The 288,358-nt window shown below is 40.6% G+C and overlaps 4 protein-coding genes and 1 pseudogene across 9 annotated transcripts; 2 read left to right on the top strand and 3 right to left on the bottom strand.

Annotated features, from left to right (window-relative positions):
- The first annotated feature begins 2,074 nt into the window (after positions 1-2,074).
- GABRR3 (gamma-aminobutyric acid type A receptor subunit rho3) lies at positions 2,075-41,339 on the top strand. The gene is given in 7 exon segments (XM_036242522.1): positions 2,075-2,128; positions 8,725-8,948; positions 13,752-13,834; positions 15,492-15,632; positions 21,312-21,464; positions 41,124-41,217; positions 41,219-41,339. Coding segments are annotated over 7 exon segments (870 nt in total).
- On the bottom strand, positions 3,679-4,288 carry LOC118617310 (annotated as a pseudogene).
- A 13,727-nt stretch (positions 41,340-55,066) lies between the features above and the next one.
- On the top strand, positions 55,067-83,343 carry RIOX2 (ribosomal oxygenase 2). Of its 3 annotated transcripts, none has more exons than XM_036242826.1 (10): positions 55,067-55,112; positions 60,345-60,815; positions 67,976-68,095; positions 69,392-69,520; positions 74,620-74,723; positions 78,195-78,297; positions 79,034-79,205; positions 80,900-80,988; positions 82,233-82,319; positions 82,564-83,343. In XM_036242826.1, the coding sequence occupies exons 2-10, from the start codon at positions 60,381-60,383 to the stop codon at positions 82,720-82,722; spliced, it is 1,398 nt and encodes a 465-aa protein (XP_036098719.1). In that variant the 5' UTR covers positions 55,067-55,112; positions 60,345-60,380; the 3' UTR covers positions 82,723-83,343. The 3 variants fall into 3 exon arrangements, with proteins under 3 accessions (XP_036098719.1, XP_036098720.1, XP_036098721.1); XM_036242827.1 differs by having other exon boundaries at positions 79,037-79,205; XM_036242828.1 differs by lacking the exons at positions 67,976-68,095; positions 69,392-69,520.
- On the bottom strand, positions 83,330-210,329 carry CRYBG3 (crystallin beta-gamma domain containing 3). Its single transcript, XM_036242825.1, has 22 exons — positions 210,181-210,329; positions 192,998-193,064; positions 162,313-162,746; positions 151,084-157,153; positions 149,478-149,522; positions 149,115-149,230; positions 147,999-148,146; positions 142,443-142,579; positions 140,836-140,950; positions 139,466-139,501; positions 134,102-134,235; positions 130,780-130,906; positions 124,791-124,933; positions 124,564-124,690; positions 123,691-123,723; positions 110,250-110,359; positions 106,967-107,093; positions 94,241-94,380; positions 90,859-90,982; positions 86,497-86,655; positions 85,244-85,403; positions 83,330-84,500 (listed from the first exon to the last, which is right to left on the bottom strand). The coding sequence occupies exons 1-22, from the start codon at positions 210,327-210,329 to the stop codon at positions 84,412-84,414; spliced, it is 8,790 nt and encodes a 2,929-aa protein (XP_036098718.1). The 3' UTR covers positions 83,330-84,411.
- Positions 210,330-238,074: 27,745 nt separating this feature from the next.
- Positions 238,075-287,893, bottom strand: ARL6 (ADP ribosylation factor like GTPase 6). 4 transcript variants are annotated; one of them, XM_036243098.1, is made up of 9 exons: positions 287,799-287,893; positions 285,868-286,017; positions 278,894-278,955; positions 277,881-277,949; positions 274,192-274,286; positions 252,511-252,640; positions 247,987-248,042; positions 247,840-247,852; positions 238,075-238,737 (listed from the first exon to the last, which is right to left on the bottom strand). In XM_036243098.1, the coding sequence occupies exons 2-9, from the start codon at positions 285,988-285,990 to the stop codon at positions 238,704-238,706; spliced, it is 582 nt and encodes a 193-aa protein (XP_036098991.1). In that variant the 5' UTR covers positions 285,991-286,017; positions 287,799-287,893; the 3' UTR covers positions 238,075-238,703. The 4 variants fall into 4 exon arrangements, 3 of the variants coding, with proteins under 3 accessions (XP_036098991.1, XP_036098993.1, XP_036098992.1); XM_036243100.1 differs by lacking the exon at positions 277,881-277,949; XM_036243099.1 differs by lacking the exon at positions 247,840-247,852 and having other exon boundaries at positions 238,588-238,737.
- Between the last annotated feature and the right edge of the window lie 465 nt (positions 287,894-288,358).

The raw sequence follows: 288,358 nt of genomic DNA on the forward strand, positions 1-288,358 counted from the left end.
TACCGAGGTAGCCGGCTGCTGCGTCCACAGCACAGGAACCTTCTGCTCTGTCTCTGCACTACTCGGGTTTGGTCATCCACCTTCACATCCACTCTCACTTTCTCACACACGCGCTCACACTCTCACACACTCACCCTCCCTCTGGTCCTGCCTGCGGCCATTTTCCTTTGCCCATAGCTTTAATTTTTAAAAATTAATTCTCACTCGAGGATATTTTTCTATTGATTTTTATTTTATTTTATTTTTTCTTTATTGATTTTAAGAGGGAGAGGGAGAGAGAGATAAAAACATTGATGAGAGAGAACATTGATTGGCCACCTCCTGCATGCCCCCCACTGGGGATTGGGCCCACAACCTGGGCATGTGCCCTGTCTGGGAATCGAACCAGTGACGTGCATGGGTCGACGCTCAACCAGTGAGCCACACCGGCCAGGCTCCATTGATTATTAGAGAGTAGAAAGGAGGGAAGAGAGGGGGGAGAGAGAAAGAGGGTAACATCAATGTGAGAGAGACACATTGATTGATTGCCTCCCACATGTGCCCCAACTAGTGCTGTGGATCGAACCTGCAATGCAGGCATGTGACCAGGAATCAAACCTGAGACCCTTTGGTCCTTGGGCCGATGCTCTAAATACTTAGCAACATTGGCCAGGCTGGCAAGGCATATTTTGTTTTATAATGTTTTGTGTATTTAGGACACAATATCAGGTGCTTATTGAATTATATGCAGATATATGTAGCACATCCAGACATTAAGTGACCTTCAATAAGAAACCTTTTCTGGCCTGATTCTTTGAAATCCCAGAATCTTGATTAAAATAGCCACCACTAAAAATACCAAGATTTCTAAAAAGTGTTGTTGTTTTTTTTTGCCTGGCTGGTGTGGCTCAGTGGTTGAGTATTGACACATGCACCAAGAGGTCGCAGTTTGGTTCCTCATGCCCAGGTTGTGAGCCAAATCCCCAGTGGGGGGCATGCAGGAGGCAGCCAATACATGTTCCCTCTCATTGATGTTTCTAGCTCTCTCTCCCTCTTCCTCTCTCTAAAAAAAAAACCCAAAAAACAAAAAACAAAAACAATAAAGATAAAATATTTTTAAAAAATGAAAGTGTTTTTTATCTCAAGACTATACAGAGACAATGAAGTTTAATTGAGAATTGGTTACTATGGAAAGAAAACATGATGACTATATGTATAAATTATTTAAGCATATATATGCATTAAATTTCATACCCAATACTGATTAATGAAGTTATTAACATCAGCATCCCTCACACAGGAACTGTTGAGACTCTCTGTGAGGTATAACAAGGAAATGTCTTGGTCTCAGTCTGGACTGGATTCTCTTGCATCATCATTCAGGTTCTTTGGGCCCATGGACCTGATTCTGAGACCCAGCTGAAAACGAAGCCCAGCAGTTCCTGTTTGAAGTTGCTCTGATTCTGACTTTTAGCATATTCTCATCAAAGGCATTTCTAAGAATGTTTGCTTCATCCCGAATGCAGGCTGTGGTCACTGACGACCCGGGAAGGGCCATTTCTCAATATGTGGTGTCCCAGTGTGATAATGTACTGTCATCATTGCTCCTCTGGCCTGCCAAGCACTGCTCAAGAGAAAGAGGCTGATTTTTTAGCATTTCCCAGAGTCATGAACTTCATTACATCTCCACTCCCTGAGTATAAAATATGATCATTTATCATAAAGAATACAGAATACTACATACTTTAAGACAGTGTTGTCAAACTATTGTTCATTTTAAAATCACTATTAGTTAAAAAACAACAACAACCCAAAACCAAAACACTGGAAACACCACTTTGTACTATTAGTATACTATAAAAGGGAAAATATTGTTCTTAAGCAAATATGTATTAACATTTATTTATACACGTGCCTTTATTGTTATAATTGAATGTATAATAATGTCTCACTAGACAATGGAAAAATGTGTTGTTAAAAAAACTTGAAAATATATTTGCAACATTGCTCTCTCTCTGCTTTGAATGTTTGCAAAATAATTTTAATAACTTCTCAGTATATTACCCATTCTTCTTTCTGAAGGGTCTCCAGGGCCATGGGAACAGATGTCCAGACTGAAACCATTGACAGCATTTCAGAGGTTAACATGGTGAGTTTCTCCATGAGATATTGGTCCTTTTTGTGAAAGGATGGAGATTCAGTAGTGTCAAAATCACTAGTATTTTTACAAATCATTTTAATTACATATATTGTTTATTTTTCCTATTTTGCTTAATAGAGTTTTAGTTGCTTTACTCTCTTCTATCCACTTATTTCTGCCATTGTTTTCAATTCTTAATCCTTTCCTACTCTTCTCTTTTCCTTCTAACAGTTTTATGGTGGTGGAGCCTATAAGACAACATGATCTATTTAGTTATGTAACATGAACCAACAACAGTTATACAAGAAGAAAGGATGATCTAATACATATGAAATATGAACTCACAATCATTAATCTTTACCTATAAAATGACAGACAGTTGAACCACACTTGATGGACTGCTTCCCAATGTTTCCATTAATATTAATTTGGCTTATCTGTAGATAAACAACAGCAGAGAGCAAGGATTTTTTAAACAATTCATGGGAACCAAAAATTTAAATGAAGAAAATATGGACCATTCCCTTATATTTTCTAGAAATCTAGAAAAGACTGCCATTAGTTTACAGTGGAGAATGGATTTTCACAGAGTCTTATTTGCAAACCATTATCCCTAAAACATTAAATTGATCAATTATTATTCCTCTCAGCCTTTGTATCTTTGCCATTTTGTATGTCTGCTTCCCCTTCCCTTAATCTGTTTCTAAAAATCATTTTAGCTATTTTTATGTTTTAATGTTCCCTACCATGATTTTTTCCCTTTTTATTTTTTTTCATATTTTATCATTTTATTAGGAATAATTCCAAATGGGTTATGAAGAAGACTTATTCATTTGAGTTTGATGAGTTTTCCAAAAACTCTTAAGATATGTTCACCAATAAACAATAAAACATCAGCAGAACTATCATATACTGGGCAAAGAGTCAGGCTGATACCAAAAGCAACATACAACATAAAAAAGATACAATATAATGACAGACAATCTGCTGGGTAAAAAATCATCTCAATGTGAACTCTTTGCTACCAGCACAGAAGTAATTAGCTATTGAATCCAAACCACACCAAGGTAAGCTTGGCTGATGGAAGCCAGGAGTCAATAATGAGGGGGAAAATAATAAGTTTCTCAGCACAAGAGATCTCAATAGTGTTTTGGAGTATTTCCCTGGCTGGTACAAGTAGTATTAGAAAATCTTTTTGGCAAGGGAGAAAAATAAATACAAATGGAATGCTACATTTTGTTTTTAAATCAGCAGACTGTCCCAGGATAAAGGTATCAGTAAAGTAGCAAGTGGATAACTTTAAAACATTATTTGTTGTGGGCTCCAAAAACATTCAAAACAGATTTATTTTAAGTTGTCACAATAGCTAAGTCCAGGCATTTAGGCTTAAGGGAAGTAAAATTAAAAGAGGATATTTCTTTCCCCAAGTTAAGAATTTTTTTTAAAACCAAGCATATTGCTAAAGTGCAACATTATACTTGGTAAACAATAATTGGCAACAAAATTAGTTTAAACGCTGTAATATTCTGCCCAAACCGTCCCAGATACTGTTTAATAACCAAGATGCAAACTAATTTTGTTGTAGCAAGCCTAGACCAATTCTATCAAACATGTCCTTGGTTAGATATCCAGTTTCATTTAACGTTTTGAAAGCTCATTCGACAGCCAGTCAAGTCCCTCATACAGACCAGTTCCTTGTGTAGCACAAGTAGCTTGAACATACCATATTCTGCTACGAAGAGACTGAAGACCTAATTTATCTGTCATTTCACTGATGGCCATAGCATTTGGCAAATCCTGTTTGTTTGCAAAAAGCAGCAACACTGCATCTTACAACTCATCTTCCTGAAGCATTTTTTGCAGCTCTTCAGCTCCTTTCTGAATTCTTTCATGATCATTGCTATCTACCACAAAAATAAGACCCTAGGTATTCTGGAAGTAATGCCTCCAGAGAGGCCTTATTTTATCTTGACCACCAACATCCCATACTGTGAAACAAATGTTCTTATATTCTACTGTTTCCACATTAAAAGCAATAGTAGGAATGGTGGTGACTATCTCCCTTAACTTCAGTTTATACAGAATGGTCATCTTGCCAGCAGCATCCAATCCAACCATCAAAATGCTCATCTGCTTCTTGCCGAAGGGGGAGGAGATGGGGAGGCCCATGGCGGTAGTTGCACTTGCGATGGGCAGATGGGCAGGAGCAGAAGGGGTTTGGAGCCCCCCCCACCCCCCCCCCCCCCCCCCCCCCCGCCGCCGCCTTCTCTTTTCAGGTTCCCGGCAAACTGAGCGAGAAGGAAGAGGAGCTCAGGAAGAAAGAGGGCGGCAGGGAAGGCCCGCTAGCCGGCGTGTCAGACGAAGCTCTGGGACAGGAATTAGCGGGGCGCGGACCTGCTCGACTACTGCCGGGCAGCTCCGGCTCTAGTCGATTTTTTCCCTTTTTAAAAAAATTGTAATTAATTTATTTTTGTTATAGATGTTTCTCCTTTTTCCCCCATTGACACCCTCCTCCTGTTCCCACCCCCCTCACAGCATTGTGTCTATGCCTACCATAATTTTTTCATTTTGTTTTTTCTATTCCTTAGAATCACCTTCTTTGTCTACATAATCACCAGAGCCATGTTTCACATAAGTAATTTTTTTTTATTTTATTTTTTTATCCTCACCCGAGGACATTTTTCCATTTTTTGTACAGATAGAGTGGGAGGGAGAGAGAGGAAGGGAGAGAGAGAGAGAAACATCGACGTGAAGGGACACATCGAGTGGCTGCCACCCGCACGACCAACCAGGGCCGGGGACAAACTGCAACCGAAGTACGTGCCCTTAGCGGGAACCGAACCCGGGTCTCTCCGGACCGCAGGCCGACGCTCTAACCGCTGAGCCAAACTGGCCAGGGCTCACATAAGTAATTTTAAGGTTTTTCAGGATTTTACTTTAAGAAATATGTTTATTACCATGGCTAACTTATATGCACAAGCATATACATTATTTGTTTTCAGATGTTTTTCCTTTTTGCCTACTACTATTCTGTTAATTTATTAATGTCTCAGAACCTTTTTGCCTACTACTATTCTGTTAATTTATTAATGTCTCAGAACTTTGTATAGCCTGTTTTAGTATATTTTTCTATGCCAAATAAAGAATGCCTTATAGTGCCAAGTTTTCAACATCCATTTCCTTGTTCTTACCTAATCAATGTATATTCTTTTTTTGTTTTTTTTTTATCCTCACCCGAGGACATTTTTGCATTTATCCTCAGAGTGGGAGGGAGAGAGGGGGAAGAGAGAGAGAAAAACATCGATGTGACAGAGACACATTGACTGGTTGCCACCCACATGATCCCAACTGGGGCAGGAGACAAACTGCAACCGAGGTACGTGCCCTTAGCGGGAACTGAACCCAGGCCTCTCTGGTCCGCCGGCCGACGCTCCAACCGCTGAGCCAAACCAGCCAGTGCCTCGATGTATATTCTTATATATGGATCACTCTTTTTTTATTTTTTTAAATCCTTGCCTGAGGATATTTTTCCGTTGATTTTTTTAGCTAGAGTGTGAGGGAGGGAGGGAGAGAGAGAAAAAGAGAGAGGAACATCGAAGTTGCCTCCCGCATGACCCGTACCAGACTGATCCCACACCCGAGGTAGTGCCCTTGACCAGGGACTGAACCGGAGACTCTTTGGCCCTGGGGCTGAGGCTCTAACCGCTGAGCAAAACTATCTAGGGCTGGATCACTCTTCCATCCAATTTTGTTCTCTTCAATTGTGCTGTCTTTTCCATTATCTCCCATAGTTGCATTTCTTCTGTGTCCTATCAACACTATACTATGTGTAACTGTTCATGACAAGGGCCTGAACAAGTACTTACTGGTAAGATGCAGCTTTGAATGCATTTTATTTGGATTTAGTTTTCAGTTTTGGATTGGTTTTGAAGTTTTGTTCCTACCTCCCCCCAAAAGTATCAAATAATTTAATTGTGAATGCCTTCAGATGGAGCTGTTTGCCCTGGCACCCAGGCCTGCTTTTCTCTTAGATTCATTCTGCTTTGTTCATTGATGTTGCTCATCTGGTCCTGGCAGTCATTTGAGGCTGTAACCCTTAGCAAAATGCTTGTTGTCCTTCATTTTCTAGTTGGTGTGTGTGTGTGTGTGTGTGGGGGGGGGTTAGAAATAAAACCAGGAAATACCTCTTCCACAAATAGGGAAAATTTAAATTACTTTCATTTCAAATTCCATTTTCCATCTGGAAAGATTTAGTTTGCTGTTTATCCAAGCTAGTCATTCATGTACATTGTTATGTGCACTGATCCTTGTGTTTCATTCTCTTTTCTGGAATCTTTTTATATGTGTATTCTTGCAAAATTTTCAAAAGATGCTTTGGGATATTTTTTGGAATAAAAGTATTTTTGATGTATACACTGTAGCTTATATAGTGTTTTTCATAGAATTAAGTTTAGAAATTTAGATTCTATATATTGTTTTTGTAATATGTGAATACCACAATTAAAGATAAAAATATAGAAAGAGCCCCGGCCTGTCTGGCTCAGCAGTTGGAGCGTCGGCCTGTGGACCAGAGAGTCCCGGGTTTGGTTCCCGCTAGCGGCACATACCAAAAAAAAAAAAAAAAAAAGAGAGAGAGAGAGAAAGAGAACAAAGTAGGGATGTCTTAAGGAAGCAGGGCCCAGAAATGATAAATTACTTTTCATATGTATCTTAATGAGTAATTTTATTTATAGTGTTTCTACCAACTAGTTATTATTATCCAAATGCTAACAGGAAAAATCACAGGACACACCTAATATCCTTCTAGTCCTTATCATTACCTAATTTAATACTTATTTCAGTTCAATATCAAGCCTTAAATGAACTGCTTTCATTTTAACCACCCGACTCCTCACGGGAACAACACCAATAGCACTCACTGCTCAAAAATGCCTTGTTTAGAAAGTTTCAGCTCTTCCCTGCTCAAAGGCAACTTTTACTGGCATTTCCTTGACTCTTGTGCTCCAGGAATACACTCTCATTTCCCCTTTCTGGGAATAGTCTAAGTCACTCCTGAACGACCCAGTGTGCAAAAAAATTCTCATTGTCTCCATCCTGCTGACCCCAAAACTGAACCTCATTCTTCTCCCCTGAATAAGGTCAGCTTTGGTACTTCGTATCAGCTAAACTGGACTGGGTTTTCCATACCCAATTTCAAAAGGTTTTCTAATTATCAGTGACCCTTGGGGCTGGCTTCTTTTGCTTCTCATTTATCATCTTCCCACTCTCTCTTGTCCTACGCTGGATTCACTTTCAATCCGTTTAAATTTTGCCCCTGCTCTCCTTCCAACATTCTGTTCAGCCTGCATCTCATACTTAATTGGTGACTTATTTGTAGCTTACTGGGACTTGTCCTTTGCTTGCATAATAAATGTCAAAGTTCTATTATATGTTAATTCAACAAATTTTGAGTATTGTTGAGAAATAAATGATAGTAAGGAGTAAACAGTTGTGAAAAGTGAAACATATTGTCATTGTCCACACCCAGTGACTTGGATGAAGCCTAGAGAATTTCTGTTCAAACAAACAAATTATTAAATGTAGCATCTGAAAGCCAAACAAATGATTGACCAAACCAATTTGCTTTTTCTGCTAACATGATGTTAAATATAGCCCCCCCCCCCTTACCTGGGGTGCACATTAACAATTCAAATCCCTAAACCATAGTAGCTTCTGGGGAATGTGCCATTTTAACAAATTCACAGGTGATTCTTTTGCACACCTGAATGAGATCCACTATTTCGTGGTACTTTCTGTCTCTCAAGCTGAGGAAAACTGTTGCCTCTGATCCAGGACCTCTGACAACTTCCTTTCCACTAACAGCTCTAATAGATCTAGTACCCAGGTTTTTGTGGGACTATGGTTTATTCAATTTGGTGGGTAGTGGTGGTAGTTCTTGAACAAAAATAATAAAATTTATGGATACAAAATCAGTTATAAAAGTATTTATTCACAATGAGAAATCAAATGAAATACTAGCCCTGGCCTGTTTGGCTCAGCAGTTAGAGCATGGGCCCTTGGACCAATAAGTTGTTTGATTCCGGTCAAGGGCACGTACCTTGGTTGTGGTTCGTCCCTAGCCTTGGTTGAGGTTGTGCAGAAGGCAACCAATCGATGTGTCTCTCTCACATCGATGTTTCTTTCTCCCCCCACCCCATCTCACTCTATATGAAGATAAATGGAAAAATATCCTCAGGTGAGAATTTAAAAAAAGAGAGAGACAAAATGAAATACTAGAGCATGGAGTTTCAGGTTCTTTTCTTCTGAGATCTCTTGAGGTGATGTACCAGAGAGGTTATGTAGAAATGCTTCCCAGTTATAACTGGCTTCCCTCCCTCAGCTTGAATGTGCGGTACTTTTCAGAAACTCTCAACATTCACTGGGGTCCAGGTGAGGGCAAGGCTCTGCAACCGAAGCTCATCCGGAATCTACCTGGAAATACAAGAGAAGCCATTTACTCACAGGCCATTAACACCCATGGCAATCAGCCGGGATTAATGGTGTTGAGTGGTCATCCTGAACCAGATTCCTACTGCCTTTGACTTGTCTCTTTTTTCTCTGCCCACGACTTTACAATGACTTTTTATCTCAGGCACTACTGGAAAGATGAAAGGCTCTCCTTTCCTAGTATAACCAACAAAAGCATGACTTTTGATCATAGATTGATCAAAAAGATTTGGGTGCCTGTTATCTTTTTTGTTCATTCTAAAAGATCCTTCATCCATGATACAACTGTGAAGAATGTCATGCTGCACACACACCCTGATAGAAACGTCCTCTTCAGTCTCAGGTGAGGAAGGCTGTCTGCTGCCTTTGACCTCCTGTCCATGGCCATCTGCGCCACAGCCTGTGTCACTTCACAGGAAGCTCACAACATTGCTGTCTGCTTAGTGATGCTGGATATTGGGACACAAGCAAAAGATGTGATATTTTTCTTGGTTTAACTTCCAGATTTTGAAGAATGGTTTCCTAGTGTAACTATACCCATTCTGGGTATATGGTGGGGACTGATAGGAAGTAAGGTTGAACAAATAGAGTGGAGATGAATTATGAAAACCCTTAAAAGTCTGGCGCACAACTTCATAGGTATGTAATACGGCTTTTCCTCCTTGCCAGCTCACCCACCCCTGCACCCTGCCAAGCAGTCTTGGAATCTTGGATTAGCTAAATAGTTTTCTTAACTATATCCTGCATTTTTCAAGGGAGGGTATAGCCATCATACAAGTTCCTATTAATTTCCTCACTTCCCTTTTCATGTTTTTTTATTCAAAACTTCACTTCTGACACTATGGTTTAACAGTCCTCCATGTTTAATGTACCACATGCCACTTAATGAATCCCAAGTGGCTTATCATAGGTAATTTTTAAAACGTTTGACAAATCTAAGCAATTAAATTTTTTTGCATGTCTTAGAAATCCCAGAAAGATACAGAAGTAAGCTGAAAAAAAATTCTCCCCCAATGTCTTAATCCCTGGAGTCTATCAAGGTGACTGTATATGGCAGAAAAGGGATCTCTGCAGAGGAGATTAAGTTAGGAATCTTGGGATAGGGAGATTGTCTTGGATTAGCTGGTTGGGACATTAATGCAAAACCGTAAGCATCCTTATAAAGAAAAGGTAAAGGAAGAGTATAGGCCACGTGACCCCTAAGACGAAGATTGTGGGGTGCAGCCACCAGCCCAGGAATGCTGGCAGCTCTTCCAGAGCTGTAAAATGCAAGGAATTTCTCCCTAGGGACTCTGGAGGAGCAGGGCTTTCATGACTTCTTGATTTTAGACTTCAGGCCTCTAGAATTGTGAGATAATGGTCTGTTCTTTTAAGCCACCAAGTTTGTGGTGATTTATTACAGTGGCCATAGAAAAATAATATCGATTCTTTTTGCTCATTAAAAACACCCTGTTCACTTAAGTACAAAGGTGCTATTGCCAGGTATTTCATGAAGGCTGTCAGTATTTTTCAGAAATGCAATGAAAGGGCCCTGGCCATTGCGGCTCAGTTGGTTGAGCACCGTCCCATGCACCTAAAGGTCGCCAGTTCCATTCCTAGTCAGGGCACATGCCCAGGTTGTGGGTTTGATCTCTAGTAGGGAGTGTGCAGGAGGCAGCCAACTGGTGTTTCTCTCTCTCTCTCTCTCTCCCTCCTTCCCTCCCTCCCTCTCCCTTTCTCTCTCACTAATATCAATGAAAACATATTTTAAAAAATCCAATTAAAGGAAAGTACTACTTTCAATAGGACTTTAAATCAGGAGTAAAGTAGGACTAATTAAGTACTGGAATCAAGCTTCACTGGGAATCAACTGTTTTAAATTAATTATTTTGATGAAGGGACATCCGTTAAAGAATTAACTCAGTTGATTGTCCATAGCCTGCACATTCCAAAAAAAATTTGGCCCTGGCCCAGCTCCTGGGAGGTAACCTCCAAGCCCTTGGAATATCCTGTCTGATAAGAGTGTCTGTTTACCCGAGGCCTTGGGCCATGCCAGCTTGTCTATATGATTTATGATAGGGGCTGTGAGCCACATGTGATAATACCTCCGGAGCAGCCATACCTTTGTGCCAACCCTCAGTTAATTCTGTGAACCCCAAGGCTCGGTACCTTCCCCGGTTGGCAATACTCCATGCGTGTGGTCACACATCATTGCTAGGAGAGCGAAGCAATGTCCATATGACTCTGCTAGGATAGGGCAAGTGGGAACTTGTTTCTGGTCTCTCCTGGACCCTGCCCTATGCACTTTTCCTATTGTTGATTTTAATTTGTACTTTTTCATTGAAATAGATAGACTGTAACTGTTTGTTTGTTTATTTTATTATTATTTTTTATCCTCACCTGAGGACATTTTTGCATTTATCTTCAGATAGAGCGGGAGAGAGAGAGGAGGGAAAAGAGAGAGAGAAACATCAATGTGAGAGAGACACATCAACTGGTTGCCACCCACACAACCCCAACCAGGGCCAGGGACAAACTGCAACTGAGGTACGTGCCCTTAGTGGGAACCAAACCTGGGAGTCTCTGGTCCACAGGCTGATGCTCTAACCGCTGACCCAGACTGGCCAGGGCTATAATTGTATTTTTAAGAAATATGTTTTTATTGATTTTTTTAGAGACAGAGAAAGGGAAAGAGAGAGAGAGAAACATTGATGAGAGAGAAACATCAAACGGGAATCAGCCTCTTGCATACCCCATACTGGGAATCAGCTCGAAGCCTGGGCATGTGCCCTGACCAGGAATTGAACCAGGACCTCTCAGTCCATGGGCCAACACTCAATCCACTGAGCCACACTAGCTGGGCTAAACTGGAACTGTTAATATAGTAGCTTTGATGAGTTCTGTGAGTCCTTCTAGCTAATCGTTGAACTTGAGAGTGGTTTTTGGGAATTCCTGAACACAGGAGGACTCGGTTATTGTCTACACAGCTACTCCAGCTGACAGCAAAGTCAGTTCAGGCCCAGAGCCAGGTCACCTGGTTCCAGGCTTGGTCCTGGTACCATTTAGTCACAAAATCTTTTTCTTGACCAAACTCTACTCAGGCTCCTCTGAGCTCTCTCCTCACCTAGACCCTGACTTCTGAGCTTTATATATTTGTGTCTGCTAAGTCAATTTAGCCAGAATCTGCCATCCTCAATATCTGATCACCCTTCATATCTGATCAGGCTCCTCATCTTCCACCACCCCCAGATGATGTCTGATCACCCAGGTCTCCCTTCAGGAACAATTCTGTTAGATCTATTTAGCCATAACCTCCCCTTACCACTGACGTTTCCTCTGAGTAATTTTCTATCCACTGACCCCCATCCTCCTCCTTGGATATAAATGCCCACTGTCCCTTGTTCTCTTTGGAGTCATGCCCAAGCTCTCTCCTGTATCAAAAAACCACACTACTGTAGTTAATAAAGTCTTCCTTACTGCTCTTTAACAAATACGAATAATTTTTTTTAAACACCACCCACTGAACCTTCTTGGTTGTTAATTTATTCATGTGTACTATGAAGAAGATGGACTCAAAGACTTCAGAGGTCACTTCCCTCTTTAAAGTACTAGGAATGTGCCAAAATGAGTATGTTTTGTGACACAAAGTCATCCAGAAGCCTCCCTGGCATGGCATTTTGCTAGGTGACTATTGACAGTAGAATTCAATCCACGGAAGATAAAAGAGTTCCACTTCTCTGATTAACTTGAGAGCACCAGGGGTAGGAGCAGCTGTTGCCTTCGTGTTTTGCAGAGTCGCTCAGGGGCCCTTTATGAACCTCTGATCTGCTATTGTGGTAGCAGAGTTTCTACTATGAGGTAGGATCATAGTATCTCAGCATCTGCCTGAAGCCAGGAAAATCCAGGAGAATGTGAAGTTTGAAAAGACAGTCCTTATCAGTATGTAAGCCTTTTGACTTAACAGCACCTGAGTTATGCACTATGCACATGAATGTACCCCTGAAAATGCTCCGGGCTTTTCCCTCTCTCCTGCAAAGAGAATTTCTTCAGTAAACTTGCTTTGTGAGAGAAACCTTGATGCATAGGTTTCGATTACCAGCAGTCCAACCCTTAATTACTAGACACTATTTCAGTTTAGGTTTTCCAAAAGGCAGAAAATATTTAAATCTACTTAAAAGTATTCTCATTTTGCCTGGCTCAGAGGTTGAGCGTCCACCCGTGCTGGTCAGGGCACATGCCCAGGTTGTGGGCCTGATTCCCAGTGGGGAGCATGCATGTTCTCTCTCACTGATGTTTCTCTCTCTCTTCCTCTCCCTTCCTCTCTCTCTAAAAATCAATAAAAAAGAAAAAAATATATATATATATTTTATTTATTTATTTTATTTATTTTTTGTTCAGGTAGAGTGGGAGGGAGAGAGAGGAACAGAGAGAGAGAGAGAAACATCGATGTGAAAGGAACACATCGAGTGGCTGCCACCCGCACAACCGACCAGGGCCGGGGACAAACTGCAACCAAGGTACGTGCCCTTAGCGGGAACCGAACCCGGGTCTCTCAGGACCGCAGGCCGACGCTCTAACCGCTGAGCCAAACCGGCCAGGGCAAGAAAAATATTTTTTTAAAGTATTTTCATTTTGAAGTGTGTTTGTCTGAAGACTTCAGAGCCAGAAGATGTAGAGGGAGCTGACAGGAAATGATGAGGTCAGAAGCAATTATTAGAGTAGGAATTCACCCATGAGCTCTGTCTAAACTTGCAGCGGTTCTCAACCTGTGGGTTGCAACCCCTGTGGGGGTTGCACGTCCCTTTCACAGGGGTCGCCTAAGACCACCAGAAAACACATATTTCCAATGGCAATTCATAACAGTAGCAAAATTACAGTTATGAAGTAGCAACAAAAATAATTTTATGGTTGGGGTCATCACAACATGAAGGACTGTATTAAAGGGTCTCAGCTTTAGGAAGGTTGAGAACCACTGGTCTAAAACAAATCCTCCACCTTCCTGGGTTTGTTTCCTTCTACGTTATCTGGATAGAAGATGGTAATGCCTGTTTTGCATTATTCTTGAAATCCACACAAAACAAGCGAACAGTAAGAGAACTTCAGTATTACGTGCTTATTTGGCCGTATGGCTCCATGATCTGCAGTTTTCCTTTTCTTCTTTTTCTAGGATAACTGTTTCAGCCATGTGCTTTATGGGTTTCAGCAGGTTTCCTCTTGACACTCCGAACTGTTCCCTTGAACTGGAAAGCTGTGAGTCTTACTTCCTGATGCAGTACACACATATGACGTGAACATACCATCACAAACCTGCATCAAATAAGCATGCACTTAGGATTTACGAATCTTGACAGAAGTTAAATATATTTACACCTGGCCCGAGTGGCTCAGTGGCTGAGTGTTGACCCATGCACCAAGAGGTCAGTGGTTCGATTCCCAGTCAGAGCACATGCCCAGGTTGTGGGCTTGATCCCCAGCAGGGGGCATGCAGGAGTCGGCCATTAGATGTTTCTCTCTCATCTATGTTTCTATCTCTCCCTCCCTCCCTTCCTTTCTAAAAAATCAATAAAAACGTACAACATGTTAAATATATTTATGTAAAATATGTAGTTGCTTTTTTTTTTCCTTTACAAGGATGATGAAAAATAGTTTCTCAAATGAGAAGAATCAGGGAAAAAATTATGGTTTGCTATATTTTTAGGTTTCCACAATGGTTACAAAGAAACAGCTCCCTATAAAGGGCTATTCTTGCTAATGTTATTAACATAGACTGACACAGATTTTCCAAATTTGAAAAGCTCTGGAATTCATATTCCCGTATTAGTCACAATCTTTCAATAAAAACCCAGCTCTAGATGTAGATCCCCTAATCAGAGCCCTGTCAAGGGCCTTTGAGCTAGCTCCCTGTCAATCACTTTGACCTACCACCTATTTTTGATATGACATCTTAAAAGCAGTTTTTCATAATGAGGCTAAAATGCTGGGAATCTTAATAGATGGCTCCTACACAGATGCTCCTCTCCCAGATCCATTACAAACCTTCTATAACATATTTGATTATAGAAGAAAATTCTTTATGACCTCAGCTCATTTTGGAATTTTATCCCTGAGATCTATAAAACTAAAGGGGCCTAGAGAGCTGGCGTCAGGTCAATGACTGCAAAGCACTGCTGTGACCTTGCTCAGTGCACACAGACATGGGAGCAGCTATTTGGAGAGTTAAAAAAACTTTTTTTTTTCTTTACTGATATTAGACAGAGAGAAGAAGGAAGAGGGAGGGAGGGAGAGGTAGAAACATCAACGAGAGAGCATATCGATGGCCACCTCCTGCATGCCCCTCACTGGGGATCAGGCCCACAGCCTGGGCATGTGCCCTGAGTAGGAATCGAACCAGCAACCTCTTGGTGCATGGGTCAACGCTCAACCACTGAGCCCCACTGGCTGGGCATATTTGGAGGGTTTTAAATTTTTTTCTTTCTTTCTTATTTATTTTTAGAGAGAGAGGAAGGAATAGGGAGAGAGAGAGACAGAAACATCGATGAAAGAGAACATCAACTGGCTGCCTTCTACATGCCCCTCACTGGGGATCAGGCCCACAGCCTGGGCATGTGCCCTGACTGGGAATCGAACCAGTGACCTCTTGGTGCCTGGGTCGATGCTTAACCACTGAGCCACACCGGCCAGGCCATATTTGGAGAGTTTTAAGTCATCGTGTGGGCACAGGAAAAGACTCCACACTACGCCATTTAACAGGGTCTACTTTTTGGAGATTATTTTCTTTTGGTAGGTGAGGTATTAGCACAATTTTTTGGCACCTAATATATACATGTCATTGGACCAGGCATGAGGATATAGAGACCTCATGGAGCTTATAAGAGCTTGTTCTAAGAATATTATGTTCTTATTTTAGATGCCTGCAATGAAGAGGATCTCATGCTGTACTGGAAACGTGGAAACAGGTCCTTAAACACTGATGAGCATATCTCCCTTTCTCAGTTCTTCATCGAGGAGTTCAGTGCATCCAGTGGATTTGTCTTCTACAGCAGCGCAGGTAAAGTATTTCATGTGGACAATTAGTAAATATTTGTGCACCTACTGTTCGCAAAGCTATATGTGAAGAGACCTGAATCCAAACAAGGGTCCCATTTGGCCAATAATATCATCCTTCTTTTACAGGTGGCCATTTCCACCTGTCTGGTACCTTATTTCTTTTCTCATGTAGCCACTTCTATCTAGGGCCTTGCTTCCATTCTTGGCCCCTGCAGTCTACTCTCAATGCAGCAGATAGAGTGATCTTTTCAAAACATAAAGATCACAATTTTTTGTTGCTCAAAACCCACCCTGTGTTTTTCCATTCACATACATAAAAATTCAGTCTTCTCAGCAGGACCAACAAAGTCCTACGTGATCTATCTCTGACCTTTCCCCCTTCCCCTGACTCTCTACCACATCTTCCTCTCCCATCCTGGCCTCCTTGCTTGTTCTCAAACACACTTATCTCATTCCACCTGCAGGGCTTCTGCTCTGGCCTTTTCCTCCCTCTGCGCAGGGTGCTTTCCCCCCAATCTTCTCATGACCAGCTCCCTCATTTCATTCAGGGCTCTGTTCAAATACCATCTCTTCAGAGTATTTTTCTAACCATCCTATCTAAAATAGGCCTCTTTCCTCACTATTCCTTATCTGTATTTGTCTTCACAGGTATTACTACTGCTGAAACACCTGTTTATTTAACTGCTTTATAGTCAGAGTGCACAACTAGGAAAAGGCAGGGAATATGTCTGCCATGTTCACCATTTCTTCCCTGGCACCTGGCATGTGTCTGGTACATGCTTGGTGCTCAGTGAAAATATCAGCTGAATCAATGAATCAATCAAGTACATCATTGCCCCAAATAGAAAATAGAAAACTTTTTCAAAATTGGGCCGATATTGTGTGCTCTTGACTATGACAGATGTATTCTTGGCAGCATTTATCCAAGGTGCTTTTTTTAAGAAAAAAGTTTTTAATCTTCACCCAAGGATATATATTTTATTGATGCTGAGAGAGAGAGAGAGAGAGAGAGAGAGAGAGAGAGAGAGAGAGAGAAACAATGATGTGAAAAACATCAATCAATTGCCTCCTGTACCCCTCCTGACCAGGGATCAAACCCACAACCTGGGTATGTGCTCTGACCAGGAATCAAACCCATGACATTTTGGTGTACAGAATAATGCTCCAACCAACTGGGCTACGTTGGCCAGGGCCAAGGTGCTTTTTATTACTATTTTATTATTATTTTTGTTGTTAATCCTTACCCAAGGATATTTTTTCATTGATATTTTTGGATAGAATGGAAGGGAAGGAGAGAGAGAGAGAGAGAAACATTGATGTGAGAGAGACACATCAATTTAGTTGCCTCCCACATGGGGATCGAACCTGTAACCCAGGTATGTGCCCTTGACCAGGAATTGAACCTGCAATCCTTCAATCTGTGGGTTGAAGCTCTAAACACTGAGCCAAACTGGCCAGGGCCCAAAGTGCTTTTTAAAATGATATATGATTCATTCTAACTAAAGTTAGAAGTAGCCTTCTCTTCTCTGGTTGTTAGCATTCTGGGTGATTTCAGACAGAACCCGTATAAGATACCATTTTAGATTCTTGAAGTCATGCTCAGGCCAGAGAGTGTGTCATTAGCTGCCTCTGGGTTCAGCGCTGCCCTGGTGGAATCCTTGCCCCCATTCTGCTTTGATGGTAGCGGCTTTCTCTTCAAAGGTGCTCTACTTTACCCTTAGCCCTTGGAAAGATGGTATTCAGTTGTTATCTAGAAGCCTCCGTCATTAAGAGAGAAACCAACATTTTTTTTTTTTTATCCTCACCCGAGGATATTTTTCCATTTTTTGTACAGATAGAGTGGGAGAGAGAGAGAGGAAGGAGAGAGAGAGAGAAACATCGACATGAAGGGACACATCGAGTGGCTGCCACCCGCACGACCAACCAGAGCCAGGGACAAACTGCAACCTAAGTACGTGCCCTTAGCGGGAACCGAACCCGGGTCTCTCCGGACCACAGGCCGACACTCTAACCGCTGAGCCAAACTGGCCAGGTCGAGAGAAACCAACATTTATATCACAGAGAAGCTAGAGGACTTTCTAGGACCAATGGCTATTTAGTTATTTAGATCCTGAAGAAATGCTCTACTTCACTCCATTATTTGTCTACATTGCTTGGGAATCTAAGCTATGTAGACAATTCTGTGCTATGCAGATAATGATATAAATTATAATAATACTGATTGCTTTGCTAATTTTATAAGTAACATCGTTTTTTTGTTTTGATCATTTGTGTATCTCTGGCACATACTAGATGCTCAGTAGCTATGGTTGAATGAAGGAATGAATGGTAGATAATTTGAAAAGAAATTAGAATTCTTTGTAATCCCACCTCATAGAGATAACTACGTTATTATTTTGATATATTTTCTGCTCCTCCTCCTCCTTTTCCTTCTTTTCTTTGTCTTTCTTAATATAAATAAATATACATGTTTTTAATCAGTATTTTTAAAGTTTTTAGTCTTAAATTAAATCAATATTTAAACAAAAGAATGCATGCAATGAACAATAATACATATTAAAGTATAATTTATAGCTTTTTCCACTTTAATTTTGTTATAATGAAATAACTTTGGCACATAATAAATTGTAAATAGGACTTTATAATGTTTGATGCTATTAAAATGTGATGAAGCATAGAAATCCAAGAGTATTGTTTCCTGCACACTATATATATAACATATATAATAATAATAGCAATGACATTTCTTCTGATTTTGAAGCACAAGTATCCATTAGTATATATCCAAGTATCCTCTTAAAAATTCTAGAGTCACTAATAAGCCATTCCATTGGCTCCATACTGTCTTTTTATTTGTGCTTGTCAGACTTCTGAAGCCCTACCAAGCAGGGCCAACACTAATTGATTTTCTATCTCCTTCTGGTCATGTTTTAGAATCAGTCAAAAGCCAGACAAAATACTTGCACGAAAAAACATACTGCACAGAAATAAACTTGTAAGTGTTGTTAAATGCACTAAGAATTCTTATTATTCCAGTGTAGTTACATTTTAAAGAAATAGAATTTTGATGTTTTTTAAGAAAAAAAAATTAGATTCAAATATACATGGTTTATGTAGCATTAATAGTTATCCATAATAAATTTAAAAATTAAAAAAAACAAGTTATAGTAGAAGATTCATTATTTTAAAAGGATTTATACAAATATATTTTAATGTATATACAAATTAACAATAGGTACTGCTGAAAAGAAGGTATACCCTGGAAAATTTTTATTTTAAAAAATATATTTTCATTTGATTAAAAAACTTTTTTTGGGGGGGGGAGAGAGAGAGAGAGGAAGGGAGAGAGAGAGAGAGAATCATCAATGTGAGAGAGAAACATCATCGGCTGCCTCCTGCACGCCCCCTACTGGGGATTGAGCCCACAACCTGGGCATACACCCTGACAGAATATTGAACTGGGACTTCTCAGTCCATGGAACACGACACTCAATCCACTGAGCCACACCGGTGGGGCAAAAAAGCATTATTAAAAAATCATAAGGAAGAGAAAATGCATTTACAGCAGTGGACTATATTTATTGATACCATAAGTTTACACCATCTGTTTACAGGATGAAAGAAGCTCATGTGTGAGTGGACTTATGCAATTCCAACCCGTTTGGTTACGGTACTTCAGCTTCTGTCTGAGAGCGCAACCGCCAGGTCCTCGCTTTCCCCGTGGCCCTGCCTTCACCACTACTTGGCAATATCAACAATCTGGAAAGCGTTTCTGCCCCCCCTTTCCTTTCAGTGTCCCTCGAAATCATGCACTATAGATTTGCAAAGGAAAAAGAAATGAATCCTGCCCCAAGGGATGCGTTGAACGCTGTTCTTTTTTTGTTTTTTTGTTAATCCTCACCTGAGGATATTTTTCTATTGATTTTTAGAGAGAGTAGAAGAGAGCGACAGGGAAATAGAGAGAGAAACATTGAAGTGAGAGAGACACAACAATTGGTTGCCTCCTGCATGACCCTGACTAGGGCAGGGGATAGAACCTGCAACCCAGGTGTGTGCCCTTAACAGGGAATCAAACCCACAGCCATTTGGTCCATGGACCAATGCTCTAACCACTTAGCAACAGGCCAGGGAAAACAAGTGTTATTATAGCACAATGTAGTGGCTAGGTGTTCAAGTTCTGAAGAACTGCATGAGTTCAAATTGAGACTCTACCACTTATTAGAAATGTGACCTTGGACTAGTTGTTTGACCTCTCTATGCCTCAATTTTCTCATCTTTAAATTGGTTTCATAATATTCTCTACCTTGTGGGGTTGTGAGGATATATGATTTAATACTTTTAAATAACTTAGAATACTGACTGCATAAATAACTTAGAGTACTGTGTGCCATTATGATGAGTGCTCAATAAATATTAGCTAGTTGCTATCAGCATCATTACCATTTCATCAACATCATCATCGTGATTCTTTTGACACAGGATGAGGCCTTACCATGAACAGGCCACTGATGTGACAGTTTCCAGGAATAAAAACCATCTTGAACCTTGTTGTAGGGTTGACTCCCATTTAATTTTTCTCTCTTCGACATTCCTGGCGTCCAACTCCCCAGCTCTTTTCTCTGTTTCATGAAAGGCCCTTCTTTCTACGCTGTGGCAACCTGATTGAGGCAGACGGACCCATCCACCTAAGTTTTTGTTCACATATCAAAACTTATGATGCCACACACATACCAAAAGTAAATAAAGAGATTTACTGCTCACATAATGAGGTTTTCTAGAAACTGCAGAGTAGGCTCTCAAGCAGGTCTGAAAATGGCTTTCGGGACTGGAAGGGTGGGGCTGGGTGAGGGTTCTCTTGCACCGGCAGGGCTTGCACAGTTTGATGTTAGCACTCGGGGAAGTTCTGTAGATGGTCCAAAATTTGGCTTTAAGCTTCCTTGCAGTCAGTGTGAAAAGGGAAACCCAAACAAAGTACGTATGTGGATGTGCCCACAATTTGTGCTTTTGATGAGCATGCATTAATCCACATCACCAACACGAGTTTATATAATTCTAACAAGAAGCAAAGAAACATCATTGTTTGGTTACTTTTTTCCAGATTTATCATAGATAAATTAATGGTGTCCATGAGGCTTTGAAATAAAAACAGTTTATGGATACTCCTTCTCTCCCCCTCTCCCCTTAAATTCCTAACTGTCTGGATTCCAACTTTGAATCCAATGACCTAGTAGCTACTGTGAATCTTTGCCTTCAGATAAAATGTTTTATTTAATTTGTCATAGCTAATAAAAGGTTTACTGATTATTGCATGCACTCAGTGTCCATGTATTGAAGACTTGCCTACTTGCAGAAACACTGCAAACACAATATATTTTGGAGAAAGGTCTTTAAAGTCCATCCCACAAAATACAATTACCATTCATCCATGAACATCAGGTTTGAAATTGAAGGGGGATCTTTGAGACACATGATGAAACAGACTGCAGTGCAGTTCAGTTCATCCCACAAACATCGAAGGAGTGCCAACCCCAGGCCCTGTGCTGGTGCTGGGTTAACAAGGCTGAGTGTTGAGTTCCGTGTTCCCTAAGAGCTTGGAGTACACAGAGGCAGGTCGTCTCTCTAAGTGTGGGGTTTCCATGAGGAAGCCTGTTCTCATGAAAGCTTTGCCTTTTTCTCATAGGTTGGTACAACAGGCTTTTCATCAACTTTGTGCTAAGGAGGCATATTTTCTTCTTTGTGCTGCAAACGTATTTCGTGGCTACGATGATGGTAATAGTTTCCTGGGTTTCATTTTGGATTGACCAGAGAGCTGTTCCTGCAAGAGTTTTGCTGGGTAAGTCTTTCCACACCTTTGTGAAATGTTAATATGGGAGGAAGGTAAATGAGAATAGGTGCAGTGAGGGTTTAGTAGGGGTAGCCTGAGACATGCACTCAGGTCACAGTGTTTATTTTAATAGCCTCAAGAGCTAATTGTAACTGGACTCTTTCCTTGGGAACCCAGACAGCGTGTATGGAGGCTACACCTGACCAACAGCTGGATGACAGTAAGGGGAGAGGAAAAAATTATGAAGCATCAACTGCTTCATTTTACAAATTTATCTCTTCTTCCTTTCGGGGAAACCTCCCTATGCCTTTCCCAAGTCTATTTTGCTTTGCTTGACAAACCTTTACATCATAGGAGAAGGAAACTTCAAACTAATTCACGCTATACTTTTGGTATTTTAATTTTTTTTTTAATCTTCACTCGAGGACATTTTTTTTGCACTTAATCTTCAGATAGGGCAGGAGGAAGAGAGAGAGAGAGAATCATCAATGTGAGAGAGACACACGGAATGGCTGCCACCCACACAACCCCAACCGGGCCGGGGCAAACTGCAACTGAGGTACGTGCCCTTAGCGAGAACCGAACCTGGGTCTCTCTGGACAGTGGGCCGACGCTTTGACTGCTGAGCCAAACCGGCCAGGGCTACTTTTGGTATTTTAATAAGTTACTTCTTGGGGAGAGGGGAGCTTGAATTTGGAAACACTGTTGCTAGTTAAATTAGGGCTAAACTTAAATGCCAAAATCAGAATGAGCCACAGAAATTTTAGGTACGGTGGCACTTTAGCTGGCGAGAGATTTCGAGTGGAAAGGTGTCAGCCTCACTGAGTTTCCACCTCGGTGTTGATCATCTACTCCATCTGGCGTGTGATATACCACTGTCACACATTCTGCTTTGTAGGGACCAACACAGACCCACTAGCTGTAACTGAGGTGTACAGAGTGGAATGTGCCAAGCTAAGCACTTAGATAACATGTTACTTAATGAGAACCCAAGAGTCTTCTTGGCTGGTTCAGAGCAGAACTCCTTCGTTTTGACTGATTTGTTCTTTCACCTATAATGCTCTGTCTGGAGAGAAGATTGTTATAAGTGGTTCACAGTCATTGTAATTAGCATACAATTCATTCCAAAAATGGTGATTTCTGAGTTAATGTTCACAAATTATATGCATACTTCAAAAGATAAGTGGAAAGACATAAATGGGCATTAATATTAATATTTAGTTCACCTCTTTCCCCCATTAAAAGCTTCAATCTATGAGCATTTAACACTTGAATCTCTTCAAGGGAAAAAGTGCCATCTGAATGAGTAATGAAATTGCTGTGGCTGTTACTTCATGTCAGAGCAGCCGTGCCCTGACCTCGGTGGGGCAGTGGGCAGTGCAGACCCCGGGGAGGACTAAGGCACGTCTCCAGCTCCTGATGAGAAAGTCATTTCATTCTAGCCGTTTATGAACATGATTTGCAATCAGAGTCCTGAAGCTACTGCTCAGCCTTTTACACTGTGGCAAAGACAGAATTAAAGCTGCTTCCAGGGCAGGTTGGGGTGAATGGAGAACACTGAAGTGCATTTCAGTTGCCCCTGAAATTCTGTGCTTCTTGCATCTACATGGATCCCTCAGGATAAGGAAACTGCTATGCAGATTTATGTAAAATAATATACAAATCAAAGTGTCCCTCTCCCACCCCCGCTTTAAAAAATAATTTATTGTGTGGTTTGTTTTTTTCGGTTAATCCTCACCTGAGAATAGTTTTTCATTGCATTTTAGACAGAGTGGAAGGGAGGGAGAGAGGGAGGGAGGGAGAGAGAGAGAGACATCGATTGTTTGTCCCCTGCACAGCTGGGCCAGGGATTGAACCTGCAACCCAGACCCGTGCCCATAGAACCTGAGACTCTTCCATCCTGGGGCTGACACTCTAACTGCTTAGCCAAACCGGCCAGGGCTCCCCTACCACTTTTAAATAAAGAAACTGTAGTATGTCAACACTGCTGTCCTCTCAGGCTTTTGCTCCCTACAACCCTCAAGTCTTTTCCAAGCTACTTGGCCCTCTGCTTTGCTCCCTCTTCCCAGTTCTGTGGCAGGTCCCTCTGACTGTGTCTGTCCCACTTGCCTTTTCTCAGTTCCCCTTCTTCACTTTCTCTGAAGCATTTGATACTATTAATCATCCTCTCCAAATTCAGAACAAAGTGCTGTGGTCAGGAGCCCAGCCTCGTCTTCCTCACCAGGACAGTGAGATTATTAACACTGCCTTCTACAGGTCACCGGGAGAGTACAGAGCAGCATCCACGTGGACTCGGCGATGCCGGCCCGCAGCGCTGGGTCAAATCAACTGAACAGGAAATTTGTTTTCATTACTCTGCACTACTCTAGTTTCTTCTCCTTTAGACTTCTCTTTCATTTATCTTCCCACTCTTTACTTATTTCTTCCACTCCCTCGAAATTTTTTTCATTTTTGATTCTCTCATCAAATGGAACAAGCCTCTTCTAACTAACTGTCCTTATGGAAGTAAATCCCAAATCTGTGTCCTTATCGCAAATCTTTCTATCAAAATCCAGACAGGTGTTTCTAGCTGCCTTCTGAACTTCATCTTCAGTTGGGGGCACTTCGCATATTTAAAACTGAACAACTGCTGTTTCCCCTGTGTCTGGATCCCACTTTTTTTTTTCCAGGTTCTATTTAAAAATTTATTTGTTTATTTTTAAACTTATCTTTATTGTTGAATATATTACAGATGTTCCTCCTTTTTCCCCTATTGACCCCTTCCTCCCCACTCCCGCCCCACTCCTGCCTTTCCCCACACTGTTGTCTGTGTCCATTGGTTATACATATATGCAGAGAAGTTCTTTGGTTAATTTATTCCCACCCCCCAAACCCCTTCCCTTTGAGGTTTGTCAGTCTAACAACCAATTTGTACTTCTTAATCCATTCACCTTTTCCACCCATTCCCCTAAACCCTCTCCCATCTGGCAACCAACAAAATGTTCTCTATATCTATGAGAACGTTTCTGTTCTGCTTGTTCATTTTGTTTGTAGGTTCAATTGTCGATATATATGTATTTATTGACATTTTGTTGGTTCATATTTTTGATCTTCTTTTTCTTCAAGAAGACCCGTCAACATTTCATATAATTATGGTTTGGTGGTAATGTACTCCTTTAGCTTTTTCTTGTCTGGAAAACTCTTCATATGGCCATTGATTCTAAATGACAGCTTTGCAGGATAGAGTAATCTTGGTTGTAGGTTCTTGCTTTTCATCACTCTGAATATTTCTTGCCACTCCCTTCTGGCCTGAAAAGCTTCTTTTGAGAAATCAGCTGACAGCCTTATGGGAACTCCCTGGTAGGTAACTAGCTGCCTTTCTCTTGCTGCTTTTAAGATTCTCTCTTTGTCTTGAACTTTTGCATTTTGATGATGATGTGTCTTGGTGTGGGCCTCTTGGGGTTCATCTTGTTTGGGACTCTCTGTACTTCCTGGACTTGCATGTCTGTTTCCTTCACCAAGTTAGGGAAGTTTTCTGCCATTCTTTTTTCAAATAGGTTTTCAATTTCTTGTTCTCTCTCTTCTTCTGACACCCTGAAGATGCAAATGTTGGTGTACTTGAAGTTGTCCCAGAGGCTCTTTATACTATCATCATTTATTTGGATTCTTTTTTCTTTTTGCTGTTCTGATTGTGTGCTTTTTGCTTCCTTATATTCCAAATCGATGGTTTGCTTCTGGGCTTTACCTACTCTACTACTGAATCTGTGTAAATTATTCTTTATTTCAGTTAATGCCTCCTTCATTTCTGATTGGCTTTTTTATGCTCTTGAGGCCCTCACTAAGTTCACTGAGGTTCTCACTAAGTTCATTGAGTATCCTTAAAAGCAGTGTTTGAACTCAGCATCTGTTAGGTTGCTTATCTTCATTTCGCTTAGTTCTTTTCCTAGAGTTTTGTTCTGTTCTTTCATTTGGGACCTGTTTCTTTGTCTCCTTATTTTGGCTGCCTCCCTGTGTTTGTTTCTATGTATTAGGTAGGGTTGCTATGTCTCCTAGGCTTCCTAGGGTGGCCTATTGTAGTAGGTGTCCTGTAGGTCCACTGGCACAGCCTCCCTGATCTCCCAATTGGGCCCTCGAGGTGCACCCCTCATATGGACTTTACAACCTTCTGTTGTAATTGAGTCCTGATTGCTGTTGGCATGTCAATGAGAGGGTTTTACTCAGGCTGATCAGCTGCAAGGACTGGCTGTGCCCACTCTCCACTGACCTCTGACTACCTTGGATGATCAGCTGTGCAGGGGCCCACCACACAGAACAAGACTTACTTCAGCAGGGCTCTGGTACCCACTGAGTCCATTCCTTGAGTGTGTCATTTGTGGAGGTGGTTGGGTGATGGTGATTCGCAGTGTTCTGAAGCTGTCCACTGGGTGTGCTGGCTCTGGGGCAAGGTCAGCCACTGCCTGTGTTCTATCCAGGACCACCCGGCATAAGCTACAAAGCGGTCTGCAGGTGGCTCCTTGTGCTGGGCTTGGAGGTGCCCAGATAAAGCCAAGTCATGAACCAAGGCTGGCTGCTTCTAGTGCCAGGCCTGGGGCCACTTAACGAGAGGTATGGGGTTCGTTGAGACCAGATGCTACTTGTTTGAAAGAATTTGGGAAAATCTGAAGTAGGATCCGAGACAGGCCATTCCTTTGGTAAAGCAACTGGCAATAGCTTGGGTGGGCCTAAAAATTGGGTGGGGCAGGGCCTCAGGGAATCACCAGAGCAGGGCAAATGGTGTAAGCCAGGTTGCTGGAGTCCCAGATATGGTGGCTGTCTGCCACCCCAGGGAAGGGCTCACCAAAGGAACAAAGCCTCTGATAGCATGTCTTTCCAAGAGATAGCTGCTTCTCCAACCCTCGCCCCAAAGACAAACAACTCAGTTCTTCCCTGTATGTCTCTGGTACCTTTTAAGCTGCCTACCTATGCTGGAGCCTGGAGGGTGCAAGTCTGAGTATGTCCGTGCGCGGGCCCTTTAAGAGGAGCTGCCTGGGGCTCCAGCAACCTCAGTCTCCCTCAGCCTCAGTTACCGCTGGTTTTTCCAGCCAGAAGTTATAGGGACTTCTCTTCCTGGCACTGGAACCCTGAGTTGGCAGCCTGGTGTGGGAGGGGGACCCCTCACTCATCAGGGAGGACCTTTCCAGCCGAGGTATCCCCCTGAATTTTATCTGCCACAAATGGGTGTGGGACCAGCCTGTCTGCCCCTCTGCTCCTCTGCCCCTTCACCCCTTCTACCAGTCTTGATGTGACCACTTCTTTAATTCCATAGTTGTAGGACTTCCACTCAGCTTGATTTCAGGCGGTTTTGAATGATGGTTGTTCTGTAGTTTAGTTATAACTTTGATGTGGTTGTGGGAGGATGTGATAATGCATTTACCTACGCCGCCATCTTGATCGAAGTCCTGGATCCCACTTTTCTCTTGACTTTCCTTTTTCTAATAAGGGCCCTTAGTTGGTTGAGTCTTTCATTTTTGCACCCTCAGTATCCTTCTTAGTTTTTGGCACTTTGGTCTTAAATCCACTTACACTAAAAAAACTTACTTTAAGGACCCTAGAAAGCTTTTGTTTCTGTGGGTTATATCTATCATTATTAAACATGGCTATTAAAACAGAATTTTTTGAATATATGTATTAGTCCAGTCAAAAATAGTAATACTAAACTCATTACAAGTAACATAATAGCACATATGAAAAATAACTGTTTTTTCTAAAACAAAATAATGTAGTGAGAAGAGTGGCATTTTTTCACATTTTTGCAAACCTTTAATGTCTGACTTAATGGAGGGCAGCTGGATTCTTAGCTCTGCTTCTTCGTTCAATAGGTTTTGGTTGAAAATAGAAAAAAAATATGGGCTCACTCAGAAGTGCAGTTGGAGAGCCAGCTGGTATAGCTCAGTGGTTGAGCAGTGACCCGTGCATCAAAAGGTCAGTGGTTCAATTCCCAGTCAGGGCACATGCCCAGGTTGTGGGCCTGATCCCCAGTGGGGGGCATGCAGGAGGCGGCCAATCAATATTTTCTGTCATTGATGTTTCCATCTCTCTCTCTAAAAATCAATAAAGAAAAAAGTATTAAAAAAAAAAGAAGTGTAGTTTTCAGGTAACTGTGCCCATTTTTTTTTGGCACTGTACCAGAAGTCAGCAAGTGGCAGTTTCTTAGAGGTTAGTTGCAATGTGGACTATGAAACCATATCTATGATTTTTAAAAAATCTGTTAGATTAAAATCCATTCATCTATTTAGCACTTTGACCAGATCTTTTTACCTATGTATTGGTCATTTGACAAATATTGAGTTATACATGTCTTCCCAATGTTCATGTAATTTATTATGTTACTGGTCCAAAAGTACACGTGCCCAGTGCTTCAAAAGGCCAAAACTAAAAGGCACCAAATCAAGAAGATGGTGGCCTTAGTGGCTTCTCAAATCCATCGTCAGAGAGCAGAGTTCAGGCTTCTTTTATGTCAAGGGAAAGGAAATGGGAGGGGCTGTTTTTGTAAAATCTCAAGCCACAGACAGAATTCCTCTAATGATTAGCACGTGTAAAGGCGGAGCTATTAGCCTGAAGGCCATGGGAATAACAAAGGCCCAAGTAACATGGAGTCAGAGAGACCCAGCGCTTCACTCTGATACAGTGATACAGTATAAAAAATCACATTCGTTAATATCACCACTAACCCCATCAAAAAGTCTTTGAGTACTGGGATGCTTTCAAGCTTATAGTGATGGATACAGGTTTAACATCATTCTAGTTTGGGCTTGAAAACTCAAATTTTATCATTTGGCAACAAATACATTAGTTGTTTTACTACAAGTGACAGGCTTACTTGACTCAGTTTTGAGGAAATGTCTGCCAGCTACTCAAATCTGAACAACTGTAGTTTGTCTGTCAGTTGTTCTGAGTAAAAGTGCAGTTCCGTTTAAAAGTGTGTAGTGTTCAGCTCACAACTCAATGACCTGGCTGCTTTTCCTCAAACAGCCACTGCACGTTGTATGCAGGAGAGCTTTATATATAAATATCATTTCATCAACCAGACTGTTAAGAAGGCATGTATTCAATTAATAAAATGAATTACTGATTTTGTGTATGTATGTGAGTCTGGGAATTGAAGAATACATGACTGCTAGGTCATTCAGGTACTGCTGCCCTAATTCATGCTAAGGCAACAGTAGTTTTTTCCACCATTGCCTTGTACCGGGGTGGGGGATGTCCTGCCCGTGGGCCATATAAGACCTAAGAGTCATTTGGTCTGGCCCTGCCAAGGCAACCGCAGGTGGGACTCGAAATTCAATAAATGTCTAGGAGCTTTTTTCATAGCAACATAAATGTATATTAAGTGAATCATAAGAACAATGTAAGTTTGGAGGGACAGGCAAGGAATGTCCATTATGGGACAGGACACACACAAATACCTGATGGGACAGACACATCTGCTTCTCCTCGGCTGCCTATGGCCCGTCTGCCTATATTGCAGTGACTCAGACAACAGTCAGTGCCAGGCAGCCTGGGGGTGTGCGCATTGTGAAAGTGTTAACACAATGGGGCAGAACTATGGCGATCCAGTGATGATGAGATACAATGAGATGATTCGTCAGGACGTTGATGACTTTGCCTCCGATGATTGACGACGATGTTGTCAACTTCTTTGTCGACACAGACAGTAACTCCAATCCAGCCTTTATCCACACATCCACAATCAACAATCCTCACAAAAACTGAATCTCAGATGAAGATTAAGGAAATTACAGTACACAGAAAAAACCTCAAGAGTCGATGATATGAATGTCCGATATGTTCCAAATCCAAGAAGCAGGATTAGAACAGCGATCAAAGCAAAATTATAGTGTCACTGGTGACACACACACTGGATAGTTAATAAAACTTAAGTGGTGTGACATCCTACAAATAGCGACCCAAAGAAAAGAAAAGTTGATCTAAAGTGTCAATCTTTCCAAGAGAAATGGACAAATGATTATTTTTTTTGCTGAAGTCAAAGGTAAACCTTGTGCCTAGTTTGTGGTGATGTATTAACATCTAAACATGCTAAACTCAGTGAATTGGGAGGCCAAATGCATCTGGATAAAATCAATGCTCTTCAGCGGAAAATCAACTCCTCTTCAGCGGAGTTTGGAATCACAGCAAGCCACTTTCACTAGGCCTCGTTGTGACAGAGACAACATTATTCAGACGAATTACGTAGTGAGCAAGCTCACAGCAGAGAAGCTGAGGCCTCATGTAGAGGGAGAGTTGGTGAAAGAGTGCCTAGTGGCTGCTGAGGAGTTGTTAGCACCAGACAAAGTAAAATTGTTTCAGAGGGTTAGTTTGTCTTGGAGAACCGTCTCCAATCAGATTATTGACTTAGCACAAGACATTGAGAAAACCCTGAAGGATTCTGCAGGATATTTCCAGTTTATCCCTGTGGTTTGTGACAAGACAACAGACAACAAATACTGCCCAACTGGCCATTTTTGTTGGTGGGATAACTGCAGAGTTTGACATGCGAGAGGAACTGTTGTCACTAGAAGCCACACATGGCACTACAGGAGGTGAGGAGTTGTTTGATAGACTTGTTTTATCAGTGAAAAACTTGAGCAAACATTTGAAAAGTTAAGTGGTCTTACTACAGATGGAACTCCAGCCATGGTTGGCTCACAAAAAGGGTTAATTGCATTTGTCAAGAAAGAACTGAATCATCTCAGTCTTGATTCAAGTCATTTAATTATATGCCACTGCTTCATATACCAAGAAAGTCTCTGGGCACAGTCATTGAGGCTCAATAATATGATGTCAACAGTAGTGTCATGCATAAATTTTGTCAAAGCAGAGGTTTTAACAGACGCCAGTTAAGGAGTTACTGAATGACCTTGACTCTGAGTGCGGTGATCTTGTTTATCAACTGTGAGTATGGTGGCTGAGTCGCGGGGACATGCTCATGAGGTTTTTAAGAACTTTGGGATGAAGTCAAGCAGTTCATGGAGATGAAGGGAAAACCTGTCAGCGAACTCAGTGATAGCAAGTGGCTGTGCAATTTAGCATTCATGGTGGACATCACCAAGTACCTCTCAGAGTGGAAAGTCAAGCTTCAGGGCCCCACCAGCTTCTCAGCTCTCTGCTTTCAAACATGAAATCATCTGAAGCTAAATTAAGGCTGTGGAAAGTGTGAAAGGAATAAAATGGTTCCTTTCCCCACTCTGAAAGGTCAAAAGCTTTCTACGACCCTTGAATGTGCAAAACTAATTGAGGCATTTAATGAAGGGTTCAAAGATGTGGAAAGTAAACAAATGGAATTGAACATCTTTGCTACACCATTCAACGTGGAACCAGCTGATGTGCCTGATAATCTACAACATGAAATCATTCAGCTGCAAAGCGACAGTGAGCTGAGAGCTAGGTACAAACACCCACTGCTTGAGTTCTATAAGTGTTACATAAGCAATGATGAATTTCCCACTTTGAAGAGACATGCATTGATATATGCATCTGTGTTAGGAACAACTTACTGCTGCCAGCAGTTCTTTTCAAAACTTACCATTGCAAAGAGTCAACTGCATTCCAGACTGAGCGATGCAAACCTGGAAAAGCAGTTGCGAGTAGCAACATCATCAATACCAGCTAACATCACACGCCTCCCCAAAGAGAAGCAGTTACAGCCATCACATTAGGGTTGTGCTCATTAAATGTTTGACCAAATATAGCAGGCTAACTGTAAAGTTGATAATTTTGTATGGCTTGCCAATGATGTTATAAATATCCAAATGGCCCTTGGCAGAAGAAAGGTTCCCCACCCCTGCCTCACACCATTAGTAGAAATGTCAGCACAGTGAAAAAGGCAAATAGTGCCCTAGTGTTATGAAGTTTATTTTCACTGTACAGACCCTCTGAAGATGTCTGGGCGATCCCAAACAGTCTGTGACCACACTTTGAGAACTGTGGCTTTGAGGGGTCTAACTCTTTAAAGTCAGCCTCCTCTATAAAAAGTCTTTCTTTTTAAATAAGCAGATTCTTTCTTTTCCTTTCCTCCTGCCTTGACCAGTGCTGGGACCCTTGTAAACTTTGCCCTGGATGGACCTAACAGACCCTGCCTGCCCAGGGCCATCTTACAAGGCTTTTATGACATCCAACCCAAGGGGCAAGAGGGGTTGTAACTCCAGCCCAAGCTCCCTGGGACATGGTTTGGGTTGACATGCTACAGAAGATGGGGCACATTTTACTAATATGCACAAAGCTAGAGCAGGGGCTTGTAGGCCCTGTAATTGCTTGTTTGACCCCCCATTCTTCCAGCCCCAGTTTAATCCTACCACCAGAGTAATATCTTTAAAACATGAACGGGGTCACAATACTCTCACTCAAATGTCGTAGGAGTAGAGAGTCTCGGCTTGGAATCCAAAGTGCTCCTCCAGGGCTGCCAGAGGAAACACAGAACATTTGGGAAAATCTGAATTTTAGACAAGCACCAAGGTATTGCATCCAGGTATTGCATCGTACATACTTATACTAACATGTGATTTGCAGTTTATCTGAAATTCAAATATAAATGAGTGTCCTGAATTTTTATTTCTTAGACCTTTAACCATACCCCTGCCCCTATATACTTGCCATAAGCCTTAACCAATTTGAACATTCGGTGTTCTCAAACAGGCCCTCATGCCTAACTGCTTATCTCAATTCTGTGCATTTGTTCTGGTTCTCCCTCTGCCTGGTATGCCCTTCCTACTTGTCTTTGTCAAAATCTTGCCATCACCCTGGCCGGTTTGGCTCCGTGGTTAGAGTGTTGGCCTGTGGTCCAGAGAGACCTGGGTTCGGTTCCCTCTAAGGGCATGTACCTCGGCTGCAGTTTGTCCCCGGCCCTGGTTGGGTTGTGTGGGTGGCAGCCACTCGATGTGTTCCTTTCACGTCGATGTTTCTCTCTCTCTCCCTCCTCCCTCCCACTCTATCTGAACAAAAAATAGAAAAACATCTTTTGGTGAGGATAAAAAAAAAAAAATCCTGCCATCCATCAATGGCCAGAAGCCTTTACTGATGGCTCCAAACAGATGTCTCTCTCATTCTTGAACCACATGGCACTTTGTATCTCTCCTAAGGTACCTTAATTCCTCTAATTTGTGTTTAGCTATGGGACAGGTTGGTACCTTATGTTGTCTCCACTATTAGAATGTGCCCTGGCTGGTTTGGCTCAGCGGTTAGAGGGTTGGCCTGCGGTACAGAGAGACCGGGTTTGGTTCCCGCTAAGGGCACGTACCTCGGTTGCAGTTTGTCCCCGGCCCTGGTTGGTCGTGCGGGTGGCAGCCACTTGATGTGTCCCTTCACATCGAAGTTTCTCTCTCTCTCTCTTCCTCTCTCTCCCTCCTGCTTTATCTGAACAAAACATGGAAAAATGTCCTCAGGTGAGGATAAAAAAAAAAGAATGTGAGTTCTGTGACATGAAAATATGTTCAACGTCACTAATCATCAGAGAGATGCAAATTATAACAACTATGAGGTATCACCTCACACCTGTCAGAATGGCTTCCATCAACAAATCATCAAACAACAGTGTTGGCGAGGGTGTGGAGAAAAGGGGACTCTAGTACACTGCTGGTAGGAATGCAGACTGGTGCAGCCACTATGGAAAACAATATGGTGTTACCTCAAAAAATTAAAAATGGAACTGCTATTTGACCCAGTGGTCCCATTTCTAGGAATATATCCTAAGAAGCGTGAAATACCAATCAGAAAGAATATATGTACCCCTATGTTCATAGAAGCACTATTTACAATTGCTAAGATCTGGAAACAATAGATGAGTGGATAAAAAAGCAGTGGTACATATACACAATGGAATACTATGCAGCTGTAAGAAAGATCTCTTATCCTTTGAGATGACATGGAGGGACCTGGAAAGTATTACGGTAAGCGAAATAAGCCAATCAGAGAAAGACAAATATCACATGATCGTACTCATTTGTGTACTATAATGAACAATACAAGCTGATGAACAAAATAGACCCAGAGAAATAGAAGTAGGGTACAGACTGACAAACCTCAGAAAAGGGGGCCAGGGGGGAAGAAAGAGATAAACCACAGAACTTATATGCATGTGTGCATAACCATGGACAGAGACAACAATGCTGGGGATAAGGGGGGGGGGATCAGGAGGAGGGTGTCAATGGGGGAAAAAGGAGAAACATTTGTAACAAGAATAAATTAATAAAAATTGCAAAAAAAAAATAGCCCTGGCCGGTCTGGCTCAGCGGTTTTAGAGCGTTGGCTTACAGTCTGGAGAGACCCGGGTTCGGTTCCCGCTAAGGGCATGTACCTCGGTTGCAGTTTGTCCCCAGCCCTCATTGGGTTGTGTGGGTGGTAACCACTCGATGTGTCCCTTTCACATCGATGTTTCTTTCTCTCTCTCTCCCTCCCACTCTATCTGAACAAAATATCAAAAAATGTCCTCGGGTAAGGATAAAAAATAATAATAATAATGTGAGTTCCTTAAGGGCAAGAATCATCTTTTGTGTTCCTGCAGTGCCCTACACACACACACACACACGTGTGTGTGTGTGTGTGTATATTTTATCCTCACCTGAGGACATTTTTTTGCACTTATCTTCAGATAGAGCAGGAGGGAGAGAGGGAGGAAGAGAGAGAGAGAAACATCAATGAGAAAGAGACACATTGACTGGTTGCCACCTGCACGACTCCAACCGGAGCTGGGACAAACTGCAACCGAGGTACGTGCCCTTAAAAGGAACCGAACCCAGGTCTCTCCGGTCCACGGGCCGATGCTCTAATCACTGAGGCAAACCAGCCAGGGCACCCTACATGTATTTTGTGCCTAATACATCATTGTTAAATTGCTAGTGTTTAGTCTATCATGTTCCCAATGACTGTATTTTAGGTACTAACTGAAAACAATGATGACTCACTGCCGGTTAAGATCCTTCCACATTTGTCATGTTTCAGATAGAAAACAATAGAAGCTGTGCATATATGCACAACCAATAGACAGAGACAAGAGTGTGGGAAAGGCAGGAGGGGGGCCAGGAGCGGGAGGAGGAAGCCAGTGGGGGGACATCTGTAATACTTTCAGCAATAAAGGTTTTTTAAAAAAGGAAAAAAATTAAGTAATTGTTGATAGATTAAAAAAAATAGAAGCTGAACAGCACAGTAGTATCAATTGGGATTAGGTAATTCTTGTAAGGGATAGCAACAGCCATAACTTGGAATGTGTGACAGGTTAAAAACCTACCCTATCTTTACATTTGACTGTGTGGAGAGAGAGTAAGACTAGTACAAAGCCGTTCAAGGATGTGTTAACTCTCATGGCAGGAGGAGCAGTATTGTAAATTCTTCTCTCCTTTCTGGCTCCCACCTTCTTTCCTCGTCCCCATCTTTTCCCCTTGGCCCCTCTGCAAGGGGCCTGCCACTCCTGGACAGTGTATAAAGTGATGGGGTCGTTTACTACGAAATAGATGGGGCAGAAAAAAGACAGCTGAAGCTTTCATATATGTAGTCACTCATAAAAAATATCTCCTGCCAGAGGAAATGCCATATACCTGGAAAAGTAATTAGTTACAAGTGATCCATTTAGCCATCATAGAGGTTACCAGGACTTCTAGGCACTGGATTTGTGGGATACAGTTGTTTGTTTCTGGCCATAACTATATCCTGCCTATCTTCCTTTCCCTCACATCACTTAATGTTTTCTTTCTGCCTGGGCTTACAGAGAAAATGTTTGATACTCATTTAAAAGTGATTGTAGATACCTGTCCCTTCAAAAGAGCTATCCGCAACATAGTTCCTGAAGGGGTAAACTTGTTATCAGTGAAAGTGGGGGGTCCCCTTCCCCACTGGGTGCTGGGGGTCTGGTCCTTATGATATCTCAAGAAAAAGAATTTTCTGAGACTTGCCTCAGAGAATGAGTGATTTTTATTTGTGGAATTTTATCCTTGGGTTTCCAAAGTCCCAGTTCCCTTAATCCAGACCTGGAAGAAGTGCAGCTGGGGATTCAGTAGAGCTAAAAGCAAAGCCAGTGTCCAAGTTTCTGTTCCATGGTGGAGCTGGGTCTGGTGTAGCATCAGGCTAGCTGTAGTCCATTAGTCCATTGTGTGCGGGGTACACATGGCTGTGGGCCATGTGGGCAAATGCAGGAGCACGAGAGCCCTGCAAGCCAGGAGTCAAACATGAGCAAGTAAGAGAGCAAGAAAGAGCCAAGAGAGCAAACTCCTTTGTTTAGGAGACTAAATATCTCAGATCTTCCTGTGCTTGCTGTGGCCACGCCTACCCTGGCCAGTGACCTGTCCCCAGATGTGACTGACAGGCAAGTACCTTCCCTGTGTCACCCAGACTTTACTGGGCATGCATCTGGCGTGCCTATACTATTTGGCCTTCCCTCTGCCCCTTTCCAGTTATCCATAACTAGGTTAACTTACAACCGCATCAAACTGACTCACTGGGATGCCTGCACGCCCCGCTGCTGCTGCACTGGTCAGCGAGCCTCTCCATCACGAATGGCAACGGACATGCCAATGAAACACAAGATAAATAACTCTCCCCAGACAAAAGGGTTCTTAAGACCCCATACGTGTCCTTAAGAGTTAATATGGTGAAACCACAGGGCTCAGGGAAGTCAAGGCCCATGGGCCAGACTAAGTACTGTCTCATAATGCTTTTCTAACTGTGCCAGGCAGTATCGGTGGGTGAGAAGGTACTTTTCTAATCCCAACACAGGCCTTTTCTTTGACTAAATGGTCACTTCATAAAATTCAAAACTCCTTTATTGAGATGTTATCTTTAATGGGTTTGGAAGGAATACTGTTTGTCAAGATTGATGTATTTCTAAGGGGTGGCTCAAGACATAGTGTGTTTAATGTGCTGCAGTGCTCCTTGGCTCCCAGTTCTGTTGCTTGAGGAATATACATTGCAGTGTCCTCATCCTTCACTCCCCGGACTCAACAATCCCTCCGCCCACTCTCTATTTCTTTCTTTTTATTTTTTTTCAGGTCTATCATAACACAATTAATTTTTGTTTTGTTTTATTTTATTTTATTTTATTTTTATCCTCACTCGAGGACATTTTTCCATTTTTTGTTCAGATAGAGTGGGAGGGAGAGAGAGGATGAGAGAGAGAGAGAAACATCGACGTGAAAGTGACTCATCGAGTGGTCGCCACCCACATGACCTAACCAGGGCTGGGGACAAATTGCAACCGAGGTACGTGCCCTTAGCGGGAACTGAACCCTGGTCTCTCTGGACCACAGGTTGACGCTCTAACTGCTGAACCAAACTGGCCAGGGCTTATTTTATTTTTTAATATTTAAAAATTTATTTATTTATTTCCCCCCCTCAATTATTATAACCCAATGTAAAACACACTTTTTATGTCAATCCAGTTTTAAAACATTTAAGTGTAAAGAGTTTGTCTAGACTTCTGCTTGAACTATCTTCTTTAGAACTTAAGTAGCTAACAGTATAGATCCTGGAGTCATACTGCTTCCAAATTCAAGCCTTACTATGTCCTGTGTGACCCTCAGCAAGTTACTTAGCTTTTTTAGACCTCAGTTTCCTTATCTGTAAAGTGGATATTTTATTTTTAATCATTGCATTATTGTAAGGATTGAGTGAGTTTATACAAGTAAAGACCTGAGAACAGCTCCTGGCGCACAGAAAGTAGAATGGATTAAACAGAATCATTTGTTTGTAGGTCTCTGTATTAAATAATTGCCAAAATGATCTCTGTTGTCAGAAGTGTCTCATTTCTTTTGGGCTGTGTTTTTACCTTTCAGATGAAGTTTGTCTTTTAAGTAATCTGGCTTTGGTCCCCATCTTGGTCATCTATATTTATAAAACCCAAACCAAAACAAACAAAACATTTGTTAAAAAATCCAAACCAAGCCCTGGCTGGTTTAGCAGTTAGAGCGTTGGACCTTGGACCAGAGAGTTGTGGGTTCGTTTCCAGTCAAGGGCATGCACCTTGGTTGCAGTTCAGTCCCCAGCCCTGGTTGGAGTCATGCGGGAGGCAACCATTTGATGTGTTTCTCTCTCTTTCTTTCCTTCCCTCCCACTCTATCTGAAGATGAATGGAAAAATATCCTCAGGTGAGGATTTTAAAAATCCAAACCAAAACTTTTCAACTTTGTTAAATCTATCTTTTAGAAAAAACATTTTTATTGATTTGGAGAGAGAGAGGAAGGGAGGGGAAGAGAGAGAGAGAGAGAGAGAGAGAGAGAGAGAGAGAGAGACATTGATGTGAAAGAGAAACATCCATTGGCTGTCTCCTGCACAGCCCCTACTGGGGATGGAGCACGCAACGTGGGCATGTGCCCTGACCAGGAATCAAACTGGCAACCTTTCAGCATGGGATGATGTTCAACCAACTGAGCCATACCAGCCAGGGCAAATCTATTTCTTTTTTATTGCTCATTTTAAACAAGGAAAATCTGGTATTCTGGTTTCAAAGTAAATAAAGCTATAGTAAATTAGTTGGACTAAGGGCACTTTTAAAGAAATAACTGATAATTTATTGCTCTGTGGCAAATATAGATACTGCAATTCCTTTTTATTGGCCCAAACAGTCATCAGTTTTAAACACATAACAAGACCTATCTGGCACGTAAACTTGTGTGTTTGTTCTAAACCCTATTTTGTCCATTAAGAAAAAAATAAGTTCTATTTTCCATGTCATAGGAAACCAGTAAGAAAAGACGTTTTATTATTATTTTTTCCTTTATCGAATTTTTTTTTTTAGAGAGAGAGGAAGGGAGGGGGAGAGAGAGATGGAAATATCAATGAGAGAGAACATCGATTGGCCGCCTCCTGCATGCCCCCCACTGGGGATGGGCCCACAACCGAGGCGTGTGCCCTGACTGACCTCTTGGTGCATGGGTCAACGCTCAACCACTGAGCCATACTACGTGGACAAGAAAAGACTTTTAAAAATTTTAAACTGATGAGGTAAGCTAATAAATAGGAGCGTAAGTTAGGATTCATTCAGTTTCACCAGTGGCATCCTGAAGGGAGCATGACTTTTGGTCTTTTGAAAAGCACAAAATGCCTTCATGCTTCCTGACATAATTCTACACTCATTTTATAGTGTCTTGACTCAGAGATGCCCCATCTATAGAGACTGGTTTGTAACCTTAAAAACGGAGGAAATTTCCTTTACAGGTTCAGACTGAGAGGCAGCGGGTTTCGTGTAAAAAGATGGGTTCTACACTCAGAGAGAAAGGTTCAATCCTGCTCCTGACAAAACTCAGGCTAATTAAGGAGCCACTCTCAGCCTGTGTTTCTTTCCTGTGGCACGTGGCTCCTACTCGCCTAGGTCTGTGGGAGTAACTGTGCCACAGAGGCAAGCATGTTTTACTGACTGGTCTTGGCGTCAGCTGCACATACATGTGTAGTGTTAATAAAATTTCACATCTCCATATTTGTGTAGCAAGGGATGCAAACGGCATCCACCGACATGCAAATAGTCGATATTACCATTGTTAGGGAAACCTGAAACCCAGCAAGACGGGGCCTGCATTTAATGGTAGGAACTAGAAGGGCATTTAGGTTCAAAGCAGTGTGAAGGTGAGATTCGTGGCCTTCCCATGGTGACTGTGTTGGTCTTGATCAGAGGAACAGAAAAACTTCATTTGAAGTGAATAGCTCTGTGGAGTTGTCTCAGTCTGTGAGGGGGCCTCTCTCAGATGAGAACCTTGCAGTTTTTGCAGGAAGGGTAGAATGTGCTGGGGAAAGCTGTCCACATGCTGTGTGTGCGCATTAGGAGTAAATCACGGTGCTCTTCCTGCTGTTCGGGACTCTATTGACATTAAAATGTGCTCACAACTTATAAAAATCATTAAGGATTCCATTTGCACCTCCCTGGTGGGAAGTTAAGAAAGAAAACCATGCCAGCCAATGTACATTTCAAATATTTACAATTCTACACGTTCTCTCCAGGCATTACTCTGGCAGTATCCCTCTGAGAAATTAGTGTCGACACAGAATAGCCTTCCCCAAGGCCAGCATTTTATTAAAGAAACCTCAGCCACTTCTTTCTCCATTGTCCCCCAGAACCCTGATCTCTTACCTCTGACACGCATGCTGGAGAATAAGAAGGGGAAGAAAGGGCAGGACAAAGAAAGGGAGGGAAGGCAGTGGGAAGGGAGAGGAAGGGAAGAGAGGAAGCACGAAGGGAAGGGAAAACAGTAACTGGCATTTAGCAGCCTGCTCAGTAAATGTTTACACCAAGCCTCCACCGGCACCTTCCATTCTGAACCTCAGCTGAACTGTAGTTTCAGTAACGAGGGACAAAGTATAGCAATAATGATGGCTTGTACATGTTCTACATGGAAGAAAATATGGAGAATAGCAAACTTTAATGCTCTAAAGATCACTCCTGGACAAATGAAAGATTAAAGGGAGACACAAAGACAATTTCTTAGGCCCTGGCCGTTTTGGCTCACGGGTTAGAGCGTCGGCCCAGGGACCAGAGAGGCCCGGGTTTGGTTTCCGCTAAGGGCACCTACCTCGGTTGCAGTTTGTCCCTGGCCCCAGTTGGGGTTATTTGAGTGGCAACCAGTCAGTGTGTCTCTCTCACATCGATGTTTCTCTCTTTCTTCCCCCCTCTCTCCCTCCTGCTCTAATGCAAAAATGTCCTCAGGTGAGGATTAAAAAAAAAAGACAATTTCTTAGCAGTAAAATTTGTCAACTGATGGAGAAGGGCAGTGCAAATGATTTTGGAATTTCTTTTCTAGAAGAATATTTTAAAATTGGATAGGTTTTTACTTTTCTGGCATGGTTAGAAGAAGCCCACCTGAGGGCGAGAAGCACTGCATCCTGAAAGACTGTGAAGTCTTGTCCGGCCGGTGTGGCTCAGTGGTTGAGCGTCAACCCATGCACCAGGAGGTCGCCGGTTTGATTCCCAGTCAGGGCACATGCCCAGGTTGTGGGCCAAATCCCCAGTGGGGGGCATGCAGGAGGCAGTCAGTCGATGTTCTCTCTCATGGATGTTTCTATCTCTATCTCACTCTCCCTTCCTCTCTCTCTAAAATCAATAAAGAAAAAAAATTTAAAATGACTGTGAAGCCTTTAGATGGAAAGAAGGAAACTTTATGGACAGTGGGGGTGTGGGTAGCAAAAAGGGGTAGAAAAGGGAATCCAAGGAGAACTGCTTGTTTCGCTTCAAGATGTGCACTAGCCCTGGCTGGTGTGGCTCCGTTGGTTGAGCAATGTCTTGTGCACCAAAGGGTCTTGGGTTTGATTCCAGGTGGAGGCATGTGCCTGGGTTACAGCTCAATCCCCGGTGGGTGGGGGGCAGGTCAGAGGAAGATGATCGATGTTTCGATTTCTTTCTCTCTCTCTCTCCCTTCGTCTCTCTATAAAAACTCAATACAATCATTAAAAAATGAAAAGATGTGAACTAGGTTAACATGCAGGGATTCCTCTTCACCCCCACCAGATTGATATTGTTCTGAAAATATATCTGATGGTGTATTCCAGCACCAGAACTGGGGACTGAATGGTTATGTCACTATTCTCTCTCTCTCTCTCTCTCTCTCTCTCTCTCTCTCTCTCTCTCTCTCTTGTGGTACGTGCCCCTAGCGGGAACCGAACCCAGGACTCTCTGGTTTGCAGGCCGACGCTCAACCACTGAGCCAAACTGGCCAGGGCTATGTCACTATTCTCAAATGACAGGAATCACCACAGTGCTGACCATGTCCACGATTATCTCGGGCATGAGTGCCTCCATGCCACAGGTGTCCTACATCAAGGCCGTGGACGTGTACCTGGGCGTCAGTCATTGAGTACGCAGCTGTGAACTACCTCACCACAGTGGGAAAATGGAAACAGTTCAGGAAGTCCCGAAAGGTACTGCCTTGCCTTGGTGATCACACCCCTTTAAGAATGTGAAAATCATTATCCTCGTCAAAAATACTCTCCTGCCTCACTGCTATGGCTCAGCCGGCTGAGCTTCTCCTGTGCACCAAGAGGTCTCAGGTTTGATGCACATGCCCAGATTGCAGGCTGGACCCCCAGTAGGGGACATGCAAAAGGCATCCTATTGATGTTTCTCTCATTAGCGTTTCTATTTCTCTTTCCCTCTCTCTCTAAAAAATCAGTAAAAAAATATTTTTAAAAAATGCTTTCCTGATAGTGTTGTCAGGCCTTGTATTAAGGACACATCTCTTGTTAAGATGCAAGTTTACATGAACTGGACAGTTTAACATTGAACTTGCCTCTCTGTGCTCTGTGTTGACTGGTTTCCTCAGCATCCTCATTCACCTTTGCCAGGTGTTTTTTTTTAATGTGAGGATTTTTGCTCACTGTGCTAACTCAGTCACTGGGAAAAAGGGGGTAGATGTACAAACCACATCCTTTCAAGTAGATGACAATGATAATAATAACAGCTAACATTTAATGAGTATTTATTGGGTATTGGTATTGTGCTAACCATTTCACATATATTATGCCATTTAATTCTCAATATAAACCCAAGTAAACTTTATCACCTCATTTTATGGCAGGTGGGTAGTAAGTTGGCTGAGATCACAGAGCTCCAGAGGAGTCAGGATTTGCTTCTGGGTCTCCCTGACTCCAGATGTGCTCTCAACCAACAAATGACATGTTTCTCTCTGCCAAGAGCTAGGATTCCCTTTCTCTTCTTGTTTCTTGGGAGAGTGGGAGCACGAAGGGAGGATCTCCCCACGGTACACTGGAAAAAGGTGCCTTCTGGGCTTTAAATGTTATGACATGGTTTTGTGATGTCGCTTAACCAATTGGATAGATCGATCTCTATCTGCTTCATTTCACAAAGGATTGGGGCACCAGTCCCCTGTCGTCACGAGAACTGACATACGATACTGTACTTTAGACACCTAACTGATCAAATTAATTCATTTGCTAACATATACCTAAGGGAATAGATATGTAAATATACATATATGTACATACTTATACACAGGATTTTAATGTAACATATTCACATTGGTTTAAGAAATTCTTATATGAGCCCTGGCCGATTTGGCTCAGCGGTTAGAGCGTCAGCCTGCGGTCCACAGAGACCCGGGTTCGGTTCCCGCTAAGGGCATGTACCTTGGCTGCAGTTTGTCCCTGGCCCTGGTTGGGTCATGTGGGTGGCGGCCACTCGATGTGTCCCTTTCACATCGATGTTTCTCTCTCTTCCTCTCTCTCCTTCCCGCTCTATCTGAGTGAAAAATGGAAAAATGTCCTCGGGTGAGGATTAAAAAAAAAAAAAGAAAAAAAAGAAATTCTTATATGAGCATTTATAAACACCCAAAACATTATTATTATTATATTTTTATCCTCACCTGAGGACATTTTTCGATATTTTGTTCAGATAGAGTGGAAGAGAGAGAGAGAGAAACATCGACGTGAAAGGGACACATCGAGTGGTCGCCACCCACACGACCCAACCAGGGCCAGGGACAAACTGCAACCAAGGTAGCGCCCTTAGCGGGAACCGAACCCGGGTCTCTCTGGACCGCAGGCCGACGCTCCAACTGCTGAGCCAAACCGGCCAAGGCCCAAAACATTATTTTATATATTTTGTATTTCTAGTGAGAGCAGTCATACTTTTGAGAATGTTTTTATGTCCTCTTCTCCAACTGAACCCTCATATCAGCTTCCTGATGTAGGCCTTGCAGAGATTATTATTTCTGTTTTAAAAATGAAGAAGTAGAGTTTTAGTGAAGTAAAGCGATTTACAGCCAACAGAGCTTCGAAGGCAATTCAATCCTTTTGCAATACTTACTTAAATCTTTCATTTTATGTCCTTGGAGTTGAAGCTGTAACAGCATCTTGTTTTGCATTATTGCAGATGCTCAATTTCTTTTGTTGAAAGCATGTGACTCTGTGTCCCTGTCACAAACATACCCCACAGGGACTGGTATGCAGGGTGAGAAACCCAGAGCTTACAGACAAATGTGCAGTGATGGGTGCACAGGCATTGCGAGGAGCCTGTCACAGCTTCATTCAGTAGGTCTGGGGTGGGACCTGTGAGTTTGCACTGTTAACAAGCCCCGGAGGCTGCTGATCCATTGCCCACACTGTGAATAGTAATGATTTAGATCATCTGTGAAGTGAAAGGTGACAGAGGAAGATGCGTGACAAGGGAAAGAATTTGCTGTTACTGTTGTGTGCTCTTGTTTTCCTTTTATGTGGGAAGTGGTGAACCTGAGACAGAGACAGTGAAGGGTTGTGTCCCTCTCATCTGGCTACTATCAGTTTGTTCTCTGTGTGTCCTGTGACTTTAATATATCTATGTCTCCTCACCCCCACCTGCCACACAACACGTGATCACCCTGGATTTCCTTTCCCACCTGACGGGATTGTACACAATCTCCTTGTGTGCCACTAAAAAGAGATTCTTTTAGGTTAATAAACATCATTGCTTTTTGCCTTCTGTGCCCCAACTGGGGATTGAACCCGCAACGTAGGTATGTGCCCTGACCAGAAATGGAACCCACAGCCTTTTGGTGTACGGGATGATGCTCCAATTGACCGAAGCACCCAGCCAGGGCAATTACTTTTTGTTTCTAATTGTAGTAAAATACAAATAAGATAGAACTTACCATCTTAACCATTTTTAAGTGCATAGTTAAGTAGTTAAGTATATTCACATTGTTGTGCAACCCATCTCCAAAACTGTTTCATCTTGCAAAATAGATTCTGTACCCATTAACCTTCCCCCCACTCCACCTCCCCTCAGCTTCTGGAAACCACCACTGTAAGCATCTTCCTTTAAAGGTGTAATTATCTCAAAGAAATAGTCTACCTGACATTCATAAAGTGGTTAGACGAAATGAAAGAGCACACGATTTGGAGTCAGAAGAAGTGATGCCAAACCTAACTCTACCACTCCTAGCTTTGTTTTCAGGTTATTTCTCCTAAACTTCATTATACATTTGCAAAATTGTGGGATTTCTTCCCTCTTTATTTCACAGGGCTGTTGTGAAGATCAAATGATATAATAAAAAGGTCAGAAACTTTTGCAAACTATAAAGTGCTACACAAGTGTTATGTTCGTGTTGTGATTAGTGCCCAGAGCACATGATGGGAAGGACTAGGTGTGCTAATAGGGATAGGGGAAACAGCTGTCTGAGACGAGCAGCCTTTCGAGGGGTAGGATGCCCTAGTGAGGAGCAGGGCAGGAATGTATCTGTGGGTTTAGGGCTAATCAATGATACCCCTCTCCTCATAACTGGGACACCAATTTTATTTTTTTTTTAAATATGATTTTATTGATTTTTTTAGAAAAGGAGTGGGGTGGGGTGGGAAACATCGATGTGAGAAACATCCATTCGCTGCCTCCTGCACGCCCCCTATGGGGATCGAGCCCACAACCCTGGCGTGTGCCCTGACTGGGAATCGAACCAGGACCTCTCAGTCCGTGGACGACACTCAATCCACCGAGCCGCACGGCCAGGGCTCCCTTTCCGTTTTCACTCAGTCCTCCGACTTCCCTCTCATCTGGCTACCCCCAGTTTGTTTTCTATATCTATGAATCTCTTTCTGTTTTGTTTGTTTATTTTGTTTTTCAGATTCCACATACTAAGTGAAATCATATGGCATTTGTTTTTCTCTGACTGACTTATTTCTAGTCTCCATGTCTTTTGAATTAAGTAAAATATTAGGTTTTTCAATACTATGAACCAAATACACATTTTGGCAGAATTTACTCTACTTCCTCCAACTTGAATTCTGAATAATTTCATCTAGTAGTGGCCTGTTCATATTTGTTCATTTTTTAACTCCCCTATAGATCAAGAAGTGATTGTTGTCTCAGAAAGCAATTAGTAACAGCTGCTTCCTAGACACTGCTCTGTACCAAAGAGAATCACTGTCTCCCTCAGAGTTAAACCTTAAAGAGAAATGGTAGTTCACGTTTAACCAGGCGCTGGGGCCAGAAAGCAACGAAAGTGCGCTCCTTCCAAAAAATAAGCTAATTTCAAGTTATTTATTTGGGTTATGTTAGTGTCATTTCTAGGTACTTTTCAGCAAAAATGGGAAGGCTTGGCCAATTTGCATTTTAAAAGAGCAACTAAAATATTCCTAACCCCCACCCCAAATTTAAGCATAAATGGATCACCAGCTGATACTGTTGTTTTTGGACAAAACATACCGACTGGGCATACTATTATGTTTTCTCTGAAGAGGAAAAATACATCGAAAAGCAAACCAAATTGGCTTATGTTGCTCTTCTGATAAAACATGTTCAATTTCAAGTCAGAAACTTATGCCAAGCATTTCACACTACTCAGAAAGGAAGGGGGAAAGCCAAAACTGTTTCCTTCTAGTTAGAAAACACTGACATTATAGTTTTGTAACATTTATTTATATAATGCTCAAATATCTCTATGGAAAAAATTATAAACCTTGTTAAACCCCTATTAAAAATGGATCTCCAAAATAATGCTTTCCATTTATTATTAAAATGACTTTTAGTCAGACACCAGAAGCAAAACCAGAATTCTTTAAAAATAAGCAAAACATTCTTAGCATTTATTGAAACTATTTTAAAATCCTTAATATTTAGATTTTCACTGTAATTTCTATTCATAAAACCATATTTAAGACTTACTAACAGCCCTGGCCAGTTTGGCTCAGCAGTTAGAGCGTAGGCCTGCAGTCCTGAGAGACCCGGGTTCGGTTCCCGCTAAGGGCACGTACTTCGGTTGCAGTTTGTCTCCGGCCCTGGTTGGTCGTGCGGGTGGCAGCCACTCGATGTGTCCCTTCGCGTCGATGTTTCTCTCTCTCTCTCCCTTCCTCTCTCTCCCTCCCACTCTACCTGTACAAAAAATGGAAAAATATCCTCGGGTGAGGAAAAAAAAAAAAAAAAGACTTACTAACAGAAGTCTTTTTTATCAGATTTCTGGAATGTACAATATTGATGCAGTTCAAGCTATGGCTATCGATGGTTGTTACTAAGACAGCGAGACTGACATGGACCAGACTTCCTTTTCTCTCCACTCAGAAGAAGACTCCATTCGAGGAAGAAGAGTCACAGACAGCCCCAGTGCAGATTCATCTCAGATAAAGAAAAGAAAATCTCTCGGAGGGCAAGTTGGTAGAATTGTTCTGGAGAACAACCATGTCATTGACACCTGTTCAAGGGTTTTATTTCCCGTTGTGTATATTATATTTAATTTGTTTTATTGGGGTATATATGTATGAAGAGGAATTCCCAGTATATAGAAACTCGTTTTGGAGTCAGATTATATTGAGCAACAACAAGTGACTATAAACTGGACAGTGCTAGATGGAACTGAGAGTCAGCCAGCCACAACTCCGGGCCTAAAGAATATTGGAGTCCAGCCAGTGTGGCTCAGTGGTTGAGTATCAACCCATGCACCAAGAGGTCGCCGGTTCAGTTTCTGGTCAGGGCACTTGCCCAAGTTGTGGGCCTGATCCCCAGTGAGGGGCATGCAGGAGGCGGCCAAATGATGTTCTCTCTCATGGATGTCTCTATCTCTCTCCCTCTTCCTTCCTCTCCCTCTAAAATCAATAAAGAAAAAAAAGAAAGAAAGAATATCCCATTAAGGTGGTACCATGGACACTCATACAGCTGTGATTCCATGCAGACTTTCCCTCTACCATCTCCAGCCACATCGTTTATCTATGTCACTGACATGTCTGTTATGTTATCTAGTCCAAGGGGGACAGAGAGCTGTAAACCTCACTCAGTCCTCCATACTTCCCAAGTTAAAATAATACATCACACTTCAATAATGGCCTCTTATATTTTGTAGTTGAGGTATCATTTTCATAGCTTTTTGGATGTATTTAATAAGTTACTTTATTCACCAAATGTTTATTGACCTCCTGCATGTGCCAGGCACTTTATTAGGTGCTATATACTAACAAAAAGAATACAAATCGGCATTCCTACCATCAGTGAGTGCAAGAACAGTGAACTGGTAGCCATGAGAAGTGACAACTGTAATAATGGATATTACATCTGAGGTATGCTTGCTGCCCTGAGTTCTGGAAAGGGGGTTCCAAAAGAAGGAAAATAACATCCATGAAGGAAAGTGGACTTTCAATTTATAAGCAACTGAAGATGCTTCCAGATGTGGTATTGAGCGACAGATTTAATAAGATATACAGAACCTGTCGTAATCTTTGGTAACTTTGGTTGAATGAAGTAAATCAGGTCAAGTGGATATTAAATAGATGTTCATTAAGTAGAAAAACATCCAATGACCAGCATTCATTTTGCACACTGGCAGTGCATACTTTTATGTTGAGTATTTTGTAAAAAAGATTCTATTTAGAGGTAAGCCCTTCATAGGAAGTATAAAATATCTCCCTTCCTTTTTTGATTTCTGGGATTGAATTAAGGGAAATAAATTAAGCAGTATTATTTTCAGTGCATTGTCATTTATTTCACCACAAAGTGAACCAAAATGATTTGAATTATTTCATGCCAGGTGAAGAGGCAAATAACTTTCTTCTTGTTTCCCAATAAATTAGTCTTGATTCTCTGCTGTGAATGACATAGTGTTCTAGAAACTTACCTTCCTCTTGGGTGCAAAAGATTTAGAAGCAAATTATTATTTTTTATTATGGCTTCCTTCATGGGCAGATTAATTCTGGGATACTTCATTTTATTTTCTTGATACAACTTTTCCAATTCTTTCAAAACTTTCCAAGGATTATATTTTTCTAGGAGACTGTCCAAACTTGAACTAATATAATTTATTTAAAATGTTTCTCCATTTTATTTATTTAAGTCTCCATTAAATAAAATTTATAACTATTTATTTAATAGCTTTTAAGCTTGAATTAAAAAGGGATAGTATTTTTGCAGGATATTTTCAAAATACAGAACAGATTAATATCTTTGGTGATTCTTTAGGAATTTATTGCTATTATTTAAGCAGAGTACTACAGTTGGATCAACATTTCTGATTTTGATGTACTCTGTATATAACTGGTGTTTTTTTTTTTTTTTTTTAAAGTACAAATCTATAAATAAACAGAACAAATCTACACTCTTCCCTTCTTCCAACTCTAGTTCTTCAGACATTGCTGTTTTTCTCATGCTTTGAACTAGAACATTCAGGATGTCACATGTTTTCCCTGGGCATATTCGATGCACAGTTTTAAATCAAATGCATCACTCAATACACTGGGCAATCTTGGCTACAAGGATGGGTCTCTGCCATGCTGCACATACACGTGGCGTTGCTCTTGAGGAACATTCATGCACAGTTGTTGGCCAAACATAACTTTTGTTAATGGCTAGAAATGCAGGCATTGTATTCTTTAGTAATAAATGTCTAACTCTGAGAAATAAACTATCTTTACTACTCAAGGGAAATATTAGATCATTCAGAATGAGCTCCTAGGTTTCTAGCCAGTTTCTTCTCAAATTGGTGGTTTGTGAAGTCTGTGAACAGAGCTGTTCTTGTGAGCATCACTTCGGTTAGGGAGCAAAAAAGTTTCTGATTTGGGTCTTAGTTCAAGAAGAATGAAATCACATTTACATGGGAAATATATGAGTGACAGACAAATGAGTTACCTCATTTTGCTTGTTACTTCATTTACTGATTACACTTTGTAACAGACTGTTGGTGATTGCTCACTGAGGGGTAAGCTTGGATAAAATGCAAGGATATCAGAAAATAAGCTGCTTTCTAACATTAAGAAATAGCCAGCCAGCTCTAAACTGCCTAAATATAGAAATGGGCTCTTTTTCAGAACTGCTCTGGAAATGTGTGTGTGTACTTTTTTAAAAAATAAGAATGACCAGTCTGGGGTGGAATGAATTTTATTTATTTTAATTTTTTTTTTTTTATCCTCACCCGAGGACATTTTTCCATTTTTTGTTCAGATAGAGTAGGAGGGAGAGAGAGGAAGAGAGAGAGAGAGAGAGAGAGAAACATCAATGTGAAAGGGACACATTGAGTGGCTGCCACCTGCACAACCCAACCAGGGCCGGGGACAAACTGCAACAGAGGTACGTGCCCCTAGCGGGAACCGAACCAAGTCTCTCTGGACCGCAGGCCGACGCTCTAACTGCTGACCCAAACTGACCAGGGCATGTAGAGATACATTTTAAACTTAATTTTATCATTTTGTTCTGATTACAAAAGAAATACAATTTCATTATAAAAATTAAAAATATCAATTGGCAAAAGAAGAATCATCCACTCAGAATTAAACAGTTAACATTTTAATGTATAGCCTTAGAGTTTTTCTGTGCATGACATGTATTTTTCTAGTGGAATCATTTTGTATATACTTTAATTATTGATTTAAACACAGATCATAACAAGCACTGTGTTGGGGATACAGTAATAAAAAATGGACCTAGTCCCTGACTTATTGGACTTGCATTCTATTCAGAAATGTGTCTAAAGTAAGCCATTTGTAATCAAATGTTCTTTTCTGGATCATAAACAAGTTTCTTTTATTAAAAATTTTTTTTCATAAACAATTGTTATACAATTTTTTCTTCCTGCAAACTAACTTTTATATGCTGCAGAGCAGTCCCCTGATTGGGTTCACCATAGTTTCCTTAACCTGTCTCCTCCTGCGGACATTTGCTTTATTTCCTATTCTGTGCTATTATAATGGGTTACAAGTACCAACCTAAAGAATATTTAGACATAAAATTATTTTATTTATTTTTTTTCCTTTTTTTTTTTTTTTAAATTCAGATAGAGTGGGAGGGAGAGAGAGGAAGAGAGAGAGAGAGAGAAACATCAATGTGAAAGGGACACATCGAGTGGCTGCCGCCCGCACCAACCAACCAGGGCCGGGGACAAACTGCAACCGAAGTACATGCCCTTAGCGGGAACCGAACCCGGGTCTCTCTGGACCACAGGCCGATGCTCTAACCGCTGAGCAAAACCGGCCAGGACTAGACATAAAATTATTTTAGAAACAAATGAAATTCCTAGCCATATCCAAATTTCAGCATTTATTTCCTTGGTAAGAATCCCTGTTTGCAACTATAATCTGCCATGTCAGATTCATTCACTTATCTACTCAGAAGCTCTGGGGTATGGATTACTGTCGTTGAGAAACCTTTTCATTTTTAATTTATCTGCGCCCCACCCCCAACAAAGCCTCCATCATATTGTATTGTGCCACTTATAAGTATGTTCAAATCACACACACACACACACACACACACACACACACACATTTTGTTGTTGTTAATCCTCACTCCAGCATATTCTTCTATTGCACACACAATTTTTTAACATGGAGATTAATGGGGAAAGGAATTATACTTAATTTTATAATCATTATTAAGGTCAAAATTTAGTTAGATTAAATAACACCTTCAAATAATCAAGAGAACAAGGTGGTAAGGAAATTGTTATTTCAAGTACAATCCTGTACCTGATGTTGCTCATATTTCTATCAGGTCCTTAGGCACAGCAGTCCATGTTATACTCCATCTATTGGACCAGAGCCATCTCGACTGTTCTTGTAGACACTGCTTTAAAACACCCAATCAGACTGTAAAGTTCTGGTCAATTTCAAAGTCCTATCAATTTCTAATTGCGACTTGATATCCCTCGATTTAACAAAAACTTGAACCTTTTTTTCTCATAAAGAAATCTTGAAGGACAAAATGTACTAGATAATTAAAGAGAAGATTTTACAGGCTATGGACATAGGAAGAATTTCATTAATGAGGAATGTTTCCAAGGAAAGGAAGGAGCCTAGAAATCCACATGAGCAGGTAAACAAGAGTCATAGTCAGTGAGGAAGAGGAGTGAGTCTTATCTTGGAGATAAGAGAGCATGTGGTCACTTCGCAGAAAAGAAAAGGGTGTGGTGGTGGTGGGTGGATTTCTCTATTCTTGCTGCTCTCCAGGTACACAGGGGCCGAGTTCAAGTTCAACACTGTCTGTTGTTCTTCCGTTTCAGTCAACTGCTCACTTATACTTTTTGTTTCACAATGGGGCCAGGTGTGGAAGAGAGATTTCACAGTCGCTGAGAAAAATAATAATGGTTTTGTTTTCAATATATTGATACTTAATTTGTTGTAAGAAACATTGATCTACATTTTATTATTCATTAGGTCATTTGAAAGATGAGCTATAACTTTTAGTCCTAAAGTCAATACATTATAGAATTTATTTTCTACAAGAGTGCTTCAAAAGCTCCCTACAAGGTTGTGTAGTTGATCACTCCTTCCTTGCCTTAGCCAATTAAAAGTAGATAAAAGTTGGAAAGTCTTTAGCAACTTTTTAAAAAAATATTTTCCATTGTGAAGTGATAAGACTTTCTGAAGTTTGGCAGATGAGCCTGAGTCCTTTAAAAGTGACATACAGGTTCTGATCTTGCCAAGATGACTAGCTAACTGGATGAGGCATCTTAAGAAAGGAAGTGCTTGCACCCATTCATTTCTCTACTTTTCAGAGAACATTAATGCTGGTGTTTCAAGTGTTTTGCACTTTGAAGAAGTGTTATAAACATAAACCCACACATCAAATACATTTTTAGAGCAATCACACCATCCCCAATGTTTTGTGAATTAGGTTGTATCTTGAATGAGGTCATATTTAAGTTAAATGGTGAACCAGTGTGAAAGGAGGCTTGTTCCAGCCCAGTCCCCCTCCAAACACATTGTGGCACTACCAGTCTAGGGCACAGAAACACTGTGGGGTGTGCACCCCATCCCAGCCCTCCCTGTATCTGTGTACAGCGCCCTGCCAGAGGTGGAGGGCAGCTGTGGGCAAGGGCTTGGGTGGGGGAAGGGTACGGGAAAGGAAGAACAGATCCCATCCCACAGGCAGGAGGCAAACTGCAAGTGCCAAGTGCCAGGGCATGCTCTCTTGTTCCAGCAGACGTCACTTACAGAACAAAATCAAAATGGTGGGCCCTGTGTGACAGTGCACCCCGCTGGAAGGTTCACCCATCAGCTGTGGGGTGGGGGGATTCAGGCCATGATCAGTTCACCGGAGAGACTGGGTTCCCACCCCTGCTCGGGGAACAGCAGTGTTGGTCCAGTGGCTAGCAGAACTGAGCTATCTATGATTGTGAGAAAAAAATTACAGAAACAAAAATAACTATTTAATGACCCTTTGGAGTAAATTAGTTGGGGACTCGACAGTAATTTGCTTCTTGTCCTCTGGAAGAGCTTTTTTTTTTTTTTTTCCCCTCACCCGAGGATATTTTTCCATTTTTTTTTGTACAGATAGCGTGGGAGGGAGAGAGAGGAAGGGAGAGAGAGAGAAACATCGACGTGAAGGGACACATCGAGTGGCTGCCACGCGCACGACCAACCAGGGCCGGGGACAAACCGCAACCGAAGTACGTGCCCTTAGCGGGAACCGAACCCGAGTCTCTCCGGACCGCAGGCCGACGCTCTAACCACTGAGCCAAACTGGCCAGGGCTGGAAGAGCTTTTAAACTTAAGGACTAAAAGCAAAAGACAAAGAAAAAACAAAATACTTTAAACAGTACATTAGAAATGTCATAGATTCTAGAAGCTCCCTAGGCAAAATAATAGGCTATTCTCAGTCACAATGTCCCTCTTCCTCACTTTCTCTCCCTCTTCCTTTTCTTTAGACATGACAGGCACTCTATTTAGGTTTAAAGATGGAATGAGCATAACGGTTTTGTGTGCCATGCTAAGAAATCTGGATTATAATTAAATATTGCACAGAACACACTGAAAGACTAATTTTGCATCAGGGAAACTCCTATACAAGATATATGATTTCGCCCTGGCCAGTTTGGCTCAGCGGTTGGAGCGTCGGCCTGCGGTACAGAGAGACCCGGGTTCGGTTCCCGCTGAGGGCATGTACCTTGGTTGCAGTTTGTCCCCCTGCCCTGGTTGGTCGTGCGGGTGGCAGCCACTCGATGTGTCCCTTCACATCGATGTTTCTCTCTCTCTCTCTCCCTCCCTCTCTCTCCCTCCCACTCTATCTGAACAAAAAAATGGAAAAATGTCCTCGGGTGAGGATAAAAAAAAAAAAAGATATATGATTTCCCTTGTACTTGTTCTGTTAGACATCCTAGAGGCTTTTCTATGTGAGGCAAATGGTTTTTTGTGTTGACATTGGAACTTTACGGCAGACACAAAGTACTGCTTTCCCACATAAAAGACATATGTGAGACAGAATTCACCATTTTCTGAACCCCTGTAACACCAAGACGGTTATATATTATCTCGAGTAAAGGGGGGGGAGGGGAGGGAGAGAGGGAGAGAGAGAATGGAAGAGAGAGAGAGAAACATGGGTGTGAGAAAGACACATTGGTTGCCTCTGTATGTACCCCAACTGGGGCCAGTGATTTAACCTGCAACTTAGGTAGGTGCCCTTGATTGGGAATTGAACCCATGACCCTTTGGTGCATGGGTCGACACTCTAACCACGCAGCCACACTGGCCAGGGCTTGAGTAGACGTTTTGAAGTCAAAATAAAGAGCAAAGTATATTACCAATATATCATTTCAAGTAGATTAGAGGTGGTTTTATTTTATTTTTTGTAGTCTTTACTTAAAAGGCTAAATTTTTATGGTCTTTATTTACTGTTGACAGTATTACACATGTTCCCCATTTTAAAGGGCTACATTTGATGTGAACTCTGAGTTTCCCCGACTGGAATCTGACAGGAAGCTTGTGAGTTAATAATGGGAGGTAGAAAACAATGAAAAAGGACTAACAGTTGAGTGGTTTGGCTTCAATCTTGTTTGTGTTACTGCCTACCTGTGTGACCTTGTGCAGTTACTTACTCTTTGCTCACCCGGTTTCCCCAACTATACAATGGAGTTAAGCGCAGGATGTAGTGAGGATGAGGTGAGGGGTCGATGAAACACCTAGCTAGCATGGTGCCTGACAGATGGGAAGAATTCGGTTCAAGGCTTGCTATTGTCGTTAGTTCAGGACAAGTGCTAAACAAGGGTATATACTTTGTTCCCATCTGCTCTTGTGTCGCTGGATCATCAGAAACAGCCCTAGGCCTCAATGACCTTGACAGAGTGAAATGACTTCCTTTGGGTGGCTCTTCTGGGTGTCCACAGGGCAGAGACAGTACAGGCCGGAGAAGGGGTGTGTCACTGATACCCCTGCCCACTGCTTCGAGCCTCCCTTCCCAAATTAGAGCCAAGGGAGAGACTTAGGCCTCCATTACTTAAATAATTGCTTTTCTTCTTTGGTTGTATAGCTACAGTAACAAAGAATTTTCAGTATCGTTTTAAACCAGGCTTAATTCTCTCTCTGGGAGCAAAGTGACATAAATTTCAGTTGACTTAGTATAAAAAAGCACAGCTAGCATAGAAAGCCCCAAGGAAAGCGATGGAGAACCTGGACCACCAGCTCCCTAAACTCCCTTCCGCTCTCCGGGCCTCAGTTTCCCCACTCATTAAAGGAACAAGATGGACTAGAACGCATTCCCAAATCCAGAGCCTCATTCAGCCCTCAACTCAAAAAAAAGCAACCAATTTATTTCCTTTAACATCAAAGAAAGAAACCCGTGGGGTGAGTACCGAGCCCCTGGGGTGCGGGCGCCGGAAGCACCACCCCGCGGGCCCCGGAGGCCGGGAGCGGGAGCCGGCCCAGCCCCAGCGCGCCGCCCGGGAGCGTGTGCACGCCGCCCCGCCCCGCCCCGCCCCGCCCCGCCCGCGCGGCCACGCGCAACAGGCCACGCCGGTGAGTGGAGCGGTCCGGCCCGCAGTTCCGCGCTGCCGCAGGCGGGTCCGTGCTCCGGGGCGGGGGGGAAGGTGGGGGAGGTGGGGGGGCCGCGGGGCTCCGGGCGGCGGGGCCTGGGTCGGCGGGTGCCGGTCGGCGCGGGGCTGGGGGCTCCCTCCGACCTGCCGCGTGGCCCCGGGGACGGGCCGCGTGCACACGCCTGCCGCTTCCCGCCCGGAGTGGCTGGCGAACGGCCCGGGCACCGGGTAGCCCACGTGCTCGCGGGGGTCCGCACGCAGACCGGACGCTCCACGGAAAGTTGGAGGTTGGCAGGGAGGGGACGCGCCGGGCTGTGTGCGGCCGGGCCGCCGCGTGGGAAACCCGGCCTGGGGCGAGGGCGGCGCGTCTCCTTCGTCCACCCCGACTTTAACATCACCCTCCTTAATCAGCCTGCCCTTCCTAATCCTTCATTTGTCACCAATATTTCTAGAACAGCTGCCCTACAGTTGGGTTGTCCAACAGGTTAGTAAGACCAGGTTGTTGGCTGTTTTCCGGAAGTACAGTCCTGGGAGTCACCGGGTCTAATTACTCCACTAATTAGCTTCAGTTCGGCGCCAGGCCTTTGATTTCACTGGGCTCATGTTTAAGTTTAAGTGGAGGAACCTGCTACCATTGCTTGGATGGATTTTCTCTCTCTGGCCGCCTCCTTGGTAACGTCATGGTTCCTAACGTACATTAATGAGGTGTAGTCCATTTTTTTTTTTTCTAAAATTAAAGACAAAACTGCTAATCACAGCTTTAGGTAAACAACTAGTTTTCCCTCTCTGAATCAATAGACATTTCTGTGGGCCTAAGCAACCTTGTTACTGGCAGTATGTCCTTTATGACAGGTAGGGTGTGTGTATGTGTTTAATTGAGCTGTTTGACTACTATCCTCTGTGTTGGTGGATCTAAAATTTACCTAGAGAACATACTACATTGATGCAGGTTTCTGGGCCCAGCTACCAGAAGTGCTCATCCAGTAGGCTTGATGTGGGGCCCAGAAACGCATGTTCACAAGTGCCCTGTAAAATACTGCTCTGCTCTTTTGATTATAAAGACACACCTCCTTCCCCATGGGTAATAACCACTGATGGCTAAGATGCCTTTCAGCTCTGACAATACTGTTGAACACCCAAGGGCCAGCTGCTGTCAGAATAATTCCCACTGAACAAACCATTTGTTTCCTCCCAACTTTGGTTTCTGTAAGGCTTTTGAGATTTTTCTCTAAAATTATATACCAAAGATGAAAAGGAAAAAGTGTCAGCAAACTTTTTTTTTATTTTTTTATTTTTTTTCTTTATTGATTTTAGAGGGAGAGGGAGAGAGAGATAGAAACATCAATGAGAGAGAGCATTGATTGGCCGCCACCTGCATGCCCCCCACTGGAGACCTGGCCCACAACCTGGGCATGTGCCCTGACCGGAATCGAATCAGCGACCTCTTGGTGCATGGGTCGACGCTCAACCACTGAGCCACACCGGCCGGGCTAAAAGTCTCTTTTCTTTTCTTTTCTTTGTTTTGTACATGCCCCTAGCGGGAACCAAACCCGGGATTCTCTGGTCTGCAGGCCAATGCTTCAACCGCTGAGCCCAACAGGCCCAGGCAGCAAACATTTTTGAGGGACCTCCTTATGTACCACTCACTCTGCTAGATTCTGGGTGTGTGCAAATCTCTGTCCCTTCCCCCAAGAAGCTGTGTTTTGACTTCCTGTCAGTAATTTCGCATAGACAAGGTTAGAACACTTGACAATAGAAAGGTTCTGTTTGTATTTGTTGGCTGTAGAATGGGTCTCAATATTGATTTTCCTGTAGAGTTGTAATCCTTCAGAGTTGTTTAGTTAGTGGTTTTTTTGTTTGTTTTAATTTCTAAAATCTGGGCAGTTAGTAAAATATGAACCTTGAATCTTTTCTTTTGATTTAATCACTTTACATTTTAATGATTATAGTCAACTCAAATTGTACAATTGCTTTAAAAAACTTTTTCTAATTGACATATTGTATGTCAATTATATGTTAAATATGACAATAATTGACATATTTCAATTAGAAATATGTGCAGGCTGTACTTTTCTGGACAAAGCATTCTTTAGCTTAATTATCGTATTTCTTAGATTGTAAGATATTTTACTTTTTACTGTTTCTGAAATTATGATGCATCTTATAATTTTTTTGTTGATATTTTTTTTTTTAGAGGGAGGAAGGGGGAGAGAGATGGAAACATTGGTGTCAGAGAGAAACATTGATTGGCTGCCTTCTGCATGTCCCCCACTGGGGATTGAGCCCCAAATCCCGGGCATGTGTCCTGACAGGGAATCGAACTGGGACCTCTCAGTTCATGGGATGACGCTCAATCCACTGAGCCACACTGGCCGGGCAATATTTTGTACGTTTAGTGTGGTATGGAATGTCATCTCTTCTCCTCTCCACTTCTCAGAGCCTATTAAAAAGAATTATTTTACAATATGGATAGTGTGAGAATCGGAGAGATAGTATATTTTCCCAGTAACCTCTAAGCTAGGTTCCAGTGAACTGAGCCTCAAATCATTTCAGTATGAACATAGAGAAACATAAATGATGTCATGGCAGTATAAATAATGAAATGTATATTCTAACAAAAGTATTTGTTATATAGTGTTAGGGTTTGTTAGAGATCATAGATGGAAAAATGCTTTAAGTGATTATATTTTTGGCTTACTTATTCTGTACACTTTGTCTAACCAGGAGTGTGCTTGTACTGTATTCATATGTTATGCTTAAAAGCCTTTCAGCCCTCGCCAGTATGGCTCAGTTGGTTGGAGCCTTGTACATCAAATGGTGATGGGTTCGATTCCTGGTCAGGGCACATACCCAGGTTTTGGGTTCGTTCCCCGTTGGGCCCATGTGGGAGGCAACTGATTGATGCTTCTCTCTCACATCAGTGTTTATCTTTCTCTCTCCCTTCCTCTCCCTAAAAATTAATTAAAAAAAAAAAAAAAAGAAGAAGAAGAAAAGAAAAGCCTTTCAATTGCATTTTTCTGCTGCTGATATTCCTTTAATTTTAACCTGACCGATTGTGAGGGATAAGAGGATGTGTGGTTGAATATGAAACTACTTTTTCATCATAGGGTACTTTTAATGATACAAGCCTTTTGAGCCAGTTTAACTGTTTTCATTTTAATTTTTTTATTAATAATTTTGTTAAACTTCACCCAAGGATATTTTTTCCATTGATTTTTTTTTTTTTTTTGATCCTCAACCAAGGATACTTTTCCATTGATTTTTCAGATAGAGTAGGAGGGAGGGAGGGGGGGGGAGAGAGAGAGAGAGAGAGAGAGAGAGAGATGCATGTGAGAGAGACACATCAATTGGTTGCCTCCCGCGTGTGCCCTGAACCACACTGGCCAGGGCTAAGCACAGTGAGTCACTCTTAACATTTAAATGGTGGTATGGATGCTCCTGAAATCAAAGTTCCCTGATGTGAGCCATAAACTAACCTTTCATAGGATAGCAGTGCCCTTTACTAATCTGTTTTCTTATCTGGGTTCCAAGTACTAGCAGTACTTTGTCTCACTGAAGCCTTGATTCTTTCGTTGAGAAATCAAAATAGTCTGGAAAACTTAAAATGAATAGGAAACATTTTCAGCAAATTTTTGTCTCATTGATGACATATTGTAAAACACTAAAGTTAATTTTTTCCCTAAACTTAAGCTCTTACCCTTCCAATGCAGACTTTTAATGTCTATTTTTATTAGCTTTCCACCATCATCCTATTTTCCCACCAAAAGCACTTGATCTGAGCTATTTGTGGGTACAAAATTTAGAAGCTAAAATGAGGTCACTAGAGAGTTTGGTATTTTGAATTTTCTACTTTCTAATTTTAGTTCAGTTTACATTTGGGTTGCATTCCAAAGGTTTATTTATAAATTAGTTGTTGCAATATGTAACAAATTATTCCAGGGTTTACTCCTAGGTCAGACCACTTACTTAGTTCATATTGTAGCTGAGCTGCAGCTTGGTTATAATGACGAAGTAGCAGAAAACAGTGTTCTTGCAATTCTGATAGTCCAACAAGATGGGAAACTGTAACATCTATAAATAAGTTACTGGACTCTGGGAAAAACTGTTTTTTATCAGTGCAGGTTTTAACAACCTTTTTTAGGGGGACAGAGACTCCTTTAAGAATCTGGTGAAATCAGTAAATTCCACAACCCCCCCCCCCCCCCACTGCCTCCCAGAAAAAAAGTTCAAATAGAAATTTGCATTTTCAGGAAATACATCTAATATGAATGACTATTTTGAACCCCAAATGACGGACACTTGCATGATAAGTGTGACTATAGATGTGGTTTGGACAATTTTGTGAGGTTTGGTAGTGTTTGGGGGTGTTGCTCCCCTCACTACTGCAGTGTGGTCTGTGGACCAGCAACAGCTGCATTGCATGGGACCTTGTTAGAGATGCAGAATCTCAGTCTGACCTCCGATCTAATGCCCAGGTGATGTGTGTTGCACATTCAAGGTGGAGGAGTGTTATGGTAGAGGTCAATGATGTGGGGATTTAGTTATGTTTAACAGTTACAGCTTTTTAGAGATTTGGGATATACCTATTGTTATTCTTTTCAGCTTCTAATTATTATTAGTATTATTTTTTAAATGGGAGAGAGGTTTCCGATAAAGTAGCACTTTTTAGGAATAAGCTGAGATTTGGAAGTGAGGAGGTTCACGTGGTTGAGGAAGACTTGGGAGTGGGCGACTTCTTGCTCTGGCCACCGGCTAACACCACTGGCCCAGGACATGTTGGTTGCTGTCCTGAGCAGCAGTTGGGGGTGGTGCTGGGTGAGGAGCACCTGGCAGTGGGCAGCTATTGGTGGCTCCCAAGTCAAGTGTTTATAACCCAAAATACATCTCATTAGATTTGAGACCTGGTACTGATGGAAGCTAAATGAAAGGTTTTTGATTTCGCTGTGTTAATGGCCACAGGCTAAAACTGACTGGGAACCACTGAGATAGTTGAATCATTTAAGTTGGGATAATTATACTTCCTAATAAACAAGGAATTCCACAATGTGGTGCTTGTGTGCAAGGAAAACACACTTTCCTTTAGATGAATGTGTGAGCTAGTGTTTGAGGCTGAGTCACATTTGGGAAAAATGGGGTTGGGCTGAAGGCTCTGTGGCACTCTGGAGGAAAGGCCTTGACTACGGAGTCCCATGAGGGCCCCGGTCCTGTGGCTGTGTGCATGATCTGCGAACCCCAACACATGTTCTTTGTTCTTTTGTAGGTTTGCGTTTCCTCACAGCTTTGTCTCAAAGACTGAATGATGCCAAAGAAAGCCAAGCCTGCTGGGACTGGGAAGGAAGAGGGGCCTGTTCCCTGTAAACAGCTGAAAGTGGGGGCAGCTGGGGGGCCCTCCACTTTAAACTTCGATAGCCCCAGTAGTTTCTTTGAAAGTTTAATCTCACCCATCAAGGCAGAGACTTTTTTCAAAGAATTCTGGGAACAGAAGCCCCTTCTCATTCAGAGAGATGACCCTGCGCTGGCCACATATTACCAGTCCTTGTTCAAGCTATCAGATCTGAAGAGTCTGTGCAGCCGGGGTATGTACTATGGAAGAGACGTAAATGTCTGCCGCTGTGTCAATGGGAAGAAGAAGGTTTTAAATAAAGATGGCAAAGCTCACTTTCTTCAGCTGAGAAAAGATTTTGATCAGAAAAGGGCAACAATTCAGTTTCACCAACCTCAGAGATTTAAGGTAACAGGTTCTCCCCACTGTAGAATCCTTGTATGTTTCAAGTGTTAACATTTGGCCACAGATCAGCTCGGGATGAACCTGTGCTTTGATGTTGATTTGTCTCCTGCCAGCTTAAGAAGAGGTAGCACCTGTTTGGTCTTCAAGTGCGTCCCAAATTAGGAGATTCTGTGGTATCTTTTGGCTAATTGGTTAGAAGATGTCCATTCAGGGTGGACATGGTTGGGTATCATAGAGCTGCAAAAACTAAATTACATTGATAGTTTATAAAGTTTATTAAAGTGATATTATGCCTCCAGGAGCATGTTCTGTGGGCTGGTTTATGTTTTGGTATATAGTAGACATTTCTTTTTTTTTTTGTCCTTATAAATTTAAGGTTGTAAGGTAGCATCCAGGTGGTCATTTTCTTCTTCACGTTGCCTCCGTTTACTGCCTGCATCGACCTAAGTAGAGGCTTCAGAGCCATGACCAGGTCACATGCCAGATGTATGTTCAAGAAACAGATTTTACCCTTATGCACAGCAGCCCACCCATGTGCAGTGAAGGGCTGGGTCCTGCAACTTCCCCCGGGACTGCAGTCATGTGTGTAGGATAGCTTCGATTTGCAAGTGAGACTGGCTAGCTTTTTATTTATTTTTCTATATCAGTGATTGAAGTTTGAGAAATAATTTGCTTCCTCTGTGCTCAGTTTCTGCATTTATAAAAGGCAGACTCAGGATGAACTAATATCCTTTTTTTTTTTTTAATCCTCACCCCAGGATATTTTTTTGTTGCTTTTTAGATAGAGTGGAAGGGCAGGGGGTTGCAGGAGAGAGAAAGAAAAAGAGAAACCGATGTGAGAGAGACACATCTACTGGCTGCGAATTTCTGCACGACCCCCACTGGGGCTGGGATCAAACCTGCATCCCAGGTACGTGCCCCTGACCAGGAATTGAACCTGCGACCCTTTGGTCCACAGGCTGATGCTCGAACTGCTGTGCCAAACTGGCCAGGGCTACTTTTAAATATTTTATTTTAGAGAGAGGGAGAGAGAGAGAGAGAGAGAGAGAGAGAAAGAGAAAGATCGATTGGTTGTCTCTGGCCTGTGCCCTGACTGGGGATCAAACCTGCAATTTGGGTATGTGCGCTGACTGAGCATCAAACCACCACATTTTGGTGCACGGGACCATGCTCCAACCAACTGAGCCACATGGGCCAGGGTTGAGCCAATACACTTTTGTAGAGGTTTGAGATCTTTACGTGACAGGTGGTCCAGAACAATCAATGGCTGCTTGTGAGTTTTGGGTAGTCTCATTCCTATTCAGAAGTCCCCTCCTATGACCCATGGCTGAATCCAGGTGGCAGCATGGGAGAAGGAAGAGCGGTTCGTGAGGTTCCGTACCGAGGGGGGCAGAGTCTGGTTGTGTTGGTGGTTCCTGGGACTTGTCAGTTCCCAATAATGTTTCCTGCTTCTGAACTCAAGAGTCACCTTGTTAGATCCCCTTGTGCCGGTCTGGTGCATAATTGGGAAGATTCCCTTTCTTGTCAAAAGCAGTGGTTCTCAACTGTCCTAATGCTGCGACCCTTTAATACAGTTCCTCATGTTGTGGTGACCCCCAACCATAAAATTATTTTCGTTGCTGCTTCATAACTGTAATTTTGCTACTGTTATGAATCACCATCGGAAATATGTGTTTTCTGTTGGTCTTATATGACCCCTGTGAAAGGGTCGTTTTGACCCCCAAAGGGGTTGCGACCCACACACAGGTGAGATCCTTTCAAAGGATCCTGAGCCTACCTGTGTTCTAGATGAAGTTTAAGTACTCTCAGATTTTTCAGTACAAGTTATGATTCCAGATACTCCATCTCAATCATACCAAGTTGAAATGTCCCTGAAATGCCAACCTTTTGGCCTAAACACCCAAAAGGAATGTATAAGTCACTCGCCAACCGCGTCGAGTTGAATTAAGAAAATGTGGACACTGTGGGGCTTCTCTCTGAGCCAGTCTTTGACTCTTGACCTGGATAGAAGCAGCACTTCTATTTTTTATGTTATTATTTTCTTGAAACAACATTTTTATTAAAAGAGTGGGTTTTAGACACCTAAGAACTATGAACATAAAAGGTCAGCAATGTGGTCACAGACCAGTAGAAAGTTGCCATTTGTCCTGTGTGTGGTGTCCTCTGCGGCTGTCATTCTGTACTTTAGAGTCATCTTGGGCTCTTCCTGCTCATCATTAGGCCTTCCACATTCCTCCCCCCCAATTCCAGGTGGCCAAGAATGTGTTTTTTGTTTTTTTCCCTGTGGACTCAGCTCTTTGGCCCTGTTTATTGAAACAGGAAGGATGAGCTTTCTGTCTAACCTCAGCCCCCGCGCTGTTCAAGGGCACACCCAGTGTTGAGAGACCGGTAGTTGTAGGAGCTCGTGCTACCCCACTAGAGCTGGGTTTTCCAAATACAATGGAACCGTGCTTCTTGAACTGCAGTTCGTTAGAAAACCGAATCATTTCTTTTCCTGTTAGAAATAATGTAAATTGAATTAATCTGTTCCAGCCTCCCTAACGATTTTCTGTTTTAACCTTTCTTGTATACAGTACATGTTTGATGTACTGTTTAATCTGTAAACAAACACTTTAGAAACAAAAGGACATGAAATATAAATGAAAATTTAACAACAGGGAAATGAACTGTATAGTAAAAAATGAAAACCTGTATACACACTAGAACTCACCTTTCATGTTGAGAGCTTTTGATGACTGAATATGGAGAGGGGGGTGGAGGGATAGAGGGAGGTTACTGTTTGGAAGGGAGTCCCCTTTATGAAAATGTCAGGTAGCTGTTCTGGGGTTCTTTCTCTTGTTTCTTGGCTCCACTAGAACTTGCTTCAGGCTCACTGGGCCTCTGTCTCACTGAAAACCTATCCAACGATGTGTGTTTTTACATCTGCCTGAGGTGAAACTGCATTGTCATTGAACCTGTTTCTCGCACACTTTGCTACTTCTTTGTCAGGGTGATATTTCTCTATAAATATTTACAGCACAATATCCTCAGATGTTAACACAAGGTTTGGGGTACACTGACTCATACTCGTGCATTCTCCTTTGTGTGTTACCTGCGAGACATGCGACTGAACATACAGATATCAGCATGAAAAGGTTGTTGGTTTGCCAACCAGACATTTTTTCCCTGAACAACTTGGTCGAGAACCGAATTGTTCAAGATGCGAGAAGGTCGAGAACTGAGGTGTGACTGTATTTACACAATGAGGAGATTGAGTGCTGTGTGTGTGGGAACGGGCATGTTGGTATCAGGGTGGAAAAGGTCTAGAGGCAGGTCAGCGCGCGTTTACTGGGTGTTAGCTTATTCTCGTTAGTCTGGAAGTGTGCTAACCAGAGACCATAGTTGTGTCCCTCCTGCTTTGTGTAATTCATGTATTCACCATCTGGGTGAGTTTAGCAAACACTCACACAAGTGTTAATTTTTGAGTCTTCCAACAGACATTTGAAGTAGGGCAGTCAGTGTGGTCTCCATTTTACATGTGAAAAAACGAGTTCTCAGGTGGGACTTTTCCATAGCTACTCAGTAAGGACTTCTAACTCCAAATTTAAGGCATTTTCTTACTATAGTTTTAAAGATGTTAATTGAAAGGTAGGGCTTTTGTTGTTTGTTTTCGCCTCTCCAGGAATACGCAGGGGCAACTTGTCTGAGCCTTGGCATTCGCTTTTGATCCTTGTGGGTGGGGCAGTGGAGACAGGAGGTTGTACCCAGCCAGGAGAGTGGCTGCTACCTTCCCGTTTTTGTTGTTCTGGTGTCCTTCTTGGCACCTCCAGACAAGAGTTGGGAGTCATGAGTTAAAGGAGAAGACAGATTTCAGGAGCTTTGGTTGTGCTTTAGTTGGTGAAGCAGTAATACTTATGTACTGCTTTGCAATTTAAATAGGATTGGAGATAAGTTATTCTATGATGTTCCCCACAGTCTTAGGGTGGGAGTCTTCATTTTACAAATTAAGAAGCTGAAGTCACCTAGCTGGTAATTATAAGCTGGACTGAAATTGACTGACTCCATATCTCCTTGTAGTAGGTCACACTTAGCAGATGCAGAAGCTAAAGGTCCAGGGGAAAAGGGGAAATATTGTACAATTGATAAGGTTTCTGGTAATCTTTAAGAAGAGACAAACTCATTAATTATATACCGAGATGCTTGAGTTGGGAGCCATAAGTCACCCACATAGACCTGAGACACCTCTCAGGCCACTAGAAAAGAGGGAAGCCCTGGTTTTCAGTGGATTCAGTCACCATTTAAATGTAATTAGTCAGGTCCGGCTGCCCCCCCCCCCCCCATACATGACTCCCTTGGAGCTCTGATTCTTTGCAGCTGTTCAGATGCCATTAAATTATTCTTCCTGTGTTGGGTAGAACCCTTGAGTCCTGAGACCAATCAATACGGTAGTCCAGTGGTCTTTGTAAAGATGTCTTCCTTTTTCGTTCCATGGTAGGACTGATTCTCAAGCTGTGGCCAATGACTTACCCAGCAAATACTTTATATGTTTTAGTGTTTTCTATGTTTTGGTCACATTCATATGCTTGAAACATAACTCTTCAGTGTCCTTTGACTGTCTTTCCTTAAGTCCTTAGAGTGGCTGTATAGTTGTAGTTAGAGATACTGACTCCAGAACTTGGTTGCCTGGATTTGAATCCTGGCTCCATTATTTACTAGCTCTCTGTTCTCGCCTTGGTTTCTTCATCAGGAAACTGGAGATGATGATATAACCCACCATAGAGACAGGGTTGTTGGGAAGGTTGTATAATTAATATAGGTAAGCACTTAGAGACAGTGCCTGGCACATGGGAACTGCTGATGATGTCCACGTGGCCTACTTCCTCCCTCCCTCTTCACATCTGCCTTGTAGGAAGTGCTGATGATGTCCGCGTGGCCTACTTCCCACCTCCCTCTTCACATCTGCCTTATAGGAAGTGCTGATGATGTCTGCGTGGCCTACTTCCTCCCTCCCTCTTCACATCTGCCTTGTAGGAAGTGCTGATGATGTCCGCGTGGCCTACTTCCTCCCTCCCTCTTCACATCTGCCTTGTAGGAAGTGCTGATGATGTCCGCGTGGCCTACTTCCTCCCTCCCTCTTTACATCTGCCTTGTAGGAAGTGCTGATGATATCCATGTGGCCTACTTCCCACCTCCCTCTTCACATCTGCCTTATAGGAAGTGCTGATGATATCAATGGGCCTACTTCCTCCCTCCCTCTTCACATCTGCCTTATAGGAACTGCTGATGATGTCTGTGTGGCCTACTTCCTCCCTCCCTCTTCACATCTGCCTTATAGGAAGTGCTGATGATGTCCGCGTGGCCTACTTCCTCCCTCCCTCTTTACATCTGCCTTGTAGGAAGTGCTGATGATATCCATGTGGCCTACTTCCTCCCTCCCTCTTCACATCTGCCTTATAGGAACTGCTGATGATGTCTGTGTGACCTACTTCCTCCCTCCCTCTTCACATCTGCCTTATAGGAAGTGCTGATGATGTCCGCGTGGCCTACTTCCCACCTCCCTCTTCACATCTGCCTTATAGGAAGTGCTGATGATGTCCGCGTGGCCTACTTCCTCCCTCCCTCTTCACATCTGCCTTATAGGAAGTGCTGATGATGTCCGCGTGGCCTACTTCCTCCCTCCCTCTTCACATCTGCCTTGTAGGAAGTGCTGATGATATCCATGTGGCCTACTTCCCACCTCCCTCTTCACATCTGCCTTATAGGAAGTGCTGATGATATCCATGGGCCTACTTCCTCCCTCTTCACATCTGCCTTGTAGGAAGTGCTGATGATGTCCGCGTGGCCTACTTCCTCCCTCCCTCTTCACATCTGCCTTATAGGAAGTGCTGATGATGTCCATGTGGCCTACTTCCCACCTCCCTCTTCACATCTGCCTTATAGGAAGTGCTGATGATATCCATGTGGCCTACTTCCCACCTCCCTCTTCACATCTGCCTTATAGGAAGTGCTGATGATATCCATGGGCCTACTTCCTCCCTCCCTCTTCACATCTGCCTTGTAGGAAGTGCTGATGATATCCATGTGGCCTACTTCCTCCCTCCCTCTTCACATCTGCCTTATAGGAAGTGCTGATGATGTCCGCGTGGCCTACTTCCCACCTCCCTCTTCACATCTGCCTTGTAGGAAGTGCTGATGATGTCCGCGTGGCCTACTTCCCACCTCCCTCTTCACATCTGCCTTGTAGGAAGTGCTGATGATGTCCGTGTGGCCTACTTCCCACCTCCCTCTTCACATCTGCCTTGGGAAAGTCAGGTTTCTTTCTCTGTCCCAGGAATATATGGCCCCTCTCTAGGCCCCTCAGTCTGACTTATATTCTGAAGAGCAGATTAGTCCCCTTTCCTCCTCCTCTGTTATGCCCAGTCTCTAGGTTATCATTTCTTCTCCAATGCTTTAAATATCACTTTTGTACAGGGTATTTCCAAATGTAAGTCTTTGGTCCTTTTGCCAGAACTTCAGACTGAGATAGCAAGAAACTTGAAACACCTTTACATGGGGGTCCTAGCAGATTAAACTCCACATTCCTAATCTAGAACTCTTTTTTTCCTCTTCAAAAACTCATTCTCTAGCAAGTCTTTCCCATTTCAGTGAATGGAACTGGGAGCTAACTAACTATCCAAGTCAAAACCCCAGAAGTATCTTTTCACTCTTCCCATTCCTGTTCCTCTTTGTATGTAGTCCATCAGCAGGTCCTGTTGGTGCCATTTCCAAGTGCATCTCGACCTTTCTACTTCTTTCTCTCCCCGCTCACCACCCTGGCCACTCCTTGCCTGGGCTGCTGCCTTTGCTTCCCTTCCCATCTCTCTTGCTTTGGACAGCCCATTCTCCACACAATGGTCAGTGAGCTTTTAAAAATATAAATTGGATCATGTTATTTTCCTGCTTAAAATCCTGCCCAACTCCAGATCGCCCACCTTGCCAGTCTCCGTGATGTGCTCCAGTCTTCGGTGGCATTGGTACTAGAACAGAAGATTCCTGAGGGTGGAAGTGCTGGCTCTTTCACTGCATGTGAATTCTCAGTATCTGGAACTTAACTGCAGTCAAGACTTCACACACACATAAGAACATGTTCCACCTGTTAATGTAGTTTTCAACTCTCCCTCTTTTTTTCTTTCTTTGTTTTAAAGGATGAACTTTGGAGGATCCAGGAGAAGCTGGAATGCTACTTTGGCTCCTTGGTTGGCTCGAATGTGTACATAACCCCTGCCGGATCGCAGGGCCTGCCACCCCATTTTGATGATGTCGAGGTGAGAGGAAGGAGGTTGCCTGGCTTGGGGAAGGCGTTGCTGTGAGCCCGGGTTAGGGTAGGTGTCAGGGTTCAGTTCAGCTCTTGGGCCAGGTCTCTGTCCACTCTTCCTGTGCAGTCTCTGGAGATCTTGACCTCACCTAGATGTTGGGCCAGAACTACTCCCACCAAACTGGTTTCCTTCCTGCTCCTTCTCCACCGGGAGAGATTGTTTTCAACCTGACTGATGTGAAGAGCCACACATTCCTGTTGAGTTTATCTACAGAGAAGTGTGATTGGCTTTTTTTTAAATTACACAGCGCATGGTCTTTAATAAGGTGAAGTCACAAAGCAGTCCTTATATCTGCTTTCATTTGGTCCTTTTTCTGTAGCTGGCAAAAAAATACTTTTTTCCATTTGTGAAAATCTTGGGGCAGCTTGAATGAAGGCCGTGGTCTCACGTAAGCACTGGCACCTTGACAGCCTGATCGCACTCTCCTGTGGCTGCCAAACAACTTAGCTCTTTGGCTTAAGTATTTTGTAGTTTTATTTTTGTATCAGTACAAGGTGTGAACACAGTAATTAGTAAAAAGTCATTTTTTCTTCCTTTGAGAGCCAGTTGCTATCAATACATTTTCTAAAAGTTCTTGGTTCTTTTTAACAGAGGAGTATTAAAATATCTTTGGCCGAATGAAGAATAAAAACCTTGAAGCTCTCCTACCTGCTATAGACTAAACTCAGGATTTCAGATGTTCGGTCACACCCGAAGCTTGGCTTTTGCATCAGAGATTGTGGCTTCTAGCTGATAGAAGATTGAAAGGGACGAGAGTGGACATAGAGAACCCTGCGAATTTTCACGGAAGGGAAAGGATGGATATCCTAGTCTCAGGGTTCATATGACCTGTTTTTAAAAGTTAAAACCAGTAGTGGCACCTTTTAAGTGTGGAGTGAAATGTGTCTCTGATCTGTCATTTTTATTTCTTTATCTGAAACTTACAAGTCATCTGAGCCCTTGGAGGCCTCATACTCTAAAGCAGTGGTTCTCAGCCTTCCTGATGCCGCAACCCTTTAAATCAGTTCCTCATGTTGTGGTGACCCCCAACCATAAAATTTTGTTGCTACTTCATAATTGTAATTTTGCTACTATTATAAATCGCTGTCGGAAATATGTGTTTTCTGATGGTCTTCGGCGACCCCTGTGAAAGGATCGTTCGAGCCCCAAAGGGGTCGCGACCTCCAGGTTGAGAACTGCTGCAAAGCACTTTGCCTCGTGCGTTGTCAGGAAGCGCTCACGCTCTGGTCCTGTGACTGTCTGCAGGTTTTCATCCTGCAGCTGGAGGGGGAGAAGCACTGGCGCCTCTACCACCCCACCGTGCCCCTGGCGCGCGAGTACAGCGTGGAGGCGGAGGGCAGGATAGGGAGGCCGGCACACGAGTTCACGCTGAAGGTACGGGACTTCCCCTGTGGGCGCCGCTCCCCAGACCAGCCCAGGTCTCAGGGTTAGTGTTCGCGTCACGGTCTCCGTGGGGGTGTGTGCAAGCGTTTCGGGGCAGGGTGGCTCCTTCAGTCGGCTAGCATGTGCAGCTTTCCCAGGAGACCTGGTGACGTGTACTTGTAGAAGTGAGCCAAGGAAGTACTAAGTTTATTTTCCAAATAACCTGTCTCCAAACAATCCACGTTCAACAGGACTGGGTTTTGAGTTCATGTCCTCTGACTTCTCTCGAGTGAAAGTGGAAGGTGTGGTCTTGGCAGCTGTGCGGGGTCTAGGATAGCCGTCAGCACTGGGCCATAGGCCGCTGAGGCAGACAGAGCACAGCCAGGGAGGGGCCCCTTAGCTTTGTTGGTAAAATTCCAGAATATCTCATTTTCCTCCTGATTGTGCAGCTGACTCGCTCTGCACTCTCCTCCATTCCCCCTGTGTATAGTCACCAGAGGAATAGGAATTATGATAGCCCTTGGGGAGTCCTCCTCCAGGAAGCCAGGTGGCTTGATCATGTCCTGGCTCGTAGGCATCTTGCTGCTGAGAAAGTCTGCCTTTGAGCAGTTAGCCTGGGCAGGGTCATGGCCACCTGTCCCCAGCGGGTGACGTTGTTGAGAAAAAGTCTTAGAGGGATAAGAATGGTTTCGTAATTAAACTTTAAAAAAAATGTTTTTATTGATCTATTAGAGAGAGAGAGACACGTCAGTGTGAGAGAGAAACATCAATTGGCTGTCTCCTGCACACCGCCCCCCTGGGGATCGAGCCTGCAACGCGGCATGTGCCCTGACCGGGAATCAAACTGGGACCTCTCAGTCCGTGGGACAACGCTCAGTCTGCTGGGCCACACTGGCCAGGCCATAATTAAACTTTATACCTTTTCCTACAAAACAAATTTAACTGCTTTCAGTGTCAGTAAGATCATAATTAGTTCAGACCATTCCAAAGATTCTGCCTACCTGATATACTTGCATATGGTTATTTTTAATTTCTTTCTTGCATCTTGAAGTTATAGTTAGTGTCCAGTTCTTACTCAGTGCCTTCTGGCTCCTTCTTGATTTTAAAATCTTTGCCTGCCTACCAATAACTGGGGGAACAGTCTCCCTTGTTAGGATGGATGCCTATATTGTAGGAGATGTAAATAAACACAACAATGAAGGTAACTTTCACTTTTTATGCTCTTGGTCAGCAGTCAGCAAACTATGGCCCATGGGTCAAAATAGGGCCTGATGCCTGTTTTCATAAATAACGTTTATTGGAACACGGCCGCGCTCATTCCTCACGTACAGAGAATGTGTTCACATTACACCACAGGGTAAGCTGGTTGCCTTAGCGACCACGTGGTCCACAAATTACAAATATTTAGTATCTGACCCTTTACAGAAAGAGTTTGGCAATCCCTGGTCTTGGAGAAGCATGCTTATCTAGGATCTTTGTTTATTATTGAAGACTAAGCCATCTGTGGTCTCTGAGGCCGGGGCTAATTACCCAGACTGAGGGCTGGGCTTCACAGCAGGCTTCAGGGCTAGATGGGCGGGACTTGGAGGAGGGGGCGCACTGCTCAGTAGTCACACCCACCCTGATCACAGTTCATTAGGAGCCCTGGCTCTCCTGGAAGGAGAAAGACAGCGTCATGTACTCCTGGCTCTCCAGGTGTATGTCTGTGTATCTGTGAGTTTTTAATCAGGGGAAGCCTTTGAAGGAATCTCGTCTAAATGTCCAGTGTATGAAATAGAAAAGCTGAGTGGCCCTGGTGGGTGGCCTGGGGGTGCCGTGGACTCCTCCTCACCCCCTCCTCCCTACTCCAGTGGCAGCCAGTGTGGCACGTCTGCCAAAGTCAGGACCTCGGGGTGAGCTCGCTCTGTAATGGAAACTCCCCTGTGGCTTGGGAATCTGACAAACCTGAGTTTGAATCCATTGGCTGTCACTCAGGAGCTGTGTGTCCTCGGGCAAGTTATTTATTTAAATCTGTTTCCTTATGTAGGTTGTAAGGATTGAAAAATAATACTTTCATGCTTCCCTTACAGTGAAATTCCCTGTAAGTGATGAATATATGTCAATATAGTGCTGCTTATCACATGACCACAAATTAACTCAGTTACTTAAAACAACATAATAAATGTATCACCTTCTCCTTCTGCAGTTCAGAAGTCCAAAGGGGATTTCACTTGGCTGAAATCAAGGTATCAGCTGGTCTGCATTCCTCTGGGGGCTTCTGAGGGCCTGTCCTTTGTCTCCAAGGCCAGTAGCCTCATCCTTCTCATGCTGCCTCCTCTCTGGTTCTCACTTCCAGTACCTGCTTCCACTTCTGAGAATCCTTGTGATTACCTTGGGCCCACCTGCCTAATCCACAGTAATCTGCCTGTCGGCAGCCTTAATTCCATTTGCAACCATGGTTCACATTGGCATATAACTAAGTATCCCCAGGAGCCCGGGTTAGGAATAGACATCTTCCGGGACCCTGCCACAGTGCCCTTGGTTCCATCTCCTCTCCTCCTCTTGGGAGCCCCTCCCTGGTAGGCTTTCTTCCCGCCGTTCCTCCAGAGCCATGCTTCTCAAGTTTCCCGGTGACCTCCGTGCTGCCAAGGACAGTGGTCAACTCTGAGTCCCCATCTCAGTCTTCCTGTTGGCAGCATCGACACTGGGACTCTCGCCTTCTTCACTGGGTTCCAGGATGCACCTTCTCTTGGTTCGTTTTCCACATGACTGTTGCTGGTCATCCTCCTTTGCTGTTTGTCCTCAGTCTTCCCACCTCTGCAGGTTAGGGGCCAGAGCTCACTTCCTGGACCTCTTTGCTCGGTTCGTGGCCACCTCCAAGGTTTTAAATACCCTCCACACTGAGGTATCTTAAATACTGTGTTGTGTCTCTAGTCTGTGTCTCCAAACTCTAGACTCATATCCAGCTGCCTACATACTGTCTCCATTAGAAAGGTAAAAGTTATCTCAAGTTTAATATTCTGCAGATCAAAACCAAGTCCCACCCTGTCCACAGCCTCCTTGTCTCTGTAAACATGTCTCCATTTTTCTGCTTGTTTAGGACAAGCCCTTGGACATGGATTTATACAGAAGTCTCCTATCTGGTGTTCCCTTCACAGACTTTTCTGATGTCACCCCTGTAAGGATCCTTTTGCCCAGACCTCCAGTGACTTTCTGTTAAACCCAGAGTAAAAGCCAGACCCTTAAAAAGTCTGCAGGGCCCTGTAATAATAGGCCCCTTTGCTGCCTTCTCACCTCACCTCCCATCATTTCCACCTTTACTCACTACTCCGAGCCACACTGGCCTAATGTGCCGAGCACGTTCCAGTCTCAGGACCTTTGCACTTGCTTCCCCTGCTCCCCAAATCCTTTCTCCCCAAGTAGTCACTTGGTGGGCTCACTCATTTCCTAAAGTCTCTAATGACGTCTCTCTAGCAGAGCGAGTCTTCACTGACCATTCTGGTTAAAATAGCACCTCTTGCTCGAGGTGGGGACTGCGCCACCCTCCCCACTTCCCTCAGCATCATTGCCCTCCTCCTTCCTCTGCTTATTGTGTTTGCATTGCATTCACCTTGACATTATTTGCTACTTTTTTTTTAAATCCTCACCTGAGGATATTTTTCCATTCATCTTCAGACAGAGTGGGAGAGAGGGAGAAACATCGATGTAAGAGAGACACATCAAATGATTGCATCCCGCAAGACCCCAACCAGGGCCAGGGATTGAACCACAACTGAGGCATGTGCCCTTAACCGGAATTGAACCCGTGACTCTTTGGTCTAAGGACCGATGCTCTGACCGCTGAGCCAAACTGACCAGGGCTTATTTGCTACTTTTAAAGAAATCTTTCTTGCTCTACTGTTGTGTTTATGATATCTTTTTCCTTCTCAAACATTTGTCTGATCTTTGGAATGTACTACATGAGGGCAGGTCCTTGTGTTGCTCAGTGCTTAACATCGGGCCTGGCATGGTGGAGAGAGGGCAAATGTTCATCAGATGTTTGTGGGATGAATAAATAAATGAGTTAATGAAGTATGTGTGTGAGGGCCTCATTTAGTAGCTCTGATTATGAGGAAAGCATTATGTACTTGAACTACTGATTTCCCATCAGTGTGGTTCATGGCAAGCCACCAAGATAGTTTTTGAATATAGTTAATTGTATATTGTTTCTTGCTTTAAGTCCAGTCTTAACATTTACAAAAACAGTTTTTAAATCTGGTGTTTCCTGACCACTGAGCCCTACGATCCCGTGGTTGCAGAGACCCTGTCCTCCTCCAGTAGTTGCTGCAGAGTGAGGGTGGGATTGGGGAGGAGGTAGCTCAGGGCAGGAGTGATCTGGGGAGAATCTGTCTGCTGGCTTGGGGTGAGCCAGAACAGGGTGGAGGGGCTCACCTGCCCAAGGAGGTGCCTGCTCTTTAGTTCCGTCTAGTTTTTAGGTTCAGGTCGGGGCATATGGGGTTGCATCCTTTCATTCAAACATTTTTTGAGTCCGTTGTGTGTGCTGGGTGCTCTGGTAGCTTAGGTCCTGGAACTGTAAGACAGTCTGGAAGAGCTCACAAGCTCTCAGGGACTGATGGGTAAAGCAGTAATTATAACAGCCCACACCTGTCATTGCCATGAGAGCTTTGTGTGGTGTCTCCTTTAACCCTCAAGGAAATCCTGTGGGATTTGGCGCTGTTGCCTTCATTTTACAGATAAAGAAACTGAGGCTTCGGGAGGATAAGTAATTTGCTGTGTGACTCAGCTCCTACTCTCCAGCCCCAGTGAAGGGTGGAGAGGGAGGGAGCAGGCTTCCCAGGCCCGAGCACCACCTCCCTGACCCCTGGGTCTGGGTGGGGTAGTTTCAGGTATGTCTGGTCTCAGTTTGTGAATAAAGTGACCTCAGGCACCTACAGCCTCCCCAGGATGGGGTCACAGTGACAGCCTCACAGGCACAGGCCACTAAGCCAGCAGGGTCCTCCAGGAGCCCTGTCACTAAGGAGAGGTTTCTGGAGTGGAAAAGTGAAACTCAAAGCCTGTGTTTGTGTTCATGAAGCACAGAGGACAGAGAAGCTATCCTTACTGACTCCTTCCCCTTTCTCTTCCTCCTGGAGCCTGGTGATTTGCTGTACTTTCCCAGAGGGACCATTCATCAAGCGGACACACCTCCGGGGCTGGCCCACTCGACTCACCTGACCATCAGCACCTACCAGAACAGGTGAGCCCTCTGCTCCCACCTGGCTCAGGGCTTGTGCCTTCAGGAGGACTCGCAGCTGGCCACGACCCTCACACCTGTCCAAGCCCAGGGGTCAGGCTCCTGTGCTGTCTTCCTATTCTTTTGGTGTCCTATCCGGGCTTCCTTGTGGGAATGTCCTGAACTGACTATGATGCTGGGAGTTTTCCAAGTTAAGGCTCCCATAGTTTGGGAAGAAGGAACCATGACTGTAGGAATGGCTGTGTGTTAGTGATGTCAGGCGGGACTTACAGTGTGTGTGTGTGTGTGTGTGTGTGTGTGTCTGTATGACTCTTTAAAATATATTTTATTGTGGTAAAATATATACAGGGCTGGGAAAAAGTAGGTTTACAGTTGTGAGTACTCTATTGTGATAATAATAAAGCTATTATAATAATCCTAACCTGCAGGTCTTTTTCTATACAAACAACTGCAAACCTACTTTTGCCTACCCCTATATAGCATAGAATGTGCCATTTTAACTTTTCTTTTTAAATCCTCACCCAAGGACATGTTTTATTGATTTTAGAGAGGGAACAGTGGCGAGAGACGGGGAGGGAGGGAGGGAGAGAGAGAGAGAGACAGACAGACAGACAGACAGACAGACAGACATGGATGTGAGAGGATCTCGACTGGTTGCCTCCTGTGTGTGCCCTGACTGGGAATCGAACGGAAACCCGGGCCTGTGCACTGACGGGGAGTTAGACCCGCAAGCCGCCTGGCCAGGGCTACGTGTTCTGAGTGCACAGTTCGTGATACCAGTCACACTCGCACTGTTTGCCGCCGTCACCGCTGTCTGATTCCAGAACATTTTCATCACCCCAAACTCGAACCATTGAAGCCTCTGAGTCCCTGTTAAGGTTTCCACTTTGTGCAGTTCAAGAAATAAAGCAGGACAGGTAGTCTGGGCGAGTCAGCCCTAAAAGTACACGTGCTGAAGACCGTTCCAGTTAAAACCTTGTCCTGTTTCGACAAGTGCCTTGTCACAGGACAGGACCTGGGCTGTGGCACCTTGTGAAGGATTTCCTAATAGCAGCAGCCTTTCGAGTTCAAGTCCTGTTTAAACAACAGTCATTAGTTTACCCCGGCTGCAGGGGTGCAGGCTCCAGATCCTGGCTACAGGGGTGCAGGCCCCAGATCCCGGCTGCGGGGGTGCAGGCCCCAGACCCCGGCTGCAGGGGTGCAGGCCCCAGATCCCGGCTGCGGGGGTGCAGGCCCCAGATCCCGGCTGCGGGGGTGCAGGTGTTGCACTGAAGGGGCTCTGAGAGAATGTGCACCCGGAAGTGGGGGGTGGACAGAGGCTGTGACAAATCCCACCCCAGGTCTGCAGGGACCTGTGGGGCCGAGAGGAACGCACTAAGCAGAGCTGGGCAGCAGGGAAGGCTTCAGAAATGACCTGACACCCAAGCTGAGGGAGACAAATTAGAAGGTGAGTCAGAAGGTCAGAGGAGGAGAGGTCAGCCCAAGAGACAGCAAGTCTCCTACCTTCAAGACTGTAACTTGCACAACGAGTTTGTGAGCCTACCTCTGCTTCCGTGTCTGGCTTTTCAGTGTAAAATTAACCCTGTGTTTAAGAGACTGGAGGAACAGCTGGAGCCTGGCCTGAGCTGGGGCCATCCTTGCCCACACACCAGCAGAGGGCCAACACTGCTTTAGGCTTCCTCTGTGAAAAATGCCCTTGTTACTGTGTTCAGGTTCCTTGGGTAAGGAACGGGAAGTCACAGAGGCCACAGGAGCAGGGACACTTGAAGGAGAGTATAGGGACGGGAGCAGGGCAGGCCACAGGGAGGCTGGGCCAGAAGTTCATTCTGAATCCAAAGGATGGTGGGCCTTGGCAGTCGTGTAGTTTGACCCGTGGACATCCATGTGTCTTCTGGTGTCATGCCATTAACATTACTGGGCTACTTCCCTTTCCCAGATTCTCTCGTCTTTTTCATTTCTCTTATTGCCACCATCTGGTGTTTAGCCAATGGTTTCCTTCCTCAGCTTCTGTCTGCGCACAGTGTGCTCTCATCATAGGCCATCGTCACTTCTCCGCCTCCGTCTCACTGAGCCCATTGCTGTGCTTCTGCTGAGTGCTGACTCGCTGTTGCCCGTCCTGAGAATGGGGTCTGGCAGCCTGCCCCTGCCCCCTCCACCCCCTTTGGTCAGCTGGGGCTGGGGACGAGCTAAGTTATGGACGTCACTGTGGACGGCACCATGACCACTGTCCAGGCTGGTCTGGGGTCTGTCGGTGGTGCTGGTGCTGGAGCTAGAAGGGAAGTGTAACTCGGGGCCCCCGTGCCCTGAAGGTGTCCCTGTGCTCTGGGCCTGCTGCCCCTTCAGGCGCTGTGGCGGGGTGGGGGCCTGCTGGGTGGGACAGCAGCAGGTGATTTGGCTGTTTTACCAAAGTGAATTCCTTAAGAGTATGAGTCCCAAACTTTGGAAAGGCCCAAGATCCATTCTGACTCCTAGAAGAGCCCGGAGCTCTGTTGAACTGCAGTTACATCCCTCCGGGAGCTTTGCCCATGACTTCCTCCTGTGCCTGCAGAGGAGGAGCTTGCTTTGTGTTGCGGACCGAAGTTCTGTCAAGGGTGTGAGGTTGGGTGACAAGTCGCAAAGCGGGGGCAGCGGGTAGTAGCGGGGTCTTCCGTCCTCCCTTGTTACTTGGGCTTCCTGAGTGCGAAGCAAAGGCCGTGCTGTGAATTCCCAGTTTCCACACAGCCCTTTGAAATCCGCTGGTGACACCGAGGGAGATTTTAAACAGCTAAGAAATGTTTAAAGAGAGCAATCCCCTGAATGCGTTTCTCACTCTAGCATTTTTAGGGGTGAGCCAATGCTAACTGTCCCCGAGAAACAAAAGTAATTGGACACTGAATTGCCTCCCTAGGTGTCATTTTTGGCCACTGGCTCCTACCCCAGTAAAGCCATTGCTAGAGTTTAGCAAGTTGCGGGATCAGTTATTTTGAAATTGATGGATATTTTACTGAGGAAGAGTGCCGCTCTTTTAAGGGGCGAAGGAACATGGAACATGGAACCGCGGATAATCGCACAGCCTAGAGATCTTGCTGTTACCCTAAATGTATAGCTTTTGGAGTTTTTGCCCATAAAATTTATTTTTTATTTATAATGATTGAGTGTTCAAGTTTCCCTACAAAGTTCTCCTGGTAGACACTTGTTACAGTTAAACATTAAAAAAAAAAATTGGTCCCTTAAACTTTTTACTTTGTAACAGTACGTGTTTAACTCTGGTATCGTTAAGAGAAATCACGAATAAAGCCACGCTTCCCACCCGTAGCTTCGGAGAGTCTGGGCTGGAGAGGGAGAGAACAGGGCGAAGGGGCAGCACCTGGGTTATGCTGGGCAGGGGCTCGGCCTGCAATGGAAGCTTCCATTTGTAGCATCTGGCTTTACTAGTAACCAGTTTTTCTGTCTATTTTGTGTGTTCACTGTTTGGTGGTGGTGGTGTGTATTCAGTTCATGGGGAGACTTACTTTTGGACACCATTTCGGGGCTTGTGTTTGACGCCGCAAAGGAAGACGTGGAGTTCCGGGCCGGCATCCCCCGGCAGCTGCTCCTGGTAAGGAGTCAGGCAGGTGGGAGGCGTGGGACTCTGACCTGGGCCAGCTCCGCCGTGGCCAGCCTCCTAGGGACCCCAGGGCCCTTTTCACGAGGCACCTTCCCGTCTCCGGTGCTGACCCTGCTGAGCTGGGTGTTTGCCAGACGGAGTGCCGCAGTGACGTGGGACCCTGAGGACCTGTGGTGCTGTCCGCACGGTGGTGAGAACAGGCCCTGGGGGTGTCGGCTGGATCAGTGCTGCCTGCAGACGTGGCTGGCACTGTAAATCCAGCACGAGATTGCCAGCTGGGAGAGGCCCGGTGGAGGGCCAGGCCTCTGCTTCTCCAGCTTCCTGTCCGTCCTGGTTTCACGGGGGAAACGGCAACAGTGTGGCTGGATTTCAGATAAATTAGTGCTGAGCGGGGCAAAGGCTGCTTCCGCCGTCTGAAGCAGTCACCTTAGGATAGTGACTTGCCTTCGAAAGGCAAGAGCCAAGACTGTCCACTTCCAGGGATCCCTTTCCAGGTAAAATCCTGAAAGTGGACCTTTTTTTTTTGGAGGGGGCGGGGCAAACAATAGGCGGCTTAAGATGAACCATGGTTACAAGGAAATAGTGGGATGTTGTTCTCGGGGGCGCTGGTCTTGCTCAGCCCTCGCTCTCTGGGGTGCCACGGATCTGCGGACACCAGGGACCGCTCTGGAGACGGGGCCTAGGCAGTGAGTTCTGCTGGAATGGGCCAGGACTCCTCTGTTTCTAGCAGGTGGAAACCACAGGTGAGGCAGTAAGACGACTAAGTGGCTTTCTGAGGACACTTGCAGACCATCTGGAAGGCACCAACAAGCTGCTTTCATCAGACATGAAGAAGGATTTTGTTATGAACAGACTCCCACCTTACCATGTGGGAGACGGAGCAGCGCTCTCAACGCCAGGTGCAGCTTGCTGTTTCCCTCTGGTGGTGAGGGGTAATGGGGGGCCTCCCTCTGAGCACGTGGAAAGCAGAAGCATTCAGAGTGAACACAGAGCTGGGTGTTCCTCGTGTGTGTGGACGGACACCACGTGCTACACTTCCTGCACCCACCCCACATGATGGGGAGGAGAGCTCTGTTTCTGGTGAGAAACGTGTGTTCACATGTATTCTGGTATTCGTCATCTTCAGGATGTTTTAAGAACTTGAACACTGAGATAATCTCGTTGGAATAAACTCAGGGATGGGTAAAATGTTGCCATCAGCAGGTGAAACAGGAGAGTGCCGGTTATCACTGACCTTTCCCAAGTCCCAGGTGACTATTTTGCGACAGGTTTAGGCTGCAAATGAGATAACACGCTTCTAGGTGGATGGTGATTTTCATGTCCTGTAGCAGAGGCTAGCAACACCAACTGCTGTGGTCGGACAGTCAGGTTTATTGACTTGTTGAAGTGTAGACCAAACACACCATTGGGAGCCGTGGACATCTCAGTAACGGCTCGAGCGAGGCGATTTTCAGGAGGGTTTGAAGCAGGGCTTTGCTCTGGGTTGCGTGGTCAGGACATAGGGGATCCTGTGTCTGGGTCTTGCGGTACATCTTACCTAGTAGCAGCGGGACTAAAATGAGGCTGAAGTGATGACCAGTAAAGCAGTAGCGGTCTCAGGTGAGCCAGCAGAGGGGCTGTCTGAACACGTCTTGCCCGAGGCCCGATATGATTAGGCCTGTTTCTGTCTCGCTCCCTCGCGGTCACAGTGGCCTTGTGCACTATGCGGGCCTCGGTGGAGCTGACTGATGTCTGTGTTCAGCTGTGGGCCAGCCACGCTCAGGCTGCTTTCCTCGTCCTCAGTGGGGCTGGGGAGGGTCATTTTCACTAACTTTTACCAAAGCCTTGTTTATCACCAGTTGAGAACCACTGGAATAAGCAACCTCTAAAGTCCCTTCTAACACTGATTCTGTTTATATTTTTTTTATAGTTTAGGATTTTTTGTTGCATATATTCAAAATAGCAAATGTTTTACCAGCACATATTTTAATCTCTAACAGAATAGTTTTCTGAGTATCAGTTAATGGCTCAGAATATTTTTCTCAAGTTTCCCTTGTCTTAGCCATTGTCTTAGTCAATAAAACTATGATCTTTAAAGACTCTTTAAGGCTAGTCTGTCTGTACTGGCTGCTTTTTCACGAAGTCAAATCTGGTTTGGAAAAGTGTTTTTTTCCCCTGCAAATGTTACTAGGTGGCCTTTAAAGGACACTGTGCTTGACCTACACAGACTGAACAGTTTGCCAGAGTCACTAATTGGTGGCGTGGTCCGGGCTGAACTCGGGGATTCCTTCTGGAGTCCACGTGTGAATAAGAAGCAATAGGAGACACAGTGGAGGCGGAGTGTTCTGTGCAGAAGGGCAGGGGCCCATCTGTTTGTTTAATGTTCTCTTATGGCACGTCTGTCTTTACCATGAGAACGGCTCCGTAAAGATGTAAACTATGTTTTATCGGTATAAACATCTGGGTAAACAAATACCTGAGTTGGAGAGGGCCCTCCATGTTTGGATTCATTGCAGGTTGTTAGTAAATGTGTTCCTTAAACAGTTGCACCTGCAAACAAGTTGGATCCTGCTGGTTTCCACTTTTGAAAGCAGGCTGTCTCTGGATTCTCTAGGTGGACAGTTACCAAGGCTGGACAGCATCGTGAGGCTGCAGTTCAAAGACCACATCGTACTCACGGTGATGCCGGATCGGGGTGGATCTGTGAGTATCCGGAAAAGATGAGGTCTCCTCTTGGGGCATTTCCATCACAGGTCTCAGGTTACAGACTAACAGACGCCCCTGCCCTTCCCCTTGGGATCCATCTGCTTTCACAGCCCAGAGCCATTGCTTAGAGCTGATACTTCCCAAACCTCACTGTTCCAGGTTTTCCTGCCTGGTGGGCATTTGAGGGTACCCCCTCATCTCCCACAGAACCCTTGTCATTCCCCTCACGTAGCGGTTAATGTCTGGTCTTTGCCCCTGGTTAGATTTCCGGCCATACTGCTCAGACAGCTGTGGACCCTGTTCATGGGACTCCTCCTTGTCCTGTACGCCGTGCAGATCTGTCTTGACATGTGGTTTTGTTGATGTTCTTAAAAAAAATCTCTGTCTTGTAGAAAGATATTCTACTTTCCATAATCTGGCCCAGTAGTTCCCCAGACTGGCTGATTGTAAGGTCAGCTAGAAAAGTTTTAGATAAATTCCTGCCCTTGGTCTGGGACCTCTGCATTTATTGTTCCAGCTCCCTGTACAATCCTGAGGACCTTTGGGGACTGTCCCATGCCCTAGAGCTTCCTCCTCGGGAGGGTACCCCATGAATGATGATGGCAGGGTACAAGAGGGGCACCTACATGTCTCCATAACCAGACTGCTCCAGCCATCAGGGCCAGACCTGGAGAGGACATATATACAAAAACCTCAAAAGTACACACCTTCATTAAAACAAAATCCTAGTTATGCTGATAACCATTTTGGGGACATTCTGTGTCAGGCCAAGGTGACAGGGTGACTGAGGCTCTGAAAAAGTGGACAAGGGAGGTAAGGAGGTCGAGACCATGTGGGGGGCTGCTGTAATTGGAATGCAAGTTTGTATGGAGCACACAGCTGGTATTTCTTGAGAGGTAGTGTTTACTCCATGGTCTTCATAAATTGTCAATTTATAGATACCTAGGAATGTCAAATTTTGATGCAGAAGTGATTAAATGTAGACACTTGAGTGTTAAGCTGCTACGGAAACGGCTTTTTCATTAAATCAAGTTTCTGAAGCTACTGTAGCACGTGTGTTCTAACTCCACACTAGTGACGACTAATGAAAATGTACACAGATATATCACACTGTTCTGCCAAAAGGATTCTTACAGTAGTCAGTACATTTCACTAAAGCACTGAGGTTTTAAGATTTTTCTTGGAAAACTAGTAATGAGGTCCTCAACATTCTGTTGATTCAATGCTTTTTCTTTTTAAAGGATGAAACTCAAGAAAAGATGGTTTACATCTACCATTCCTTAAAGAACAGGAGACACACACACATGATGGGAAACGAGGAAACAGAGGTTTGTTCCAGCCTAAGTGAGTGGTTTATGGGCAGTGTACCATTTCATGACTGCAGTGGGCTAAACATTCCATACGCTCGGACACGTAGCTGCTGTAGGAAAGGTGTGAAGCATTCAAGTAGGCAGATTCTGTAAGTTATCCGATCCTAGTTTATGTGAAGAGTATCAGTGTGGGACGCTTATATGAAAGTGCCACCTCTGGGACAGAAGCAGCATTTGACCTGACTAGTCCATCCTTTTTCAGGCTCACGGACTTCGCTTTCCTTTATCTCATGTGGATGCACTGAAGCAAATTTGGAACAATTCAGCTATTTCTGTCAAGGACCTGAAACTTTCTACAGACGAGGAAAAGGAAAACCTGGCATTGTCCCTCTGGACAGAGTGTTTAGTCCAGGTGGTCTAGTATCTTACATACACACGTGAAAAGCAAAGATTCATGTGCTGGGAGGGTTATATACAACTTTGTATCTGCTAACATGAGACGAGGGGTTGTATGTACTAATAGGTACATAGAAAGAGACAAACCATACTTTTGACAAGTTTATTTAATCCAGTGTGGCAGAAAATGCACAACTACAATAAATGTATCATTTAAATTTAAAAGTTGTTACCTGGCTTTGCTCTTTGGAAGAAACGTCTTTAAAGAGCCTCATTGGCTCCAGAAAAATTTTAAACAATTAACATGAAAAATATTAATTTTCTTAGTGACAATATACATACCTTTTTGTATAAAGTTACCCCTATAAGTTTCATTAAATAACTGTCGCACTAATGAGAGGCACTAGGCTGTGGGCGCAGGGAGTTGCGCAGGTGCTGCTCGAGAGATGACAGGAGAGCCTGAGAGGAGGGAGCTCAGCAATATTTACATGGAAAGACCAATCTCTATAAAAAGTACTCAAAATAGTGGGTCTTTGAGTTTAAACAATTCACTGTTATTTTACATTCTAAAGTGCATATAGGTTGGTATTTTTAAAAATACCATTGGAGAAGTTAATCTGCGTGAAAATAGAACATCTTTCTGCTGGAAGCTGGGGATGAAGAGGGGACAGTTGTGTCAGTTTAAAACCAGCTCAGGAGGGAGGTGCTTGTGAGCTGTATCGTTAAAGGTGGTAATGATTACTTGAAACTAAGTCCAAGATGAGATCCTATCTGCTTCTGCTTAAATAAAAGCTATTTAAAATGGGAGTAGAAAGCTGTTTTCTATCTTTTCATAGAAAAATCAACTACACTTCTACTCAAAGTAAAATGGCATAGTCAAGTCTCAAATACTGCTTGGTTTTAATTTGAACATGTGAAACTTCCCTTTAGTTCAGGCAAATAAAAACTGGACTATCTTAATAAACCCTTCTTGAGGGCAGATCAGGCAAAATCCAGGGTGAGGGCTCAGCACTGCGATCGGAAACACTGGCTGGCGTTCCATGGCCCAGAGGGTGTCTCTGTTAACAGTGCGAGGATGGCTGCAGAACACTCCAGGACTGGAGCATGTTGCTAATAAAGCTGAGGTCCCTCCCTAGGGTCAGTGACAAGTACGAATACTTACGGTGATTCAGTTATAAAAGCCTCAATGGAAAACCTTTAAGGTTGAGCCAGTGTAGCAGCTTAACAGGAAGGTTTATTGAATATGTCTTCAAATATTGCTAGAAATTATTCGTCTTTTTGCAAAAGTATGACTTGTCCTACAGGAATTCATTTTCCTGTGTCTTTCACTCGTCCCCACATATGCTAGGACATTAATAACTCCTACAGGACAGCGCCACCTCCAGAGTCCTAAATAATGGTTACCCGCAACGAGAATCGTATTTGGAGAAAAGGAGAGAAAACAGACTTCAGTAAACTTGCTCACCCAAAACGGAGATCAAGTAGGACTAGAACCTCTCCCAGAAATTGTAATGTATTCTTCATAGGAACACTGAATAATTGGCAAGAATATTCTGAGCTTTCCCCGTGGTGAACAGCAATGGTCTTGTCTTGGAGCTTCAGAGAAACGCTCCTTCTCAGTGACCCAGGAGCGCGAGTGAGGACAGGCAGCTTCCTTTCCGCAGGAGGTGAGGGTGCTTCTCCTCCGCTCTTCCTAGAGATGCTGCCGACGCCCTCACAGTATCTCAATGTCCCATTTCTGTGTTTCTTCACCCTCCAGGGGCTTACTTACAATTACATGAGTCTTGTCATAATAATTTCCCCCTAAAATAGAAATTCCAAAAGGAAAGATTATTTGTTCACCCAGGTGCTTAATAGCTTCCACAAGCCTTTTGTTCAGCCTGCTATTGGGGTAGATTAATACGCCATTTACAAAGCGGTCTGAAATGGGAAACTGAGTGTAGATGGGCTGGGCTATTGTTCACCTCAAATAGGACCTTATAATGACTCACACTGAAAACTCAGAGGTGTAGCCGAGCATGGGCTGTGCGGCCCGACCATGTGAGTCTCGAGAACAAAGTGCTTTGAGAGCGCCGGCTGAATGCCAGGTGCTGTTTTTGTTTCGACACCAGCAGTGGCCATGACTAACCCAATTAAAGCAGCAGCCCTGAATAATACTGGCCCTGACCTTGCTGGACTAAAAACAAGTTTAAATGCCTACCATAAGTTAATAGCTAAGGGCTTTTAAGGACTATAGCAATCTATGGCAAAAAGTTGCTGGTTTGTAAGAAACATGTTATTTTATGGTTTGATGTTCAAATTTCAAATTGTTTGCAAAGATCCTAAGATGAACAAATAAAAACTTGACAACTGTACAAAAACCTTAGACGTTGTCCTTAGCTTGCCTCTGCTTGATCCACATAGCTAATTGTTTTGTTTGTTAAAACAGCATGTCTTAACTTCTTTAAAGCATAATTTAAAGTGACAATATTTCTCTTAGGAGGGGGAGAGCTTTAACCTAAAATGGTATCCATAAACCCCGCACATGGGGCTCATTGCTGGCCCACCTTTCACGTCGAGGACAAGCTGGTCGCTGAGATAGGAGCTGATGGTGCCGTTTCTGTTCAGCCTCCACTTCTGCCTGAACTGCCCGTGCTCCGTCCACAGGGCAACTCGAGCTCCGGGCACATCCCGGCCACCAATCACATCCAGACATGTGTCACTGGCCTAAAAGGGTTAAGAAATATATGGGCAGTACTGTGTTTGTTAAAATAAGTTGAACTGGGTCCCTTTTCCTTATCAAATTATAAGAGAAAGTTTAGAAAGTTACAGAGGTAGAGGTGAGCTAGCTGGGCTGCACAGGCTCAGGAAACAAATAACAGAAGCAAAAGAAGGGCCCTTGGCACTCAGGAGAGAGAAACAAAGGTAAGGAGCCGGGGGTGGGGAGGTGGAGTGGGGGAAGAAGGTGCTTCTGAGAGGGGGAGAGAGCTCCGGGTCCTTTTTCTTTCCTGTGAACAAATCATTTCATTAAGTGACTACGTCTTACCTAAAGAGAATGCTGTACATTAAAAAGTCGTCTTTATGGCCGAGGGGAGGGAAATCGTACTGAAATAGAGGTACTTGTTTTTAAAAGGATGCTTACATCTGACAACAGATGCTCATTCAAGGTTTGTTAAAGTGGAGTTAAAGGTTAATCCTTGTCAGTTTACATGTGTTATTAGGTCAAGCTTACTTTTCTTAATGCTTTTCATTTTTGTTGAAGCATGAGAAAAAGGTAGATAATCCATTGGTGAGACAACAAAACACACTTAGAACGTTTTAAAACCTTTCTGTTCTCCATAGCATCACTTCACAGAGAAACCTAACATTTTATTTTCTAGGCTTTCTCCAGTAACAGCTTCTTTCTTCTCTACATCACTGTACATTTTGAAAAGGAGATGATTCCACCATGTTTGGAATCAGAAACAGCCAGTCGTATCTGGGCCATAAATGAACGTCTCACCTGAAAAAGCACCTTGCCCAATCTGGGTCCAGTGACTGCTACCATGGTTTTAAAAAATCACTTAGGCTTATCCATAGTATGTGACAGCCTTAGATTTTACTTTAAAATAGCAACTGAGTTTTCTAGGTCAAAAAGTTCTCTAAGTCCAGTTTACTTCATTCATTAGTAATATAAATACCAGTATCTATATAATCACGGGACAAACTGTTTCTAGAACAGTGGCATTATTTTATCATGCCATTTGCTCTGGCAAGATTCTGGTTTCCAAAAGAAAAAGCCCAACCAAACAGCAGGGCCCGGTATCAGCGGGCTGGTTACCTTGGATTTGAAGAGTCCTCGGCAGTAGTACCAGACCTGAGTGTTCTTCCCGCTGTAGGGAGAGGTGCACACAGAGGTGGTCCGGGTGTCCGCTGCATTTCCAGTGACCGTCAGATACTCATTCCGGGCCCGGTTCTTTATCCTAATGTACACTGCAGGCTACGATGGGGAGAAACAGGCATTTAGGAAAAAATCTGGCCCTGGCCGGTTTGGCCCAGCGGTTGGAGCATCGGCCTGTGGACCAGAGTGTCCCGGGTTTGGTTCCCACTAGGGGCATGTACCAAAAAAAAAAAAAAAATCTGTTGAATCTGGAAATCAGTCCTTCCAGGCAAGGCTTGGAGGGGAAGTGAGAGGTGATGGAATATATGTATGTGTGTGTGTGTGTGTGTGTGTATTATATATATATATATATATATATATAATATATATATTCCACTCAGTCCCTTCAGCAAATATGTATAAACTAATATTTCTATTGACAAATCTGAAGACTACTGAGCATGAAGCTCCAACTGTACCATCTCTATTATGTTTCTGAAAGATGTCCTTTGGGAAGTCAAGGTAACCCTTTCATTCTCTGGAATCCCATGTGGCAAGTGTGGTGAACCATCAGGGACTGGACAGGTTTAGCTCAGTGACTGCTCTGCTCGCGCTGTGCTTGGGGAGGAGGGGGGGCCAGGCACTGCCTGCTGGGATCTGACGACAGCTTAGGACAACAGTCAGACACACCGTCCTGAGTATGACTACGTGCCAGCTGACTGCTCTGGGAGGTCTTAAAAGACCCAGGTAGCTGAGGACCGTAGAAGCTGTGGCAATCTCTTGGTTGACATATGTACTTTGTTGGCCTTTACACTTCTTCAAAGGAAGAGACCTTGCATATTTATTCACTACTTATTCAAAACTGGGTCACAAAGGACTTCATCCCCTGGACCTGAAATATACACAGAAAGTTTTACAATAAAATATTAAATCTAGGACTTGCCTCTAAGGATAATAGCTAATATCAAAAGCTTAGTATATGTCAGTGTACTAAATGCTTTAGTGTTATCTGGGCTACTGTGTTATCTGTCAGAATTAATAACCAGACAACCCTTTAAGAAAGTGCCGTTATGACCTGAATTTTATAAATAAGGTTAACACAGATGAGAAGCAGCAAGGTCTGTCTGCACCCAAACCCTCCCTTTTACCAGCATGCTCTAGCCTGTGCGGAAAAGCACACACTGCCCTCAGACACGGAGTAAGAGACCAGCTCCAGAAGCGCCAGTGTGAACTCGGAGCAGCGATGAACGGACGGCACTCTATGGGAGCCTCTAGTCTCCATGTGACCAAATACAGGACACACCCACCCTGGGTCAGGTGTGGCCTCTCAGTTAGGACCTTGCTAAATACTAACAAATGGTCTGTAATCTAATGGAGGACTTTCACTCTGAGACACGGAAGTGCTAGGTCAGTGTAGCAAGGAACCATGGCAGAACCAGCAATGACTGTTCTACTGTCCTGACATGATAGATCAACATGAGGCCGCTGGGATTTGGGTACACTGCTGCCATGTGTAGCCCTCCTACGGAAATAAACACTCTGAACACTTAAGCCAATGGACAGATCTTTATCTGGCCATTGAAAGCAAGTGAAAAGGACCTCTACTTGGCAAAATGTTTTACATGTTTCAAACCACAACTTCCGTATTCAGAATGCAACAGTAATATATTTAAATGTCTAGAATTCAGCATGGTCTCCCACTGCAATTATTAATTCTTGAGGCTTCAGTATATTTCTTATATGTGTAAGAAAACGGGCATGACCTTCACAGAGGACAGAGTCCCAATTACGTTAGGAACAAATATCAGTTTTAATCAACTCAAGCAAGGCACTAATTACCCTTATTACACACCTGTATTCTGACTCGTCGGTAATTATACTGTAAAACACTGATATGCATTGTAAGTACCTTGGTGACTTCTAATTCCCAACCTCAAAGAGAATCACACTGTAATTATTCCTTAATATCTAGACAAGAATATGAACTTGAGCAGCATCAATAGCCTTACCCAAAAGACTAAGACCTACAACACCATTTTAGAAACCCAGAATTCCTTTGCTGGGTTTCAAAGCTGTGACCTAAATGAACAACAGGAAAAACTATCCCTGTTAAAATATTATTTTGAAATTAAATGTTTAACCAGAATAGAAATCAGGTACTTCTTAAAGCACAGTGGAAGAAGACTAACACATGTTAATCGTCAAAAAACTTCTATGTAAAATCAGAGGCCACTATTCTAGCTATCTTTAGTTCTTAGGACCCTGAACAATGGACAGGGACATCCTTCCCCAGCAAGGAACCACCTTTCAGAAGTGAGGGAAACATTCTCGAGTTTCTAACAACATTAGGATTAAACATTATTGGGTGGTTGGTAAAAGCTACATGACAGTCCCACTTATGCCTTCTTTTTACCATGGCTTTTCAATGGGATTACTCATCATCCAACGTGCCAGGAGTGGGGAATAAGCAGGACGTGAAGGTCATGAAATCCTGTACCACACATTCTGCCAGGAAGGCCCACTGATACCCAGCATCTCAGAAGAGCATCTCAAATTCTCTCCAGGGATGCTGTGAATAATACTTTCAAAATAACTGTGTTACCATAGTAATACGAGCCAGATGCATGTCAAGCTCTTTACATGTATTATCTTATTTAATCCTCACAATGCTAGTGAGAGGGAAGCAACACGGTCACTGTACCAGTGAGGAATCTGAGGTGCCAAGAGATGAGGGGACATAACCAATCTGAAGTCACACTGCTTAAAGTGGCAGGGCTGGGATTTGAACCCACAGAACCAGCGTGGTGGGAATGAACATGGTAGGTGTGTGTGTGCGTGTGTGCACGCACACAGCAAGACCAATCAGGTTACTTTTTATTCGCTATCATCTACTTGACACTGAACATCAGAGCCTCCGCCCTTTGTCCATGTGCCACACAGAGCTCAGTGCCTGAAATGTGTGGTGCCGCTCTAAAAATGGATCCTATTTTGCAGGGAAGTGGGGTGTGGCTGCTGAAGAACACATTTTTAGAGCACAATTTGGTTCAAATCCGGTTCTGACACTTGGATGACTCTTGCCAATTTGCTTTACCTCTCTGAGCCTTACTCTTCCATCTAGAAAATGGGAATAACAACTCCTGCCTTAAAGATCTGTTGTTGGAATCAAGCAAGAAAGGGTTTCTAAAGGGTTAGAGAAAAGGACAAATGGCATATCCGCTGACCATCTGACCCGACAGCCTGGCCTGGATTTCCCACACACCCTGGACACTCCACCACTCCCACACATGCTCACACTGCCCTTCTGTGAACCAGGCTCTGCCTGCAGCTTTGTGATGATCACACACAGTTTTGCATTTTATGTTACTGTTGTGAACTGGATATTTTACGCCCCCAAAATGTAAGCTTTAATAATGCAGAAATCATGTCTGTCCTTAAACCTCCACAATTTTTTGCATAACATCACACATCCATTCATCCACTTTTACTTCCATCCCTTCATTAAATAAGTGGTCCCTGAGCTCCAGCCCCTGCATGGGGCCTGCAACAGAGAGAGCACCCACTCCGACCACAACTATATGGCTACAAACCGCATGCAGGGGCTTGTAGAAGAACAGGTCTTAGATTGGGAGAGAGGGTGAAAGAGGCATCCTTGAGGACCTGGCGCACAGCTGACTTCAGAGCAACGAGTAAGAAATACAAGGCAAAGAGCGAGGGAGAACCTTGCAGAACCTGGCATGGCCTGAGCTAAGAGCTGAGTGGGACAGCACTCTGTATGCTGGAGCATGGGATGAACCATGTGAGTGAGGAGAAGACCCGTGAGTGAGGCGGCTGGAGAAGCAGAGGGAGTCGGACCACACGGGCCCCACAAGGGTTTGGATCCTACCTCAGTGCAGTGGGAAGCTTCTGAACAGAAGACTGACCAGCAGTACTTACGCAGTAAATATGATTTTAATTAAACTGCCAGGATCCATCCTGAGTATTATATAAGTGGGGGGAAGAATTCAAATACTTAGAAAGTAAAACTAGCACAGTCTCAGAGTTCATCTTGTTCCTATTGCCTACCACAGAGCTGCTATAATGTGACTTTCCATCAGCCGGGAACATGGTCACCAAGACTTTGGACTGAAAGCTAAACACCAACATTGACCGTAGACAGAACTTTATGCTTTGGTTAAAATCTACAATATTTCCCATCCTAATCCACTCCCCCTGCTACGGAAATGGCAACAGAAATGAATTGGTCATTCTTTCGGATGCTGGGGTTTACGACTCTTCTCCCAGAAAACCGAGCTCTTGTGGGTGGCACACTTCTTTTCTCCTCACCTGCTTCACAGGACGGAGAGAACCAACTGTTTTCCATCCACTGAATGCTGTCCAATTTGGGATCTCATTGGGCTCGAGTAGGATTTGTCGTCCCAAGAAATTAGATCCTTCATAAGCTATCCACCTATATGAAAGAAGAGACAGTGAAGGACTTCCAAACCACAGGCAACCCCTGTATCACACCACAGAGGGTTCATTCTTCAACACCTAGCTTCGTGTGTGTGTGTGTTTATTGATACACACACACACACACACACACACACACACACACACACACACACACACACATATTTTTTCCAGAGAGGAAGGGGGAGAGAGAGAGAGGAAGATTGATGACAAACACTGGCTGCCTCCTGCACACCCCCTACCAGGGATCAAGCCTGCAACCCAGGCATGTGCCCTGACCAGGAATCAAACCAGTGACCTCTTGGTGCATGGGTTGATGCTCAACCACTGAACCACACCTGTTGGGTACTTTGTAGATACTTTTAAGGAAAAAGCATAATTTTATTTTTTTAACCGAAAAAGCAGGGATGACTAAGAAAAAGCCTGCTGGACTGGGGCTCAGAAGTTTTGGTTTCCAGTTAGGATTTAAAAAAAAAAATTCCAAACCAAGGTTCCCTCCAGCTCTAAGACTGTGTTCCTTTGAGAATACAAATCATTGTGCATAACATTTTAACTTTCAAAGACAGACCCCCACTATCAACAGCTAGTTTACTCGTAGGCTCCTCATCACAGGCCCTGCAGGGCCTCCCCAGCTCTCCATGTCCTCTGAGGACACTGACCATCATGCACAGAAACCCCATCCCACCCTTACTTTAAGGCCTGGCTCCTGCACGAATCCTCAACACCCTGGGGCCTCGACGCGGGCCAGGGGAAGCTGCAGCCTGGCAAGGGGCTGCCAGGTGTGTGCTGGAGTCGACATTCAGGGAACAGCCATTCCTTTATGGATTCACACTGGCTGTTTTTCCACAACAATGACCAGTTGAACATCTGTGACAGCGATGACTCACAGACTGAGAAGATCCCCTGGGCCTTCACAGACAAGGTCTGCCACGCCCTGCTTTAGGTGGCTATCAAGCTGGACAGCTAAAGAGAATAGGCCTGGATGGCCAAGAGAACCTGAAATTCTCAAGAGGTCAAGGTCACCTCAAACAGCACTTTCAAGAAGTACATGTGGAAGACAAGGGGGCTGCTTTGGTTGGTTCCCACTGAGTACCTGCTCCCCGAACTGAGATCAGGCTACATCACGGACGATGCCTCATGACCATGGAGAGGCTCATCCACATCTCCAGCTCTGCAGGTGCCTTAAAAAGGCAGGGACGTTTCAGTTACAAAACCCAGGCGAGACTTTAATAAACCACCTCACTGTATGCCAATCTGAATGCACTGCAGGCAAAAAGCTGTGAGAGACGGTGCACTAAAGCACGGCCCTCATCACTATCACCCATCAGAGATACGGAATAACATGGGATTCACCAAAACCAAACAGAGCCTGCCCGAGGGCAGCTGGCTGGATGAGCACCAGGTAGCCCTGTACCAGCCAGCTCTAGCCAGGGGGCCCTTCAGACAGCCTTCCTTACGCCTTACTCTAGCGCCAGTCTCTCAGAGCCTTGACAACAGTGACAGCAGGTGCACAACAAAAGAAATAAGCAAGCCAGGGTAAAATGGCACCAGCTTTCTACAAAAGAGTGAAGTGAGATGGTGCGCAGCCTTCAGAGATAAGTCAGTAAATACCAGTTCCACTCAGGAACGTAAAGAAAAGAAATGCATAAGAATGCTGTGAAATGTATAAAAACCCGGGGGCAGGGAATTCAGTTCAGCCTTAAATAACATACTGGAAAACAATATGAGGATTATTACACTTGGAGTAAATTAATTTACGGTTAATGAACACCAAACCATGTGAAGTGCTTTGCAGAAAAAAATGTAAACTGCTATTACATGTGAATAATACAAAAGTCATTCATTATAACAGTTGACAATTTTCACATCAATTTATATTCTTGGCTTTCTCTTTCATTATCCCCAGATAGTTAAACATGCAGAGTTGATTATCACACAATTTAAAAGTCATAACAAATAAAAACAGTCCTCTTCCGTATTAGTCACCGAGGGCTGTGTGTTCTTTTAGTGTGGACTCTCGGTCCCAGACACCAGCCGCACGGAGGAGGGCAGGTCAGGTGCTGCTCTTCAGAGGCCCGAGAGCAGACTTCTAGGGAGAAAGTGAGCCTTAGCTTCACAGCCCCCCATCTGCAAGGCCCCCCATCTGCAAGGCCCCCCATCTGCAAGGCACCCCCATCCGCAAGGCCCCCACCTGCAAGGACCCCCATCCACAAGGACCCCATCTGCAAGGCCCCCCCATCCGCAAGGCCCCCATCTGCAAGGCACCCATCTGCAAGGCCCCCCCCCATCCGCAAGGCCCCCATCTGCAAGGCACCCCCATCTGCAAGGTACCCCATCTTCAAGGCCCCCATCTGCAAGGACCCCCATCTGCAAGGACCCCCATCTGCAAGGCCCCCCCATCTGCAAGGCCCCCCATCTGCAAGGCCCCCCATCTGCAAGGCCCCCATCTGCAAGGCCCCCCCATCTGCAAGGCCCCCATCTGCAAGGCCCCCAACTGCAAGGCCCCCCCATCTGCAAGGCCCCCCATCTGCAAGGCCCCCCATCTGCAAGGCCCCCCCATCTGCAAGGACCCCCATCTGCAAGGACCCCCATCTGCAAGGACCCCCATCTGCAAGGACCCCATCTGCAAGGCCCCTTACCATTGTGTTCAAAGTAAATATGCACAGTTCACACCTAATTCATGTGTCCTTAATTTTTTTTTTTTTCTTTTCTTATGGTGGTCTCTCCAGACTGTAAAGAGCAGATCCCGGACAGCCAGGGTCCACACTGACTGACACCACCTGAATGAGCAGCAACGCTAGCAGACAGGCTGTCAAATGAGGGTCCTCACAGCTCAGAAATAAGTGCCTGGAGCAAACAGCTCTAGAGCACAAGATGTCAAATCAAACCATGCAAAACACTATTAGTCTTACAAATACTTGCTTGTCTTAAGCAGCCAATGGTCTCAACCCAAGCTGCTTATTTAATAAAATTTTTTCTGAAAGGAAAGTGGGCCAATGGTTTGGTCGTCTGGTCGACCTGCTCTGAGACATGCTCTGAACACAAGGCAGCCCTTCTCTCCCAATGGGCTCTTTCCCCAGGAGGCACGGTCCAGTCTTCTCTTATTTGAACAGAAACTATTATTAGTATATTGAGAAAGAAAAGGAGTAAGATTACCATCATATCAAAAACCAACAGCAGGGGGGGAATGAAGAGCAACTTTGCGACTGTCCTAAAACAGTGGCTGAGCCAGGCTGATCCTCTCCCCCGAACTTACAGTCCACTTTTTATCCATACAGACTGGGTGTAGAAGTGCAGGTCCTTGTTCAGAACGGAGTTCACAGCCTCTTCCAGATGTAACTCTCTTCCCTCACAGTGCTCCAGGGCAAAAAGGCTGATGGAGGGCTCTTCAAAGACCTGGCGGCAGGAGGAAGAGGAAGTGTCAGCAGGGGGTCCGCCACATCCCAGGTAGTGTGGGGCCCTGGCTCCACCTATTCTCCAATACATCGAGCTCTTCGCTCTACCCTCTGAATATGTTATAGTCAGAAATGCACCAGTGAGATTTGGTTCCATTAATTTTTATTCACTTCTTAAAAATTAAAATAGAAGTTTCAGGGAAAAACGGGTGGCATGCTCATTTCCCAGAAGGCCACATGAGCAGCCACCGAGAGTGCAGACTGTATGGCTCTAGGCCCTTAGAAACATTCCTAGGAAGGAGAAGAAGGCATTAAAAAAAAAAAAAAAAGTGTCATCAATGTTTTACAGAGAGATAGAAACATCAATGTGACAGAGAAACATAGATTGGCTGCCTCCTGCACGCCCCCTACTAGGGATTGAGCCTGCATGTGCCCTGACCAGGAATCGAACTGGGACCTCTCAGTCCATGGGACGGCACTCCATCCACTGAGCCACACCAGCCGGGCAAAAGAAGGCATTTTTAATTTAACAATAACAAGCCAGAATGCACAGGGACGGGGTGATTTAGTATTCCCCTAAACCCTTCATATTAGACAAGAACAGAATCAATATTACTCTTTTTCACTCCTCAGTATACGCAAGACACCATGCCAGGAGACTTTTGAAGGGTGAGAAATCAAATTAATTATGATCTCTTTCATGGTAGATATTTAAAGTCTCTTGTGAGCCAAACATCGTTTTCTCTATCTTCTGTGTGGAGTATATTCAATATTCATTTGTTAAGGCAGATTAACTCTTGTTTTTCAAATTTTTGAAACCTTAGGACAAGTCCTGGTGAGGATGTGGAGAAAAGGGAACCCTGTACACTGTTGGGGGAATATAAATTAGTGTAACCACTAAGGGGAAAGTCTGGAGATTCCTCAAAACTTTAAAAACAGAGCTGCCATATGATTCAGTAATTCCACTTCCGGGTATTTACCTGATGAAAACAAAACCACTAACTGGAAAAGACATCGGCACCACTATGTTCACTGCTGCATTCCTAGTAATAGCCAAGATATGGAAGCCACCAGGATGTCCATCGTTAGATGAATGGATCAAGGAAATGTGATACACAGAAATAGTTTTCAGCAAAAGAAAGTAATGAAACTTGCCATTTGCGACAATATGGATGGACCTAGAGGGTATTATGCCAAGAGAAATAAGTCAGACAGAGAACAAATACCATATGATCCACTTATATGTGGAATATAAATAAAATAAAGGAACAAAAAAAAGAGAAACAGACTCACAGATATAGAGAACAAGCTGATGTCTGCCCAAGAGGGGTGGTGGGGGCATGACTAAAAATAAACAGGAAATTAAGTAAAAAAAAGTGAAATATAAGCTAACAGGCCCGCTCCACACACGGGCGGTGGCTCACGGCAGGAAGCCGCTGAGGAAGGTGCTCGGCGGGCGGGCTGACTCGGACAGCACTCTCAGCACGCCTTGTTGGAACAGGGGCACCTGTGAACGAGGGACCAGCCCTGCCCAGGAGCCCCCAGTCAGAGACCTACCTCTGGGGAAAATTTTTTTGATGAAGAGAAATAAAAGAGTTTGACCTGAGGTGATGAGGAAACATAAAAGCAGACACAGAAGAAATCACATCCAGGCACCAGGCTGTGTCCAAGGCATTCCTAACTAGTAGCTATGTCAGGACAACTGCAGGTGCTGCGACCTGGTCCAGGCAGGAGAGGACACGCCCCGTGCGAGTCCTCAGTGGAGGCTGGATTCGAGCAGGAAGGAGCAGGAATCGAGGACGTTTCCTGGATGTGGTGGCGTGTGAGCCTGTCGAGAGGCTGCAATGGATGTGGAGAGGCCAGGAGAGCGCAGAGGGAAGGCACCCTGTGTAAGGAAGGGAGACTGAAGTGCCATAGGACACAGTGTCACGTGCTCCCAGTTCGCTCCTGTCCACTGAGCTGCCTGCTTCTCCTCCAACGCTGACAGGGCAGAGGCCAGCTTACTGCTGCAGGACTGGGGACTTGGACTGGGCTGAGTATGTGACCCGGTACACGAGGAGCACAGCCCCCGCAGCAGGCACTGTGGAAGGTCAGTGAACGGTCAGCAAACAAAGAACTGACGCACAACTGACCTGCACATATACTTGCACAAGAGCAAAATGAATTATGAAAGCGTTCTTCCTCGCAAACGTGTTAGGAACAACAAAGGATCGTGAAGGAGTTCCACGTCCATCAAGAGGGACTGCTTACATAAATACGGTACACTCACTGGGGAATTCTATACAGCTGTGAAAAACAAGGAGATCTTTGTGAAGGATATCTAAAACTTATTCTTTAGAAGCACATACTAAGTGAAGAATAGTGTGGAATAGCACACTTCCTATGCTACCATGACAAAAGGAAGGGAATTTCATACACATGCACACACATATACAGAGTATAGCAAAAGTGTGTTTACATTTGTGAGTATGCAAAAACAGTTTATTCTTGTATTTTTATTTATTTATTATTGTATATTTTCCATACAAACAACTAAACCTACTTTTGCACCGCCCTGTATGTGTGCTTGTATACATATTACAAATGTTCTTCAAAAGATAAATAGGAAGCTAAGCATGACTACCCTTCAGTAGGACAAGATCTGAGAGGATAAAGGGCACAAGTAGGAGCCAAGTTGTTTACTACATGCCTTTTGATTTTTGAATCATGAGAACATATTGTTTATTCAAAAATTTAAATTGGTAATTATTACACATGTTTGCATATATAGATGTGTTTGTGTGTTACTTATAAAAAAAGGTCATCAGGAACTGTATCTGGCGACAACGTGCAGCGTGGAGAAAGGAGAGCGTGGAAGTAGAAGTAGCAGCACACGACGGGGGGGGGGGGGGGTCCAGGTCAAAGACAGAGAACAGACCCACCTGCCGGTGGGGGTGGGGGTGGAAGGTGAGGACGGCCGAGTAAGGGACGGGGTAAAACGACCGACAAGTGGAAGGGGTGAGTGAGGACAAGGGGCGAGGAGTGTGAAGAAAGGTGGCTGGGGGCAAGGTGGCATGACTTGTCATGTCCAAGGAAACCTGGAGGGGAAACATGCTTGGAAGCTAAGAACTTATACGTAGACGTGGACATTTTGACATTGAGATAGAGGTGGGATAATCTCTTTTTTTAAAAATCCTTACCTGAGGATGTTTTCCCATTTATCTTCAGATAGAGTGGGAGAGAAGGGTAGAGAGAGAGAGAGAGAGGAGAGAGAAAGCGAGAAACAATGACATGAGAGAGACACATTGACTGGCCGCCTCCCGCACGACCCTGACCAGGGCTGGGGATGGAACCGCAACCCAGCTCTGGGAGCCGCCACTAACGCTGAGCCAAACTGGCCAGGGTGAGGCGGGATCATCTTAACAGAGGTGTTCAGCAAACCCTGGTCCTTCTGATCTGGAGTTCAGGGGAAAAGCAAGTGTGGAGTTGGTGAGTCTGGGAACCCTAGAACCTGGGTGACAACTGGGGCCAGTCGTGGGTGGACTGGGAGTGGAAGGACGGAACTGCACTGACTGGATACAAAGATGGTGGCAGCCCTGCTTGGCTCAGCAGTGAAAGCATCGGCCTGCAGACAAAAGGGTCTCGGGTTCGATTGCCGGTCATGGGCACATACGTGGGGTATGGGTTCGATTCTCTGGGGTTGTGCAGGAGGCAACCAATCGATGTGTCTCTCTCACATCGATGTTTCTCTCCCTCCCTTCCACTCTATCTGAAAATCAATGGAAAAATATCCTCCAATGAGGATTAACCAAAACAAACAAACAACAACAAAAGACGGTGCTGAAGCCAGATGGCCTGTGGAGCTGACTGACATGGCCTCAGGGAGCCGAAAGAGGAAAGGTTGTGGAAAAGGGAAAACTTAAGTATCAAATAGTTCTGCTACCTTGAGGAAGAGGGAGTGTGAGGCGGTCTGGGTTTGGCCAGTAGGAAGCAGCTGGTAGGTAACCTGCCCACGACTGTCCGAGCAGTTTGTTGGAGACGGCGCGTGGCATCGAGGTCGCAAGGGCAGAGGAGTGAGTGGGGAGAAAATGCACATGGGTGACCAGTCTATTTACCAGAAACAGTTTGAGAAGGAGGGAGATGAGCTAGTGCCTGTAGGCAGGCCTGTGAGCACTGTGGAAGGTGGCAGGGCGCAGAAAGGAGCTGAGCAAGGCAAGAGGGGTGGTTCCAGGGAAGGAGTGAGGGGTCCAATGCATCAGTCCAGAGCCTCTGATGGGAGTCAGGCCATGAATAAAAAGATGAAAAAAGAATGCCAAGAAATTTTCAGGTTTCAAAAACAAGTAAGTATATGAGTTATTTTCTCTCTCTGTTACTTGGCAAAGGTTACCTTCTGACCAGGAAAGGTATGGAGCACTGCCCACAGAACTTTCTGCAGGGGAGAAATGCTGCCATATGTAGCTGCCGGCCACATGCGGCTACTGGGCATCTGGCTCCTGTGACCAAGGGACTGAGTTCGTTTTGTCAATTCATTCAAATTTAAAGAACCACATGTGGCCAGTGCTAGGGTACTGAATAGTGCAGACCTAGGGATCGGAGAGAATGGGAGAGAATGTACTGAGCACGGTGCACAGGGAGACAGCAAGCTAGGAGAGAAAAGGTACCAAGAACACAGATGTCCCTCAGTAAACGCCATCAACCAGGTCAGAAATAGAAATTCATCTCCAGTCACTGAGTGACTGCAGGCAAGACTAGGCAGCTCTTCTGCTATCTGAAAAATAAAAGCTGGAAGCACCCCAACAAGTGTACAGAACAAATGCACTCACAGGAGTCGGAACAGCAACAGGCCAGATGTGCAGCAAACTCAACGTTACCCACTGAAACTGCTGACTGGAAACCAACGGGCCATCATTATCCAGAGATAAGCTTCTGGCTTTATTGTTGAACTCTGTCTACATCTTCACCCTTAAGCTTTTAAAAAAGCATTTCAGCTTAGCTCGTCACACTCTATTACTTGTTGAGTTACTCATTTGTAAGGAAGGGCAGACAGGCAAGCAGCCTGGACAGGGCTCACAACCGACCATCAGCACCTGCCCTAGCAGAGCGGGCTGTGGTAAGAGCCGCAGGCACCTACGTTACAAGCAGTAATGGCTAACATTTAATAGTATGCCTGTTTTAAATCGCAGGGAGGAAAAAAATTAGGAGATTATGAAAATGTGATTTAAATACTAAGCATTATTCTAAGAAAAACAGTACCTGTGTACATTTCCCTCTTCCTTTTGCAGAATGCCCACAAAGACATTTTTTTAAAGGCTGGCATTACCGCCCTGGCCGGTTTGGCTCAGCGGTTAGAGCATCCGCCTGCGGTCTGGAGAGACCTGGGTTCGGTTCCCGCTAAGGGCATGTACCTAGGTTGCAGTTTGTCCCCGGCCCTGGTTGGTCGTGCGGGTGGCAGCCACTCGATGTGTCCCTTTCACATCGATGTTTCCCTCTCTCTCTCCCCCTCTCTCTCCCTCCCACTCTATCTGTACAAAAAATGGAAAAATGTCCTCGGGTGAGGAAAATAAATAAATAAATAAATAAATAAATAAATAAATAAATGCTGGCATTACCCCTCAAATGCCATTGAATCATTCACAAACTCAAAGATGACATAGCAATCCTACACCTGGACATTTATCTTAAGGAAACAATGGAAAGTTTAATGGAGGGGGAATCACAATAAGATAGTTTTAAAATGACAATGCAGGCAGTTTGAGAAAGAACTGCGGAAAATGACTGAGATGATAGTTTTATGAGCTTATATAAAACAGTAAGGCTGCACGAAGAAACCCTTGTACAAAGGTGCAAAGAACAAAACCAATAGCATTAAGCAAGGGTAAAGTATGACTGGCTGGCTGATGCAGACAGATACTCCACTCTCCATTATTATTTAAAAAAAAATTTTTTTTCTTTATTGCTTTTAGAGAGAGAGAAAGGGAGAGGGAGACAAAGACAGAAACATTGATGAGAAAGAACATCGATTGGCCGCCTCCTGCATGCCTCCCACAGAGGATCGGGCCCACAATCTGGGCATGTGCCCTGACCGGGGATCGAACTGGCAACTTCTTGGTGCATGGGTTACCACTCAACCACTAAGCCACACCGGCCGGGCTCCACCCTCCATTATTAACAACAAGATATCAGCGCATAGTCCAATCTTTCAAACTTCTTTCATTTGAGAACATCTACTGTTTCTAAGCTTAAGGTCATCTCCCCCCACCCAGAAGTGTGACATATATTGAACTTGATTTTAAACTATTTAAATTGTTTTAATTTAGATGGTCTTAATTTAGAGGTATACTTAAATTTATAACTATACTTCATTTATAAATGTGCTTGAAGGTTAGGGAATCATAAGGTCACCGTAAGTGCGAATGTGAGCCAGAAGGTGCGCTGGTTAACAGGCAGTCCTTCAGAAATGAAGAGTGCTGAAGAACTATTTTAAAATCATATTTTTCTGATACATTTTCAAACACAAAAGTAGGAAGAGATATAAACTATTAATAGTATTCAACACTGAAGATGACATAGTACTCTAAACTATCCAAGGACAAGAGAAACCACCAGAATTTAATTACAATTTGAGCTCTACAAATCTCTTGGCCTCAGTCCATGCCAACTTAGAAAACAGCCAACCACTCGGGGCCAAAGACTCTTCTTAGGTGTCAGCAGTCACAGGACATTCCTCCTGGGTCAAGTCTGAGCCATGCAAAGAGGATACAGTTTCTAAAGGGTGGATGTGGTTAAGCAAGAAAAATACTTGAACAAATTTTATAAATGAAATTGCAATAAGAAAAAAAGAAAAAACCCTTGTTACTCCTCCTCATCCCATAAACTAAACTAGTATTTAAAACGACAATAGTAATAATAATATATGCCACTTAATAATATGTGCCAGGCATCATCCATCCATCCACAATCCCTTGTCTATAGTTCTGAAATCCCAAAAGCTCTAACACCCCAATTATTTTTCCTAATTCATCTGGCAACAAAACTGGACCTGAATAAGTAGAAGACTATTTATAGTATTTATCCAATTTGTGTAGCTATAAATATATTTTGATACAGAAATAGAAACGTGTTTAGTTATGGGTGCTGCCCAAAACCTTTCTGGGAGTATTTTCTTATATGCCACAGACAAACTGTATTATTGTTTAAAATATAAAAAATTCCAACTCCCAAAATACATTTAGATAAGGGATTGCAGAACTGTATTCACTCATTTAATTCATACAACTTCCCTTCAGCATGGGTATCATTATCATGCCCACTTCACTGACGAAGAATCAAGACCCAGGTCACACACAGTAAGTGGAGGAGATGGCATTTGAATCCAGACAGTATGGATCCAGAACCTGTGTTCTTAATCTCTCTACTATGGTTCTAAGTAACAGTACTTGTATCATTTGGAATATTTCTCATTGGCAGGTGTGATATTATCTGAAGCACTTGACTTCATCTTGCGCAGCTGGGCTCTATGTGTGAGCCCAATTCTTACCCCCGTAGCTTAACAAACGAGTCTGCCCCCTGAATTTAAAGCTCTGAGGACTACATTTATGCCAACATTTCTTCAACATAATTAGATAAAAGTTTTAAATCTAAGTACTAATTTTTGACATTTAAAAACTACAGAGACTTGGACTTCGGCATTGTGTAGTTCTCCGAGTTTCAAATCACCGCTTGTATGATAAAGGTGCCGAAAGTAGCTCAGGGTTACAGTAGTTGTTTAGATTCCAGAAGTAACATGCTATAATATTTTACAACTATATAGCAACCGGCCCTAAGAGCCATAACTGTACAGCCCAACAGCATCATTTCACCCCCGTCTTTGCTAAATGAGCCATGGCTAAAAAACTGAGAGCACATGAACTGAATTCAAGGAAAGTTATCATAATGTATACTTCAAATACCATTCCATTCCAGAGAAATACCAAACAGTGTTCTGGAAAAAAAAAAAAAAGTTATGTGGCCTGTTTAAAACACTTTCAGCCTATCAAATCTTGATGTTGCACAACAGATTCTAATTATTGTCTATGTGCTTTACAATAGTGAATGCATCATCCTGTGCTAAAGGCTTAACATGCAATAGCTCATTTAATCGACATTTTATTAGAAGAGAGAGTTAAGGCTTAGAGCTGTCAGAAGCGTGCCCTGGTTACTCGGCTAACAAATGGGTCTGTCAGACTCCCAGACCAGACTCTAGGCCGTGGACTGTGACCCTCCACACACAGCCTCTCATTTGGCTTAGAAAATCAGTTTCATTGTAGCGCTATGTTTCTAACAGTCTTCCTTTTCCCTCTTTTTTTTAAAAAAAAGTTATGATACATTTCAAAAAGACTAAATAATATATAGATGATCATGTATCCAGCCCCTAAAAATAATACACTTTACTTTTACTATAGTTGTATAAAACTGTATAAATAAGTAAAACCTAACAAGTGTCGCTGAATTTTAATTCCCCTCTCTCCCTAGGGGTAACCACTATGCTGAAGTTGTGACTCTTTCCAGCTCACGTTTTTATACTTTACTAATGACTATGCATCCTTTGTTTTCAATTTCACAGAAATGTACCTTACTGGCCACATTTCTCTTGCTGCAACATCCTTTAGCAACACACGCAGCTCAGCTCCTCTCATTGTAACTACTGTGTTGCATTTCCTTATAGGGATGTGCTGCAGTTTGTTCCATCCATCAGCGGGGCAGCAAACACCCCTACTTTTCCTCCTCCATCATAACTGACGCTCCTTCCGCGGGCTGTGAATGAATAATCCCACCTCTCTGCCACTAAATCCTACCTTGGTGTTGTCAGATTTTCGAATGTTTGTATCTAAAATAAGGTCATGTGACCCAATGATGGTTTTAATTTGCATTTACTTTATCACTAGTGAGGTTTAGCACACTCTGAAAGTCCTCAGCCATTTTTTTTCTCTCTTCTATGAACTGCCTATTCATAGTCTGTCGAATTTGGAAACAGGTTTTTCTTTTTTCTCAACTGAATGGGAAAAGCTATTTTTATATTCTGTACACTAAACTTCTGCAGGTTAGAAGGGATGCAGATATCTTCTCCTAGTCTGTGGCTGTGGGAGGCCGAATAATTCATATTCTCTCACCCCACATCCTAATCCCTGAAACCTGTGGGTATGTTACTGGACATGGTCAAGGGACTTTGCAGATGTTATTAAGAGTTAAGAATCTTGAGGTGGAAATATTAGTCTGAATTATCCAAATAGGCCTAATACAAGGGTCAGAGATAGAAGACAGAGAGAAGTGAATGATGCACTTTGAAGAGGGCCTGGAGCCAAGGAATACTGGGGAGGGACCTCTAGAAACTGGCAAAGGTCTGGAGAGGGAGCCCCAGCAGCATCTTCCAGAAGGAATGCAGTCCTGCCCGCACCTTAACTTTACCCCAGTAAGACCCTTTCAGACTTCCGGCCTCCAGAGCTGGGAGGCGCTTGTGCTGTTAAACCACAGCTCGCACTCATCTGTAGCAGCAGCAACAGGACATGAACATGCTCACCTTTTGCTGACTTGTACATTTGTGATTGATCCATCCTACTTACTACAGCATCATCAGGGTGGCTTCCTGTGCTTTCTTCTAAGTTTTAAAGTTTGTTTTTCACATTTAGGCTGCCATTAATCCATCTGGAACTTATTTTTGTATTTGAAGTAAAGCAAGATTCTAAACAATCTTTTTCTTCCATGTAAAGGGCCAATTGTTTCAACAGCCCCATGGTAATGCTGTTTCTGTCATGTCCCAGTTCCACGACTGATGTGGGTCAATCTCCTGTGCTGTCCTGTTCCACTGCTGTCTGTGTCTCCGGTACCAGCACCCAGGATCTCGGTTATCAGCTGTATGATGAACTGTGTTTGGTAGGACATTTGATCCACCTATTGTTCTTAATATCTTGGCTAGCTTGGTCCCCTATTTTTTTCAAATTAATTTTAAGCTAAGCTTATCATGTTTTACTACCCTCTAAAAACAAAAGACAAAAGTTTCTGTGAGCATTCTGCCTGAAATTATATTAATTTGAGGGAAGACCACAACTTTACAATATTGAGTCTTTTCATCCTATAAAAATTTATATTCCTCCATCTTTTATGTCTCTCAATAAAGCTTTTATAATTTTCCCCATATAGGACTTACTTGCCTTGTATTAGATTTAATCCTAAGTATCCTATGGTTTGATATTTATCTTGCGCTCTGTCACTTTTAAAAAATTCATATTAACCCTAATAAAGGATCTGTCGTAGATAGGCTAGTAAGTATATGTGGGCTGGGCTGAAAATTTAATAGTAACCAAACTCTTCCAGCCTTTACACACTCACTGCTGCTTTCACTCTGTGCTTAGAGTCTTCTCTTCACAGCTCCTGCACTGAACGAACTGCCAGTGCCACCTTCTTAAGATCATTTATGTCATCACCGTCATAATTTCGCTTGAAGTTTTTTCTCAGCCCCTTGTTCTGACATTTATTTTGCTGTGCTGCTCACAGCTGCCAGGGCTGGATCATTATACTTCAAAGGAGGCCCATTTCCATGCCAAGCCACCATGGAGACACCAATGTGTGGACTGCTCCTCCCATGGAAACATGATAAAACAGGTTACCCCAAACACTGCTAGGCCAGTGCTAACACTTTTTATTTAGGTTTCCTACCCACCTCCAGCTCCCAACCTGCTGTTCTGGGGACAGTTCTACAGCAGAACCTTAATGAAAGCTCACACCAATGTACTCCCTCTGACCATGTCAGCCCTAAGGATGGATACATTCTTTTTCATTTCCACTTAGAAATATTCCCCAAATACTTATTTGCAACAAAGCTGGAGGCTGTCAAAGATTTAAAAATACTTGTCCTAACAGTTTATTTACATATGAGTTAACTGAGTCCAAAAACTTTGATTTGCCCAAGGTCACATTAGTGAGAAGCAAAATTATAAACCATGCTCCCAGCATTCTTCACTGTAGAAATACTGCAAATGACGTACCCAGGGACCTCTGGACTGTCACATGTCCGCACATATAAAAATCAGCCTGGAGCAAAGTGTCACCACAGACATACTGATATGTATAAAGATAAAATCTTAAGACTCCTCACAACTATACCATTATTTCTCTTCAGCAGTAAGTCACAGCATGTCGGGGAATGCCAGCTATACACAGGCAACACTCTCCGATTCTACAGTTTCAACTTTCATAAAAGCAAAATCAAAGGATTAGCTCATATATATGTAAGTCAACTCAAGGGGACAGAAACACTTCCCCGAAGGACCGCAGAGTTGCACTGGACTGGGCACAGGGCACGGCACCAGCAAATGCAGGGCAAGCGGCACATCAATCCCTCAGGGAGGACACAGGGGTGTGGATTACTTTGCAGCCTTTCAGACTTATCAATGATTGGAACAAATGACCAGACTGTGTTTTTTCTCTCTATCCATTACCCTTCCACAGACAGGAAGCCATCAGTAGCCACTTAGGCTTTCCAAGCTGGTGTCGAAATGGTCACTGAGAGAGACCAAGGATTCTATTTCTATTCTTGTTTTGCAGCCAAGACTCTATTCTTAGCCTGATACCAAGAATACTCTATCCAGGAATGCCCTGTGAAATAAGACCACATTGCTTAGTTTGGGATCAAAGATCCTGAATGGCCATCACCCCTGATGTTAACTCTGGCTGAAAGGTCTGAGTGACTCCTGCCACTGTGCACGGCTGTGACCACATGCTCCCAGGGAATCACCATAACCAGACATTTTGGAAACATCCCAGAGCCTCACTATTTCCTTTGCATAGACCCTGCTAACGGAACTGATGTCCCAGAGCAGTGATCCTGTTTTTCTCATGTTTAAAATTCTGAGTAAATATGATAGAAGGGAGAAACCACCTACTGTAAAATGTGGGCCTACAAGGTGACCTAGTTAATTCTGTACACTCCAGGCGGGAAAGCCCTAGTTCTCCCCAAAACAAAGTTTGAAATTCATACCAGTAATGGGCCATGACCTAAAGTAACACTGTAAACCCGAATAGCAGGAAAATGATATGATTTATCTAATAATAAAAGGATCAATTATTTTTCTTAAGTAGCTATAACAATTATAACCATGATATTAATAGCTCAACTTATCAAATGCTCACCATGCACTGGGCACTTTACAAGCATCATCTTATTTAATATCCCAGGGTCCTTATAAAGTCGTTATCTTTTACAGATGAGGAAATTAAACAACTCTGTCAATGTCACCCAAACTGGTTAAAGTATCAAATGGATTTAAACCTAGGCCTATGTTACTCTAGTTCCCGAGTTAGCATTCCTGCTCAAAAAAAAAAAAAAGGAAAATATCAATGTGACATTTTAGTTGAACTTCATGAGTGATTCTCAACTTTACACAATTAAATTAAATTAATTTATGCTCCCAGGGAATCACCATAACCAGACATTTTGAAAACATCCCACAATTAAATTATTCATATTTTTATATCTGCCCATGTATCGTTTCTTCCAACTTCCCATTCTCATTCATGGTAATTAAAGTGGACAAGAAAAGGTCTAACAATTATGCTTTCAGCAAAGCACTTACATAGTCAATAGGCTTGAGGGATCTGACTGCAGATGTCGGGCAGCCACAGGAAGTAAGGTCAGCATAGAGACCTTCTTCTAACACACACTGGTTATCGGAGACGTCCTCTTGGTAACCCAGGAGCCAGCTGCAAAGACAAGCCGTGAGACATTGTCAGGCTGCATCTGCTGGCAGTGTCGGCTCATCAGCACGCTGTGGGGACCGGGCAGGAGCACAGCGTAAAAGTTGTGTGAACACCCATCACCAGTTTAAAAAACACAGCTACCACTATCATGTATTGGCTGCTTACCACATGCCAGACATAGGCTAAATACTTCACATAGATTATTCCACTGTGTCCTCAAAAATTCCATGAGATGTATGGGGCAATGCTCTAACCACTGAACCACACTGGCCAAGGCATAAAACCATATTTCTATTTATAGGCAATACAGTGAAGGCTTAGAAGGTCAAATGGTTTGCCCAAGGTATCCCAACTTATCAATGATAGAACTGAAATTTGAAAGAAGACACATCTGCTTTAAGCAAAAGATATTAACTTCATTTATGCCTTCAAGAATAAAACTCTGAGATCAAATTACTATAGTGATTATTAAGGTCTTGAATATATTAGAAGTTTTTTTTGGGGGAAAATTGTATCCTTATTTAACAATGAGCTAGCCCTCTAGACTGGGTGGGTTAGAAGCTAGACTCCTATAATCATCCACCAGTGTATAAAATTTGTCACCTGCACACCTGGTAACTAATTAAAATGATAAAAAAGAAAGAAACCCTTTAGAATCTTTGATATTGAACTGTCTTCAATATAGCAACCATGAAAAGCTTGGTTAAGACTTCCCTTTTGTTTTTGTTTTTTTTATCCTCACCCGAGGATATTTTTCCATTTTTTGTACAGATAGAGTGGGAGGGAGAGAGAGGAAGGAGAGAGAGAGAAACATCGATGTGAAGGGACACATCGAGTGGCTGCCACCAGCACGACCAACCAGGGCCGGGGACAAACTGCAACCGAAGTACGTGCCCTTAGCGGGAACCGAACCCGGGTCTCTCCGGACCACAGGCCGACACTCTAACCACTGAGCCAAACTGGCCAGGGCAAGACTTCCCTTTTGAAAGGAGCCCAAGGGATCAGTGAACTAGCTGTTACTACTTCGGTTTCGGTGCGTTAAGTTCTAGTCCTGTATTTCTTTTCAAAAATTTTTTTTCTGTATTGATTTTAGAGAGAGAGGAGAGGGAGAGATAGAAATATCAATGAGAGAGAACATTGATTGGCTGCCTCCTGCATGCCCCCTACTGAGGATTAGGCCCATAACCTGGGCATATGCCCTGACTGGGAATTGATCCAGTGACCTCTTGGTGCATGGTTCGATGCTCAACCACTGAGCCACACTGGCTGGGCTAGTCCTGTATTTTAAGATCACCATAACTGTGCTTTGGCTAGACCAGGCTAACTTTGGAGAACCACAGAAATGCTCTGTGGCATTATAACTTACTACCACAACTTCTAGGTAATAAACATTTTATAGCCAACATTTATCAAAGGGTTTCATTGTGTCAGGCATGGAGTTAAGCCCTCCATGTGCATTCTTTATTTAGCCCTTATAAGAACTCTTTGAGGTAGGTACTATTATTATGCCTCCCTTACAGATAAGGAACCTGAGGCTCCCAGAGATAATCAGTATGCTTAAGGTTACAGAGCTGGGACATGATTGAAATGGGCTCAAATCCAGACCCTTCAAGCATTCCAGGTACTGAAGCAATCGCCATGGTGCTTGTATTCTTTTAACAAACTGGGTTTTGCATGTTTAAATGGTTTAAAGAAATTAAAAGAAGCATATTCATGGCAGCCATGGTGCCGGTGGCAGTGTGGAGCCGGGACACGCCTGCAGGGCTCACAAAGCTGATCCACGTTGCTGACTCCTGGTATGGAGGGTAAGGTGGGACATGCACAGCTGAGCAAATGCTGGCAGAGGAGAAGATGGGGAAGTATAAGGCTAGACTGGAGAATAAAGAGGGAAAATGAGACAAGTTGATGGTAAATCCTGGAAGAGTTTGAACATCTGACTGGTATAAGAGAATGACTGTGGGATTTAAAGCAGAGCAGTGAAAATGTTGAACTGAATTCTGGGGCAAATAAGTGGGCAATGATTGCTTTGTGGTAACCAATGGAAGTAATACTATACTGGAGTGGGGTTGATTAGGAGACTAAAGTTCCACAAATGGAAAATAAAAGACCCTAGTCTCCACTGGTTCAGGAGAGAACTGATGAATCAAAGGTATCTTGGAGAACAAATGAAGAGACTTTGATGAGTTATTAGGTAGATATGCCACTGAACTATATACTTAAAATAATTAAATGGTAAATTTCATGTTACATATATTTTACAACAAAAAATCAATACATAGAGAATACATACACACACACACACACACACACACAAAATTAGCTTTGAGAAATTATATACGGTTTTATATACTTGTGAGAAAGATCCAGTATGTTGCTGCAGCTGGAATATAGGATTTATTTATTTTTTTTATTTTTTATTTTATTTTTTTTATCCTCACCCGAGGACATTTTCCCATTTTTTGTACAGATAGAGTGGGAGGGAGGGAGAGGAAGGGAGGGAGAGAGAGAAACATCGACGTGAAGGGACACATCGAGTGGCTGCCACCCGCACAACCAACCAGGGCCGGGGACAAACTGCAACCGAAGTACGCGCCCTTAGCGGGAACCGAACCTGGGTCTCTCCAGACCGCAGGCCGACGCTCTAACCGCTGAGCCAAACTGGCCAGGGCTGGAATATAGGATTTAATAAGAAATGACCAAGCCATGCTGGGTCTGACTGGGGTGTGATCCCGGGGAAACCTAGCTCTGAACTAGTGATCCGCATCAGTGACATGAGGATGTGGGATGATAAATGCTCTAAACAAACAAAAAGATTTTTTAAAATTTAGGAATATCTTATCTAAACAAAAACACTAATTTTATAGCATTCTAATATGCTATACAATAAACATATAATATAAACATTCATAATATTTAGAAAATAATGTGATAGTAAGAAAAATAATCACCCAAATGCACCCAAAGTGGGCTAATCAGTATATTACACAATGACTCATAATACAAGTTGGAAAAGTTAATATAAGCTAATTAGCAGTTAATGAATAAAAACATTTTTTAAATTTTACTATGCAAGCAAAAAATAATACAGGTCAACTCTCTGTAAATTTGAAAGAAATTAATTTTAAACAATAGTAGAGAACACTCAATAAGCATACTTACCAACCCCGAAGAACTTTGAAAGAACGTGGAGTGAAGGAAGTCATATCAGAAATTCCTTTTGTAAAATCTACACATTCACCTTGGAACCCTGGTTTACTGAATGCTTTGAGCTAAAACAAACAAAAAACACCAACACAACAATTATACAGAAAAAAACTCTGACATTATCACAAAAGCAAGCCTTTAGCTTCATGTCCTTATAAAAAATTCAGTGACATAATAGACTCATGTTTTATCTATTATCAATTAATCCATGCTAAGGATAATATTTCCTAAAATTCATATTTTTTCCCTCACATGTTTTCAGGAATGTCAACATTTATTTACCATTTTCATCTATCTCTTGCAGAAAATACTGGGCACTGAAGCCCAGAAAACAATTCTACCTGTAAGAGTAAATCAGAATCCCTCCTCCACTAAAATGTGGCCCTGTCCATTGTATCAAACAGAATTACCCCGTCATGACACTAGAGGTATAAAATAATACGCAGTTTAGCACTAAACACAAAGGAGGCTTGGGTTAGTATGAGGAGTGGTTGGTATGCCTCTTCTTTCTCCAAGTCTTCCTTCCACAGTCAATAAAAGGCAGGAGGAGAGACCATGAGCGCACGCCCGTGGTGAGCTGCCTGTGAGGGCGGGGTAGCTGACGGTGCAGGTGATGGCGAGGGATCACTGGAAGATTCATGGTGAAGACAGATTCCTGTGTCATGCATTTCAGCACACAGGATTCAATTTACTGATAAGAATACCTTAAATGGGAAGCTTATATACAGCTACATTTAAATTTTAGTTCTTTCTGTCAAGAAAAATCCATGAAATCTCAACCATAATTCCCTTTAGATCAGAGATATAATGTTTGAAACTCTAATGACCTTGGATCTCTAATAGGTGGGAAAATATTAACGAGCCCTATAAATACTTAGTGATCCACCAGAGCCTTCAAATACCATGGCCCCCAGGTCCACCCTGCACTGTGCTGAGAATGCATCATAATGACCTGCCTGCAGCATCACCCTCTCCTGCTCACATGGTCGTGGTGCAAAAGGCTTCTTGGAGCATCGGACGCTTGTCTCCTTCATCTTCCCAGGGCCCTCCTAGAGGCTAAGCTCTCTGAGTTCTAAGGAAACTTTCTTGACTGTATCATTCTGCTTTAACCCTGCTTAATCTGATATCGAAGATCACTCAAAACCAGGGAGGTCAGAGAAGCAATGCCCCCTGACCAACTGCGGCTTCCACAACATGACTCCTATGGTGAACGCAGGCTGTACTCGGGCATTAAAACACCAAGGACTCCCTGACACACGGAGCTGTTACCCAGCAAGTTTCTACCACGGTCCTTAGTGCACCCAGAGGACAGCAACAAAAAGGAAGTCCAAAATGAGACAGACTTCTGGGACCATCTCCTGCATAAGGACAATTCTTAAATTCCTTGATAAGAGCATGTATTAGTGGATTTTCAGGCTATATGTTTTTTTGTTTTTTTTTTTTATCCTCACCCGAGGACATTTTTCCATTTTTTGTACAGACAGAGTGGGAGGGAGAGAGAGGAAGAGAGAGAGAGGGAAACATCGATGTGAAAGGGACACATCGAGTGGCTGCCACCCGCACAACCAACCAGGGCCGGGGACAAACTGCAACCGAGGTACGTGCCCTTAGCGGGAACCGAACCCGGGTCTCTCCGGACCGCAGGCAGACGCTCTAACCGCTGAGCCAAACCGGCCAGGGCCAGGCTATATGTTTTAACTTAAATGTTTAGACAACATGAGTCTGAAAGCAAATCACATTTAACTTCCAAAAATGTCATTTGCCCTACATGCAGATCTTATCTTAATTCACAATAGGACTTGGAAAAGCCACATGAGAACAGAGATCAATGATGGTTTCAGTCACTACTTGTATTCCCAGTTGGTTTAATTATTTTCATATTGTTGAGCTTAAGATTTATACTTCAACATTTCACCATAAAATGTCAAATCCTGGACAACTGACAATGCAAGTTAAACATACCTCAGATGATGTGTACAGTAGCCACCTCTACTTTTTAGTCTCAGTGTTCATGCCCCGAAGCATTAATTAAAACACACACACGCACGCACACACACACACACACACACACACACACACAATCTGCCATAAAGTATCTTTTTGATTTATGGGTTAAACTATTCTTTACCCAAACGAAAAAATGGCTTAATGTGGATCTCAGTTTATTTTCACCCTTAAAATGAGATTTGGTTCATCTAAAATTTGAACAACACTAGAAAAGTAACACTTGTAACACTTCATTCTGACTACCTTACAAATACCTCAGAATAGAACAATTCTCATAACCATGTTCTGAGGACAGTCATACTGAAACCAACACTTACAAATTACAATAATTAAACTGTGGTTTCTACTCTTGGTGAAATTAAGTCCTGTGAAATGCTGGCTGGATAACTATTCTGGTTTCCTTTCTAGATTAATGTAGAATAAATGTACAAAACAACTCGGATAGGTTGCTTAGAACATAGGCAAGTAGTCAGATAAACAAAAGATGAGTTTATTTCAAAGCACACCCAGCCCTCTGGGCCATCTGGGCATGGCTCAATCCCTACAGGCCCCCAAATAGAACTGTCTGGGAACAAAACACAAAACAAAACAATGTACCATTGATTTGCAAGGTGCCTTTTTGCATGCATTATCTTATTTCGGCTTTAGAACTATACTTTGAGGCAGAAATAATCATGTCTTTATGATGAAGATTTACAGAAAGGCCTTTTACTATATATCTTTTATTTATGATATATATGAATTAATGTAATTGGTCTTTAATCTAATAGGACAAACTAAAAACTCAAGAGCTTATTTTACTGATCAAACACAGATGTACTCAATTTATCCATAATATCACAATGATTTTGAATATTTTATTTACTCCAATATTAAAAGAATTCCTATTAGAAACACTCTAGCCTGGCCCTGGCCAGTTTGGCTCAGTGGCTGAAATGTCAGCCTGCAGACCAGAGTCTGGGGTTTGGTTCCCGCTAGGGGCACGCAAAAAAAAAAAAAAAAGAAGCACTCTAGCCTGTTTACAAAAGATATTCTGCTGCCCTTTGGACCTCCCTCAAACAAACCTGCTGACTATTAAACAAAGAACAGTCCTGCTTCCAGCCTTCTGACACATCACACTGCCTTATTTTATAGTGATATGTACTTTTCCCACCAATTATGTATTCTACAATAACTGTATTTTCCTGATTACCCTTAGAAAAGCTTTCTTTACTTGGAGAAGTAGTACTTCCTTAGTATTTCTGGCCTTTGGATTCTATAAAGATGACCTGGTCACAGTGACATAAAGGATTTTTCTCTAATGTTCTTGAATCTTAATGATATTTGACTGAAACTTGTCTTCCTGTCCCCCATTAATGATAACAGTAACCACAGCTATTAAAGATCCTGTAATCACTCTAAAATTCAATGTGGCCAAATTATGCAATACAAGAAAACATCCAGTTGCTTTTTCTCAGCCAGAATCATGCATAAAAATGAAACAAGGGCTCAGTAGTTAAAGAAATCAAAATTTCTATTTATATTTGCAAAGAGACTTGAAAAAGATTCTAAGAAAGCAAAGTCCTTGGTTGGGTCAAAGGAGGAAACTGGTTAGAACTTCCAGAGAATAGTGCCTGACTACAACATCCTTCAAAACTAAACCAACGGTTACAAGATTAATTTAGTGAAACTTCTGATCTGGACTTGCTGGGGGACCAAGTGTTGACATTATGAACATAATCTACATGGTTTGGGTTTTTTTTGTTTGTTTGGGGAAAGAAATAAAAATAAAATGCCACCTTCTGAATAGAAGAACTCAATAATGATCCTTTATATTCTGAGTTGGCAATTGCACTTGGTGACTGAGCTTCAGTCCAAAACGATCTTCTCTATGAAAGGAGGTGTTCTATGTCCCATATAAGACACAGCTCATCATGACATACTTACACATCAACAGTAACATTCTTATTAGCGTAATTCACATGATGTGCATTAATCTTTATCCACGTACATTTTCTGTTATTTTCTTTCTAAGGATGCTTGAGGCTCCCTTTCAAATCATCATCATTAAAAAAGCATTCTGGGGTGGGAAAATGGAGGCGGAGTGAATGGAAGCTATACAGACGATCTCCCAGGACCAAACGGGAATTACAACTAAAATAAAGACAAATCATCAGAAAAAAGCAACAGAAAAGCAGCAGGACAGGACCATATAACCAGGGACACTGGTAGGATCTGCAGAGGTGTGAGAGGTGGCGGGCTGGGAGCCCATGGACAGCATCGGTCTTAGCTGTGAGCAGTGCCCTCAGGGAGAAAATACCAAGCCTGCTTCACAGCCCAGAGGGCCGGAACAGAGCACTGGATTGGCTACAGCCACTCATCTGAGGCTCCAGCAGAGGGAGGGAAGACTGGACTGGAACTCTGTGGGGACACCTGGGATTTGGAGGGCACACAGAGTTCTTGCTGAGTCGCGGCCACAAAGGCCAGTGGCCAGCTTGCTCCTTTTCCCAGAGGTGTGGGGAAAAGCAGCAGCCCCTCCCTCGGAGATTCAGCCCCTTCCAGGAGAGGCAAAAAAAAATGCAAACTGAGGCTCATTAACAACCAGCATCTATCCCACCCTCGGGAAATCCTCCTTAGCAGAACACCAGGACTACATTTCAAGGCCCTGGGTAACTGATACTAATAACCTCCAGGCAAAAAGTTAGAGGCTAACTGAACCATTCCTGGGCTTGCAAATCTACACAGGAAAGTAAGACTTGACTGTGGTGTTTAACGTGGGCCCGCCCACACTCATCCAAACCCAGTAGAGGAAGCCACAAACAGCAGAACACTAACACCCACAGGGAAAATTTGGCAGACTCCAAAACCCACTGAGATAGTCAAAATGGTGAAACAAAGAAACAAATCCCAAATGAAAGAACAAGAGAACTCTATCAAAGATGAGATAAATGAGGTGCAGTTAAGCAAATTATCAGAGGTCGAGTTCAGAGCCATGATCTTGAGGAGGCTCAACAACATGGGTAAGGACATCAACACCATGAGTAAAGACATCGAAACACTGAAAACCAAGCAAGTGGAAATGAAGAATGACACAGCAGAAATAAAGAACACATTGAAAGGACTAAACAGCAGAGCAGAAGAATCTGAGGACCAAATCAGTGAATTAGAAGACAGGGTACAAAAAAATCAACCAATCAGAAAACCAAAAGGAAAACAAAAAACAGGAAGACAGCTTAAGAGAACTGTGGGACAACTGGAAACGTAGTAACATTTGAATCATAGGAGTCCCCAAAGAAGAAGAAAATGGGAAAGGGTTAGAGAATATATTTGAAGAAATAGTGACAGGAAACTTTCCTAACTTGGTGAAGGAAGAAGGCATTAAAGTACAAGAAGCACAGAGAGCCCCAACTAAGAAGAACCCAAACAGTCCCACACCAAGACACATAGTAATTAAATGCCAAAGATTAAAGACAAAGAGAGAATCCTAAAGGCAGCAAGAGATAAGCAACAGTTTACCTACAAATGAACCTCCATAAGGTGATCAGCTGACTTCTCAACAGAAACACTACAGGCCAGAAGAGAATGGCATGAAGTAATCAAGGTCATGAAAAACAATTATCTGAATCCAAGACGACTCTATCCACCAAGGCTATCATTCAAAATAGAAGGTCAAATAACGAGCCTCCCAGACAAAAATGGCTAAGGGAATATATTAGTACCAAACCGGCACTGCAAGACATGTTAAAAAAAAAACACACACAAAAAAAACGAAAAAAAAACTGCTGTAATTAGTAGAAAAAATAGAAAGAAAAATAGAACCACACTAAACAAAAATGAGAATAAATAAGTACATATCAATAATCACCTTAAATGTGAATGGTTTGAATGCTCCGATAAAAAGACACAAAGTAGCTGACTGGATAAGAAAGCGTGACACACATATATATTGTTTACAAGAGACCCACCTCACAACAAAAGACTCACATAGGTTGAAAGTGAAGGGATGGAAAAAAAATCTTCCAAGCAAATGGAAAGGGAAAAAAAGGTGGGGTAGCAATACTCATATCTGATAAATTAGATTTCAAAATGAAGGCCATAAATAGAGACAAAGGCCACTACATAATATTGAAAGTATCTATCCAACAGGAAGATATAACCTTGGTAGACATATATGCACCCAATATAGGAGCACCAACATATATTAAAAATCTTCTGGAGGACTTCAAAGGAGAAATCAACAGCAATACAATCATAGCAGGGGACTTCAACACCCTGCTGACAGCACTGGAGAGATCTTCTAGACAAAAAATTAAGAAGAAAACACAGACTCTAAATGAAGCGATAGATCAAATGGATTTAATAGATATCTACAGAGAACTACACCCCAAAACTGCAGAATTCACATTCTTCTCACATGCACATGGGACATTCTCAAAGATAGACCACATGTTAGGGCACAACCTAAGTCTCTACAAGTTCAAGAAGATTGAAATCATATCAAGCATCTTCTCAGATCACAATGGCATGCAACTAGAAATCAACTGCAACAAGAACATGCAAAGACATTGGAAAACATAGAGGTTAAATAGCATGTTATTGAACAATGAATGGGTTACCATGGAGATCAAGGAAGAAATTAAAAACGTCCTGGAAACCAATGAAAATGAACATACAACAACACAAAATCTATGAGATGCAGCAAAAGCAGTTCTGAGAGGGAAGTTCACAGCACTACAAGCCCACCTCAAGAAACAAGAAAAATTTCTAATTGACTATCTAACCTCACAACTTAAAGAACTAGAAAGCAAACAAAAAGAAAACCCCAGAGGAAGTAGAAGGAAGGAAATAGTAAAGATCAGAGCAGAAATAAATGACATGGAGACCAAGAAAACAATTCAAAGGATCGATGAAACAAAGAGCTGGTTTTTTGAAAAGATAAACAAGATTGATGGACCCTTAGCTAGACTCACCAAAAACAGAGAGAACCCAAATATACAAAATCAGAAATGAAACAGGAGAAATAATAACTGACACCACAGAAATACAAAGGATTGTGAACAAGTATTATGAACAATTATACAGCAACAAATTCGACAATCTAAGGAAAATGGACACATTTCTAGAAACATATAGTCTCCCAAACTGGACCGGGAAGAGACAGAAAACTTGAACAGATCATTAACAACAAAGGAAATTGAAGATGTAATCAAGACTCTCCCAGCAAACAAAAGCCCAGGCCCGGATGGCTTCATGGGGGAGTTTTACCAAGCATTCAAAGAACTAATACCTATTCTCTTCAAACTATTTCAAAGAATTCAAGAAGGAAGACTTCCAAACTCGTTTTATGAGGCCAGCATAATTCTAATTCCAAAACCAGAAAAAGACACTACAAAGAAAGAAAACTACAGGCCAATATCCCTGATGAACATAGATGCCAAAATCCTGAACAAAATACTAGCAAATCGGATCCAGCAATACATCAAAAAAATTATTCACCATGACCAAGTAGGATTCATCCCAGGGATGCAATGCTGGTACAATATTCGCGAATCAATAAATGTGGTACACCACATAAACACAATGAAAGGTAAAAATCATATGATCATATCAATAGATCCTGAAAAAGCATTCAACAAAATCTAGCACCCATTTCTTTTCTTTCTTTTTAAGAATTTGATATGGTAATATTTATTGTTTCAAATCCATGTTCAGGTAAGGCCCATGGGCAATTTTTAATATTGTTCAATACGTTTTCATTATTAGGATACAGTGAACTAGACTAACCTTAACATTTTCTTTTAAGGATTTTGGTGAGCTGATTGTAGAACAGGAACTCAGTTAGCTTTACCAACCAAGGTGTAGTCTGAATAAAGAACGGTAAGGAAGTGAATCCATCTTACTTACACACAGTGATCTATTTGAATACTGAACTTTTCCACTTAGGCACAGGAAAATGAAGGTGCCCTTTAGAGAAGTGCTGACATGAAAAGGCAAAGGAATACATAGTAGTTCAAATTAATACAGAACAAGACTGTATCAAAATGTTATGCTAAGTAGATGGAGGTGAAGCCTTCAGCAATGACTAAGTGAATAAAAGATGTATTTTCCTTTTCATACCTCAAATTATAATAGTAAGGAACTCTGCAAGATGTGTTAGGAGAACAGTTCCCTTTCTTTCTTTTCTCATGCTTCATATTTAATTCTGCACCTGCTGGTAAACTCATTCCCCAGGTTTTGTTGTAATTCAGTTCATGCTTTGTAATTACTATGATGGGTCTCCATCCTAAAAGTTAAGTTAGGTATCCTCAGGTCTCTTTTGAGGGCGAGAGAATAGAGACCCAGGCTTAATGCCTGGTATTAATTGATTGGGTAAAAATAGTCTTTCCTTCAAATTCTGCATGCTAATGGCCTTCATTATAAAGCCTTAGGCAAACAGTTAATTCTGGCTCTGAAAGAAGTGAATGTGAAACACTCCTGTGTTTTGTTCATTTGGGCATAATATACATCAGTGATGTGACTACAACTCATTATGAACAAAAATTGGTTATTTTTATATTCTTCTTTTACTACCTTTAGCCCTAATGATGACATAGACCCATAATTAAAAAAAAAAAAAAGTTTTTAAAGGCCAGGTGAAAATAATCTCTCAGAATTCTAACAGTGGGCCAAAAGGACTAATATGGAGAACTGGATGGCCTTCCCTGATGTTAACCTGCAAATTCAACAGGACAGCATCCTGTAACTTTCCTTGTATGGAATCAGGATTATGAACATAATACCTCTATTTGTGACTGCCACTGATTTGCTGTTGACTCTCAAATCTAGATTTCCAGTTCCAAACTCAAATTTCCAACTGCCTTTTCCCTGGCCCATGCCAGCACCCATCTCTGACAAAAACACTCAGCAATGTGGGAATAGAGGGATCATATATTGACATAATAAAGCCCATATATGAAAGACCTACAGCCAACATCAGACTCAATGAACAAAAACTAAAAGCATTTCCCTTAAGAACAGGAACAAGACAAGGACGGCTACTTTTGCCACTCTTATTTAACATAGTACTGGAAGTCTTAGCCACAGCAATCAGACAGGAAGAAAAAATAAAAGGGATCCAAATTGGAAAGGAGGAAGTGAAACTGTCATTATTCGCAGATGACATGATATTATACATAGAAAACCCCAAAGACTCCATCAAAAATTTACTAGACTTAATAAATAAATTTGGCAAAGTAGCAGGATACAAAATTAATGTCAAGAAATCGATGGCATTCTTATACACCAATGATGGACTCACAGAAAGAGAAACAAACAAAAAAAAAAATCCCATTTACCATCGCAGCAAAAAAATTAAGATACCTAAGAATAAACTTAACCAAAGAAATAAAGGACCTATTTGCAGAAAACTACAGGTCATTGAAAAAAGAAACAGAGGAAGATATTAAAAAGTGGAAGCTCATGCCTTGTTCATGGATTGGAAGAATTAATATCATTAAAATGTCCATACTACCCAAAGCAATCTATAGATTCAATGCAATCCCCATCAAAATACCAATGACATAATTCACAGAACTAGAACAAATACTTCAAAAGTTCATATGGAACCAAAAAAGACCCTGAATAGCCACAGCAATCTTGAAAAAGAGGAACAAAGTTGGAGGGATCACATTACCAGATTTCAGGTTATACTACAAGACCACTGTAATGAAAACAGCCTGGTACTGGCACAAGAACAGACAGATAGATCAATGGGACAGAGTAGAGAACCTAGAAATGGACCCAAGACAACATGCTCAATTAATATTTGACAAAGGGGGCAAGAGCATACAGTGGAATAAAGACAGCCTCTTTAATAAATGGTATTGGGAAAATTGAACAACTACATGCAAGAAAATGAAACTAAACCATCAACTTACACCATACACAAAAATAAACTCAAAATGGATAAAAGACTTAAATGTGACTCATGAATCCATAAAAATCCTAGAAGAAAATGTAGGCGACAAAATTTCATACGCAAGACATCATACGCAGCAGAATTTTCACTGATACATCACATAAGGCAACAGAAACAAAGGAGAAACTGAACACATGGGACTACATCAAACTCAAAAGCTTCTGTACAACAAAAGAAACCACCACCAAAATGGAAAGGCAACCCACTCTATGGGAGAGCATAATTGCCATCAATATATCAGATATGGGGTTAATTTCCAAAATATATAGAGTGCTCATACAACTCAACAAAAGGAAGACAAAGAACCCAATTAAAAAAATGGGCATAGGAACTATACAGACACCTCTCCAAACAGGACACACAAATGGCTAAGAAACATATGAAGAAATGCTCAACGTCACTAATCATCAGAGAGATGCAAATTAAAACAGCAATGAGGTATCACCTCACACCTGTCAGAATGGTTGCCATCAACAAATCACCAAATAACAAGTGTTGGCAAGGGTGTGGGGAAAAGGGGACTCTAGTACAATGCTGGTGGGAATGCAGACTGGTGCAGCCACTATGGAAAACAATATGGTGTTACCTCAAAAAATTCAAAATTGAATTGCCATATGATCCAGTGATCCCACTTCTAGGAATATACCCTAAGAAGCCTGAAATACCAATCAAAGAATATATGCACCCCCCTGTTTGTAGCAGCACTATTTACAATAGCTAAGATCTGAAAACAGCCCAAATGTCCATCAGTAGACGAAATGATAAAAAAGCTGTGGTACATATACACAATGAAATACTATGCAACTGTAAGAAAGAAAGATCTCTTATCCTTTGAGACGACATGGAGGGAGGGACCTGGAAAGTATTATCCTAAGCGAAACAAACCAAGCAGAGAAAGACAAGTATCATATGATCTCACTTATTTGTGGAATATAATGAACCTTACAGTCTGAAGAACAGGGTAGTCCCAGAGACATGGAAGTAGGGTACAAATTGACAATCCCCAGAAGAGGAGGTTGGGGGAGGAGAGATAAATCACAGAAATTATATGCATGTGTGCATGAACAATGGACATGGACACCAAAGCTGGGGACGTGGCAGGGAGGGAGGCGGTGGAGGGTGTCAATGGTGGGAAAAGGAGAAACATCTGTAACAAAAATGAATAAATAAATTACATAAATAAATAAATAAATAATAAAAAAGGAAAAAACAAAACAAAAAACCATTCTGTCTCTGACCTGAACTCTAAGACAAAACTTTCTCCTTATTCTGAAGAGAAAATAATGACTTCACCTGAACACGGCACCTGAATGGTCAGTCTGACTATCACAGAAACTTGTAAAGAAGAAAATACTTTCTAGTTACTGAATGGAATCTAGTTACTGAATGAAAGTGAGTGTCAGCCAATCCTTTTATTTGAGTAAATAAAAACAAGCAAAATGTTCTGAAACCGGTCCAGTGGAAATAATAAGAGCTTTCATACTGGGTAAACTAAGAGGCTTTGTCTGATATCCAGCTATCATTTACCTGCCAGAAACGTTTATTTCACAAGGCAATAGCTGAGCCACAGCCAGAGAAACGAAGTGGGGTTGACTCCACCTCGGGTGTTGTCTGCTGCTTCCTTTTCTCTTCAAGTTGGACTGGAGATACTATGAAGAAAACCCTCAGAGCAATTGCCCCAAATAAGGACGTCCATACAAAGAACAGGGATGTAGGAGGGGGAGACACAGAGCTTAAAAGAATGTGACTTCTAACTGCACTTAATACTCAGAAATGTGCAGTTAGGAATTATCCCTATTTAACTCTTTAACTACTTAGGTTATGTTGATTCATGTGAACAAGTGCTTTGAAGGTCCACAGTTGGCGTTTACAAAGATTCAGAATAAACATCTGGCAGGAAGTATCTCCAAATATAACCAGCTCAATTATGCAGGATGAGCAAAAGTGGGTTTACAGTTGTTCGTATGGAAAAAGACATTTGGCTAGAATTATTACAATAGCTTAACTCTGTATTTCACGTACTCACAACTGTAAACCTATTTTTCCCTGCCCTCTATTTAGAAAGGAAATATTCCCAACAGACCTGAGTTCATCAGAAAATGAAACCTGAAAGCCCTGTGGATAGAAACATGGTTAAACTAAGCTGGTTTGAAATATATAAATACTGACATAAACACAAACAGCATACATTTGAAGAGAAGGATTGAGCATTATGTAAAGATAGCAAATGTCATTATTAAAATTAATCAATATATTTGACTTTTAATAGAAAAATTTCCAAATGTGTTATTTAAAATGAGACAGAGAAAGCAATCTCCCCCATCCCCTCTTCCATCTATAGTTGTGCTGCTCATATCATGAAGTGTCTTTCTTGATGTAAAATCCTAAAAATGTGGTTAAGTGACGTCAGATACTAGAAAATGCCTGTTTTGCTACTTCTTGTTGTGTGAAATGACACAAATTCTAAATCTTAGTTTGCTCATCAATAAATGCAACTGATCCCGACCTGACACTTATCAGAAACACTAAATAAATACAATTCCTTTTCACCTGGCCCTGTAAACCTCCTCCCCTGACAGCTGTCAGTCTGTTCTCTGTGTCCATGAATCTGTTCTATTTTGTTAGTCTATTTTGTTCATTAGATTCCACATATGAGTGAAATCATATGGTACTTGTCTTCCTCTGTCTGGCTTAAGGCAGTAAAGGAATTAAGGCAAAACAACAACAAATACCTCTTGGACACAGACAACAGTGTGGGGATTACCAGAGGGAAAGGGGGTGGGGAAAGGCAGAGGAGGATATAGGGGGGATAAATGGTGATGGAAGGAGATTTGACTTGGGGTGGTGAACACAGTACAATATACAGATGATGTATTATAGAACTGTACATCTGAAACCTATATAATCTTATTAACTAATGTCACCCCAATAAACTCAATAAAAATGTAAAATAAATCATAATAAGCACAATTTTTAGTCCTCAAGAGATAAAACAAAAGTTAGGTTCCAGAGTACTGCCCAATCCTTCGAACCCCGAACACTAGAAATAAATAAGGTTGTAATTTTACTAGTGCTTTTAAGAAATACCTGATTTAGGTATTAAGAATATATTTACATAATAATCATGTCAAGACAGCTAGCCACTTCTCCACGTGCTGAATAACACACTCAAGAACAGATGGGCAACAGGGAAGACAGAGCGGCTGGGGTTCACAATGGCCCCCGATTAGTCAGAGCGGAATCCCTGTAAGAACAGAGATGCAGCTGGGGTTCGGGCAGGCCAGAGCGCCCAGTGCCAGCCAGGGTCTCGTGCTTGCAGGAACGGAGCCTGGGGCAGCCCGCCCTGACGCACAGCCACGACCATCTGAGGGGAAGGAGGGTTTCAGAGAAAGGGCACAGATGCTTGCAGTAAACAATTTAATAATCCCAAGGTAAGGCTATTTTTAAACATACCAAATGTGGAGGCTCATTTATCCCAAGTGGTTCCTGAAAAACATATGAAAACATTAAAAAGAATTGTAACCATATAATCTTACTTGTCTTTTTGAAAGTTTTGAAAATATCCTTTTAAAAAATGGAAAAAAAAAAAAAAAAAAGGTCTAGCCAATTTATTAGACTTCATGAATTGGCCATGACCCTCAAATAACTTACTAAAGTCTCTTACAGTAATTCTGTATTTATTACTAATTCACTTTGAATAATACTGTAGCTGGAAGAAAAATCTGCCCCATACCCACGAGAACAAAAGCGTCTGAACGTCCCACCATTCTCTCTCGGGTAACTCTCACGGGCGCCCACACTGTCCCACCGTGGAAGTTATCACACAAGCTGTTTGTGGAATGCCCTTTCTGCCCCACTTCCCTGTCCCTTAAGATATCACTCAGTGCGCTATCTTCTGTGACACGGTCCCCAAGTGCCCAGGCTCCGAGTGTTCCCTGTCCCCTGCTCCCCTCCCACTGCCTACACACTTCATTCTCTCACTAATCATCCTGCAGTTAATTATCCACACGTCTGTCTCCTCAAGGAGATGGAGACCCATCAGGGCAGTCTTACTCTTCTGTCTTCCGTGAGCCAGTATGGGGCCTGGCATATCGGAGGCACTAAATAAATGCTGCTCAATGAACAAACGGATCAAATGACAGAGTCACTTCCTCAATGTGTTAATTCCACACATGAGCTCTCTACGAAGTCTACAGCAATTCATGTGCTGTGTCACTTTCTCTACGTGCACGTATAAGAGAGTCCTCCATTCCACTCTGAAAGGGCTTGCTCCACACACTCGACCGGACAGGCCACTGGCATTAGCTGTGTTCACACTTAACTCACCAGTTGGATAGGTCGTATTGACATGATTATGTTATTCGATCCTCCCCAGTCAAAAAAGCACTTGTATTTCCCTTTCTCTAAAATGTACTGTTCTCCACAGAAGAACTTCTGCTGGTAGGCAACCCACCTAGTAGGGGAAAGGAAAAAGAACAGATGTGAAGTAGAGTTGAGCAGCCAACAGTGTGAACACAAAGAACCTGTCAAGTTCTCAAGGTGAGGAAACTTACACTCCACTTTTAACATGGATGGATCTGGTTTCGCTGCCAAAGCCCATTTCTTCTAAGTCAGAAATTTCCTGATTTATAATGTCAATGAACTTCCCACTTTCCAGGTCGGACTCAAACAGTGTGATGGAAGATTCTATAAAATTCTAAAAAGAGGAAGAGGAAAGTTTAGAAAAACGCATGAATTTTGTTTAATGGATTGCTAAATCTCTGCACAATTTTCACATACTTGTGGGATAATATTTACACACATAACTCCAGAAAGGAATTTTAAGTGGAATTGGAAACAATTTTAATAGTCACTGTTCTTAAACATTAAAAAAAAAAAATAAGCCTCAGTTTTTACTTTAATCAGAAAAACACAGCATTTTTATGCAAATGGAGAGTAGTCGACAGAGGGTAGCTCGCTGGCACTGGACAGGAAATCAGGTCTTACTTGTTCCTAAAGACGAAGCTGCACGGAACAAAACGGGCCGCGAGGGAGGGGGTTTTATGTGCTCAAATGAAACAGAAAAAAAAATAAAGTCTGCTTGACAAAAGAAAAAACTATTAAAAAATTTAATTAAGAGAAAATTTTAAATATTTTTAGTCAGACAACATATTTGAAACAAGATGATCAAAAATCTAAGACCCAAACTGATGAATCAGCAAAACGCAGACAATTCACACACACACAAAAGCAAATGTCTAATTTCACTAATAAGAATAAATTAAAAATAAAACAATTGACATAATTTCCACTTTTTAAATTAAGAAGGATCTTAAAATCCAGTTTTGTCAAGGAACACTGCTGGAGGAAATACACACTGGACAGTAACTTTAGACAATAAATATTTAGAAATATATTTAACAGACTGCAGTTGTTCACACTCTTTGAGCCTGAAATTAATTCTTTTTTTTCTTTTTTATTTATTTATTTATTTATTTATTTATTTAATCCTCACCCGAGGACATTTTCCCATTTTTTTGTTCAGGTAGAGTGGGAGGGAGAGAGAGGAACAGAGAGAGAGAGAGAAACATCGACGTGAAAGGAACACATCGAGTGGCTGCCACCCGCACGACCGACCAGGGCCGGGGACAAACTGCAACCGAGGCACACGCCCTTAGCGGGAACCGAACCCGGGTCTCTCAGGACTGCAGGTCGACGCTCTAACCGCTGAGCCAAACCGGCCAGGGCTCCTTTTTTTTCTTTTAAAAGTTGAGTTTCTTAAATAAACTTAATGGTAGGCAATTTATGTGCAAAGATGCACTATTTGTAATAGTGAAAAGCTGTAAACAAGGTAAATGTCCAAAAAATGTATCAAGATAGACTTTCATGCTCCCACCACTTGATGGAATAAATATAATTATGAAGAGGATTTTTTTGTTTTGATACTCCTCACCTGAGATATTTTTTCCATTGATTTTTAGAGAGTAGAAGGTGGGGGGGGGGAGGTGGATGGAGAAGAAGAAGGAGAGGGAGGGAGAGAGAAACATTGATGGGAGAGAGACACATCGATTGGTAGCAAAACATGGTATAAAATAATAAAAGACAAACAAAGAATCCTTTCAGCTCTCTTGTTCAGAGGTGACTACAACAGGCACTCAGAGTGATGTCCTAGTGAGCCCTACGAGGTTGCTAGGTACTGGCATTCCCACTTTATTAGGCATAATTAAATAACTTTGGAAGTCACACTGATTTAAGTGGCAGCTCAAGAAGAATGAATAATGATGGAATGACCTCAAATCTATATTCCACTTTATTTCTTTTAAAGCACCAAAATTCAATGAAAAAATTGGAATAGTTTGATGTAGTCTCAGGTACAGTACTCTCACAGCTGCAGGACCAAAAGTCAGTCTTAAGGATCAGTAACTGGACTACTTTAAAACTCCATAAAATCTCTCAGCTGACTGGGCTCCAGAGATCCTGTGCTACAACCCCCATGGGCGATGTGACATGAGACACCAGTGGAGATCTGGGATGTATACCCATTAATTTAGGAGAAATACTGATCTCCGCTGCATTCCACCTGGTTTCAGAGATCTGAAAAGAGGCCCAAAGTCTGAAAATCATGACAAAAGCAAATCCAAAAGCTAGTGAAAAACTGAGGAAAAACAAGTCCACTAAGACAGTTTTGTGGAGGAAGCCAAAAAATAAAAATTCCTTCTTTAATCCCTGGAGTTTAAATACTGCTATTTTCCTTCTAGTCTTGTCCTATAAAAAAATAATCAACTCCAAATCAACACATGTGCCTGACTCATTTGGAATTAGGAACACATTTCTGGCTGTACTATCCAAAACACACCAGGACACAGATCACAGTATTCCTAAGGAACTTGTCCAGGGTTTGACCTTAGTAGACCCAGAGCGTTCTGTATACTGGAGCCAGGGCATTAGGAAATTGCATTGTGAATTTTATATTACTTCAGCTTAGATCTTAAATGTAGCACTTCACTCTTTCCAAGGTTAGAGACATCTGAGTCTCTGGGGAAAAGATGTCATACATTAATTCTACCTGCTACCTTATGTATGTTTTTGACAACCACAAAGCTTTAAATCCTATCAAATACTGTACATAAAATTTTCGAAGAGGGTAGACCTTAAGTCTTCTTGTTACACACAAGAAAGTAATAATAAAGGGGACATTAGAAAATTGGGGGGGTGATGACTATGTCTGTGGCCTTGGTGGTGGTGATGGTTTCATGGGTATAACTTATCCCCAAACTCACTGACTTGTATACATTAAATATGAACAGCTCTTTACATGTCAATCATGCCTCAACAAAGTGTTTTTTTTTTCTTTATTGATTCCAGAGAGAGAGGGAGAGATAGATATAAACATCGATGAGAGAGAACATTGACTGGCTGTCTCCTGCATGTTTCCACTGGGGATTTGGCCCACAACCTGGGCATGTGCCCTGACCGGGAATGGAACTGGTGACCTCTTGGAGCATGGGTTGATGCTCAACCAATGAGCCACATGGCCGGGCAATAAAGTGGTTTTTTAAAAAAGAGAATCCCCCAGTTATGTGCTGTGTCCAGTGAATGTATAAAATTTTTAGATATAACTGGATAAGCAAATTTCTAAAACATTTTCATAATATATACATATTTAAATTCTATGCTTTCTAAATATGTATAGATTTTTTGGTATATTTCATCTGACAATATTTTGGTGAACATAAATTTAAGTTATAAACTGAAAGTTCATGTAAATAATTATTTATTATGTGTATGTGCATTGGTCTGCACCATGACCATGTATTTATAGCTACAAATGAAGTGCTAATAAACTTGGTTGAATGAGATCCAGTTTTCCATTGTTATGGTGTTTTTCAGTCTGACGTTTGTGAAAGAGGAAAATGAATTATACGGCACAAGTTCCAGAGAAGGCAGACTTGCCCTCAGATAACAACTCTCACTCGGGCACAGTTCTCTCCGGACCTCAGTTTCTGTGTCTGTACGATGGGAATCAGGAGTATCTCACTGTCTTTGTGAAGATTAAGTGTAAGAATGAAGTCAAATCCTTCACAAATGTTAGAATATCATAATGAGGATTATGAAAAGGTCTTTAAACTGTAACCAAACAACTAACCTTTTAATTTAAAAAAAATTTAATTTAAAGAGGACAGATTTTCTTTGAAGGGTATTTTTACTTATTTACATAAAAACTGTGTCATTTCTGTAAATGCTGTACATTTTGTGTGCAGACTAACTGACATGCCAATTTATGCCAATTTTTCCAATGTAGATTATCAGAGACTCTCTATTTGAATCTTTCCTAATTATTTAGCTCTGCAGGGTGGGGTAAAATAGGTTTACAGTTGTATCCACTTTCAAATGCAATAATTAAGTAAATAAAAACACAAAAATAGTAATTATTGTGTCCCAGAGTGGATACAACTGTAAACCTACTTTTCCCCATCCTGTACAGTACAGCTTTGCTATCTTTTCATGTTTTCCACTCTTGGTAGTTTCAACTAGTGACACACGGTTTTGTGTTTTGTTTGCTTCTTTTAGTCACAGTCACCTTTGGAAGATACCATCACATTCATTGCTAAACATTTCTAGGATCAGCAATGCTTCCATTCAACTTTCTTGTTTAAATCAGGAGGTAAAAGCTAAGTGTTTGATACTAGGTAGGAGATGCATCAAATTGTGACCCACAGTTTCCTCAAAGTATGTGGTCACCATGACCTTAAAATAAAAAAGATGAGGTTCTATCTTGTTTTGTCTTGCCTTTTAGTAGCCAGGTAAGGAGTGGTTAGGTAGAGAAAACCTGAGCTCACTGTATAGTGGGGACCAAATACTTCAGTGATGTATCCATTGCTCAAGTAACCTGCATGCTCAGTCTTCAGTGGACAGCCCTGTGTTTCTTTCAGGAAGAACTGGTTCCCAACTTTCTTACTGACAAGGATCATTCATGGGGAAAAAAAGCTCCCTTGTTCCCTGTGCTTCTTTTCCCATTCTGGCTCCTCCTGTCTGACCAGGTGAGGGTTGTAGCAGAGCTGCTGCTGGCCCTGACAGAGACCTACAGGGCCAGAGCACACAACCCCTGTGTTCATCCAAAGTCCATGTGGACCCAGTAACCACCCTTCACATCATTTTCAATTCCTTCAGAGAGGGCTTTGACTATGCCAGAGATTTCAGAGTTTAAATGGGTCAAGATTATTTGGGAAAGAGACTACAGTCTCTGAGCATATTAAAGTCTGCAGGGCTGGTCAGAGAAATGAGCAACACTTGAAAAGCCCTGATAGCCTATAGAACTCTAACACTTACCTCCACTTCTCTATGCCCTCATCACCGTTCACCGGGAGTCCCATAAGGTTCTAGTCCTCTTCCCCAGACTTCCTTCCTTCACACCATGCCATTTCTTCATACAGTCACCAAAGAGATCTTTCTAAACCACTCATCTGATCATACTCACTAGGTCTAAAAGCCGTCGATGACTCATGGTCAAGTCAAGAAAAAAAATCTGAACTCTTCAGCATGGCATATAAGGCCCTTCATTATCTGGCTCTGGACTCATCTCCCCAAAGTTCTCCCTGACACCCTGACTTCACTGCATTTCCCAGACACACCCCCTTTTACTTTACATGGTGGTTTCTCAACCTCATCACCATTAACATTTTGGGTCAGATGATTCCTCCTTTTTTGGTGTATGTGTGTGTTCTGTGAATTGTAGGTGTTCAGCAGTACCCCTGGCCTCCACCCACTAAACATCAGTAGTACCCACCCCTGCCAAGTCATGAGGATACAAAATCTCTCCAGACACTACCAATGTCCCTGGAGGGTAAAACCACCCCATGCTGAGAACCACTGGCTTCCATCCTTGCCTTCATATATGTTACTTTTTTGCTACAATAGCACCTACCTCTCCCCTTCACCCTGCCCCGATTACTTCACCTGGCTAACTCCTGAGTTCAAAATTTCAGCTCAGCTGGCATCTTAACTTCCTCTCACTTCCAAGCAGAAGTCACTGACCTTTTACTGAGTACCCGCAGTACTCTGTGCTCAATCCAAGCACAAACAATACCAAACACTGATGTAAGCGTTACTTTCCTACCAGGCTGCATGCTCTAGCCTGGCACAATACAGCTATCAAAGCAGGTGCTCAAAAGCTGTGAAATCGATAGATGAAAAGTAAATATTAGTATTCTAGAATAATCATGGCAGTTAAGAAAAACAGGCAACAGCAGGGGGAGGTAGAAGAAGGTAAAGGGGGGATGAATGGTGATGGAAGGAAATTGGACTTGGGGTGGTGAACACACAATATAAGAACCAGATGATGTATTACAGACTTGTATACCTGATACCTACATAGTTTTATTAACCAATGTCACCTCAATTAATTCAATTAAAATAAAACCCCTAAAACAGGTAAGTCACATAAGCAGTTAAGTTTAGTGCCCTCAGATTTTAGAAACATTTTATAACCTCATGTTCTATCAGAGGTGACATCCAGTTTTTATGGAAAGGTAGAGAGAAACTAAGAATTGGGAACGAACTCACAGCTTGTAGGTACCGGAAAGACAAGATGGGGCTGCTCAGCGCCCCACAGGCAGTACTATCCTCAAAATCGCCTTCTTCAAGCAAGAACTGTTGGCCTTTGAAATGTTCTTTTTCATAGGCAACCCACCTAGAAATACAGAGGACACCAACTGAACCATCAATAAAAGTGTAGTCAAGAAAGCAAGAGAAAAATCATGATAAAGCACCTACTTCCACATTACCGTGTTTTAAAAAGCAACAATTTGTGCCCTGGCCAGTTTGGCTCAGCGGTTAGAGCGTCGGCCTGCGGTCCAGGGAGACCCGGGTTCGGTTCCCGCTAAGGGCGTGTACCTCAGTTGCAGTTTGTCCCTGGCCCTGATTGGGTTGTGCGGGTGGCAGCCACTCGATGTGTCCCTTTCACATCGATGTTTCTCTCACTCTCCCACTCTATCTGAACAAACAAACAAACAAAAAGCAACAATTTGTTTTGTTACCATTTACAAAGAGTAATGGTGTATGCTTCATGGATCAATAATTTTTATAGTTTGGAGGCTTTTCCCAAAAAGAGGTTAACTACTGTAGAACTGTAATAAAGTGACACCCATTACACGTATGTGGTGTGGCCCTGACACCGCACCTCTAAGTTTTTGGAGAACAGTTTGCCAAGTAAAAAGTAATGGGAAGCACAAACAGGCAAAGAGACAAGTTTCAAACCTACACGAGAGTCACAGATAGATATTTCTGTTTTACTGATTGAGTCCTTCTGGAATCACAGAATGGTTACTATATTAAACATTTATTTATGGTTCAGGTCAAAGTAGCCTCTCATCAGGCTTCAGATCTGAAACACACTGGGGGTGGGGGGCTAGCAAAGAGAAACTGGGATGCGACAGAGCTGATATTAGCCCCTTGGCCTCCAGACCCCTGTAGGTGTTTATGGCGGGAAGTGCTGTTCCCACCATCTTATCAGTACGTTTCAAGGACACAAGTTTCTTGACTTCTAAGCTAATCCTGTCAGCACAGAACACAAAGAAACACTAGGCACCAAGGTCCTCCACAGAGCTTACATTTTATGGAGTAACCGGAGTGGCTAATGCAGTGTGGGCACAGACGGTTCACAGTGTGTGGGGGCCTGTTTAAACAGGCCTGCAGCCGCACGGTGTGGTTAGAGTGGGACCTGCTCCTAGGAGCACATGACCAGGAGGACTGTTTTGGGCTCCTGGGCTGGTAGTCTGAACTTTGGAGTCTGACAAAATGAAGCCTGGTGGGGCTACTACAATGTCTTCCCTTTCTCCATCACTACTACAGTTGTAAAGATATAAAAAATATTCCAAAGAATTGTTTCCACAGGGTGCAGAATTACAGCATCTGCTCAGTGATTGTGAACCATTCCTCACGCAGTGCTGTAGGTGTGCACAAACGTTTTATACATCTTAGCATATTTGTAATATGTGATGTGTAAAGAAACTAGTATTATTTTATTCTTAAGCTATTATGTAAAAATAAATCTCACAAGAAAACTTTCAAATTTTAAGCTTTCTTCTACATAAATAAGGCTACTTGAAACATGCTTTTAATACATCTGAGTGGGAAAAAGAATAAAAGGTATAGAGGACCTTAATATTAAAGAAGAGATCAGTAAAATTTTACATAATGAACAGTTCAAAAATCTTCTGTCCAGTTTTTCTTAATAGATTTTATTAAGATTCAATTTATATATCCATCTGAGATATTTAAAAAAAAAAATAGATGTTACCTGAGAAAAACTGAGAAACATCAACCTCACTTTCTCCGGATTCCTTAAGATGGGAGAGAAATGAGGAAAAGTCCATACCACTTACAGATAAACAGCTAACAAAAGTGAAAAATGGTAGAAATGCAGGGGAAAAAAGAAGTCAGCTGTTCACCTTTCAATGGGACATCACATTTTCCTCCTGCAGTTGCCATATAAAAATGAAAGTGTGTATGTTGTACTGTACACCATAATCATTTTCTTGAGATTTTTATAAAATAATTGTAAAAAAGAACAATGCAAATCACAATCTAGTTAATGGGGAAAACATTCAGATCCCAGAGGGGTAAAAAGGCAAAAATATTTAGCAAAGGAATAACAAGAAGCATGTGTGTTCACAAAGCAAACACAGCAAATAAATATAACACAATAAAAATGTGTTTCTCCAAAACATGTTTTTTGAGCCCCTAATAAAATCTTAAAATTCAAGAATCAAGAATTACAAAATAAAATTGAAAGAAAAAATATATTTTTTATGAAAATCAATATATTTACTAAAATAAAAAAAGAATTAAATGATTACCAAAATGTCAGACCAATTATGGGTATGACCCACCTATCTACCATATTGCATAGTCTCTTATATTTCCATTTTGGCTGGTATGGCTATTGCTTGATTTTCTGTTGGAAACTGCAAAGCCTAAGTCTCTAAATGTAGATGCTTGAGTGATCTTATATAAGTCACTTAATATCTTTGAATAAAATATTTAAGTAGCATCTTTTGCTAGAATATCATGAACAAGTCACACAATGTAACCACAAATATCAAGAGGTACCCAGGCTTAAATTAAAATAAACCAACATTCCAACCTCCCCCCCCCCAACATATCAATAAAGAGACTTGTAACAAGTGCCTGCACTTGTGTTTACACTTAGGAGTTCTTCGGGGGCTTCCAAAGCAGTTCAGGGCCAGAGGTTAACCAATATCAAAAATGCCTGCCCTGGCCTGTGTGGCTCAGTTGGTTGAATGTCGTCCAATGCACCAAGAGGTCACCAGTTCGATTCTGGCCGGGCACATGCCAGGGTTTTTGGCTCGGTTCCTGGAGGGGGGGTATGCAGGAGGTAGCTGATCGATGTTTCTCTCTCTTTCTCCATCTCCCTTCCACTCTCTCTAAAATCAATGAAACATATAAAAAATGCCTGACTTTGAAACAATCAGGATACTTTGTTAATGAGGGAGGCTCACTGTTAATGTCCTCAGCAGAGAGTCAAGTAAGATCAACAGAAGAAAGGATTAAAACTAGGGCTCTCATTTATGTTCATAATCTGTGAGAAAATCATTTTATTTGCAATTCTTAGTTCTGTATTGTGCTCAGCAATACTAAGTGTTGAAGTTTTAAAAACTGTTTTCTATATTTAATCTATCTCAACATCTGTAATACCAAGAGTTCACAGAGAGCTATCAGTAATTAATATTTTTTTATTTCCCATATGATCAAAGCAATTCATATTTTCAGGCTAAGGCAGGTGGTTTTTGCTCTGCTTAGCACATTTTCTGTACTGACCTTCAAAAACAGACTACGAAATCACTAATGAAAATATGACACTCACACTCCACCGATGACACGAATGGATCCAATTCTGTGAAAGTCCCCATCGTTTTTTAAAAAATTAGGGACAGAATCTATATGTTCACTAAACTCTTTGGCCTGTCCATGGAAGTGAGGTTTTTCATAAATAATAACCTGAAAAATATGAAAGAAAATTATTTAACATGTGCATATGTTAGAATAGACACACACTAAAGACAGCATGAACAGGGATCACTGTCTGTTCTTTCATTCATATATCCTTACAATATAGCAGTGTCGATTGTCACATGGAATGAGATTTCAGCATCATAAAGATAAAATGTCTTAATAGCACACTTCCCTCATATTAATATAATCAAGTCTGATCTCACTGTTCTGGTTACCCACATCTTAAGACCATCTCATAGGATAAACTGTCCTGTAACTGGTTCTTGAATTATCTTTCTAAGCTTATCCCTCCGATTAGAATTTAACACAAACCTGCCTTATATTTACTTAATTTCCACTATAAGAAATAAAAGCTCTCATGAGGTTCCAGGGCACACTAATGCATTATCTATGGATTTGAGAAAACATAAGCTATTTCTTATAACACTGCTTCTAAGGCAGTTACTATTCAAGAGAAGAAAGAAACAGACAAATTCGTGAATCTACAAAATTTCCGGGCTTCCGGCCAAGATGGCGGCATAGGTAAACGCGATATGGCCTCCTCCCACAACCACATCAAAATCACAACTGAACTACAACAAAACCATCATATAGAACCGCCTGAAATCAAGCTGAATAGAAGTCCTACAAAATTAAAGGAACAGCCACATCGAGACTGGTAGGAGGGGCTGAGGCGGATGGGCTGGTCCCACACCCACGTGTGGCAGATAAAACTCAGGAGGGACACCTCGGCTGGGAAGGTCCTCCCTGAAGAGTGAGGGGTCCCCGTCCCACACCAGGCTCCCAGCTCAGAGTTCCAGTGGCAGGACGAGAAGTCCCCATAACTTCTGGCTGGAAAAACCAGTGGGAAATGAGGCAGAGAGAGGTTGCATCTGCAACTGCGGAGCCCCAGGGAACTCCTCTTAAAGGGCCCATGAACAGACTTACTGTACTTGGATTTGCTCCCTCTGAGCTTGAAGGGGAAGCAGCTTGAGGGACGCCAGAGACATACAGGAAAGAACTGAACTGTTTGGCCTTGGGATGAGGGCTGGAGGGGTAGCTTTCTCCTGGACAAAGGTGCTGGCAGGGGCTGATGTTCCTTTGGTGAGCCCTTTCCTGGGGCAGCAGACACCGCCACATCTGGGATTCCAGCAACCTGGCTCACACTGTTGGTCCCACCCTGGTGATTCCCTGAGCCCCCTCCCCACCCAGCTTTCAGGCTCACCCAAGCTGTTTCCAAAGGCTCTACCATAGGATTGGCCTGTCTTGGAGACTGCTTCAGAATTTCATAAAATCTCTCAAACAAGCAGCATCTGGTCTCGGCGAGCCCCATACCTCTTGTTAAGTGGCCCCAGGACTGGCACTAGAAGCAGCCAGCCTTGGTTCACAACTTGGCTTTTCCTGGGCACCTCCAAGCCCAGCACAAGCAGCAGCCATCTGCAGATTACTTTGTAGCTTATGCCTGGTGGCCCTGGATAGAACACAGGCAGTGGCTGACCCTGCCCCAGAGCCAGCATACCCAGTGGACAGCTTTAGACCACATCGAAACACTACCACCCAACCACCTCCACAAGTGACACTCAATGAGTGGATTCAGTGGGTATCAGAGCCCTGATGAAGTAAGACTTGCTCTGTGTGGTGGGCCCCTGCACAGCTGATCCTCCAAAGTCATCAGAGGCCAGTAGCCAGTGGGCACAGCCAGTCCTTTCAGCTGATCAGCCTGAGTAAATCCCTCCCATTGACATGTCAGCAGCAATCAAGACTCAATTACAACAGAAGGGTGTACATTCCACACTAGGAGTACACTACAAGGGCCCAGCTGGGGTGATCAGGGAGACTGTGCCACTGGATTCTATAGGACACCTACAACAATAGGCCACCCTTTGAAGCCTAGGAGACATAGCAACTCTACCTAATACACAGAAACAATCACAGGGAACTAAAGAAACAAAGTCTTTACGAGGAGAAACAAAATGAGGAGACAAAGAAACAAGTCTCAAATAAAAGAAAATAACACAACTCCAGGAAAAGAACTAAACAAAATGGAGATAAGCAATCAAACAGATGCAGAAAACAGGTTATAAGGTTGCTCAAGGAACTTGGTGAGACATTCAAGGGACTTAGTGAGACCTTCAGAAAACTTAGTGAGAATATCAACAACATAAAAAAGGACCAGTCAGAAATGAAGGATGCACTAACTGAAATAAAGAATACTTTATAGGGAATCAATAGTAGAGTAGATAAAGCCAAGAAGCAAACCATTGATTTGGAATATAAGGAAGCAGAAAACATCCAATCAGAACAGCAAAAAGAAAAAAGAATCCAAAAAAATGAGGATAGTGTAAGGAGCCTCTGGGACAACTTAAAGCATGCCAACATTTTCATCATAGGAGAAGAGAGAAAGAAATTGAAAACCTATTTGAAACAATAATGACAGAAAACTTCTCTAATTTGGTGAAGGAAACAGACATACGAGTCTAGGAAGCACAGACAGTCCCAAACAAGTTGAACCCAAAGAGGTCCACACCAAGACACATCATCAAAATGCCAAAGGTTAAATACAAAGAGAGAATCTTAAAAGCAGCAAGAGAAAAGCAGGCCATTACCTACAAAGGAGCTCCCATAAGACTGTCAGCTGATTTCTCAAAAGAAAGTTTGCAAGCCAGAAAGGCACTCCAGTCAGAAATGAAGGATGCACTAACTGAAATAAAGAATAGTTTATAGGAATCAATAGTAGAGTAGATAAAGCCAAGAAGCAAACCATCTATTTGATTGCTTATCTCCATTTTGTTTAGTTCTTTTCCTGGAGTTGTGTTATTTTCTTTTATTTGAGACTTGTTTCTTTGTCTCCTCATTTTGGCTGCTTCCCTGTGATTGTTTCTGTGTATTAGGTAGAGTTGCTATGTCTCCTAAGCTTCAAAGGGTGGCCTATTGTTGTAGGTGTCCTATAGGATCCAGTGGCACAGTCTCCCTGATCACCCCAGCTGGGCCCTTGTAGTGTACTCCTAGTGTGGACTGTACACCCTTCTGTTGTAATTGAGTGGCAAGAGATATTCAACGTGATGAAAACCAATGACCTACAACCAAGACTACTCTATCCTGTAAAGCTCTCATTTAGAATCTATGGCCATATCAAGAGTTTTCCAGACAAGAAAAATCTAAAGGAGTTCATCACCACCAAACCAGAATTATATGAAATGTTGAAGGGTCTTCTTGAAGAACAACAACAAAAATATGAAGAATAAAATGGCAATGAATACATATCTATCAACAACTGCATCTACAAACAAAATGAGCAAGCAGAACAGAAACAGACTCATAGATACAGAGAAATTTTTGTTGCTTGACAGATGGGTGGGAGCTGGGGGGATGGGTGAGAAAGATGAAGAAATTAAAATATACAAATTGGTTGTTAGACTAATGAACCTCAAAGGGAAGGGGGGAGAGAGGGTGGGATGAGATAAACCAAAGAACTTCTATGCATACATGCATAACTAATGTACACCGACAATAGCGTGGGGAAGGCAGGAGGAGTGGCTCAAGGGGGAAAAAAGGGGAGGGACATCTGTAATACATTCAACAATAAAGATGAGTTAAAAGAATAAAAAAATTAAAATTAAAAAAACAAAACAAAAAATTACAAAACTTTCTAAAAATAAGAAATGATTGAAAATAATTATAGTATTTTTACTTCATATTTGATTTAAATTGGAGGGTGGGGAGAGGTAAGTATAGAAGGACATAAGTTTCTAGCATTTCACTGACTTCAAATTTAGATCAGTACAAGTATTTCCCTCCTACCCTTTCGATGCTCTTTATCCCAAGTATGAGTGGCCCTCAGCATGTTAAGTGATACGGGCGCTAGTCTATCTATTCTCTAGCACCTGGTCCTACCTGTGGCCGATGGCATAACATGCGCACAACTGGCAGCCCATGACCTTGTGAGTAGTTCCCATGCTTAAACACATTGAGCCAGCACTCTTATTTTAAAAAAACATGACAAAATTACACAGACGTTAAGTAAATAGGAAGTACTGCTCCTGCAGTATTCTACGTGTTAAGTCTTCACCAGATGCTGGAAATAATGAAGTGTTATTTGGGTTTAATACATATGCTGAACACACTCAAACTACGAAAGAAGCGATACCTCTTTGATGAGTAAGCCATCAACCAACATCTGACAACTTGAGGAATTCTGACCATCTAGGACAGCCATTCCATTCAAGCACCTCTACAACCAAACTGCAGCCGAGGAAGACCCAGCCAGCTGCACCTGAAGTTCTGATTCAGCAACAAGGAGGCTGAGACAGGAGCCACTCAAGGAGTGAGTGTCACAACTAATTCTCCATCTTTTAGTCCCTGGTTTGAAGCTTTAGTTATAAGTCAGTGTCATTGGGGAGCTCTGAAAAAATATGACCACACCCCAGACCAAAATAGTATCTCTGTGAGTGGAACCCAGGCATATGTATTTTAAAAATAAAACTCAGATATGTATGATTCCATAATACAGTCAAGACGTGTTAGGTGCACTCAGATATTAAGTTCCAAAAGGCTCCATCTAAGTGACTGAGTGAATGGTAGTCAATTCCATAAATTAGGAAGCCGCCAAATGGTAGGGGTTTGGATGACGTCTCTTGTTTTGGAGGAAAGGAGAATGGATAAATCACTGTCTCCACACCTGCCTCTGGAGGTGCTGTGACCTCGTTACACGGAGGTCTGTTTGCAGCTTTGCTCACTGCATTTTATTTTCCCACCTCTCCTTAGACACATTTTATAACTGTTTCTTCCTTTCTTTCCCAAAATGTGCTTAATCGTGGCACTACTACCATTTCAGTTTTCACTGCCCCTACCCTTCCCTTCAAATACTCATGATTAAAGAACTGGCATCTAACAAGAGCAAATGATACCTTCTGGCCACCCCTGAGCATCACCCCAAAGGCCTGCTAGCCACCTATACCCCACCCCGAATAATCAAACTGACCACCTCTTCACCTGTCACTAGGTGCTTCCTGGGTTCCACTGGCTGTCAGTGCAGACCTCAATCTTTGCCTCGGACCCCACTCCGCACTCAGCCCGGGCCCTCAGCAGCCACTTCATCACTCCCCCACCACAACATCTGTGAGCAAGGCACTGCTAACGTATGTTCAGGTAACTGTTTTCTATCTCAACAGTTCAAAATACTTAAAGATGAATACTCATACATTTGAACCTACTACAAAAGTCTGTTCAAACCTACCTTCAAGTTCATAGGCATTTCCACTTTCAGTCCACCCTGAGGATGACAAGAAGTTTTAACGTGAGATACATCAATATTTAAAACAGCTGAAAGTAACCACATGATGTATATAGGTTCTATAAAGTTGGATTAGTGAAGATTACATACCAGAGTTAAGCTGTGATAAATTTAAAAATTTAAGGATAGAACTCTACAATAATTAAAACCAAGTTAGACTTCTCTACATCAGTGTAGATGGGGCAGGAGGTATTAAAAAGATACTTTCCAGATTACAACTACAAGGAAGAACACTGAACTTGAGTGAGCAACACGTGAGCAATTCAAGATTGGATCCCACTACAGTGTTTCAAAAATAAGAGTGGAGTCACTAGTAGATTTAACAGCCTCATTTGGCAGAGGGAATTTCTAAAGCACTTACTACTAAATGTCTTCTCAATAATGCTTGGGTTTTCTAAATTAAAGAGAGTACTTCCTCTTCCACGTTGTCAATACCTTTGATCATATTTAATGTCTTTGTGACCTCAAGGTTGTAGAGCATAAAAAGCACCTCTCGCCCTGGCTGGGAAGCTCAGTTGGTTAGAGGGTCTTCCCGATACACCAAGGTTGAGGGTTTGATCCCCTGTCAGGGCACATAAGGCAGCCAATGAAAGCATAAATAAGTGGAACAACAGATTCATGTCTCTCTCTCTCTCCTTTCCTCTCTCTAAAACTCAATAAATAAAAAAAAAATTTTAAGTATCTCCTTCCAAAACACCTAATTCTATACTCTACTTGTTTCGAATGCTATCCTGAACTATGTCATTTCTTAAAATTTCTTAGTTTGGTCTTAATTTTTAAAAAAAGACACAAAATAACCAAATATGGTTTATCACACAGGTAACATTTAACTAATAGTTTGTCCCTCAAATAAAAATGTTTGTAAGGAAATAAGCTCTGCAGGTATTTCTCTTTAAGAAAGCCACCACCAACAGAGCTGCCCATTTACTGTTAATGCTGAGCTTAGCATGCACTGCTACAGTGGAAGAGTATCATTTACAAGTGATTTATAATAAGCATCAAAAAACAAATTCAGAACTTTATTAAATAGTCAAAAATTGCACAGAACAACACTTATAAAGAAATTGCATGACTGTCATAAATTTAGCACAAAGTAAATTCAGACATTTGTCTTCAGGAAAAAAAAATCAAAACTTTTACAGAGAAATATTCTCTACAACATAGAGAAACAGAAAAACAATGAACTAATAGTTTGTTAATTCAGTAGTGATCACAGTAATTTTTCAGGATTGAGATGCATGAGCAATCATCATAGCTATTTAACTCTGGATTCACGGGTACTTGGAAAAATGTTTCCTTTTACATTTGCTTACCATCTGAAGTGGGTGCAATGATTTCACGTCTGCTGCAGAAATCTCAAAGAGTCCATGGTCTTCCTCCAAAACTGTAGCTTGCCCCTTAAAATTAATTTCTGGGTAGGCAAGCCAACTAAATAAGAAAGGAATGGTTGGTCAAAGCATAAAAGGAATTCCTTAGTCTGGTTCTATAAAAGTTGAAAGTAAAAAGGGCTACATAAAAAACAAAAACCTATCCCAGAATTATGCTAATAAAACACACTCAAAGTGACTTTGCCAAGCAGCATACAAGTTAACATGCTATTAAGTACTTACCTTCAAACACTAGTTATCCTATAATAAGTCTATCATATGTTTTCCAAGCATTAAAATTTTCCAATACTTAAAAGGTGTGAGCCCTGCCCTGGCCGGGTGGCTCAGTTTGTTGGAGTGTCATCCCATGCACCAAAAGGTTGCAGGTTCGATCGCCAGCCAGGGTGTCTACAGGAGGCAACTGATTAATGTTTCTCTCTTACATAGATATTTCTCTCTCTCTCTCAAATCAATAATTAAAAACAAAAAACAAAAAACAATTAATGTTTCTCTCTTACATAGATATTTCTCTCTCTCTCTCAAATCAATAATTAAAAACAAAAAACAAAAAACAAACATATCCTTGGGTGAGGATTGGGAAAAGAAAAAGGTGTGAGCCCTCTAATTCAAAGAAAACATAAGTGAAGTATCAATACCATTCCACTCTTTAAAATTGGAGCAATCAGAGGTAGGGATTCTACCAGACATCTTACATCTTTGACCTATGTTTTCAGAATCAATATCAGTTTTACCGGCTGCCTCAGGAACAGTATATGATAAGAGATTCTCAAAAGACTCATCTACCTTCTACCTAAATTTGATAATTATAGACACTGCTCATGAATAGGGTTAATTACTGGGTGTGCCCTAATCCATGGTTGGGGAAGACTAGGAAAGATGTCCTACAATGACCCGAAAATTCTACAGCACCATCATCAAAGGAGATAAAATCAGTGAATGAGAAAAAAGGGATCCATGTGGAACCAGAAATCACAGAATTTGTGATTCTAGCCAATCTGCGACTGACTTAACACTAAACTCAGACACACCCTTCCTAAAGATACCTATGGAATCAGAAAGGCCTAGCCTGGGACCAACGCCGTAATTTCCTCATTTATAACACGAGTGCAGTTCCACTGGCCTTGTAGGCACAGAGGAGTAATAAGCAAAAAGGCACCGCGTGCCTGGCACTGCACAGCACTCAGCAGCTACCAACATGAGACATGCCAAAAACAGTTCGGGCTGTGGAATTTTAGGCCAGGGACATATTTTCATTTCTCAGTCCTAACATTTGGTGGAGAAAAACAGATTGATGTATCTATCAAGAACGATGTGTGAGACTCTGTATCTGCTCCTGTGAGTCATACATCAAAGACTTAATAGGAGCCAAAGACAGAATCTGATCCCTGCAAGTCTTTCCTGGGTACTTAGGAGTACAAATGAAATTAACTAACAGTTACTTCATAAATATGTATGTTGCCTACTGAAATATAAAACAAGTAGTTAACTTTGGTGGCCATCAATCACTGTAATGAAGAGAAACTGATACGTACACTCCTGACTTCACAGTGAAGGTCACAGATTTGGGGATATTCAGCTCTTCCAAATTAGGGACTGCTCGCTGTATGTAGACTGGACAACATTCTGGGTCAGACTGAGGGCAAAGTTCTATCTCTGGAATACTGCAAACCTGAAAAAAAAATTGGCTTTGAAATCATCTAAAGAAACAGATAGTCCAGTATTCTCAACACCTTGGACATGCAGTTACAATTATTCTTATTGTTCAGTTAAATTTCTTCACAAGAACAACATAAAGAAAATAATATTTCTCCATACCAGTGTTTTAAAATAAAAATTTTTTAAATTTACATTTTTCGATTAGAGTTGATATTCAATATTATTTTACATTGGTTTCAGGTTTACAGCATAGTGGTTAGACATCTGTATAATTTATGAAGTGATTCCCCCAATAAGTCTAGTATCCACCTGGCACCACACATAGTTATTACAGTATTATTGACTAAATTCCCTATGCTGCACTTTACATCCCATCACTGTTTTGTAACTATCAATCTGTACTTTTTAATCCCTTTACTTTTTCACCCAGTCCTCCAACTCCCCTCCTATCTGGCAACCAATAAGTTTTTCTAAGGAGTTACGCTGATAACATGAAAATTATAAATATTACTCATTGAAAAGTATTACTCCAATATTTTCTGCTTTGTTTTTAAAAGTCTTGTTCCAGCCTGGCCAGTGTGGCTCAGTGGACTGAGTGGTGTCCCATGGACTGAGAGGTCCCAGTTTGATTTCCAGTCAGGGTACAAGCCTGGGTTGCGGGGAGCATGCAGGAGGCAGCTGATCAACGTGTCTTTCTCACATCAATGTTTCTCTCTCTCCCTTCTTCTCTAAAAAATCAATAAAATTATTTTTAAAATAAATAAATAAATAAACAAATAAATAAATAAAGTCTTGCTCCATTAAGCAATTCTCAGAGTTACCAAACTATCCGAGTGCCCCAAATCTGTAAGCCTTCCTTCTTAGCAGCACAACAAAGCCATACGGAGGAAGGGAGTTAAATAAAAGCTGATCTCATGGGGAACATTAAAAAATAAATAGCAGAGAGGCACGCCACCCTCAGTGTGCTAATTTACACTGACAAAAGAGGTAGGAATTAGAGGTGAGGGTAAAGGAAGTCTGTTTTCCTACTTGTGGAATTCTATTTATTTTCTTTAGTACAAGTTGGATTAAAGAAGAAAGGCATTATGAAACTTGACCCTGCATTCCAGCACACACCCTCTGTCATCTTGTCCTGTCAAACCTTCCCTAAAATTTCACTTGTGTATCTCTCTTATCTATTCCCACAGTCAAGGGCCTTCATCAAGGCCAAGACTCTGATTATGGGCCTATACCACCAGTCGGCGACTAGCTACTCTTTATACAGTTGGGCTTATTGGACACCACTTTCCTCGTGACACTCCTTGGCTCAAGACCCAAGCAGGACAGATTTATATCTGTTTCCCTTTCTACACTATGGCACCAATCTAGGAATCTGGGCTAAATGCCCACAACTCTTCAGCCAGATTGGTCTCCATGCTGCCTTCACTCTAAGCTTTGTAAATGTTTCCGTCATTGAAATTAAAGAGATAATTCTCTGTATTCTTACTTATGAAAATCTTTTAATAGTCGAATTCTAACTCAAAATGACCTCATCTTTTCTTAGGGAATCGAAACCATAGTTATTTTTCCCTTCCTACAATTACATAAATGCTTCTGTTTGAATGTACGGTCTATGTCAGTAGTTGTGGATGGAGCATAATCCTCATACAAGACACTGTGAAATTCAAATGACTATGCTTTAATGACACAGGTAAATGCAGTAACAATCAGAGGTTACACTTATTGGACTAAAAAATTGTATTTTTTATTGTAATCAGTTTTGCAATTTTAAAACTACAATTTTATAAAAAAATTTTTTAATCCTCACATGAGGATATTTTTCCGTTTATCTTCAGATAGAGTGGGAGGAAGGGAGGGAGAGAAGGAGGGAGAGAGAGAAAAAGAAACACAGTCATGAGAAACACACATCACCTGGTTGCCTCCTGCACAATCCCAACCAGGGCTGGGGACTGAACCGCAACTGAGGTACGTGCCCTTAACCCGTGACTCTTTGGTCCATAGGCCGCCACTCTAACCTCTGAGTCAAACCAACAAAGGCAATTTTCTAATTTTTTAACCTTTCTCCAAACTGAGTTTTCTTATTAATCATTAATAATTCTTCTCTATATGCAAAAGCAAGCAAATTGATACATCTTATTTTCAGAATTAGTTCTAAAATGCAATACAGTACAAAAACATTACCAAAAATATTTTTTCATGAAAATGTATTTTCCTTCTAAAGTTTCATTTCAAAAATAGCCAGAAATGTCCAGAATAGTCACCTGTCAATCTTCAAGGCTCTTTTGTTTGCTGTTAATAATGGAGTTTTAGTAACAGGACCACATTCATGGCCCCCAGGGATCTGAGGGGCAGCAACAGAGGACATAACTAAGTGTCTCACACAAGTAAGTTTCCTCTGCATTGTGTTATACAAACAATGTTTGGGTGGTGTACTTTAAAATGGAAAACGCTAAGAGGCATTCAAATCCACCACAACACGGAAACACAGCATAAGGAACAAGCATGACAATGGCTAAAAAAAAAAAGGAAAATAAACAAAAATAAGAAAGCCTATGTTCTCAACTGTCTTTGCTGGAGGGCCACTTTCTTTTTCTCCAGTTGACTGAAAAAGATTTCACTGATAAGTTCTATCTTCTTCATGGTGGCTACTCACAGAAATAATGTCTTTCGCAAGACTTGTATACTTCTTGATGGTCCAAGGCAGTAAACACTAGCGACTGAAGGGTGCTTTATGGTAGCCTAGCAACAATAAACAGTTTACTCTCAGTAAGGAAAAGTTTATATGGCTTCCTCCCAGACTTTTCTAGCCACGATATATATTTTACAAATATATTTTGGTAAAATTTGTCAGCTTAGACTATTACAGCAATTAGTTGGAAGGAGAAAAAGCTCCAGGAGAGAAAAAAGAACGGGAATGAACTACAGTTTAAAAAATAACAGTAATAAAATCTATTTGTCTCCACTTTACGTAAACACCTTCAGTCACTAATCTAACAACGGATCTCTTTCTTCTTGGCTCATTAATGTGGGCACAACCTAAGTGACTTCTGATCATAAGAGAAAACAATTCAGTGCACAGTAAACAGAGTAACTGGCAAGATCCATTTCTTCTATTTGAGAAAAGAGAGCATTTGACTCAAGATTCACTGCACTGCTGCCCCACCCCTCCGTTATTTCTGCTGGGGGAAAGATGAACCCGGAGTAGAATCTACAACAGCTGAAACCGATGGTATCTGCAGAATCTATTCACAACAAAGTGAAAAACACCACTAAAAGTATATCTTTTTATTATTTTATTTGTCTTTATTAATTTTTAGAGAGAGAAGAAGGGAGAGGGAGAGCGAGATATAAACATTGATGAGAGAGAACATCTATTAACCGCCTCCTGCATGCCTCCCACTGGGGATTTGGCTGACGACCTGGGCATGTGCCCTGACCAGGAATCAAACCAGTGACCTTGTGATGCATGGGTCAACGCTCAACCACTGAGCCACACCGGTCGGGCTGAAAGTATATTTTTAAAGAACATTCAAGTTTTGACTAGTCAGATTAGAGCAAAAGATGATGAAACAAGATAAATTGGTGTAGGCCTAGTGAATTTGGAACGACCACCATGAAGTCAAGTAAAGCTATCCACAGCCAGCATTTTGACACAGTTGGAGAAAGGAAGCAGTTTGAGGCTTGATTCTTACTTTGTTAAATATTTAGAACAATGCTAATGCCTTTTCCATTCAATGCTCAATCGTTTTATTTTCCTTCCTCACGAAAAGTTGCTAGCCTGTTCAAGGTACGTGGGCACTGACACAGCCATTTAAACAAGACTCCAAGAACAAACAATGGACGAAGGAAAAAATGCCAGCATGAGTTATTCTTTCTTATAATAAATTCTAAGCAAATAGCAGATGTGCAAATACCCCTTTATATTCTCATTCTTAACAGACAGACTTTTTTGTTTGATTTTACTGTTGTTTAATTAGGGGGGTGAGGAGGTTGCTGCTTACAATATCTTATTCTTTTTTTCCCCACCAGGCCTGGCATGGTGCCTGGCATTCACAAGGCAGGCACAAAACCATAAGTTATTTAAATCTTAGATGATTCTACCTACAAACTAATTATTCATTTCAAGGAATTTCTAGTGAGTCAGCCAACTGAGTGAGCACTGTGGAGAACACTGTCCCACACGCTGCGCCGCCAATCTCCTTGCAGTGCCATTGACACTCTGCCAGGACTCCCCGCACTTCCTCTGCTGCCCAGCTCCTGTTTACTCTCTCAAGATTCCAAGCTGGTGCCACCTCCTCCAGGCAGTTGCCTCTGCTTTGTGCACCCTTGGGGCTTGCAGAGCACTTCTCAACCTAGAGCAAGAGACCATATCTCACTTGTATCTCTATTCCCAGTGCCCATCACAGTACTGGGTCCAAAGCAGACATAGATATTTGTAGGCATAGATTTGGTACAGTTTTACAGAAAGTGTTAATTCACATAGAATACATGCAGACACTCCTTTATGATAATGAGTTTTTCTATATGCTATCTAAAACTCCCAAGGGTTTAATAACATCAAATTGTGATTTTCCATTTTAAGCATATAAAAGAAACTTACATAATTTGAAAAAAAAAATGTAATTAAACCAAATCATGTGCCACATTACTGCAGAAGGAACTCTTAAGAATACATGACGGATTCTCTCCTTACTGACACCTCATCATTAGCTTACTCCTTGAATCACCACAGCACTTCCCACCACACTGTTGTATATGGAAAGATTTTTCTCATCTTAGTATTAAATATTTTCTAAACAGAAAATTAAAAAAGGCAACACAGCCCTGGCCGGTTTGGCTCAGCGGGTTAGAGCGTCGGCCTGCGGTCCAGAGAGACCAGGGTTCGGTTCCCGCTAAGGGCGCGTACCTTGATTGCAGTTTGTCCCCGGCCCTGGTTGGTCGTGCGGGTGGCAGCCACTCGATGTGTCCCTTTCACATCGATGTTTCTCTCTCTCTCCCTCCTGCTCTGTCTGAACAAAACAAAACAAAAAAGGCAACACACCTTCCATTCCTCTCCCCATCCTTCCTTCTAACACTTCTCTGTCACACACACACACAGAACTACACAAAGGAGAAGAAATCTACACTAAAAAAAGATATTTGGAAATATCAACTATTTTCCTAAAGATGCTTCAGTGATATATTTCTACTGCTATTAAAAAAAAATACATGTTATATATATATGTGTGTGTGTATTATTTTATAGCCCAGATTACCAGTAATATTTTAAATTAACATTCATTTAATACTTTATATGTACAATGTGAAAAGATTATCATTAATATAATAAAGATGAATAAAATTATAGCACCCATTTCTAAACATAAATAGGCTAAAGTACAGCTTTATTATATGACAAGTAAGACAAAATGAAAAATCATCAGTTCTCTTACCTTTAAGATACGTTTGATAGAACCCAATACAAAGTTTTTTTGTGGATGCTTTCTGTTCTGAAGGATCCAGTCATGATTTAACACCTTTTCCCCTTCTTCTAACACACATTTCTGACCTTGGAAGTGTGGCTTCTCATATAAAATCCAGCTGAACAAATATAAAGGCATGAGCGGTTATAATTAATTTTCTCCGAAATGAGGCATAAAACAAATGACACTTAGTAAGTCATAGACCATCTTATCTATTTGCATTTTTAAATCTGGATTATTTTCCATTATTAGCATACAATCCTATTTGTGAAATGATGATCTATACTAGTTGAAGTACAAACAGTATAAGAAAGAATAAACTTGGAAATAATACTTCTTGAACATAATACTATAATCTATGCCTATTTTTATGTATATATGCACTTTATAGATGTTGTATAAACAAAGCTACACATTTGTATTAAAAACAATACCTTAACAATTCCAAGTTCCACTTCTACCCTGATTTTCCTGTCACTGGTTACCAGAGCACGTGTGTCCCACTGTATTACTTGAAGACAGCACTACACCACAGTGCTTACATGATTACTGACCAGTGGGCAACTGAAATACTGGACAAGGACGTTTTGGCTCCAACATATCCATGGGACATGGTCCGTAAGAACAAAAATTGGACACGGTTCAATTTTTACACCATACAAAGAATCCTTCGCTTTCTGAGCATTTCAGCTGCACAAATGAGTTTCAGTATGTGGCTTTCACATTCCTTAGCATCCCACAAATTTCTAACTTGTTTTCAAAGCTATGCTTCATTCAACTGAAGCCTTCAGCTCAACTTGCCAAATCTACCCTGCTAAGAATGCAGTTACACAACGGTATTGATTGTTACATTATACACATTAACTCTTGCTACTTACTGCTGGCTTTAAGCACTAAAAACAGCCTATGTTTTCTGCCACAGAAAACAGAACAATTAAGTTATAAACCACTAATAATGTTTCAAAATATTTTGTCAAAATATGAAAGGAAAGGAAATATGACTTTAATAAAAAATACAAAAGCATAAATGGCAACAAAACATTTAATTTGAGGGGAAATGCTATAAAATTTTAAGAGATCGCTTACCAGCCCCTTACAACTCTTATCAGCACCCCATTTGGAAAGGACCACGGTGTAGCATCTAGAATGCTACAATAGACCTCTTGTTTATAATTACTTCCGTGGAGATCATAGATAACCATCTGCAACACACAGAAAACAGGCACAATAACTAATTTTAAAAATGCATTTAAAATTGTGAAAAGTCCTAGAATACAGAAAACAAAATATTCTGAATATATAAAGGTAAACATTACTTTAGATGTTAAATCCTTCAGTAAAATAATCCTTTTCTAAGTCAGTTTAAAGAATTTACTTAAAACTTTTAAATTCCCAAATTTAAAAGTGATCGTACTTATATATTAGTCTATGTAAGAAACTTATACTTACTTTCCCAGGTCTTGGGTTATACCTCAGAGTTTGTCTGTCAACATTCTGAAATAATAGAAGTGGAGGAAGTAAGCCTTAAGAAACATCAGTGGAAAATACATTTTTTTTTTCTGTTTCTTAGCCACCACAAAACCAATTTCTCACATTTCCTTAATGACACTATGTGCAAGGTGTACCTCTAGGTGCTACAAGGAAATAAAGGTAAGTATAAAGAAAATGTGTTGTCTCTGCCCTCAAGAGGCTGATGGTCTAGACGGGAGAATGAGCTGACTGCGTGCTCATGACCTTCTGAGTGGGGTGTAGAGCTAAACCCACAGGTGACATACAAAGAAAATGCCTGGTGATGAAAGTGAAAGGAAATGGTACCAGCACGGAGGTGGGGTGGTGGCAGATTCAGAAGAGGCTTGTCTGAGGGAGTGGTATGGAAAAGATCTTGACAAACAGAATTTCAGTAAGTGGATAATGGTGACAGCAGAGAGAAAAGTCCAGGAAGAGAAACACCTTGAAAAAAAGTATGGTGGGAGGAAAGACAAGCCGTGTAACCAGAGCATAGAAGGTTGGACAAAAATAATTTGGGGGCCTTGTAATACAGAGCTTGAGGAGGTTCCACTTGATTTGGTAGGCAACAGGGAACCATTAAGGAAATATTTCTTTAAATCTCATCCTTTTTTTAAAAAAAAAAGACTGCCTTGCAAGCTATTGGTTGTTATTCAAGTATTACTATTTGCTCCTTAAGGCTACTCCAGGTAAAGATGAAGGCCTTGAATCTTTGGGACTCCTAGAGAAAGTCCCAGAATCTTGGGAATGCCAGAAAGTCCCACATTCAATGAATAGTCTACATTAGTCAAACATTTCTAAGTCAAAGAAAAATGTAACTCAATTTCAAAACATTTTCCAACTACACTGTTATCAGCTCTTTTTCTTTGAATTAGGCTGTTCATTGCCCTGCTTTGAATGAATACATGAACAACTAAAGTGAGAGGAGGTCGTCAAGAAAACAGTTAATGTATTTTTAAGTATCTAAAATGTTTTAACTAGTATGAAATATTTTCACGAGACACTTAAATTCAAGTGAAAAGCATCAATTTTCTCACATACAGTCCCTTGAGAAATTCAGAATCTTGTCATTTATTTTAGTTTGAAAACTAATATAGCCCTGGCTGGTGTGGCTCAGTTGGTTGGAATGTCGTACCATACACCAAAGGGCTGGGGGTTCGATTCCTGGTCAGGGTGCACACATAGGTTGCAGATTGATCCCTGGTCGGGTGTGTATAGGAGGCAACTGACTGATGTTTCTCCCTCTCTCTCAAAAAATAAAAAATTAAAACAGAAACAAAAACTTATCCTCTGGTGAGGATAAAAAATAAAACTCAGTATAGCAAAGAACTGGAAAATAACTTGCATCTCTGCTTTTACATTTTGAGCAATTTTTTTCTCAATGTAACAGTGCAGCTAAAATATATAAATTTATGATACAATTCAACCAAAGAATAAAGTATCTGTGATATTTTTAAAAACAATCTTTACATATAAAAACATTGACTTCCTTAAGCTTTTAGATCGTTTTATGACCCAAAGCGCTACTTCACTAATCAAAATAACTTACCTCTGTGAATGGGCTTAATCTGCCCGAGTTGTCTTGAGCACAGAAATATTTTGACACTGGTCCCTGCAAAGTCCCACTGAAGCTGGCTCCTTTTTCTGAGGAGTGGGTTTTGGAAGTCTGCAAATACTGATGATAAGCACTCTTTACAGAAGAATGCAATTTCGAAGTGAGGTCAGATTTTTGTAGAAATGAGGCCTGTTCTGGCCACAGACCAATTTGCAGATTGGGGGCAGTAGGTTCGTTTGTCTTTACAGATGAATTCTTAGGAATTCCAGTCCTTTCCTGGTCATCATCAGGGTAATACGTGATGGAAGGATCTGGCAGCTTGAAGGTAGCAGTTTCCCTCCTCCTAGCTCTCAGACTTCCTTTATGCAATGATTCTTCTTCCTCTTCCCCTAACTCCTGCCTGTCATCTTCATCAAAATTCATCTTTAAACGCTCTGACACTGACTGGAGAAGCGATAAAACAGAAGAAGGCTGGTTTGCACTGTCTCTAGATTTGATGGAGCCATGATGGCCGGGGGAGACCTCATTGGACAGAATGTCCTCCTGAGAGCTGTCATCCTCATAAATGGGAGACAAAGCTAAGGGATAAATTTTGTACCTTTTGGCCTCCACTGATAAGAACATTTCTGAACTATCACTATCAAATGTCTCCCCTAATTTAGTACCTCTTTCAAAATGATGGACCAGGTCAGTTCTACTCTCAGACCTCTCACATGTGACAACAGGCACGCTGTCAGGGGGGGTGTCAGGAAACAAGAGAGAGTGTGTTCTCCTTGCTTCGGTGGTAGCATACCTGTCCTCATCCTGAAGGGGTTCTTCATATAATATAGTGAAGGAAGGATTTTCCTGCTCATCCTGAGAAACGAAGGCTAAGTTAGAATCTTCTTTTTCTTCGCTATAGTGCCTTAGCTCTCTTGTTTTGTTATCTACAGCCATAACAGATGTTCTTCTGTCTAGCCTTCCTATGGTATCCACAGGTTGAAGATCTGGCATTGCTAAGGCAGGGTAGCCTTCAAAATCCTTACTTAATGTCGGTGACTCATACCCCCTGAAATACAAAGCAAGTCTACTGTCATGTGCTATCAAGCCTTCCTTTACTTCAGGGGGCTCTTCCTCCATTTCTCCAGCACTCTCTTCATACTCTTGGGGCACTTTTTCAGGTTCAAATATGGGAGGCACAGCCTTCACTTGTGTAATGGGCAACGCCGGTCCCACCCCATCTGTTTTCCCCACATTTACCACTGCAGGTACCACTTGGTGTTTCTGGACAAACCCATTAAAATCTTCTGGGGATGTTCTTTCCATTTCCATCACAGAGGGCATGGACACAGTCACTCGGACCATCTCTTCAGCATCCCGCTTGCATGCCTTTTCCATTTCTAAAGAGGCAGGGGCTGCCTCCTTGGGTGCATTTTTCACTTCCAATGCAAAAGGCACCATTTCAGTCTTGCTCGTAACTCCTTCAGCATTCTTCTGGTAAACGTTTTCCATTTCCAACCCAGGCCTTTCTGTCTTTTCAGTGACCCCCTCGGCATCTTCATGGTAGATGTTTACCACTTCTAACGTCACGGGCAACCCCTCGGGTTTGTTCGTATCTCCCTCCGCATCCTTTTGGCAAATCTCTTCTATTTCTAATGCAGGAGGAATCACTTCAGCCTTTTCAGTAATCCCCCCACCGTCTTTTTGGTACATCTTTTCCATTTCTGACACAACTGATGTCACCCTGGTCTTGCCAACATCACCTTCCGCATGCTTTTGGTAAATACTTCCCGTCCCTAATGTATCAGATACCACTTCAGTCTTTCCAGTAATTCCCTCGGTATCTTTTTGACAGATATTTTTCACTTCTGACATAACAGGCACCATGTCAGTTTTGTCAATATCCCTTTCAGTGTCCCCCATCTTAGAAGCTTTTTCCATTCCTAAAAGGGCAGGTAATCCCTCCGTTTTCTCATGGTCCCTCTCAGCTTCCACTTGGTAGACTTCCTGCACTTTAAAATTGTCAGCTATTGGCTCAGTTTTTGTGATATTCAATTCATCATCCCCTTTATGTGCTCCTCCCATTTCTGACATAAGAGGAACTACCTCCCGTTTTGTAATGTCCAATTCAGCATCCTTTCTGTTTGCTTTTCCCATTTCTAACATGGAAGGGACAAGCTCGATTTTTCCTATATTTACTTCAGTGTCCTTTTTGTGCACTTTCCCTACTTCTGACATTGCAAGGGGCATGCTTTTACTGCTGTGTCCTGGCAAGCCTTTTTCGGACATACACACAAGACTATCAGACAAACTGCTTTTGGAGGTCCCGGCTACATGGATGTCATCCTTTGCAAACGGAGGCCATTGGACATTTAATACAAAGGTTCTAGTATCCTCTGTCCCAGTTTTGTGAGTATCCACACACTCCATTTCTATTTTCTCTTTAGAGTCCTCTTTGAGAAGTAAATGTGTTTCTACCCTATCATCTAACCCTTTATGGGGCAAGTCTTCAGCTAGTAAAACAGCATCTGGTCCCTGCAAGTTTATACCATCAGACTGTCTAGCTCCATTTCCAGAAAATGGAGATTTTGGGTGGGGAACAATTTCTCTTCCTTTAATTGACTCCGTGTCACCAGGCAAGTTACTTACAGAGAAGAATCTACCTAATACTTTATTTTCACTGATTTCACACGTGCTTGGCTTTCCTGCCTGTTCTGACACCAAGAGCTCCCTGACAGGAGGCTTCACACTGTCACTGTGCAGAGTTTTTGGAGTAACAGCCTGAAGTACAGAATCCCAGGTAGTCTCAGTATCTTCAAAAGCACTTGTTATATTTTCTTGGACTGAATAAATAATCTCATTAACTAATTCCCTAGCTTGTTCTTCTAACTCGCAAGATACATTCATTCTATCAGAATCAAAAAGGAGACTCTTCTCACCAGGTGTAGGCGAAACACAGGCCTTTTCTGCCCCCTGGACTCCTGCCATGTTTTCCAAATCCGGCCCTTCCAACGGCTCAGCCAGGTGGACCCCTGTCAGTGTCACACCTGATGAGTTTTTCTCAGACGTGCCTTCTTTCAGGGCACTGGCATTCATTATGCTGTCTTCGGCTGGATGCTCCTGGCAGGTGTCAACTGTGGATTTGGATTTTAGTTCTTCCCTTACAGAATTTAAAATCTCACCAATCAGTGTATCGGCCTGTTTGAGTAAACCACTTCTGAGGCCCCAAAGCTGGTCACGTGCCCTCCTCCTTGTGCCTGTGTGCTCAGCAGATACCTCAGAACCCTGCTGGCCTGGGCTGTTAACTGACGCCGGGGCCCCAGCAACTGCTCCTGCCTCTGCTTCCAGGGGCTGGTCACACTGGGCAGCAGCTGGGAAATCAGGAGAGACCTTCCCAGTATGATCACCAAAATGTTCCTGAAATGGGGTCACGCCTGCCTCCGGAGGCACAGCTGTTTCAAATCCCAAAAAAGATGTATCAGGGTACAGCTGGTTAGTTAAGAAGGCAACCTCAGGTGTGACGTTTATGGTAACTTTTACAGAGCCAACATTGTTTTGGGGAGTGTGTGAAGTTGTATCCATGCTGACTTCTTCAGCGTTCCCAGGGGAAGACGAGCTGTCAGCTCGACCACGCAGGAAGCGAGCCTTCTCTCTCTCTCCACGAGACGCGGCTTTCTGTTCAGATCTCAGCACAGAAGGGGCGTTAAGAAAGCCAGAATCCTCAGGTGCAAAAGTGGGTTTTTCCAAAGTGATGTCAGAACCCAGAAAAGGTGAATTTACTTTTGTGCTGTCAGTTTCTTGGAATTTGGGGCAAGTATTAGTTAAGCTGTGTTCTGCCACTTCTGAGAAACCTGAGATATTTTCAGTCCCGCAAATATCTGAAGGTTCATAAATCACACAAGTGTTGGCTTTTTCATCAGGAACAGGAGGTAAAATCCCAGGTGGGTTACCGTTGAGAAAAGGAGGAGGATAACCTAACGTTTCTACGTCTGTTTGCTTTTTACCTTGATGTGTGGAGACAGAAGGAGAAGCCTTAGTTTGGCAGTTCTCTCTCTGCCCAGTATCTGAATATTTCTCTTGAATCTCATTATGATGCATCAATTGATAGCATTTGTCCTGTTCGGCCTCTAGGGAGGTTAATTCTGATAAAACAGGCTTTGTTGGCACATCTGTAATTTCTAATGGAGAAGAAATTATATCCTGAGAAATAGATATCTTGGAGCAGGCGGTAGTTTTTCCTCTTCCAGAATGTGACTCAACAGGAACACTGTTCTGACCATCAACTTCAGCTTCTGATAAAACTTTAGCAGTATTATCAGTTTTGGTGTCCAAGGAAAGAGAGCTAGACTCCTCTGTAGTGCTCTTCCTTGCTTTACTGTTTGGAAGCATAAAGTCTGCTTTATTAAGGTCTTGAGATGAAATGGAACTGTGGTCCTCAGAGAGGCTTTCGTACTCAAATCTCGAGTCCACTCCACACACGTGGGTGTCACTGGCTTCAGGGTCTAGTGGAACCTGGCAGTTTTCACTGTCAGGAACAATGTCCTTGGATTCAATGATCACAGATGCATGCTCAAGGGAAAGGCAAGCTGTACGACTCTTTCTGTCTGCAGCCTCGACTTGACTCACCACATTTTCTTCTTGACACTCATTAGGCTCTCTGGGATCACCAACGATGTCGACATTCCCAGTTTCAACAAGCATAGAAGACCCCTCATCCTTTAAAACAGGCATATCCAACCTGTTCAGCATGCCAATTCCAGAAACAAAGGCAGGAAATGAAGCATTGGAATTTGATTTTTCACAGTCAAGGGTAAGAGAGGTTCTGGTATCAGGTGATACTTTGGCTTGTTGAGGACTCTGAGAGTCAAGAAAAGATTCTGAAATGTGATTTCTAGAAAGTTCTAAAGCCAGTTCAGGGGTTATTTTGTTTTCTAGGCATGCTACGACTGTTGATTCACTGATACATTTTACAGCAGCAGGGCCCTTTTGACTTATTCCAAGAACATGAGGCATTTTTCCATGGGGCCCAAAATCAAGCTTTTTGGTTTCTGTTTCACACAACTGGTCAGGATTTTTGGGTAATGATTCAAGTCTATCTTCTGGAGCTTTTGCACAACTTGAAGTTGTGGGTTCACCAACCGAGATACTTTCTGTTTCTTGCCTGGTTTCTGTAATAGCTAAATTTTTCTGTGCATCTTGGGCAGACAACCTGTTCCCTTCACTTACCAGTTCTGTGTCTGTCACAGCATGTCTCTGAAGAGCAATGGTGTGATTGGCAGCCTGCTTGGATGCATTATCTACAGTTGGCTTGTCAGAACACTCATTCTCTGGTGATTGCACGTCTTCATGCCTAATTGATGTATCTGGACTTGGCAAATCTGTTCTCTTCTGCTTGGTAGTATCTGTTCCATCAGATTTACTACAAGACAAGTCAGAAATAGCAGGGCTCTCTGGCTCGACATGCTCTCCCCTTTGCACCCGGGTCCCATCACCCCTGACGGAGCTGTTTTCTTCTGTTGTGGTCTCTGTGGAGGATATCCTCAGAACATCTGGACTGCCAGGACCTGTGCCGCTGCAGCTCCCTGTAAACGCTGAACATGCCAGATTTCTGTCTGTCTGAGAAACTGGTACATGACTTACATGGTGCTGTGAGTCAGATTCTCCAACAGCAAAGTGGAAGCCAGTCATAGAAGAAGGGCATGATCTACTTCCCTCAGGTCCCCCAGGACCGTTTTTACTTAAAACATTCTTAGAAGAAGCAATATTCAGCATTTCCGGGCTGTTTGTCAGATGGCTTTCTGTGTTGAGACTTATCCCACTATAATCAGAGTCTTCTAATGGGTCTCCAAGCCTACGTCCTTCCACAGATCTGTCTGTGCTAGACGATGACAGCATCCCAGCCTCAGTCGCACTCCCAGACCCAATATGTGCACTTGTACTAGAGTCAGAACTTTCATTTTCGTCGTCGTCCAAGGGATTCACAGTTTCTAACACGGTCTGTTGCTTCAAACATTTCCTGATTTGTCTGGGGCCTCGATACGTTGCATATGTTACTGAAGGCCTCTCTGGTTTACCATCTGCTTGTCTGTGGGAAAAACACACAAACACATACACACACAAAGCATGAGAGTATGAGGAAATATAATTAGAAACACTCAGCAGTAATCCCAGAAACTGTGGTGAAGTATATCTCATAATAGGAAGGCTTTTAACTTTTCTATGTAGAGAAAAGCTACAAATCTAGCAACTTTTTTTTTTCAAATTACAATAAAGCTTTGACAATAGAGATTCTCATCGTGGATATAAATCTGTTGAAAATATAAGATTTAAAAAACTTTTTAAAGAATTTCAACTCAACAAAGAAGTAGCTTCCTATATATAAAGGCTTTCAGGATATTAAAAAGGAAATTAAATAGTCGATTATGCATAAAAACAATTACAAAGCTCTATTATTTTTAATTAAGTGAAAATAAAAATCATTGCAATGTCTTTTGATGAGACTGCTTTTAAATGTACTTCAAAATATAGGTAATATCTTATTTCAATCCTGTATTATTTGTGATTAATAGTGATAAAAATGTTTAATTTGATAGTAATAGACAGCATTATACAGCACAGGTTATTTTATTAACTTGCCTAAATTAAGCTATTAACCCTTTTAAATATACCTGATTATTTTTTAAAAACCTATAAAGAAAAAAAGTAGGTGCATTTTTACATGAGAAAGACAATGCAAACTTTCAGTTAATTCATTCATTCTTAAAATAAATAAAAGTTTTATGTAAAACTGAAGTCTCCTAGTAATTTCAAAAGTATAGGCTCTTAATGTTAAATATTTGATATCTGAAATATTCTCATTTCAATAAAAATTAAATATATCCTCCCTTGCAATAAATTTACATTACAGAAAAGACACAACTTTAATACTTAAAACATACATTCGCAAAATTATTATTAAATAGCTTCTCTAGATATATTTAAATAATATTTCAAATTAGTTATAAGAAGTCCTTATTCATACTGGCAAAATAAACTATTGATCAAAATGGTATTCCACCTTGCCCAGCCAGTGTGGCTCAGTGGTTAAGCATTAACCCATGCACCAAGAGATCACCAGTCGATTCTTGGTCAGGGCACATGCCCAGGTTGTGGGCCCGATCCCCAATGGGGGGCATGCATGAGGCAGTCAATCAATGTTCTCTCTCACTGATGTTTCTATCTCTCTCCCTCTCCCTTCCTCTCTCTCTCAAAATCAATAAAGAAAAGAATGGTATTCCATCTTTATACAATTCCTAAACAAATTAAAAATTACCAGAGTTACTAAAACTGTAATTCAAAACCTGTTAATCTGTAGGATTTCTAAAGTGGGGCTGGCAGAAGCCTGTTATCTCAGTCAAACTGGGAATCCAGCGGTCTTTTCCTTTCCTTGTAAGAGTCACTTTTGTTAGCACTGTAAAACGAAAGATCCAAAGATTGTAACAGCTGTGGTGGATGGTGGAATTTTCCAGTATGACCAAGTGATCTTGGGTCCCATAGCCAGTGTTTGCCCCTGAAACTGGACTTGGAGGAGTTTGAAACTTCTTACATAGTCTCTACCAGCTGTTCCTATTGTTATTAATTCCTATTATTAATTGTCATTAACTGTATGATTTTGGAATATTACTTAGCCTTCTGAGCCTTGTTTCCTTATTTAAAAAAGAAATACAGATGGAAAACAAAACAACAAAAAGAACCACCTTTCTTTGTTGAGGTGGTTCTGGTCAACTGCCTTAAGCAATTTTTCTATTAACAAGGGCTTTACTGGAGCTTAACTAATTACAAGGCACAGTATCGGGTCCCATTTTCTATTGTCTAGTACCAAAAGAATAAACCTGTCAAGGAGAAAATTCTGAGATGTTCCAAATTAAAATTACAGTGTCCAGAGAGTGAGAGAAAGAGACAGAAAAGTTTCCCTGTTAATAGCTGTGGACCAACTCTAACAAAAGACTACTATTTCTGGACCGCAGACCGACACTCTAACCACTGAGCCAAACCGGCCAGGGCTAAGACTACTATTTCTGTATGTCTATTGGAACTTCGGGTTACACTCCAGGTGGCTGTTTCTGCAGATACTTTAGTCAGGCACCACCTAGCTCCAGGAGCCTCCGCTTCCTGCCTTCCAGGGGGCTTTCCAGGCTGATGCCCACCGCCAATCCACAGGGGCAGCCTCTGCACCTATCCCAGGGCTGCCCGCCTCACCTCCTCCCGCCTCTACGCCTATGGCTAATGTAAATGTTTTCAGATAGTGCACATTTCTCCCCCTTTCTCTGTACTTGATGTATACAAATGCTTACAAACTCGGAAACAATGGACATGTCTTTCCTACCCAGCCATGCTGCTGGTGGTTTAGGCTCCATGCCCTAAGACCAGTATTCTATTTTTGCTACCAATGCCTAATAACACACTTTATTCCATTTTAATATAAAAATGAGATAATCCCTGGTTAGTTTGGCTCAGCAGTTAGAGCATCGGCCTCCAGACCGGAGAGATAAGCATACAGCTTTTATATTTTTCTCCAAATTGTTAACCAATTTTCCCAAGTCTTCCAAGAATATGTAATGCTGTCATTCTCAAGGGTTCAAATCATAAATATACAAAGGGTCTATTTCCAGACTGTCTATTCAGTTCCATTTAAAATATTTTTTTATTTATTGACTTTAAAGAGAGAGAGAGAGATAGAAATATCAATGAGAGAGAACATCGACTGTCCGCCTCCCGCATGACCCCACTGGGGTTTGGGCCCACAACCTGGGCTGGTGCCCTGACCAGGAATTGAACTGGTGACCTCTTGGTGCTTGGGTCGATGCTCAACCACTGAAAGACACCACCTGCGCTATTCTGTTCCATTTAAATGTACAGCAAATATTACATCAGTATGACATGTCTTCAATTAATTTAGCCTTATTGTACATTTAAACAGCTGAGAAGGCACCCCCCCCCCCCCACGTCACTCTTGATAGGTAAACACAAATCTATCTGGGTGTCTCAGTTCTCACAACTGTAAGATGGATCGGGGCCCACCTCATAAGCCTACTACGAGGAATTAACTGAAAGCATATACATGAAGACACTCGGAAAGTACAGAGAAGTACACAGTCCTAAGTTATCACCTCTAACTGACTATAGTATTATTGATGACCTCTTCAAATAAAAATAATTCTCAGGTAGAGGTTAAAGTAAGACCAATAAAACAGATCCTTATTAGTTTTCTTTTTCCTTTATTGATTTTAGAGAGAGAGGAAGAGAGAGGGAGAGAGAGCTAGAAATACCGATGAAAGAGAACATCAACTGGCCGTCTCCTGCATGTCCCCCACTGGGGATCGGGCCCACAACCTGGGCATGTGTCCTGACTGGGAATTGAACCGGCAACCTCTTGGTACATGGGCTGACAATCACTGAGCCACACCGGCTGGACAGATTCTTATTAGGGGGTAGAAAATATTCCTTCTATTGCAAATTAATGCAGCCACTATGGAAAGCAATATGGAGGTTCCTCAAAATATTAAAACTAAAACTATCACATGACCCAGCAATCCCAATCTGGGTATTTATCCAAAGAAATCCAAAGCACTAATCCAAAAAGATATATGCATCCCTATGTTCATGGCAGCATTATTTACAATAGCCAAGATAGGAAAGCAACCTAAGTATCCACTGATAGATGACTGGATAAAGAAGTAGTAGTACATATATACAATGGGATTTTTTTTTAAGGAAGAAGGGAGAGACTGGAGGTGGGGAGAGGGAGGGCAAGGGGGAGAAGAAGGGAGATAGAAAGGGAGAAAGAGATCAGGGATCAAACCCAAAACCTGGGTATGTGCCCTGACAAGGAATCAAACCTACCACCTTTTGGTTTATGGGATGACGCTCCAACCAACTGAGCCACACTGGCCAGGATATACATAATGGAATATTACTCTTCCTTAAAAATGAATGATATCTCACCATTTGCAACAACATGGATGAACCTAGAGGGTATTATGCTAAGTGAATGATATCTCACCATTTGCAACAACATGGATGAACCTAAAGGGTATTATGCTAAGTGAAATGAGTCAGAGAAAGACAAATACCATATGATTTCACTTACATGTGGAATCTAAAAAACAAGCAAAACAGAAACACAGTCACAGATACAGAGAATAAACTGATGGTTGCCAGATGAGAGGGGAATTAGAGGGTTGGATGAAAAAGGTGAAGGAATTAAGAAGTACAAACTGGCAGTCATGGGGATGTAAAGTACAACGTAAGGAATATAGTCAATAATGCTGCAATAACTCAGGTGGGTACTAGACTTATTGGGGAGATCACTTCGTAAATTATATAAATGTCTAACCACTATGATGTACACCTGAAACTAATATGATATTAAATATCAATAATAATTGAAAAATAAAGAAAATATTCCTTCTAGCTCATCTGAGTAAATGAAAAATCAGTGACTGTTTACTAATCAAGCAAAGAATGTAGGGGTGGTGAAGTGCTCCTTAAATCTGTGCAAGATTTCAGTTTCTTAGAACTGTGGAAAAGGTTCATTAGGCTGGTTTTATAGAGAGAGTCAATTAAATTTCTTTTCTTTTTTTAATCCTCACCCAAGGATATTTTTTCCATTTATCTTCAGATAGAGCAGGAGGGAGAGGGAGGGGAAGAGGGAGGCACATCAACGGGGCTGCCTCCCGCATGACGCCGACCAGGGCTGGGGACCAAATCGCAACTGTGGTACGTGCCCTTGAGTGGAACTGAACCACTTTGGTCCACAGGCTGACGCTCTAACGGCTAAGCCAAACTGGCCAGGGCTAATTTCTTTTCTTAACCTCTGTAATTATACTCCACAAAGAAAAGATACTGATAGAATATGAGTACAAACCTAAGGACCATATTTGTTCCCCAAATGAAGACCCTGAACATACTGCCTGTCCTAACACAGGAAAAATTCAAACAGAAAAAACTCCCATCAAGGAAGTCTTTAATTAGAAATAAATCTTGTACTATGAAAAAGCTAGCACCTAAAAGTTATTAGTGTTACCCCCTAAAATAGCTTAGAAGGCCCCAGATTACATGTATGGTACACAGAATCATATAACTTTTTAACTACTAGCAGGAACATTACAGGATACTTTTTCCAATCCCTTCAATTAACAGATTTCAGGATCAAAAGCTAGGTCCAAAAACTCAAATTCTGGCTCAAATAAATTTTAAACTTACTTTAGGAAATCCCCAGTTTCCTGTTCACTGTCTTGTGTTGTAGTGTCCAAAGGAAAGGCATCCGAGAGTTCAGCTGAGCTGGACTCCTGTTCTTCCTTTGGAAGTGCCTGGGCTCCCAGGGAGCTGGTGGGAATCTCCCTCTCCCCCTTGGCCCCTTCGTCGTGATGGTCCCTGCGACTTCGTAGGTCTTTCTCTGTTCTGTCAAGGTCATCTTTTAGGGAAGACTGCTTGGCTTCAGCAAGAGATGACTTTCCAGAGATACTGAATAAGTTACCGAGAAACTGAAAAAAGCTTTCTTTTGGCTGCCGATCGCTTTCTCCTGTCCGGCCATCTGAAGTGGAACTGGAAAGATCATTTGGCTTTTTGGGATCTTCTGGCACTGGAAGGGCGATCAACTTCTCAGCATGGCTTCTATTGTGTTCACCTTGGGGAATCTTTGAAAACAAAATAGAGAAGAACAAGTGTCATCACTAAAAAATAACAGACTGATAACCTGTTACCTGGCACACACTGCACGAGACCCAGGGACGCGTTGATGAATGACTGTAAATGTCCCAAGGGAACAGAAGCCATCAATCCACTGAAGGGCAGTCAGCACAACCTTCCCAGAGCTACATAGTAAATACCACAGAGAGAGAGATACAGCACACCTGGCAAAGCCCGTCCAGATGTGGTGGTGGTGAGAGCAGCGGAGGTAACTCAGGTCCTTCCCAGAGGCAGTGACCCCTGAAGGAGACCTACAAAGTGACTTTGTGAGGATTGCGTGCCTTCTGCCCTTTCCCTCTATTCCTCCTCTTTCTCCCCTTCTGGGTGTTTAGAGAGGCATCAGCTTCTAAGGAGTTGAATATGACTGGAGGTCAGGGTACACAAAGAAAAGAGTGAGGGGTTAAGTATGGGGAGATAAGGAACAGATGCTAGCAAACCTTATGTGTATTTAAATTTAGCCTTTCTTTTTACACAGTTAATGGACAATATTTTCAAACACTCGGCACAGTGGACTTTATCATTTCAGCACTGCGTCAACTCATAAAGCTGCCAAATTGTGTAAAACTGATCCTTTTTTTTTATCCTATAAACTTTTATTAACCAATGTTACCCTAATAAATTAAATATTTTTTTAAAGTATGTATTTTTTCCTCTTTATTGATTTTATTTTATTTTTTAATTTTTAATTTATTTTTTTGTTACAGATATTTCACTTTTTACCCCATTGGCATCCCCCTCCCCACCCCACCCCCGCCCCGTCCCTGGCTTAGTTGTCCATGTCCGTTGGCCATGCATACATGCATATAAGTTCTGTGGTTTATCTCTTCCCACCCACCCCCCACCCCCTCTTCTGAGGGATGTCAGTCTGTGACCTACTTCCATGTTTCTGGGTCTACCGTAATCCTCAGACTGTTATGTTCATTATATTCCGTATATAAGTGAGATCATGTGGTATTTGTCTTTTTCTGCTTGGCTTATTTCACTTAGGATAATACTTTCCAGGTCCCTCCATGTCGTCTCAAAGGATAAGAGCTCTTTCTTTCTTACCGCTGCATAGTACTCCATTGTGTATATGTACCACTGCTTTTTTATCCATTTGTCTACTGATGGACACTTGGGCTGTTTCCAGATCTTAGCTATTGTAAATAGTGCTGCTATAAACATGGGGGTACATATATTCTTCTTGATTGGTGTTTCAGGCTTCTTAGGGTATATTCCTAGAAGTGGGATCACTGGGTCAAATGGAAGTTCAATTTTTAATTTTTTGAGGTAACATCATATTGTTTTCCATAGTGGCTGCACCAGTCTGCATTCCCACCAGCAGTGTACTAGAGTCCCCTTTTCTCCACACCCTTGCCAACACTTGTTGTTTGATGATTTGTTGATGGTGGCCATTCTGACAGGTGTGAGGTGATACCTCATTGTTGTTTTAATTTGCATCTCTCTGATGATTAGTGATGTTGAGCATTTCTTCATATGTCTCTTGGCCATTTGTATGTCCTGTTTGGAGAGGTGTCTATTCAGCTCCTCTGCCCATTTTTTAATTGGGTTCTTTGTCTTCCTTTTGTTGAGTTGTATGAGCACTCTATATATTTTGGAAATTAACCCCTTATCTGATACATCATTGGCAATGATGTTCTCCCATACAGTGGGTTGCCTTTCCATTTTGATGATTGTTTCTTTTGCTGTGCAGAAGCTTTTTAGTTTGATGTAGTCCCAAGTGTTCATTTTTTCCTTTGTTTCTGTTGCCTTAGGTGATGTATCAGTGAAAATTCTGCTCCGTATGATGTCCGAAATTTTGTTGCCTACATTTTCTTCTAGAATTTTTATGGATTCACGGGTCACATTTAAGTCTTTTATCCATTTTGAGTTTATTTTTGTGTATGGTGTAAGTTGATGGCCTAGTTTCATTTTTTTGCATGTAGCTGTCCAATTTTCCCAACACCATTTATTAAAGAGGCTGTCTTTACTCCACTGTATGCTCTTGCCACCTTTGTAGAATATTAATTGAGCATATTGCCTTGGGTCCATTTCTGGGTTTTCAGTTCTGTTCCACTGGTCTATCTGCTTGTTCTTGTGCCAGTACCAGGCTGTTTTGATTACAGTCACTTTGTAGTATAACCTGATATCTGGTATTGTGATCCCACCTACTTTGTCCTTCTTTTTCAAGATTGCTGTGGCTATTCGGGGTCTTTTGTGGTTCCATATGAACTTTTGAAGTATTTGTTCTAGTTCTATGAAATATGTTGTAGGTATTTTGATGGGGATTGCATTGAATCTATAGATTGCTTTGGGTAGTATGGACATTTTAATGATGTTAATTCTTCCAATCCATGAACAGGGTATGTGCTTCCACTTTTTTATATCTTCCTCTATTTCTTTTTTCAATGACCTGTAGTTTTCTGCAAATAGGTCCTTCTTTGGTGAAGTTTATTCCTAGGTATCTTAATTTTTTTGGCGCGATGGTAAATGGGATTGTTTTTTCAGTTTCTCTGTGAGTTCATCATTGGTGTACAAGAATGCCGTCGATTTCTTGACGTTAATTTTATATCCTGCTACTTTGCCAAATTCATTTATTAAGTCTAGTAGATTTTTGATGGAGTCTTTAGGGTTTTCTATGTATAATATCATGTCATCTGCAAATAATGACAGTTTCACTTCCTCCTTTCCAATTTGGATCCCTTTTATTTTTTCTTCATCAAGTCTGATTGCTGTGGCTAAGACTTCCAGTACAATGTTAAATAAGAGTGGTGAAAGTGGACATCCCTGTCTTGTTCCTGTTCTTAATGGAAATGTTTTTAGTTTCTGTCCATTGAGTATGATGTTGGCTGTAGGTCTTTCATATATGGCCCTTATTATGTCGAGATATGATCCCTCTATTCCCACACTGCTGAGCGTTTTTATCAGAAATGGATGCTGGATTTTGTCAAATGCTTTTTCAGCATCTATTGATATGATCATGTGGTTTTTATTCTTCATCTTATTTATGTGGTGTATCACATTTATTGATTTGCGAATATTGTACCAGCCTTGCATTCCTAGAATGAATCCCACTTGGTCATGGTGAATAATTTTTTTGATGTATTTCTGGATCCGATTTGCTAATATTTTGTTCAGGATTTTGGCGTCTATGTTCATCAGGGATATTGGCCTGTAGTTTTCTTTCTTCGTAGTGTCTTTTTCTGGTTTTGGAATTAGAATTATGCTGGCCTCATAGAACGTGTTTGGAAGTCTTCCTTCTTCTTGAATTTTTTTGAAATAGTTTGAGGAGAATGGGTGTTAGTTCTTTTTTGAATGTTCGGTAAAACTCCCCCGTGAAGCCATCTGGGCCTGGGCTTTTGTTTGCTGGGAGAGTCTTGATTACCTCTTCAATTTCCTTAGTTGTTATTGGTCTGTTCAAGTTTTCTATCTCTTCCGGGAAGAGTTTTGGGAGACTGTGTGTTTCTAGAAATGTGTCCACTTCGCTTAGATTGTCGAATTTGTTGGCATATAGTTGTTCATAGTAGTTGTTAACGATCTTTTGTATTTCCGTGGTGTTGGTTGTTACTTCTCCTCTTTCATTTCTGATTTTGTGTATTTGGGTTCTCTCTCTTTGTTTCTTGGTGAGTCTAGCTAAGGGTCCATCAATCTTGTTTATCTTTTCGAAAAACCAGCTCTTTGTTTCATTGATCCTTTGAATTGTTTTTTTGGTCTCTATGTCATTTATTTCTGCTCTGATCTTTACTATTTCCTTCCTTCTACTTGCTCTGGGGCTTTCTTTTTGTTTGCTTTCTAATTCTTTAAGTTGTGAGGTTAGACAGTCAATTAGAAATTTTTCTTGTTTTTTTGAGGTAGGCCTGTAGTGCTATGAACTTCCCTCTCAGAACTGCTTTTGCTACATCCCATAGATTTTGTGTTGTTGTGTGTTCATTTTCATTGGTTTCCAGGAAGTTTCTAATTTCTTCCTTGATCTCCTCGGTGGCCCATTCATTGTTTAATAACATGGTATTTAGCCTCCATGTGTTGAAATGTCTTTGCATGTTCTTGTTGCAATTGATTTCTAGTTTCATGCCATTGTGATCTGAGAAGATGCTTGATATGATTTCAGTCTTCTTGAACTTGTAGAGATTTAGTATGTGTCCTAGCATGTGGTCTATCTTTGAGAATGTCCCATGTGTACTTCAGAAGAATGTGTATTCTGCAGTTTTGGGGTGTAAATCTCTGTAGATATCTATTAAATCCATTTAGTCTAGTGCTTCATTGAGAGTCTCTGTTTCCTTGCTAAATTTTTGCCTAGAGGATCTATCCAGTGCTGTCAATGGGGTGTTGAAGTCCCCTGCTATGATTGTATTGTTGTTGATTTCTCCTTGGAAGTCCTCCAGAAGATTTTTAATATATTTTGGTGCTCCTGTATTGGGTGCATATATGTTTATCAAGGTTATATCTTCCTGTTGGATAGATCCTTTCAATATTATGTAGTGGCCGTCTTTGTCTCTAGTTATGGTCTTCATTTTGAAATCTATTTTATCAGATATGAGAATTGCTACCCCAGCTTTTTTTTGCTTTCCATTTGCTTGGAAAATTTTTTCCATCCCTTCACTTTCAACCTATGTGAGTCTTTTGTTGTGAGGTGGGTCTCTTGTAAACAACATATAGATGAGTCATGCTTTCTTATCCAATCAGCTACTCTGTGTCTTTTTATGGGAGCATTCAATCCAATTATTTAAGGTGATTATTGATATGTACTTATTTATTGCCATTTTTGTTTAGTGTGGTTCTATTTTTCTTCCCATTTCTACTGCTAATTACAGCAGTCCTTTTAACATTTCTTGCAGTGCTGGTTTGGTGCTAATGTATTCCCTTAGCCTTTTTTTTGTCTGGGAAGCTCTTTATTTGACCTTCTATTTTGAATGATAGCCTTGCTGGGTAGAGTAGTCTTGGATTCAGATTCTTGTTTTTCATGACTTTGATTACTTCATGCCATTCCCTTCTGGTCTGTAGTGTTTCTTGTGAGAAGTCAGCTGAGAGCCTTATGGGGTTTCCTTTGTAGGTAACCTGTTGCTTCTCTCTTGCTGCTTTTAGGATTCTCTCTTTGTCTTTAATTTGTGGCATTTTAATTACTATGTGTCTTGGTGTGGGCCTGTTTGGGTTCTTCTTACTTGGGACTCTCTGTGCTTCTTGAACTTGAATGCCTTCTTCCTTCACCAAATTAGGGAAGTTTTCTGTCACTATTTTTTTGAATATATTCTCTATCCCTTGCTCATTTTCTTCTTCTTCAGGGACTCCTATGATGCAAATATTATTACGTTTCCAGTTGTCCCATTGTTCTCTTAAGCTGTCTTCCTGTTTTTTAATAGTTTTTTTCCTTTTGTTTTTCTGATTGGTTTATTTTTTCTACCCTGTCTTCTAATTCACTGATCCGGTCCTCAGCTTCCTCTACTCTGCTTTTTAAACCTTCCAATGTGTTTTTCATTTCTGATATGTCATTTTTTTATCTCTTCTTGATGGTTTTTAATTTCCAATTGGCTTATTTTCAGTGTCTCTATGTCCTTACTCATGCTGTTCAGCTTCCTCAAGATCATGGCTCTGAATTCTAGCTCTGTTAACATGCCTAATTGCTCCACATTGATCTCATCTTCAGTGGAGGTCTCTTGCTCTTTCATTTGGCTTCTGTTTCTGTGTTTCACCATTTTGGCTATCACTGTGGGCTTTGGAGCCTGTCAAGTTTTCCCTGTGGGTGTTGGTGTTCTGCTGTTTGTGGCTCCCTCTCCTGTGTTTAGATGAGCGAGGGAGGACCCTCCTTAAACACCACTGTCAAGTCTTACTTTCCTGGTTAAAGTTGCTAGCCCAGGAAAGGTACTGTTATCCTCCAGCTTTTTGCCTGGAGGCTAGCAGTCGAGGTTACTTGATGAGTTTTGGGTTGTCAGTTGATTGAAAAACTCCCTCAGGTGCTCAGCACAAGGAGATTTCACGAGGGTGGGGCAGATGCTGGTTGTTAATGAGCCTCCACTTCAATGGCCACCAGGTGCGGTTGGATCTCTGTGGGAGGGGCTGCTGCCTCTCCCCAGAGCCCTGGGAAGGAGCAATATGCCCACAGTCCTGCGTGGCTGCACTCAGTCAAAGCTCTGAGCGCCCTACAAATCCCGAGTATCCCCACACAGCTCCAGTCCAGTCTGCCCTCCCTCTGCCGGAGCCCAAGGTGAGTGGCTGTGGCTGTTTCAGCCTCTGTCCCGGCTCTGCGCTGTGGAGCCGCCTGGGAGTGTGACCCGAGGGGGCTGCTCCCAGCTGAGGCCGCTATGGAGCTGCCGACCATGGGCTCCCAGCCCCCGTCTCGCACCTTCGCAGTCCTACCGGGATCGAGTCAGTGTCCCTAGTTATGTGGTCCTCGCAAGCTGCTTTTCTGTTGCTTTTTCCCGTCAATTTGTCTGTGTTATAGTTGTAATTCCAGTTTGGTTCTGGGAGTCGGTCTGTGTAGCTTCCATTCACTCCGCCGCCATTTTTCTTCCCCCAAAACTGATCCTTAAGTAGAGGAAAGACAGCAACCGAGGCCTTCCATTCAGAGGGAAACTCTTCATGGTAAAACAGAGTTCTGATGTGCGTATTAATGCCAACCACGGACACACGGGAATTCCTGCAGATGTCAAACGCTTCCAGAAGTGCTCTTCACCTGCCCATGACTAGGTCCGCATACGGCACACATTCATGTGTGCTCTGGGAGGAAGGTTAAACTGCATTCCACCTCACTCTCTTCCCAAAGCTTCACGGGCCTCAGGCCAGTGAACCAACGCACCCTGCCTTCCAAACACGCTCGCTCACCTTGCAAGAGGAATGCGGTCCTGACAGAAGCTGTCAGATGTGCTCACCAGGGCTTATAAAAGGAAAGCTCAAGTGTGACTCAGAAAAAGATGAGGACATGCAAGTAAAAGCCATCTTAGGGCACTGTAGGTTACATGACAAAGTGTTGTAGGAAGCTGATCTTTAGGAAGGCAAAAGCATCATAATTATGATGTCATTTGTTCACCTCAGTCCACATTTTATCCAAATTCAAAACAGTTCAAAGGGAGTGTTCCACTAACCACTAATAAAACTTAGCATATGAAAGGCCAAGAAAATGGTTGAGAATCCATTAACCCAGGAAATTAATTTTGAGCAAACAATATTTTAAGTTTGTTCCCACCCTGGATATCAGGGTATTTTTAAGTTAACACAAAGCATTTTTTCTTTGTGTCAGGACCTTAATATAACTTCTGAGTCTCTACATTCAGAATAGCACCAGCCTTCTAGAGCCACTAAAAGTCCCACATTTTACTGGTTTCAACTATAGCTGGATCCCCCTCATCTCCAGCTCATCCGCCTGACCCCGTCAGTGTGCGAGCCCACATTGTAAATCAGCTGCACCCTCTCCTCACATAAATCGGATAAACAGTCTCTCAGTTTGGCAGCTTTGCTAAGGTGACATTGTGAAATGCTCATGTGTATGAGAGAGACACAATTTTTGTCCTTTATTCCCTTTTTTGTTGTTAATCATTACCCGAGGATATTTTTTCCACTGATTTTTAGAGAGTGTAAGGGAAGGGAGAAAGGACAGGGAGAGAGAGAGACACACATTGACTGGCTGCCTCTGGACATGCCTAGACCGAGCCTGGGGATCGAACCTGCAACCCAGGTATGTGCCCTTGACTGTGAATCAAACCTGAGATCCTTCAGTGCGCAGGCTGAGGCTCCAACCACTGAGCAACACTGGCCAGGGCCTTTATTCCCTTTAATTGTTATAATTTCTACTTGCAATAGTTCTTCCTGAGCCAAATGAAGTAATATAACACGAATAGAACCATGATTTTTTGCTATAAGAATGACTGCTCATTCTGGGTAGCTACTCATTACATCATCACAGTTGTTCATATGGAAAATGATACTTAATAATAACATATGAATAAACTGTTTTGTGTACTCACAACTGTAAATCTATTTTTGCCCAAGCCTGTATTCTTAAAAAGTTTTATAGATTCAATCTCATAAAATTGAAGCAATGCTTTAAAAAGGTAGAATTAAGAGAACAAGGAGATTATATTCTTCAACTATCAAAAACTCAAGACAAATAATTTCTGTCAGAAACAGTATTTACTTCACTGCCTAAATTATTTTCACTTGACAATTCCTTTCAAAGTATAATAGACTAGTTTCTAAACTACTTTTGCTAATGTAATAAAAGCCTTCACAATTAACTTTACATATATATATAAATATATATATACACATATATACACACACATAAAATCATTGTTTTCTCTTTCCCCTCAATTTTTAGTTTTTGCTTTTCTAGAATTCCTATATCTTAATTTACTGAAGAGCATTTTTTTTCCAGTTTCCTAAAATGCCTTAATTTTTCCCTAATAATCTTATGAGAAATTTTTATCATTAAAATCCCCTCAACCAGAAAAAATTACCTAAATTTAGAAACAAAACCCAGCAGAAATGAACATTGCTATGCCTAGTAAACACAATAAGTTGTTTATGTAATTAACATTTTGTTTGATCTGAAACAGCTGCTCTTTGCCCTCCGCTTAGACAACAATATAGTTCAGCCTGGCACAAGCCAGGGCCAGCGTCGCCTGCCAACAGGGCTGTCTGTCTGCCACTGTTCCAACAAGTGAGTGAATGAAAGCACTGGGGATTCAAGCAAACACTAGCAAAACATCAATTCCAGTTGTTCTCAAAGACGTTGCTATTCTGCAAATAAAATACAAAGGTTACTGATGAAGGCATATGTATCTTAGAAATTTAAATTTTTTCCTTCATATTCAATTTGTTGTAAGGTAGTACTATTAGGTCCAAATTCATCTGTTCTCTTTGCTTTATGCCTATTGCCTGGAAATACAAGAAAACATTAGGTATACTGATTAATAAGACAGTAGCGGCTTCACAGGGTTTACAGTCCAGTAAGACTCATCATCCCATCACTGTGTGGGGCTTTCAGAGGTATGTGCACAATGGGAGACAAGTGACTGGACTGGGGATGGGGAGAATGCACTGCATAGAGGAGGACCCATCTGAGCTTGAGCCTGAGGAGTAAGAAGAGCATTCCAGACACAAAGTATGGCATGTACGAAGGTACAGAAGTGTGTGAGGTATGTCTATCATGGCCGGGCTGTGGCTGAAGAAGACTGGAGCACAGAGATTGAGGTTGATAAGATGACCAATCAGAAGTAGATGGTGAGGAATAACAGTCACAGATGATTGTTTTCTAAATTGGGCAACTACTTGAGTGGTTAAGACAAAAATGGATATGAAATTAGGAGCTTTTCAGGGAGGGGGCAGGGTTTACAAACTATTTATGTGTCAAATGAATTTTCTGGTTTCCTGGTCATGTACAAATTGGGATATCTGGTAAGCAGTCAGAACACAGTTTAAGAACCCAATCAGCAATACACAGTGTGGGCAGGGGGGAAAGGGGACCAACCAGACAGACTTAGGAAAGACAGATTAAAAGTCAGGCACATTTTTGTGTGTGTAGCTGTCCAATTTTCCCACCACCCTTTATCAAAGAGACTCTCTTTTTTCCATTGTATATTCTTGCCTCCTTTGTTGAATATTAATTGTGCATACTGTCTTAGGTTGATATATGGGTTCTCTGTTCTGTTCCAATGAACTATATGCCTGTTTTTTTTTTCCAGTACCAGGCTGTTTTGATTATGATGGCTTTGTAGTATAACTTGATATCTGGTATTGTGATCCCTTCCACTCCATTCTTCTCTTTCAAGACTGCTGTGGCTATTTGGGATCTTTTGTGGTTCCATATAAACTTCTGAAGTATTTGTTCTAGATCTGTGAAATACGCCACTGGAACTTTAATAGGAATTGCATCGAATCTGTAGATTGCTTTGGGTAGTATGGACATTTTAATGAAGTTGATTTTTCCAATCCATGAATATAGTTTATGTTTCCACTTTTTTATACCTTCCTTCAATGTCCTGTAGATTCACAGATGACATATTGTACACAGAAAACCCTAAAGACTCCATCAAAAATCGACTAGATTTAATAAATGAATTTGGCAAAGTAGTAGGATACAAAATTAACATCCAGAAATCGACAGTATTCTTTTTTTCTTAATCCTCACCCAAAACTATGTTTGCATTTATCTTCAGATAGAGCGAGAGGGAGAGAGGAAGAGACAGACAGAAACATCAACGAAAGAGAGACACGAGTGGTTGCCACCCACACAACCCCAACCGGAGCCGGGGATAAACTGCAACCGAGGTACGTGCCCTAGGTGGGAACCAAACCCAGGACTCTCCACTCCACAGGCTGACGCTCTAACTGCTGAGCCAAACCGGCCAGGGCTTAACAGTATTCTTATACACCAATAATGAACACTCAGAAAGGGAAACTAAAAAAAAAACAATCCCAGACTGGTTGTGGCACACTGGATTGAGTGTCATTCCGTAGAGTGAGAGGTCCCGAATTGATTCCCAGTTGGGGCGCATGCTTGGGTTGTGGGCTCGATCCCCAGTTGGGGGCCGTGCAGGAGGCAGCTGATTGATGTTTCTCTCCCGCATCAATGTTTCTCTCTCTCCCTTCCCTCTAAAAAAATAAGTAAAAATATTTTTTTTAAAAAAAGTTAATAATAATAAAACAACAGCAGCAGCAGCAGCAAAAATCCCATTTACCATTGCAATAAATAAATAAATAAAATAACTAGAAATAAACTTAACCAAGGAGGTAAAAGATCTGTTCTCAGAAAACTACAGGACATTGAAAAAAGAAATAGAGGAAGATATTAAAAAAGTAGAAAATGAAACTATACCACCAATTTACACTATACCCAAGAACAAACTCAAAATGGATAAAAGACTTAAATGTAACCTGTGAAACCATAAAAATTCTAGAAGAAAATGTAGGCAGAAAAATCTCAGACATCATACGTAGCAGAATTTTCAGTGATACATCACCTAGGGCAAGAGAAACAAAGGAACAAATTAATAAATGGGACTGCATCAAACTAAAAAGCTTCTGCACGGCAAAAGAAACAAGCATCAAAATGAAAAGGGAACCTACTCTCTGGGAGAACATATTTGCCAATGATACACCAGATAAGGAGTTACTATCCAAAATATGTAGAGTACCCATACAATTCAACAAAAAGCCAAACAAATTAATTTAAAAATGGGCAGAGGACCTTAACAGATACTTCTCCAAACAGAACAAAGAAATGGCCAGGAGACATATGAAGAAATGATCAACATCTGTAATCATCAGAGAGATGCAAATTAGAACGACTATGAGATACCACCTCACACCTGCCAGAATGGCTGCCATCAACAAATCCTCAAACAACAAATGCTGGTGAGGATGTGGAGAAGAGGATACTCTAGCATACTGCTGGTGGGAATGCAGACTGGTGCAGCCACTATGGAAACAATATAATGTTTCCTCAGAAAATTAAAAAGGAACTGCCATTTGACCCAGTGATCCCACTACTTGGAATGTATCCTAAAAAGCCTGAAACACCCATCAGGAAGAATATATGCACCCCTATGTTCAGAGCAGTGCTATTTACAATAACTAAGATCTGGAAACAGCCAAGTGCCGATCAGTAGATGAGTAGATAAAAAAACTGTGGTACATTTGCACAAAGGAATACTATGTAGCTGTAAAAAAGATCTCTTAACCTTTGAGATGACATTGAGGGACCTGGAGAGAATTATGCTAAGTCAAATAAGCCAGTCAGACTAAGATAAGTATCACATGATCTCACTTATTTGTGGAACGAAATGAACAAAATAAGCTATTGAACAAAAGAGATTCAGAGTCATGGAAGTAGGGAACAGACTAACCTCAGAGCGATGGGGATGGGAGGAGTGGGAAGAGATAAACCAAAGAACCTATCTGCATATATGCACAACCAATGGACACAGACTTTAGGTTGGGGAAAGCAGGAGGGGGGGGGTAGAACAGGAAGGAGGGGGGTAAATTAGGGGAAAAAGGTGGACATCTGTAATACTTTCAACCATTAAAATAAATAAACAAACATTAGGTAGTTTAATCACTAAATTCAGATAAAAATGTATTAATTCATTAACAATAACACCAAGAATAACATTATTTGACTTAACTAACTGTGTGTAGAAATAAGAATACATAATTGAGAGTAACTTTAAAATAAATAAAGGTATTATCTAAGTAGTAAAAAAAAAAAGACAGGCAGGCACAAAGAAGAGAAGAAATCAGGTTACCCCTCCAGAAGACTGGTCTCCAAGGGCACAGGGACAAAGATTATTTCCAGAAGCAAAAGGGAATACATGCCAAATGCTACTGTGAGGTCAAGAAAGGTGAGGATTTCCCTGGTCACTAGCCTTCAAAACCATCAGGCACACTCCTATCAGGGGAACTGGGCATTTACTCTTCTCTCTGCTTAGAAGCTCTTCTCCCAGATAGCTCCATGACTCACTCCTCCTTGCGTCCTTCAGACCTTCCAGCTCCTCACTGAAGTTTCTCCAGCCACCCTATTTAAAAGAATAAACTCTTCCATTCTGAAACTGCCTATATCCTTTCTCTGCTTTATTTCTCTTATTTGTTCTTGCCAGTATCAAATCACGCACATATATTATTTAATACCTGTTTCTTACTGTAAAACATAAAAGCCACAAGGGCAGGGAACTTTGCTTCATTCATTGCAGTATCTCTGGCACCCTAAAATGTGTCTGACGATAAGAGCCCAAATGCTCAAAGATTAGCTGGATTAATGAGTGAAAGGATGAAGAGTATAGAGAAGCCCTCGGCATGCAGGAGAGGTCAAGCAGGTGTGCGTACAGCCCCAACCTCCAGGTGCTAAGCAGTGAGTTAAGTAGCAAGGAAACAGAACGGTCTGCAAATGGAAGGGAACACTTTTGAGAGATTTTTTTAATTAGGAAAAACTGAAAGACATAAGGTGACAGTTGAAGGTCCAAGATACGAACAATGGCTTTTTGTTCCTGTTTTGCGGATCAGTGCCACACCTGGTGGAGGGAGTGACTGCCGCTAAAAGTGAAGGATGGCAGGTTCCAGAAAGAAAAGCCTTAGACAATGCAACAGAGACCAGTAGAGTCTCTAGTACTTTTTTTTAAAGTATTATATATTGTTTAATTAAATCTATTCGGGTGAACACTGGTTCATAAAATTATAGGTTTCAAGTGTACAATTCTGTGGCACATCATCTTTATATTGCACTGTGTATCTAATACTTTTATTTTTTCAGATAGAGCGAGAGAGTTAGAGGGAGGAAGAGAGAGAAGGAAACATTGATGCGAGAAAGACGAGTGAGAGAGAAGAGTGAGAGAGACAAGTGAGTGGTTGCCATCCACATGACCCCAACCGGGGCTGGGGACAAACTGCAACCAAGGTACATGGCCTTAGTGGGAACCGAACTCGGGACTCTCCGGTCCACGGGCCAACACTCTAACCGCTGAGCGAAACGGGCAAGGGCATCTAATACTTCTAATAAAAGGAATGTACTAGCCTGGGAGAGGAATAGGGACTTATCCTCTTCCAGGTAAAGAGGTAAGAAAGCGTCTAAAGCCTGAGGAATTCGTAAGCAGAGAAGACAAGGAAGGTCTGACAGTGGCCCTGACCTCGGTAAAGTGACAGAAGGGACAATAAGGCAAAGGAGGGACACCAAGGTAAAGCTGGGGCCTAGAGAAGACTTGGAAGAGTGTTTCTGGGAAATGCAACAGTAGGCTGAGAGCGGGTGTACCGAGGACAGTTAGGATCAATGTAAACTTTAAGTATTCACTCATTTCGTAAATAATGAACATCAAGATACTATTCTAGGTGCTTAGATGCAACAGTGAAAAATATACCCAAAGCCCTGCTTTCACACAGCCTACATTCCAGTGATGTAAGAACTGATTTGTGCGCCAACTGGCATCTTTGTCATCTCTTCCAGTAGCCTCTGGCAGATGGCGGGAGCTGCCCCAACATGGTGACTGGCACATGGAACAAGGTCAAGAAGATCAAGGGATTAAGAGTGTCATTAAATAAAAAGTATGTTGCGTGGAAGAGAGGGAAGGACCAGGTGCCTCTTCCTGTACTGTCTCAAGCACCTGGCTTGGTCATCTTTCTTCCCTTCATTGTATACAGTAAGGATGACCCTTCGGAACACCCTAACCCCCAGTTCCTCAGCACCCTCAACTCTAATGACCTCCAATCCACTGTGCCTCTGCCTGCCCCTCTGGCCCCTGGGCTGTCTGTGCCCACCACAGCCCCACCTCTGTACCTCCCCGTGTTCACAGCCTCTATCTTCCCAGCTCTGTCCCCTGTCCCAGGTGTACCCACCACCCCAGTTCTCTGCCTCCTGACAGGTTCTGTCTTTCTTACTCTGTCCTTTTCAGTTCCTACAAATTGTTCTTATTTTTTAGAACCAAACACGTAATGTGGACAATAACCTCAAAGCCTCTTTTGTTTGTTCCTTGGTCATCACCACCCAGAAAAATTCCAGTTTTATCTTTTCCATATAAGTGAATGAGTCTTGCATTAAAAACCCACAGGGCTATGCACAGCCATGCAGATACAGACTACCAACAGTTCACAACTTACAGCCCCTGCTGGAAATCAGTTTGCAACCTTCCCCATTCACCACAACAGCTAATTTAACCTTTCCCACATCCCTTACGCTACCTCCTCCCCTGTCCCAAACTCCCTCTCAGCTGAGGACCCGACCTTCTACTTCATGGAGACACTCCCTCTGAGCTTTGACTCCACCTCCCCTCTACCTGCATGACAGGTGCAGCCTCTGTACCCTGTTGGCTCACACTCACAGTGAAGGGGGGAAGGACTCCTCCCCAGGCTAATTCTTCTGCCAGGACACCACCCATAGTCCTCAATGCCTCGTCAGGAACCTCAGCTCAGCATCTGCCCCTCAGTAAGCACACCATTCAAAAGTGTATGTCTAGGGAAAGCCTTCTCCTCTCTTTTCATTACCAATCTCCTTAAATAGGAGTTACCCTTCCTCTCAACCACTCTTTAAGCCCCTACAATCTGGCTTCCTCCCCAGTGTACCGTGACCATGATCTCTCTCAGAGACACTGTTCCACCTGACAACTCAATGTAGTTACTTTTCTGACCTGGTCTCAGGTGATGTGCTTGCAGAATGAGACCTGTTCTCTTCTTTTGGCTTCTATGACATCACTGTAAGGTTTCCCTTCTTCCTCTCTGAATAGTCTCTCCACCTCCTCCAAGTTCACATCCCTCTAGCCATCCTTATATACTGTGTTCCTTTGATCTCCAGTCTGGTCCTGATTTACTTTCATTATCTTCTTATGAGCTCTCATTTCCTAGATTCAATGAATCAGATGATCCCAGATTTGTATTCTCAGCTCAGGCTGTGTATCCATCCAATGATCGACCAGACTTCCATGTCTACCTGATGCTTCACTGGAACCTCAAACTCAGTCCATCCCAAATGGAGGCTGGCCATGCTATGTCCCCATTCTTCCATTTTCTGTCAACAACATTCCCACTTGTTTAAAAAAAAGTCAGGCCATCAGGACACCATGTCCCGCCCCTAGAGCCCTGCCAGCAGCCACCTCACATGGTTCCTTGCTTCCAGACCTGCAACCCCCCAGCCTACCCTCCACACAAAAGCCTGAGCAATCTTTTTTTTTTTTATTCCTCACCTGAGGATATATTTTTCTACTTACTATCAGATAGAGTGGGAGGGAGGGGGAGAGGGAGAGAGGGAGGGAGGGAGGGAGAGAGAGAGAGAGAGAGAGAGGGAGAGAGAGAGAGACAGACAGACAGACATACATAGACATCGATGTGATAGAGCCACATTGACTGGCTGCCTCCTGCACGACCTGACCAAGGCCAGGGACAAACTGCAACCTAGGTACGTGCCCTTGGCTGGAATCGAACTCGTAACTCATTGGTCTGTGGGCTGATGCTCTAACCACCGAGCGAATTCGGCCAGGGCCTGAGCAATCTTTTAGAATTCAAATTTGACCATACTTAAGGCCTCCAATGGCCGTGCACCACCAACAGGACAAAATCCGAACTCCCCAGCATGGCATTCAAGGTGTCGGTGGCACTGGCTCCTGTGCCCTTCTCCGATTTCATCTCCTGTCACTCACTATGCCTGCAATGTCTGATGTCCCATATGCACCCTACTCCTTCCCTCCCTCCCGTTCTCCTCCCCTCCCTCCTAATCTGACAACAGTATGGCTCTGAACAGCGCTGTCCCTACACCACTCACCTCCGTTCACTGGGAAATACCTACTACAGCTCGTTTTTCAGAACGGAACTGCCTATATGTGATCTTCCAATGGATACCCCGACCATCTTTGGCTCCCCTGTCACCATGAGGTGAAGGCAAACAATTTCATATGCTTTCACCACGAGTAGGACTGTTGCCTAAAGTTATTAACAGTTACTAAAATCTGTCATTTGTACACAAAACCAGATGCTGACTAGAGAATGCTAGTAGCTTCCTCCTAAGACATCTGGCCAAAACAGATTACTTGGCAATTTGCCAATAACTTAAGTTCTACCACCAAGAATTGAAATTTCCTCCAGTTTGACGAAAGTATTTATTATCAATTTATTATTACTGATTATTTTGAGTTAGCTATAGTTTAAGTGGTGCTGAATTTTTAAATAAAAATCACTACTTACCTTTATCATAATGAATTTGTTTTGTGGTGGGTTGTCTGATTAACTCCATGTAGACTACTGACATATTTGCCTCAACAATGTTTTTCAGTAAGTGGATTTCACCATTAACATTAAGGTGATGAGCTATTTATCCCCTATTGTTAAAGTAATTTTGCTTGAAAGATAACATTATAGTTTTATCACAGAATTATTTTTCCACTGAAGAATTAGAACAGACAAGCAGGTTGGCCATCAACTACTTTGCTCCAAGCTAGGCATCATGCAACATAACGAATAAGTTATCTGCTACTTTATGTCATGACACACCAGGGTTGTGACCAGTTAGTTCTGAGATGTCACACATAATTTGTTATTCAATTAGTTAAAAGGCTGAAATCTCACTTTTCTAAAATGCTGTAGACTGGAATCAGGTTATATTATCTGTGGTATTACTTTCGATTTTTCATTTCCATGTAATTTCTGATAAAGGGATGTAGTTATATATAATGTGCAAAATAAGTGCCCTTCGCCCCAGGTGACCCAGTCATCTAGCGTGTGTCCAGGTAAAATGCTGGTCTGAGTGAGAACAGTCTGAGCTACGCTGTGGCAGTGGGTAAGGGCGGGAAAGAAGGCCTTGGCACAGACAGAAGGAAAATGAATTGTAGAGTCATCCTCAGGTGCGAGGATTGTGTAACTCGTGGCACATTTTAGCAGATGGGATACAGAAATTAAGATGAAATACACTGAATTCAACTTTTTGAGTATGTCAAATCTCATACCCAGTGACCCAGGAAAAGGCGATCAATGAAGTGGTTCTACCCCCTGAAGTTCAGAAATGGAGGGACAGATATGAGCTTTGCCACAGGCTAAGGTGCAGGTAGCAACTGAATCCACCAGGGCAGGTGTGTAAGGTGAGACCAGAAAGGAACAAAATGACATAACACAGGGCAGAAGCCATTCCTTCCTGTTACAGCATAAAGACTTCTCCAATGAAAACAATGTGCCAGAAAAATACATGCTTTTAATTCTATGAGAGCTCTTTGGGGTCCCCTGTAATGTGCTTAAAACCTGGCACTTACGGAAGCAAATTTACTCACAAAAATCTAGAGTATGTACACGACTCTTCATCCTCAGTTTCCATTTTGATAACATACTCCATCATACCACAAAGTAGGACCATTCCAGGACTAGGACAGGTTGGTGTAGCTGGAAACCAAACCAGATACCTTACAATATATTTAATACCCCCAAATTCTGAGATATCAATGTCTCAGACTGGCACCAGCCACACTGACAGGCTTAAGCCCGGGCTGTTCCTTCCGTCATCTGGGCTGCACGATGCAGTCTCCTTTTCAGGCTCCCTGACAGCACTCAGATCTTACAGAAGCAATCAGGGGTGGGGATTTTTGACTTCTGGCTAAAGTTCAATATGTATACCTTCATATATGCATGCCAACTTTTCAAATACTACAGAGAAACAATGTTTCTAATAGCTGATCTCTGTGCTTTTCACCCAGATAAAAACAGTATCACTCTCAAGCAAAGTTATTTCTAAGTGTCAGCCAGACTTCTATGGCAAGAAGTCAACTGTTCCCGAGTTACCTACTTTGTGTCAGGCATAGTGTAGAGTTGTATATGTAATCTTGGTTAATTCAAAAGCACTTCTATGAAATAAGTGAGCACCCTCCACTAAAGATGAGCAAACCAAAGTTCAGAGAGGTTCAGTACATTTTTCAAGGTTACAAAGCTACCATCACATAGAGATCTGGGATTTTTAGCCCAGATATGTCAAATTCCAAAGACTGTGTTCCTCCCATCACTGCACATCTAATGTTTTAAAATTATTTTCATTAATTTGGGCGGGATTAATAAATACTTTTATTAGTTTGTTTTTGTTACTGATGTTCTCCTTTCCCCCCCATTGACACCCTCCTCCCCATACCCACTGCCCCATCCCCAGCTTTGTTGTCTATATACATTGGTTATGCATACATGCATATAAGTTCTGTGGTTTATCTCTCCCCACCAACACCCAACATCCCCTCTTCTGACGTTTGTCAGTCTATACCCTACCTCTATGTCTCTGGGTCAATTTTGTTAATCAATTTGTTTAGTTCATTATATTCAACAAATAAGTGAGATCATGTGATATTTGTCTTTCTCTGCTTGGCTTGTTTCGCTTAGCATAATACTCTCCAGGTCCCTCCATGTCATCTCAAATGATAAGAGATCTCTCTTTCTTACAGCTGCATAGTATTCCATTGTGTACATGTACCACAGCTTTTTTATCGACTCATCTACTGATGGACACCTGGGTTGTTTCCAGATCTGAAATATTGTAAATAGTGCTGCTCTGAACCTAGGAGTACATATATTCTTTCTGATTGGTGTTTCTGGATTCCTTTTTTTAAAAAAAACATAATTAATTTATTTTTGTTATAGATGATTCTTTTTCCCCAAATAATTCCCCCTCCTCCTCCCTCCCCAACCTGTGGCCAGCTTTGTTGACCATGTCCATTGTTCATGCATACATGCATATAAGTTCTGTGGTTTATCTCTCCCCCACCACCCCCTCTCCTGGGGATTGTCAGTCTGTACCCCACTTCCTCAGACTGTTATGTTCATTATATTCCACAAATAAGTGAGATCATATGATACTTGTCTTTCTATTCGGCTTATTTTGGTTAGGATAATACTCTCCAGGTCCCTCCATGTCATCTCAAAGGATAAGAGGTCTTTCTTTCTTACAGCTGCATAGTACTCCATTGTGTATAAGTACCACTGTTTTTTTATCCATTTGTCCACTGATGGACATTTGGGTTGTTTGCAGATCTTAGCTATTGTAGATAGTGCTGCTATGAACATGGGGGTACATATATTCTTTCAGATTGGTGTTTCAGGCTTCTTAGGGTATATTCCTAGAAGTGGGATCACTGGGTCAAACAGAAGTTCAATTTTTAATTTTTTGAGGTAACACCATATTGTTTTCCATAGTGGCTGCACCAGTCTGCATTCCCACCAGCAGTGTACTAGAGTCCCCTTTTCTCCACACCCTCACCAACACTTGTTGTTTGATGATTTGTTGATGGCGGCCATTCTGACAGGTGTGAGGTGATACCTCACTGTTGTTTTAATTTGCATCTCTCTGATGATTAGTGATGTTGAGCATTTCTTCAATCTTGTTTATCTTTTCAAAAAACCAGCTCTTTGTTTCATTGATCCTTTGAATTGTTTTCTTGGTCTCCATGTCATTTATTTCTGCTCTGATCTTTACTATTTCCACTTGCTCTGGGGTTTTCTTTTTGTTTGCTTTCTAGTTCTTTAAGTTGTGAGGTTAGATAGTCAATTAAAAATTTTTCTTGTTTCTTGAGGTAGGCTATGAACTTCCCTCTCAGAACTGCTTTCGCTGCATCCCATAGACTTTATGTTGTTGTGTGTTTTCATCGGTTTCCAGGAAGTTTTTAATTTCTTCCTTGATCTCCATGGTAACCCATTCATTGTTCAATAACATGCTATTTAGCCTCCATGTGTTGAAATGTCTTTGCATGTTCTTGTTGCAATTGATTTCTAGTTGCATGCCATTGTGATCTGAGAAGATGCTTGATATGATTTCAATCTTCTTGAACTTGTAGAGACTTAGTTTCTGCCCTTTACATGCAGTCTATCTTTGAGAATGTCCCATGTGTACTTGAGAAGAATGTGAATTCTGCAGTTTTGAGGTATAATACTCTGTAGATATCTATAAAATCCATTTGATCTAGCACTTCATTTAAAGTCTGTGTTTCCTTGTTAAGTTTTTTTTTTTTTTTTTATCCTCACCCGAGGACATTTTCCCATTTTTTTGTTCAGGTAGAGTGGGAGGGAGAGAGAGGAACAGAGAGAGAGAGAGAAACATCGATGCGAAAGGAACACATCGAGTGGCTGCCACCCGCACGACCGACCAGGGCCGGGGACAAACTGCAACCGAGGTACGTGCCCTTAGCGGGAACCGAACCCGGGTCTCTCTGGACCGCAGGTCGACGCTCTAACCGCTGAGCCAAACCGGCCAGGGCTCCTTGTTAAGTTTTTGTCTAGATATTCTATCCAGTGATGTGAGTGAGATGTTGAAGTCCCCTGCTATGATTGTATTGCTGTTGATTTCTCCTTTGAAGTCCTCCAGAAGATTTTTAATATATGTTGGTGCTCCTATATTGGGTGCGCATATGTTTACCAAGGTTATATCTTCCTGTTGGATAGATCCTTTCAATATTATGTAGTGGCCTTCTTTGTCTCAAGTTATGGCCTTCATTTTGAAATCTATTTTATCAGATATGAGTATTGCTACCCCAGCTTTTATTTCCTTTGTTTGCTTGGAAGATTTTTTTCATCCCTTCACTTTCAACCTATATGAGTCTTTTGTTGTGAGGTGGGTCTCTTGTAAACAACATATATGTGAGTCATGCTTTCTTATCCAGTCACCTACTCTGTTTTTATTATTATTATTATTATTATTACTTTTTAAATCCTCACCTGAGGACATTTTTCCATTTTTTTGTTCAGATAGAGTGGGAGGGAGAAAAAGGAAGAGAGAGAAAAAGAGAGAGAGAGAGAGACAGAGACATCGATGTGAAAGGGAGATATCGAGTGGTCATCACCCGCACAACCCAACCAGGGCCAGGGATAAACTGCAACCAAGGTACATGACCTTAACGGGAACCAAACCTGGGTCTCTCCGGACCACAGGCCGATGCTCTAACCTCTGAGCCAAACCGGCCAGGATTACTCTGTGTCATTTTATCAGAGCATTCAAATAATTCACATTTAAGGTGATTATTGATATGTACTTACTTACTGCCATTTTTGTTTAGTGTGGTTCTATTTTCTTCCTATTTCTCCTACTAATTACAGCAGTCCTTTTAGCATAGCTTGCAGTTCTGTCTTGGTGTTAATATATTCCCTGGACTTTTTTTTTGTCTGGGAAGCTGTTTATTTGACCTTCTATTTTGAATGATAGCCTTGGTGGATAGAGTTGTCTTGGATTCAGATCCATGTTTTTCATGACCTTGATTACTTCATGCCACTCCCTTCTGGCTTGTAGTGTTTCTGTTGAGAAGTCAGCTGAGAGCCTTATGAGATTTCCTTTGTAGGCAACCTGTTGCTTATCTCTTGCTGCCTTTAGGATTCTCTCTTTGTCTTTAATTTTTGACATTTTAATTACTATGTGTCTTGGTGTGGGTCTGTTTGTGTTCTTCTTACTTGCGGCTCTCTGTGCTTCTTGAACTTGAATGCCTTCTTCCTTCACCAAGTTAGGAAAGTTTTCTGTCACTATTTCCTCAAATATATTCTCTAACACTTACCTATTTTCTTCTTCTTCTGGCACTCCTATGATGCAAATGTTATTATGTTCCCAGTTGTCCCACAGTTCTCTTAAGCTATCTTCCTGTTTCTTAACTGTTTTTTCCTTCTGGTTTTCTGATTGGTTGATTTTTTTTGTACCCTGTCTTCTAATTCACTGATCTGGTCCTCAGCTTCCTCTACTCTGCTGGTTAGTCCTTTCAATATGTTCTTTATTTCTGCTATGTCATTCTTCATTTCCACTTGCTTGGTTTTCAGTGTTTCTATATCTTTACTCATGGTGTTGATGTCCTTACTCAAGATCATGGCTCTGAACTCTACCTCTGATAATTTGCTTAGCTGCATTTCATTGATCTCATCTTCAATACAGTTCTCTTGTTCTTTCATTTGGGATTTGTTTCTTTGTTTCACCATTTTGGCTATCTCAGTGGCTTTGGACCCTGCCAAATTTCTCCTGTGGATGTTGGTTTTCTGCTGTTTTTGGCTCCCTCTACTGGGTTTGAATGAGCCTGGGTGGGCCCATGTTAAACACCACTGTCAAGTCTTACTTTCCTAGGTAGATTTGCAAGCCCAGGAAAGGTTCAGTTATCCTCCAGCTTTTTCCTGGAGGCTAGCAGTTTGTTACTCAATGTCTTGGAATGTAGCCCAGATGTTCTGCCTAAGAGGATTTCCAGAGGGTGGGATAGATGCTGGTTGTTAATGAGGCTCAATTTGCAATTTTTTGCCTCACCTGGGAAAGGCTGACAGAGTTCCAGCCCAGTCTGCCCTCCCACTGCCGTAGCGCCCAGTTGAGTGGCTGTGGCTATTTTAGCACTCTGTCCCGGCTCTCTGCGCTGTGGAGTGGGCTTGATCTTTATTTCCCAAGGGTGCTGCTCACAGCTAAGACTACTGCTATCCGTGGGCTCCCAGCCCACTACCCTCTCATGCCTCCGCAGATCCTACCAGTGTCCCTGGTTATATGGTCCCGTCCTGCTGCTTTTCTGTTGCTTTTTCCCGAGGATTTGTCTTTTAGTTGTAATTCCTGTTTGGTCCTGGGAGATCGTCTGTGTAACTTCCATTCACTCTGCCTCCATTTTCACATCCTCTACACCTATCTTGTGCACAGCTGGGTTGCACAGGCCTCTCTGGTGCTTCAGCACCCCGCAGGTCCCACAGGTAACTGGATCGCACAGTCCCTGCTGGGTCACACAGGCCTCTCTGGTGCTTCAGCACCCCACAGGTCCTACAGGTAACTGGATCACACAGTCCCTGCTGGGTCGCACAGACCTCTCTGGTGTCCCTGCACCCTGCAGGTCCTGAGGGTAGGCAGCTGGATTGCATCAGTCCCTCTCGGGCTCCAGCTTCCCACTGCTCTTATAAGCTTCTGAATCGCACAGGCCTCTGTGGAGCCCCAGGTCCTGCTGCTGGCGGCTGGGGAGTGCTGCTGCCCCATGGGGCTCAACTCCTACTCAGCTTTTGCTGTAGTTTTTGGGGATGGGTCTCAGTTGCTGGTCTGTGCTACTATTGTCTGGGGATCAATGTCTGCTCCCCAGCCTCTGTTGCTGGGGGTATATATCGATTCTGATCGGGCTGCCACTATGGGGGATGGTGCTAGGCTCCTCGCTGTCCGTGGCTCCCATGACTGTTACCTTGGCAGCTCCACTACTGTGCACAGGTCTGTGTTGACACCGAGTGTCCACTGGTCCGATAGTGCCGGGTGTGCTGGTGGGCTCAGGTTGCTGGGCCCTAGCTGCTCTCACTGCTTCCTCCCAGGGAAGACCCAGGATCTTCCAAAATGGTGGGACCTCCCAGCGGCACAGGGAGAAGTGTCCTGAAGGGCTGCTTACTGTGGTAGTTGGCTGCTCCCGTCCACAGCACAGGAACTTTCTGCTCCGCATCTCTGCACTGCTCGGGTTTGGTCGTCCACCTTCACATCCACTCACACTCTCTCACACCCTCCCTCCGGTCCTGCCCACCACCATCTTCCCCTGCACATCTAATTTGAAAATTGTTCTTAAGGTGCCATGGTTGGCAGAGGCAGAGAAAATAGTGGTGACTATGAGACTCCAGGCAACACATTCCTATCAATAGGGCAGTTTTGCCTGAATCTTTTATATGCAGAATTCCAAGAATGATTACAGTTGGAAATTTAAAAGAAAAGAGTTTGTGTGCTTAAAAAAATTGAAAACCTTACCTGGCTGGTGTGGCTCAGAGGTTTGAGTGTCGGCCCCTGGACCAATGAGTCGCAGAGGTCACCGGTTTAATTCCCAGTCAGGGCACATGCCCAGGTTGTGGGCCTGATCCCCAGTGGGGGGCATGCAGGAGGCGGCCAATTGATGTTCTCTCATTGATGTTTCTCTCTCTGTCCCCCTCTCCCTTTCTCTCTAAAATCAATAAAGGAAAAAAAAATTAAAAACAAAAACACTGTAGATAAACCACACACACTGATTTCTTCTTTTGTACAAAATACTCTAAAATGACAGTAAAGGGACTGTTTTCTTAAGTTATAAATACAAAGAGAGGAAGACAGTATATTAGCAGACAAGAGATTTCAGAACAGGTTTAGAAGGCAAGGCAGACAGAGTCCCAGTAACTGACCAGAGAAAGCTTCCACCCTTGTGTCTGTAACAGGGAACTCTGGTCACAGGGCAAACCATCCACCCACAGACAACCTGAAAAAGCTCTAATCTGAGGACATTAGATACCGCTAAGGCAGCATGAGAGGTGCATGTAAAAGTGTCCATATATGTATGGGCCTGTTTGTAAATGTTGTTCTGATGTACCACTCTGACACCACAATGTTTAATTAGTGATCCTTTATAATGTCTCAATATATGGTGGTTTGATTCCACCAATTTTGTTCAAGTTTATCTTAACTATTTTGTTCATTTTTATTTTCAAATACATTTTAAAATCGCCATGTCAATTTCCAGAATAAACTTCTGAGAATTAAAAAAAAAAAGTAAAGAGTATGAAGACCTTCAAGTGAAGTACTTGAGCCCCAGGGCATTTCCCCATCCAAGTACTTGAATGATCCTCTCTACCTCCCACCACCTCTGCCTCCCAACCAAATATATATATAGAGAACATCTCTGAAGATACTGAGACTGCAGGGCAGACTGGATTTGAGGTATCAAAGGCCATCTGTGTGGAAATGGCTGAACTGCTGACAATCGATTCTAGAGCTCCAGAGGGATGTCAGGTGAAGATCTAAGAGCCAAAAGATGAAGCAATACGATTGAAAGCATTACTCTGAGGAGGGCTGCAGCCTTAGAGAAACATCTACATGGATAGTAATTTAGCCAGAAGAGAAGCAGTGAAGGAAACAGAAGGAAATGGCCAGAGGCAGGAATTGAAACCAGAAAGTACAATATCATGGAAGCAAAGATAAAACAGAAAATTTCTGGAAGAGAGAAAAGTCTTGGAAAATCTAAATAAGGACTAAGGAAAGAGCACTGAATGTGGTTGGCAAGATGTCACCAGTTTCATGGAATGACCTTCACTCTACAACATGTGTGCCTGGCACAGTACTGGGTTTCCCACGCCTGAGGGAACTGGGGAGAGGCAGGAGTCAGGTTAGAAAGCATTAAGAATTAAACAGTGAGACTGGCTGGTGTGGCTCAGTGGCTGAGTGTTAACCCATGTACCAAGAGGTTGCTGGTTCAATTCCTGGTCAGGGCACATGCCCAGGTTGTGGGCCTGACCCCCAGTAGGGGGCATGCAGGAGGCAGCCAATCAATGTTCTCTCTCATTGATGTTTCTATCTTTCTCCCTCTTCCTTTCTCTCTCTCTAAAAAAAAATAATAATAATAAAATGTTTTTTAGAAAAAGAATTAAACAATGAGTAAGATAGACTTTCATTAAGAAATTTTGGGGTAAAAGGTAGGAATGAAGTAAAATGATAGACTGAAAAAACAAAATAAAACAAAAAACCCAGAGCCTAAAAATGAAAAACCAATTGTGTTTTAAAAATTTTATATATTTAGAGAAAAATGGAAGAAACCAGGGAAGACGGAGAGATAAGATGCAGTCATGGCAAGGCCCAAGAGAAGGCAGGAAGTAAGAGACCACGTTGCTAGGGAGTTTAGCCTTGGAAGGGAGTTTAGCCTTGGAAGGGAGAAAGGGATGAATATAATCCTCTAAAGTAGATAGAAGGGAGCCGAGCATTGTAACATGTCCCTCTCTTTTAAGTAACAGTGGACACGAACCCAAGAGTCTAGGGCTGCCATAGAAGATTGTAGACCTCATAGACCTCACAGAGAAATATAGAGTGTGGACCACCTGGAACTTTTGCCAGCTAAATACAAAAACCTGATTAATATAATAAACATTCATATTACAGTGGAATAGTAGATGCAAGTGTAACAAATAGCTCCATTGTTAGCAAAACAGCAAAATTTGTAGAGTCGTTCACCGCTTAACAGCGTTTTGGTCAACAATGGACCACTAATACGGGAGATTGTGATGAAGCTGGAAATCCCTATCACCTAGTGACACTGTAGCCCTCATAACGCTGTAGTGCAACGTATTACTCATGCTTGTGGTGACACTGCTGTAAACAAACCTACTGCACTGCCAGTCCTATGAAAGTACAGCCCATACAATTATGTACAGTGCATAATGCTTGATAATGATAATAAATGACTATATTACTGGTTATGTATTTACTATACTTTTTATTGTTGTTTTATAGTGTATTCTTTCTTCTTATTTAAAAAAGGTTGCTGTAAAAGAGTATGTCGTGGCCCTGGCCGGGTAGCTCAGTTGGTTAGAGTGTCGTCCCAATATACCAAGTTTGCAGGCTCTCTGGTCAGGGCACATACAAGGAACAGCCAACAGGGGCAGGAAGACATTAACCAAAGAACTTATATGCATAGATGCGTGACCCATGGACACAGACAATAGTTCGGTAAAGGCCTGGGGGTCGGGGAGGCGGAGGGGAGCAGGGTGGAGGGGGGTAATGGGGAGAAAAAGGGAATATCTATAATACTTTCAACAATAAAAATACATTTTAAAAAATACTAAGCAAAGAACAACAAAAGAAACAGCCAATAAATGCATAAATAAGTGGAACAAATTAATGTTTCTGTTGCTCTCAAATCAATAAATAAAAATTTAAAAAAAAAAAAAAAAAAGAGTATGTCGTGTTATGCCAGCAGCATCCTCATCTGGTATTTACATCTCCACCTCATCTGGTGTTTACATCTCCTGATTGCGTCATCTTGGCTTGAGCTTGATTTAATCTTATGTTTTGTATAGTGACATGCTGTACAGGCTTATAGCCTAGGAGCAATAGGCCATGCCATACAGCGTAGGTGGGCAGTACTGTCCCATCTAGGTTTGTGTAAGTGCACTGGAGGACATTTCAACAACAAAATCGCATAATGACACATTTCTCAAAATGTATCTGTCATTAAGTGGTGCATGACTGTATAGCATTTAAGTGATATTTTAAGAACTGAAAATATAATAATGTCCAAAGATGATATAAAGAAAGCTTCTACAGTCTCTAGTTGTTCGAAAAATACAATTAATTTTTGTAGTGTAAGCTTATAACCAAACAATCTTCAATATCTTGATTTGGTATCTCAAACTCAAATACTCATGAAAATAATGTGTAAGAATATTTATTATACATAAGTCTATTAACATTTCAGACCCGAGGACAATTGTACATTTTATTTTCTTATCACAGAAGGCATTACCATACAATTCAGGTTAACAAGATGGAAGTATGGCAAGAAACACCACATATCAGTGGAGTGCTACGTTGCAGAAAATTATTCATTAGAAAGAAAACAAATGCATGTTTTAAGACACCTGCTAAACGTCAAAACTTAAATTAAGACTATTTAAAATAAGATCATAAATATCACTGCTAACTTTGCCCCCCAAATTATGGGGCTGACTATTGGTATTATCAAAATACATATATTTTTTGTTCAGATAGAGCGGGAGGGAGAGAGAGAGAGAGAAACATCGATGTGAAGGGACACATCGAGTGGCTGCCACCCGCACGACCAACCAGGGCCGGGGACAAACTGCAACCGAGGTATGTGCCCTTAGCGGGAATCGAACCCAGGTCTCTCCGTACCGCAGGCCGACGCTCCAACCGCTGAGCCAAACCGGCCAGGGCAAAATACATATTTTTGATGCCTGGCAACAATAGTTCCCTGCAGAAATCCTACCAGTTGTTTCTGGAAGGGAAGAAACCAGTTTCATGGGCCAAAATGCTCAGGCTACCTCAGTGAGAGTTCCATGGTGCCCGTTCTATTACTGGCTAACTGGACTGCCCACGTATAAGTAACCTTATAGGCTTCAAATCGTACAGAGAAACAGTTTCATGATTGCGTCATATTTACCTGGGGACCCAGATCCCAAGTTGAGATTGTCCTTGGCTCTCAAAACAAGATACTAAGAATGGATAGAAAAGACTGTACTCACGAAGGCCTAGCCACTGTGTCTGCCCACCATATATATTTACGGAATCCACAAAGCTGTGACTTTCTAGATGAAATCTCTGCAGGTGGAAAGTAGCACTATTGGCAATTAAAGTCTGAAGGCCAAGTCTGGAGACAGGTTTCTGCGGTGAATCAGAGCTGAAGTAGCACACTACTTCAGTCACAGGCTGAGCATAAAAACAAGCCGAGAGCAGGAGGGGAGAAGGGAACAAGGAGGGAAAGAAGGTTTGGGGAAGGTCACGAGTGGGTACAGAGGCCATGAGGGATTGAGAGATGGAATGACAAGAATGGGCAGCCAAGGAAACTTCGAAGTCTGAGATCTCCCAGGGTAACACTTTCTGTGAAGCAATTCAAGGGCAAGGTTGTATGCATTGCATTAGAAGTGAGAATCTTGAAGCAGGTCAACTCAAAACATGTAAAAATAGGAGAGGAAGAAAGCTATAGAGTCTGTGCAGTGATAAACCAGCAGGCTGGCTAACAACTGGCCAAAAAAGAGGAAGTAGATGTTATAAAACTTGGGAACAGGATGTTGTAGCCAAACTCACAAAGGAATGAAGAAAGGTAAGAGAAGCAAGGTGATCCTGATTTTTGCTTTCATTAAAGTTCTACAAAAACCAGATGCTGATTTTTTACTTCAAAAAATATTTATATTGTTTGCAGCGATGAGGATGGCAGGATTAAAGAATGAAAACAGCTTTGTCTTGACCATATGTAACACGTTTGGACCTTATATAATGTTTAAAAGTGCCTCACATCAGTAATGAAAAATTCAGATGACTTTCTGGTCCTTCCACTGACCCAGCAAAGTTACCCTGAAATCCCTGGAAAGTACACGCTTTCTCCTTGACTGACTGCCACATATCAAGTGTAAGGGCAATAATTGGGACCAAATTCTATGAACGTGGGATGGCTACCAAAATGTGATCACATACCTGGCCTCACAGCACCAAACAGCACAAATACCTCTTTATAAAAAAATCCCCTTTAGTACAAAGAAATGTTACAAGGTTTTGTGATTTTCAAGGATTTTTAAACCACACTTGTCAATAACTATCTAGGTAGGTATATTATAGCTTATACACTTACGAAGCAAAGAAAATCAGTTCACATGTGAGCTGACCAAAGATATCATCACATATTAATGACATGTGAGAAACATTATTAACTTCTACCCTCGAAAGCACAATTAGGTCCTGGCCGGTTTGGCTCAGCGGTTAGAGCATCAGCCTGCGGTCCAGAGAGACCTGGGTTTGGTTCCCGCTAAGGGCGTGTACCTCGGTTGCAGTTTGTCCCCGGCCCTGGTTGGTCGTGCGGGTGGCAGCCACTCGATGTGTCCCTTTCACATTGATGTTTCTCTCTCTCTCTCTCTCTTCCTCCTCTCCTCCCACTCTATCTGAACAAAAAATGGAAAAAAATGTCCTCAGGTGAGGATAAAAAAAAAAAATAACACAATTAGTTGTCAGGAGCATTTGAAAAAACATAACATAAATCAAAGACCTTCCTTGAGAAAGAGGCTGTGGATGTCAGGTGGTCCAATTTACATATTAGAAAGCTAAGGCACAATGAAGTTCAACACCTCAGCTGAAGGCCACACAGCTGCTGGTGGCCCAGCTGGGACAAGAACCCCACACTCAGCTCCCTCAAAGCCCTTCTCCCCCCGCCTCCACCCACCCCAAGGTACAAATGTCTGACAGAGCTGTGTGGGACTTCCACGTAAAGTGCTCTTTTTATAGTATAAAATGACAAAATCTAAAAAATAAGAATGAGCAGAAATTAAGAAAAATATTTGCTTGATATAAAATATTAATTCAAAACTATACCTTTACTGCTTCTGATGAAAGTACATTTTCCTTTTTCTGACTTGTACCCATGGGCTCATTTTCAACACTGAAAAATAAAAACCACAATTTCTTTTGAAATTAAAAGAGAATTACTAAAATCCAACAGTTTCTGTTTAAAGCAAACAATGAAAGGTCCTTTACCTGCAACGCTCAAGAGATTCATATACAAATTGTTATACTAAGAATACGCTGATTTTAATCTCTACACTTGAAAAAACATTAGAAAATGCTCATCCAGAAAAGGTGAAGGAATGAAGATGTACAAATTGCCAATTATTAAAACAGTCATGGGATGTAAAGTACAGCACAGGGAGTATAGTCAATATTACTGCAATTACTATGTACGGTGTCAGATGGGTACTAGATTTACTGGGGAATCACTTTGTAAGTTACAGAAATGTCTAACCTAAATTTGGTGTACACCTGAAAATAATATTGTATGTTAACTGTAACTGCAAGTATTTTTTTTTTTTTATCCTCACCAGAGGACATTTTTCCATTTTTTGTTCAGGTAGAGTGGGAGGGAGAGAGAGGAACAGAGAGAGAGAGAGAAACATCGATGTGAAAGGGACACATCGAGTGGCTGCCACATGCACAACCGACCAGGGCCGGGGACAAACTGCAACCGAGGTACGCGCCCTTAGCGGGAACCGAACCCGGGTCTCTCAGGACCGCAGGCTGACGCTCTAACCGGCCAGGGCGAAAGTATTTTTTTTTAAATGCTCATCCAGGCTTCAAAAATTTTTGTGAGTCCATTATGTGTTGTATTTTCTTATGCTGATAATCAGCATCACAGTGATGAGCACCAATGTACAACTACTATAATCTTGGAAAGTACTAGCATTCTATCCTTTTATTTATCTTAAGGTTCTCCATAGCCTGATTTTTTTTTTGATGTCTATGCTGAGTGTTATTTGGAATATGTTTCTACTCAGCAAATTTTTATATACATAGAGGGTCACCTAGCGAGTCTGGGGAATACGCAAAATAGATGCAGGCATATCTAACCCCAATGTGTCCCAGATGGTACCCTAAGAATCTGATTTTTCATAGTCAGTTTTAATTTTCTTGTTTGGAATACTTTCACGGATGCCCTTTCAAATGACATAATAAACTACTTTGCCCATTAGGCATATACACATTTTAGGTCTAAATATTTATATCTCTAACTTTATGTTATCTTGTTTTCATACTTTCACAACCCTAGATAAATTAAGTAGCTCCACTCCAAAGAGTTCCATGACGGTCTTGATAGGCCGGGAATCATGCTTGGCCCTGAGGATGTAAGAACAGGGGCTTTGTAAAACCTGCTTTTGTAGGAAGGACTGACACAAAGTAATCATACAGTTTGGTACAAGTCAGGACCACTGAGTGAACAAAATGCTATGGAGTACAGCGGAATCGAGGAATAACTGTCTGCTCCGTGAAGTGCCCACAGAAGAAATACAAAGGCAGTTGGGTAACAGAGAATATGGCATTTTCGGAAAACCATATTTTGTTTGTTTTTAATATAAAACTGGAGCACAGGGAGTTGTGAAAGGCTAGACATGAGACTGAGACCACAGGTTAGTGAATGCAAGACTATGAAGAACCTGCCTGACCTGTGACAAAATTTGATCTTTGTCCTACCAGCACTCAGGGAGGGGACAAGCCTAGAGCAGAGTGATGCGAGAATGCAAAAAAGCACACGGTCGTGGGGCCTGGTGGGAGAGGGAATGGAAAGGAGGAGGTGGAACAGCTCAGATCAGACAAAGGCCACACAGAGCAGATGGGATGGAAAGAGAGGACACAATTTATGCTCCTTAGATTTCCATCCATACAATCCAGTTCAATTATGCAGTCAGGGAACAAATGGTAATGGAAAAAAACAAAACAAAGACAGAAAGATCATGAACACCTGGAAAATATAATGGATTAAACTTTCTTTAAAGTCTCAGACTCTGTGCAGGAATAGATGGACTAATAAATCACAGCCACCCTCTTAAACCTTTTAAATGTCAGTAAGAAAAGCAAGCATGTAAACAAGGGAGATATATGAACTGTGTGTTTAACATAAGGAAATCCTACAGAAAAAAAAGAGACAAAAGCAGAAAATAAAATAATATTGTACAATACAGAATTGTGACCTTATACATAGGTATATCTATAAAATAAGAACATCTCAAAATAGTTATTTTTAAAGTAAGTGGATTCTTATCTCTCTCTTTTCTCTATTCTACTAGCCTTTTGCCAGGGTTGTTTACAATTCAGGTTTGTTTTGGTTTTTTTGTAACTAAATGTCAATTGATACTGGTCTACTTAAGCTCAAATAAAAAAAGAGATTGGCAAAATACATGTAAAAAGAGCATGTTTTAACAATTTGGGGCATAATTAAGAATGATACTGACCTGATATTATAAGTGTACTATCTAACTACAGATTTTGAAATGATATACCTAAAATGATATACCTAAAATGGTTGTCCATTTGCCTAGCAAAATATGAATCTATTACATTCAGAAACGATATCATTCATGTTTCCATCTCAGGGCCTAGCCTTGTACATGGCATTGTAAAGGCACTCAACTATCATTTGTTAAATGAATAAAAAAGTAGTTGGTATCAAAGAGGTTCTCCATTTGTGCCTGCTTACCTTAATCAAAAACTTTTCCACTGTGAAGAGTATAATAACACACAATACTGTTTTTTTCTTAATGAAGTGCGTGCCTGTGTGTGTGTGTGTCTGTGTGTATGAAAGAACATTCTGTACCATCTTTCTCTAAAGGTATAAGGAGAGAGATGGGTCTGGGGGAAGAAAATACTCAACAGGAATAAGGTAATTTTCAGTTGATTTAAAAACAAAACACAAAAAAATTAGAATAGAGTAGATAACGATAATTAAAACAATGGATACACAGATGTCTGCTTGGTATCTCCCCCCCCCCCCCCCCAAAAAAAAACCCAGGAGACTCAAAAGCTTTGGAGTAGTACTCTCAGACTCTTAAAATTATGAGGAAAAGAAAAATGTTCAAATTCCAATAATTTCACACCATATGAAAAATGACAAGGCATTCCTATTTTTCTCACAATTTAACCCCCTTTGGAACCTGGGAATATTTCAACAGCAGTATTTTTAGAAAGCACACATTTCGCTCATAGCAAGGGGTGAGGGGCAGGACTCATAACCACACGTAGGCACAGAAAAGACTACCTTGCATTTTTAAACAGTTCCGTCTTACTTAGCTAACCGAACTTTGGAAATTAATCTTTTAAAATAACCCAGATAAATATCAAGGTCAAAGTAACACAGAAGTTCCTCAGTTTCAAACCAAACTTGTTTGGAACAGAGCTAAAAACCAGGAATCCAACACACAGACGTTAAGTGTCTACCTACTTTATGCCAGACCTAAAACAAACAAACCTCGGGGCCATGAAAAAAGGGACACATTAACATTCTAGAGTTCAAATGATTTACAGAGAGCAGAGCCCCTATCCTGTATCTTACAGTCTTTGTTTTTATTGGATTCTAACAAGATTCCCTAACCCACAGCAGAGAAGCGGCAGAAAATGGCACAAGTACACACAGACTCACTCACCAGGTATGTCCTGCATGCTTTTCAGGTGCCAGGCACTGTTCTTGGTGCTAGGGGTGGAGCAGTGAACATACAGACAAAATCCGTGCCCTCACTCCTTCAGAACCCCTGTCTGGATGCCCTGCAATCTCCTGGGCTATTGTGTTTATAAAACAGATTTCTGGGCCTCATTGTGAAGGATGCCAATTGGCGTGGGGTCCAGGAATTCACATTTTCAACAACTGACTCCCCCGTCCCCAGGTTGCTCTGGTACCGGTGGTCCACCTACCACATTTTTGATAAAGAATAGTCCAAAAGCTTTCCATACTCAGCTAAAACCAACAACTGAGAGTTGAATAGGGAAACAAAGGATCTGGTCAGAAGGCTCTCCACTTAATAGCTGAATGTGTTAAGTGTTGATACTTAAAGGGTAGATATTAGTTATTTAGAAACTCACTCCTGTGAAACATGACCTATCTCCCAACCCAATGCCAGGCAGAGCCCCCAGGAGCACGCTGAGCTCCGAGCAGTGTGGGGCCAAGGAAAGCATCCCGTCTGGTCTGGTAGCACGCACTGCAGACGGAGGCACAGACATGCCGCCGGCCTCTCCCAGTCAGTCCTTTGTGTGGTAAGAATACAGCTTCCTGTATGGCCAACAGATAGACACACAGAACAGTTCCACACTGCACTCAGACACAGGGGAGGGGGCACAGCCAAGGAGAGGACAGCTCTTCCCTCTTCCCTCTCCCCGAACAGCAGCTGGGGCCAGCCTCTTACTCTGCCTTTTCACCCACACATCATTACTGTGGCAGCATCAGAAAAATCTGGAAATGTTAAAGGACTGTGCACAGCTTCTGTAAGTGCCTTCCGGAGGTTTGCCCACTTCTCCACAGGTGCGGGAGTCTGGGATTCCTTGCCACTTCCAGAAAGAAGGGGATCTCTGATGCTGACCACACCCCTCGTAGTAATTCTGAGCATCCCTAAACACAAGATCACTTAATGGGAGGCAGTTCCCGACTGGGATGCCCCGGTATCTAAACAGTGCCCCCATGTCACTGTCCACAGGGACTGTCCACCCTACTTGCAGAGAGCCGAGGATCTCCCTCCCCTCCTTCCTCTCCATCCCACTCAGCTGCCTGAGATTACCTTCCCACGCCACAGTCACCTCCACTGCACAGGTGTGCTCTGCAGTAGAGACACTAGCAATATTGCTGAAGACAGGGAGAGAGAACATGTTCTCTTTCCACATTGACATAAAACTGCTGGTTCCAGAGGCGGGTCCACCAACCAGCCTTGCTCTCTATGGCACCTCGTTAGTCTTCCCTTCCTGGCATGTTGTTCCTCACCTCCAAGCCCCCTGGACACAACGCCTTTCCCTTGAAATGGGATCAATTCATACTTCAGTCCTCTAGGTGTGACTTGACTTTGAAGGACTAAATAAGAAAATAATATGGAACAAAAAGGAGTCTTTTACCTACCCACTCCCTTCCCCACTGTCATCAGTAATCAAAATTCTTTGCAAAAACTCAAAATAGACATGTGTCTGTTTTAGGGACAGTCCCTTAGGACAGCCCCTTAGGAACAGACATCTTTCTGGATCTGATTTTTCAAATATGAAAATTGAAAGGGTAAGACCAGCTCTCTGCTAGATCAGAAATCCCACATGATCCTTCAATACAGGGCAAGTGGAAAATGAAATAGGTAGACTAACCTTGAGGTTTTTGTGGTAAAGGAAGAGACTGACCAAGAAACCAACTCAGAATCAATATTAAGACCAGGGCATTATAACCAAGAGGCAGAAACAACTGGTCCTTGTTTTAAAGTTACCGAGGCAACTCAGGGCCTATCCTCTATCCCCTTAGACTCTACCCTCTCAGCCTTCCATTAGGTCTTTAAATACCATATGGACTCTATCCCCACACCCTCCTGAAGAGTCTGCTCATGCCATGAGGACCATCTACACTACTCTGGGGATTTTTTCTTAGAAACATAGCTTCACATGATGGCCTAGCATTCTCCTTGCCTAGTGACAAACTACTGATACATCATGGATCAAACTAACTTTTCCATACTGGCCTGAGCCCCATCCAGCATCTCCAACCCTGCTTCTATGGCATAAAGACAGAGTTCCACACTGATGATTTACAAACAACCATCTGGGAAACTGTCCACTCATAAATGGTGACAGCCAGTGGTTGAGTAGCACTTACATATTTTTTAATGACCATTAACAGAATATAAAACAGGTGGTTATGGCACTATTTCGGGGCTTCAAATTAAAAGGTAACTAAAAGCTGCAATCAAACAGCATGTATTTTAGCTCAAACATCTGGCACTAGGATTTCAGAACTCTTTAGAGAAAAACTGGGAGAAGGGAGGAGAGGTAACAGACATGATTATGAAGCTCTGCTGCCTTGCAATCTTAGACTCTTCTGACAGCCCTTTCCCCATAATGTCAGCCGCTCTCCTATAACGTGGGTGTCTTCCTTGAAGCAAATTTACTTCTTGTCCTCCATCTTATATGCCCCCCCAAAAGACCCACAATTACAGTTCAATCACAGGCTTTAGAGTGAGAATTTCAGTGTGACGTGTACCTGAGCTGTCTACCTGTACATGGCCTTAGTAACTGCTATTCTCCCCAAGTCCTCGACCTCATACCCTTTAGATTCTGAACATCAGTGACTCATCTCACAAGAACCAATACCCTGAATCTCTTGCTGTGATGTGAACTCAAACAGTATTCCAGCTGCCTTCTAAAATAGGCCACTCATTCATATCCCATTCAACACATCGTCCTGAGAAAGGACAGTACAGATGCAAGGACAGGAGCGACTGTGCCTTCCCGGAGCTCCCAGAGCCTCACCAAGGCTGACTTCGCCTCCAACCTCCAGTTCAAATCCTTTCTCCTCTGTAAATTCTTCCAGATACTGATAAAACAACAATCTATGTGAGAATTCATACATACATACACACGCCCATGCCCAAGTGATCCTTTCAAAAAGTAAATACTATTTTGAGGCCTTACCATAGCCTACCTCACCTGGTCCCCGGCTCCCTTCCCCATGTCATCAACACCTACTCTCCCTTCCATCCTGTTATCTCTGCCCCCTATGGCATCGGTGCCAACATGATCCTGCCCCAGGACCTTGGAACCAGCTGCTTCCTCTGCCTGGAAAGCTCTATCCTATTTGTTCAGGCCCCACTCGCAAACATCATCCAGATCTTTGCTCAGATGTTGTGCAACAGAGAGATCTTCTGTGACCATGCTGCCTACACCTTACTCCAGACACACTGCTTCCACCACGTCCCGCCCCTCACCCTGCTGCAATCTATTTCAAAGCACATTATATATTAGTTTACATAACTTAATTTTTGCCCTCTTCATTAGAACACAAACCCTATGTAATCAGACACACACTTATAGATTTTAAAAGCAATGGTATGGCTAAGATTTTTTTAAAGGATTAAATTAATATTATTTTTATAATTTGTATAAATATATGTACTATTGTAGAAAGTGTTACGGCACCATTGATAAGTGAAAAAATTCAAATTTCCAAATACTGAAGAGACCTTTATCTGTAAAAATATGTATACGTGTAGATACACACACAGGAAATGCTCTAGAAGAACAGTACTGAGTGGGTAGGGTTATGAGTTGTGCTTTATTTCTTTTTTGATTTTCTTATACTTTCATATCTGTTTTACAAAAGCATATATTACTATTAAAAAGAAAAAAAATACAAAGTAGTGCAGTTGATTTTTAAAAGCAAATAAAAACAAGTTTATGGGAAAGTACAAGCAATAAATTTAGACTAGACAAAAAAAATACAGTAGAAACACATCATAATTTCTTTGTATCATGATATACATAACATTGGCAAGTAAAATCCGTATCTGCATATCTATAATCAAAAGTCGAAAGCCTGACAGCCTCATTCCGGTTCTGACCGACAGAGCACGGTGCCACCCCCAGGCGGGGTCTGCTCCCTGGTGCTCTGCCAGTCAAGACAATAAAAGACTGACAGCCCACTTATCAAAACGTAAAATTTTAAATATTCCATCACGTGTCTTAAGAAGCATGGTAGTCATAAAAAATGATGATCTCCCACTAAGGCACTATCCATGTTTTGTATAAATTTTAATACAAAGAGTAAAGCAGAAATGTCTAACTTACATTTGGCAGAAATTCCATGAAACTAGTATTTGCGAGAGCGCCCAAATACTATTTTCATGTCATTTCTGGCACTGCCATTTGTACTGGTCACAGAGAACATATAAAGACACTCTCCTTAAAAGCATGCTGTAATAATGAAATCAAAACAGTATTTTACATAAATCTAAAGACTGGCTCTTGACTTACACCAAAATTACAACAATTATTTTGGCTGGAAGAGTAAAGTGAAGTGGGAGGAGGTGTAACATAGCTAGGTCCTCATCCACCATAATCAGAAGTCAATATAAATTGTCAAAAGTTTATAAGTCAAGGAAGAATAGTAAGGCATATAGACACACATACAGAAATACAAGAAACAGCTTAAATGAGATTAAAACAGTTTCCTCCGAGAAGAGTGTCTCAAGAATGGGCCGACCCCTGTTCAGTGCTCCATAGCCCCTGCGGATCACCTGGGTACTTATTTTAAGAGATGAAGAAAGAGCTGCGCAATGCCTGCCTTCCCCACAAATCTGCATGAGTGCTCTGAGCCCAAGACCACACTGCATGGTGTTCACTGCTGGATTCCCAGGAACTAGCACAGTGCCTGGTACAAGTGGTGCTAAATGAATTCTTGGTAAACACTGGTGAGGTTTTTCAATCAAATGATCAAAATGACAAGCTCACGTAGAGGAATTAACCAATAATACACTTTCATACATGACTTTTCCAGTAGAACAAATCTCCCTGATCTGAAAGTCATTTATTTTGTACCCTACAGAGTTTTAGCTGGTATGCTAAAGCTGGAAGAAACAGAGATGAGGGCCACCTCCCTTGCTTTATAACTCACGAGTCTGAGGTGGTTAATGACCTACTCAAAGTAGATGAAAGGTGATCTCACAAAAATGAGCTGAGTTGATACTTTTGAGGCTCTGTTGACTCCAGTTTCACAGTATAGACTAATAATATATACACCTCACTCATACTTACAGAAAGTATCAAAATATCAAATCATTCTGCACTATAAATATTACTTCCATGTATTTATAGCCTTAATTGTAATCTTTCTCACTTGAACAAATTAATGGAGTTCATTCTTTCTTTGGAGAATTTTTGCCAACTCAGGATCATAAATTCTTTTGTTTTTGTTTCTTCCTTTTTTAATATTAGGCACAAATAGTCATTAGGTCTTAAACCATTTTTTCCCTCAAATAGGTAAATCACATACCATTTTAAGTATAAAAAGGTATAAAATGAAGTCTCCTTTCTCTTCCTCATTTCTTCACCCAGTCTTCCCTCCCCTCTAAATAGTTAACACACTAGTAACAAACGTTATTTCATGCACTCCCCTTTTTAATATACAAATAGGAGCATACCATACACAATGGTTTGCATCTTTTTTTTTTTTAACTTAATGTATCTTGGAGCTATTTCCTTACCAGTACATAAAAAAGATTTCTCATACTTTTTGACAGCTGTGTAATAATATTCCATTACATGAATATACCATGAATTATCAGTTAGACCACTACTGATGGGACTTGACTTTATTTTTTATCTTTTGCTTATTAAAACAACACTGCAATGACTAAACTTGCCTGGCAACTTTGGGCCTGTTTGTAAACTGTACAAGCCTGATGGAATTCCAATGGAGGAACTGCTGAGTCAGAATACATACATGTATAGTATTGACAGAATTTGTCAAATTTCCCTCCAAAGTGGTGTACCTGTTTACACTTGGGTCAGTAATGTATGAGAGTCCCCACATCAAATTCATCAAAGTAGGTGAAACTGGTATCTTGCTATAGTTTTAATTTTTATCTGTTGAAGAAGATTGACACTTTCTGTGTTTAAATATGAAATTATAAATTGTATAAAAACATACATTTTATTTTCCTTTCTCTCAATTGCCAGGACTATAAATTCTTTATTGTACTGAACACTGACCAGGCCATCTGGGCAGACGTCCAGCTGCACACCATTGTCTTTTATATCCATTCGCAACCATTTTCTAAGGCCAGACTTTTTTTATGGGTCTTCCCAAGTTAAGCAGAGGAAGCTGTCACATACTGCTGGAGGCTTTGAATTCAGGAAGGAGAATTCGACTCCTGACTCTGCGAGACTTCTGATTAGCTATTGGACTTCTCCAAGACTCAAATTATATGTCTGTAGAATGGAGTAAAGATACTTCTCTCGTAAAGTTGCTCTGAGGATTAAGTGAACATACAAGGGTGGGCAAAAGTAGGTTTACAGTTGTTCATATGGAAAATAAATAAATGATACAAGAATAAACTTTGTCAAACAAGTGTTGGCAAGGGTGTGGAGAAAAGGGGACTCTAGTACACTGCTGGTGGGAATGTAGACTGGTGCAGCCACTATGGAAAACAATATGGTGTTACCTCAAAAAATTAAAAATTGAACTTCCATTTGACCCAGTGATCCCACTTCTAGGAATATACCCTAAGAAGCCTGAAACACCAATCAGAAATAATATATGTACCTCCATGTTCGTAGCAGCACTATATCAATAGCTAAGATCTGGAAACAGCCCAAATATCCATCAGTAGACAAATGGATAAAAAAGCTGTGGTACATATACACAATGGAGTACTATGCAGCTGTAAGAAAGAAAGATCTCTTATCCTTTGAGACTACACGGAGGGACATGGAGAGTATTATCCTAAGTAAAACAAGCCAAGCAGAGAAAGACAAATATTACATGATCTCACTTATGTGTGGAATATAATGAACATAACAGTCTCAGGAACAGGGTAGACCCAGAGACATGGAAGTAGGGTACAGATTGACAACCCTCAGAAGAGAGGGTGGAGGGGGGAGGAAAGAGATAAACCACAGAACTTATATGTATGTATGCATAACCGATGGACATGGACAACAAAGCCAGGGACGGGGTGGGGGAGATGGGGAGGAAGGTGTCAATGGGGAAAAAAGGAGAAACATCTGTAACAAAAATAAATTGATAAAAAAGGAAAGAAAGAAATATACAAAATATATGCAAAAGAAAAAATAAGCTTTGTGTTTCATATACTCATAACTGTAAACCTACTTTTGCCCACCCCTGTATTTAAAGCCCTAAACACTGGGCTTGGGTCTGATCAGGGCTTCAATAACGGGTGGCTTAGCTTTTGTCATCACTAATCAAGTCAGGCCAAAAACCACCTGACTAAGCAAACAGTTGTTGCACTGCTTGGAATACTTCCAATTAGATACTCCCGGGGGTTAAACACTGAGGGAGAGTGTGGCTAGAATTGTGCTATTACCTGGCCATTCACTGCTGCCAATTAAATAAATTAAGAATGAGTTATTTCTGGTTGCAAAATTTCAATCTGCTTCGCTGTCAAGATCAAACTATTTTGGATCTCCACTCACTCAGAATGCTGATTCCAAAAGGATGTGCTTTCCTGCCTCCATCCACTCGACTTGCTGAGCCTGCAGTGTCCAGGAGAAGCAGGGGGGACACTCACCTGCTGGCACAGCGACTGTCACATCGCCCCAGGACTGGCTTGGCAAAGAATGCAAATGACATCACACTCAGAGAGAAGTTAATAATGTGAAGATTCTCTGAAAGCCTAATTCAAGTTCTCGTACAATATTTGACAGTCACAGAACAGTAAGTGTTCTGAACCAAACACATCACATACACCAAAAACATCTTTGGCTCATAATGAGCTCATCTTGAGAAAAGACGTGCCCATGTTTATCTCTTCCATGAACTATGACCTCTTCGAGAACAGTTTTGGTCATTCATTCACCTACGTGTCCCCACTGCTTAGCACCATACTTGACACACAGCAACCACTCAAGTTAATGGACTGAAAAGACTCAAAATAAATGTGATTTCTTTAACTTTTATGTAATGCTGATCCTCTTTCTCAGGAGACAGCCCAGATTATTTTCCTGTATTTGAATTTATATCAACTTGTGTTCTCTTGCTACCACAGTTGTATTAGCATTTCTGGTATATCTGGGCTTCAGTGTAATTCATCAGAACTCTAGTTAGGAATTAGTTTATCCTGAGGTAATATTATTTTCCTCTTATTTTACAAAGTTTGCTATTACTTTTTTAAATAAAAATATCCAAAAATGTTATCATTGTTTCAATACAGTTAAAAGTTCTGATTACGTAACTTTATTGCAGGCCAATTTGAGGTACATGAGCAACTCCAACACATTTAGCAAACAACTGAGTGAGTTTTCAAGGAATGCCCTCAGCAAGAAACAGAATCCTCAAATTAGCCATCTGGCATACACCCTGTTAAACCCCCAAAAAAGATATTTCACTCGGGGAAAAAAACAAACCACTCTAGTTTCAACCCTTTAAAACAGTCTATATTTCTACTCCGCTGCCAAGAGTAGGTTCTGTGCTTTCCATTAACCTGGGAGCTCAAGATTCTCAGAGAAACACACCCTGAGGACATCTAGAATCTTCTAGTCACCTTTAATTACTGCAGGTATGAACTGCTGGTGTGGTCCTCCAACACCACACCGGTATATCGTAATCAACTAAACTAGTTACTCATTATCTGCTATGATGCTTTCAAATCGATGAAAATAGAGTCACCATGAAAATCCAGAGTACAGAGTTCCCTTTCCTCATATAACTGAAGATGGTTGGTACTTGCACTTGAAGGCCAACAGATCTCATGCATCAGGGCACTAATGACAGTTTTTATGAAACTACCTCCTACACAACAAGCCATTAGCATCCTGGCTTCACCCATTTAACACCCTCAGCTATGGTGACAAGCAAACATTCTCTGAACTTTAAATTGAGAGGCAAACTGTATGGAGACATTTAAGACCCTCCCTGTTTTTGTTGTTATTAATCCTCACCCAAGGATATTTTTTCCCATTGATTTTTAGAGAAAGTGGGATGGGGGGGGAGAGAGTGGGGAAGGGGGAAAAGAGTGAGGGGAGGGAGAGAAAGAGAAACATAGATGTGTCAGACACACTGATTGGTTGCCTCCCGCACTCACCCGGACCAGGGCCAGTGAACATCAGCCTGCAACCCAGGTACGTGCCCTTGACTGGGAATTGAACCCATGACTCTTCGGTGTGCAGGCCCACGCTCTAACCACTGAGCCACACTGGCCAGGACAAGATCCTCCCCATTTCTAAATGTTCAAGGATGGGGTGCATACGACCCCTAGCTGAAAACCACTAGTAAGTGCTTTAATGCTCCATGAACAGAGATTCACTCTTCACCTGACCTAGGTAAAGGAGACACCAGGATAAATAAGACACCACCCATCTTTGAGGCTAGTGATGCATTTTATCTTCATCAATAACACTATATTGGGACACTCAAAAAGGAGCAGCCTCAAAGAATATATCTGAAGTGGGGTTACACTGTCACGCATCCTTGAGCAAAGTAAAGAAAGGTCCAATTGACTTAGATATTAATGTGTTTTGAAGGAGCTCAGAAGGGTGGTGGGTGGGATGATGTAAGAAAAAGAATCAGAGTTTTGGAGTCAGTCAGAGAAACCTAAGTTCCAATCTTACCCCTGAACCTATTCCTCTCATAATCTGGGGTAAATCACTCTCCCTCCCACCTACCTAGGTGGTGTGTTGGATTATTACAATGACTGGAGGATGCTACTGGCAATTAGTGGCAGGGTCATAGATGCCAAATGTCTTGCCAAGGACAGAAGAGTCCAGTTAAACGAAGAATTATTCCACCCCACACACCAACAGTGTCCATCACTCAGAACTCTGCCTCCCGCAGTTTCCTTAACTGTCAGAATAGTGGTAAGCCTTCCAACCTTCCAGGCTGAAGGTGAGGTTTAAGTGAGATGCTGTAAGTAAAAGCACCAGTCTAGAAGTACAGTCAGCCCTTGAAAAAATGCTGTTCTCACCTTCCAACCCCCTCCCCAGTTACAGACATTGTACAGAGCTCATGATATACAGGTCCGTCACGTGTGGTATGGCAAAGAGAGTAGAGCAATCAGTTTCTCAAAGCGGGGGAAGTTAGAAGAAAGGTAGCCTCTATATTTCACATGGTAGCAGTATTTGCTTAACAGGTTTTTGCAAAAATTCTCTAAACATTAACTCGAGAGCCAAACACTCTGGTAGAGACCTTTATAATCCAGCTTCAATCTAACTTTCTTACCGCCTCTTTCACTCTGTCCCACTCATGTATATAGTCCCTAAAAGATCATAACCACCTGTAGGCCCTTGCTCAGACTAGAACACCTGTTCCTAATTTATCTCTATCTTCCTGGCTAAATTCTCTACCTGTAGAAACAGTACTAATGCCCTAAAAGCCCCATTAAAACCATCTCCACCACAAAGCCCTCCATGTTCTCCCCTATCACTTCCGATGAGTCTGTTATGTGCCATAAACTGGGCTAAACATTATAGCAGCGATTCTCAAAGTGGGAGCCACAGAACTCAAACTTCTAAGTTTCCCAAGTGTAAAAAAAAAAACAAAAACGTCAATTGCAGTTTTTGGTTCCATACTGGGGTGGGCAAAAGTAGGTTTACATTTGTGAGTTTGCAAAACAGAACATTAATTATTGTATTCCTATTTATTAATTATTGTATTATTTTCCATATGAACAACTGTAAACCTACTTTTGCCAACACTGTATAAGCTAAAGTAAATGAATATAAGCACTTTCTGGAATTGGCCAACCACTCAAGAGTGCAGACAAGCATTTGGAGTGCCCATACCTGAATTCACACATACAGCAGTGTCCATGCTAATAGGCTTCTTTAAAATAATTTCTTTGATTTTTAGAGAGGGAGGGAGGGAGAAGGAGAGAGACAGAAACATGGATGAGAGAGAACGTCAATTGGCCACCTCCTGCATGTCCCCCATTGGGGATCGGGCCCACAACCTGGGCATGTGCCCTGACTAGGGGCCTTTTGGTGCATGGGTTGACGCTCAACCGGTGAGCCACACTGGCCAGGCCTAACAGGCTTCTTTAATAGCTGAATGTTAATGAGACTCGAACAGCAGCAAACTCAATACTCAAATGATGTGTTCACAGCACATGAAGCACAAATAACTTAGAGCACACTATGGAAGCTTTACATCCCTAACCTATCAAGCACTTCATGTCTGCTGCATGACCCCTCTGCATCTAAAATCACCAGTACAGCCCTGGCGGGTTTTGCTCAGCGGTTAGAGCGTTGGCCTGCAGTCCAGAGAGACCCGGGTCGGTTCCTGCTAAGGGCATGTAGCTTGGTTGCAGTTTGTCCCCGGCCCTGGTTGGGTTGTGCGGGTGGCAGCCACTCGATGTGTCCCTTTCATGTCGATGTTTCTTTCTTTTTCTCTCTCTCTCTCCCTCCCTCCCTCCCAGTCTATCTGAACAAAATATGGGAAAATGTCCTCAGGTGAGGATAAAAAATAAAAAAATAAAATAAAATCACCAGTACAAGAAGGTAAACCTGGCTCCCATTAAGACAAAGTTTTTACTGTCTCTAAGAGAAATGGCCAAAATAACCTTTCATTTTGAAATAAGATCATAGTGACAAATTGCAATTCTGTTTCCAATCTTGTTAACACCAGGGTGTTATGTTACTAGGACATTTGGTACCACTAAGCATTTCCATTCGTTTCATTAAACTTTCAATAAGGGCTTTGTTTGTGTTTATATCCTTGAAAAGAAAGATTTAAGCTCATTTAAAAGGTAAAACACCCACACAAAGGACTATCTGCTATCCCCAAAACATCTGGCAAAGTCTAAAAAGGATGAGGACAAAATTAGTGTTCATATAAGCACAATTAAAATATGCATTGTCAAAAATTCACAGTCTGTGCCTACCTGGAGACAATGAGAAGGGGTAAGCAGACAACAGACTGGTTGGTAGAGTGGTTAGTTCCAGAGAAGAGATTAGGTTTGAGAAGTGCCTAAAAGCCAAAACAGGGCAGAAAGGCCGGCAGGGTTTCAGGACAATTCTGATATGAACCTGAAATTGGCCTACCTATTTCTTTCTAACAGGACTCAAGTTTCCCAGTTTGCTGAATCTACTTGAGATTTCTTTTAAACACTACTTCCATATCACCCAAGATTGTTAGTGTTGTTACAGTGAGAGCAGGCACCACAGGCTGTCTGCCCACAACCGCAGATCTGACATTCTGGTTGAGCCCTGTCAGACTTCAAACTATTTTTAACTACTGTGCAACTTTGAATTTTAAATTCTCTATTGACAGTCAGGGTAATAACAGCTGAAAGTTCTCAGGAGAAGTCTACCAATTTGGTAGGAACTTTCTTGGAAAGATGTGGGGTTTTATTAAAAGATGGTCACAATGTAAATGTTCCACAAGCAGGGAAACTGAGGCACACACAACCGACTGGAAAATCACAAAACGCATACTAATGGAACCAGCCCAGTCACAGTTACAGCTCTGTTTCCTATCCAGTTTTCTTTGAAGCCTTCTAGGAAGTCTTTAAAATTTGAAGTAAACATAGCTTTCGGAAGCCTGTCCTTCTAATCACATGGGTTACACACTTTTCTAGTGCAATTTGGGGGAGGAGGGAGTTCAAGCCTCTCTTCTCACCAACAGTTTAAAAGGAGTTGTAAATTTACTTTAACCCCTCTTCCTCCTTGAGGAAGATGAAAGACTCGGGAAAGGGTCTATTTTTCCTTTCTTTTTTCAGTGAGACACGTCAAAACAAACACACCAAACAACACCCCCCAACAAAAACAAATAAACATAAAAACATCGATTTTACAGCAGGTGGAGGAAGGAGAAAGGATTACAGAGAAGGGACACGTTTCCATTACCGAAACCGAGGCAGTTCGAGTGCTGGTTTCTGGAATCTGGGGAGGGAAAAGTTTCCGAAGACAGATGGGAAAGAAGAAAGAAAGAAGGGCGGCATCATTTAAACGCTCGGGCAATGGTAAATAAAACGAGCGAGGTTTCTATATTTTGATGAAGTCTTGGGAACTCAGTGTCACAATTTTTTAAAATCGTTTTTGAGAAAATGTAAGCAAGCCGGCAAAACCACAGCTGCGGCGGCGCTCCGCAGCCTCACCTCCCGGCGCTCACTCCAGCGGCGCCCGGACCGCGCTGTCTCCGGGGCCGGGCGGCCGGCTCCCAACTGTTTCCCATTGCTGCCTGCGGGACGCCGGGGACTCGCTCGGCCCAGGACGTGGCGAGCAGACGCGAGCGTGGTGCGGGAATCGAACCCCGGACGGGGAGGGGAGGTGGGAAGAGCGCGGGCTGCGCCGGCCGGGGCCAGGGGCGGGGGGGAAGCACCCGGCCGAGAGCCACCACCTTCACCCACGTTGAACAAACCCAGGACAAGGGAGAGGTGCGGCCCGGGAACTGGCGAGAAGGAGGAAACTTCAGCAATGGAGAAAGGAGAACTCGAAAGTGGCGGGCCCCGTGCAGCCGGGCACGAGAGGGCTGGCAGCGGGCGGGCAGGCTGGGAGCCCGATCCGGCGAGTCCGCGCAGGGCCCCCCTAAGCGTCCCCGAGGCTCCCACCTGGCAGCGCCCCGGCCCGGAGCAGGCGGGTGGCTCGTCCCCGACCTCTCCTCCTCTTCCTCTTCCTTGTCCCGGGAAGGGGTTCGGGAAGCGAAGAACCGGGAGAAGCTATGCCAGGGGGCGCCGCCCCTCCTCCGGCCGCCGGACATCTCCCCGCCGCGACTGCCGGTCCCGGGCCGTGTGCGGGGAATGGGCGAGGCGGCGTCCTGTGTCCGCAGCCCGGCCCGGCGCCGCTGGGCTCGGCGAGGGCTGGTCCTACTCCGCGCGAGCCGCCGGCGTGGCTCGGTCCATCCCGGGTGGGAGAAGTGCCAGCGAAACGCACTCCGCGCGCGGCTGCTCCTCCTCCCGCCCCCGCCGCCCCGCCCGGCCCCGCCCCGCCCCAGGGAGGAGCCAGAGGTCGTGGCCCCGCCCCACCTCGCGTCGGTCCGCCGGAGCTAGCGAGGTGCCGGTTGGAAGCGCATATTTGAGACCCTAAACCTGGAATGTGTCACCTGCGACGCCGGGCTCCGGCCGGGCTCCGTCCGGGCTTCCGGCACAAACGAGTTTAGGCGGCAGCTGATTTGGCTTTGGGCTCAGTATTGTTAACTGTAGGTACTGCACTGTACCTTAGAACTCTAGGACTTGCACAATTGAAACTTGGTATCCTTTGACTAATACTTCTCTTCCCTCTTCCCTAGCCCCTGGCAACCGCCATTCCAACTCTTTGCTTTTATATATTTGACTATTTCAGATTCATCATATAAATGGTATCATGTAGTATTTGTTCTATGTCTGACTTATTTCACTAATGCAGTAGTATAGACTTTCTTAGTTTTTTTATACCCTATTTGCTATTACAGAAGACATATGGCCCATTCACCCAAGGGTTTTGTTTTGGTTTGTTTTTAAAGCCAAACTACTCCTGAAAGGGTGTAGAAATCAGAGAAGTGATACGGTATTCTTGTTCATTAAAAACCTTATAATAAATAAATTAGATAAAAATGAAATGTCCAAGGCAGTTGTGGCTTGGGGAGGGGAAGAAATGTATCTTAGAGTCATCCCACCTCTGGCGTTGGCATGCTGGAGAGAGTTTTTTATGAGTAGATTGACAATCTATAAATTCTAGGTCATTTCAGCACCCTCTGGTGGCTGTTGAGTCAGTCTCTCTGCCACCCTACAACTGCCTCCTAGAAACAAACACTTCAGCTTCCACTGACTGCAGCAGAGCCCAAGGCACTCACCCTAATTTGTTCTGACTTGATGTAACCCACCCGAGTTAAAACAGCCCAGTTTTCTTCAGCTGGGTTTATCCCAGACTATCCCTCAAGATTGTTCTCTTTTGCAAATCTTTCCTCTTTCTCTGAAAGTCTGAGAAAACAGAAAAAAGCTAGAATAAGACAGATAAATCCCCAATTCTAACCTTATTTTAGGGGAGAATCTCCATTAAAGGCCCACTTACCAGGAAGCCCAGAGACTAGGAAATCAAGGAAGAGTATGAAGGCATCTGCTTCTTCCAACTAGAAGGCCCAGAGAATAATTTCTCTCCCCCCCCCCCCAAATATTAAATGACTACCAGATGTGTCTCCCACTGTACGGTGACCAAAGTAGGCCCTATCCCTAAAGGCTTATCCAGAGGGGGAATTATTCACAAATCTTTTTGGGGACAAAAGTAGGTGAGAGCCAGTAAGATTTATTATTGGATTACAGTTTTAACTAATAATAACATTTCTCTAAGAATAAGAATTTCTCTAAAAAACAACTGAAAAGGAAAATGCTGAAATAGTTACATTTCTTCAGCAGCCACTATTCTTGCTAAGTGAGAAGGCATCAGAATCATGATGAGTAAAGTCCTGCATATAGGAATGTCCAACAGTGTTGGTGGTGATAGTATGAATAGTAAAAATGATGCAAACAGTCATTCAGCTAGAATCCCTTTTACTAATGGACAGTATGCAGCCGAAAAAGATAACATAAATGTTATTAGAGGCCCCTAAACTAAACAACTGGGCCAAATATAGACCTGTAATATATATATATTTTTCTTTCTGAAAAGCAACAAATTCATGAAAGAAACAATGACTATCTAATCTCCACTCTGTGGCAGAACAAAACACTTAAATGAAATGTAATGCATATGGTGTCCTGCCGCCTTCCAGGGAAACTTTGTCTATAAAAAATTAGCTTAAAGCCATAAAACAGTGACACCTAAAGTTTTATTTACTTTTCTAATGTTTATCAGTTCCTAGATGTGGTACATTCTTACATTGTGAACTCAAAGTAACATTTCTGAATACTCAGTTCTAAGACTGCATTAGGGAGTCTGTAAAAATGTTGAGTTGTGAGAATCTGAGAGATGCTAATTTAGCACAGTTGTCTTCATTCACACCCTTGTTCAGAGACAATTAGTGAGGACCAACAGAACCATATTTACTGTGAATCGGAGGAAACTGAAGCCTCAAGGCCCCTCACTAGCGTCTTTGCAATGTGAACTCAGGAATGTGATCACAGGTATATGTCTTTGTGAAATTTAGAAAAGTAAATGTTTTAACTGCAGTTTACTAAGACTGCAATCTCTTTCTACCTGGATTTTCCCTCCATCACATTATTCCTAGAGTCAGTTGGTATTGGAGTTAGTGGGGGCATCTTGGGATCTGCTGGGAAATTCAAGTTGGGAATACATTTAGTTTGGATTTGGTGGGATATATTTATGTGGTTCTAAATGTCTCCAAAGTTATTGCATTAATGTCAATTTATCCATTGTGCAACTCACAGCATTCCACCCAAGATATAGAACCAAGGTTTCCTATTCAAGATATAAACATATTTCTACTACCTAACTCTGAAAACGTGTGGGTAGTAGAGGTGAAACAAGATTTGAAATGTACAATAGGAAACGTGACCTGTGGAAAATTATTTCAGGCATCAAAAAACAAAATTGAAAGAGGAACGACGACTTTTAATTGATGTAATTTCCTAATTATAACATGCTCAGTAATGCAGTGTATACAATTTCTATATTGGTAAGTGCACCAAACTTTTAATAACTTTATTTTTATTAAAAAATTTTTTTTGTTAACCCTCATCCCAGGATATTTTTCATTGATTTTTTAGATAGAGTGGAAGGGAGGAAGGGAGAGAGAATGAACGAAACATCGATGTGAGAGAGAGACATCGATTGGTTGTCTGCCACATGACCCTGACCTGGGTGTGGGATCCAACCTGCAACCCAGGTACATGCCCTTAACCAGGAATCAAGCTTGTGACCCTTTGGTCCACAGGCCAATGCTGTAACCACTGAGCCAAATTGTCCAGGGCAGTGTAGCAAACTTTTAAATAAAAATCATGTAAAATAGAATCTATCAGAATTCTTGTTTGTAGGCACAAACCTGTAGCAGTAACACAAACAGTGAGAGTGAGTACATATGTTATATGTTTACATGCCCTGCTATCGATAATAAATAAGCTAAACAAACTTCAGGAAAGACTGAATTCTTTCCATTATATGTTTAGAAAATATTAAAAATCATTGTCATATGAAAGTCTATCACAGTATATACTACCAAAAATCTAAGAAAAAAGGTATTATAAAGGTATGCTGGGGAGTTAATGGGAAAAAAATTATTGCTTTCTAGACCTTCTACTTGTAATATTAGTCAACCTTTTATTTTTTATCATTTTATTATTATTATTATTATTATTATTATTATTTTAGATAGAGTGAGAGGGAGAGAGAGGGCGAGAGGGGGGGAGAGAGAGAGAGAGACAGAGAGAGAGAGAAACATTGACGTGAAAGGGACACATCAAGTGGCTGCCTCCCGCACGACCCAGCCAGGGCCGGAGACAAACTGCAACTGAGGTACATGCCCTTAGCGGGACCTGAACCTGGGTCTCTCTGTACCGCAGGCCAATGCTCTAACCACTGAGCAAAACCGACCAGGGCTCAACCTTTTAAATTTGGTAAGATGCATGATTTATTTTTTCATCTACTTTTTATTTTAAAATCATTTTTCTTTAAAGAGGACTCCCCAAATTGTAAAAATCTTCAGATACCGCAAAACTTAGATCTGTCCTTGAGTGCCAACTATTATCAGATACATGCTCATTCTTAGAAATAGATGAGTAAGACCAATTGTTTTCCCTCAAGGATCATGTTTGATGGAGGAAACATGAGCAGAGAGGTATGAAGGGGAACTCTTCTAAAGGAATATATAGGCTGGACCCCCAACATAGTCTGGAAGTTTCAGTGAAGGCTTACTAGAGGAGATAACTGTCAGTATGTTCTCTTTATCCCCACCTTCTGTGACCACCATAACTTCCACCGAAAGTCTGCAATTCTGTAGCTTATTCGACATGTCGGAAAACCTGAACTCCATCACACTATAACTCCTAAAGCACAAGCACTATACACCTCAAAAGTATGAGACTACACTGAAGGTACTGATCCCTGAAGCATTTACATAAGAGGCAGGTGGAATTTAGAGATGCTAAGCTTTTTTTCTTAGAAGTCCACCAGAGGGATAAACTTCTGTATATGTCTTAGAGCACAGTATTTACTATGTGGCAGGTGGCCCAGGAATATTAAGACAGCTGTCAACATCAAGAAAAGCACCAGCCCATGAAAAGCAAGCAGATGGACTGGGACACTTCACTAGCTGGCCTCCTAGAATAATAGTTGTTCGTGGCCGATGAGGCAATGTCATGCTGCCCAGGGCAGCAAAAGCTATTACTGGATATAAGCGTTCAATTAGGAGATGGGGCAGGGGAGTATCCTCCCCCTCCCTTTGTTTGTATAGCTCAAGTTTTTATTAAGAACCATCACAGCAAATAAGAAAGGGGGGGGTGTTTGAATTTCTCATTCTGTTACATTCTGACCATCGTGGTTTGTAACAGGAAAATGCCTGTCTTGCTGCTTCTATGAGAGCAGATGGTGAAATTTTTTAAGTCATTGGTTATTCAGACTTCTATGGGATTCATGAAGTTTTATTGTGTTATTGTCTGGTTTTTATTTCTAGAACATATGTAGATTGAGATCTTTCAAACACGCATCTTTTAATGCTTAAGATGTGTTAGTTTGATCTAAATTACTTCTTTCTTCACTTGATATGATGATACTTACAAAGAAAAACGAGTTCTTTATGAAAATATGACATTAACAATCACATATTTCCTTCTCCAACTGTGCAAAATTACCTAATACCAGCCACTGTATTCTAAAAAGTATAAATAGAAGAAGGATTTCTTTGGCAAACATAGATTATAAAATGCATTCCAAAATAGTTATTTACACCAATTCAATTTAATTTCTTGAGTCAAATGCTATCTAAAATATGAAGTTATGTAGGATATTAACTTTTATTAATGAAGCTTCATAAGCATCACACAGATAATGGCTCAGAATAATTATTTATTATTATATGAGAAACTCAGTTCCTATATTCTGTTTTCACAAAAAAAATTTCATCTAAGTATATAAGCTTTGTACTGTTTTGTTTATAGCTGACATATAATTTTAAATGGATCTATTCTGTAAAGAACAATTATTTTATAAATTTCTGAACTGTATTATATTAGCATTGATTACACATTTTATTTAGGCTTCATGAAACATAAAGCTTTAGAGTAGAAAGTCATTGGCTTATGAATTCACTTTCTTTTTTCCTTATTTTGAAGTTTTAGAACATACATGTCCCAGAATACCGAGTTTTCTTACTATGCAAACTGATTTGTTGCCCAGTTTAAAAGCAAGGCATAGATGCAGCTGTTCTTGTGGGCAAATGTTTTGATTAGAGAGAGAAAGCAGCTGGAAGCGAAACTTGCTGACATATAAGATGAACCACAGTTTTCACACGGGGACTTGACCTAATCTAAAATTGAGATGAGCGTTATTTCCCTTGCATGAGTTTTCTTTGTATATAAGAAAAAGTCTATTCACTTTGCTTATCACCTGGGGTGAAGTACTGAATATGGTGCTGAATATAAACTTGACATACTTATCCATAGAAATCTTACATACTCCATTATGAAATAATATTATCAATAAATTTTTCAAAATTTTTTATTTTAAAATATTGCTAACTGTAGTAACAAAAAATCCACATGAATTGTATAAAACCAAGTGTTACTGTATGTAGAATAAGTATAGAGGATGTAATTTCAATTTTTTAGAAATGTAGCAAGTATATTACTTAATGATCCCACTTTCATTTCAAAAGCTTTGTAAAAATTCATCAAACTATAATTTAAATGATTTTGCAAATAATAAACAAAAGCACCCTATAGAAACTGAATTCCTTCTTCACCTATTTTTGTCAAATTTCATTGGTAAAGAAAAAAGTTACATAAGAGATAAAACAGAAGACAAGAAGTTATACTAGGAATATTTTGACTCCAATGTCAATATAAAAAGACAATTCTCATAACTGATTTCATATTAACAACCATTAAAAAGTTTCATTCATTTCTATATTTTATCTTCTACTTTCTTTTTTCTTTTTTTCAGTTCCACAAATAAGCACCTCTAGGTAGACAGTTTCCATATGTCATTTGGTTTGCTTCTCATACAGGTAAATGTTTTGACATACTACTTTGAATTATTAAGTCTAGAAGACAATTAAATAAACTATTGTTTATATAAATGTCAAATTGGTATTAATTTTAAGTAAATAAAAAAATGATTAATCAATTTCCGTCTGGTTTGACAGGAACTCCACTTCAAATGATCAGACATGTACATCATCAAATGAAGCAGCTGACCACATCACAGTATAGAATTTGTCTCTATAAATGAAGTAGCTGACCACATCACAGTATAGAATTTGTCCCTATAAATGAAGTAGCTGACCACATCACAGTATAGAATTTGTCTCTATAAATGAAGTAGCTGACCACATCACAGTATAGAATTTGTCCCTATAAAGGAAGTAGCTGACCACATCATAGTATAGAATTTGTCCCTATAAAAACCGACCACATGCAGCCTGAGGGGAACAAAATTAACTTATTCATTTTGAATTCTGCCATTTTCATTCCAGTTCTTCCTACCATTTAAGGACATTCTGTAGGTATATTTGGTATCCGTAGCTTAAATAAAAATGTATTTAGAAAAAAATGTATCTTTAACTAAAATTTAACAAGGAGCTACTGGCAGAACTCTTCCTTGGTAGGCCAGGAAGGTAAAGAACTTAAAAATGTATATAATTACTGAAGAGTCTATTAATCAGTCCACAGTTCAGAAAAACAAAACAAAACAAAAACCAAGATAATGGAAAATTCTGAAATAGAGATCTAGAATCTAAAAATCATTTATGTAGTGTTTATTCCTCTAATAGTAGGTGCTCCAAATTTGATTAGGAAAGTTGGTGGATATATATATCACACACACACACACAAATAACAATATTCCATCTACAAGGTTTTTTATAGCCTCTGCTCACTTAATATACATTTATTGACTACTTCCATGCCCTGTATTTGGTCATTGGAATACATACTGTGGGGTCATTGATGGATTTTGAATTTCACAAATCACAGTTTCAGAAGCGTGGATCAGAAAATTCCACAACTACAACCAGTTAAAACACCAATTGAAACAGGTTTATATTAGGAAAATTACAGTAGTCAAAAGCAATATGAAGGCCCAGTATGAGTGCACACAATACTGGGCCAACAATAGATTATTATATATGTTTCTGTCTGATTTGGTGAGGAAATATTGCATTAAATGGGTTCTATTACATTGTGAATCATCAAATACTATGTGTAATATAGATATTCGATGGCTTTGGTATATTAATATGAAACTTTCTTTAAGTGAATTCTTCGCTACATTCTTTAAAATAATTGCACAGAAGTGGATAACAATAATAAAGTATAAATATCTCACTGTGGTTTTGACTTGCATTTCCCTGATGATTAGTGATACTGAGTATCTTTTTATATGTCTATTGATCATCTGTATGTCCTCTTTGGAGAGATGTCTATTTGGGACCTCTGCCCATTTTTTAATCAGATTGTTTGGGAGTTTTTTGGTGTTAAGTTGTAGGAGTTCTTTATATTTTTTGATATTAACCCCTTATCAAATGTATCAATGTAGAATATTTTCTCCCAATCAGTATGTTGTCTTTATGCATTTTATTGATGGTTTCCTTTGCTGTGCAGACACTTTTTAGTTTAATGTAGTTTCAATTGTTTATTTTTTTCTTTTGTTTCCCTTGCCCAAGGATATGTATATATCAGAAAAAAATATTGCTAAGAGTGATGTCAAAGAGTTTACTGCCTATGTTTTCTTATAGGAGTTTTTTGGTTTCAGGTCTTACATTTAAGTCTTTAATCCTTTTGTTTTCTTTTTTTGTTAATCCTCACCCGAGGATATTTTTTTTCTATTGATTTTTAGACAGAGTGGAAGGGAAGTGGGGGTGGGGAGGGAGGGAGAGAGAGAGAGAGAGAGGGAAAGAGAGAAAGAGGGAGAGAGAGAGAGAGACATCAATGTGAGAGACAGACACATGGATTGGTTGCCTCCCTCACACACCCTATCTGGGGCCAGAGATCGAAACTGTAACCCAGGTATCTGCCCTTGACTAGGAATCAAACCAGCAACTCTTGGTGTGCAGGCTAATGCTCTAACTACTGAGAAACACCAGCCAGGGCTAGTCTTTAATTCATTTTGAGTTTATTTTTTATATGGTGTAAGAAGGTGGTTTAGTTTCTTTTTTTTTTTATGTATTTCTCCACTTTTCCCAGCACCATTTATTAGTCTTTATCCCATTATACATACTTGACTCCTTTGTCAATTGATCATATAGGTGTGGGCTTATTTCTGGGCTCTTTCTTCTGTTCTGTTGATCTATGTGTCTGTTTTTATGCCAGTACAATGCTGTTTTAATTACTATAGGTTTGCAATATAGTTTGATATCAGGTAGTGTGATACTCCCAACTTTGTTTTTCTTGGTCAAGATTGCTTTGACTATTTTGAGTCTTTTGTGATTTCATATAAATTGTAGGAGTATTTCTGCAGGAAATGCCATTGGTATTTTAATAGGGATTTCACGGAATCTGTAGATTGCTTTGGGTAGTATGGACATTTTAATGATGTTATTTCTTCTTATCCATGAGCATGGTATATGCTCCCATCTATTTGTATCTTCTTCTATTTCCTTCTGAGTACAGATCTGTTACCTCTTTGATTAAATTTAGTCCTAGGTATTATTTTTCTGATGTAATTGTAAATAAGACTGTTTTCTTAATGTCTCTTTCTGCTAGTTTGTTACTGGTGTATAAAAATGCAACTGATTTCTGAATATTAATTTTGTGTCCTACTACTTTACTAAATTCATTTAAATAGTTTTTTTTTGGTGGACTCTTTAGGGTTCTCTCTATATATTATCATGTAATCTGCAAATAATGAGTTTTACTTCTTCCTTTCCAATTTGGATGCCTTTTATTTCTTTTTCTTGTCTAATTGCTGTGGCCAAGATTTCCAATAATATGTTGAATAAAAGTGATGTCCATCCTTGTTTTGTTCTTGATCTTAAGGAAAATGCTTTTACCTTTTTTTCCATGTGTATAATGTTAGCTGTGGGTTTGTTATATATGGCCTTTATTAGATTGCAGTATAGTCCCTCTAAGTGGATGCTGGATTTTCTGCATCTATTGATATAATCATATGATTTTCATCCCTCATTTTGTTTATGTGGTGTATCATGATAATTGATTTGCAGATATTGAACCAACTTTGCATCACAATTATATAAATCTCACTTGATCATAGTGTATGGTCTATTTAACATATTGCTGAATTCGGTTTGCTACTACTTTTTATTGTTGTTATCCTCACCCAAGGATATTTTTTCATTGTTTTTAGATACAGTGGGAGGGAGGAAGGGAGGGAAGAAGGAGAGAAAGAGAAAGATCAGTGTGAGAGAGACACATTGATTGGTTGCCTTCCACACAACCCTGACCAGGGCCGGGGATTGAATGTGTGACCCAGGTGCGTGCCCTTGTCTAGGAATCAAACCCAAGGCCTTTCAGTCTGTGGGTGGACACTCTGACCACTGAGCCAAACTGTTCAGGGCAGTTTGATACTATTTTGTTGAGTATTTTTGCATGTATATTCATCAGGGATATTGCCTGTCATTTTCTTTTTTGTATTGTCTTTGATTTTGGAATCAGGGTAATGCTGGCCTCATAATATAAGCATGAGAGCCTTCTTTCCTTTTCAATTTTTTGAAATAGTTTGAGAAAGTTAGGTAGAAATAAACAAACAAAAAAAATTAATGAGAAGAGTGGCAATGTTTTACATTTATGCAAATCTCCTTAATGTCTAGCTTCATAGAGGGCAGCGGGGTTCTTATATATGCGTTTGCATTCAATCTATTATGATTTGTTGTTTGAAGTATAGGAAGAAAATACAGTCTCACTCAGCTATAAACTAGTCAGTAAAGGGGAAGAATATTTTAATAGACTGTGCAGACAATTGTGAATGTTCTCCTTTGATACTACATCATAACTCAGCAAGTGGTAGTTTCCTAAAGATGAGATGCATGTAGAATCTGAAACCATATCAATGAACTTTTCATACTTGTTACATTAAAATTTATTGGTCTGTCATGCACTTTGAATGGATTTTTTAAAACTATGCATGATTTTTTAACATCATGTATTGGTGTTTTGGAAAATATTGGCTGAGTTATTCAAATCTTTCAAATGTTGTCACATTTCATTATACAAGATCATATTCATTAACATCACTACCAATCGCATGAGATAAGTCTTTAAATATTGGAAAGCTTTAAAGTTCTTAATATAGTTATTCTAATTTTCACTTGAAAGCTTAGATATTTTACCTTTAGTAACAAATACTGTATTTTCCTTGACAAGCTCATTTCAATTATTTTTGAGAATTTTTCTGCCACATGCTCAAACTGGAGTGACTATAGTTTTTGTTAAAAGATAATTTTAAAAGCGATATTTTTGAATATTGTTGAAATGCATGTGCAAATCGAACAAAACTGGCTTTTTTATAGTGGGGGAGGGGTATCCCTCCACCAGACAGAATTATTTGCATATCTATAGACAAGAATTACTTTGCATTGCTATCAGTTATCTACAATTGACAGAGTTGTAAAATAGGTCCATAGAATCAGAATCAGCTAAGCATGTGCTATAGACAAGGCACAGTTTTGATAGAGGGCAGCTGGGTTCTTATATATGCTTTTGCATTCATTCTATTATGATTTGATATATCTATTAAAATAAAAAAAATAATCAAGTATGAAAAATATGCAGGTAGAGAAACTGCTGCTCTGATCCTGAAGCAACCTACATAACCTGTTTACAGCTGTCAATTACCGACTGAGACAGGTTAGACCAGAAACTCAGGCTGGAGAAGACATATTACTAACCAAATATCTCATTTAGGACCAAAATCAAGTCTATACAGAATCAAACAGTTTGACAACTGTTTGACGTTCTTATACCAGTTGCTTTTCTCACAGCTTATCACCATGCATTTACTCTAAAAGTTGTCACGTTATCATTAGTATTGTAAAAGCAAGAAATTCATCTGGACCATCCTTACTGTTAGTGATTAAGGTGGGTTTTTATTCCTGCAGTACTGTACTGTCTAATATATCTACAAAGTTTAAGAATTCTGTATTTAAAATCATAAGTATGTATTCACATTTCCCATACTGGTTGCAGTTATCAACATATTTAGGCAGTAGACTTTTATAACGAGACAACGACAATGTCAGACTTTTTCTTGAAAATAAATTACTTGTTTACCATATTCTATTCTGGTTCTTATGTAAAATGCCATTTGCTCTACATTACTATTTCACATAAAATTATTTTTTTATCTAAAGATAATTTTTATTTTGAAATTAATTCACATTTATTGAAAAATTACAGTACAAAGAACTTCTTTTATATTCTGAGCCATTCAAAAGTGTTGTCAAAATCATATTCTATCACCCCTAAATACTTTTGATGTGTAACTTTTACAAACATGACCAATCTCCTAAAAATCCTAAATGACCATAATAAAACCCTCAAAATAATAAATTAATGTTGCTATATCCTACCATTTTATCCTTAGAACCCATTTAGGTTTTGCCAGCTGTCTCATTAATGCCCTTTATAATATTATAGGCCATGTTTTTTTTGGGGGGGGGGGAGTAGAGACATCCCTCCATTTGGGGATGTCTGGTGTTCTCTTGTGGTTAGATCCAGGCTACATATTCTTGGTAAAACTCTCACAAAATTAATGTTATGATATTCTTGTGGCTGGTGGTACATGATTTCAGTTTGTTCCATTACAGATGATTTACTTGGCTCACTCAATGAATTTCATTGGCTTTTTTAGCATACCTCTTTACATTTTTAAAACAATGAATTCTTAGAATTCTGGATCAATTTTTTTTCAACATTTTAAAAATTTTATCTTTATCAGGCATAGATCGTTTCTGATAAGAAATCCTCAGTAGTTTGTATCACTGTTATTCTGTGTATAAGGTTGATTGGCCCCCACATCCCCCGCCCACCTTCCATCCTGGATGTTTTCTTTAGTGTTCTATAATTTGCTATAATATACCCAGGATTTTGCTTGTTTTGTATTAATTCTATTTGGGGTCTGCTAGCTTTTTTGAATCTACAAATTATGTCTTCAATTTGATTTGGGAAATTTTCAGCTGTTATTTCTTCAAAAATTTAATCTGCACCATTCTCTCTTCTCCCTGTGGGACTCCAAATATATATATACACACATATATACATACACACAAAACCACAAAAACTTTTGATACTGTCCCACAGGATCCTGAGGCTCTGTTCATGTTTTTAAAAAAAATATTTCCCTCTTGCCTTGGCTGGTTTGGCTGAGCGGTTAGAGTGTTGGCCCGCAGACCAATGAATCCTGGGTTTGATTCCGATCAAGGGCACATAGCTCAGTTGCAGTATCCCTGGGCCTAGTCAGGTCGTATGGGAGGCAACTAGTGGATGTATCTCTCTCACATTGATGTTTCTCTCTCCCTTTCTCCCACTTTATCTCCAGATGGGAAAATTTCTATTGATCTATCTTCAAGTTCATTGCTTATTTCTTCTGTCATTTCATTCTACTCTTATTAGGTCTATGCAGTGATTTTTATTATAATTTATTATTTTCAATCTTCACCCAGGGATATTTTTCAATGTATCTTCAGATAGAGTGGGAGGAAGGTGGGGAGGGAGGGAGGGAGGGAGGGAGGGGAAGAGAGGGAGGGAGGGGAAGAGAGAGAGAGAGAGAAACATCAATGTGAGAGAGACACATTGGTTGCCTCCCACATGACCTGGACCAGGGCCGAGGACCCAAATGCAACTGTCAAACACATTTTCAAGAACACAAGATGTTCTTTGTTCCTTCTGGCATCACTTCCCATCTGAAGAACTTCGTTTAGCAATTCTTTTAGAACAGGTTTGGTGCAATAAAAGATCTTGCTTTTCTTACTCTGACAGTGTCTTTATTTCACCTTCATTCTTCTTTTTTTTATCCTCACCCTAGGAAACTTTTTGCATTTATCTTCAGATAGAGTGGGAGGGAGAGAGGAAGAGAGAGAGAGAAACATTGATGTGAGAGAGACACATCAACTGGTTGCCACCCACATGACCCCAACCGGAACCAGGGACAAACTGCAACCAAGGTACATGCCCTTAGCAGGAACCAAACCCGGGACTCTCTGGTCCATAGGCCGATGCTCTAACGGCTGTGCCAAACTGGCCAGGGTTCACCTTCATTCTTGAAGGATATTTTGCTGGATGTATTATTCTGGGTTGACAGCTTTTTTTTTTTTTTTTTAAAGCACTTTAAAAATGGTGTGCCACTTCCTTGTACAGTTAACAAATTCTAATGAGAAATCAGCAGTGTGTCATTTTTTCTGGCTGCTTTCAATCTGAGCTTCTGAAGTCTGTAGACTATGCCCTTCACCAAATTTGGTAAGTTTTCAGCTATTATTACTTCAAATATCTTTTATACTCTTTACTCTTTTCTATCTTTTTGGGAAACCAATGACAAGAATACAAACTTTTGATATTGTTCCACAGGCCCCTGGGGCTCTGTTAATTTTTTTATTCAATCTTTTTTTTCTATTATTCAGGTTGGATAACTTCTATTTTTTCCTTTTTATTAATTTATTTTTGTTACAGATATATCTCCTTTCCCCCCCATTGACACCCTCCTCCTGATCCCATCCCCTCACCCCCAGCATTATTGTCTATGTTCATGTTTACACATACATGCATATAAGTTCTGTGGTTTATCTCTTCCCCCTCTTCTGTGGCCCCCTCTTCTGAGGTTTGTCAGTCTGTACTCTACTTCTATGTCTGTGAGTCTATTTTGTTCATCAGCTTGTATTGTTCATTATATTCCATAATGAGTGAGATCATGTAATATTTGTCTTTCTCTGATTGGCTTATTTTGCTTAGCATAAAACTCTCCAGGTCTCTCCATGTTGTCTCAAAGGATAAGAGATCTTTCTTCCTTACAGCTGCATAGTATTCCATTGTGTATATGTACCACAGCTTTTTTATCCACTCATCTATTGATGGACACTTGGGCTGTTTCCAGATCTTAGCAATTGTAAATAGTGCTGCTATGAACATAGGGGTACGTATATTCTTTCTGATTTGGTGCTTCAGGCTTCTTAGGATATATTCCTATTAGTGAGATCACTGGGTCAAATGGCAGTTCAATTTTAATTTGATAACTCCTATTAATTCAGAGTCTTTCCTCTGTCATTTTCATTCTGTGATTGAACCCATGCAGTAATTTTGCATTCATTATTGTATTTTTAAATTTTAAAAATTTCATTGCTATATTGTCTAGTTTTATCCCGAGACTTTGTCTCCCCATTTATTTCAAGAGTGTCACCCTTACTTTGAATATTTTTATAGTAGCTGTTCTAAAGTCTTTGTTAGCTAACACCAACATCTGTATGACGTTGACATTGGCTGCTTTTTCCTTTCCCATGTGTTTTTCCTGTTCTTTTTTGGATTGTATACTGAGCATTTGAATATTAATACTAAATGAGAACCTGAGTCTTATTTAAATTTTATAGAGATGGTTGAAAATTTTGTTTTAGTAGGCATTCAACCTGGTTGGATTCAGGCCAAAATTTCCAACCAGCCTCGTCAGAGTTGTAGTTTCAATGTAATTTCTGCTTTCAACAAACTTTTCAGTTTCATTCATTTACTCTGTGTGTGCCACCCAGTGGTCAGTTTTGGATTTCGGTCCTAGTCTAAACTGTAAATTCATTTCTACAGGTCTGTATGCTATTTCCACCCTGAGGGGAGGGCTAAGAATCCATAAACAACTTTATGGGTTTGCTTTGCTGATCTCCTCCTTTCTCCAATCTTTCCCATTATCTGGGTTCCCCTTTTTTGGTCTTCCATCTAGAAAGTGGGGGCTTTATGTACCCTACTCTGCCACACACTTACTGTGACTGTGTTCTCATCTGGGCTGAGCGTGGGAAGACAGAGAGAACAAAAGTAATGAGGATTTACCTCAGCTCTTCTGATTGGAGTCTGGTTCCCCTTCCTCTGAGTTTTAGCTATCTGTGTGTTCCCCACTGCTGCTGCTGCTATTGTTACTGTTGTTGACACCCTCAGATTGTTTGGGGGCTGGTGCACAACAAAATGTAGATCATTTTGCTGATCATTAGGAGACTCTTTGCCCACTCTTTGAGCTAGCAGTAGAGAATTTCTCCTGGAGCTCTGCATAGATAACCAATTCTGGGTTTTAAGCAGCCTTCAGCCCAGGTAGAGGGGATACCAAAGGACAAAAAATGGACAAACTCACTGCTGACCTGGTGGCATGTTAAATTCCTGGTCTTCAATCTGCGTGCTACATTTGACTTCTTGTAGCCCTCAAGTACCTGGTCTGTATAGGTTTTTATAAAAAAACGTTCAGTGGGGAAGATAGGGTAGAGTGTGTTTATTCCAAGTTACCCAGAACCATAACTTCTAAGATAGCTTTTGACCAACTGAATACCACCATGCTTACCTGAGGGTGATGTTTATATGCTTCAACATCCTAGGACATCAGGATGTGGATAGTGGGGAAGGCTGTTCACATGTGGGGTTAGGAGTATGCGGAAAATCTGTGTATCTTCTGCTCAGTTTTTCTGTGAACTTAAACTTCTCTAAATATAAAGTCTATTTTAAAAGTAAAAAATAAAAAGTCCTAGGGAAATGCTTTCAAATGTCAGCACACGTATTTACTGTAAGTGACTCTGATCAAAGGTTGAGAACTAGTATTGGGACATAACCTGGGTTCCTCAAAAGGAACTGCCGAAGCAGAAGGGTTCTGTGCCACTGCTTTATTAGGGAACACAGTTATGGAAAAGGAGACTAAAACAGGTCAGGAGAGAGGTAATATGAGGACGAGTTATGGAGCTGGCTGCTGCTAAGTATGACTAATAGTTAGATTCAGAGGAACCATCCCAGAAGCTATATATAGTGAATCTGAAGACTGTCTGTGATCGATGGGAAACATAGGAAGAGGGAAGAATTTATACTGGCTCCTGTCTCCTACTGGTCAATGGTTTCCCTGCTGGGTATACATGAATTGACCTGGTGGAGACAAGGGAGCAAAAATAGGAAAGTTCTAAAACAGGAAGTGAGAGATGTGGGGCACAATCAAGTTGCACCTACATCTAGTTGGCTGGTGCCCACAAGGAGTGGCAGCTGACACAAGAGATGTTGAACCTGTGATATTCTGAAATGGCTCATAAAACATGTCTAAAGAAATATTTTGAAAAGTTAAGAAATCTCTCAGATTAGTGGTTAAGTTTGAGGCATGGAACTAACAAAGTATTATAGCCATATTGTTCACCACAGGTTTCTTTGGGGCAAGCTATGTTCTGGCTGCCCAGTATTCCCAATAAAATTGTTTGGTCCTAGAGAGGTAAGCCATTTGGAAGTTTTGAGGTGATCTTAAAGGAACCACACACAAGTGCTATCATCCTTCAGTCACTTTGGTCCTACAAAATGGCAATGACTTGTGGCTCAATTTAACAGAATATGTTGACTTTCCACAGAAGACCCTAAGAACTAATAATATACCTGTTTAGAAAATGTTTTGGACAGAAATAAGAATAGGATCTTAGATGGTGAGTGACTAAGATCACTAGTCAAAAAAAAGATGAAATGCATCAGTTTGCTCTATAAAAAATTGTAAGACTCAAACATTCAAAACACAATTGTAGCCCTTGCAAACCAACATCATGCACACCTCTCTAAAATAAGTAAAGTCTAGAATAATTTTGAGAAAAACAACCATTTTTTCTAAAAATAATATAGTCTGAGATCAGTGTGACATGATCATGCAGAGCCATGTCAAGCCCTAATGTGTTCATTTTCTAGTTCCCAGGCTGTGCCCTGGGATTACTGGGGTAAGCGAATGTACTGTCAGAGAGATCTACTCATTGATGGCTATGCAAACTTCAAAGCCATCTAAAGTCATGAGTTTTCTGGAAACCAGCCTAGATCAGACAGAGTTTTCTCCAGGGCACCACTGCCCTGGCCCCTCCCACACAATACTGTTCTCTGTAAGAAGAAAAGGCAAAGATTTAGGTTCCTTCTTTATAATTACAGTTTACACCTATAGTTACACCATTAAAGTATTCTTTTCTGATTGCCGTTGATTAAGGACTACCTTAATAGGTGCATATATACTGATACTAATTTAGGCCTTTTGAAGAACAATTTGAAGTAGGACTAAAGAAAAAAGTTTAAAAATGAATTAACTGAATAATTTCAAGGTTTTCTTAGAATAAGACACTCTTAGTAGTATGGTTTTCATTTTGTAATTAAGTGACCTTAGTATGTAGATACTCTTTCTCAGTTTGCTTCTGGGAGGTAGAATACAAAAATAGATACTTAAAAGAACCTAATAAAAATAAGGATGTAATTAAGTTAAATATAGAGTGTTATATAACCTTTAAAGCTAAAGTCTTCTCTTCAGTGCCAGTAAATTCTGATGTTATATTAAAAGGAAATATAATTGTAGGCTTCCTAAATACATTGTTACTTGAATGCTATTCCACTGTAGGGCAGGTCCTATTCATAAAAAGACTAAGAAGCTGTCTACTTAGTATGTAGTAGAAGCTGCAGGCTTGTTCTGATCTCTTTTTACAAAGGAGTATAGTCTATTCCTTGAGTTTCTTCCCATTTCCCACATAGATTAGCTCTGTGATGAGTTTGGAATATTTCTACTTGTTATATGCAGAAATCTAAATAGCAGAAAAATACTGCCTCTTCTGCCTATATAAAACTGTTTTAATCAGCAAGCATATCATTAACCCTTAAACATAGTCCTGCGATAGACATGTCATATTGTAATATTAGAACACTTTTTTTTTTTAATCTCTCCTGAAGATACGTTTTTATTGACTTTTTTTGAGAGAGAGAGAGAGAGAGAGAGAGAGAGAGAGAGAGAGAGAGAGAGACTGACTCAATGTGTGAAAGAAACATCACTTGGTTGCCTATATATACCCTGACTGTGGATCGAACCTACAACCTAGGTATGTGTCCTGACCAGGAATGGAAACCACAATCTTTTCGTGTATGGGACGATGCTCTAACCAACTGAGCAACTTGGCCAGGGCAGAAAAGACAACTTTTAACATTAATAAGATATACATTGATATAAAGTCTTGGAAATCTTTGTTATTTTTTTCTTTAAAAATCTTGTCCTGCTATGTATAAATGAAATAAAATTATTCACAATATAGGGTTTCACAATGGGAAAAGGAATAATTAGTGATATTTTGTGACACTATAAACTCAACTCACTGAATTATTGGGCAGTATTTAAGATACTAATAATCCAGGATTTCAAAATTTAAGAATAGGGTTCTAAGAAATGGTAAGAGCTGATAAAGAAATGATGTATCACACTTAAGAGTTATAGGTAAACTCTCCCTCCTGGGACACTCCCATGTTGTCCCCCTCTTCTCCTACAGGCATACATCTCCTAAACTCTAAGGGACCCCATGAGAATTGCAACTGGGGAGCAATGGGCAGTGGCAGCTCGTCCTGGGCCAACTCCCTGTCTCCAAGGCCCCTTTTCTCTGACTCTCCAGGGAGCTGACAGCAGCCCCACCTTGGCTCACTTCTTTCCCATAACGTTTCTAGAGCCAAAGCAGCCTTAGTTTCTCCTGTTGCTTCTCCTATTCTAAGCCCTTCCTTGTTTCACTGTCCCCAGCTTTAATAAATGTATTCTGAAAAAAAGTTACAAAAAAAGAAACAAAACAACAAACCCTAAAACATGGTAAGAATAATATACTTGCAAGATATGTCTATAAATCTGCCCAAGAAAGCCCTGGGACAAAAGTGAGTGAAGCCCTGGACGGTTTGGCTCAGCGGTCAGAGCGTCGGCCCAGATCAGAGAGACCCAGGTTCGGTTCCCGTTAAGGGCATGTACCTCAGTTGCAGTTTGTCCCCGGCCCCAGTTGGGGTTGTGTGGGTGGCAAACACTTGATGTTTCTCTCTCTTCCTCCCTTTCTTCCTCCTGCTCTATTTGAAAGATGAATGCAAAAATGTCCTTGGGTGAGGATAAAAAGAATAAAATAAGAGTGAGCAAGCTTCTTATGACCTCAGGATGGTGCATCCTGACACACACACACACTGCATTGCACCTAAGTGAAGAGACCTTGGATGTGATCTTGGCTTTAACTCCAACATTAGTGATTACATTCAATCGTAGTAAGCATAAACCTATTTTAGTAACATTTTATTTTATTTATTTATTTTTAAGATAGAGAGAAACATTGACGTGAAAGGGACACATCGAGTGGCTGCCACCCGCATGACCCAACCAGGGCTGGGGACAAACCGCAACCGAGGTACGTGCCCTTAGCGGGAACCGAACCTGGGTCTCTCAGAACCACAGGCCGGCGCTCTAACCGTTGGGCAAAACTGGCCAGGGCTTTCACAAAATATTTAGGACTTACAAACTTTTCCAAGAGAGACAGAGAGAGAGAGAGAGAGAGAGAGAGAGAGAGAGAGAGAGAGAGAGAGAGATATTGATTGATTTCTGGGCCTAGCCTTTCATGGATATATGCTATTTCTCTCTAGCTATCGTTTGTTCCTTGTGGTCATTTACCTTAAAATGCCTATGAGTAAACTGAATGATAAATGTTTTGACATTTTACCATATATATTTCAATACTATCAACACTAGCTATCATTTACTTCAAAATATTGGTAAAAATCATGAAATCTGAAGTCCAAGCCAGATGCATAGCATAATCTTTGTGTGATTCACTTAAAAATATTGTTGTTTCAGAATCTGCCCCATCTGTTGCCACCCATTTAAAGAAGAGGAAGGAAAGCCCAGCCAGTGTGGCTCACTGGCTGAGTGTCAACCCACACACCAAGAGGTCACTGTTTCAATTCCTGATCAGGGCAATGCCCAGGTGGTGGGCCAAATCCCCAGTGGGGAACATGCTGGAAGCAGCCAATCAATGTCCCCTTTCATTGATGTTTCGCTCTCTCTCCCTCTCCTTTTCTCTCTCTCTCTCAATTCAATAAAGAAAAAAAAATTTAAAAAAAAAAAAAGGAAGGAAGGAAAAACACGTCAGAAGGCCAAGACGTGAATCTTACTGGGGAAAAAAAGAGCATGACTTTTCAGCCATTTGGATCTATTTTTTTGTATTTCATACAATTATTTTTTTAAAAAAGATTTCAACTTGTTATATTCCATTTTAGAGGAATCTTTAGCTTTTCAAGAAGCCTTTAGAGGTCAAGAATATAGATTCTGTAGCCAGATTGTCTAGACTAGGGTCCGCTGTTCATTTGCAGACTATGGGAAAGTTATAATGTCTCTTGCCTCACTTTCATCATCCATGATATGAGTTGGCAAAGTTTTTATGCAAAGCACCAGGCAGTAAATAACTTTAGGTTTTGTGGGCTGCATATAGTATCTATCACCCCTCCTTTTTTTCAAGGATTTAAACTCTGGTCAAGATGGCAGCATAAGTAAATGTAGTACTCACCTCCTCCTACAACTATGTTAAAATTACAATTGAACAACAGATCAATCATCATTCAGAACTGCCTGAAGCCTAACTGAATGGAAGCCCTACAACTAGGGAATTAAGCCGCCAGGTAGCAGGTGCAGGAACAGGTTGGTCCTACTCGCATGTGTGGTAGATAAAAACTGGAAGGGATATCAGCTGTGGAGTTTCCCTTTGGGGAGCAATAGGTCTCAGTCCCACACAAGGCCTCCAAGCCCAGGATTCCAGTGCCAGAAAGAGAAGTCCCCATAACCTCTGGCTGTAAAAACCTGTGGGGATTGTGGCTGAGTGAGACCAGGGATGCTGGAGTGCTTGGCAGTTCTCCTTAAAGGGCCCGTGCACGGGCTTACCCCGACTTACTTGCTCTGAGTTCCAGCACAGGTGCAACAGCTTGAAAGGCACCAGACACATAAGGGGAGGAACTGAATTGGCTGGCAACAGAGCAAGAGTTGGGGGAGGGGGCAGCTTTCTGCCAGACAAGAAGCGCTAGCAGAGGCCATTGTTCCTTTCTAGCCCTTCCCCAACAAGGCTGGCAGGTGAGTGCTATATGAGTCTCCATCAACCTAGCTATCACGGTTTGCTCAGTGCTGGTGATTCCCTGAGATCCCGCCCAACCTAACTCATGGCCATACGCAAGCTGTTTCCAGTGGCTTTTCCATATAAATGGTCTGTCTGGATTCCTGACTCAAACTTGCCTAAAATCTCTCAAACAAGCACCATCTGGCTTCTGTGTGCCCCGTACCTCTTGCTACATACTTCTTGCTATGTGGGTCCAGACCCAGCACTAGCAGCAGCAGCAGTTGACTGTGGTTCTCAGCTTGGCCTCACCTGGGCACCTCCAAGTACAGCACAAGTAGCAGCCATATGCAGACTGCTTTGTAGCTCATGCCGGGTGGCATGGGCAGAACACAAGTGGCGGTAGACTTTGGCCTGCACCTCCTGGGAGGTCCTAGAGCCAGTGCACCCAATGAATAGCTTCAGAACATGTAGAAGCACCACCCAACTACCTCCACAAGTGACAAACTTAAGTAGAAGACTCAATGGCACCAGAGCCCTGCTGAAGTAAGTCCTGCTCTGTGGGGTGGGTCCCTGCATAGCTGATCCTCCATGGTGGTTGGTGGTTGTAGCCAGTCCTTGCAGTTGCTCAGCCTGGGGGTGAATCCTTCCCACTAACATGCCAATACCAATTAGGACAGCCCTGGCCGGTTTGGCTCAGCGGTTGGAGCGTCGGCCTGCGGTACAGAAAGACCCGGGTTCGGTTCCCGCTAAGGGCACGTACCTTGGTTGCAGTTTGTCCCCGGCCCTGGTTGGTCGTGCGGGTGGCAGCCACTCGATGTGTCCCTTCACATCGATGTTTCTCTCTCTCTCTTCCTCTCTCTCCCTCCCGCTCTATCTGAACAAAAAATGGAAAAATGTCCTCGAGTGAGGATTAAAAAAAAAAAAGACTCAACTACAACAGGAGGCTGTCCACAGCCCACATGGGGCAGGGTGCACATGCAGTGCCCAGCTTGGGTGACTGGGGAGGCTGTGCCATTGGAACCTACAGAACATCTACTGCATAAGGCCACTCTACCAAGGCTGGGAGACATAGCAGCTCTACCTAACTCACAGCACAAACACAGGAAGGCTGCTAAAATGAGGAGACAAATAAACATGTCGCAAATAAAAGAACAGAAAAACAAAACAAAACTCCAGCAAAAAAAAAACCAACTAAATAAAATGGAGACAAGCAATCTACTAGATACAGAGTTCAAAACACTGGTTATAAGGATGCTCAATTAACTTAGTGCGAACTTTAACAGAATAAAAAAGACATGGAAACCATAAAAAAGTCAGAAATTAAGGATACACTAACTGAAATGAAGAATAATGTACAGAAAATCAATAGTAGAGTAGATGAAGCCAATAATCAAATCAGTGATTTGGAATATAAGGAAGCAAAAAAACACCCAACTAGAACAGCAAACAAACAAACAAAAGTATCCAAAAAAATAAAGCTAGTGTCAAGAGCCTCTGGAACAACTTCAAGCATATATCAACATTCACATCATGGGGGTTCCAGAAGGAGGAGAAAGCGAGCAAGAAATTGAAAACCTTTGAAAAAATAATGACAGCAAATTTCCTTAACCTGGTGAAGAAAGTAGATATAAAAGTCCAGGAAGTGCAGAGAGTCCCAGACAAGATGCACCTAAAGAGGCCCACACCAAGACACATCATAATTAAAATGCAAAAGGTTAAAGACAAAGAGAGAATTTTAAAGCAGCAAGAGAAAAGCAGCTAGTTACCTACAAGGGAGCTCCCTTGTCAGCTGATTTCTCAACAGAAACTGCAGGCCATAAGGGATTGGCATGAAATATTCAAAGTGATAAAGAGCAAGGACCTACAACCAAGATTACCCTACCCTGCAAAGCTATCATTTATAATCAAAGGAGAGAGAAAGACTTTCCCAGACAAGAAAAAGCTAAGAGTTCCACCACCAAACCAGTATTACAATGAAATATTAAAGGGCCTTCTTCAAGAAGAAAAAAAGATGAAAAATACGAACAGTAAGTCCTGGCTGGCATGGCTCCGTGGTTAGAGCATCCACCTACCCCTCCACTGAAGGGTCATGGGTTTGATTCCTGGCCGGGTATGTACCTTGGTGGCAGGTTCGATCCTCAGCCCCAGTTGGGGTACTGGCAGGAGAAACCAATTGATGTGTCTCTCACATCAATGTTTTTCTCTCCTCTCTCCCCCACCTTCCACTCTCTCTCCCTAACAAAATAAAATCAATAAAAAAGATATCCTCAGGTGAGGATTAACAACAAAAAGAACAATAAAATGGCAATAAATACAGACCTATCAATGAGTGAATCTGAAAAACAGAACAAATGAACACGCAGAACAGAAAGACTCACAGATACAGAGAACTTTTTAAAAATCCTCACCTGAGGATACTTTTCCATTTATCTTCAGATAAGAGTGGGAGGGAGGGAAACATCCACATGAGAAAGACACATCGATTGGTTGCCTCCCACAGGACCCTGACCAGGGCCAGGGACCAAACCACAGCCAAGGTACATGCCCTTGACCAGAACTGAACCTGTGACTTTTTGGTCCGTGGGCTGATGCTCTAATTGCTGAACCAAACCGGCCAGGGCCAGAGAACATTTTGATGGTTGCCAGATAGGACGAGGGTTGGGTGAAAAAGATGAAGGGATTAAGATGTACAAATTTGTAGTTACAGAATAGTCATGCATACAGTAAAGTACAGCATAGTAAATATAGTCAATAATATTTTAATAACTATGTATGGTGTTAGATGAATACAAGGTTTATCAGGATGACCTCTTAGTAAGTCTAGTCACTGGGGTGTACACCTGAAACTAATACAATAGCATGTCAACTGTAATTGAACAATAAAAAATGATTTAAAGAAAGAAAACAAACAAAAGCAAATAAAGAAGCCTTTTAAAATGTAAAAGCATTTTTAGCTTAAGGGGTACACAAAAAGAGGTATGTGTTGATATAAGGTCTTGGAAATCTTGCTGACCCCAGACTGGTGTAATAGAGATAATAACAGCATTTACCTTGTAAGGTTGTTATGACGATTAAATTAATACAGGCATACCTTGGAGATATTGCAGATTTGAATCCAGACCACTGCAATAAAGTCACACATAATCCTTTTGCTGGTGGAGGATCTTGCCTTCAATTTGTAAAACATGCCACACCCTTGAAGGGCAATAGTGAAGCGCAATAAAATAAGGTGTGCCTATATAAGGGTCCCTGGGGCAAAAGTAGGTTTACAGTTGTTGATATGAAAAATAATACAATACATAAAAAATAATACAAAAATAAACTGTTTCATGTACTCACAACTACAAACCTTTTCCCCACCCATGTAAAGTGCTTATAAAGTGCATGACACGTAGTAAAAGTTATAAAAATGTTTGTTACTACATTTCTAACCAAAGTACCTATCATTCCTGTATGACTTCTAGCGTTACTCAGTGGCTTGAAATATGAAGGATTTATATTGTCTTTCTTGATTTATTCTACATCACCAGAAAACAGTTTCACACTGTACTGGATGAAGCTTCCAAGTGTGGCACTGAAATGGAGTGATCAGAAGGAAAAGCAATAGTCCTAAGGCAGTCCCTTGCTAACCCCAGCAGAAGCATCCTTATCAAGGAAGATTCACTATGAAAATAAAATAAGTTGCCTGAAGCAGTCAATTAAATACAATATCCATTTCTTAACCATTGTAGTATTTCTCTTCAGGCACAGAAATAAACAACCTATTTTAACATCCATTTAAATGACATTTTCATACCAGTTTTATTTTTTAAAAAAACTAAGAATAAGGAATAATCAGAAAATATGCACAAAGTCAGTTAAAATGCTATAATATTTTATTATTTATTATCCTCACCCAAGGACATTTTTCGATATTTTGTTCAGATAGAGTGAGAGGGAGAGAGAGAGGGAAACATCGATGTGAAAGAGACACATCGAGTGGTTGCCACCCACACGACCCAACCAGGGCCGGGGACAAACTGCAACCAAGGTATGTGCCCTTAGCGGGAACTGAACCCAGGTCTCTCCAGACTGCAGGCTGACGCTCTAACCACTGAGCCAAACCGGCCAGGGCTAAAATGCTATAGTATTTTAAATGTACTAAAGGATGTATATGTCTTAGCTACTTGCAAGACTAATTAACAGTGTGGTGTGCCAACAATTCCAAAGGAAAAAAATAACTTGAGCAATCAGGAGACAATTCATAATTTTTAGCAGGCAACCTATCGATGAAAAGCAAATATATAAAACTTACCCTTTCATGATTTACAAAGCACAAGTTAAATAGGGCCATAAATAAATATTTAAAAGCAAAATATACAATAGGAAAAGTTTTGAACACTTTGAGGTATTGTATTGAGATGTAAAGCTTATAAATTAAACTTTGTTACACACTGATGCCTAAACATAATATAACACCTGCTTGAGCTTTATAATGCAATAAATTTTAATTGCATAGTGTTAAATACAAACACAACAACCTCAGTTTATAAACACTTATAGGGCAACCTGTGGCTATTGTTGCCCAACTTGCTTCTACATAATCTTGTCTTGAAAGAGTAGAGTAAGAATGGATGTTTACAAAATCTATAGTTGAAAATCACAAAAACAAAGGAAAAAGTACTTCTCTTTTGCCTAAATATTTGCATAAGTATGAGTTACTGTAGTTTGTGAAACATCAATTGACTACCAACCTAAGAATTATTATTTATTTGTTAATCCTGACCAGAGGATATTTTCCAATTGATTTTTAGATAAAGTGGAAGGGAGGGAGGGGAAGAGAGAAGCATAGATGTGAAAGAGACACATTGATTGGTTGCCTCCTGCACAACCCTGACAAGACCCAGGGATCTAACCTGTGCCCTTGACTGGGAATGAAATCCCCCAACCCTTTGGTCTGCAGGCTGATGCTCTAACTGCTGAGCCAAACTGGCCAGGGTATAAGAATTATTTTGATTAGTCACTTATGCCCAGAATTTAAAATCTGAAGTGCTAATAGTCTTAAAACAATTAAAAAAAAAAAAGTTCCTTATCTCTGACCACCTCCCACCCACATCCCAGTCTCCTTACAAAGTGAGAACCTTTCAAATCCTTTTAGCTATTTTTATGGCCAACACCTCTAAATTTCTAATATCTGTAACACTCTTGTCTCTTGAATTATCCATTTTAAACAGACTGGTTCTGAATCCCAGTACCACCATTTATTAGCTCTGTGACCTTCAGAAAATGACAATGCTTTTAGGCTTTAGTTTTCTTATCTATAAAATAAATACTAGAACTTACCACAAAAATCTATTGTGAGGATTAAATGATATAAAATCACATGTGTGATATATTACTCAAAATACAGTGATCTTACAGTAATAACTATTATGGTTATCATTACTGTATGAGAGATGAGGACTTAAATACCTCTTTCTGCATTCTCCTAAAATAGTTCCAGAACACCAGTTTTTTGTTGTTGTTATATCACATTCAGTGTTTTCATAAGTCCTTTTTATATGTGAGTCAACTCAATGTATCTCACTTTTCATCCTTATCAAAACAATTTATGAAAGGCTGACAAACTGGCTTAAAATGCTGGAACACTGAAATATCCTGCATAACTTTCAGCTTGCCAAATTCCAAGTCACTGGGATTTCAGGACTATGAGAAAGTGGATTAAAGAACTTTTACTGTAGTTTTAAAATTGTTATTCAAATCTCTGAAACATACCACTACCAGTTACTATAACACATCTTTATTACTCACCTTTTGCCAATTTTTAATCATTTTTACAGTTAAAAATGTTTAAAATGTTGCTACACATTGAATATTCCAGTTTTTCTTTATATGTAATATTTTTCAGATGACATCACTGTTTTATACACTATTTCCCAGAGATTAATTTAAAAGCTTCTATCTAGAGTTCATAATTCTTAGTGATGTCTAAGTTGTGAGAATAGCACAATTTGCATACAGTGAATACCTGAGATACGTCTAAAATACTAAAGAACATTTATGTAGTGGTTTATGCTCAGAAAAAAAACAGTTTGGTGAGTCACAATCTATTTTAACAAAGTATTATAGTAAACTGGAGGAATTTTAAAGGAAGAAACAAGAAGTCAGTTATAATAATTATTGAAGAATCATATATGAATTCATTTTTATAACTGTTAAACTTAAAATATTTTCATTCAGCCAATGAAATAAAATTAAATATGATATATTAAAAGATTCTCAAATTCTTCCTCATTAAATTTTAAGTTCTCTGAGGATAAGGACCATGTCTTACTTACCTTGTATCACCACTGTGCAGGATGATGCCAGACTAGCACAGGTATAGAGATGTTCAAAACATAGTCACTGGATAAATAACTTCAGCGTGACTTGGTCTTAGATTTACAGATGTTTGACATTAAAGCACCAAGTACTGTATTAACACAGCATAAACAAAGCACACTAGCTGGTACATTACATTTTATGTTTTATTGATGGTGACATATAGTAAAAATCTAATATACATTAATTACCCATGGTCCCTTATAAACATTTAAAGTTCTTTTTCACAAGCACAACCACACTGCAGTCATACTATGAACTAACTTTTTAGAAGACAATTTAAAAAATAAAATACATTAAAGATACCATGATTCATGATGAGATATTGATACGGAGTTTAACTCTGACTTTAAACATTCTCATCACAATCAAGTGTAGACTTTTACTAAGAAGTTGATAATTCTCGGGAGCCCTTCTGAGGATTTATTTTCATATAATTAATGGCCAGATTAGCATATGTGAAAGGCCTATATTCTTATAAAGCTCATTCAGAGTCCATAAATGCAAGTAGATTATAAAGTACTCTTAGATGCACCAAAATTTTTTTAAAAAGTTTAACGTAGTCAGTTTGCCTTAAGATATGTTCCTTGAATTGACAATTGTCGAGATTTCCAAATACTATCTTTTCATGTCTTCACAGCCTGGATCTGATCTGGTAACAAAAACAGACAAGAAATTAGGGGTCTCTATAGTGCAAAATCTATTTTTTAATGTAATCTGAAACAAATCTATAAGAATACAATAAAAACCTATGCACATAGTTTTAAAAAAGCACAATTCATACTATAGTTTTTATTTTTCAACAGAATTGTATATAGTCAACTAGTTCTATATAACTGTATAAAAATTAGCAGTCCCTTGCCTCATCTCCTTCCTTTCATAGGCAACTACTTTTAACTCCCTTTTAGGTGGTTACCTCTTTGTCTCCAAATAATACACTTTTATTACTGTTTAAATATCAGTTCCTTCCATTTAGTAGGAGGCTTCAGCATTTATGTACCCCTATGCTTCTCTCTACAATGCTCATAATGCTTTCAATACTCCCATTCTCCTAACATAGTAATGCAGTCAATATCAACATAATGCCTCTGTAAGTGCTTTTCACAGTAGAGACAGGTGGTAGCTACCTGTAACTTTTCCTGTCTTCAACTACATTTTGTTTTCCCTTGAGTTAATAACTGTTCCTTTTCCCCAACCCTGCCTCTCTGCTTTCTATGCCTTACTTCAATCTCACTACTCTACACTGTTTAAACCTTTATTATGAAGCACATTACAATTTCTCTGAGCCTTCCAAAACTGTAATCTGGACCAGTTGCTTTCTGCACTTGCCATTTTCACACGAGACCTTTCGCTGTCATTCTAGGATCTCTACTATCATCCAGGGGATTCCTTCCCCCACTCTCTTGTGCTAGTTTTCTTGTTTCATGACCCCTTATTTTTTCTTCTTGGTTTATTCCCTTGTTTTTGAGGAGTACTTGTCTCCGTGGTTACCTTAGTAAAAGGTATGGAAAGTAAATCCTTGAGACTTTACATGGCTGAAGATGTCTTAATTCTACATCACAATACATTGATACTGCCTGAGAACATAATTCCATTATTTTCTCCTTGGACTGTTCAAGGCACTACCCAAATATGTTTCAGCTTCCAAGTGTTGCTGTTGAAAAGTCTGATGGTATTCTATATCCTTATTCTTTACATGAAACCTCTTATTTTCTTCTCATGAAGTTTGTAGACTCTTCCATTGTCTTCAGTGTTGACTGTTAATAATGATGTACCATGGTGTGAGTATTTTCATCCACTGCACTGAGCTCTCAAGACAGCTTTCAACTACAAAATCATTCAGTTGTTGAAAATACTGTTTGATAATTTATTTGATGATTTTTCTCCCCTCTATTTTCTATTCTCTTTCTGAAATTCCTACTATTTAGATATTGAGCCTCCTAAATATGACTTACTTTCTTACCTTTTCTTTCCAATTTTCTATTCTTTGTCTCTTTATTCTACTTTCTGAGAGATTGCCTCTATTTTATCTTCTTTTAATTGGGTTTTCGATTTCTACTATTCTATGATTATCTTCCAAGAACTCATATCTTGGTTCTTTGTTCTTGATACTCTACTAGTTTTTTAAAAATGTTTTTCCTAAATAAATTCTACTTCCTTTAACCTACCTTTCCTGTTTATGTTCTATAATTCATAATGTTTTGGTCCTCAAAAGCCTGGTGTTCCTCTGCTATCTTTTCAAACATATAAGTGAACACTGTAAAGCTGACTGGAATTTTGATTGTGTGTTAGGACTGTTCAATGTGGTCTTCATTCTAGTGTATCTAGCTAAGCCATTTCCTTGGGACTCTCTGGTATTAATACCGCTAGCTCTTTTCCTTAGGCTGGTCTGATTCCTCAAATATGACTTTCTATCTTCTGCCTACTGTCAGTGTCTTCTGGGAGAAGCAGGAGAAAGCAGAAGAGGGTTATAATATTTGGTATGAAAACTTCCAATTACTCATTTTCAGTTCAGTACTACCACACACAGTTGTGCTTGGTGTTCTCCAGTTCAGAGATACTCTGACTCTCTGCACAGAATGTGCCTTCAATCTTCTTTTGGGGTAAGGATGTATGACTGTGGCTTCTCTTTGCAGCCCTATCTTTCTTAGTTCCAATTTCCACCAATATTGAGCCTTTGAGGGGATCTACAATATAAATTAGCCTTCCAGCTTTCCCTGGTGCTAGCTTAGAATTCAGCTTTCTCTGTTAAGAGAAAGGGTCTTGAAATCTGTTAAGTCATTCAGCATTCATCAGATATCCAGCTTCCAAAATCTGGTTATTATTATTTTTTGGTTGCCATTTTTGTCACTCCCGTTCTTTTTGCCCTTGTGGGTTAATATCTTTAAACAAAAGTCCCTTAACTATAGTGAGATTTGAGGAGGGGATGAAAGTAAGTGTGTGTTTAGTTCTCTTTCATTGGAACACCCATATAGTTTATAAGTCTTATATTAAAACCTGAAAGCATGAACATTTCCCACACAGATAATATGATAAAATAAGTAAGTTTCCTTAGTCACATGGGAGAATGGTCTTTTTATAAATATCTCACTTCATAGTTTCAGAGCTAGAAAACTTCTACTTCTGCATAGGTTTCTGTATACTCTCTGTTGGTTTTTAAAAATACTTTTTAGTCTACTTATGAATTCTTGTCTTTGGGCAGCAATATATAGGTAATCATTGGGCATTCTTTCAAAAAAGAATGGAATCATGGCACAAAATGTGTCATTTAATATTTTATCCCTGATATTTCAGCCTTAAACTCTAAATAATAAAATTAAATAGGTCCAAGGGCCTTCTTATTTATCATAGTAAGAAATTTCAGAATTTTGGAAGCAAAATCAAGAGAGAAATTCAGAACATCTTCCATAGTTAGATTTATAAAAAAACTTTTAGCTAATAAATTAGTTAAAGGCACAGACAAGTCTCCTATATACTGTTACTATTTTGTAAAATAGGTTTTCTCGCCTCTTTTCAAATCCAGAGAGGCAGGAGCATCAAATCGCAAACTATTCGCCACTACATAAGAAATATGAACAGGATCTCCTATTTAAAACTAAACCAAAATACTTTCTAATCTACATACAAAGTTTCCTTCATTATTAAATAGAGCATTTAGGTAAAAGGGTACATTTAACATTTATTGAATGTTTTCTTGTGCTAGGGATTTTAACACATACAGTGTTTCATTTAATCTGTACCATTTTGACATTTTAATTTTATTTTATAGATGAAGACAATTATCTTTACAAGAAATGTTAATTAATAATAAGTAGTGGAATGAATCTGCTAGACTCAAAAGCCCACGTGCTTTTTAACTATATCCCATGATGCCTACATAAATTTGGGATACGACCAACTTACCTTGCAGAGAACTATTATAACAATTGTGTACAGAAATATGGCAACACTAGGGCACAAAAATACTTCCAATAATGTACACTCCTTACAAAAACTTGGGAGGTAAGATGCAAAGATAACAAATTAGAATAGTCAGAGACACAAAACTAAGTGACAAGACCTGAGTTGACAAGTGACACAGTGATGTTGTATTGTTACTGACACCTAGTGGCCTCACTATTAAAAGTAAAACAAAAACAAAGGGAAGAGAGAGCTAGAATAGAGCTATGATATAAAATTCAGATGGCTATATCAACCTATTTTTAGTGGTTACTGTGCTTTGAATTACTTTGTAAACAATAGTGGGGTTTAATCCATGCTATATCGTCACCGTGAGCAATAATAAGCACTTGTAAATACTAATCAAGGCTGAAAATGTGCTTTTGGTTTCTTCTCTGAAATGTTCTTCTGCAGCCTATGTTTCATGTGGGAATCAGTTCCTTAACTTTGACCACAATCTAAGGAACTAAGTTAGTATGTTCATAGAAAAATTCCAGTAGTTATTCTGAGAATTACTAGAGGTTCTCAATTAAGTTTCACTTAATTATAAAAATATGATTAGAATGTTTCTTGTAGTGTTTTTTAATGTTATTTTTTTAGTTTATTTCTTTCATTGTTTTTGTAGACAGAGGAAGGAAGGGAATGGGGGGGGGGAGAGACAGAGATTGGGAGAAACACTGATATGAGATAGAAACATCAATCCGTTGCCTCTTGCATGTGCACTGACTGGGAATGAAACCTGCCACATTTTGGTGTACTGGATGATGTTCCAACCAACTGAGCCACACTTGCCAGGGTGTTCTTTGCAGTTTAATGGTAAATGTCATGATGGCTACAAAACAGAAAAACTGATACTAGTCTGTGCAGTTAACTAAAATACTATATTTTACTGATAACACATTAAAAATATTTATCAGATATACAGTTGATACTTTGAATCAAAGAAATATTATGTTATTGTATGGATAAACAGGCTACTCTTCCCTATACAAAAAATTAGTATTTCTTTTGTTCAAAGATCTACCATGACAGCAAAGAAGGAAAAAGAATCACACAAAACTGGAACTAAAATGTCAGTGTAGCCTTGGCCGCGTTGCTCAGTTGATTGGAGTGTTGTTCTATACAACAAAAGGTTGCAGGTTCAATCCCAAGTTGGGGAGTGTACAGAGGCAAATGATTGATGTTTCTTTCTTTCTCTTTCCTCTTCTCTCCCTCTAAAAATCAATAAAAACATAGCCTCAGAAACACAGAATCTAAATGAAGCGCTAGAGCAAATGGATTTAACACATATCTACAGAGAATTACACATTAAAACTACAGAATTCACATTTTTCTCAAGTGCACATAGGATATTCTCAAAGATAGCCACATGTTAGGGCACAAACTAAGTCTCTACAAGTTCAAGAAGACTGAAATCACACCAAGCATCTTCTCAGATCACAATGGCATGAAACTCGAAATCAACTGCAATAAGAACATGAAAAGATATTGGAAAACATGGAGGCTAAATGGCATGTTATTGAACAATGAAGGCATTACCATGGAGATCAAGAAAGAAATTTAAAAATTCCTGGAAACCAATGAAAATGAACACACAACAACACAAAATCTATGGGATGCAGTAAAAGCAGCACTACAGAGATACCTCAAGAAACAAGAACAATTTCTAATAGACTATTTTATTCTGTTTTTTTTTTCCTCACCTGAGGACATTTTTCCATTTTTTGTTCAGATAGAGTGGGAGGGAGAAAGAGAGAGAAACATCGATGTAAAAGGGACACATCGAGTGGCTGCCACCCGCACAACCGACCAGGGCCGGGGACAAACTGCAACCGAGGTACGCGCCCTTAGCGGGAACCGAACCCGGGTCTCTCAGGACCGCAGGCCGACGCTCTAACCGCTGAGCCAAACTGGCCAGGGCTCTAATAGACTATTTAACTTCACAACTTACAGAACTAGAAAGCAAACAAAAAGAAAACCCCAGAGCAAGTAGAAGGAAGGAAATAGTAAAGATCAGAGCCGAAATAAATGAAATGGAGACCAAAAATCAATTCAAAGGATCAATGAAATAAAGAGCTGGTTTTTTGAAAAGATAAACAAGATTGATGGACCCTTAGCTAGACTTACCAAGAAACAAAGAGAGAGAACCCAAATACACAAAATCAGAAATGAAAGAGAAATAACTGACACCACAGAAATACAAAGGATTGTTAACAAATATTATGAATGATTATACGGCAACAAATTTGACAATCTAAGGGAAATGGACACATTTCTAGAAACATATAGTCTCCCACAACTGAACCGGGAAGAGACAGAAAACTTGAAAAGACCAATAACAACAAAGGAAATTGAAGATATAATCAAGACTCTCCCAGCAAACAAAAGCCCAGGCCCGGAAGGCTTCACGGAGGAGTTTTACCGAACATTCAAAGAACTATTACCCATTCTCCTCAAACTATTTAAAAAAATTTAAGAAGACGGAAGCCTTCCAAACTTGTTTTATGAGGCCAGCATAATTCTAATTCCAAAACCAGAAAAATACACTACAAAGAAAGAAAACTACAGGCCTATATCCCTGATGAACATAGATGCCAAAATGCTGAACAAAATACTAGCAAATCAGATCCAGCAACACATCAAAAAAATTATTCACCATGACCAAGTGTAATTCATCTCAGGGGTGCAAGGCTGGTACCATATCTGCAAATCAATAAATGTGATACATCACATAAACAAAATGAAAAATAAAAATCATATGATCGTATCAATAGACGCTGAAAAAGCAATCGAAAAAATCCAACACCCATTTCTGATAAAAACGCTCAGCAATGTGGGAATAGAGGGATCATATCTCGACATAATAAAGGCCATATACGAAAGACCTACAGCCAACATCATACTCAATGGACAAAAACTAAAAGCATTTCCCTTAAGAACAGGAACAAGACAAGGATGACCACTTTCGCCACTCTTATTTAACATAGTACTGGAAGTCTTAGCCACAGCAATCAGACAGGAAGAAAAAATAAAAGGGATCCAAATTGGAAAGGAGGAAGTGAAACTGTCATTATTCGCAGATGACATGATATTATACATAGAAAACCCCAAAGATTCCACCAAAAATTTACTAGACTTAATAAATGAATTTGGCAAAGTAGCAGGATACAAAATTAATGTCAAGAAATCGATGGCATTCTTATACACCAATGATGGACTCACAGAAAGAGAAACTGAGAAAACAATCCCATTTACCATTGCAGCAAAAAAATTAAGATGCCTAGGAATAAACTTAACCAAAGAAATAAAGGACCTATTCGCAGAAAACTATAGGTCATTGAAAAAAGAAATAGAGGAAGATATTAAAAAGAGGAAGCACATACCTTGTTCATGGATTGGAAGAATTAACATCATTAAAATTACCCAAAGCAATCTATAGATTCAATGCAATCTCCATCAAAATACCAATGACATACTTCACAAAACTAGAACAAGTACTTCAAAAGTTCATATGGAACCAAAAAAGATCCCGAATAGCCACATCAATCTTGAAAAAGGACAAAGTAGGAGGGATCACAATACCAGATATCAGGTTATACTACAAGAAGAAGATACTACTGTAATCAAAACAACCTGGTACTGGCAAAAGAACAGGCACATAGATCAATGGAATGGAACAGAGAACCCAGAAATGGACCCAAAATATTATGCTCAATTAATATTTGACAAAGGTGGCAAGAGCACACAATAGAGTAAAGATAGCCTCTTTAATAAATGGTGTTGGAAAAATTGAACAGCTACATGCACAAAAAATGAAACTAGACTATCAACTTACACGATACACAAGAATAAACTCAAAATGGATAAAAGACTTAAATGTGACTCATGAATCCATAAAAATCCTAGACAAAAATGTAGGCACAAAATTTCAGACATCAAATGCAGCAGAATTTTCACTGATACATCAAGTAAGGCAACAGAAACAAAGGAGAAAATGAACACATGGGACTACATCAAACTCAAAAGCTTCTGCACAGCAAAAGAAACACCACCAAAATGGAAAAGCAACCCAATCTATGGGAGAGCATAATTGCCAATGATATATCAGATATGAGGTTAATTTCCAAAATATATAGAGTGCTCATACAGCTCAACAAAAGGAAGACAAAGAACCCAATTAAAAATGAGCAGAAGAATGAAATAGACACCTCTCCAAACAGGACATACAAATGGCTAAGAGACAGATGAAGAAATGCTCAACATCACTAATCATTAGAGAGATGCAAATTAAAACAACAATGAGGTATCACCTCACACCTGTCACAATGGCCACCATCATCAAATCATCAAACAACAAGTGTTGGCGAGGGTGTAGAGAAAAGGGGACTCTAGTGCACTGCTGGTGGGAATGCAGACTGGTGCATCCACTATGGAAAACAGTATGGTGTTATCTCAAAAAATTAAAAATTGAACTTCCATTTGACCCAGTGATCCTACTTCTAGGAATATACCCTAAGAAGCCTGAAACACCAATCAGAAAGACTATATATACCCCATGTTCATAGCAGCACTATTTACAATAGTTAAGATCTGGAAACAGCCCAAATGTCCCATCAGTAGACAAATGGATAAAAAAGCAGTGGTACATATACACAATGGAGTACTATGCAGCTGTTAAGAAAGAAAGAGCTCTTATCCTTTGAGACAACATGGAGGCACCTGGAAAGTATTATCCTAAGCAAAACAAGCCAAACAGAGAGACAGGTATCATATGATCTCACTTATTTGTGGAATATAATGAACATAACAGTCTGAGGAATGGGGTAGTCCCAGAGATGTGGAAGTGGGGTACAGACTGACAATCCCCAGAAGAGGGGTGGAGGGGTGGAGAGATAAACCACAGAACTTATATGCATGTATGCATGACCAATGGACATGGATAACAAAGCTAGGGACAGGGTGGGGAGGGAAGAGGAGGAGTGTGTCAATGGGGGAAAAAGAAGAAACATTTGTAACAAAAACAAATTAATAAATAAAATAAAAAAATAAAATAAGATACATGTAAAAAAACAACAACAACATATCCTCAGGTGAGGATTAAAATAAAAAATGTTACTGTAGAAGAAATTAAGTTGATGGCTACAAGACTAAAATTTGAATTTCTAATATCTTGTTATTCACCCCTATTCAGAGCAGGGAGATGCCTACCTAACAGGAATGATCCTTAGTTCTGCTCACAAATAAAAATTTCTTGGCCTGACCCTCAGGGTCCTGTAATAAGAATCTAAAGAACTTGGTTTCATTCACTTATGCTCTGTGTGGGCCACTGTGCTTTAAGCCATTCCTGTGACTAGTAAACAACTAAACTTAGAAAAAATGATATATCTTAATTTATTCCTGATAACAATAAGCCTGTACCAACCTATTATAGCTATTTTGATGAATAACAAATAGAACTGCAATATACAAAACATCAACAGAATATCAGTATTTACAATTCTAAATATGAGTGTTATAGGTTGTGTAAACCTGTTATGTATAAATGAAGACATACGAAGTAAATAATTTTTAAAATACATGCCATGCAGACATCAGTTATTGACAGGCCTACAATTTGTTCCAAACTTCAAATGTGCTTCTATTACTAGATCTCATAGAAATTAAAATTATTTCTTGGTTGTCATGTATAGTGCTATAGATTTAAAATATTTCATGTTGTCACGTATATTGACCTTTAAAATGCAAACACTTTATTTAAATAAATCCTTTAGAAAAATGTAATAAAAGTTAATGGAGCAAGGTACTGGATACTTACTGTAGTGTATTTTCTGAAAGCAGATATAAATGGAAACAAGAGGGGGAAAAGGTAGTGATATAATAAAAATAAAATGTTAAAAAAAGAAAGAAGAATGTGAATGAAAAGGAAATACAGGCTGAAGACAGAAAGTACTTCGTGATGTACCTTGAAGCCAGTCTACACCTTCTTGCAATCCTTCTCCTTTTATGGCATCACTAGCACTGTAATAAAATCCACAAAAGACATATCCATTTCATTACATCATAGAACTATAAGAATAAATTACTGTAATTTTGCCATATAGCAAATTAATATATTTTAGTAACACATTATCTGAGCAAAACTAGTTAAACATTGAAACAGAATGTACATAAAAAATAAAAGTCTGAGTGTACTGGAGCAAGACAGAAGAAAATAATCCATAACTTGCATTGACATAATTTGTAAGACATTTGAAAAAAAGGTATCAATAAAAAGTTATTATTTGAGGAACAGTACTCAGACTGACATTGAGCTATTTTTCCAGTGGTGAAAAAGTTTACAGAGTCCCTCTTCCTACTTTGCCCAGCCCAGTGACTACAGCATTTATTTATTAGAAATGCTTGACTTAGGTTGTCATTTAGCCATAGGATGCAGTGACTTTTTTTGAAATGGAATTTGATATCTATAGGGTAGAAACCTGTAATTATAACTTTGGTAAATTGGTAGAATAAAAAAAATCCCAGTAGATTTCAATAATAGGTTTGTACTTATTGGCTTTAGGAATCTGGATAGGTTATTTAACTCTCCTGTCTTCAGTTTTAGCATCTGTAAAATGGAATATTATCAATGATTTCATATAGTTATTATAGGAATTAAATATTTGAGATATGTATATACAATAGGGTCTTTTTTTGGTCTTTCCATTCTTAAGAGAGTAAACTTAAATCTTTATCCTGGTATTTTATAAATAATTATAATTAAGTCATAAACTAAAATAATAAAATGCAAAGAATTTTTTGAGTATCAATCTTTTCCAAGACACAGATTGATAGTTTCTCATTACATTTTACTGATCTAGTAGTTATTTCCTTTCAAAATATAATTGTATAATAGCAACTAGTATACATCATTATATTTTCTGAGTTAGGGTGCCTTTTAGTGTGCTGAAGCATAATTTTAAAATGTACTAAATTACCTAAAAGAGCTAATTTGATTCTAATCAAACCAGAAATTACTTCCAAGGAATTACTTATTAGATTAAGAATATAACTTTTATTTTAAAAATAGGAAGACAGAAACAAAGAGCATGAGATACACAATTATTCAAAGCAAACTATGGATCATCCTATCAACAGCAAAACATTAGTAACTAAAATATTTATATCAAAATAGATCAATGCATTGCTTTTACCACACACCTATAATCCGAAATAAGACTACAGTATCAAGTAATATAATGAGAAAATCCTTCCCCTTTATTAAAGGAGTCATTACCCTACTAAAAACCCTGCATCTTTTCCTACTAATTTCCAACTGTTTGAATTCTACTTTCCTTTCAAATAAATCGTAAGACTTGTAAGTAAATAAAAGCCAAAGTCCTCACCATGTCCTACAAGGCCTTATGTGATATGGCCCCAGATTATTTCAGTGGTTTTATCTACAAATCCCCTCTAGATCTCTCTGCTCCAGAGTCAGCTTGGATTCTTGCTATTCCTGAAAAACACCAGGTACATTCTCATCCAAGAGCCTTCTCACTTGCTAGCCTCTCTATTTGGAAAGCTGGTCCTCTACACCTTTTTGTGAACTGCTCTCTGACTTCAATTAGATCTCAGAGAGGGAGCGTCTGTCATCATTTTTTCCTACTGTCTTACTTTTTTTTCTTCGCCTTCCCAGCTAACATTTTATACATATATTTACCACATTTATTATCTATCTCCCTCTCAACATAGTAAATAAGCAAAAACATATACATATCATGCCAGGGACTGAGCCAAAGAACACACAGGAAGAACAATACTGCAATCAGATCCTGAAAATCAGAGTTGATTATATGTTTAGTACACTAGTAAAAAATAAACTATAAAATTTTTCCTTTAATTTTTCAGACTATATAGCTCTATAATCTCTTATTGCTCAGTAAATTTACTTGTACCGAAGGCAAGAGAGATGGAGTATTTTTATCTCTACATCACTGTACATTACTTTTATCTCTAAAACTGGAAAGGAGGTACAAATGTGTTTAAAATTTTATACATGAGCCCTGGCCGGTTTGGCTCAGTGGTTAGAGCGCCCGCCTGCAGTCCGGAGAGACCCGGGTTCGGTTCCCGCTAAGGGCATGTACCTTGGTTGCAGTTTGTCCCCGGCCCTGGTTGGTCGTGTGGGTGGCAGCCACTCGATGTGTCCCTTTCACATCGATGTTTCTCTCTCTCTCTCTTCCTCTCTCTCCCTCCCACTCTGTCTGTACAAAAAATGGAAAAATGTCCTCGGGTGAGGATAAAAAAATAAAATAAAATAAAATTTTATACATGATTTTAAAAATATTGCAAAAAATTTAAAAAAACTTTAAAAATGAAGCAGTAATTAAAACAGTGGAATGTTCAGTTTGAATTAAGAAGTCAAAATTATAGACAAATTTAAAGAAATGCTTGGCATACTTCTCTAAGTTATACAGAAAATACGAAACTGGAAATACAATATTCCACATCTTTATAGCATCAGGATATTAGTTTTTCTCTCACCGCAAAATATTTAGATGTCACAACTGAATAAAATTTTTAAATTTAAAGTGCTAATTATTAAAAATTTTTTTCTTTTTTTTGTTAATCCTCACCAGTGGGTATTTTTCCATTGACTTTTAGATAGCGCGGAAAGGAGGGAGGGGAGGAGGAGAGAAGAGAAACATTGATATGAAAGAGATATCAGTTGGTTGCAGGGCTGGGGATCGACCCTGAAACCCAGGTATGTGCCCTTGACTGGGAATTGAACCCTTGACCCTTCAGACCACACGCAGTGCTCTAACTGCTGAGCAAACCCAGTGACAGAAGTGCAGATTTTTCTACTTGCAAAATTAACTTTTACTTCAAAATTAAAAGTAGGACTGCATATTTTACTAATTAGATCCATGTTTCTGAATGTTGTACTTTCTATCAAAGCACTGGCAATACTTAATATAATGGAATAATTAAAAATTATTCTACTTTAGACATTATCAATTTAGATATATTTACCTAAATAATGTACAGAAATGCAAAGGTTCCATCTTAAGATACTTCTCTACCTCAAATCCCTCCTCTCTTTACCAACAAAATACCACATAAGTGCAAATTCCAAGTCAAGAATCATTCAGTAAACACTGACTTTTATTCTGATTCCAAAGTAAGGTAGGTTTGACCTGAGATATGCAGTGTTTCCCTCCTGGGCAAAGGTGCTGGAGGCCTTGGGAATAAGTTGCCTTGGGAGGAGCTGCAAGGGCTTTCTCAGCTCTCCTCTCTATTATTACTCTTTCAGCATGAGGGTTAGCACTGAAAGTTCTCTGAGCTCTACTAACTCCTTGCTTCATATTGTTTCTTCTAGAGGCAGTAGAATTCTCTGCCTTTGTGTTCAGCCTTTTTCCATATATAACATCTTATAAAAAGGGGAAACCTGGCCAGGCCAGTGTGGCTCAGTGGATTGAGCATCATCCCATGGACTGAGAGGTCCCAGTCCCATTCCCAGTCAGGACACATGCCCAGGTTGCAGGCTCGATTCCCAGTGGGGACAGTGCAGGAGGCAGCCTATGTTTCTCTCTCACATTGATGTTTCTATTTCTCTCTCCCTTCTCTCTCTAAATCAATTTAAAAAACATATAAACAAAACAAAACAAACAAACATAAAAAGGGGAAACAAGGAGAGAGAAGGGTATCTTGCAATGGTGGGGAGGTAGGTGGTAGATAGAGGGAGCTTAATAACAGGTAGTGGCAGGCACTAAAATGCTATCTAATAAGTAATGTTAAATAATTTCAGACACTATTTATGAATTCAACCTTATTAGTATGTCCAAGAAAGATTAGTATTTCCATTTATATTTATTCATATAAACAAATATTTATTGTGAACCTACTAAGCACCATGCACTATTATTCCAGGGGTTATAGAGTGAAGAAAGCTGATAAAACTTCAGTTCTCATGGTGCTAATGTACTAGTGTAAGAAGACAGACTATAAAACAAAGAGAAAAAAAAAGAAAAGGTCACATGGCAACAAAAAAAGCAAAATAAGGAAAAAACAAGGCAGGGTGAGGCAGAGCGATATTTTAGAGAATTATCAGGAGAGTTCCCTCTCCTGAAGGAAGTGTAATAGCACACCAGGAAATTTATTTTGGAAAATGATTTAGACAAAGGGATTGACAGGTGAAGATGCCCTGAGATGGGATTGCGGTTGGCTGATTCAATGTGTAGAAGGAAATCAGCATGGCTGAAGCTGGGTGAGTGAATAGTCTGTTTAATTTATTCTTTTAAAGAGTTGTTTATGTTTTTCTATCCCCCCAAAAATTTGAAAGGTTTTAATAGCAATAAATTCATGAACACCTACAATGTCACATTCTATAAAACAAAATCCTTAGCTTACATCCACCATGTTAGGTCACTTACAAAATAAGCTTGGAAAAGAAGCACTGAAGCTTGGACATTTTTTCAAAATGATAAAATGAAAAATAAATCTAAAACTTTACCAAATATGCCATGGCTTATCTTTGATATTCTCCAAACACAGCAACTGAGACACTTTCACAGATGTCACTGCATCTCTAAGATCCATTTTGTTTGCAAAGAATAAGATTGGTATTCGGCGATGCTTAATATCTGAAACAGAAAATAAGACTATCATCTCACTTCCAGCATTTTGGTCATTTCCCCCCAAATCCTTAAAATTGAAATTCACTAAAATTGTTTTCCAATCACTTCTTTCTATACCATACATACATACACCTTTAAAGACATAGACTGTCAGGCATAGTTGAGTGATATGAGAATTTAAAAAATACTTCTTCCAAGATTATCTGTCTTCTGGTCGGAGCTTTGAAACAAAGACATGTGAGGTGGATTGGGGGGGGCTCATTAAGCAGTTACTGTGGCACCACCTACAAAAGGGTCAAATTGTCAACACGAAGAAGGCAAACTTCAAATAGAAGTAGAAGGAAAATGAACTGGACCCTGATTTTAGATTTCAGTTACAGTATTATAAGTAACAAGCTAGATATTTTAACAAGATAGTTTTACCTTGTTACAATGTTGGAAACATTTTCCCATTATGAATAATAGATAATTCATTCAAAAGTGGGGAATCATTTTTCTGCCAAGGGCCATTTGGATATTTATATCATTTTCAGGCCATACAAAATTGTCAACTTAAAAATTAGCCTGCTATATTTGGCCAGGCTGATTTGGTGAGGTGTGTGATGTTAGCCGGTATTGATTTCGTGGGCTTTATATGGTGCATAGGCCCGACATTCCCCACCCCTGAAATAGTTCAAAACTCAGAAGACACAAAATGGTATGCAGTAAAAGGATCTCCCTCTCACCTCTGCCATTCACTTGTCCTCCCGAGAAGAGGAAACTGTTAGCATCCATTATATGGCATCTTTTTAGAAATGTTTTACACATTTGCAAAAATTATTATATATGATTCTTTATACAAATAGTAGCAGACTATTCTCACTTTTTATACCTTTTGCTTTTCACTTAATTTCATATCTTGGAGACTATCCATTATTAGTACATATAGAGCAGTTTCTTCATTATTTTATTTTCCTCTTCTCCTCCCCCTCTCCCCCTATTTTTTTTTTGGATTCCAAGTTTTCTGTTATAGTTAAAAAGGATTCTTCTTGCCCCAAATTATTTTTAAACATCTCCCATAGTTACTTCTACAAGAAACACACTTTGAACCCACTACCAAGCTGAAAGTGAAAGGAGGTAAAACATGCATACACTAAGTGGAAGAAAGCTGGCATGGCTACACTACTATCAGACAAAGTAACTAAAAGATGAAGGGTATTATCAAAGAAAAAGGAAAAGCATTAAAAATTATAAAACAGTCAATTAATCACAAAGACAAAACAATTTGAAGTGTGTTTATATCAAACAAACAAGCGTCTAAACACATAAAACAAAATTTGACAGTATTAAAGGGAAATACAAAGGAATGTATAATCATAGGTAGATACTATAACACTCCTCTCTCAGAAACAGACAGAACAAATACATAAAAAATCAGTAAGAATGTGGAAGATGTAAACAACACTATCAACTGTCATTTATAGAACTCTTCACCCAACCACAGAAAAATACGCATTCTATTTACTTGCAGATGGAACACTCACCAAGTCAGGCCCACACACACTGGGCCATGTATTTCGAAGGATGAAATCATAAAATCATACAGAATGTTCTTTGATCAGGTGAAATTAAATTAAAAATATATAACAAAAATACCTACAAAATTCCCAAATATTTGGGAAATTAACTAATATACTACTAAAGATTCCAAGGTCAAAGAAGAATTCACAAGGTAACCAGATAATAAAAAATAAAAGTTATCAAAGTTTGTGACATGTTGCTAATCTTTAGATAATACATATTGCTTTAAGTGCTTATATTAGAAAAGGAAGGTATAAAATGCTTATATTTGAAAAGGTGTGAAGTCACTGATTTCTACTTCCATCTGAAAAAGAGACAATGAAATACAAGGTAAGTACAGACAGTCCCTAATAAATCAAGAGCGGAAAGTAATGACAAAAGAGGAAATTTAAAAAGCCCAAAATTCTTAGAAAATTAATAAAACCAATAAACTTTTTAAAAGATTGAGCAAGAAGAAAGGCAGGAAACATAAATTACTAGTTTCAGGAATGAAGGAAGATATATCATAACACATATTGTAGACATTAAAAGCATAATGAGAGTATGTTATAAACAATGTTATGCCAATAAATCTGACAACTTAGATACATTAATAAATTTGCTCACAAATTACCAAAAGTTCAAGAAGAAATATAAAACTTTAATGGTCTTACATCATTCAAAGACTAGAATTCATAATTCACACCTCTCACTCCCTCAACACACATACCATATACTGACACAGATGGCATCACTGGTATATTCTATCAAACATTTAAGGAAGAAATATTATTAATTCTACACAATCCAAAAATAAAAAATAAAGAGAAAAACAAGTATATACTCTTCTCCAACTCATTTTATGAGGCCACTATAACGTCGATACAAAATCAGATGAGGACATTACAAAGAAGGAAATAAAAAACCAAAACCAGTGATACAAGTGGCATGTCAGCATGAGAGGATTTCCAGATCTCTCCCCATGAAGTTACAAGTGGAACAGCTATAATTCAACAAAGGATTCCCTGCTTAACACATAAACATGTCCAAGACATTGTGCATTGGGACAGCCTAAAGTGGACTTATTTGAACAAAGAGCGGAGACAGAATGATAGGAAGAAGGATAGAGACGGAAGCCATGGGCAGCCAGGTGCTGGAGGTGGACCACAGCAGTCATGATAGCAGTGAAGAGTTGGGGTGCAGCCCCCACTGGACAGACCAGAATGGAGGGGCAGAGAGCAGTCAGGCCTCTTTGGCTGGCACATACTGAGGCTGAGCCCAGGGTTAGGGACATAAAAAGAGTATAGAAAATAATCACTGCGCTTGAAGCCTGCCAGAACCCAAAAAAATGTGTGTGTGTGTGTGTGTGTGTGTGTGTATAAATAAAATAAACATAATAAAAGGACTCTGCATATGCACCCTATCCCCCAGTGGCACGCCTGGCAGTTTAATATATATATTTTTATTGATTTTTGGAGAGAAGAGGGAGGAGAGAGAAACATCGATCGGCTGCCTCCTACATGCCCCCCACTGGGTTTCAAGCTCACCATCCAGGCATGTGCCCTGACCGAGAATCTAACTGGGAGCTCTCATTCCATGGGACAATGATCAACTCACTGAGCTACAACAGCCAGGCCCACCTGGCATTGAATCCTTGACTAGGCAAATAGCAAAAGGGCTGGGAAAAAAACTTTCCTGCCCAAAAAGTCTGTAGTCATTGCAACTAAACTCAGAAAGAACAGCATAACCAAAGATGCAAGAACCGCTTCCTCCTGCCCACCCATCGTGCGGAATAGCCTGGTAGAGGTAGCTGGGTCAACTCAGAGCACCCTGCCAGGGGCTTCTGGCTGCAGAAAGGCGATGCCAGGAATACAAAGGAGACCCAAAGCTGGCCACTTCCAGTATGCAGAAGTGGTGTCCAAGACTGAGGTGACCAGGTGGTAAAGAGGATGCCCACCTCCTCAGAAATCTGCAGCCTTTTCCACCATGGAGGTGACACTCACATAGATCCCAGAAGCCCCAGCAGTGCACGTAAGAGAAAATAAAAGCTTATATGCTTCAGTGCCATCTCTGGAAAAGAAAAGAAATACCTCTACTTATCAACCTGCTTAACACTGAAGTGTAAAATTTTTTAAAAAACAGTTTTTTGCCTTTTTTGCCCTGGCTGCATTGGTTGGAACGTAGTCCTGTGCATCAAAGGGTTGTTGGTTTGACTCCTGGTCAGGACACGTACCTAGGCTTTGGGGCACATATGGGAGACAAACCAATAAATGTTTCTCTTACACGATGTTCTCTGCCCCCCCACCTTCCTCTCTCTCTAAAAATCAATAAAAACTAATCCTTAGGTGAGGATTAAAAGCAACAAATGCAGTTTTCATTCCCAGAAGTGTCTACACAGAGAAATAATCCATCGAACACACTGAATAACCTAGGTAACAAGGGAATTCAGGGAAAAAAAAATTCCAAAAACAGACTTAAAGACAAAGGAATAATGTGATTTTAAGATTTCAGTTCTGAAAAATCTCAACAAGGTACAAGAAAACTCAGAAAGGCAAATGAATGAACTTAGAAAAAAAAATCAGTGAACGAAAAAACAAAAGGAGTACTTTACCAAAGAGATTGAAACTATAAAAAAGAACAAAACAGAAATTCTGGAGCTGAAGAACTCAATAAATGAAATGAAGAATAAACTAGTGAGCTTAGGAAATAGAGCAAAGTAGATGGAGGAAAGAATTAGTGACACAGAAGATAAAAACACAAAAGTGACTTAGGTGGAAGAGAACTGAGGGTGAAAAAAAATAAGAAAATAACTGAATGAGAAGTATCTGACTCCATCAGAAAGAGCAATACAAGAATAACTGGTACCGGAAGAGGAGGAGCATAGAAAGGAAACAGCCTATTCAAACACATAGTTGATGAGAACTTCCCAAACCTATGGAAAGAACTAGATCCTTGAATGCAAGATGCTAATAGAACACCTAGTGACCTCCATGCAAAAAAGGCACATTATATTAAAACTGTCAAAAATTAACAATGAGCCCTGGCCGGTTTGGCTCAGCGGTTACAGCGTCGGCCTACAGACCAGAGTCCTGGGTTCGGTTCCTGCTAAGGGTATGTACCTCAGTTGCAGTTGGTCCCCGGCCCCAGATGGGGTCATGTGGGTGGCAATCAGTCGATGTATCTCTCTCATGTCGATGTTTCTCTCTCTCTTCCTTCCTCTCTCCCTCCCGTCTATCTGAAGATGTATAAAAAAAAAAAAAAAAAAATTAACAAAGAAATAATTCTCAAAGCAGTCAAGGAAAAGATGATAACTTATAAAGAAAATCCCATTCGATTATCATTGGATTTTTCAGCACAAAGCCAACCTGTATAGTATTATGCTAAATGAAACAAGCCAATAAGAGAAAGACAAATACGACATGATCTCACTTATATGTGGAATATACTGAACAAAAAAAGCTGATGAACAAACAGACCCAGAGATATAGAAAAGCGTATCATTCGGACTGACAAACCTTAGAGGGGCAGGGGAGATGAGATAAACCAACGAATTTTTATGCATGTATGCACAACCAATGGACAGAAACAACAATGCTTGGTGGGCGGCGGGACAGAAAGGAAGATGTCTGCTGGGAAAAAGGAGAAGCATCTGTAACAAAAATAAATTAATATAAAAAAAAAAAGAGAGAGAGAGAGAAATTACCAGCCAAGAATAACATATCCAGCAAAATTATCCTTAGATATGAAGGAGAAACAAAGGCTGAGGGAATTTACCACAAGACTGCGTTATAGGGAAAACTGAAGGGTGTTCCGCCTGAAACAAAAAGACAAAAGGACACAAAACTATGAACAAGATGACTCACAGACGGACAGAAGCAGGAAACTGCAACCCTTATTCAGAATAGGATATTAAATATAACATAAAGGTTAAAAGAAGTCTCTTCTTTTTTTAAAAGAAGAGATAATAGCTGCTGTAATTTGGAAATAAACTCATAGCATAAAAATAGGTAATTTGTGAAAAAAACAGAAAAGGGGAGGGATAAAGGACTGAACTTATAGGTGAATGGAGATAAGATGCAATCTGAAAAAAAGGACCACTGTAAATATAAAACTTTCTTTTGCATACACCTAATGGTAACCACATACACAAAAAATCTAGGACTGAGGTAAACAGCATAACAAAAGAGGAAGCAGAGGGAAAAATCATGGAATACTACCAGACTAAAATAACAGAAAGAAACACAAGGGAAAAGGAACAATGGAAGCACAGAGCTACTAGAAAACAAAAGATAAAATGGCTATAGAAAATCTGTATCAATGATCACCATAAATATAAATTGACTGAACTCACCAATTAAAAGGCACAGAGTAGGTGTTTGAATTGAAAAAAAAACAAAACAAAAACCCAATTATATTCTGCCTTCTGGAGACATAAGTCAGCTGCAAGGACACAGACTTAAAAGTGAATGGGTGAAAAATCATACACCAAGCAAATGGCATACAAAGGAAAATGGGTGTAGTGGTATTTATATCTGACGAAGTAGATTTCAAGATAAGACAGTAACAAGAGGCAAAGATGGACATTTTATCATGATAAAGAGGACAATAGATCAGGAAGACATAACATTTATTAATATACACGCATCCAACCTAGGAGCACCAAAATATATAAAGCAATCACTAACAAAACTAAAGGGAGAAACTGGCAAAAACACAATTATAGGAAGAAAACTAAATACCCCATTGAGAGCTATGGTTAGATCATCCAAAAAGAAAATCAAAAGGGATATATTGACCTTAAATGACACAATAGACCAAATAGACATAATTGATATTTACAGAGCTTTTCATCCCAGAACACCAGAATATATATTCTTCTCAGAACATTCTCAAGGATGGACCATATACTGGGACACAAGAAATATAAGAATGAAATCATTCTAAGTATATTCTATGACTACAACACTTAGGCTTTGAAAATCAACTGCTAAAAGAAAGAGTTAAATAAAACCCCCATAATTAAACAACAGGCTAATAAACAATGACTAGGTCAAAGAACAAAGAAGAGATCAAAAGATAAAGAGAAAAAAATGAGAATGATGATGATACATCAAAATTTTTGGAATACAGCAAAACTGGCAATACGAGGGACGTTTATATCATTATAGGCCTACATAAAGAAAAAAGAAAAATAGCAAATAAACTACCTAACATTTTACCTTAAAGAACTAGAAAAAGAACAAAGTTCAATCAGTAGAAACAAGGGAATAAAAAAATTAGAGCAGAAACTAGAGAACATTAAAAAAAATAGAGGAAGATATAAAAAAGTAGATGCACATACCTTGTTCATGGATTGGAAGAACTAACATTATTAAAATGTCCACACTATCCAAAGCAATCTATAGATTCAATGCAATCTCCATCAAAATACCAACGACATACTTCACAGAACTAGAACAAATACTTCAAAAGTTCATATGGAACAACAAAAAAAAGACCCCAAATAGCCACGGCAATCTTGAAAAAGAAGGACAAAGTAGGTGGGATCACAATACCAGATATCGGGTTATACTACAAGAAGATACTACTGTAATCACAACAACCTGGCAATGGCACAAGAACAGGCATATAGACCAGTGGAACAGAACAGAGAACCCAGAAATTGACCCAAGACATTATGCTCAATTAATATTTGACAAAGGTGGCAAGAGCATACAATGGAGTAAAGACAGCCTCTTCAATAAATGCTGGGAAAATTGGACAGCTACATGCAAAAAAATGAAACTAAACTACCAACTTACACCATACACAAGGATAAACTCAAAATGGATAAAAGACTTAAATGTGACTCATGAATCCATAAAAATCCTAGAAGAAAATATAGGCAACAAAATTTCAGATTTACATGCAGAATTTTCACTGATACAACACCTAAGGCAAGAGAAACAAAGGAAAAAATGAACACATGGGACTACATCAAACTCAAAAGCTTCTGCATAACAAAAGAAACAACCACCAAAATGGAAAGGGAACCCACTATATGGGAGAGCATAATTGCCAATGATACTTCAGATAAGGGGTTAATTTCCAAAATATATAGAGTGCTCAAACAACTAAACAAAAGGAAGACAAAGAACCCAATTCAAAAATGGGCAGAGGACCTAAATGAACACCTCTCCAAAAAGAACATACAAATGGCCAAGAGACAGATGAAAAATGCTCAATGTCACTAATGATCAGAGAGATGCAAATTAAAATGACTATAAGGTATCACCTCACACCTGCCAGAATGGCTGCCATCAACATATCATCAAACAACAAGTTCTGGCAAGGGTGTGGAGAAAAGGGGACTCTAGTACACTGCTGGTGGGAATGCAGAATGGTGCAGCCACTATGGAAAATACTTTAAAAAATTAAAAATTGATTTGCCATTTGACTCAGTGATCCCACTTCTAGGAATATACCCTAAGAAGCCTGAAACACCAATCAAAAAGAATATATGTACCCCTACGTTCATAGCAGCACTATTCACAATAGCTAAGATCTGGAAAGAGCCCAAGTGTCCATTAGTAGATGAGTGCATAGAAAAGCTGTGGTACATATACACAATGGAGTACTATGCAGCTGTAAGAAAGAAAGATCTGTTATCCTTTGAGACAAAATGGAGAACCCTGGAGAGCATTATGCTAAGCAAAATAAGCCAACCAGAGAAACACAAATACCACATGATCTCACTTATTTGTAGAATATAATGAACAAAATAAGCTGATGAACAAAATAGACCCAGAAACATAAAAATGAGTATGGTTCAGACTAACAGACCTCAGAGGAAGGGGGTGGAGGGAATGGATGAGATAAAGCAAAGAATTTATATGCATGTATAAATAACCAATGAACATAGACTGTTGTAGCTCACTGTCCTTAGAATCCAACTTGTCTTTAAGCTGCCCTAATTAACAACCTCAGAGACAGCCAGATGAACAATGGGGAATGTTATAGAGGGCTTTAGCCCCATAAAAATTAACTAGAGTTTGACCTTCACTGGGAATTTGAAAAGCAACATCCTTCAAGAAAAGGGAGGACAGAAACGGCCCCAAGGCCAGAGTGTCCTGCATGCTCTGTAAAGAAACTGATAGGGAGAAACTGAAGCTCCCTTTACCCCATAAAACTGTAACTGTTCAACATGTGTGTATTGCACCTGACTGACCGCTGATATCTGTCTCGAATTTGTTAGTTTTTAAAACTTGGATAATGGAATGAATAGCAGGACAGATGTATGCTGACCCAGTTCACCCAGTTCCCTTTCGCCTCAGCTCCCCCCCACCTCCGTTCCCTCCTGCTTATCGCTAACTGCCTCCACTTCTGTACAAGCAGCTTGCTTGCTCTGCTAAACTCTTGAATGACACCTGCCCTATATAAGCAACCCTCCCCCTGAGCTCGGGGCTGCAGTTCTCCTCTGTGTAGGTTGGCTGCAGTCCCTGCGCAGGTAATAAAACATCCCCAAAAACTGAAAAATGGAGTCTGAGTGTGGTCGATCTCCTGGGTTACAACAAGACAACAATGCTGGAGCTGGTGGTGGGGGTGGGGTGGGATGGGGATGAGGGTGTCTAGGGGAAAAAAGGAGAAACATCTGTAACAAAAATAAAATAAAAATTGAAAAAAAAATTAGAGCAGAATTAAATGAAACAGAACAAAAAGACAACAGAAAAAATTAATGAAACAAAGTGCTTGTTCTTTAAAAAAAGTAATAAAAATGACAAAACTCTGGCTAGACTCGCTGTAAAAAAAAAAGAGAAAAGACAAACAAAATCAGAAATGAAAGAGAAGTTACAATGGACACCACAGAAATACAAAGGACTATACAAGAATATTAAGAAAGGCTACCAAATTCAATAACCTAGAAGAAATGCACAATTTCTTAGAAATATATAACTGAATCATGAAGAACTGGAAAATCTAAATAGACCGATCAACAGTAAGAAAATTCAGTCATCAAAAACTTCCCCCAAAATAAAATTCCAGGACCAGATGACTTAACTAGTGAATTCTACCAAACATTCAAAGGTGATTAATATGTATTCTTCCAAAACTCTTTCAAAAAAGAAGAGGCCATAATTCCTAAGTTGTCTTATGAGTCCAACATTACCCTGATAACAAAACCTGGCCAAAACAACACACAACAAAGAAAATTACAGATCAATATCTCTGATGAATATAGATGCAAAAATCCTAAATACTAGCAAATTGCATACAACATGACATTAGAAAGATAATATATCATGAGCAAGTGGGGTTTATTCCAGAGCTGCAAGACTGGTTCAACGTACACAAATTTATCAATGTGACACATCACATTAAGAAAATAAAGAATACAAATCATATGATCATATCAACAGATGCAAAAAAAGTATTTCACAAGATACAATATCTGTTTATGATTAAAACACTCAATAAAATGAGTGTATAAGGAAAAGTACCTCAACATAATAGAGACCACTGGTGACAAACCCTCAGATAATATACTCAATGGTGAAAGCTTTTCTTCTAAGTTCAGGAATAAGACAAAGATGCTCACCCTCACCACTGATATTCGACATGGTACTGGAAGTCTTAGATAGAGCAATCAGGCAAGAGAAAGAAATAAAAGGAATTTAAATTGGGAATGAAGAGGTTAAATTGTTACTTTTTGCAGGTAACATGATTCTTCATATGGAAAACCCTAAAGACCACCAAAAAGCTATAAACAATAAACACATATAGTAAATTTGCAGAATAGAAAACCAATGTACAAAAATCAATTGCATTCCTATACACTTATAATAAAATTTCAGAAAAAGAAATGAAGAAAATAATTCTACTTGCAGTTACACACAAAAAATAAATACCTAGGAATAAACTTAACAAAGGATGTGAGGGACCTATACACTGAAAACTACAAGATATTATTGAAATAAACTGTAGACTTAAAGAAATAGAAAGATATTCCACATTCATATATTGGAAGGATCAACAGCTAAAATGGCCATATCACCCAAAGCAATATAAGATTCAAAGCAATACCCATTAAAATCCCAATGACATTAAAAAACAAAAAATTAATCAAATTTGTATGGAACCACAAAAGAATCCTGAAAAAAAAAAGAAAAGAAAAAAAAAGAACAAAGCTGGAAGTATCCACTCCTTGACTTCAAAGAGACAATAATCAAAACAGCATGGTACTGTCAGAAAAATATGCAAACCAGAGGAACAGAATTTAGAGCCCAGAAATAAACTCACATGTTTATGAGCAGCTAATTTGCAACAAAGGAGCACAAACATACAATGGAGAAAAGAAGGCTTTTAAATAAAAGGTGCTGGAAAAACTAGAAAGCAACATGCAAAAGAATGAAACTAGACTGCTATTTGGTACCACAGTCAAATATAAACTCAGAATGGATCAAAGACCTAAATATAAGACCTGAAACAATAAAACCCAGAGAAGAAAACATAGGTACTAAATTTATGAACCTTGGTCTCAGAGAGTATTTTATGAATTTGATCCCAAAGGCAAGGGACGTAAAAGCAAAAATAAATGAATGGGACTATATTAAACCAAAAAGCTTCTGTACAGCAAAAGAACATCAATGAAACAAAAAGCTAACCAACCAAATGAAAAAAGGTATTTGCAAACAATACCTCCAATAATGGGCTAAAATGCAAAATATATAAAGAACCCAAACAACACAACAACATCAACAAAACCAACCAATCCAATTAAAAACTGACAACAGTGAGGTAATGTGCGGGGGGCTGGGTGGAGGCAGGCAAAGGGTGGGGGTGGGTGGGAATGGGGACATCTGTAATAGTGTCAACAATAAAAACAAAGTTAAAAGAAAATGGGTAGAGGACCTGAACAGACACTTTTCACAAGAAGACTTACAAATGACCAACAGATACATGAAAAGATGCTCAACTTCATTAGCCATAAGGGAAATGCAAATCAAAACCACAAGGTAACACCTGACACCTGTCTGAATCATTATGATCAACATGACAAGAAATAATGTTGGAGAGATTGTATAGAAAAAGGGTCCCTCATACACTGCTGGTGGGAATATAAACTGGTACAGCCACTGTGGAAAGAGTATGGAGGTTCTTCAAAAAATGAAGAATAGATCTACCAAATGACTCAGGTATCCCTCTTCTGGGGTATCTACCTGAAAAATCTGTAAACACTTTGTTTAAAAAAAAAACAAACCCACAAAAACATACACACACACACACACACGTGCCTATTAGCAGTAACGGCCTATTTCCTCTTCCTCCTAGCCTCTGGCAGCTACTAATCTACTTTCTGCTTATTATTGACACATGATATAAATGGAAGCATACATTTGACCTTTTGTGTCTGGCTTCTTTCACTTATCACGTTTTAAGGTTTATTCATGCTGTAGTATGTATTAGCACTTCTTTTTTTTGTTGTTGTTAATCCTTACCCAAGGATATTTTTCTATTGATTTTTAGAGTGGAAGGAGGAAGAAAGGGGGAGAAACACTGATGTGAGAGAGAAATATCAATTGGTTACCTCCCACATGCACCCTGACAGGGGCTGGGGATCAAATCTGCAACCCAGGTAAGCTCCCTTAACCGGGATTCAAACCTGAGACCCTTCAGTGCGCTTGCCAATGCTAACCACCAAGCAACACTGGCCAGGGCAATACTTCCTTCTTTTTTATGACATATTCCATTGATGGATATACCACATTTAATTTATCCACTTACCAGCTGATAGACATTTGGGTTACTTCTACTTTTCCCTCTATTATGAATAATGCTACTATGAACACTTGTATACAATTTTTTCTGCGGGCATAAGTTTTCAATTATCTTGGGTATTTACCCGAGAGTAGTTTTATGGTAACTCTATATTTGACTTTTTTGAGGAATTGTCAAAACTGTCAAAGTGTTTTCCAAAGTGGCTGCTCCATTTTACAATATCATCAACAATATATGAGGGTTTCCAACATTTGTTATTATCTGTCTTTTAATTTTTCCATCCTAGTAGATGAGAATGTCTCATTGTGTACATGATTTGCATTTCTAAAATGACTAAAGATGTTAAGCATCTTTCTATGTGCTTATTGGCCATTTGCATACATTTTTTGGAGAAATGTCATTCATCCTCTGCCCATTTTTTCTCCAAGATTTTAAGATTTTTATTTGGCAGTATGGCATTATCTGGGTCTGGAGGCTTGACTTCATTTAAGACAACTCAATGCTCTCTGACAGTCTTTTTTTCCCCTAGAATGAGCTTTAGTTGTTCACCTTCAAAATATTTTCCTACATGGCACTCTTTGATGTAAAACATTCTGCCTTTTCTCTTAGCATTACTACATCTTCACAAACCCATGAGTTACCCATTCTTATTAATCTTTTCATATTTTTAGCTCATCTTCAACATCCTCTGTCCCCTTTGCCCATTTATAAAGTGTCTTTTTAAAAATAATTTTTAATTACAGTTCACATACAATATTATATTAGTTTCAGATGTGCAACATAGTTGATGACATTTCTATAACTTAAGAAGTGATCAGCTCAATAAATCTAGTACCCATCTGACACCATGCATTTATTACACACACCTCCCATCTGGCAACTATCAAAATGTTCTCTGCATCTAGGAGTTTCTTTTTTATTTTGTTCTTTAGATTCTACATATAAGTGAAATCATATGGCATTTGTCTTTTCCTATCGCAATTCTTTCACTGAGCACAATATCCTCTAGGTCCAACCATGTTGTATCAGATGGCAAGATTTCACTCTTTTCTATGGCTGAATCATATTCCATTGTAATATGCACTACTTCTTTATCCACTCATATATTCAAAGACACTTATTTCCATATCTTCGCTATTGTAAATAATGCTGCAACCAACATGTAGATGTATATGTCTTTTCAAATTTGTGTTTTGGATTTCTTTGAAAAATACTTAGAAGTAAAATTGTTTCTTGTTTTTTTTAAAAAATATTTTTTCTTTATTGATATTAGAGAGCAAAGGACAGAAACATCAATGAGGGAGAACACTGACTAGCTGCCTCCTGCATGCCCTGCCCCTTCTGGGAACTGGGCCCACAATTTGGGTATGTGCCTTGACCAGGAAACTGAACCAGTGACCTCCTGGTGCTTGGGTCGATGCTGAACCAATGAGCCACACCAGCCAGGTGCTTCTCTGTCTCTTATTATAGCCTTTGTTTTAAAGTCTATTTTGTCCGGTATAAGTAAGTATTGCTACCCTAGCTTTCCCCCCCCTCATATCCATTTTCATACAATATTATTTTTCCATCTCTTTACTTTTGGTCTATGTGTGTCTTTCAATCTGAAGTTTCTCATAAAAAGCATATGTAAGGGTCTTATTTAGTTATTCAGTCACTGCATGTCTTTTGATTGAAGAATTAAATCTATTTACATTTAAAGTAATTGTTGATAAATACATAGTTACTGTCATTTATTATTCATATTTTTTCTTTTTCTTAATGTCCTTTAACATTTTTCACAATACTAGTTTGGTGGTGATGAACTCCTTTAGCTTTTTCTTGTCTGGGACTGCTTTCTCTCTCCTTTGAGTCTAAAGAATAACTTTACTGGATAATTCTGTTTTTTTAGAGAACAAGATTGTTCTTGTTTTTTGATTTTAGAGAAAGAGGAGAGTGAGAAAAACATTGATGTGAGAGAAAACCAACTGGTTGCCTCCTGTACATGCCCCGACTGGGGATCAAACCTGCAACCTAGGTAGGTACCCTGACTAGGAATCAAACCCCCAACCTTTTGGTGCATGAAATGCCATTCCAACCAACTGAGCCACTGGCCATGGCTGGATAGAGTAATCCTGGTGGTAGGTCCTTGCTTTTCATCACTTTGAATATTATGTGCCAATCCCCTTTGCCCTACAAGGTTTCTGTTGAGAAATCAGCTGACAGTCTTATGGGAGCTCCCTAGTAGGTAACTAACTGCTTTTCTCTTGCTGCTTTGAGATTCTTTTTTTTTTTTTTTTATCCTCACCCAAGGACATTTTTGCATTTTATCTTCAGACAGAGTGGGAGGGAGAGAGAAACATCGATGTGAGAGAGACACACTGAGTGGTCGCCACCCACACAACCCCAACTGGGGCTGGGGACAAACTGCAACCGAGGTACGTGCCCTTAGTGGAAACTGAACCTGAGATTCTCTGGTCTGCGGGTTGACGCTCTAACCGCTGAGCCAAATTGGCCAGGGCTCTCTCTTTGTTTTTAACCATTGGTATTTTAATTATGATGTGTCTCAGTGTGGGCCTCTGTAACCTATGGTTTTATGTCTATTTCCTTCACCAGGTTAGAGAAGTTTTCTGTTATTATTACTTCAAATAGGTTTTCAATTCCTTGCTGTCTTTTCTTTCTGGTACCCATATGATGTGAATGCTGATGCACTTGATGTTGCATCAGAGTTTAAGGCACCAGAGGTCCCTTAAACTATTCTTATTTAAAAAAAAATGTTCTTTTGCTGTTGATTTTCTGCTATCTTATCTTCCAAATTGCTGATCTAATCCTTTGATTCATCTAATGTACTGTTCATTCTCTCTAATGTATTCTTCATTGCAGTTATTGCATTTTTCATTTCTGAGATTTTTATGGTTTCTATGTCCTTTTTTTAATGCTGTTTACTTTCTAAGTTCCTTGAGCATCCTTACAGAATTCCTTTGAACTCTATATTGAGTAAATTCCTTACCTCCATTTCATTTAGTTCTTTTCCTGGAGACTTCTGTTCTTTCATTTGGGGCATTTTTTTTTTTTTTTCTGTCTTGTCTTCCCATTTTTGGCTTCCTCTATATACCAGGTAAAGATGTGACATCTCTTGGTCTTGGTAGAGTGGCCTTATATAATGGGTGTCCTATGGGGCCCAGTGGCAGTTTCCCTGGTCACTTGAGCCAGATGCTTCAGGTGTGTCACTTGTGTGTGCCTTCCTATTGTAGTTTAGCCTTGAATTCTATTTGGAGGGATGGACCCTCAGGATGATTGGTTGTGAGGACTGGCCAGGATTACAGTAGAGGAGCTGTTGTGTGTGGGTTGACCCTACATAGTAGTATTTACTTTATCAGATCTCTGGTACCTGCCAAGTCTGCCCTTTGAGCGTGTCATTTGTGGAGGTGGTTGATTGATGCTCTGAAGCTGGCCATCAGTAGTATTGGTTCTGGGGCCTCTTGGGAGGTGCAGACCAAGGTCAGCTGTTGCTTGCATCCTATCTGGGGCTACCTGGTATAAGCTACCAAGTGACTTGCAGATGGCTACCACTTGTCCTGGGCTTGAAGGTGCCTGGGAGAGGCTAAGCTGTGAACTGAGGCTGGCTGTTGCTAGTGCTGGAGTTGGGGCTGCTTAGCAAGAGATAAAGGGCACGTGAATGTCCGATGCTGCCTGTTTGGGGTTTGTGAACCTCTGAGAGATTTCAAAAGTCTGAAGCATGAGCCAATAGAGCCATTTGTATGGAAAAGCTGAAAGTGGCTTGGGTAGGCCCTATAGGTGAGGGGAAGGGAAGTTTAAGGGAATCACCAGGGTGGGGCAAAAAGTGTTAGCCAGGTTGATGGAGACTCAGATATGATGCCAGCCTGTCTCTGCAGGGGAAGGATTCAGGAAGGGAACAATGGCTTCTGCCAGCACTTTTGTCTGGGCAAAAGCTGCCCCTCCAGCCCTCACCTGAAGCCAGATGACTCAATTCCTCCCCATATGTTCCTAGTGCCTTCAAAGTTGCTGCCCCTGTGCTGAATCTCAGAACAAGCAAGTTCATCAGTGAGTAAATTTGTGCGAGCTCTTTAGGAGGAACACCTGGGACTTCAGACTCTGCTGTCACTGAGCCACAATCTCCACTGGTTTTCACAGCCAGAAGTTATGGGGAATTCTCTTACCAGCAATGGAACACTGGATTGAAGAGCCTGGTGTGGGGCTGAGACTTCTCACTCCTAAGGGTGGAACCTCGCAGCTGAGATGTCCCTCCTGATTTTTAACTGCCACTCGTGAGTGTGGGACTAGCCCACTGTGCAACTTAGTCTCTCCTACCAGCCTTGATGTGGCTTCTTCTGTATATCCTTCATTAGAGGACTTTTGTTCAACTGGACTTCTGGCAATTCTTGATGGTTGTTCTGCAGTTTAGCTGTAATTTTGAAGTGTTTGTGGGAGGAGGTGAGTATAGTATTTACCTCCACCATCTTGACCAGAAGCCTCACAAATTTATCATTTTAAAGATGTAGAAAAAGAATTTGGAAAAATTTAACATTAGTTAATGATGAAAACTTTTAAAAAATAGAAATATAAGGAAATTACCTTGATCTAAAAAAGATGTATAGAAAAACTCTACAGTTAATATTACATTTAATGGTAAAATATTAAATGCAAAAAATAAGAATAAGACATGGAAAGAACCTAAGTGTTCAGGGATGTGTGGCTAAAGAAAATATGGCATGTATACACAATGGAATACAGTTGTCCTTCGCCACTTCACGCTACTTTTACAGCTTCACCCAGCAGTTCTCAACCGGTGGGTCGCGACCCCTTTGAGGGTCGAATGACCCTTTCACAGGGGTCGCCTAAGACATAACAGTAGCAAAATTACAGTTATGAAGTAGCAACAAAAATAATTTTATGGCTGGGGGTCACCACAACATGAGGAACTGTATTAAAGGGTCGCAGCATTAGGAAGGTTGAGAACCACCGAGTCTATACTATATTATATTTGAAAACACTGCGATAGAGTGAAGCCGCGGAAGTCGAAGGGCGAAGTGGTGAGGGACAACTGTGTATAAAGAAAGAATCCTACTTTGCGGAAATTCCTTTATCGTGGTAGAGTCTGGAACTGATTAACCGCAATAAACGAGGGCCGACTGTATTATTCACACATAAAACAAAATCTTGTGATTTGAGACAACATAGATAGGTTTCAAGGAAATTATGCTAAGTAAAATTAGTCAGACAAGGAAGGATAAATTATGATATGTTCTAACTTAACTGTGTTATCTAAAAACAAACAAAAGAGCTTATAGATAACAGATAACAGATGGTTGGTTGCCAGAGGTGAAGTGGGTGAAGGAGTTCAAAAGGTGCAAACTTTCAGTTAGAAAATAAATTATGTCCTAGGTATATAATGTACAGCATGACTATAATTAATAATACTGTATTACATAGTTAAAGGTCATGAAGAGAGTAGATCATAGAGAGTAATTTTCATCACAAGCCAAAAACAATTTTGTAATTGTATGGTGACAGAAGTTAACTAGATTTATTGTGATCATTTCACAGTATACACAAATATCAAATCATTACGGTGTACACCTGAAACTAATATAATGTTATATGTTGATTATACCTCAACAACAACAAAAAAGGGAATAAGACAAGACTTACTACTTCTATTCAACACTGTCCTGGAGGTCCTAACCAGTGTAATAAAACAAGAGAAAAAATAAAAGACATAAAGACCAAAATGAAAGCAGTAGAATGTGTTTTGATTGTTGCCAAAAACATGATGTTATAGATAGAAAATTCAAAGAAATGTACACAAAAAATGATTTAATAAATGTAACCATGTCCTAGAACACAAAGTTGATTATGTTCACACACTAGCAATAAACCATTAGAATATAAAATAAAATATCTATTTATAATAGTTTCCAAAATATAAAAAATATAATTTGAATCAAAGACATGTTAAGACTTATACAGAAATCTGTGAAAGATAACAGCGAAATTCAGAAAAGCATAAATAAAGTGACATACCATGTTCATAAGTTGAAACATTCAATGTTAAGTCCAATGTTAAAATGTTTTTCTTGCCCTGGCCGGTTTGGCTCAGCAGTTAGAGTGTCAGCCTGCGGTTCAGAGAGACCCGGGTTCAGTTTCCGATAGAGCACATATCTCGGTTGCAATTTGTCCCCAGTCCTGGTTGGGTTGTGCAGGAGGCAGCCACTCGATGTGTCCCTTTCACGTTGATGTTTCTCTCTCTCTCTTCCTCCCACTCTATGTGAACAAAAAATGGAAAAATGTCCTCAGGAGAGGATAATAAAATTTAAAAAAAAATTTTTTTTTCTTTAAAAATTTACATGCTGATTTAAAAATTATTTAAAAATATGGAAGACCTAGAACTACCAAAATAATTTCTGAAAAGCAGATGAGAGCTGGAGGATTTATCCTATCAGACTTTAAGATTTATTACAAGTCCACAGCAATCCAGGCAGTATGAAAACACATAAAAGAGGTCAATGGAACAGATCAGAAAAATCCATAAATAGACCTGATTATATATATATATATATATATATATATATATATATATATATATATTTAAATAATATCTGGTAAAGGTGAAAGTCAAGTGATTTCCAATTCAGTGAAAAAAGAAATTTTTCAACAAATAGTATTTGGGACAAATGTATATATATATGAAAAAAAAGCACAAAAATTACTTCAAGATAGATCCAAGACCTAAACATAAAAGATGAAACTATAATGCTACTGGAAGAAAACACATAAGAATATCTTAGTAATCTTAGGATAGGCAAAGGTTTCTTTTCTTTTTTTTTTTTTAAATCCTCACCCGAGGATATTTTTCTATTTATCATCAGATAGAGTGGGAGGAAGGGGGGGGGTGGAGGAAGAGAGAGAAACAATGATGTGAGGGTGACCCATTGACTGGTTGCCTCCCACATTATCCGACCAGGGCTGGTCTGCAGGCCGATGCTCTAACCGCTGAGCCAAACTGGCCAGGGTGGTAAAGATTTCTTAAAGAATACACAGAAAACTTGTGTGTGTGTGTGTGTGTGTGTATAATAAATTAGACCATCAAAATTAGATACATCTATTCTTTAAAAGATACTGTGAAGAAAATAAATAAGCAAGAACAGATTGGAAAAAAAAATCTTTAAAACACATATATTTGACAGAGGCTTTATGTCTAGAACACATAAAGAAATCATACATCAAGAAGAAGACAACCAAATGAAACAAATGGGCAAAATATTTAAAAAGATATTTTATAAGAGAATGTATAAGACTGGCAAATAGAACATGAAAAGATGTTCAACATTATTAGTCATCATGAAAATGCAAATTAAAAGCACAAAGAGATCCTACTACACACTCAGTAGAAAGGCTAAAATGAAACTTTATATCAACCGTTGGAGAAGATGTGGAGCAACTGAAACTCTCATACATTGCTGTTGAAATGCAAAATAGTGTAACTTCTTTGAAAAATTATCTGGCAGTTTCTTAAAATATTATCCATACATCTACCCTATGTCTCAGCAATATTATTCCTAGAATAGTATTTCATACAAGAGAAATGAAAGCATGTCTACAAAAAGCCTTTTACAAGAATGTTCAAAGCAGGTTTATTAACAATAGCCCTAAACTAGAAACAGCCGAGATGTCAATATATAAGAAACTAGATAAACTGTGGTATATTCATATATCACAAAGCAATAAAAAGGAGTAAAAATGTGATACATAAAACATCATGAGTGACTCCCAAAAACATTACACTGAATGGGAAAAAAAAATCTATGCACAACAAAATGATGTACTTTCCCCTCCATTTATGTGAAATTATAGAATAGGCAAAAATAATCTGGTAATAGAAATCAGATTAGTAGTTTCTCTGGCACCAGGTGTGGGATTTTGATAGGAAAGGGCCATGAGAGAAATTTTTGGGATAATGGAATGTTCTGTTTCTTGATAGGGAGTGTAGTTATACGACTATCCATTTGTCAAAATTACTGAACTAGAGCTTAAGTCTGACCATTTCACTGTATATAACTTACACTTCAATTTTAAAAAGAAACTTCATATATACCTCAGCTGAGAAATTCCTTCTTTGGGAATCTATCCCATAAAATGAAAACATCAGTACATAAAGATACATGGACAAAGCTTCGCTTGAAAAAAACCAAGGTTCCCATTATGTTTGAAGCAGATTTTGTAGGAACAATTTTATTTTATTGGTCAGCATTACAACACTTTTTGAAGAGAGGCAAAAGATTAATGCAAAGGGAATGCATAATCAAAAATGTATTCCCAACCCAGATAAAAGACCAATAATTTTTTTTTAAGTGAAAAAGTCACATAAAAAGTAAGGATAAATAATTTTCCCTAAAAAAATATTTGAATAAGCTTGAGGCTGTCTGATAAAAATACCAAAGTTATTGTGAAATAGCAAGAACTGTTAGAAAGTTGCACACTATTTGTGTTTCATTTCTAAACAAATCCACACTTCTTCTAAATGACTATGCTTTTCTAAAAGTCCTAGTACAAAGACCACTTAAAATCTTTTTTCAGGCATGAGTAAGCTAGAAATGCAGAGTTCCACAATACATACTGAAACACTGTTTGTAGTGTGAAAAAAAAGAATATTCATCAATTGGTAAATGAACTGTGATAACTCACAGAATGGTATACTAGACAACATTAAAAAGAATAATCATATACATGCAACCTGACTTGAAAAGATTTCCAACATGTAGTGTTACTCGTGAATGAAAAGATGCAGAAGTATAGAATATAATCCTATTTTAGCAAATAACAATGACAGTCCTCATAGTCCCCAACCCTGTACAGGGTGGAACAAATGTAGATTTACAGTTGTTTGTATGGAAATACAATAATGAATAAATATTAATTTATTTGGGATTATGTATACTTACAACTGTAAATCTACTTTTGTCCAACCCTGTATATATCTTTGGTGCATGTGTATCTGTAATATAGATAGTAGATATATAGATACATGGTATGGCATATATATAGGTATGAAAGAAAAACAAAAACAAATTGTTAATACTGGTATCTTAAAAGAACGTTAAGAGTTCCCACATGTAAGAAATGCTGTGATTACACATTTAAAATTTTAAATCAAAGACAACTGTGTAGTGCAGGTAATACCTTTTGCTAACACCAAAGAACAAAACATCCTATGTAAACAGATCCCAAAGCACAAACATCACAGACTGACATACACACACATATACCTGGATGATTCAGAAGAGTATCAAGTTCTTCTTTGGCCACAACCATTCTTAATCTATCACTACTATCAATGACAAAAATAATGGCTTGTCCATCTCTGTATAATATAAAAAATGGCAAAAATTAAAAATAAACTTATACATTTTCCCATGTTTACTTTCCATTTGCATGTCCTAACCAGTGTATTATCTCTTCATATCCTATGTCCATTTATCATTATAGGCTTTGGTACTGTTTCTTATTAGTTCATATGAGTGATTAATATATTAACCTTTAGTGGTATTTCATGTAAAATAATTTCTTTTCATTTAGATTATAATAGGGTAAATTTAATGACTTGTTATTTCATAATTTTAAAAAAATTATAAGTAAAACCACAACCTATTACACAGACACAATCATTAGTATTTTCATGTAAATCCATTTTGACATTTTGTGTATTCACATATGAATATCTACATCTACAAATGGAATCCTCCTGTTTTATACACTGCCTTCTGACATGTACATTTCTTTGATCTTTTTCATAGTATAGTTTGATATAAACTTTTATATAAAATATTAAAGCTCTACTCAAGTGCTTCTCAAATAATTTTTACCATAACCATAATAAGAAATACGTTTTACATTAAGATGCAATAGACACATAATTATATGTAAATATATTTGAAACAGGTCCCCTGAAACAATACTTACAAATAGCTTTTATTTTATTTTGTATTTTACACTGATAGCCAGCCACTGAAGTAGTTTACAGATTCACTTATAGATTACAGTGCACTTCAAAAATCACTTGATTCCTTCTGCACCCTTTCTTTTAATAGTTATAAAGTATTCCACTGCATGGCTGTGCCATCAAATACTGTCAAGCTTCTATAGATAGACTTATAGGTTATTTCCACTTTTCATTATTATTAAGAACTTTAAGATAAATATCCTCCTAAGTACATTTTTAAAAATTTCTTGTAACTTTAAAGATCTGTTCTTAGAAATAAAAATTCTAGGAATATATATAATAAAATTTAAAGTTTTAGATAAACATTGATAAATTGTACTCCAGAAATGCTATATCAATTTATACTACTACCAGCATCTTTCCTACCCCCTTGCAGCATGGCTCCTATCATTCTTTTCAATTTTGCCATTCTAACAGTACGTTATTTTACTTTGTATTTCATTAATTGCTAGTGAAGTTCAATATCTTTTCATATATTAGACATTTATATATTTTTGTGAATCACTTATTCCAGTCATGAATTAAGATTTTAAAGTTCAATGTCATTAGTAATCACACAAATATAAAAATGAAACAACTTTTTAACACCACTTTCTCTTATCACTTAAAAAAATAAATGTGGATTATCACAGTCATACACTACACGAGTGGCTATCGAAACTGGTACGACTGGAAATATCGTTCAAGAGCTTTAAATATGTTCAATCATTTTGAGACAGCAATTTCTTTTCTGGTTTCTACTCTAAAAGAACATGAAGTGTGACAAAGATTTATGCAGCAAGATGTTGATGGAAGGGTTGTTAATCCTCAAAAACTGAGAATAGCCTTCTTAACCAAACAGAGAAATGGTTAAGCAAATTTTGGTGCAGGCATATTGAAAAATATTAGGCAGCCATTAGAGTTACAGTCTTTGTGTGTTTTTCCTGATCTCCCTTATCTGAAAAAGTAGGATTAAACACTATGTATAATATATAATTTAGAAGGCTCCTTTCTCAATTATGTAAAGTGTACATTATATATTTCAAAAGCAATCTTTTAAATCTTTCAGTCTAATACTTAAAATGCACTTGTTCTTTAATAATCAGCAAAGTATAGATATAAAAAATAAATTTATGCCCTGGCTGGTTTTGCTCAATTGTTAGAGCGTTGGCCCGCGGACCAGCGAGTCCGGGGTTTTGGTTCCGCTAAAGGCACGTACCTTGGTTGTAGTTTATCCCTGGCCCCAGTTGGGGTCGTATGGGTGGCAGTCACTCGATGTGTCTTTCTCACATTGATGTTTCTCTCTCTCTCTTCCTCCCTCTCTCCCTCCTGCTCTATCAGAAGATAAATGCAAAAATGTCCTTGGGTGAGGATTAAAAATAAATAAATTAATTAATTAATTTACTATTATGGTAAACTCCTCAATAGTAACCATTCAACCTACAAGTTATCTATGTAATATTCATGAATTCAGTAACTTCTTTGAAAAAGTTTTTGAAGAAAAGGGAACTAAAATCAGAAAAAAAAAGTTTCCTTGTTTTGAAGCATTATTTTCTATGCACAGGACAACACCCAGACAAATGAGCCACACCGACCAGGGCAAATACATAATTGTTAAAGAGGGATTTTTTAAACCACCTAATTGGAGCAGGAATTTAAAAAATCCTATACTGAAAACTCAAGTTTTCTATAAAAAAAAAGTAACTCACATTTCCCCAGGAAATTTAATGCAAGATACCGTAACATGCCACTTTCCCTTTCCCAAACTGACCCTCAATGTGAAGCACTCTTCTCTCTACCTCAGAGGTCCTCTGGACAATATAGGATTTAAAGAGGCCTTAATCTATTATAGTACTCACTGAAAAAGTATCTGAAAAAATAAATATTCTTGGTTCCTTTCTGAGAAATACAATGTTTGTTACATATTAGCAGGAAAAAAATTAACCCATCAAAATCAAAATCTGATCTGGCAGTCATCACATACCATTTCAAAGAAAGAGTTCATAAGGACAAAGGGGTATTTAGTTAAGGTATATTGATAAGTTTCAGATTCTAAAAGTGAATTACACTGCCTTTAAATGAAGGAGTCCTAGCAATAAGAGAAGTTAATGAATTCACGTTAACATTGGATGCAAACCTTGAGAGGGTGTAACATGTTTGGATCCTAGTAACTTGACAGCTGTTAATCTAACGTGAGTGGCGAGTGCTTGACTTGCATATGCTGACAAGTATCTTCAGAACTGCTTGTAGAACAAATGGATCAACTGTTAGAATACGGTTATTTTAACTAAATTTATTCAATAAATATTTACTGATCTATACGCCTAGTATCGTAGTTGGCCTTGAAGAAATAATCTGAATGAAAATTAATTCTTGCCCTTGAGGAGGAGTTTACAACTTCTTAAGATGTAATAAATATGATCACAAAGATGTGAAAGTACTGTGTGAACACTGGGACAGAATAACTGGGCAAAACAGTGAAATTTCACAGATGGGGTAACTTTTGAGCTAGTCCTTAAAGCATGAATATATTGACTTTCAGCAGCACAGAAGTAGGATAGAACAAGGTGTTAAAAACTTAGAACAGCCCTGGCTAGTGTGGCTCAGATTCTTGGGCATCATTCCATGTACCAAGAGGTTACAGGCTCAATCCCCAGTAGGGGGACTGGAGGCAGCCAACTGACATTACACTCTCTTTCTAAAAAAATCAATAAACTATTCTTTAAAACACAACAACAAAGCACCCTCCAAATACAAACAAAACCAGAGACTAGCATATGCAAAGGTCCAAGGTTATAAAAGATTTCATGCATATGAGAAATAATGTGAAGTATGACTTTTTTTAAATTAGAAAATGCACTTAAATTATATGAAATTAAACACTGTAATCCAGTCTAGGTGATTATTTGGATTTCTAAGCATTATTTGTTATTATGATATACCCATCTAGTTAACAACATTCACAAACATACTTACTTATAATAGTGTTCCCAGAGATTTCTATATCTTCCTTGACCTGACATGTCAAACACTGTAAAAGACAAACTAAAACAAACAAACAAACAAACAAAAAACACGACTATAAGTTACTAACTTTAAAGTGTAACTTTCACTTAAACTTTTAAATTGTTTTCAAAGAAACCACTCTTGAGCCCTGGCCAGTGTGGCTCAGTTGACTGGATGTTATCCTGTGCACCAAAAGGTTGTTGGCTAGATAGGCTTGATCTCAGTCGGGGGGGTGTGCAGGAGGCAGCTGACTGATGTTACATTTTTACATCGATGTTTCTCTCTCTCTCTCTCCCTTTCTCTCTCTCTAAAAATCAAAACAAATATCTAAAAAAGAAAACACTCTTGAATATACAATATTCAACTTGGGCCAATTTTCTTTATTTTATTTTTTAAATTTTATTTATTTATGTATTTATTTATTTATTTCCTCATCTGAAGACATTTTTCCATTTTTGTTCAGATAGAGTGGGAGGGAGGGGGGGAGAGAGAGAGAGAGAGAGAGAGAGAGAGAGAGAAACATCAACGTAAAAGGGACACATCAAGTGGCCGCCTCCTGCACAACCCCAACCGGGGCCGGGGACAAACTGCAGCTGAGGTACATGCCCTCAGTGGAAACCAAACCCAGGTCTCTCTGGACCGCGGGCCGACGCTCTAACCACTGAGCAAACCAGCCAGGGCTGGGCCAATTTTCAAGTACAAATGCTGTAAAATAAATCTGTTGAATAGAAATATGATTTTGTAATGCGTAACAGAAAAAAAAAAAAGGATGTTTTCTTTGCTAGTGAGGTTATCAGCATTTGTCTAAAATCTAAATTCTGGAAAATTAATCCAGGGGTAGTTGTACAAATATTTTAACATCTACGGACTTCTGAAAAAAAAAAAAAATTACTTTTCTAAGAGTAGAAGGAACTACTAGGTAGATCTACTATTATCATTGTTATCCACAACTTCTTAGTCACAAGAATAATGAAGTGAATTACCTGGATGATTTGAATTTCTCTATGCTGAATCCTATTGTTGGCACTATATCTTGAGATTGAGCCTTTAAGAAAAAAGACAAATCTTAGAAATTTGTAATTATCAAAGATGAACTTTTTTCCTCAGGTTAGGAAAAAAGCATCCAGATTTTCAAATTCTAAAATCTGTTACTAAGGAGATGGCAGGATTAGACAAAATTATAATTTTTGTAAGGGGATCACTGGGGTAAATTCTTTATAGAAATTTAATGTTTACTAATTATGAGTATGTATAACAATGCATTAATTCACATTTTTTGGCTTGTTGCAAGTTAACATGGACTTAAAGTGGTTTGATAAGTCACCCTGAGTTCACATATAGGACTTTCTAACCCTTTAACACACACTTATTGAGTTTACATACACTATGGGGAACTGTCCTCATGTACGGATGGTGAATATACATAGTCCCTGCTCTCACGGAGTTTATAATCTAGAGGAGGTAAACAGCAATAAACTACTAAATTATAAACAGACAATTTTGGGGATCAATAAGTGTCAATAAAAGGTGTCTGGGGGTGGGAAGAAACAGGGCAGAAGACTGGTATGAGGCATGGTAAAAGGGTGCTCAGGAAAAACTTCTCTGAGGAGGTGACATCTGACAAAGGAGTGACTATCAAGAAGAGATAAAGCTATGACAAGATCTTGGAGAAGAACATTCGTGTAATGATCATAAGACAGGAATAAACTTACCATTTGGGAAAAGTAGCCCTGTATGTCTAAAGTGTATTGTGTAAGAGAAAGAGCCATATGCAATGAAGTAAGGGAGGTAGGGCCTTGAAGGTCATGGTGGACAATTCTTTGTGGAGAAGAGACTGCAGGTGGGCAAGAGTACAGCAGGAGACCTGCTCACAAGTCCCACAGGCAAGTAACATGCCTTACAATGACGACTTAACAAGGTGTCTCCTAACATTTCCACCATCAAAACTGTTTCAACTTTGCCCTGTCTGGTCTGGCTCAGCAGTTAGAGTATCAGCCAACAGACCAAAAGGTGGCAGGTTCGATTTCCTGCCCTGGTTGTGGTCATACGGGAGGTAACCAATCGATGTGTCTCTCCCGTATTGATGTTTCTCTCTCTCTTTTCCTCCCTCCCTTCCACTCTATCTAAAAATCAATAGAGAAATATCCTTGGGTGAAGATTAACAAAAAAGAAAACAACCCCCCCCACCAAAACCTTCCAACTTTGATTAAAAACCTTCCATCTTCTGATCCAGATGCCTAGGAGTTCTTCTTGATTCCTTTTTTTCTTATATTCTTTATATAACCATTCTCTAAGCTTTATTGGTTCCATCTTACTAACTTAGGTCAGGTCAGGTCCTTACCATTTCTTGCTTTGAATTATTATAACAGCTTTCTAATTACTCCTAATTGCTAATATGCTACCTGAGACAAGATACTTAATTTCTCTAAGCCTCAGTTTTCTCAAATTTAAAAAATATTATCCCTAATTGATAAAGTTATCATAAAAATGAAATGAGTTAATGGATGTAAAATACTCAACATTGTATCTGGTCCATAGTAAATACTCAATGAATGTTCGCTATTATAATTACTCTCGCTGATTTTATTCTCATCTCCCATTCTCTCCATACTCCCACAAGTGTAACTTAAAAAAAAAAAACACACCCTTCAGTCATCTTGTTTTTATGTGAAATTAGGAGGAATAGAGGGGAAATTGTTGCCTCACATCATTATGTTCACTTTGGTAGTCTACTTCTGGATATTAAAATTAAAATGGAAAGACAGAAACTGCAAAGTCACTGGAGCTTGGTCACTTTATGGTAATGTGTTAGTGAAAAGGCATTCTCAGAGATGCCCTGGTTCTGCCTTTCTGAAGTCTGTTTATTTAGCTTTTCCTTTCTTCTTATGAAGTACCTAGTATTCTTCCAAAAATATCTTTCTTTTTGTTGATGATTCTGGACAGTTTTTTTCTTCCTACTCAGATTCCTGCCTCATACCTTCAATGCACAACAAATTTGGAATATAGAGTCTCCTAATTTTTATTGCCCCCAAATACCCTACTGTTTTGATTTTAAAGGTTTTCATGTGCCAATCTTGTGATAAAATAATCAGCTATTATTATTAGGAAAAACATACCAATAATAAAAAAGTGAGAAAGTTAAGGATTTAAGAAATCTCTGAAAATAGTAGCCTTTTTCACTGAATCGTAAAACATTTATATAGCCTCTCCACAAATGCCCATATTCTCCACAAACTCTTTTGTTCCCAGAGAACCTCCCTTTTTTCTTCCTCTCACTTCTAAAGTTCTAATGGAAGATACAGGAAGGAGAAACTCCTCCACAAATTAATCAGGATAGAACATGGTATGTGAGCTGATGCTTCTACAGTCAAGTGGGATTCATTTTCCTCTAAAGAATTCTAAAAAATTGCCTCCAACATCTCTCTTCCTAGGCTCTATCCAGGAACAAATGCGTTTTGATCATTCTCTAAATTGGACAGGGAATAGTACAATGTAAACAAAGAGTATAGGAATTATTACCTAGGTGGGATACACCACTTAGGGCTGAGATAGCCCAGGGATAGACCAGTATCAACAAGAGAACGAGACTTCTGAGAGAGGCCCTAGTTGGTTAGTTTCATTAAGTCTAGTAAAAATGATATACTTGGGCCCAGCCGGTGTGGCTCAGTGGTTGAGCAGTGAGCCATGGACCAAGAGGTTGCTGGTTCGATTCCCAGTCAGGGCACATTGCTCCAGTTGCAGGCTCGATCCCCAGTGTGGGGCGTGCAGAATGCAGCATCAACGTGTCTCTTTCATTGATGTTTCTATCTCTCTCTCCCTCTCTCTAAAAATCAACAAAAACGTATTTCTTTAAAAAGTGATATCTACCCATCATCCTTGCCACCCAAATTGAAAATGAAAAAAATCAGCCATCCATCAATTTGTCCAAAAATATATTTAAGTACCAAGCAATATTCAAGGTATCTGGGCTTAAATGTTGAACAATACAAGATCCATGCTCTTAAGAATTTAAATTTAAATTGTGGAGGAAATTTAATAAACAGGTTACCAATTGAATATGCAAGATAACGTCAGTTTCTTTCCTTTCTTTATTTTTTTGTTAATCCTCACCTGAGGATATTTTTCCATTAATTTTTTTAGATAGACTGGAAGAAAAGGAGGGAGGGGAGAAGGGGGGGAGGGAGGGAGAGAGAGAGAGAGAGAGAGAGAGAGAAAGAGAGAGAGAGAGGTAGAGAAAGAAACATCAATGTGAAAGAGATACATTGATTGGTTGCCTCCTGCACGCCCTGGACTGGGGCTGGGGCTAGAACCTGCAACCCAGGTATGTGCCCTTGACTGAAATCAAACCCATGACCCTTTAGCCTGCAAGCCAATGCTCTAACCGTTGAGCCAAACTGGTCAGGTTCAGATTATTTTAAATGCTAAGAATATAAAACTGGATGATGCGGTAGAATGAAAGCATGTATGTTGAGAAATGGGAGAAAAAATAAGAATTTTAAATGAAAGGTGTTTATAGAGTGCATCTCTAAGAAAAAGACAGCTAAGACCAGATTCTTGAGAAGGGTAATCAGATTAAAATGTAACCCCTCTCTCCCTGTTCATCAGTTTAGAAAATACCAGCAAAGGCAACATATAAACAATAAACAGACATTAGGACAGCCTAATATTAAAAACCAGTTTAGGTCTAGAAAGTATTTACTTATCTAGAAACCAATTTTATCCACCAAAATATATGGGACTACATTAAAATGAGATTTGCAACTTTTTTTGGAAGAACATTTCTGATACAGCATTGTAGATTTCTATAATTCATTTAATTTACTACAAATAATGTTTATAATACTAAACTCACCAGAGTGTCTTCTTTGGTTCAAAGATAGGGAGGAAGCAAGTGTTATATCTATACTGTGTGACAGAGGTTTTGGGGTCTTTAAGAAGTGCCATTTCATGTGGCCTCTTCGCTATTATCACCAAGATTTTTTTTTACAGCAAAGCAACTTAGTCTGCTCTCAGGACTAGAAGTCAATTGTACTGAGGAGAAAGGATAGTTGCTAGTTCCATAATTCACCAGAGTTTAACAGAGAGACAGGGATGTTGAAAAGCAACAGGAGATTAATCGAAAAGCCTTTGTCACTGGCTTTTTTTTTTTCTTTTTCCTGGGGGTTCTCCCTAATGTAGTGTATGAAGCAGGATCAATAGGTCTTCTGCAAGACCAGTATGAAATGAGAATATCAGAAAATTTCAAGATGGACAGAACACATGCTGCTTTCTTCCTGTTCTGCACCAAATCTTTAGAAATGATAGAAGAAATTATGAAAAAAAATCCCAAGATAAAAAAAATGAGAGCAAGTGTCTTCAAAGGACCAACAGTGTTTAGGGAGAAAGCTGTTCCCATCCACATCAAAGATTATTCCTATGGTAATAACCATGTCTTGGGATAGAAATCACTATACTGTTGGGGATGATAGAGGAAGAGACTGTCATTTCTATTTTGTTCTTTGAACATTATTTCTCCCACGTTGAGCAGAATGTGCACTGGGGGATTGGTCCATTTGGGAGCTATTAACTGTGGCTTTGGTTTTAATCATTTTGTACTTATTTGAGATGACTTAAAAAAAAAAATTACTTTTGAGGCCAGTTGGGTATGGTTCCACTTTTTTACCATACATCCATTGTTCTCTAAATTCAATTCCAGACCCTATCCAATTAGATAGGATGCTGTATCCTCCTCCTAAGGAATGTATAAAGAAATCTCCTGTAACCACCTAGGTCAGGTAAAAAACTTCCACATGTTGGCTTTTTAACCTAGTCTTTTCTTTATTAGGGAAGAATCGTTTCCTGTTTCCATATAGAGAAAACTCCATTAAAATGACATTCTTAGTTTCTCTATCTCCCCTTTCCCAATTTATTCCTCTTCACTGGGGAGAAAAATGACTTGTTTGCTCAGTTTGTAAACTGGAACTAAATATCTTTGGTTCTGCCTGCCTACCTATCTGTCTCTCTGTCTCTCTCTCTCTCGGGAGCCACATGCTTATGTTAAGCATGCATTCTCATCTGTTCTTAGGTATGAGTAAACCTAGAAGAGCTTGATCTTTCCCTGAGGAGGAATCTTTGAAATTTTGGGAGGCTAAATCTCATTTGAAGAGAGTGTTAGCAAGTCCTCTGGCCAGACTTAAACTCCACCTTCCAAAATCAACCAAAAATATCAGCCCTCCAAAAGCTGATATTTTAAAATCTCTGCCTGATGTCGGCATATATATCTCAACCAATTCCCAACTCAGCTGGGAAGCCCCCTTAAAACACCTACATTACCTTCCAGATCCATTTTCAGCTTCTTATCCTAGCTACCTCAAACTAATGCCCATCTGAAAATAATACCAGTAGTTAGTTGTTTTTTGGTTTTTTTTATTCTCACCAGAGGACATTTTTCCATTTTTTATTCAGATAGAACGGGAGGAAGAGAGAGAGAGAGAGAGATACATCGATGTGAAAGGGACACACCAAGTGGCTGCCACCCGCACGACCAAACCAGGGCTGGGGACAAACTGCAACTGAGGTACGTTCCCTTAACGGGAACTGAACCTGGGTCTCTCTGGACCGCAGGCCAATGCTCTAACCGCTGAGCCAAACCGGCCAGGGCAGTAGTTAGTTGTTTTTAAATGGCAAACTTATCTATGTAGAATTAGGGAATAATGACTGGAAGAAAAGAAATAACAACATTTTCTTAATTCCAAAGCAATTTCCAACTAAACAGAAGTAAAACTGAAGATGTTGCAAAAGGAAGTTCTGCACAACCTGAAACACTGTTTGGAGGCAAGGAAGTCTATCTTTAACTATCATATTTAGGAGCAGTATTTCCCACTCTCTAGTCATTCAGTCATTAAGAGTACCAGCTCCCTAATGTTTGCCCTTTCTGTGCAGTACATATTATCTTTTTACTCAATATTTTTCATTAACTAATGGTTTTTACCTAAATAAGTGTATTTACAACTGTAAATGTTAGTTGTCTACCCAATACCCATTTCCCCCTTCTTCTATAATTACAGGACCCTCATTATTTTTTAAAGCAGTAATATGCCCTGCTTAAAAGATCCAGCCTTATTTACATATAGGGATAGCTAGTGAGATGAAAATAAGAGTTATCAGTTGGAACTTCAAAGAAGGATTATTTAGGAAGAAGGCCTATCCTTCTGCCCTGTTTTTTTCTTCTCCCTGTAACTCAGAATACAGATATGATAGTTAACCAAAGTAACCATGTAGAGATCTTGAGGATGAAAACCAGGCACTAAAAATAGCACAACAGAAAGATGGAAGATACCTGGATCTCTCGTGACCACGGAGCAGCCACAGTTGCCCTGGAATACCTCCTCTGGACTTAATTAGATGACAGAAAAAGAAACCTCTATTTTATTTAGTCCACTTTTATGTGGGTTTTCTTTATATGTTGCAGAACCTAGCTTTAACTTATGCATCATGTGTTTAATGTACTAGCTTTATATATTTTTCATTTATTAAAGTAATACACTTATTACTTAAATGACTTGAAAGTCATTGTGCTTACTACTACTGATATGCATACCACACTCTTGGGAAACTGTCTAATTATCCATAGAACCTACAAAAAGAATTCACCTTTCCCTTTGTTTTGCTTCTCTTGTACAGTGAGAGCTAGAAAGAAGGCAATACTACCTGAAAGTAAACTCAGCAAATTTGCGAAGATATTTTGAGGAAAAAGGATATCTGGAAAATATTCCAGTTTAAATAATCAAGACTTACCTATATATCTACATAAAATATACTGCAAATATGGCTGGCTGATACTTATTACTTTAAGATACTACAATGTTAACAGGATTTCATAACATGATTACATGAAATTATAATGGCAAACAAAATAATTTTGCATGTAAACCTTCTCTAGCAGAAAATCCATAAGGCATCTAACAAAGATACTTACATTTGAAGGTTTAAGTTTGTTAATGATTGTTGTTTTGCCACTATTGTCCAGCCCAAGGCATAAAACATGAACCTCCTTCTTCTTCAGGCCAAGCAACCTGGAAAGTCTGTCTAGCAATCCCATAATGTGATTAAAATATTTACAAACCAGCTGCAAGTCAGAAAAAAACAAAAAACATATATTATCCACAGGTACGTTAAGTATAGAAAATATGAGCATGTATATAAAAAAATTTAATAAGGTGCCTGGCTGGTGTGACTCAGTGGTTGAGTGTTGACCCATGCACCAAGAGGTCACCAGTTCAATTCCTGGTCAGGGTACATGCCCAGGTTGTGGGCCAAATCCCCAGTGGGAGACATGCAGGGGGTTGGCCAATCAATGTTCTCGCTCATCAATATTTTTATCTCTCTCTCCCTCTCCCTTCCTCTCTCTCTCAAATCAATAAAGAGAAAAAAAGTACAATGTAAAGGCACAATGATGTGAAAATCGTGTCAATGTAGCTTTGCATTTAGTAAATAGAATATAAGCTGATTACTAGAAAGGAGCCTTAACTGAAATGCAGATTGGCAGTTTATAACCCCTGGCAACATAAAGTAATGCCCTTGAAATACCTGTATATTTCTCACTGTAATTTTATAATATTTAAGAAGAAAATGTGGTTAAACTCAGTATTTTGTGGAGTCCACCATTTGTGATACATGAAAATATCTGCAGCTTTTCCTGGAAATCTGGAACTTTGTACAGTCAATGGGGTTCACCTAGACCTTACGGCTGAAGCTTAGATAGTAGAAGGCAGACCACAAAAATAGAGGAAAACTGAGATTCTGGCTAGATCATCTGAGCCACCAGCTAAATCTTTTTTCTGAAGCCAGCCCCATTATTGTATTTTGCAAGAATATGAAGCAATAAATATTAACTTCACTGTTTTTGTTTATCTGCTTGATTATATGCAGTTTAGGTTGTATTTTCTATCAGTAGAAACAAAGAATTTTGATATATTTATCGTAATTTTCCCTTAGTCTTACATATATCTGTTAAGTCACTACAAATTCGTTTAGGAAGAAGTTTATGTATAATATATACACATGCGCGCACACACACAATTTTATCAAAACTCAATAAATGTTTTCTTAAACCATAATTTATCTGAAATAACCTGTTAAGCATTATTTTAAAAGAACTTTAGTATACTAGTAAAGAATAAGAAAGTAAATATTGACTTCAGATTTTAACTTAGTTTTTAAAAATACTATAAAAGTTTAACTCATTTGTTTATCAATTCTTTCTTTGGAAAAAAATCCTTCCAATGCAAACGTTAAAGAATAACTCCATCAGAGATCCAAACAGAAGTATTCTGAAGTTATATAATACGGCTGATGGCATATTGCTCACTGTGTGGTAACCTGTTCATATCCTTGCAAGGTATTGTCAAATTTAGATGCTAGGTCTCCATCACCTACCAAAACATTATTATGTGGTGGGAGAAGAAAGATATCCCTTTTGTCAGCCCTAAACTGCTGTAGGGACTGCTACAGCAGTAACTACAATATACCTGTGTTCCAAATATTTCCTATTACTTTCTGGATCATCATTTTCAAAGTTCTTTAAATAGCAGCTTATTTATTTGATTTATTCCTACCGCCATCTAAGTTTCCAGAAGTCTGTCATCTTACAGCGTCTTCAGTATTTTTTTATCCTATACCATCCAGACAAAGCCCCATACCTTGAAGGATGTGAGGCTACAACAACTTAAATGATAACAGGCTTTGAAGACAATTGCATTTGAAAGGAGGCTACATCACCAATTCTGCATAGGACCTTTGGGAGATCATTATGGATAGAAGTTTCAAAACTAAATTCTCATAATGTGCAGGAAAAAAAGGTGCAGTGACCCATTCAAGCATGGGGCCTTAGAGCCACAGATGCCTTACCCAAGGAATGGGGTTGAGGTCAGGTACTCCATTTGTCCCACTTGAATCAGTTTTTCTCCTTGTGGTGGAGATTCAGATTTCATGTAATCGACTCCTTTATATCTCAGCTTAAAGATAAGCATTTGTAGAATGTACTTTAAGCTAGCCTTCTGATATCATAAACAATTCACATAATTTTAATTCAAAGTAAATTTGCTATAACTCACTTTGTTTATTGTACTAAATACACTGATATAAAGACATAGATAGTTTTCCATCTTCCATACAATTTTGAACAGATTTTAAAAAAACATTACTTCTCATATCACCCCCCTCTGGGCATCTACTAAAAAGCATCGATTGTCAAAAGCTTGATACTGAATATTCATTTTCCACAGAGACTTGGTTTGTGATTTTCCATCCTTTTTACATGGATTATCAAACAAACACCTAATGTTTGTGAAGTTGCTTTATACACAACTATGATGTGCTTCTGTTTCTTAGTAATTATACATTTCTGTAAGTTTACTTTTGCATGCATGAAAGGTGGGGAAAAAAAGATCATTCAAGCCACTCAACAT

Source organism: Molossus molossus, unplaced genomic scaffold (genome assembly GCF_014108415.1).
Source record: "Molossus molossus isolate mMolMol1 unplaced genomic scaffold, mMolMol1.p scaffold_m16_p_5, whole genome shotgun sequence".
NCBI classification, from domain to species: domain Eukaryota; kingdom Metazoa; phylum Chordata; class Mammalia; order Chiroptera; family Molossidae; genus Molossus; species Molossus molossus.

Coding starts and splice junctions, on each gene's coding strand:
- RIOX2 (XM_036242826.1), top strand. CDS start 60,381: ATGATGCCAAAGAAAGCCAAGCCTGCTGGGACTGGGAAGGAAGAGGGG. Junction 68,096..69,391: donor CCCATTTTGATGATGTCGAG/GTGAGAGGAAGG, acceptor GACTGTCTGCAG/GTTTTCATCCTGCAGCTGGA. Junction 79,206..80,899: donor AGCAGCGCTCTCAACGCCAG/GTGCAGCTTGCT, acceptor TGGATTCTCTAG/GTGGACAGTTACCAAGGCTG.
- CRYBG3 (XM_036242825.1), bottom strand. CDS start 210,329: ATGTCCGGCGGCCGGAGGAGGGGCGGCGCCCCCTGGCATAGCTTCTCC. Junction 148,147..149,114: donor ATAAGAGTTGTAAGGGGCTG/GTAAGCGATCTC, acceptor ATATTTGTTCAG/CTGGATTTTATATGAGAAGC. Junction 84,501..85,243: donor GCTTGTCCTCGACGTGAAAG/GTGGGCCAGCAA, acceptor TTTCTATTTTAG/GGGGAAATTATTATGACAAG.
- ARL6 (XM_036243098.1), bottom strand. CDS start 285,990: ATGGGATTGCTAGACAGACTTTCCAGGTTGCTTGGCCTGAAGAAGAAG. Junction 274,287..277,880: donor CTCTGGGAACACTATTATAA/GTAAGTATGTTT, acceptor TATATTATACAG/AGATGGACAAGCCATTATTT. Junction 252,641..274,191: donor TACTCTTCTGAATCATCCAG/GTATATGTGTGT, acceptor TTTCTGTTTCAG/ATATTAAGCATCGCCGAATA.